Here is a 248,135-nt window from a genome sequence, read left to right on the forward strand (position 1 = left end):
CCCACTGGCTCATTTATCAGACCCTGCTGAGCAGCCATCAGATAGGAACAACAAGTTCTGATCGGTACAGACTTGTGCTGGATTTGATTTGCTGACCTATGGTCAGCTGGTTTTAAACAGCATAGCTCCATTGACTTTCTAAGAACTCCCCCGATTTATACGAGCTGAGGATCCAGAGGGAAAAAGCTCCATCTCCCACCTTGGAGCTATCCAGTCCCTCTATGAGATGAAAATAATATAAGCTAATTATTACGTGCTATATTTTTAGACCAAAGCTGTTTTTGACCAACAAACATCCTAAAATAGCTATTTTTCTTCATTCCTCTACCTTGAGCACCAATTTATTTGAGTCAAATATGCACAGCCATCCCATTGTGGCACAAGGCTTTGCGTACCATGTTTCAGACCAGAATATTTGGCAATGTGCTTATGTTCCTATGTGTTATACTCAGCCTTAAATAAACTCAGTTTAAGTTACAGTGTATAAACACCTTCACAGGGAGAAAGTACTGGGTGCTAAAGGGCTCTTCTCCAGCACAGCAAAACAAGAACCAATGGCTGGAAGTTAAAGCCAGACAAATTCAAATTAGAAATAAGGCACACATTTTTAACCCAGAGGAACAAACAATGAAGGGAAATGATAGATTCTTCATGTCCTGAAGCCTTCAAATGCCTTTCTGAAGGATATGCTTTAGCCAAACACGGGTTATTGGACTCAGTCCAGGTGTAACTGAATGAAATTCTATGGTCTGTGCTATACAGGTCAAACTAATTGATTCAATGGTCCCTCCTAGCCATACAAATCGAAGACTGTCATAGCTGAGCGTGGATGCAAACCATGTTCAGAAACCCAAATTTCAACCCATACTTTCATAAAAATGTCACTATCTGGGACACACACAGTAGGAATAAGTAAAGCCCTACGCTGGCCCCATTTATACCCGAGCTCTTTCAAGAGGCTACAACCAAGCTTTTCAAAAGGGCCGAGTGATTTTGGGCACCTATCTTGAGACACCTTAAAGATGCCCAAGTCTCAGAAAGTAGAGGGCACCCATCTCCTGAAAACCAGGCCCCTGGAAGTGTCTCACGTCAGCCATCCAAAAACAGGGGCAGCCAAAATCACCAGTCGCTGTTGAAAATCTAGACCTGTGTGTTTTCCTCCATCTAGACAGAGGACCCCCCCGGACACACACACTAGCAGTATTTTCAACTGAGGCTTTAGATGAGCCAGTTAGTGAACATCAGGCATTGGGTGCTCCCAAACCAGCCTCCAATGACCTTTTAGACATTCTTGCTAAGACCAGACACTTCAGATTCTCAATATGTGCTTTTAAAATCCTTGAAACGCTCAAGTGGGTCGGAGGAATGTTTGGAGCCAGACCTAGTGTGTCACGTTGTTTGTCTCAAAGGACACAGCTCATGCTGAAATACAAATGAACTCAGTGCATGAACTCAAGATCAAATTTACTGGACGCAAAAATGAAAGAAAGCTGGATGAAAAGAGAATGGCACTTGTTGGAACTGTCGCTGGTCTTGCAGCCATTTGCTACAGACGCTTCGGTTCTGCCCATCAGCAAATCACTGCTGGGCTCATGGCAGAGGTGGATTAAATATGGGTTGGAAACCGGACATCCGCAGTAACCCAAACATTTTGACATGAGGAGATTTTGGGGAGTTAGGAAATAGCCGTGGCCCACAAAACAAGGGCTGTTTAAGAGCAACAGCTGTTGCAAAGACACTAATGCTATGGAAATGGGACATAAATTTGATGGGTAAAGGGGATACATCCAAACTCATAATCCTGGCCCTCCCTGCAGCATGCAATATGGTGGCTCACACAATGACGACATCCTGCCAGCGAGAGAGGCCAGGGTCCAAAGACATGGTCCACAACAGCTGTTGTTTTTTCACATGGGCGGCAAGCATGTGTTGTTCTTCCACATGGGCGTGATGGCATATTGCCTCTCTGCCACCAGAGGGATCCAGGCATCCCCTTGCTCCCTACTTTCATTCAATATTTACATGCCACTGCCAGGAGAAACGATGGGACTTTGTGGGCTCAAATGTCAATGATATGCAGAAGTTCCACAGCTTGGCCAGGCTGCCACAGCTGGCAGTAACCTCAGTGACAGCCAGCTAGCTCAGTGTCTGGCTGAGCTTGGCAGTTGCAGAAGACCCTAGCAAGACAGAGGGTATGCTGGTAAGCAGAGGAATGAGGCATGAGGCAGCCCCGATTGGTCCAGGACACATGCCCTCAACTCATCAAGACTCTTTGCAACCTAGGAGTCCATTGGGACCCCTCACTGACTCTGGCCTCTCTCAGAGCAGATTTCCTGAGAAACACCTACCATTTCCCACTGGCTAGGAGCCTGCATTCCACCCTTGCTCATGGATGACCTGACAATGTTAATACCTGCCTCTGTTTGACTGATGGCAATGTGACTTCTTTGGGCTTGACAGCCTCAGCCGTGAGGAAACTACCACTGGTGAAGAATACAGCAGCAGGGGTCACGGAGAGCACATCACTGCTGGGCACCACTTTCCTCACCACCACATTACATGGAAGATCTTTGCCCTTCTCAAAGTGTTAAATGGTCTGAGCTCAGGATCTCTCAAAGATTGCTCCCTTTCCGGGCCCGGACTGACCTCACCAGCGCTGATCCTCGGGCACAGTGGAATCAGGTGCGTTCTCTTCGCACAGGAGATGGGGTTTTCTTGAGGGCTATCACAAAGGCCACAGTGTCTTCCAGCCCATCTGCACAGCCTGCTTCTTCAATCTACCTTCCCTACCCCCCCGCCCCCCAGCCACGCACATCTAGGGTCCGTCTACGCAGCAGCTGGAGGTGTAATTCCCAGTCCAGCTAACACTTACAAAGAGCAACGTGGTGTGGCTGGTGACTTGGGCTGGCTGCCTCAGGCCAATCCCATTCAACCCCCTCCTGAGATGCTGCAGCCACACACTGTGATTTTTAGGCACTAGCAGGAGCAGAGCTAACATGTGTCAGTCTCCCCCCGCCCAGGCACGGTGCAGACATACTCTTTCCTACCCACTATGCCCACAAGCATAGCTTCCAGGCGGAGGAAGAATGGAGAGGAAACCATTATTGAATGATACTGGGCTCCCTTCCCAGCCAGAAGCATCTCAGCTACCAAAGTGATGGGGTGGTATCAAAACCTGAGAAGAACAGAGTCGCTTGGTGCATGGGAGTTAGGAGCTATTTAAATGGTTGCAATGGGATTTACTCTCTATTTGCTGTGTAACTTCTTAATTTACGATGGTGGTGAATTCAGCAATAAAGCTCTTAGGGGCTGGGCGCACTTGTTTGTACAGCTCCCAGCACATACGAAAGGGAGACATTAATCAGCATGCTGAAAGAAGGCACTGGGCAAACCTCCACCAGGGCACTTTATTATTTGTAGCACAGTCGAGCCTAGCAGTTCCGGTGAAGATCAGGACCCCCGTTGTGCTAGGTGTACACATAGTATAAGACAGTCGCCTACTCTGAAGAGCCTACAGTCTAAACAGACAAAGAGTGGGTGAAAAGAAGTATAATTGTCCCTGTTTTATAGATGGGAAATGGAGGCAGAAAGGGATGAAGTGACTTACCCAAGGTCCCACGGGATGTCTGTGGCTGAGGTAGGAAAGGAACGCAGATTTCCTGAGTCCCGACCCAGCACCTGAAATACCAGAGTATCTTTGCTTCCACTGCAGACTTTCCTTTGTAGCTCAGTTCCAGGCTGTGTCCTGAAAGACTCCAGTTAGACTGACAGCCAGCTGTGTCAAACTGTGTGCTGGGTTTGGGGGGAGTGTGTGAATTAAGAGGTGCCAGGCAGCCTGCCCTGGACACCGAAAGCCTCCAGTCAGGGAAGGACAGTTTGGGCAACAACCATGCAAGATTCCCCACTTTGCCCTGTCAAAGCGTCTGTAGGAATTGACCACCTTAGGGGAGGGGGCATGAGAAGAAAGTTTAATCCTTGGCCTCTCAGTGCAGAGCCTGCCAGTGAGGTGGCTAATTAGGGCCCAGCGATGGTTTGTGAGATATGGATGTGTACTGTGTTACTAGAGAGCACCCTAACCCACGCCCCTGAAGGATAGAAACTGGGAGCTCTAGTGATCATGTTTGCACTGCAATATGCACCCGGCTCTAACAGAATTCCTAAAGTCCTCTACTTGGGCTCAGAGTCATTCCGGCAGGAAGGGGCAGTCTCTTTGCTGCTGCTCCCAAGTCTGGTTCTGAGTCTGGTTACAGACTTGTTTTCACTGGGAACTGGATTAATACAATCAAACCCATTTCATGGAGGCCATGAACCAGCCACCTGATAGTCAAGACATGGTTTCTATGACACTGAGAAATCTCCATCAGAGACTCCGAAACTCAGGGGGCTGGACTCGGATCTCATTAAACTGGGGTGAATCCAGAGTAACTCTATTAACTTCTGTGGAGTCACACTGCTATACCTGAGATCAGACATCGCTCATCATCCCTTGTATCCTAGGAGAATTTGAATCCCGGTTCCATGAGATGATAAAGGCTAGTGAACTAACCACTTACCCCATACAGCTCTCCATTGTGGATTTCATTTACGAGCCATCACTATGTAAAGGAGAAAAGAACAACATATAATCCTGTATCTGTATTTACTTCTGATTTGGGTTGAGATGCCCTGTATTGTTCATTGCCTAAGAACGATTGTATGAGGTTAAAATCTTCTAAAATTATTTTGATTTGACTTGCAGATAGGAAGACATGGCAGCTGCTCAATGCCAGTAAATAAACAAGGAGGTGTCTGATAAAACCTAAACATGAGCATTTTTTAAGAGTTGAGTGGAATGCTAACAAGACAAACGGTGCAAGAATGTACATTGTACCAGCTTGATAAACCTTTTTATACACTGCCATTGATCCAACAAAGGGCCAAATTCAGTAAAGGAAATAAAACAGAGAGTCTAACTCAGGATGCCACTTGTCAAGGAGAGAGTTCAGGTTAAGGTCAAACACTAAGTTCAGGAACAGGGAGCAAATTCTGCAGAGACAGCAGGTCAGCTGCTGTGCTCACATCAGAGCAACTCCATTGAAGTCAGGGGATCTCCACTGATGTAAAGGAGATCAGCATCTAACCCAGGGGGAGAGGGAAGAGGGCATTAAGTTGTTCCCTAGTGCCTCCTGCTGGTAAACTGAATGGGCTCCAGAGGAAAGATGGTGCCTCTGTAGCTATACTGCAATGAAAGCCCCGTAGCACGGCACAGCTGGCCCAGGTCAGCTGATTCGGGCTCACGGGGCTCAGGCTGCAGGGTTACAAATTGCAGCGTAGGCGTTTGGGCTCAGGTTGATGCCTGGGCTCTGAGACCCTTCCCCTTACGGCGTCAGGACCAGGAGAAGCTCCCTAAAAGTGTGTGGGGCCACCAGCACCCAAACCTGGCCCTGCCCCCCCACCCCCATGCCACCCCTTCCCTCTGAGGCACTGCCTCTTCCCCCCAAAGCCCGCCCCCCCCCCCGCGCTCGCTCCTCTTTGCCTCCTCCTCCCCTCGTCGCTCACCCTTATGGCCAGTAAAAAGCGTCTGGGCCGTGCCCTCGGCCCCCTCCGTTCCAGCGCCCTTGCATGAGATCTCAAAGGCCAGGCTCTGGCTCAAATGCAAACATCCACATTGCTATTTTTAGGTTTGCAGCCTGAGCCAATTAACCCGGACCCTGAGACCCCGTGGTGTGGTTTTGCATTGCAGTGGAGATGTACATTGAAGCCCTGTCTACATTTGGCCGGGAACTGGCTTAGCCACACACTGAGTTTGGAAACCCTGGAACAGAATGTAAACATGGTTTGGCCGCCCTCCCGCCCTAGCTAACGGAAACAAGTTCCGTCAAACGGCGTTTTAGAGCATTTCAGTGACCACAGACGGGCATGGCCTCACTGCACTTCAACAGCCACGGTTGGCCTGTTTCATCTGACTTGGGTGCAGGGGCTAGGGGGCTGTTTAATTTCTGTGTAGCCATTCAGGCTCAGGCTGGAGCCAGGACTCTGTGACCCTCCCATAGAAGGAGCCTCGCAAGCCTAAGTCAGCTGACACGGGTGAGCGGCAGGTGGTTAATTGCAGTGTAGATGTACCCATTTAGTCCTACTGTGAGTGAGAGTTGGCTGGGGAAGAGACGTAGAACATGGGAGATGGGTCATCTCAGGAAAGACTCTCAGGGCAAAGCGAAGACAACCAGCTTCCATGCTGAGCAAATGCATACAAAGCTCTAGAAGGAGCTGGGATTCGGTCTGTTTGGTTTTTAACCAAGTGGACCCCTTATAGCCGCTAAACGGATGGGACCAGTTTGGTGTTGCTGCCACCTCCGGCCCCAGCTGAATTCTGTAAAAGTCCCAATTTTCAATCTATGTATTTTACGAGGAAAGGAAAAAAGATCCCCTGGAAGCACGTTGTGCTGATTAAAAGCACAAGAGTGTGCCCTGTTTAAAAGCGGCCGAGGCTTGGCCACTGTGCACATCTCCCCAGGCTGCAAAAAGGGACAGGGCGGCTCGAAAGGTACTTGAAACAAGCCAAACGTTGACTCCAAAACCGTACCCATATGTCGCGCCCCGGCTGCAAAATACCCTGTGTAATTGGCTACAAGCTTCAGAGAATAAAATCCAATTTACCTGTCAAAAAGAAGCGCTGAATGGCCCTCTACAGAATGTGGTGAGCACTGAAGTGCCGCCGACTCCCAGCCCTGTAGTTTTTCTCCCTCCTCCCCCCGGTTTTGTAAGGGGAAGGAGGGGGAAGAAGTAAAAGTTGGAACAATCCACTAAAAAGGCCGAGTGTTCTTTGCACAGTTAGCCCACTAATTACTATTAAACCCTAGTTCCTTTTTGTGTTCCAAGGGGTGGCTTCAATGCGACGCTGGCTCTTGGGCCTTTCATGAGGTTGGCCTAACCCTTGAATAGCTGATTCCCCTCCCCACTCTCTTTTTCTACACTGCTTGCTCCCCCCCCCCACCGCTTCTTCTCTTTTTTCCCTTTGCTTTTCTGATAGCATTTTCTGTCCATGTTGTGTAAGGCCCTAAATGAATCTTGACTGCCCCCACGGCCGACTGGAGAAGCACAAAAGCAGCTCATTCCACTGGCTACAGCGCCATTGTGTGCCTGAACAATGCACTAATTGGCAGTGACAATTGTGCGGTTGGAGAGGAATAGGAGGGGGGCAGGTGGGCTTTTCCAATCAGCGCGCCCCCTCAATAAAAAGAAGACAACAAGGCAGGGAAAGAGAGCGAGAGAAAGAGAGACACACACAAGCTACGTCACCGGTTCGTTTGCACTGAGCTGGCAGAAAATTAATAATGATACGAGTAAAAATAATGATTTTTAGTGTGTGTATGTATGGGATAAAGGGAATGTCTCAATCTGCCAAGCAGTCTCAAGAACCCAGCGGCTGAAGAGCTTATGTGACTGGGGGGGCAGGCACCACTTAAATACTCATGGGAAAAGAACACAAACAAAACCCAGTGGGGCCTAGTGCCCTGGTGCTCTGCTGTGTTTAAAAAAGCCCTGAATGAACTGGACTTTCAAACTCTTCTTTCTGCTCAGGACCAATGGGAAACAAGAGGTGACCGAGTACGACAGTGCTCTACTGTGTACGGTGGGGAGGATGGGTGGCTGGTCTGTGGTGTGGCAACTCCTGGGCTAGTACAACCAGAGGGGACAAAGTCTGAACACACCTGGGTGTCATCTTCAACTGCGATAAAGCTCAGACGAATGAAATATGACATGCCATGAAGGGTCATAGGCCAAGGGAGCTAGTGTGACTATTGGGTGAGGTCAGAGTCTCACATCACATATCTTGGGGAGTGACTCCGTTCATTCCAACAAAGTTGCTCTGGCACAAGATCAGCATCTGCCCTGGCATTTGCAGCAGAAGTTCTGTCCGGATGGGTGAGAGGCTGGTTCAATATCAAAACCCAACACCTCCAAACTAAGCATCTGGAATAGGAGAGAAGCAACAATAATGGGGTCGGAGAAAGAAAAAAAGACTGATGGGCTTGGAGAGGAAGGACCAACTGGTGGTCCAGGCTCTGCCAGAGACAGCCTGTGTGTCCTTGGGCAAGTGACGTGGGAGTAGAGGCTAAAAACTTCATCACCCAGTGGCCCGCACTGAGAACCATCCTCATCAGCTCCATCTCAGAACAAATCCAGTGCGTCCTCTGTACCTCAATTCCACATGGGTGAAACTGGGATGCCACCGTCTGCCTCATGGGCACGTTGGGATGAGACATTCATTCCGCTGTGTCAAGTGCCCCATAAATACCTACACAGAGGTGATTTTCTTGGAAGCCTAGGAGGTTTTGGAGAAGTATAGTCCAGGACCAGGCCACCAGACTGCAAGCACGGAGACAACCCCCCCAAAGTGGGAAGCTGCAAGACAGCTAGAGGATGGGATGTTTCAGCTAAATGCTTTGCTGTAAACCTATCCTAGTTACCTGGACAAAGAAGCAAAACCTCTGACTACTAACAACAGCCTGTGGGAGACCAGCAACTCTTCAAAGCAAGACGAATAAGGGCTCCAATTCTGTCTTGAAGAAACATTGGCATAGTCATACAAAGAGATGCGAAAGTGTCTAGTCGAGATGGACCCACACTGAGCTTGGATCCAAACTTCCCCCTAAATCTGGGGTTGTGGTTTGGTCCACTATAAAAGTTGGGTTCAGCTGTCAAGTCTGGCTCTGAACCGCAGGTTCTGGGGACGGTCATGTCCACAATGCTGTGCTTTAAATAAAACCAAGGCAGCACCAGGCTGGGTCAGTACTGCCAGCCCAGGGGGCTGTGTGATGAGTCGTCCAGGAGAGTGACTGGAGTGTGGCTCCGACACTCTGCTACCAAACAGCATGTGCTGTTTGCAGTGGTGGTGCCATAAATCTGGCCCGCGACCAGTTGTGCTCTCACTGGCTTTTTCTTTGTAGCACTGTCTCAGCGAGGCTCTGCCTCAAAACCACAAATGCTGGAGACACAGTCAAGAATTCCACTCTGGCCTTAGCTTGCTCTGTGCTGCCTATAGCCAAAGGGTGTTAGATACCCAACCCCTAATGAAATTCCAGGATATTTGGGTGTCTAACACCCTTAGGCTCCTTTGAAAATCTAGGTTTACACTCTACATAGGCCTGGGGTCAGTGAGATGGAAGCACAAGAAAAGGTGGTAATCCCTAGTAGTTAGTACCCACAAAAACTGCATTGTGTGTGAATTTAGGTTGCCCTTCACATAACATATAAGCAAGGAAACAAAACATTGGCCTCTAGCATGGCATACTTTTTCCTCCTCCACCCAGAGACACACACCTCGCCACTGGAGCCACCACTGTCCCACACAGACAGCACTACACAACCGCTCCCCCATCCTATCTGACATTCTCCCCTTCCAGCACCCTCCACCCATGGAGAGGAGCTGATCAAATGAGAACTGCTGATAACAGGGTTAGTTACATGCTGTCAATGTAGCAAACAAGCCATCTGGGCTTCCCTTCCCCTTGTAGGATCCAATCTAGCTCCTACTGAATTCTCTAGAAAGAGTCATGTTGATTTCAGCGGGAGTTGGATAAGGGCCTTATTTAGGGAGCCTCTTCTGTCTGTCCCTTTGCCCTGACCCCTTCACAGAAGTACTTTATGGCCCTGCAGCAGCACTTGACATAAACCTTTAGGTCCGGTTAACGTCACTACTGTGTACATCTATTACACCTTCCTTATTTTACCTGGTGTCATCTCAGGTTAACTCGCTACCAAACACACGTGCCCCAGCTTCATTTTTACTGGGAATCTGCCACACTTGTAAACTGCTACAGTTTGTATTTCTAAACTCCGTGGGCTCGATTTTGGTCTCTCTCATAGTGCTGCCACTTCCACTGACGTCAGTGGGATCTGTCCCTGTTTATGGGCCCAGTCTTGCTGCCACTGAAACCAAAGAGACCATGCCCAGGGTAAGGTGCTATTTCTGGGTGCTGAATCTGGCCCCCGCTCAGCATGTTTAAAGCCAAGGTGTGTCCACAGCTGTGTATGCCCAACAGAGACTGATTTCAACAGCAGGCGCACACGTGTGCCTGAGGGCTGAATGTTATCCTCAGGGCTCAGGGCTTGAAGGGCAAGGTTCTGTGCCCATTGGACTGTGGGACAAAAATTCAGCACAAGGCATTACTCCCCATGAAGCAGCGTGGCAGAACCAGACTTGGGATTTTCAGTGCACTTTGGCTTAGCAGTTGCACATTATGTACCTGCCTATTGCATTAGTCACAGACCAGTGAGGTTAGTTTGTAAACCAATGTGCTAAATACAAGGACACCTTGGTTTCAGTTGTTACATACGTACGCTCGATTTCTGCCCGCTGCTGTCTTACTTGGGTCAAGTGACTACATGTCCTTATGCAGGCATTGTATTTACACTGTGCTTACATTGTTAATATGGTTCTTGCTATTGACTTGCTACGACATTGTACGTAGTGAGTAACTCTGAGTTCTCTAGCGAATGGAAAGTGCAACTCTTGAAACAAGCCCTTACCTTATTTCTCTTTCCAGATGAACCCACTAACCTCATTTTTAGTTTCTGAGCAATTCAACAGCAGAAATTCAAGAGTCGTTTACTATAGGCAATGAAAAAGCTCTTCAGCATACTCAATGCCCAGGTTTTTATTTGTCTGTGCTTCAAATGGCTGGAATCCTAGACACTGTGAAGACCTTGTCTGGTTTGACTTATGACACCTGATTAGCTGATGTGCTTTCCAGCTCTTTTCCTTGATGGTAACACAAGACCCTCCTGACTAGCCTGGTGTCTGAAAAGCTATTTTGGCTGCTGTTTAATTAATCAGGAGCCCTTTTAAAAGACAAACCATAACTGTGTACACAAAACCTCAGGAATTCTTTTCCTTCCCAGAAATGATTTGCATACTGGTTCATGCAGCAGTTCTCAGCCCCACCCATCATTGGTCATTTTGCTACAATAGGATTGCAAGTCTCAGAGCTAGATGGCTTAGAGGGCTGGAACGGTCTACTTCCCCCGAGGGGTGAAAAGCTAGCTCTCTTGCTTCATTTACACCTGTAATTTCACACCAGTGCATTTCTCTCCAGAATTTTATGTTTAAGGCCTTACTAAATTCACGGTTCATTCTGGTCAATTTCATGGCCATAGGATTTTAAAAATAATAAATGTCATGATTCCAGCTATTTAAATCTGAAATTTCGTGGGTCGTAATTGTAGGGGTCCTGACCCAAAAAGGAGTGGAGGTGGGGGTGGTCACAAAGTTATTGTGGGGGGGTTTGCAGTACTGCTACCCTCACTTCAGCCACTCTCCAGCCACCCAGCTCAGAAGGCAGCAGTGCAGAAGTAAGGGTGGTGTGATATGGTATTGCCACCCTTACTTCTGCACTGCTGCTGGCAGGGTGCTGCCTTCAGAGCTGGGCACCTGGCCAACAGCCGCTGCTCTCTGGCCGCCCAGCTCTGAAGGCAGCACAGAAGTAAAGGGCAGCAATTCCGCGACCCCCCTAAAATAATCTTGTTCTAACTCCCTTTTGGGTCAGGACCCCCAATTTGAGAAACACTGGTCTCCCTTGTGAAATCTGTATAGTAGAGGGTAAAAACACACAAGACCAGATTTCACAGGGGGAGATCAGATTTCATGGTCCGTGACGCATTTTTCATGGCTGTGAATTTGGCAGGGCCCTATTTATGTTGTACTGTTTATGCCAAGCGGGCAGGGAAGAAACCCCAGGGAAGCTAATGAGGGAGGTAAAATGTTAGTTCCCTAGAGCTGGGGTCTGGCTCTGGGTGGGGCACAAGCCATACATTACTTTTATTTTAGAAAGGTTCCCGTAGACTCATTGAACCTGGCCCTTGCTGTGGTCACTTACAACTGGTAGAAAGGTTACATTCTAATTCCACTGTGTGGACTGCCTGTTAAAAAATGAGTAACTGAAAGATTATTAAAGTTCATAGATTCCAAGGCCAGAAGGGACCACTGTGACCATCTATCTAGTCCGACTTTCTGCATAACGCAGGCACGACGTTGGGCACGTCCAATTCACATTTTAGGTGGAAGCTTTCAATTCCGATATGAAAAGACTATTAGAGAAGAAGGGCCCAATTCTCCACTGCCCTGAGCCTTGGGAAGTCATTTACACCGATGTGTTCTCGTTTGGTAGCCTGCGATACCCGCTTCGCACTGGTCGCAAATGACTATCACAAGATGCTGAAGCAGACTTGGAGCACAGTGCTGGGATCATTTCTCCTACGCAACCCAATGCCGAATCATTAGGCCCTAGGCACGGAAAGGGTGAATTTTGAATGAGGAAAAGTGTTTCTGGGTAGATTAGTATGCTCAGGTGACGAGAGTGGTTATAAGGTGACTCCTCCACTGTGGTTTGAGAGCAAGGGGCTGGGACTACAAAGAATCTTGAGTTGGTCCAGCTGACTCTGCTGTAGAGCAAATAGGGCATGAAAGGGCAAATATGCCCTGAACAGCTGGTTTCTCCCAGCGGATTGGACTTCAGAGATACAGCGACGGGGTGCTCTGCATGTGATGGTGCTCCCAGAGGGGCCTCTAGAAATGGGGTGCCCCCAGGATGAGGGATATAAATGAACCCACCAGGAGGAAAACAATGCAGAAGGGTGGCTGGGGCAGGGGTTTATTCAGCTTTATCTCCCACGAGGTCCTCTCTGATTTATGACCCATGTCACCCTCACTGACAGCACACTGGGAGGGGAGAGGCACACTGTCCCTAGCTTGCTGATCTCAACTGATCTCACTCGGCACCTGGTTCCCGTGGGGCCCGGAGAGCTCACCGTATCCCAACAGGGCATTTCTACATCCTTCCATGCCTGGGCTGAAGAAGGTAAAGCTCAGCCCCACTGAGCAGTAAACAGAGCGGGTTAATATAAGTAGCAGTTAAGTACATTCTTACTCCATCTGCAAGGAAAACAAGGGCCTTCAAGGTAAGATTTTATTGCAGTAGTTATACTTTACTGCAACGCGGCAGTTCCAAAGTGTTTACTATGCACTACAGTTTGGGAGGGGCAGGAAAAAATCACAGCTATGAGGTTATTGACCCAAACTGAAATCAAGGTCCCTCATTCCTCCTACCCGAAATGGCCCCTGACAGCGGATGGAATATATTTTTGGACAACTTGGTTCATTTAAAAAGAACGAGGACTTGTGGCACCTTAGAGATGAACAAATTTATTTGAGCATAAGCTTTCGTGGGCTACAGCCCACTTCATTTAAACGCTCATAAAATGAAAAGGCGCATGATGGAATAAAGCTGCTTCCCAACCATCAGGCCCTCTGCTTCCCACTGATGCCTAGTGATGAGCCAAAACTTCCTGCTGTGTCTAATCCTATTGACTGAAAAGGCGAGAGGTGGGGAAGATGTAGAAACACAACTCACTCACCTTGTAAGGCAATAAGGAGGTAAGAGGAGGTCTTATCAGGAACACGGTTACATCGTGTGGCTCCTCTGGTTTCAGTCAAACATTAACTCATTGCTCTTTATCACAGCTGGGGATGAAGTCCAAAGGCATCTGAGGAGTAGAGGGTTTACACTCCTGATTGAATTTTTTTTAGGGTTGAGTGAGAGAGGGTGGGGGAGGAATCGCTCTGGTCTAAGATGTGACAACACAAGAGTCACCCATAGATATTTAGAGGCACTTCCCTTCTTGTCCCATTTTCTCATCATCTTTTTCTTCCTGTATTTTAAATAGTGGATTTAGTGCTGGCAAGAAGCTCTGGCTTCCCATTCCTGGGGCATGGATGCACAGACCTGATAGAGCAGAGACAGTGGCACTAAAAACTTCCCCACAAGGTTAACGTGCCTTAACCTTGACCTGGAGGGACCATATCTAGAGGTGACAGGGTAGTTGAATATCCATTAAATTCCCAGCCTCGCTACTGAGCCTAAGGATGCTCAAGCACCTAAGTCCCATGACATCATAATGGGATTTAAGTGCTCTGGGCTTCCACTTTGTTTCAAATTCCCATACCTCTCCAAGGCCGATCTAGTTTATTAACCTTTGCCCTTGTAGATTTTTAAACATTATATTTACAGAAATGAACCCAAGTGCACTTCAGCATAATACAGCAAATTAAAACATTGTCATTGTCCACAAAGCCAGGGATGGGGCATTTTTATATATGTTGTCTTTTAAAATTTGAGAAACGCTTAGTTATCATATTCTTGCTGATGCAGAACAGCGGAGGCAATTCCAGGGGTGCCTCCTGGAACTGAGACAGCTCATTGTACTCTGTGATGCACACCAATGTGATCATCGCCTTTGTTCTCACTTGTGACCTAAATCAAGATTTGAACCCAGGTCTCCAAAGATGAAAGATCAGTGCACTACCAAGTTCTTACAAACCCTTGGACTAAAGTATCCTGCCACCCCTTTCCAAAATCTTGCTTTGTTTCTTCATGAGGCTGCTCTCCCACAGGAGAAGACTACAGAAGTAAGGAACAGGTGAGGACGGGCTCTGATCATGACACCAGCTGACTCAGTGGTGAACACTATTTCCCCTTGCCTATACTGACTGCTCAATCATTGTCAGCTAAGAGTTCTTGGCAACCATATTTGAACATGGTAACATTCTGTCAGGCAGACAAGCCAGAGGTGGCTGCATTTCAGTAGTGGGTAGTATGGTCTTTCTACTTCACAGTGACAGTGAGAGATTTATGGCTTGGTTTTCAAAGTTGCTGAGCAGCCACCACTCTCATTAATTGCAAAAGGGAGTGGTAGGTGCTCATCACCTCAGAAAATCCAGTCCTTAATCATTTGTAAAGTGCTTTGAGATCCTCAGATGGGAGGGACTAAAGCTCAAAGCTCAGTGAAATCCATTGACTTCGATGAGCTTTAGGCCAAGTCTCCACTTAAAATTTAGACTGACATAGCTACGTCATTCTGGAGTGTGAAAAATCCACACCCCTCAGTGATGCAGCTATCGCAACCTAACCTCCAGTGTAGATGTGGCTAGGATTCATGGAAGAATGCTTCTGTCACCCTGGCTACCATCGTGAAGGGAGGTAGTGTTCCTACAGCGATGGAAAAAACACTTCCTTTGGCATAGACTGCATCTACACTAAGGGGTTATGCCAGCATAGAGACGGTGCCATAGCTATGCTGGTATAGTCTCTGTATTATAGACATGGCATTGGATCTGACCCAAGAAGAGAAAAATATTATTATTAGCTAGAATCTAGAGGACTTTCCCCAGTGGGCTAGGGTTTGAAGGTTGATTAGATTTAAGGCCTGAACAATCACTCAATCACCCTATTCATGCCACAGTGTTTCAATAAAAGAAAAAATGGTGCCAAGGAGACTTTTTTATACCATTTATTTAGATTTAGCTTTATACACAAGGGACAGGTGCTCTGAAATTATGTCACAAATAACCCCCACCTAGGTACACTGTCAACATATAATTCAACTCACTGAGCTTAAATGATAACATTACCTTTGTTGATCATAAATTAAGGATACTGACTCAACAGCTGCGGATAATTTAAAAAAATTCCTTGTCAAAAGTAAAAAACACAAAAGGTTAGCAGCTAGACTAACGATGACTAGACAACAATGACTGTCCATGAACAAGGCTGCCTAAACCTAGGCGAGGTTTAGGTTAGCAGCTAGACCATGATGACTGTCCATGAACAAGACCGTACAAACTCAAGAGACATCACCATCGATAAAATCCACGATTCTTAAGTACTGTGAGTAAATTTGGAGATCATGGAGGGAGTGGGTTCAGGCTAATGCAAACTGTAGGAGCCTCCCCACACTGGCTTTTCTTAGATCTTGTCTACCCAAGAAAGTTGCCTTGGTTTAACTTAAATTGTTTTTGAAACTGATTTAGTTGAACTGGTGCAGAGCCCTGTGTAAATGCTCTCAATTCTTTTAATAAGTTTCTTATTTTGTCTTAGTACAAGAAGGTAAGGGATTGACTTAAGCAAATTTGGCATAAACGAGATTTAAACTGGTTTGAGTATCTGCCCAGGCTTTTGCACCAATGTCACTAGAATCGGTCTGAAATCATACCTTTTGTTAAACCAGCGTAAACCTGCATTTAGATAAGACCTGAAGCTAAACTGAATCAAGCCACCACCCTAAGACAGTGGTTTTCAAACTGCAGGTCGCTCAGGGCTGGGGCAGAGGGTTGGGGTGAGGGCTGCGGGGTGCGGACAGGAATGAGGGGTTCACGGTGTGGGAGGGGTTCTGGGTGCAGGAGGGGGTCAGGGCTCTGGGCTGGGGGTGCAGGTTCTGGGGTGGGGCTGGGAATGAGGGGTTTGGGGTGCAGGAAGGGGCTCCAGGTTTGGAGGGGCTCAGGGCTGGGGCAGGGGATTGGGACGCGGGCTTACCTCAGGCGGCTCCTGGTCAGCAGTGTCAGAACAGGGAGGAACTAGCCTGCCTTAGCCAGGCAACACTGCCGACGGGACTTTTCACTGCCTCGTCAGCAGTGCTGACCAGAGCCACCATGACCCAGTGCCTTCCATTCCGAGACCAGTACTGGGTTGCGACCTGCAGTTTGAAAACCACTGTCTTAGGGTGGTGGCTTGATTCAGTTTAGCTTCAGGTTTTATCCTGAAGGTTTGCACCCCAACCCCTCATCCCCAACTCCATTGGGTCGCAGACATCAACAATTTTCTTCAACTGGGTCTCCAGAAAAAAAAGTTTGAAAACCACTGCCCTAATACACATTGATTCCGGCCAGCGATGACTCTGGCTTTCTTGTCCTGGGTTTCTCTTGAGATTCCTGACCGGGCCAGAATGTTTGGTGGCTCTGTGATGTGGGTGACTGCCCTTCCTTAGGGATTGAGAGGAGACCAGCACTTTAAGTCAATATGTGATCTTATGATGTGACAGCCCCTCTGCTCAACTACAGGGACGAGAATGCCATTTTTAAATGGGATTCCTGCTAGTGGTTTAGATGGGCTTAAAAGGACACACCCGGTGGCCAGACTTTTCCCCAGGCTGGCGCAAATATTGGTACGGTTTACTGCTTATTTGCTGGACGTAAGCAGTTTAACTGCTTTTCTAGGATAACATCAATCAATCAGCATAGACGGGCTGTCATGTGTGACATTGTGTCAGCAGGTCTTGGGCTAGCCCATGGTTCCAGAAAGACTGGCTGGCACAATGTTAAACATGACTTGTCCCGGTCTACACTACAAAGAGGTGTTGGTCAACACGACTCCTCAAGCTCATGTTCTAACACCACCTAATTGCCTCGTGAAGAGAAGCCTGCTAAGGAATTCTCCTGATCACAGGTAATAAACAGTGAGTTACCTCCCCGTACAAAACATCCCCATCCAAAGTACAGGTAGTTACGAAACCTCATTGTTACAGTTCTTGGTAAAGTGGATGCCAATGTGAGCCAGGGTTGACAGCTCCAATCCAAAGTGTTTTTTAATTGTGACAGCATGTTTCTGACAGAGATCCTTCACTTTTGGAAATTAAGGCACCAAGTTAAGCAAAAGTGAAAGGTTTACATAGAGCTTGGTGTATGCAGAGCTGGTATATCCTGTCTGTGAGGATCCTGCGGGGGTGGGATGGGGAGTTAACAGGAGATTTAGTTAAGATCTACAAATTAATCAAATAGCAGCTTCCGTCAGGAACCGTGACACAGGAACAAAGACCCTAATATACAGTACTGTAAGGCACTCCAACTGGGGAGGGAGAATCGAAAGGCAAATTATGAAGACGGTACCACCAGACTCCACTGGTTCAATAGCTATACAATAAGCTACGAAGCTGGAAGTCTGGCTGGAGAGCTCAGGAAGACAAAAGAGAGAGACAAAGAGAGAGAGAGAGAGAGAGAGAGAGCGAGCGAAAGCGCACTTTCAGCAGGGCAGCAGAGCACAAGAGCTAAGATTGTAACAATTAGTCCATTAAATCCCTTCTATAGGTACCAACAGTCAGCTGCAATCTTGACATGACCTTCCCAAAGACAGGTTTTGTTCCATAGGGAGAAAGCAAATGAAAGGCTCTCAGGTTCCCCATTTAATTTTAACGAGGATTCCCATTTTTGTAACTTGCAAGGCATCAATACATTAGAATGTACACAGCTACTGATATTAAATATTAAGAGAAAGACTTGCCACCAGCAGCTCTCTCATTCTCCACTCCTGAAGGGGTGATCAGGGCCAGAGTTCTCGCCAAAAGAGCCTTAGCTCGAATAGTTCAGAAGCCAACCCAATTGCGAGCTTCTAGCATCCAAGAAATGAGACTGGACCGGTATGTGCCAGTCTGGACACTGTGTCACATGATGGAGAAATCAGCTCTCATCAGCCGAGACTGACAAAAAGCAGGAAGGGCGTAGACGCGTGTAAGAGAAAAAAAATGTTGCAGATCGGGCCCAAAGATCTCTCCGCAACAACTGGTGAAACCTATCCATTGGGAAATCCCTTGTTTCTCATATGTGACAACAGCACGAAAACCTTAAGGTCACAGGAGCAAAACTGTTAACAGACACCAGTGAAAACCAAACCTGATGCTTGGACAAATGCACTTTGCAGAAGAAATTAGGACGCCCACTGTTTCAAGTGCACCCACTCAAGACCAGCAAGATTTGGGAAATTTCATTCAAGTGGTTGACAACATAAAAAAGCTACAGCTTTCATTTTCTAGCTATGTCTTTACTCCATAAGGCGGGGGGAGAGAATTGCATACATTTTTTTTTCAAACTCTACTAGTTTAAAAATAGTCTCAGGCTAACTAAACTAAGATTCAAAGTGTTCTAAGTAGTCATAAGGATCAGGCTATAATCTAGCTGTTTCATTAAAGCACGCTAGATCTACAGTGACTATTAGTTCTGTACAAGCTTATAACAGTGGTAACTGCATGGATCATCATGAGCATCTTCTATAACCCTCCCCCCTGTAGCAGAGGGAGTGTTTTCCTTGTGTTGAAGACAAGTCAAGGCATTTTACTTCTGATTCACAATGAAAAGTTTCCGCACAAATTTCGCAAGCACAAATATAGGAGTTATACTCCGGGGAGAAATGGATTTTCTTCTCAGGGAACGATCCCATGTCCTTTTCCAGTTGGTGGTCTATGCCAAACAAGGAGCAGGTGGCAGTGCCATCTATTAGAGCATAAGCTTTCGTGAGCTACAGCTCACTTCAGTGAGCTGTAGCTCACGAAAGCTTATGCTCTAATAAATTTGTTAGTCTCTAAGGTGCCACAAGTACTCCTTTTCTTTTTGCGAATACAGACTAACACGGCTGCTACTCTGAGTCCATCTATGTGTAAGATGTCTAAGGAGCCAGGCAGAACGGGCAACGAATTGTTCTCCTGGATCAATGGCCAATAGCTATGTTGCTACAGCAGAGACTACAGAGAAAACCCCCCTCTCTCCAAAAAAAAAAAAAAATCCCTGCAGCTGGATTGGGAGATTTTGTTGGAAGTCATGCATCATCACAGATTGCTTCTTGTGTAGACAGGGGGTTGTTGCAGAAAATCGGCCCCTTTTCAGTGGATGCCAGTGTATACTTAGTAGAGGAACAGTTTTGGTTTTTTACTAATAGAATTTTAAAGTTATGCTTTTGCCTTGTGGTGCTGAAAGTTAATACGGACCCAATTCTACTCCTCCTGTAATCAGGACTGGGTGCTTCATCAATGAGTCTGCTGGAAGGACACAACCTCTGATGTACTTTGCTAGGCATGCTGACATAGAACTGGGTTTAACTCCTTATGGAGAAAGGAACAAGACTTCCCGCGAGAAGAAAGCTTCTTCCACACTGAGAAAAGTTAAGTCTATCGTTTCACCGGTGCAAATGTGGCTCCATTCCAGGAACTGGCTCCCTTTTAACACTGCTGTACGACAGTACTTCACATAAACCTTTGGTATTGGCAGCAGCTCTTACTCAATGTGATGTGCTAGTGTAGTTTGCTGTCGGGGTGATGGCAGCCGCTCCAGATCTGCTCTTTACATCAGACTTGCTATTCCATTTTGCTGTACATCTTAAAGCTAAGAGGCCAAGTTCTGCTCTCAATAATACTCTTGTAAATCCAGAATAACTCCAATGGGACTATGCCAGAATTTGGCCCAAAATATCCAGCAAAGCACTGGTACATTTCGGATGTTGCACATGTCAAATAAGTTAACATATGAAGTCTGAAAAGCTCCTCTGCTCTCATACAGGGTGTGCAAATGCACTCGAATGCCTGGTAGTGAAACATCACTGTAAATTATCATGTGTTCTAATATGTTATGCTCTGGAAACAGCAATTGGCATTTTTTGCATGACCTGCCATTAGGTCTGAAATTAATTCCAAATTGCACCAGCCACATCAGGTTCACTTCCGGGCTGGTGGCATTGTCTCATGACTGGTCTAACTGACACACACAGAAAACACGCTGTGGGGCCGGATTGTTTGTGTAGCCATTTCCTGTTTGTGTGACTGTAATTCCAGAATATCTCCCCAAGTGTTTGCATTTGTGCGTGAGCACGAAACGATGGAGCAGGGAATTCTTCTCGGAGGAGCCAAGCAGGACTCCCACGGAGCAAGCTCTAGGAACCATATTGGAAAACAAAGCATTTCATGTATAGTCCATTGAGCTGGGAGGAGGGGTCGTGCAGTGGGAAGGATGCATGGCTCATTTTCAGAGACCAAGTACATTAAACAAGGGTATCTCTATGCTTCCCTTGGCCAAAGCAATTCACTACGAGGTCGGGCAACCAGACAGCATTATCTTCATTAAAATGAAAACCAACTAAAAGCTGTGGAAGCATAGTTACCCCGATACACCCCACCGAACCTAAGCTTTTCCAAATCAACACGTATATGTATAATAGATGCTTATTCATTTGAAAAAGCTCAGGTTCAGCTATTTCCCCACTCTCCAAAGGTTGGAAAACAGAAACACTGGTGTCTGAATAGAAGAGAGGATACATTTTTAGCTTGCCAACCACTTCCTATAAGTATTATACTCCCTTCTCTTTTATTTAAACCATTCCATCAATTAATGCAAAGTTCTGATGATAAGGGCTCTGGTTGCTCCCTTAAATACAACAGCTACCATACGAGGTTTCTAGGCCAGGCACAGAGACCACTCTAGCTAAAGGGACACTTGGTAGCTACCCAGAGCAGCAGATTTCAGGGCAGCATCCCCTCTGTTATAATTTCAGTGGCGCTGTGACCCCGTGGGCCAGGTTGCAACACCACTTGCTCATATTTGGCCCTGCCACCCCTCCATCATGATGGAGGGGCATCTGAGTCAAACCTGAGTGGCAGGGAGGAGGGAAGCTTACTGGCTAGGTGATTATCTAAGAAGCATAGGTTGGTGGCCTGCCATTTAGTAAACCAGCTAGAGAGGAGCGATAAATAAATACACATGCACACAAAAAGTCTGTGAACTTTTCTCCTGACACTGTACTTGCTTTCTATAAATATACACACGAGTACATATGTATGTAATATACATACTGATGTAGAGATCGGAGAAAAACTTAAGATACTTAATGGATTCAAGTGAAGACGATCTCAAAGACTCACTGGGGTGAAAGACGTTGTCAGTGGTGAAACATACACGTTTTCCCAATCAAATCGATCACACATTCTCTTTGCACAGAAGACATGACTTACTGTGTTCCATGTTTCCCCATATTCCAGGTATATGGGGCAGAATACACTTCCGAGAACTGCCCTTTCCCTTGGTAAGTTCTTACTGAAGTACCAAAGTCCCCCTGGACCTGCATAATGCTGCCAGGGGCCAGTGCAGCACACAAAATGCACAAGAAGGGTACAGGAAAAAGATTAAATGTTTCATGATTAGGGAAATTTTGCGCGCGCGCGCACGCACGCACACACACACACACACACACACACACACACATATATATTAAAGGCAGAAGAGATCTTTTCCTGTAGCTCTAGCAGATTCAGGTAAGGGAAGCATGTTTATCACTCCTATGGATAAAGCACTGCTCATTAATATAAGGTGATCTAAAAAACAAAATGATCTGGTGGTTTAAAATGGCTATGAATGTGAATGGAACAGGGATTTGAACTAACATCCCATTAACAGAGGCCCACGTAGACAGTAGCAGCAGGCAAAAGATATGATGCTCCAATAACAGGGCAAGAATGGAATTGCCACCCCAGCCAAAAATAGCAATCAGTCCTCTGTTGATCATATAGTATTCTGCTGGGATAGCTATAAATATAAACACACACCTAAAGGAATTCTCCTGGTTCTTACGTTTGAAAACATCCTGAATAAAATCTGACATGAAAAGCTCTTTTCTCTTTGGGTGGAGGAAAAAAAAACCCCAAAGCCATTAGAAAAACGATCCATGCACCTGCATCAGATGAAGCAGGTGGGCATGGTACCATTGCTACATTCTCAGTTCCTGAAAAACACTTCACCAGAGCCTCAGCCAAGACTAATAAAAATAATAGACTTAAATAAGCAGATGATTCACTGCTTCTGACCAACAACAAAAATAATAGCGATGTGGTTGGGGCAGGAAATCTTTTCTGCCTTGAGGAAAATCTTCTCCTGAGGTGGAAAACAAGAGGTTGAGAGTTAATGAGCTTGACCAAAAACATTTCAAGCAAGCCACATTTTTCATGAGATCTGGTGGTTCAACTTCACCACAAAATGCAATTTGGCTGTTGACATTCTAAAGCCATCCAGGTTTCATGGCTCTTTTGGCCAGTGCTAAGCGATAATCAGGATGAAGGTCAGGCAAATCTTTGCAATCAGGTTGCTGCCTGAATAGCTAAGAAGCTGCTTGAATTGTTGACTGTAGAAGAGGATCTCTTCCTTTCAGCCAGTGCCTAAGGGAAGTCATGTGTTCTGGTAAGACAGCTCGAACATGGTGCAAGACTCTTCCAGGCTCTCGTCCACATTCAGTCTCCTCCAGAAGGACTTCTGCTTCTTCTGCAGCTCTTTGCGCACACACCTGGGACACGGGACAGACTTCACTTTGCACTCAGAGTGGAAGACAGCACCACAGCTCTCACACCTGCAAACACCAATTAGTTCTGTTAATGAAAGACACATTATGACCAATCGCATGCAACTGATTAGAATAGGAGATGTGGACAGCAAATGCTTGCTGGAAAAGTTCTGGTAGCTTAGGCCTTTCCTCACATATAAGTCTTGCAGATTTTTTTTCTGCTTCACATCCCTAAGACTCAACCCTTCCTATCCACCCACATAGCTCAGACTCTTGTCCAGGCTCTCATCATCTCATGTCTCGAACACAGCAACCTCCTGTTCTCTGGCCTTGACAAATGCAATCTTTTCCCACTCAGAGCTATTCATGGTTATTTTCCTAGCCCATTGCTTTGACCACATCACCTCTCTCTTTAAATTCTTTCACTCACTCCCTCTTCATCATATCAAACATAAGCTACTTGTCTACATTTTCAAGGCCCTTCCTGACCTCTCTCTCATTCAGTAGGGAAAGGTCAGCTCCTGATTCCGATTGGCCCTTTACACCAGCTTCCATTGTCCACTTGTCCAACAAGCACCTTCGTGTTTTCTCCCATGCTGCCCTGCATGCTTGGGAGGAGCTCCCTGTAAACATCTGCTTCTCCTTCAGTTTCCTGCTCACGGCTCTCCTTTGTCGTGATGTCTACACACAACTTGACAATAGTCAGGCTATGGTATGCTGAGAACACAGCCTGTCATGCTGACCAATATGGTCTCATTGTTTCTTTGTGCTCCCCCGTCTGTCTGTATCCACCTGTTGTCTCTTGTCTCATGCTGAGATTACAAGCTCTTTGGGGCAGGGCCTGTCTTTCTGTTCTGTGTTTGTCCAGCAAAAGAGGGTCTTGGTCCATGACTAGAGCTATGATAATATAAATAAATAATAATGAAAGAATTAATAAATAATAATAATAATAGGAAGCAAAAGGCACTACACAGTACACACGGGTCAAGATTCTCAGCTGCTGTAAAAAACAGACGCAGCTCTATTGAAATCAAAGCGCCCATGTATATCTGCTGAGGACCTGCCCTAGGATTTCTGCTCCGTTAATGTTAATTATTACCATGATGAGTGTTCATCTTGTTAAGCATCAATGCCAGGGCTCATTAGGGAATAGGTATATTTATCTGTTATAGAGAGATTGTGTTCTCCCATTGCTCTTTTATAAAACGCAAGTTTTCTGCTTTAGTTTGCATGCTCGAAGTGATTGTCTCCACTTCTACTAATGCATATTTCAGAGCTTGGAACAATGGAATTATGACATTTTCTCACTGGAATTCCACTGCAGTGGCCAGCTGTTCTGCGAAGAATAAAACTGCTGTCCACTTCTACCACAGAAGAAAACTAAGATATTCAACCAAGTACAAAGGGAACACAGAAAGTTATTGGGTGTTATTCTTCGGCCTGCGTTATGCAGCAGCTTAGATTACAGGATTGTGATGGTCCCTTCTGGTCTCACCCTCCTTTACAACAGTGTTTTTCTCTTTTTAAATTTAGAAGACTCCATCGTCCCAGCAAAATGAGTGGTTTGTTATTTAACCATTCAGAGACAATGACATCAACACACTAATTCTGAATTAGGTTCTGCTGTGCAGTATGTTAATGCAAGAGCCGTGTAACATTACAATAATTATGGAGAGCTAAGCAATTTTAAAGTCTCATCTTTTCAGCGTAAATAGCCAGCTGCAGGGACGAACACATCATGCAGCTTTGTAGCCAAATAAGAAAAGGGATAGAGATAAATAATTTTAGATGAAGTGGGTGTATTAAATAATGAAGACAAGAGTACAATACGAGTCCTTAAGGAAATTCACAGTTTTCATGATTTCACCACAAATCTTGTGATATTTGGTGTTTTCTTTAATCCCCAGCTGCTGGAGGCAGGTTATTGTGTGGGAGTCCTCAGGTTTCATGTGAAAAGGAGTAAATTTCTAATCCCCAGGATTGTGGAGAAAAGCTTGAAAATGGGAAGCGAGTGGCACCCTAATGGCTGAGAAACATTAGGAGGCAAATAAGAAAAACCATACATTTATTTAAAAACAAGCCAATTGGATGGTTTTTAGAGCCAGCTCATGATTTCTGAATAATGGGTTGGCACCACTGGGGGAAGTCCAGGCACAAATAGCCATTTCCTCATGTGCCTCTCAGCTCCTGACTGCACTTTACACTGTGGGTATAAAGCTTTGTCCAACTTTCACCTGCCACATGGCTGGGAAGAGGACCAGGGACGACTTATAGGGGCACATCCTCATCTGGTGTAAATTGTCAGTTTCACTTATGTCAATGGAGCTACAACAATTTGCACCAGATGAGGATGTGCCCCACGCTCCCGCTAAGGATGATGTTACCTTGCCCCAAGATCCGCCTCTCTTACTCTCTGAGAGAGAGAGAATTACAACCTGTATCCAACAAAGTGCTTAAGCTTGATGTCCCGTTGACTTCGGTGGGAGTTCTCGCATGCTTCAAGTTAAGCATGTGCTTTTGCTGGATAGGGTCATGTACACATGCATGCACACACACACTTCTATTACACATCTGCACAGATACAAATGAATGAGAGAGAGAGAGAGAGAGAGAGAGAGAGAGAGAGAGAGAGAGAAAACTGCCATGCCCTTTAAAACTTTAAATAATTCCAAACTGACACTAATGGTGATTTTATCAAGCTAATTCTCCCTGGTTAGTCAGTGATTTACTATTCTCTGGAAGTTGCTAGAGACTAATGATTGATGATGAGTGTAATTTTGTGTTCATTCAATGCCACTCCCTTCCCCCTCTTGATAATTCTCCCCAGCACTCAGGAAAGTGACAAAACTTATCAGGCACTGCTGTTGAAATGGATGCCTGCCGGATTACAGAGGAGCCAACCGCACCTGCTCTTGCTATCCAAAGGTCATTAACGGAGGGAAAAAAAAAAAGGATTACAGATTTCAAAATTAAAACAAATTCATTTGTCAAATGCTTTGTAACTCAGCAACATGCTCAGATGAGGATCATTTGTGAAATTAACAAACAGCTCTCAGTTCCCCTAAAACGTTGTCATGTCTGTTAGTTCATGGCTGGGCCACCGCTTTGGAGCGTGCATGTTTGGCTCCTGCTGTTTCCTCAGCACGTAGCCCAGTCTCTAAAACCTCAGCAAACAGCACATCGGTTACAGCACTGTCCCCAACAGCAGTAATGCTGCATGCACACCAGGCTTAACCTGCCCTCCCCCAAGTGCCCACAGAGCAAAGTTGCAGCATGCTCTGACTCTGGTATACCAAGGGGAGGGCATCCCAGCATCAAGGATCCCTCACCCCAGACAAGTTGCCTGCAGCTGCCTTCCATTTAAACTGTGGGAGTTATAGAGCTTGCATCTCTTGTTATAACAGCAGCTTTGCATGGGGAAGGTACAATAGTAGTTAAGAAAGTAACAAACCAGGCTGGGTCAATTTGTTGCTTCCGTTGGAGGATGGGATGGTGGATTCCACACTACTGTCACTGCTACTCCTCTATACAGTCTGGCAATCAACCTACTGTCTGCAGAATCCAAAACACACAAGCCATTCAGCAGTCTTCACTGCATGGTTAAATCCACCCCATGGTACCAGAGCCTTTGAGAGGGTGACAAATCCACTGCCACAAAGTGTCCCTCTTTGGAAGGAAACCTACGATAATGCCCCTTGGATGCTCATCTGGGAGCAGTGCAGCTACTGTTGCTTTCTTAGACAAGTCCTCATGGCAGTTGTGCATGATCTCATAGGAGAGACTCCTGCAGTATTGCACACACTGCATCACAAACCCTGGAACTCCGGGCAGCAGAAAGGCCTTGTGGCAAAAAGCTCAGCAGGATTCCTAAAGGATGAGGTGCTTCTCTGGCTCATGAGACAGTTCAATTATGTTAGGATGAAATGTGTAAGAGAAGAGGTGCTTCAGGCTGTTAGCGGACTGCTGTCTGCCATTTGCTTGGTGCTGTAAAATGGTCTAGTGGGAGGTTACAGCTTCCTGGGCAACATCAAATGCTCATCTCCTGGAGACAGCACTGTGCTAAATAGTCCCTGCTCTGATACTCTCTGGGTTTCTGGGACCTGAAACTGCACCAACCCCTTTTATCCTCTTCCAGGCCCTTTGCCCTTTCATCCGCTTGGCCAGAACCTGCTGCCAGCCTTTTTTAACCCATGTCTGTGGCTCCTGATAGCCTGGGCAGTTCTTGTTTCTAGTTTCCCTTGAGCATCATGACCCTTGCACTGAGAGGTGCCCAGGGGAAAACTGGTGCAGTTCGTGGGCATTTCCTCTGCAAGCTCCCCCCATCTCTATCCTCCCCGGTTCAATTCATGCACCTCTCTAATGATCTTAGATCTTCTTGCTATTCTGTTCCTGCCCCACTGGCACCTTGCAATCCTGACTGCCAGTCCTGGGCTTCCTATAGGGACAGCTCTGTAGATGCATCTCAATCCTGATCCACAGCTCCCTGCTATCACAGCTCTGGGCTGCCCCAGTTCTGCTGGTATCCCTCAATCCTGACCCACAACCCCCCTGCCTTCCCTATGCACACACAGCCCCCTCAGTCCTGGCCAGTTGTATAGTCTCCTATCCCAATGCGGACAGTACTTTACAGCTTCACCAGTATTTGTGTTGAATTCCCTTTGCTTTTTCCTGACAGCCCCTTTGAAATTAAGGTTGGGTCAGGTTTTCACTTAAAATGGGAATTCACTATCTTTGTTTTATGAGAAGAATCTTCCCTCAATTTAGAGCAAATAATCTGTGGGTAAAGAGTGAATTTTCTAGGCATTTTCAACTAAATCTATTACTTAGCACAGGGATGGGCAACTTTAAAGTAACAGAGGGGCAGTCCTCTAAACTCCACTAAAACCCTTTGGCATGCCCTACTTGGGCAGTGGGCCAGAGTGGGAATGCAGGGAACTGCTCTGCATGAGGAGCCAGGTTAGTCAGACACAGCAGGTAGAGGTCTTGGATGTCAGCGATAAGAGGGGACTGGGGACAGTCAGGGTGTCAGAGATGGGAAGGAGGGAGAGAGGTGAGTGCTCCATACAGACAGTGGAGGACAGTTGGGATGTCAGGAATGAGTTAGTATTAATGGGATATTTTAACTTCCCTGATATCTGTTGGAAGACTATTACAGCAAAGTGTAATATATCCTGCAAGTTCTTAGCATGTGTAGAGGACAACTTTCTGATTCAAAATGTTGAGGCAACAACTAAGTGGTCATCCATTTTGGATCTGGTGTTGACCACCAGGGATGAATTAGTTGAGAACCTGAAGGTGGTCAGGAGCTTGAGAGGAAGTGATCATGATCTGATAGAATTCAAGATCCTAAGGAAAGGAGACATGAGAACAGCAAAACAAGGACACGACTTCAGAAAGGCAGCTTTCAGCCAATCCAGAGAAATTAGTAGGCAAGGTCCCATGGAAAGACCAATTAAGAAAAGGAGTTGAAGGGGGCAGGCAGTTCCTATAAGATGTAAAATAGAGGCTTAGCATCAAGCTATTCTGACACAGAGGAAAGAGAAGAAGAGCCACAGGAGGCCAGTGTGGCTGCACAAGGGTTGTTTTAGCAATCTAAAACCCAAAAGGGATACATATAGGAAATGGAAGGAGGGGCATGTCACCAAGGGAAGTATCCATGGGAATACTCAAGATGTAGGGACAAAATCAGGAAAGCCAAGGCAAAAAATGAGTTACAGCTGGCAAGGAATGGTAGAGACAACAAGATGGGGTTCTACAAATGTGTCAGGCAAAAAAGAAAGATAAAGGCTGTTGTGGGCCTGTTGCTCACTGGAGCTGGTAACAAGGTGATACGAAGGCAGAGCTGCTCATTGCCTATTTTGCTTTAGTCTTCTCACAAAAAATAGCATGTGACCTGATGACTAGCAAAGTTACCAGAGATGATAAAGAGGAAGGGATGCGGATCAGGATAAGTAAATAACACAGAGATCTTCTGACTAATTTGAATGAATTCAAATCAGTGGGGCCAGATGCTATTCAGCCGAGGGTACTGAAGGAATTAGCTGAAGAAATCTCAGAGCTACTGCCAATAATATTTGGAAACTCATGGAGGACAGGAGAGGTCCCGGAAGACTGGAGAAGGGTTAGTGGAGTGCCCATCTTTAAAAAGGGGGGAAAGGGAGAGCCGGGGAACTTTCGACCAGTCAGCCTGACCTCGATATCTGGGAAGCTATTAGAGCAATGTATAAAACAAGTGGATGGATCTAGACTGTTCTCAGTGATAGCAGATGACAGAACAAGGAGCAGTGGTCTCAAGTTGCAGTGGGGGAGGTTTAGGTTGGATATTAGGAAAAACTTTTTCATTAGGAGGTTGGTGAAGCACTGGAATGGGTTACCTAGGGAGGTGGTGGAATCTCCTTCCTTAGAGGTTTTTAAGGTCAAGCTTGACAAAGCCCTGCCTGAGATTATTTAGTTGGGGATTGGCCCTGCTTTGAGCAGGGGGTTGGACTAGATGACCTCCTAAGGTCCCTTCCAGCCCTAATATTCTATGAAAACAGAGTGGAAAGAAATTTCCTGTTATTCTGATTTATTATTTGGACTGCGGCAACTCCAGACCAGGGCCCCCACTGTGCTAGGTATGGCACAACCACAGTCTAGAAAGATGGTCCCTGGCCCGAAGAGCTTACTGCACTTATTTAGGAGTGTGAGTTGCAGTCACACAATCCTGGTCCAGGACTATTGGTCTTCTCTTTGATCCCTAAGGACCCCAAAGTCCTTTACAAATTGCTCTGTTTGTTCCCCCAACGATGCCAACCTTGAGAGCCCGTTTCTCAGCTTCTCTCACAAATGCCCCTGTGCTTTCTGCCCCAACAGCAGGCTGAGCACAACACCACTGTACTCAAAAGAACTCTTTTCTGTTTGCCTCCAATACATATGCCAATTTAGCATTGCCACAGAAACTCTTGGGACACCGACTGTGGCTGATGCTGAGTTCGCACTGCAGTGATGTAAAAGAGTTACTCCACCGAAAACGAGTGAGTTCCCTAGGGCAAAACAGCTGAGAGATCAGAATTAGGCCCACTGTATCTGAGAATACAAAAGATGATTTTCAACAGCCCAGAGTACCAAGCCATATATACAAATGAAAGTGACCTACCAATAGTTACCAATATCAACTGACTGACCACACTTCAGCTCACTAGGAAAGATCTTCCAACCATGACAGAAAAGCAGATCCCTGTGGGAATACTTCAGGCACATTGCTTCTTCCTTCATACTGAAATCTAATTTACCAGCATACATCAAAAACACGAATGGCTGCTGGGCTTAAAACTCCCAGCCTAGTGATTCCTCTTGACAATGTTTTCGTGAGACCATCTCCCGGCATACAGACTTTGCAGAATCTATGGACACGGATCTGTCGATAGATACACATTTGTATTTAACAATTAGAACATCTTTCTACCTTCTCCAAGTCCATGAGGCAGGGACCTAAGACCAGGAAATCATTAATAAGGGCTTGTGGGTTATTTCCCATAATTGGTTAATGTAATTTTGGGTTTGCAGGTGCTCCTGATTACACTTGACCCAGAGCACACTACTAAACATGGCAGCCTGTATCCCGAGAGATTCGTAATGCTCTGAAACATCAGCCCTGCTTTACACGCCGTGCATTGACACCACAGCCGATTCTGTACTAATTTCTAAGCTGTATTGTTCACTGTTAAAGGCAATCGATGATTGAGGCGCTGTCTAGCGGAAGGAACCGTTGCAGCCGTATTTATTTTCTCTTTCTAGCTGTGATACTACAAATATCCGTGATTCCCATGCTGTGGGAGCTTTCACATAATGTTAAAATTCAGGAAAATATAGCAGCCAGTGAAATGGCTCAGCAACCTGCATAAGCAGGTGCCACACAACTTGAACACCATCTAGGTAATGACGGGGACAGCAGCTCAACAGTGAACCAAGAGTGAGCCGTGAACTTGAACCGAACTCTGAAAGTCAAACCTAACTTATACATATCTGGAGCTACGGACTATAACATCTCACCAATTAAATTTTCAAATACAGCTCACATCCTGGCTACAACACAGCCTAAAATTTGGATTAATGAAACAAAATTTCCCTCTTCCCTCTCCCCGTACGCCCCTCCACCCCAACCCCCTGTCTCACCAGTATACAGATATGGCTGGAATCTGGATCCGTTGCAGCTGTATTTTGTAAGGGCAACAGGAGCACCTGTGTTTGAAGAGAGGGCATTTCTCATACGCATCTGAAACAACACCCCCTTTTCAAACCACCCTCTCTCTCTCTCTCTCTCTCTCTCTACATATATATGCTCCTCTCCTCAGTGCCTTAGACAAATACAATAGGCCTTGTTGGGATCCACAAAAAGTAAACAACAAGAGAGACATGTTGCCTTGAAGAAGACAGAATAGAAGAACAAAATCAGACTTCTATGCAAGCCATTCTGGGTACATGCCTAAGAGTCAGAGTCTCTCTCCCTGGGGGTCAATTTTTCTGCTCGTGGTCAGTCAATTATTTTATATTCCTGGGGGATTTGGGCTCAACTCTCATCCTAAGGGATCTTCTGCAATGTTGGAGCCTTGAGCACTCCCTTCATACACCCTTGGAGAATCGCATCATGGCTACCCCTCCTTCTCACAGAAGAGTGCATGCGACCATCAGACTATACTGCTCTTTATGCGACCCACTGAGATCGATGCTGGCTGCCGAGGAACAAAAACACTCCCTCTTCCCCAGGAGTAGCATGCACTGCCTGCTTCTGCAGTGGGGCAAGAGAACAGCACCAGAAATCGAATTCAGGTCTCCCTCGGGGTCGTAAATATCAATACATCAGGCCTGCCCTGATTTTTCTCAGTTCTTGCTGGGCAAATATTAAAAGGGTTTCAGGAATAACATGCTGCCCTTTGCATCTTTAGATGAATTGATGTTCCCTGGAATAAAAATTCCAATAACTTAGTCCTGAAAGAACTGCTAAGGTGATCATGTGACCCAACAAAATGCAAGGAAGTCATTACAGGGCTGTTAGCTCAGTCTCACTATGTCCAAGCATTATAGTGCATAGATGCCTGCATCTTGAAATCAGATCCACACAGGTGGACAGAGCCCACCGACCTCAAGGCAGCTCCATGCAGGTGTTAGGTCAACCCGCATAAGTCTGATTGCAAGAATCTGGGCCTGTATCAGGGATTTGCAAAGATGCTGGCCAATGCTATAAATGCTTGGCTATTCCTTACCAATCATGGCACTACACTACTACAAGTGGTACACAAAAATTCTATCCTTTCTTACACAGAAGTCCATGGAGGGGGCTACATATTCTCCCACCATTACGTAACATTACTTGGTGCAGTGAAATGTTCTGATGGTATTTGCTGCAATGGCCAGAGACACAAAATAATTGATTTAAACGTAACATGGCTCCTTTGGTTCCTAATGCAATGTTTGTAACATTGGTGGAGTTTACAGTCATAAGGTAATTTTTAGCATCATTTTTTGTTACTGAATTTTCACTGGTTGTGACGTGCTCTAACGTTTTGCCTTATCTCAACATCATAATATGCACAAATGTTTTTTAACAGGTATCATTTTCACTTGGACACCGTCATGTGATCTTTATGTATTGGCACTGATGCCATCCTGTCAGTCAAGTTAGTACCAGCAGTGGTTGTGTTTTGATCTGTCTTCACCTTGTGACAGATGGGTGCCTGAGTTTTGACTCCATGCTATGGCTGTCAGTAAATGCAATCACCATCATTTCATGGTGGGCATCAGAGGGTACAACACAGACTAGTCAAAATCGTCTCATTTCGCTGATGGTGCCAACAATTTGAATCAGCAGAATCTACACAATGAACATTAAAAATAGCTTGGTAAACCTTGCTGCAGGGTTCTTCATCAAAAAGAGAATGCCGTCCATCAATCTAAGGCTGTTCAATTACTCTCCAATTTCCTTGGTGTTCCTACTCTTTCCAATCCAGGTTTCCAAAAGTCTTTGCTAGACTTTTGTTGACATAAGCCTACACTTTCTCCACACCCACAACTGGGGTCAGATTTTCATGCGTGTTCAACTCCCAGCGTGCCAAGGAAGCCCTTTTGAAAATCTCTTCACTTGCTTGGGTGCCCTGATGGGCTGAGCACTTCTGAAAATTTGGCCTACGGTATCTTTGGGGGAGATTTTCAAAGGCACAAACGGCAATGAAGCACCTAACTCTCAGTGACCCCACCTGAGTACACCCCACCTGACCCTCTGGCTACGTACATGGGTGGTTAGCCCATGCTGCTGTGGACACACTGCTATTTTTAGGCACAAAGCTTGAGCAGATCTAGTACAGGTACATCTACAGAAGCTGGGAGTCACACCTCCCAACTCAAATGTAGACGTGCCCATAGCCTCTCAACTCTCCTTTTCAAATCTGAACATTACTGCTGTTTCTAAATGCATATTTCAAGATTCTCACATATGCCTGTTCTACTGTTTTTGTTTTCCAGTGCTCCTAAAGTGCTCCTATTTCCACAGAGACAAAGTATATTTTGCAGTCCACAAAAGACCATCTGCAACAGTTTGCTGCACTTGGTTGTCTGTTCCTTAACCTTACTCGTTGTCATAGGTGATTCATACTTGAGATACTTTCATGGTTGAAGGCCGTAAGTCCCTGCATCTTTTGTGAGAGTTCTGGATACTATTGACAATAAGCTTATGAGTCTGTAGTTATTCAGGCCTTTCATGTTTCCTTTGTTATGAATGATGTCGTAATGTTCCACATTAATGATACCTTCCTATTCTTCAAATATCTTTTGAAGAACTTGTGAACGTATTATGTTGTTTTCATACTGACTCTCAACCTTTTAAGAGGGCATCTAAAATAGCTTCATCTCCTTCTGGTGCTTTATCTCCTTTCATGCTCTTTTATGGCCTATTCAGTGTCTGTTGAAACTTCAGGGTATTTTATGATTTAGGCATATTTTCTTCTGGGTTGGTGGTTTGCATCGGTGTATAGTACCACAGAGAATTAGCATGTTCTCTACATAATCTTTGTTCCATTACAAAGTATAACAGAGAAGGAGCAAAATCCCCAAATCAAAACCAGAGAATTGTTATGCAATATATTGGTACTATTATTATTTATTATTACATATTGCCCCCCATGTCACATTAAAAGAACAATAAGATTGCAAAGCCAAGCTCTCAAAAGTTAGGAAATACCAGAATTATCCCCCTTGTGCGTACGCATTATGATACAGCCTTTAACAACATGATCACATATTATTTTTTCCATGGGATCCCAGCTCATTCAGCCTAAAGAACATGAAAATGTGATAATAGGAAATTGTTTTCAACTTTCTTTCGCCGATGTCACATGTATTCGTTCAGTAGAGCTCTGATTAAAATAATCCTAGATCCTGCACAGGCATGAGTTTTTATTACTATTTATTCTTTGGATTATAGAAGTGTCTAGATCAGCGTTTTTCAAACTGTGGGTCCTGACCCAAAAAGGGTCTCAAGACAATTGTGTGTGTGTGGGGGGTGTCACGAGATAGTACAGCGTTGCCACCCTTTTGCACTGCTGCTGGTGGCGGCACTGCCTTCAGAGCCAGGCGACTGGAGAGCAGCAGCTGCTGGCTGGGCTCCCAGCTCTGAAGGCAGCGCCACCGCCAGCAGCAGTGCAGAAGAAAGGGTGGCATGGTATGGTATTACTGTACTCCGCCTCCAGCAGTGTCCTTTATTTGGAAACTTGAAATATGGTCACCCTGCTTTATACTTTTTGAAAGGCTTCACTGCCTTTGACTGCAGGAATAATGATTACATGCTTCATTTAGTGCTCCTTTGAGTATGTATAGTAATTTGCTATCACTTTTTTTTGGGGGGGGAGGAAATCATCACAGCCTGAAATATTTTCAAAGGGGGGGGCCCAGCAAAAAAGAGTTTGAGAACCCCTGTGCTAGGTGCTGTGCAAACATATAATTAGAGACAGTCCTTGCCTCAAAGAGCTTATAAATTAAGTACACAAGCCAGACAAAGGGTGGGTGAAAGGAAGTATTATTATCCCCATGCTATGGGAAAATGAAGATAGTCGCTCAAGGTGACATAGGAAGCCTGTGGCAGAGATAGGAAATGAACTCAGACCTCCTGAGTATCATCACTTCAGTGCCTAGTGACAAGACCACCCTTTCTCTGATGTAATTTTATCAGCTGATTTTTATTTTGTCATACAAAGAACAATCTACTCTGTGCCAGATCTTGAAATCCCTTACTCAGATGAGTAATCCCTTGAAATCAATGGGACTCCATGTGTGAGTTAGGGATTGCAGGATTGGGCCCTCTCTTGTCCAGAACTCTGTAGGTGAAATTCACACAGAGACAGGGAGTGAAAGCAAGAGAACATGGACAATTCATTGTATTTTCTAAATGGTGCCCTATGTGTATTTTGCATCTAGCATACTCAGCTATATAGCTGTAGCCCAGCTATGGAAAAACCCACATAGGTGAACACTGCAGCTTAAATGAGCCTTGTCTAGAGAAGACAACCAATTTGTAATCTTGTTCTGGCTGTGTGTGTGGGCAAGCTGTCTGCACCGCTCAGTTGCGGGTAACATATGGGCACCCTGCAAAACTCTCAGAGAGGTTAACAGAACAGAAAGAAAAGGCAACAGACTAGTTTGCATTCACTTTCAAAACAAAAAGCCCCCAAAGGCAATTAATGCCTGATGCACATGTGCAGCAACATTGTTACAGTTGCCTAGGAACCAGTCTGAGACGCATGCTGGAGAGGAAAATGGGCTCTAATACAGTAAATGAATGGAAGAGACTTGGCACTAATATGGGCACAGGTTTTCCCTTGCATGAGGCGCTTGGCAGAATAGTGCCCTCCTCCCTTTGCTTTTGGCAACATGCTAACTCTCTTAACCAGGCAGCTTGACATGGACAGGAGAAAAAATTTTATGCATTGTTTAAAAACTTCATGTCCAAATACAGTACTTCAGGCCTGCTTTAAAAAATATGCATCTGCTATATAGATTATAGCATGTAAGGAATAGACACTATATCTGGACCTATGCACCAGTCTAGGTTATTAAGCCTATGCCCAGATATCATACTCTGAAATTTCCCACACTAAATACAGATTGCAGTGCAACAATTATAATTATGGCCCTTGTTAGTATACACACAATCATCAAATGCGGGATGCTCTTAGTATGTTAATGCTTCCTGCTTATAGATAATATTCTGGGTTGAATGCACTCTGAGGCTAAAGAACAGTACAAACAACTACTTAATCCTCAAACCATCCCATGTGAGGTAGGCAATTGTTATCCCAGTTTGATAGTTGCAGAAACTGAAGAAAAGAGCTAGCAATGTGTGACCAGCAATGTGTATTTACTGAACAGTTTACTCTGACAGCAGTTTACTCAGACAGCAAACCCAAAGCACAGATGCATGCTGGCCAGTTCCGAAACCCATGGAACATGCGAATAAACTAAATTAAACAGAGCCTGATTCTGCTATTCCTACACTGGTATAAACTGTTGTGGTAGCACCTAGGGGATCTAACCCAAATGTGCAAGGTGCTGTGCAAACACAGAACCCAGACAGTCTCTACAAAGAGTTTACAATCTAATTATAAGACGAAAGAAAAACAGTGGATATAACAAACACACGTGCACTCCCTTTGATTTCTATAGGAGCACTGGTATGGCAAGGTTCTATTCAACATTAGAATAGCAGAACTGGGATCCATGTCAGTACGATTTACTCACCTGTACAAGTGGTGCTGGATCAGGCTCAAATTTATGTAGCACACAATATATTGTAGTTTAAAATTAGCATTTGGAGCCAAATATGAAGACAAACACTGGGGCTGATTCTGATCTTGCTTGAACCAGGGACAATCCATAAAACTTCACTAGAATTACTGCTGATTTACACCACAGCAAGTGATTTACGCCACTGGGCCTGATTGCAACACCCTGCTGTTCCCCGCTGGCGATGTTGTACAGCCACTCTGCACAGGTGAAGAGGTGTAGGGTGCAAAGCTGCGGAGAATCATGCCTGCGGCATGTCTGGGCATAATCAGCTAAAAACCAACATTCACCTCAGAGTCTCCTATGACAGCAGATTCCACAGCGGGGAAAGCACTTTGCTTTAACAAGCTGATGTTTCTGAATGACAGTTGGGTTGATCTACTGAATTAATGGTATTTATTAACATATAACAACAGGCTCAAGCAAAGTAGATAACGTAAAGAAATTCTGCAGCTCCGAGGGCTATTTCTTCGGTTGCTCTTGGTTAAGGCAGCAAGCCTATCTTTAACTTCCCCTTAATTATGTCTACATTTAATGCCATTGGGTTTCCAGGGTGTTTTATGTCCCACTCACCTATTTATATTTCCAGATTTGCACTCAACAGGGACCTTTAGGGATAAGTGTCAGTCGCAACTGGATTCTGTAGGTCTAAAACTGAGGATGAGAGTAACGTGACAAATTTGGGGGTCAGACCTAGTGCACAGGAAATCCGAAAAGTGACACTGAAAATTTATTTACAAAAATTTAAAATGTAGAACCAGTCCCTCGGCTAGTGTCAGCAGGCGAAGAGCCACTGTAGTCAAAAATCAGAAGACGAAGAAAAAGCACACAACCTTTATTATGCATCAAATATAATCTCATAATTTTTTAAGGGCAACCTGATGATGCGTGAGCCCTTGGGTCTGGGGGTACTGCCAGCACGGAGATGGGGAAGATTTAAAGAGAGCGGAGCTGCTAGGATGATGGAGTTTCCCCAACTGCAAACTGGGGAGAATGGTAAAAACCTCCTTTGTAAAGTTCTTAAAGATCTAAGGCTGATCTATGGCTATGTCCGAGCTAGGCGTTATTATTATTTGGTCAGAGGGGGGTGTTTTCTGGGAAGCAGGAAGAGATGGATTGGGTGCATGGCCTGAGGCGAGGCTCTGCACTAGGGGAAGGAGTGTGTGGGAAGATCTGCGACGGGAGGTAGAAAGTTAAGTGGTATTTGATCTCGGAAAGAAGAGAGATCAGGGATGCAGATCAAGTCGCAGAAGGGAGTAGGAAAGGAGATGGGCACCATGTTCAGGCAGGAGGGAGGTGCAGCCAGGAGATGGTGCTGAACTTAAATGATGGTGTGGAACAACAGACAGCTGCAGTGGCACAGGAGCTAGCAAACAGAGCTGTAAACAGGGGAGTTTGAGTCGGAGTTCTGTTGGAAGAGATGGTGGGAAGGCTATGACAAATACGGAGGCAGCTGTGGTAGTGACTCCTGTAGTGGAAGACACAATGAGGATGACTGAATGTGGAAGCTGTGGTATGTACATGATCCTGGAGGGGGGACCTGGTAAGAGATTTGTCTGCATGAAATGCCGTCTGATAGAGCTGATGGAGGAAAAGATCTGAGGTTTGGAGATGCAGGTGGAAAGTCTGGTTGAGTTTAGGAAGGGGTTTGAGCAGATGATGGAGCAAAGACATGAGGTATCTGGTATCTGAAGGGAAAAGCTCAGACTTACAGATGGAAGCAGGGCTGGGGAATTTTGAGGGGAGACTGGGTGAGGAAAGTGGTCAGTGGAAGCATGTGACTAAAAGAACCAGGCAGAGGAAAAGACGGGCTAGTGAAGGAGAAACAGAGCTTAGGAACAGGTTTGCAGAGTTGGAAAATGAAGAAGGGGCTCAGCAGGTAGTCGCTGAAAGTGGAAGGGCAAGGAAGAAGAGAAGAGAGGCTAGTCCTATAGGAAAAGGGGAAGAGTCAAAATAGAGCCTCTCCTACGATAGTGCTTGGGGTGTGCTATAGACTACCGGGATCTAATTTGGATATGGATAGAGCCCTTTTTAATGTTTTTAATAAAGTAAATACTAATGGAAACTGCGTGATCCTGGGAGACTTGAACTTCCCAGATATAGACTGGAGGACCAGTGCTAGTAATAATAATAGGACTCAGATTTTCCTAGATGCGATAGCTGATGGATTTCTTCATCAAGTAGTTGCTGAACCGACTAGAGGGGATGCCATTTTAGATTTAATTTTGGTGAGTAGCGAGGACCTCATAGAAGAAATGGTTGAGGGGATAATCTTGGCTCAAGTGATCATGAGCTAATTCAGTTCAAACTGAACGGAAGGATTAACAAAAATGAATCTGCAACTAGAGTTTTTGATTTCAAAAGGGCTGACTTTCAAAAATTAAGGAAATTAGTTAGGGAAGTGGATTGGACTGAAGAATTTATGGATCTAAAGGTAGAGGAGGCCTGGGATTACTTTAAATCAAAGCTGCAGAAGCTATCGGAAGCCTGTAGGGGAAAAAATTCATAGGCAGGAGTTGTAGACCAAGCTGGATGAGCAAGCATCTTAGAAAGGTGATTAAGAAGAAGCAGAAAGCATAGAGGGAGTGGAAGATGGGAGGGATCAACAAGGAAAGCTACCTTATTGAGGTCAGAACATGTAGGGATAAAGTGAGACAGGCTAAAAGTCGAGTAGAGTTGGACCTTGCAAAGGGAATTAAAACCAATAGTAAAAGGTTCTATAGCCATATAAATAAGAAGAAAACTAAGAAAGAAGAAGTGGGGCCGCTAAACACTGAGGATGGAGTGGAGGTTAAAGATAATCTAGGCATGGCCCAATATCTAAACAAATACTTTGACTCAGTCTTTAATAAGGCTAAAGAGGATCTTACGGATAATGGTAGCATGACAAATGGGAATGAGGATATGGAGGTAGATATTACCATATCTGAGGTAGAAGTGAAACTCAAACAGCTTAATGGGACTAAATCGGGGGGCCCAGATAACCTTCATCCAAGAATATTAAAGGAATTGGCACCTGAAATTGCAAGCCCATTAGCAAGAATTTTTAATGAATCTGTAAACTCAGGAATTGTACCGAATGATTGGAGAATTGCTGATATAGTTCCTATTTTTAAGAAAGGAAAAAAAGTGATCCGTGTAACTACAGGCCAGTTAGTTTGACATCTGTAGTATGCAAGGTCCTGGATAAAATTTTGAAGGAGAAATTAGTTAAGGACATTGAAGTCAATGGTAAATGGGACAAAATACAAAATGGTTTTACAAAAGGTAGATCGTGCCAAACCAACCTGATATCCTTCTTTGAGGAAGTAACAGATTGTTTAGATAAAGGAAACACAGTGGATCTAATTTACCTAGATTTCAGTAAGGTGTTTGATACCGTGCCACATGGGGAATTATTAGTTAAATTGGAGAAGATGGGGGATCAATATGAACATCAAAAGGTGGATAAGGAATTGGTTAAAGGGGAGACTGCAACGGGTCCTACTGAAAGGCGAACAGTCAGGCTGGAGGGAGGTTACCAGTGGAGTTCCTCAGGGATCGGTTTTGGGACCAATCTTATTTAATCTTTTTATTACTGACCTTGGCACAAAAAGTGGGAGTGTGCTAATAAAGTCTGCAGATGATACAAAGCTGGGAGGTATTGCCAATTCAGAGAAGGATCGGGATATTATACAGGAGGATCTGGATGACTTTGTAAACTGGAGTAATAGTAATAGGATGAAATTTAATAGTGAGAAGTGTAAGGTTATGCATTTAGGGATTCATAACAAGAATTTTAGTTATAAGCTGGGGACGCATCAATTAGAAGTAACGGAAGAGGAGAAGGACCTTGCAGTATTGGTTGATCATAGGATGACTATGAGCTGCCAATGTGATATGGCTGTGAAAAAAAGCTAATGCAGTTTTGGGATGCATCAGGAGAGGCATTTCCAGTAGGGATAAGGAGGTTTTAGTACCATTATACAAGGCACTGATGAGACCTCACCTGGAATACTGTGTGCAGTTCTGGTCTCCCATGTTTAAAAAGGATGAATTCAAACTGGAGCAGGTACAGAAAAGGGCTACTAGGATGATCCGAGGAATGGAAAACTTGTCTTATGAAAGGAGACTTAAGGAGCTTGGCTTGTTTAGCCTAACTAAAAGAAGGTTAAGGGGAAATATGATTGCTCTCTATAAATATATCAGAGGGATAAATACCGGAGAGGGAGAGGAATTATTTAAGCTCAGCACCAATGTGGACACAAGAACAAATGGGTATAAACTGGCCACCAGGAAGTTTAGACTTGAAATTAGATAAAGGTTTCTAACCATCAGAGGAGTGAAGTTTTGGAATAGCCTTCCAAGGGAAGCAGTGGGGGCAAAAGATCTATCTGGCTTTAAGATTCTACTCAATAAATTTATGGAGGAGATGGTATGATGAGATAATCTGATTTTGGTAATTAATTGATCTTTAAATATTCAGGATAAATAGGCCTAATCCCTGAGATGGGATATTAGATGATGAGATCTGAGTTACCCAGGAAGAATTTTCTGTAGTATCTGGCTGGTGAATCTTGCCCATATGCTCAGGGTTTAGCTGATCGCCATATTTGGGGTTGGGAAGGAATTTTTCCTCCAGGGCAGATTGGAGAGGCCCTGGAGGTTTTCGCCTTCCTCTGTAGCATGGGGTATGGGTCACTTGAGGGAGGATTCTCTGCTCCTTGAAGTCTTTAAACCACGATTTGAGGACTTCAATAGCTCAGATATAGGTGAGGTTTTTCGTAGGAGTCGGTGGGTGAGATTCTGTGGCCTGCGTTGTGCAGGAGGTCGGACTAGATGACCAGAATGGTCCCTTCTGACCTTAGTATCTACGAATCTATGAACAAAATTTTGGTGAAGCCACTGTCCCTGTTACCCTTACTACATCTCTGTACACCTGACTCTGGGCCTGACCCTTCAAACATGGCCATGAGTACCACAGCTCATGAGAGTAGTTCCACTGAGTTAGATGGGTGAAGCACCCAAATGCCTGAGTGTTTGCAGGACTGGGCCCAATGTCTGTTTTATGCAGGACACGTTTAGCCAAAATAATTTTGTTAGTAAAGAAGGTCTAGGTAAAAAACAAAGGTAGAAGTCAGAACTGAGACTCTCAAATCTACCTTTTAAATGAATGCTTCTTCAAAATACAATGCTTGTTAGAAAAGTTACTGTGTTACGTAGGCCCAGGTAACTATTTAACCTTTTTCCAGTTGCATATTCCAATTACATAGTTACTGTTCAACTCTGCAAAGACACCAAAACCAAAGATTGGTCCAGAAGATTTTGAGCAGATATGACAGATGCACATGGGATCAGATTGTCAAAAGGACTCAGCTCCCATTTAGGTACCTAAATAAGGTCACTATTTTAAAAAAAACAGGGCTCAACACTGCAGCCGATGTGCCACTTAGAGCAAGATTTTCAACAGATCAGCAGTTGTTACGCTGACCTGTTTGGAAAATCTGGCCCTAAATTGTGAGCACAGCTCAGTGGAGCTGACACTGTGGAGAGGTCATCCAGGAGAAAACGTAACTGAAGCCAACGAAAATTGGATGGGAAGTGATACAATGATGGGTGCACTTCCGTAGCACCAAAGGATTTTCTGGAAGTGCTCTTTGCGATGCCTTTTAGTATCTGTACTCAGCATAGATCTTTGATATTCCCACAAAGGCTCAAATGCATTCTTCTCCAATGGCAGTGCAGCCATAACACAATACAGCCACAATCTTGCAAAGAATTACAGGTGTATTTAACTTTATGGACTATGACTAGTCCCACTGACTTCTGTAAAACAAGGTGTACAGTTAGGAACATGCATAAGTCTTTGCAGGAATGTGGCTTAAGCTTACTGTGGCATCTATGCTGGTTGATACAGCACTGCTATTTTAAACCTAAGTTTTTATGTTTTTACCTTAAAACTTTATGCCTTACCTGACATTGGGAGAACATTAACTTTGCAAAGTTAGAACAGTTTAACCTTGACATAACAGAACCACTCTCCACAGTTCTAAAATAGAGATACAAAAAAGTATTTCACCAAAATACGAAGTCATCCAACAAGTGAGTGACTTGACCTGCTGAATGCAAGGAGACTATTCACAGGAGTAAAAAGAAAAGGAGTACTTGTGGCACCTTAGAGACTAACAAATTTATTAATATTATTTATAAATTTCTGAGTCTCTAAGGTGCCACAAGTACTCCTTTTCTTTTTGCGAATACAGACTAACACGGCTGCTACTCTGAAACCTATTCACAGGAGTAAAATCATTCATGTATGTAAGTGTTGGCAAGATCAGGACCTTATTCACTGGGTAGCATTAAACTTAACCTTAAACACAAGACATAACATTTTATCTAAGTAGAAAGAAAGAAAACCCTTATAAAGGATAATCTTACTCACAGTGAGTAGTGACTTACTTTGGGTGAAGTCCTAATAAAACTACTTATGGAGTAAGGTGCAACTCAACTTAAGGGTTGCAGAATCGGACACAAATTAACCACTTCATTCAATTTCTGAATCAATGAAATTTTCCCAGTTAATTCATGAGATTTACAGCCCTGATGTTTTAAAAGGTTGTTCTGTATCGTAATACAAATAAGCATAGTTATTATAGACAATTTTACATCCACAAGGATGTTATGTTTTCATTTCTGATTAATTTATTTTATTTTATTTCATTTCAGGATGAAGAGAAATAAACTTTCTACCACAAAGCTGAGTAAGCAATAGCAGATTATATCCATGTGTAGTGACCAGGTACTGACAAAACAGAGGACAACTCTGAAAACCCATTTACAATCAGGGATATTAAAGCCTACTTTGAGACATTTTGGTCAATAAATTAACAACCTAATAGGAAAAAGAAAAGGAGTACTTGTGGCACCTTAGAGACTAACAAATTTATTAGAGCATAAGCTTTCGTGAGCTACAGCTCACTTCATCAGATGCATTTGGTGCATTTTCCACCAAATGCATCCGATGAAGTGAGCTGTAGCTCACGAAAGCTTATGCTCTAATAAATTTGTTAGTCTCTAAGGTGCCACAAGTACTCCTTTTCTTTTTGCGAATACAGACTAACACGGCTGCTACTCTGCAACCTAATAGGAGATGATCAGTTGTTTGGTTGGGTTTTTTTGCACTAAACTTAAGCCTGGAATAAATTTTTAACTCCAAGCAATAAAAGAGAAGGCAGATCCTGAGCTGGCGTAAATTGTAATGGCTTCAGTCAAGTCAATGGTACTATGACTAAATTTATACCAGCTGAGGATCTCGTCCCCAAAGTTTAAAATGACTGATTGGGCTTTCAATACATTTCTAATTATTTAAAGGACTCCCAAAGAAAGCAGAGTCTATGAAGTTTAGAAAGATCCTTGATGAGCACTTACTTAAAAAAAGAAAGGATAGCTATAGAGGAGGGGAACCAGGACAGGGAAATCAAACGTAAATTGAAAGAGGCTTCCAATATGACTGGCCAATTTATATTTTGCTGCTTCTGGACTATGGCCTATTTACACTTTGCACAGGATGGCTGACTCCCAAGAGAAGCCACAGAAAGGAAATACCCTTAAAAAGCTTATAACTTTGTAAGTCCTCCCCTCCAGCACAGCTAAGACAGCAAATTGTTGTTTTGTATTGTTGAACCGGATGTCAGAAGACTGCCAAGCACGGCCCACAGACCTGCTAATTAAGTGAACTGATTGTGTTTGTTTTGGAACCATTTGCCAACAAAGGAATGTGTCATGCTGATTAGTGAGAGGAGGGTATGTAATATATGTGTATTCAAACCCAGATGAGTGCATAATCCAGGTATTCACTCTGTTTGCTCAAGGACTGACAAAAATGAACGGTGAGCAAACAAGCGGAGCAAAGAGAAACACCAGTCCTTTAAGAGGGGTCCCTTGTGCTTCCCCCTTTCTTTCTTAGATACCTCTGTCTAAACAAGGGCCCATCCTTCACAAATTTCAACTCAAAACAAAGGAGAATATTTTGGAATGAGACTTTCCTATGCCTCAGCTGACATGAGACTCTGCATACATTTACGGCCCTCGAAAGCTGAAGTCTAGCTGGGTTTGAAAGGGCCAGATCAGTGGTTCTCAACCAGGGGTACGTGCCCCGGGGTACGCAGGGGTCTTCCAAGGGGTACATCAGCTCATCTAGATATTTGCCTAGTTTTACAACAGGCTACATAAAAAGCACCACTAAAGTCAGTACAAACTACAGTTTCATACAATGACTTGTTTATACTGCTCTGTATACTATACACTGAAATGTAAGCACAATATTTATATTCCAATTGATTTATTTTATAATTCTATGGTAAAAATGAGAACATCAGCAATTTTTTGGTAATAACGTGGGGTGACACTTTTGTATTTTTATGTCTGATTTTGTAAACAAGTAGTTTTTAAGCGAGGTGAAACTTGGGGGTATGCAAGACAAATCAGATCCCTGAAAGGGCTACAGTAGTCTGAAAAGGTTGGGAATCACGGAGCTAGATTAGGGGTTCTCAACCTTTTTCTTTCTGAGGTCCTCCCAACATGCTATAGAAACTCCATGGCCCACCTGTGCCACAACAGCTGTTTTTCTGCATATAAAAGCATAGGTGCCAGGACTAGGGTGCAGCCGCATCCCCTGGCTTGAAGTGGCTTCCGTCATATACAGGGTTCAATTTGGTTCAATGGCTCTCACCTCCACTATACAAATTGTTCCAGCCCCCCACTGTGTAAAACCCAGGGCCGGCATTGGGGGCAGAAAGCAGGGCAATTGTCTGGGTCTCCATGCCACAAGGGGCCCTGCAAAGTTAAGTTGCTCAGGTTTCGGCTCCAGCCATGGATAGCGGGGCTCGGGGCAGTGGGACTTCGGCTTTCTGCTCTGGGCTCCAGTGAGTCTAATGCCGGCTCTGCTTGGGGGATCCCCCTGAAACCTGCTTGTGGCCCCCAGGGGGCTTCGGACCCCAGGTTGAGAACTGATGAGCTAGATGACAGCTGTCACTCTGGTTCCTCCGAAGTGTGTGAGCTATTTAGTAGGAAGCAGAAAGGCAAGGCTGTGGCAAAAACAACTCCACACCCAAATCAGGACACAGAAACTCACTTTGTCTTTCAGCCATTTAACGAAGGGGTCACTGAACAAAGAACAACTTATTTTTGCCATCAACTGCAGATCTGTTTATTACTTGTTTTCTACCCTAAATTTAATAAAAAGAAGCTAAAACAATACTAAGATCCAAATTTTGTTCTGTGTTACACCAGTGCAATCCCATTGATTTCAATGGGTATGCGCTGGGACAGCTGAGAGCAGAATTTGGTCCTCTGGGACACTTGTGACCACATTTTCAGCCAGCCCCAAATACTTCCTTTTCTTCCACATGCCACTGATGATGGCCGTAAAAAGTTGCCATGCGCCTCTTTCTGATGGTGAAGAATCCAGTTCAGTTTGCTAGTAAAACCAATTGCATGCTCAAAAACCTACAAGCAACACCAAAGAAAATTAGGCTTCTGAGTTAAAGCTGCCATTCTCTTCTTATCTTCACATCTATAGCATGGCACCGAAGAGTCTAGATGATCATAGGTACCATGAGTTGCAACACTCGGGGGCAAGAATATGAGAAAAAGAGTGAATCCCAGAAAAGTGCGACTGAAAGTGAAAACTGCAACTGAAACCTAATTACAGCCTTGTAAACCTTGTAACAGAACATCTAAATTACAAATCTAAGGGCTTGTCTCCACTTACCGGTGGACTGATGTTGCAGCGATCGATCCATCGGGGTCGATTTAGAGGGTCTAGTGAAGACCCGCTAAATCAACCGCTGATCACTCTCCCGTCGACTCCGGTACTCCACCGAAACGAGAAGCATAAGGTAAGTCAACGGGAGAGTTTCTGCTGTCAACCCAGCGCAGTGTAGACAGCGCAGCAAGTCGACCTAAGCTACGTCGAGTCCAGCTACGTTATTCACATAGCTGGAATTGCATAACATACATCGATTTAACCCTGTAGTATAGACCTGCCCTAAATTCGCACCAATAGCTGTTTAGGAAGCCTGTTGTTTTATATTCCAGTAAAAAGTACAGCACAAGTCATGTCTTCAGGTTTAGATGAGTAAGAGCATCCAAGTTCTCTGAATCTTGTTCTGGTTCTCTCTTCTCACAGGTATAGTTTATTCTGGGTATTGTAACTATTTCTATCTATCTGTGTAGGTCCTTATATTATGCCTATCACCATGATGAGTGGCTAGATCAGCAATCTTTGTCATGTGTATCAGACAGCGGCACATATGACCTGCTTTCCCCTCTGCTCCCCATGTGCTGGTGGAGCACCAAGTGAAATATACAAGCTCACTTGTCAATGTCAGTTGCCTCTGGTTGCAGGTGGAATAGAGCAGGAACATTAAATTGAAAGGATCTGGTTAGTTTCTCTTTGCTGCTCTGCTCCAAGGCAGAATGGGGTATTGGCAAGGAGAGGGAAAAAACTAGTGAGGAGGGGAAGCGGTGAGGATGGGGATGGATGGGGATAAAAGCAAGGATTAGCAAACGAAGAGGAGGGAGGGGAGCAAAAGAAACGAACAGCTAAAAAAGGAGAGCAACGTTGGAGACCCTTCATTGTTTGTGACATAATTAAACCTGTTACTGAAGAAAGCTTCCTTTGGCGGGCATGACTTCAATAATTATTTTGTATTTGTTGCATTGTGCCACTTGAACAAAAATAACTGCTGACCTCTGATGTACAAATAGATTTGATGTACAAATAGAGAGAGGAGCTGTTTCACTCGGCTTTCATTAGCCCTTTGAGAAATGCTATCTCTTTCAAGAAAGTTTTAAATTCTGCAAGTGTGAGATATGCAGTCTCTGGTTTCAGTTGCCAGGCTGTAGACACTACAAACCCCAGGGCTTTGGTGGCCAATCAAACATTCAATAGGCAAATCGTGTACACACACACACTTCAATTAAGCTTCACTACCTGACTATTTCACTACTTATTTTTCTGTTCTCTTCAGGCTTTGTGGATATCTTTAATTGTTTAGTACCGTCTTCATAGTCTTCTTGCGCCGTTTCATCTATGTCTTTCCCTTTCCAATTTCTCCCTCCAGATACATTTTTCTTGCACACCATTTATAAAACAAAACTGCACACCTTGTTTAATTTATGTCCCATGCTTTGTCTCCACATTTCTTGGAATGTGAATTCAGAGAAGGAATGTGCAAATACTCTTTGAAAGACATGTCAGCCTGAAACCCCTAACAGGCTGGCCTTGGCCACTCCTGACACAGAGATCTTTGTCAACTCAACGCAGAATTTTTAACAAGCTGATCCTGATCATCCCCAGAGTAGGCTCCTCTAACTTTTTTTGCTTTAATTCTACTAATGCAACCTGATAATAAATTAAGATGACGGTGTATTTGCAAAGGACAGATTGTACTGCTGGAGGTGTCATTGCCTTGATGGATAAGAAATTCAAGGTCTTTACCTCTTGTGATTTTTCTAAACCCAAGAAACTTCTTGAAAAAGTAAGAACATTGCTCCAGTGTTATGGTCAAATTCCAGTTTGGGTTATTGCATTGAGCCTTGTTAGATGGTCCATGTGATTTCAATTGGATACACTATCCATCCTCACTTCCTGTTCCCAGACTGTTATTAAACAGCTGTTGTATTCTCACCTAGAGGCAGCTACATTTTAGTGGTGGGTGGGTGAGACGACTTCTGTGTGTGCACGTGGATGTCAATATAAATCTATGTATACACACTTGGACAACAGAGTATCAGTTATATCCTTACCTCACAGTAAGGGAGCGGCTGTAACTCAGAAGAGGTGATAATTATCTAATAATGCATGGGTACATTCTACCATAGGTCCAGTGAAATTGAAGGCAGGAAAGACCTAAAAAGTCATCCTCAGCTTTGGATTTGTAGGACCCTGTGAAAACTCAGTTTGTGCTTAGCCACAGGGAGATTTCAAGTATTCCTGCTGGAAAGCAGCCACTGAACACCTCTATCCTTTTGAGCGTTAGCAGTGGGATCTACTGGTGTTTGAGACCTGTGTGAAATGGGGCTTTAGGTCCTTTTGAACCAGATAAATGACAAAGTGGCCCTTCTCCATCTATCTGCATGCAGGCTCAGGGATGGCCTCTCTGGAACACAAGTCCAGGGCAGACGTCCTTAACTGAGAACTAGTGAGGCCCACTCCCCACAACCACTGAAATGGAATGTCATTTGACCTGGAATTTGAGAGGATAAGACATGCAGGTAAAACATATGAAAGGAAGCATACTGTACCTGCTTGTTGAAATATCCTCAAAGGGGTAAAGGATCTCTCCATTGTTACAAATCTCGCAGATGAAGCCCTTTTGGCTACAAAGGCTGCAGCTGTACACATGAGAGGTGGCAAACTTGATTACCTTCCCCAAGAATGGAGCCAATTTTCCTTCAATGACCTGGAAGAAGAAAACAATGACATTGACAAACCCATAAAGGAGCAGGATTCCTTGAAACAGTGACAGGTTTGTCTCACTTTCATTAAGACAGGGAAGTGTCTACTCACAGCCAGCTGAAATAATCTAGAAATAAGAAGAGAACACTTCAACCTCTCTGGCCACTCAGTAAAAGACTTAAGGGTGGCAATTTTGCAACAGAAAAGCTTCAAAAACATATTCCAATGAGAAACTGCTGAGCTTGAATTAATATGCAAACTAGATACCATTAACTTGGATTTGAACAGAGACTGGGAGTGGCTGGATCATTACACATTTTGAATCTATTTCCCTAAGTTAAGTATCCTCAGACCTTCTTGTCAACTGTCTAAATGGGCCATCTTGATTATCACTACAAAAGTTTTTTTCTCCTGCTGATAATAGCTCATCTTAATTAATTAGCTTCTTACAGTTTGTATGGCAACTTCCACCTTCTCTGTATGTATATATCTATATCTATATCTATATATCTTCTTATTTTATGTTCCATTCTATGCATCCGATGAAGTGGGCTGTAGCCCATGAAAGCTTATGCTCTAATAAATTTGTTAGTCTCTAAGGTGCCACAAGTACTCCTGTTCTTTTTGCAGATACAGACTAACACGGCTGCTACTCTGAAACTTGAAATAATCTGAATATAACTCCCAGTTATAGCTGCATGCAAATCATAAGTATGGTCAAAGTAATATTAATGGTCAAATCTGTGCAGAACTGACAATGGTGAAAAGTGGAAAATTCATGTGATCGTCCCCCGTTAAGCGTATATATGGCAACAACATTACTGAATAGTGGATCATTCTTTGTACTACATATGTTCAAATACCAAGGCATGATGGGATAAGATAGGGGTTTGTCTATACCATGGGGGAATGCGCTCTAGGGGGTATGATTTCTAAAATGCACTAACTGGTCTGGGCAGACTCTGCTGGTGGACACTAATCATTTCCTACTACCCTTCAATGTAGTGCTGTTTGAAACAGTACTACATTAAAGTGCACTAGGGAACTTTTAGTGCACACCAGCGGTGGTCACACAGACCAATTAATGTGCAACGTGCAGTGCCTTTAGAAACTACACTCTCACAGAATGCACTACCCCACCGTGTAGACAAGCCTAAGAAGAGTTTCATTATTTCATATAAACATAAATGCAGAAAGATCTGTGAAACTACCTTAAATTCTTTTCCTTTGCTCTTACTTTTTATTCACTTTTTTTGGCCCAACCGCCAATGATGTTTTAAAATCCGAATTTTTTCTTCATTCACTTTTATTACGAATCACAACTCTGCACCCAAATCTATTTTTCCCATTGATCAAATGGAGGTTTTTAATTCTAAAAGAAGTGATTTTTTGGTACATCGATAACCATTCCAACATTGTATTTATTCTTTTCTACAACTAGATGAATTCTAAAATAAATTATTCAAAGGAAAAGCCCGTTTCCCCTTAAGTGACCAGCTCTCCAATCAAAAAGACCCACATCAATCCACTATCAGACAATAGTGTAAGGCAATCAGAAGTGATTTGCACTCTCTTATTGGTGTGAAAAAACTGTCTTGTAGATTAAGCCCTTAGCCACAACACTCCTCTAAATTTCTGATTCAGTGACAACCTTTCAATAAGGGCGCTTCAGGCAAAATACTTCTTCAGACAAAATTTCATGAACTTTACTCCCTAAACTAGCAGAATTTCTTAATGAGCAAAGCACAGGGCCCTCATATGATACTTTTCCTCCCCTCTCTTCCCATGGTGTGAATGGTAGCTTGCTAGATTACTGGTAGAAATGTGTCGTAGGATTTGACACTGACCTACAGTTAATAGGAACATTATAACTGTTCTTTAAAGGAATATGCTAAAGATGCCCCCAGCTCCCATATAGATGAAGGATCATATTTAAACGTGTGCCTAACTTGCCAGGTTGGGCTCACATGGATTTTCAACACATTTTGCCCAATGGTTTTAAATCACACGGTTTCATACCACTTGAGTTTCACTGGACATTTCAGGTTGATACAAAGCCAATGTGGCCAAGGTGAAGCTCAAAGCAAAGCTGGTGAATACAAATCCCAGTAGCATTCTTCATCTCTGTCTAGCAGTGTTATTTCTTAAGGCCCATTCTATTCCATCACCCTTCCCATCACCATCACTGGGAGAACACGAGCAGGAAAGGAAATTTAATGGATGCCACTGAATGGAAGTGTCCCCTCCTTGCCAAAGCTCTGCACTGTTGAGAACATCTGCGAGAACAGGAAGCGGCGATGTTATTGCTAACATTACAGATAGGACATCTGCTCATGTTCGAGGGGAAAATGACGTTCCTATTGCATCCTGGCATAGGAAGATCCCTTATAGTGGAACATAAACAATTCAGAAAGGTCACTGCATGTAACGGAACATGAAGGCTTGGTTCAAGGCACTGACACTGCTAACCTTATAGGCAGATCCAAACCTGAGGAGCAACAAGTTAATGCTGCAGTGTTAGAACAAAAGTAAGATCTTTTGCTTTCAAACTCAAGAGCAACTGAGGGTCAAAAGTCCAAATCAAGCGGGGGGGGGGGGTGGAGGACGGAAGTTTAGCAGCATCCAAGAAGCGTGAGACACAGCAGCAGTGTTGTTTAAACGTCTTGGCCAGAGTTTCAAAGTTGGCTAGTGATTTTGGGGTGCCTCAGGTATTTTTTAGGTCCCAGCCCGAGTCACCTTAATAGGACCTGATTTTCAGGGTGGGTGCTGAGCACGGCCTGAAAGTCAGGCCTCTTTTATGTGTGGCACTGAGCAGCTGAGGTGCCCCCAATCAGCAGTCAGAAAACCTTGGCCAGAAAACCATAATTGGAACCAACAGACTAAGAGGACTGGCTAAATGGGGGGAGGGAGTTATGTATATTTGAAGGACTCTTGTTTAAATATTAAAACAAAAAGATATCAGGTCTGTGTCTGAATGCAAATAACGTGTGAGGAGAAAGCAGGGCCTGGAGTTTCGTCTTTGTCATTTAAAGAACTCTTCTCCATGATTCATTCACTCCCTGCTCTCTCTCCAAGCCTGTGGAAATGCTTCAATTTCTGCACCTCAAAGAGCGTTAACTCTCCGGGAGTGGCAGCAAGCCCGCAAAGAAAGGCTCTTCCAACACAGACGCATGAAATGTACATACACAGCTTCAGCAAAGGCAATAACGTACAGGCATTTTTCTAACAGGAAGGCGTGGATAATATTGTAGCCCCTGATAACACATGCTGCAAATTACACATCAGTAAAGCAAGGCCTGGCTTTAACATTAACCCTTACTTTATCGCTACACGGGCACTCACCCAACAGCACCCCTTTGAATAGGAAAAGAAATCTGAGGGATCCTTTGCAATACTCCTAGGGATCTAAGGACTGATCCAGCACACAGAACAGAGTGTAGCAAGTGCTTGGTCCTATGGGCAAGATACAGCCGTTGCTTCATACAGCACTGCACTAACTTCTATATGCATTTCAGAGGTTGAGAGACGCCACTTGGATAGTTACTCTGGTCTACACTACAGCGTTAGGTTGACGTAAGGCAGCTTATGTCAGCCTAACTCTGTAAGCGTCTACAGTACAATGTTGCTCCCGCTGATGTAAGTTGCCCACTACACCGACCTAATAACTCAGCTCCGCAAGAAGCGTAGCACTTAGATCGATGTAGTTAGAGTGACGTAGTGTGAAGTACCAGGGTCAGGAATGGGATAGATAATAAATCAGATGATATCATAAAGCTCTGGTATGCCCACACTTTGAATACTGTGTGCAGGTCTGGTCACACATCCCAAAAAAGATACACTAGAATTGGAAAAGGTGCAGAGAGTGACAACAAGAATGATGAGGGGGATGGGACAGCTTCCTTAAGAGGAGAGATTAAAAAGACTGGGACAGATCCGTTTAGGAAAGACCCGACTGAAGGGGGATATGACAGGGGTCCATAAATCATGCCTGGTGTTGAGAAAGTGAATAAGGAAGTGTTATTTACTCCTTCACATAACACAAGAACTAAGGGTCACCCGATGAAATTAATACACAACAGGTTTAGAACAAACAAAAGGAAGTGCTTCTTCACACAATGCACAGTCAGCCGGTGGAACTTGTTGCTATGGGCTGTTGTGAAGGCCAAAAGAATAAATGGGTTCTAAAAAGAATTAGCCAAGTTGGTGGAGGATAGGTCCATCAATGGCTATTAGCCAAGATGGCCAGGAACACAACCCCATGCTCTGGGTGTCCCTAAACCTCCAAGTGACAGAAGCTGGGCCTGGACAATAGGGGATGGATCACTTGATCAACTGCCCTGTTCTGTTCATTCCCTCTGAAGCATCTGGTACTGGTCACACGCAGAGATAGGGTACTGAGGTAGGTGGACCACTGGTCTGACCCAGTATGGCCATTTTGGGGTCAACATTCCATCCAATATCTGGATAACTGGACTCTTTTAGTCTTTCTTAATTCACAGTTGTGGTGGGACAAAAAAGTTCAGATCAAAATGCCAATCCTATAGCCATTTAATCTTTCATCTTATGTTCACTTCATGCAGACAGTCCATCTAGGTTTTACTCTATACCCATATCACTTTTGGTAATCGTTATACAGCTGGCATTGTGACTTAAGACTTCAATTTTATATTCTATTTTTTTGTATTTAGTAAGCACTGACAACAGACTCAGGTCTGCACAAGACACAAAATACAGTTTTCTGCTCCAGAGAGCTTACAATCTACACAAGATAGACTTAGACTAGTCAGGACACCCAGAAAAATGCAAAATTTGGGTTTTACTAATGCATTGCAAATTACTATGATTAATGTATATTCCAATATAACTCAGTGTCCTCTACTGAATTCATGGCCCCAATGCGCTAGGAGCTGTGCAAACATACAGTAAAAATCAGTAACTTCCCTAAAAAGCTTCCTGTCTTAATAGACAAGACGGGCAAAGGGAGGGAGAAAGGAAGTATTTCCATTCTACAGATGGAGAACTGAGGCAAAGTTTCAGTATGTGACTTGACTGACATCACACAGGAAGACTATGGCAGAGCTGGGGATTAAACTCAGATGTACATCACCTAATGGCAAACCAGTTCTGTCCACAAAGACTTGCACTGTCTCCATGAGAAAGCCTAGATGGCCAGAACGGTGAGGACAGTTGATGTATATTTTCCATGAAACATTTTTTGTCAAAGCAGTGTATTGCCTTGATTGATAATTCTGGTGTGTATACATATGTGTATACTGCAGTGAAGATCCAGTTTTCAAAAGCAACATGCACCCCAATCTGTAATATGAATAATAGCTTCTTTTACAGCATTTGAGGATGAGGACAAAATGCAACATCAAACTGACGTTATCGCCGTTTTTAGTGTCTGCAAATTCAGGGTCATTTCACTTCATCACAGACCATTGCTGGTCAGTGGATAGGACATTTCCTTGGAATTTTTTCATTTTAATGTTTGTATCTCATGAGAATGCAATATTGATCTCCATCTGGCCCTGCGATCTGTGGATTTTTAATTATGGGTCCCAGAAAACAGTTTCACCATAATGCCTCTGTAATGGGCATCTTATGGCTGAGGGAAAGGGACCTGTAACCAAGCACTCTCTAGAGAGAGACTGAGGCCGAAGACGTCGATTTTTAGACATTTCAGCACTAGGAAGACTGAGTCCCAGGATGAAAGTCCTGCAAATATATGCTGAAATCAGATCCCGAGCCTTATGAAAACATATAGATGGGAAAAGGAGGAGGTGTGTTAAATGAACCTAGCCAGATAGGGATATAGCAGACTTTGTTTCCTCTCAGTCCCCTACAGAAAGGAGGGGTGATCAAGCCCGAGGGGTTAAAAGCAGAAAGAAAGAGGAGCCACAGAGTCCTTCCCAGGGGAACCGGCCTGTTTTCCCCAAGACAGAAGACCATGGTCACTAGGTTATATGTTTGAGTCATGTTCATCTTCTGCTGCAACAAAGCAGCAACATTTCAGTAGACCCTTTTAGTGTTAAGACATGAGGTAGCTAAAGTTTTCTTTCATTGCATCCGAGCGGAGGGTGCGTCCTCTCAGTGCCCCTCAATGGAAAACCTGGTGATTGCAGGTGGAAAGGACATGGCCCATTTTCTGAGCAGGTAGGGGAGCATCTGAAACACAGTCCAGCCACCAATGAGAAGCGCTTGTGCGTTCCAAGACCAACTAAGGAGACTGTGGCCCACAGTTTCAAACCGGGTGTTCAAAGTTAGCCCCCTGAATCAGAAGCCTGAGGGCTTACAGCTCCTACTGAAGTCAACTGCCTAAATAAGCAGCTAGATGCCTAGATTTCAAACCTGAGGGGCTCTAATGCTCACACAGGCTCTGGCTTGTGTGACTGTGGTGAAAACAGGAGTGCCACATCAGCACTCATCACAGGCTAGGAGCCTGAACACTTTACTGAGGTGCCCAGGATAGGAGCCAGTGTCGATCATTCACTCACTAGGCCTCTATGCAGCCCAGCTTGCATGTCAACCTAACAGGTCTTAGTTTTGTGATGTGACAGTCTATTGAAGCCACACTTGTTATTTACAAGCCCACAAGTTTTGTTCTCATTGGGTGGGGAGCAGCCCAGCGCTGGCATTGTAGGCCAGTTGCCATAGTGCTCGAGAAGGGTTTGACTGTAGTTCTTAACTGGTGCCAGAGCTCACTGAGGAGGTGATACTCTGCCCAAGGGTGCATGGGGAGGGGCACCTCTCACTACATCTGTACAACAGGTAAAACCAGTGCTCCCCCCAGTGCAGCCATCCAAATGCACCGAGGGCAGATCCCTGGCCTTGGTCCTCCCTGGGCATAGAAAAAACTCTTCAGGGGCCATCCAGATGGCCAGCAATGCGAACTGAACCCTCTGCACTCCACACTATGCCTGGCCTCTGGGTAGGTGCACTGGTGAGGAAAGGCTCTTCCTTCTCGGGCACTCTAGGGTAGGAGGTGGCATCAATTTGCTTTGAAGCTTTCTTGCGGAGCAATCAAAAATTACAACTATATTAAAGAAAAAGGAGAGCGAGCAAGATCCTCACGTTGGTTTCTCAAGACCACAGCTTGAGTGCAGCCGTTTATTACTCATGTATTGCACACGGAAACTGCAGTGTCATGTTCAAGTGCCGCAGCCAATGATGGTCAGTGGGATTGGAAAAAGGCTCACACGATCCACCTATTTCAGCTCTCCCCTTCCACTCTCCCTTGGCCAACCGACAACATTTATACCCACTGCAAGGAAAAGCACAATAATTAGGAGAAAAAGGCAGCGTGAGGGAGCACACTTCTTTTCAAACCCATCATTAATCCATCTAACTGATCAACCAAGCTCTTTAAAATAGCAAACATTGCCTTATTGGAAGGCGCTCAGACCCCACGGGGACGGGTGTGGTATAAGAACCTGACCAGAACAGAAAAGAAAAAGGACTCTTCACATCTCATAGAATACTTACCATGGGCTCATTTATTCCATTACAGTAATGTGACCACGGCTGGTAATTTTTGGTTTCTATGTTTGAGGGGAAAAAATGGAGCCTCTTGATTTTAAATGAAACAGAAAATCTTGCTAAGCTATATTATTAAAACTTAAAGCCACATGCCACTCACTGGAGCAAGAGAACTTGGAGACTGGAAATCATCACACTCCTCAGAATAATTATTATTTGTTTTACGGTAGCACCCAACTGAGATCGGTGCCACACTGGGCTAGGCACTGTATGTAATATAAGAGTCTCAACACATAATGAAAAAAGCTTTAAAATCTCCTAGATAATTTTAACCAAAAATAACCATTGCTGGGGTTTAAGTTCTACTTCACCTGTAGTGGGGATCACAGATTGAGGGTGTAGGAAAAGTCTGTCTTGTAAGTCAAACTCTGCAGTGTGTTAAAAAACGTGGTGGAGGTATGTTTTAAAATGATTTCCTTACTGCATTTTACATTGTGAGTGCCAGGATTTATTTATGGTGAGGGGGGTGGTCCCAGTCATGTGCTGGCACGCAGCAGTTCCCTCACTAAAATGGCCCAATTAGTCAATCTGAAAATGATTTTGGAGACAATGAGCCATCCTCTCATGGCTATTCTAAAATTGATGCGATTATAGTACATTACAACACCCTCCTCGAGAACTACAGGAGTAATGGGATGTCACTCGAATGGCAAGCTAGTACCTGTAGATTCACACCCTGATTTGCTGCGCACTAGCGTTCTGTGTAGACAAGCTCTGATCAACAAAATTCATGCTGTTTCTTGTACCAAACAAATGGCATGTTACCCAGCCCAGAAAGGACAAAGGAGTTGTCCTAGGTGACTTTTAAAACACACAAGCCACCCCCAGCAAAGTCAAGAAATTATGAAAACATGTAACTCAAGCACTTCTTTCTTTCTCTCTCTCTCTCTCTCTCTCTCTGTGGCATTGTTCATTTGGTTAGGTAGTAGGCTGGATGTAATTTGTAAGGAGCGACCAAGCTTTGTAAAACCGGGAGGATGCTGAAGATGAAAGGGAGCAAAGGCTATTGTTCAATCTGAAATCCCTGTGGACATCAGATTAATGTGAACATGAATGGTAACATGAACTTTTCAAAGCTTCACTGCTTGTCAGTAAGACTGCAGCCCTTGATGGCGGCCTGACTCTTCTATAGCAGGAATTAGTCCGGTTTTCGCTTCCTTATCTTGTCCTTTTAGACTAATATATATAATAAATATTGTCCTGCCCAGCTTCACTGAATATCTTTCAGCTATAGGCTTTTAGTTTGTTGTAATTCAAATTCTTATTGTAAACAGAGAAATATGCCATAAGAGCCCCTTACTGACACTGATGAGGAGTTACTCACATCCTAGTCCCCTTGAAGTCAATAGGCTACTTGTATGAGTAAGTGCTTACCCATGTGAGTGAAGGTTGCACAAACCCACCCCACTACAAAAGCGTGAACACAATGTTGCAATAATTTTTCTAATATTAAAAATTAACTAGGGGACTGGATGGCTCAGCTGAACAGTAGCAGAACATTTCACCTCTAAATCACTGGTTCAAGCCTAGCCCAAGTGGCCAGTGACTGAAAGTATGAGCGGTAGGTGACTATTTGGTGATCTGTTGGTAGACTCAGTTTTGTTCCCCATGAACAGACATTCCAGTCAGAACAGACAATGTAACTGGTACCCTTGCATTGGCAACCTCAACAGAGAGCCCAAGGGTCCATTGGACAAGATGGAGACTGAATTACCCTCCAACTCATATTGTTTTATTCAACAGAGATGTACTAGGAGTGTGAATCTCTGGAAACTGGAAGTGGACAAAAATAAACGATTGGCCAAACTCCCTGCAAATTGAGACCACCAAGCTCCATAAAGGGGGCTGACAAAGCTTGCAAAGCTTAACAGTTTGTGCCTCAATACCCTTTCATCCACACATCCTCACACTCAAGTCCAGAATCACAGAAATGCCTGCTCCTTGCATCAAGGCCATTTTGGTTCCCTTTCTAAAAACTGTCAGATGTCTGAAAAAACTTTGAGCATTCATACATTTCCCCGGTTTGGGTAGGAGTACATGGGAGGAAGTTTGCTAACAATGCCAGATAAGAAAGAATATTTCAGGAACCGGAGTTGTAACCTCCACTAAAGTCCATGCATGATTTGTACTTGTGGGGTTTATCAGCTGTACAGCAATCCTTGTGTACCTTTGGCTAACTTTGTGAAGCGCACCAGATGTTTGCATAGGACAGAGGACATCAATATCTTTGGTGACCTGCATAAAGATTGTCAAGACTTTTGGTAAACTGTATAAAGTTTGCACGAGACCACCAGAGAATTCATATATACCTATTTTCAAGATGAGCAACTCCAAAAAATAAGCACATGAACGTCTGAAAAAGTCACACTGTATTCGATTGCATCAAGGGCTCTTGAATCAAACTAATTTGAACTTGGTGGGCCATTATTTCTGAATTACCATAGGATAAAAATTAAAATAGAAAACTTAAAAAAAAAGGGGAGGGGATTTTTTAAAAAAGGACATACGACATTTGAAAATGAGGATGCGAGGACAAAAGCAGCACTTCAGTGGAAACCTTCGTACAACCTGAACTAAGGGCAGAGTTCTCTATATGTCTCTGTATGCTAGATGTATGCCATACATGCCTGGTGAGGTGTGACACAATGACAATAACCATGATACATCACGTAATGTCATCTCTCGAAACATACTGGTCCAGATTTTTACAAGGTATTTAGGTGTTACTGTGCTTGGCGTTGCAATGCCTCACTGATTTAGGAGCCTAAATATCATTTTTAAAGGGATTTAGGCACTTGCGGTTAAGGTTCTGAAATCAGTGAGGCATTGCAACAGTGAGCACAGCAACACCTAAATACCTTTAAAAATCTGGGCCATTGTCACTATTCCATGGTGGAAGAACGATCAGAAAATAAACATCGGTAAGAAAACCAGGAATATCCCAAATTTTCTGAACTTGTATTACTAGATGTTTAGCTTCCTGAGCCACTAAAAACACACAAATGAGGCCAAGTTGCACACTCTCATTATTGTGACTGCAAAACTTCTGAGCAGTCCAGGGTTAAGTATTTCAGTTACAGAGGTGAGACCATCGTAAAACTCAGATACTGTATAACTGCCACTGCAAGACAGTAAATTTGCCAAATGCCTCTGTGACCCCACCCTTGTAAATCAGCTTGTTAATCATTATCGTCACAGATGTGATAAAGTTGTTTTATAAGCCAACACTGAGGCAGTAACATTAACTACTTATGTAGAGGCTGGTGTATTTCACTGAAGATAATATTTATTAGAAGGCACTCACTTTAGGAACACTGGTTTGCCTAATAAACCGCGTCTGGAGCATTGGACAATCTGTTCCACTTCTCCCTCCATTGGATTTACATGTAGACACAAGTGAGGCACAGAGGAGATGGGGTAAGTGGTATGTAATCCCTAGAACAGGGGTTCTCAAACTTTAGCAACCCGAGAACCTCCATTTTGATTTAAAATTTTTCGTGGACCCCCAAGTCCCCGCTCAGCCCCAGGCCCCGCCCCCTTTCCACACCTTCCCCCAAAGCCCCACCCCTGCCCCACCTATTCCTGCTCCTGCTCACTCTATCCCCCCTCTATCCCCCCTCTCTCTGTCGCTCGTTCTCCCCCACTCTCACTCACTTTCACCAGGCTGGGGAAGGAGGTTGGGGTTCAGGGAGTTTGGGTGTGTAACTTACTGAGTAAGTTGTGGCTAAGGCACTGGGCTAGGATTCAGGAGAGGCGGGTTCAATTCCCAGCTCTGCCACTGACTCCTTGTGTCACCCTTGTCAAGTCTTGTACTCTTTCTATTCACTAATTCCCAATCATCTGTTTTATACTGTGTCACTTTCCCCACCCTTCACCCATCTTGCATATTTAAATTTTAAGCTAGTTAGGGCATGGTTTGTCTTTTCATACATGCATTGGTCAGTGCCTCGTGCAAGGGGCCATGAAGTTGGTTGGCACTAGGCGCTACTAGAATACGAATAAATAAAACAAAGGAGGTGTTCCTTTTGCATGTGTTTGAGAGCCGTGTTTCTCCTCTGTAACAGGCCGTATTTGAACTAAACACAAGTTAGCAGCTGCCTCCAGCAGACTTGGAGAAATGGAACTTTCCCATTACACAGGAAGAAAATCATAAGATTTAGCTCGATAACACAGCAACTGCCATAGGCATCTACAGAGCTTCAACACTAACTGGGAATAACCATCCATGTCCTACAAGTGCTGTGTGCAGGAGGGGGACCGGAGGCCAGGAATCTTAATAGCGATTGCTCCCCTCCCCCACACAATTCCCCAAGTTTAACCTGTCTTGCGGAATGACTTCTGCTGCAAACTAATAACAAACCCAGAGCTGAGACCACCACCCCCAAGGAAATTTAGCAATACACACTGGCAAGATTAAAGAGAAAACAGAGTCAATTCAATTAAACATTCGTCGCTAACTTGCTTTGAGATGCCTTGCAACAGGCAAGATGCACTTGCTTCCTTATATAAAAACTCTCCCTTGCTGCACCTGGAAACCCTCTCTGAGCATACAGCACTGCATGGCCCTCCAGTGAAATGACACACAGTCTCCTCTTAGGAACAGGCCACGGTGTTAAAATGAAATTCCACCTAAGGAAATCAGTCTATACCTTTTGAGATGGGGAGAGAGAACAGGAAAAAACCCCATAAGGTCCACCGATAATGAAGATCATCTGCGTCTCTGTAACACGCAAGCATATAATTTATTGGAAGAGTGGGGAAAAAGAAAGGCCCTCATGAAGCACGTCCATGCAATGCGGTGAAAAAGCTCAAGCTGACACAAGGAAGAAGGAGCCAAAGTGCCTCAGAGTAAACAGCATGGCTTGAAACTGCTGGTGCCAGATCCACCCTGAGCTCCACAAGGTGACTCCTGTGCCAAAGCTTCTCCCTTCACATTCGTGGCGTTTCATTCCCCCAGCCTCTTTCTTCTTTCCCCCGAGGTTTCAAGTGGGGTTGCCAACTTTCTAATCGCACAAAACCGGACACTCTTGCCCCGCCCCCTGCCCCACCCCTTTTCTGAGGCCACGCCCCGGCTCACTCCATCCCCTATGTGTTGCTCGCTCTCCCCCACCTTCACTCACATGCTCATTTTCACTGGGCTGGAGTAGGGGTTTGGGGTTCAGGAGGGGGTGAGGGCTCCAAGGTGGGACCAGAAATAATTGGTTCAGGGTGCGGGAGCAGGGGGTTGGGTGGGGCTGGGGATGAGCGCTTTGGGGTGCAAGAGGAGGCTTGGGGCTGGGGGTGGAGCTGAGGGGTTCAGAGTGTGGGAGGGGGCTCTGGGCTGAGGCAGCGTGTTGAAGGGGGTACAGGCTCTGGGCTAAGGGTGCAGCTTCTGGGGTGGGGCAGAAATGAGGAGTTCAGGGTGCAGGAGGGGTTCTGGGCTGGGGCAGGGGATTGTAGTATGGGGGGAGTGCAGGCTCTGGGATGGAGTTTGGGTGTGGGAGGGGGCTCAGTGCTGGGGCATGAGAGGGGGTCCGGGGTGCAGGCTTTGGGAGGGCGTTTGGATGAAGGAGAGGGCTCCAGGCTGGCCCAGGGGGTTGGGGTGCGGGAGGGGGTGCAGCATGCAGGCTCCAAGAGGTGCTTACCTCGGGGACTTCCCAGAAGTGGCAACATATACCTTGGCTCCTAGGCGTAGGGGTTGCCAGGCGGCTCTGCATGGTGCGCATTGCCTCCGCCTGCAGGCACTGCCCCCGCAGCTCCCATTGGCTGTAGAGCCGGCACATGGGACGGGGGCAGCACGTGGAACCCCTCTAGCCGCCCCTTCACCTCGGAGCTAGAGAGACATGTTGCTGCTTCTGGGAGCCGTGCAGAGCCAGGCAGGGAGCCTGCCAGCCCTCCGCCAACCGGAGCCACCAGGGTCCCTTTTTGACTGGACGTTCCAAAAAAACCCCGGACACCTGGCAACCCTAGTTTCAAGGCTCCAAGATGGCATCACTACATGTAATTTCCATCACTCCTGAGTGTTCTCCCATTCTTGTAGTGGGGATGAATAATACGTGGCTTTAAGAAGCAGGTATTGAAACTAAGGTCAAAGGCTGTGTTAATCAAACAAAACAAAGTGCACTGGGAATTTACATGTTAGGGAACGGAGAACAATTTCCTTAACTTGAAAATGTGTGCATGTGCGCGAGTGCGCGCGCACACACAAATACAGAGGATGCACCTGATTTTTTTAAAAAAAAAAAAAAGCTAGGATGCAATTAGATGCTCAGCTGTATATATATATATATATATATATATATAATATATATAATTGGCATGACTATGTTTTATGACTGACATTGCAAACAAGAAACATTTCCGCCTAGCACAGTGGTGGAACCATTTGTTTGGATCATCTTATTTTAAGGGGATGCCTTTTGGAACCCAGCTGTTCCCAAGACATGACCTACCCGGGTAGCGAAAGATCAAGGACATTGCACCACAGGGCGTCTCAGAAACCTCTACTGTTGATGCATGTCCAGGTCACCTTCTAAAACCTTTTTGCCTTTATCTCATTGAAGGGGACAAACCTGAAATGATACTTGCATTTTAGTTTTTAGAAAGGGTCCTGAGTCAGTGACTTGGCTGGACAGGCAATGTATTATCTGAGGGATAGGAATGCAGTCAGAGCCCAATCTTTCAAGCTGTGACTCCGAGTTTGCCGTATCGGGCCCTTGGTTCTGTGTGGCAAATAAGGACAAAAACCACAACATAACATAAGGTGCAGCTGTCACTGTGGGGCAGTCAAACTTCCTGGAATGGAGACGCAGGATGAGCCAGTGGTCAGGGCTGGTCTGGGACTTGGGAGACTGCATTGAATTCCCTGCTCTGCCACAGACTTCCTTTGTGACCTTGAGCAAGTCATCTAGCCCTTTTGTGCCTCAGCTACCCATCTGTAAAATGGGGATAATATCAGTGCCCTACCTCACAGGGGTACAGTAAAGATTGTGAGGTGCTCAGATGCTATGGTAATGGAGGTAGATGGAATGAAAGAATTTGTTTTGCAGAACGGTTTCTCTATAAGGAGAGGTTCACTGTAACCAGGTTCACAACTGGAATCCTTTGAAGCAGGGCTTCTCAAACCTTTTCCCAGCATGGACCATGTTTTTAATACAGAGATTCCCATGGGTCACCTCTCCCTGCAATATGCAATTGTGAAACATCCTGGTGGCACCCACAGCAATGCTTACATTGATCAACGGCATAAGGGGAAGTAACGTGCTCTGCTGTCTTTCATATGGTCATGCCGGTGCAAAGGGGGAGCCAGCGCCATGTGTCGAGCCAAACAGCACAGCCTGGAGCCTCTGAAGCAAAGCATTGAAATCAACAATCCAGGACATTGCTTCTACCCCCTCCGAAAAAGGGGTTTTGATGCTGGTTCAAATCCATCCACGGTGGTAGCCACCAAAAGCTGTTCACTACCTGGTGGCTGTTCGATGGCTAGAGTAGAATGAGTGTGGACTCAGTCTGGTTCCCTGTCAACCAACGTTCACATCACAGTAAATACCACTCTCATTAGTATTCATTGTCTCCCCTTTTGTACAGGCTCAATAAGGATAACAAGGACTTTCCCATATCTCTATCTACTGCCTTTCGAAACAATGCAGGGGACAATGTGGGGAAGCTTGTATTGCCGCTAGCCAGGGTGTACCTGAAAATAATTCAGTTTCCAGAGTTATCCATCCAGCACTTTGCACAAGCAAATACAGTCACACTGTTTTTTGTTTTGTTTTAAAGAAAGTCTCATTACAGCAGGCTGGTCCCACTGCATTCTCCCCACACGATGGCCTGGGAGTCTGACTACAGATCTAGTTTTTAATGCGCTGAATATAGTTTCGAAGCCCTGTTGCAAATTCGAAGCCCTTTTGTTCTTTTAAAAAAAAATAGCCAAGACCTTGACATATCTAATTAAACTCATATCCACTCATTTGCCAGGCCATCATCTACCACAATGACTTTAGCCTCCTTCGTGATCCAAAATTCTCTCTAATCGTAAGATGCCTTCTGCCGCCTGACCAAGTGTACCAGTCCTGTTGCCACTCTGAATTACAGCAACTCCCTTGTTCCCAAGTATTGAGGTAAAAGGAGGAAGCCGTCCAATCTTGTCATTACCACTAAATGTAACTCGAGCTGCCAGCAATTTGGGAAATTAATACTCGCCTGAAATATCAGATGCTCCAGAGAGTCTTCTGCTCGGCATTTTGTGCTGGCCCAGCTGAAGGAAGTCTCAGAGATGGCAATCTTTGAGGTATAAAGTTTTCAACCACACTGAAGTGGAGTAACTGTGGCAAGGAAAGGAGCCCTAGACACAGGAAAATGTCTGAGAGGCTTAATCACTAGCGAGAGGCATGGTGACTGTTTTGGAGGGTGATCTGATGGCAGATCATTTAATTTTTATGGTCATGCACTCCTCTATGTGTGTGTTTATGGATGCAGTATAGACACACGCATGCTGTATAAACAGGTACAATACATGATAATGTGGTGCATTTAAAGGGTTTTTGGGGACAGCTGCATCACTCACGAGTGGCAACGCCAGAGGGGATTTTGACAGCACCCTCAGCACCGCTTATTCTGTGGAAGCCACACACTTGTAAAGAAAAACTATTTAGGAAAGTTAGGAGAGTTCTTGCTTTGTTTTTGTGTGTGTTTGTTTTTGAAGCCCTGTTTTTTGTATCCCTCCATTTATAAAGTTACTAATTGTCCTAGTGTGCGAGCCTCAGAGGAAGCCATAAGCAATGCCATAAACACACAGCCATACACTATACCAGAGAAAGCTCAGTTTTGCTGGTGCAACTGCGCCTCTATTAATGGCTTTTGCCAGCACTGCTTTCATCAGGGATTACATCTCCTTTTGCCCCTGACCAATAGAGTTAGGCCAGAAAAAGTCTGTGGTGTACGGATTGCAAATTTTATGGGAAAAACGTGTGTTTTAGAGTTAGTACCTGGGGTGGAAAAGGAGATTGCCATGCCTGGGTTTTAAAGACACTAAGCGCTGCATTATAACCCAACCACATGCCATTTCTCAATAACCGTACTAGGATAGAACAGTCAGACATGCTGAAGGATCATGAACTGTGAGGAAAAAATAATTACAGTTCCCCACTCTCTGTGATCCTGGAAACAGTTCTGCAATTAGCAAGAGAGATGGACAGGATAGAAAATCTGGCCTTTCCAGCAAAAGATTTGAGATTGTTAGAAAAGTGAACTGGCCCTGAAAGCATTTGTATTGCTCCTCAAAAGCGCTTCTAGCTCGGTCAGCACAAGACACTGGAGCATAGCTCAGGTGAGATGCAGGCTTTGGTAAAGCATTTTTTTCACATTTTTAGTTATTAGGCAATATTACATTTATAAAACATTTCAACAAAAGCATAGGAATTGCCGTACCAGATCCGAACAATTGTCCACCTAGTCCAGTATCCTGTCTCGGACAGCGGCTGGTACCAGATGTTTCAGAGGAAGGTGAAAGAAATCCCCATAAAAATATTTAGCCATAGGGGAAACTTCTTCTGAATACTAGTCAGTTAGTGTTTGTTTACTGTATACAGGCTTCTTAATTTACTGGCATATCTTGTTGCTTTCTGGGCCACCCCGGTTTATTGAGCAGATATTTTCACCTGAGCTGTTTGTAATGACACCTTTGTCTTTTTCCTGAATGGTTAAAGTTAATTTAGAACCCAGCAAATGTCAAGTAGTGAGAACTGTATCAACCGTCACAAGAACTACATCTGCTTAAAAATCATCACTCATAACATTTTAGGTCAATATTTGCCACTTACTACCGGAACGTCCCCTTATCTAAGTCTTTAATTGGTTGGAATAGCCCTGGATAAAGTAGCTAACAGAGATTTAGTGATGTTTTAATAGAGGCCTCATTCCTGACTCACACCAGATTACTTCTCGGGGGCTTATGAAGAGTGATGGCTGGAGAGCGGACACACACCATAGACAATTGGGCAGATAGGTGAGCTGTCACACTTTGTTTTCTGCTTGTTAAATCTGATGCTCTTAATAGTTATCTTGCCTGTGAATGCCTGTGTGAACAATGAAGAAGAGATCAGGCTTGGGAGAGAGATTATGAATACATGCTGCCCAAGCTCCTGTAGCTGGGCTAAGACTAGCTGTAAGATTGGGTTGTCTAAACTGGGGCACTGTTTGCTATGAGACCTTGATTAAAAAAAAAATCCTTCCTGTGAATAAAGAAACATCACTGTCTTCTCTTTGGGTAAAGGGTAGGCCTGCCAGGTTGCTACATCTGCACTAGCTGTGTCTGTGAATGAGCAAGTGGCTAGCATAGCACTATCCCATTAGGAGTTTTGGCAGCTTTCCAAAACTAATGACATATTACTTGGCTGTTTTCCTTCCTAGGCTAAGCCCTCCCCACTAGGCCAGCACCCATCCTTATGGATCACAGCAATAAAAGCCCCCAGACAATTAGCTAATTACAAGTAGCCGAAGCCTAGGCTGTCACCCAAGTGTAATTGTAAAGCACATGTGTCAAAAAGCCAAAAATGTGCTGAGAACTTAAAAGCTGGTCAGTAACACAGAGCAATCCCAGGGATGATGAAACCTGGTGATAGTTTAAACAAAAAGAGCTCTCAGGCAGGCTTGCAGCTGCTTCCATCATTTCATACTGACTCAACAGACATTCTGGGCTTCAGAGTGGTGTTTGAGGTTACTGTTTATGCTGGCTGCGTTGATCTGTGTTTGGGGGGTTGTGCTGGGACATTGGTGTTGATCTTTGCAGGTGGTAAATGAGGCGCATGTGAGGTGGTGAGGAACTGTGTGTGTTCAGGGTTATCATGTGGTGTTGGGTGGGTGGTTGTGTTCATTTGTGTGGGTGGGTGGTTGTGCTGATTTGTGTCGGGCAGGGGATTGTGCTGGGAGATCTGTGTTGGTGGCGGATGGACACATAGAGTGGCAGATGGGCCAAGTAATTCACAATCTCTGTGTAGTCTCCCTCATACAACCAATGAAACTGTTCCATACAAATTAACTGTACAGTAAGGGTGGGGTATGTTGAGTCAACTCTGATATCACAATGCTCCAGGACTCTTGGCAGGGCATAGAGACACGCCTTACTGCAGCTGTACACAGCATGGGGGTACATTGGTTAAGTCAAAATGGCTGAGAACTTAAAAATGGACGGTACAGACCACACATCCCAGTGGTGATTGAACCCGGTGATATTCTGAATAAAAAGAGCTCTCAGCCATGTTGCAGCTGCTCCCTTCGCTTCACACGGAGCCACACAGACAGACAGAGTGGCAATCCTGAAATCTTACTTTCAAGATGCTTGTTTGTTATTTGTACTGTGGTAGCACCTAGAAGCACAAGTCAGACACCATGACCCCCCACTGTACCAGGCGTGAGTCTTAAATTAGATTTCCCTCTCGATTATATTGTGCATCACCATCTTTACCTCAGGTAAAAATGAATTTTCATTCAGTTCTCTTCTTGCACCCTCAAATTCAGCGTGCAAACAACAGCCCCCCCAGATAGCACATTTATAAAAACACAGCTGTCCAGCAGAGAGAGGTTTCTTGTTTTCTGGGCATTTTAAAGAGCCCATTGCAGGGCAAATACATCAGACTATGGCTTGGAGTCACTTGGGGGGAGAGGGCACCATTTCAGGAGATTACCACTCCCTGGTTTTCTAATTCACTCACCATGCCTTATCTTTCTATTAACCTTTAATAAACCTTTGGTTAATTCCCCCAACACACACATTCTACATGATAGCAGGGCAGAGTGTTAAAGCAATCCCAGGACATAAGGAAATGAGCAGGGGAGGAATCAAAAATAGGGGAAATATTCGGGCATTTAAAAAAAACACACACTGGCAGCCAACAACGAGCAACAATGGCAAAGTACGATTATGGGGGCTAGACAGTGTCTTTAAGGGCACTAATGCTCCTCTATTAGCTCCATTCTTTCTCTCTCCTCCCCATCTTGGTTTCACTTTGACAGAAATAGGCAACCTGACTTCAAACGTAGAGACTCTGAAATGAGGAAAAGACTCTCCAGGCCAACAACAAGGATACAGCTAGATTAAAAGCTAAATCCAATTTAACCCACCCCAGCAGAAACAGTAATTGAATTACACTGCCTCTAACCATGATAAATTTGGGGAGCCGGGGGGTAGGAGGATTGCAAATACAAATAAACACAAAGAAATATGTTGGAAGGAACTTCTAAATAAATGGATGCATTGTGACTCCTGCCCATCCCCACTCCCACAGGAACTTTGCTAAGATGCTGATTGCTTCTAAATCTCTACTGCCAATGTTAGGAACTGATTAAGCAGCTTACGAGGCACTGGGGGCGAATAGACTGGCTCACCAGGGAGACTGACACTTCTGATTTAAGCAGTTTGTTATTTCATGGTTTGATTATGAAAGAAGAGACAGCAGCAAATCCTGAAAAGCCACGAAAGCAGTTTTATTCCTCTGATGACTGGCTTTTTTAAAAATGTGGAATTAGTCCCATCCCACAACTGCACCAGCCCACAAACTACTTGTTGCCTCATCTTTGGGTCGCTGTGTATTTGCTGCCACACAAAACTTGGATTCTCCCAACTCCCCTCAATTCCTATTGCCAAGCTAATTCTTGTCATTCCATTTGTCCCATGCTGAAATACGGGTGCTGCATAGCAGACTATCCGTTTAGCTTGTTTAGCATAGACTGAAGCAAAGAAGTGTATTATTGGGACACACCTGGCTGATTATCGATGGCTACAGTAAGCCAAGATGGCCTGATTTTAAGTCACCTGTCTGGTTAATTGCCTCATTATTATTTATTTGTTGCATCTCAGAAGGTAACACATTTTTTGTATCACACCCAGGAGCCCCAGGCACTGACCAGCTCCCCATTGTGCTGGGTGCTATACAAACACAGAACAAAGAGACAATTCCTGCCTCAAATCTATGTAAACATTACTAGTCACACTAAAGGGTTAAACTCCCCCAGGGGTTATTTCTACATTTTAAAGCAATTTCCCCTTTCCTTCTAGGGCAAAGTGAACACAATGGAGTGAAAAGAAAAGGAGTACTTGTGGCACCTTAGAGTCTAACAAATTTATTTGAGCATAAGCTTTCGTGAGCTACAGCTCACTTCATCGGATGCACTGAATGCATCTGATGAAGTGAGCTGTAACTCACGAAAGCTTATGCTCAAATAAATTTGTTAGTTGCTAAGGTGCCACAAGTACTCCTTTTCTTTTTGTGAATACAGACTAACACGGCTGCTACTCTGAAACAATGGAGTGAAATACCAAAATCCAATCTAAACATTATGGTGACCACTCTGAAGTAGAAAAGGCAAGAAATGCAAAGTGAAAATGAGAAATGGGCTCATATGAAAACCCCCAATTCAAAACACCCCTGGTGTTTTAAGTGGTGCTCAAAATCCATCCCGAATCCAGATTTTTAAAGCGGCTCCTGGGTAGAATTTTCAAAAAATGCCGAATCTGTTCTCTATATATAGCATTTGTACTGGTATAACTATATCAGTTAGGGGTGTGATTCTGTGCTGCTGCAGTTATACCAGCACGACGCCTAGTGCGGATCCAGTGACCCTGTATAAAGGTGTGTTACACAGGATAAAAAATTCATAAGGGATAAGCCATAAAGCAGCATCTTCCTGCCTCAGGATGCGAATAATCCAATAGCTGGTGGGGCTAAGGAAAAAGTGTTCTCTTAGAAGGTGTTTGATGGCATGTGCTACCAAGGCCTTAACTACTGTATCTTAGTTATGCCTGCATAGCCCCATAGTGTGGATGCAGTCTACAGTGACGGAAGGGATTTTTCCTTCGCTGTAGGAACTCCACCTCCCCAAGCAATGATAACTAGGTGGATGAAAGCATTCTTCTGTCTATGGCTAGGGTTAGGTTGGCATAACTATGTTGCTCACGAGCAACATAGCTATGTTAACCTACATTTTAAGTGCAGACCAAGCCTAACACATTCAAAACTGTGGAGACAAGATGGAGCTGTACTTTAAGCAGATATGAGTTAGAATCATAGAAGAATCATAGAGACCTCAGGAAGAGACCTCAGGAGATCATCTAGTCCAACCCCCTGCTCAAGGCAGGACCAACCCCAACTAAATCATCCCAGCCAGGGCTTTGTCAAGCTGGACCTCAAAAGCCTCTAAGGATGGGAGATTCCACCAGCTCCCTAGGTAACCCATTCCAGTGCTTCACCACCCACCCAGTGAAATAGTGTTTCCTAATATCCAACTTAGACCTCCTCCACTGCAACTTGAGATCATTGCTCTTTGTTCTGTCATCTGCCACCACTGAGAACAGCCTAGCTCCTGCCTCTTCGGAACCTCCCTTCAGGAAGTTGAAAGCTGCTATCAAATCCTCCCTCACTCTTCTCTTCTGCAGACTAAATAACCCCAGTTCCCACAGCCTCTCCTCGTAAGTCATGTGCCCCAGCCCCCTAATCATTTTCATTGCCCTCCGCTGGACTCTCTCCGATTTGTCCACATCCCTTCTGTAGTGGGGGGACCAAAACTGGATGCAATATTCCAGATGTGGCCTCACCAGTGTCGAATAGAGGGGAATAATCACTTCCCTCGATCTGCTGGCAATGCTCCTACTAATGCCGTTGGCCTTCTTGGCAATGAGGGCACACTGTTGACTCATATTCAGCTTCTCATCTGCTGTAATCCCCAGGTCCTTTTCTGCAGAACCGCTGCTTAGCCAGTCGGTCCCCAGTCTGTAGCGGTGCATGGGATTCTTCCGTCCTAAGTGCAGGACTCTACACTTATCCTTGTTGAACCTCATCAGATTTCTTTTGGCTCAATCCAAGTTGGCACTCAGGATCCCCCTTCAGCTTCAATTAACACAACTCAGCAATGAGTATAGACAGAGATTCTTGAGGGATGACTGGGACAAGCTAACCTTGTTTTGTCTGGAGCTACCCAGGGAGTTTAACACCACACTCATTAATACTTCTGCGACTGCGTTAACACACCTCAATTTCCCAGTGTAGACCAGGCCAATATGGCATTTGCCCCACAGCTACTCTACCTAGGTTTCCACTCCATCTCTCCAATGATGCATACATACTTCCTTTTGGTTACACAGCCACATGCGCCATCGGGACTAACTTAAGCCATGTCTACACTTAAACTGCTACAGTGGCACAGGCAGCTGTGTTTTTTTACCGCTTCAGTGTGGAAACTCACTACAGCCACGGGAGGAGCTTCCTGTCACTGTAGTTAATCCACCTCCCCCAGGGGAGATAATGGATTGATGGAAGAATTCCTCGCGCTGCCTAAGCCGGGGTTAGGTCAGCGTAGCTATGTCTCTCAGGAGTGTGGATTTTTCACACCCTTGAGAGATGTTGCTGTGCTGATGTAAGTTTCCAATATAGACCAGCCCTTATTTGTGTGGTCCAAACCCTGTTGTCTTGACTCAGGAAGAGGGATTTTTCCTAGTATAAGGATTGCAGAGACTTGTTGCTGGTTCCAGGATGCACACACGTGGCATAAACCTTTGTTTTGGCGCTGAAACATCCCTGTTTGCCAAAATTTGTATGCCAAATGACAAACCTCCGAGAGATTGGGATGTGTAGCGAACTCCACCACAATTAATAGCTGGGGAATGCGTGTCATTCTTGTCATTCGCAAAGGATGGGAAATTACTGGGCAAACAGAAGAAAGGTACAATCAGCGCAAGAAACTTACCTGCTGTAGGTCTGCAAGGGAATACAGGTGGATCTGCTGAAGGAGGTATTCTCTGGGGAAGATTCTGAAAAGAAGGAAATAGATATGAGTGGACATAAAGCTTCTGAGAGACAGACTCTTCTCTGGAAAGTTCCCAAACCAGGAAGATCTCCAAATTCTTCAGACATCATTGGGAAATTGTACATTCTCTTCCAAGGACTCTACACAGTATTGATGTTCGATACCGTGTTAGCTAGGGGTTGGAGTTATGTTACCCTCCCACGCATCAGCTGCTTGCACAATATTCTTTTATTTGCCATCCTCACCTTCTCCCAGGGAAAGAATTAATACAGTGGGAGTCTCTGTAGTTTTTCTACAGCTGTCAGGGAAGCATGTGCAATGATAGTTACAGAAGTAGAAACCTCATACTGTGGAAAGAAAAAGCCTTTCAAACAAAGAGTTGACTAATAAAAAAGAAATCATTCAATGTTTCTGAGGCTTTGGTAATAAAGAACTGGTCTGCACTAAAAAGTTGTACTCGTATAACTATGTCAGTTAGGGGTGTGATTTTTTTTAACCAGTAAAAGCCCCAGTGTGGATACAGTTATACTGGTATAAAAGTGATTTATGCTGGTTATAGTAATTATTCTTCCCTTACGGGAGTAGCTAACCCCAGCATAACCAATATAATTACATCCAACCTAGCAGGAGTTGTACTATTGAAATTATACTGGGTAGAGCGGTAAAACTTTCTAATGTAGACAAGGCCTTATTTTCAAATCAGACCAAATACACACTTCAAATGTCCCATGCTAAAAATTAAAACTGAAAATCAAAGTAGTAAATTTGTGAAGCTACATTTTTATGAATCATACCTGAGCTCTGAACTAGAGGTATGGCTCTGACCTACCTTCCTAGGGACTTGGTATGATTTCTGGTCATGGTCACTTACTTGGCCTTCTCCGAGAAGTCAGAGACAAGGAACAGGCAATCTATAAGGTGGGTCTCTCTCTCTGATACAGGGCATAGCACTACGCTGGATTACCAGGCCAGAGCTGGGCAGGTCACCTGTCAGTAAGTAGTCAGGGAGACAGTGTTGCCTAGCGGCTATCTACCTGGACTGGGACTAAGGAAACCTGGGTTCTATTCTTGGCTCTGCCACTGGCCTGCTCAGCGACCTTGGGCAAGTCACTTCACCTTTCAAGTCTCAGTTTCCCCAGCGATAAAATATGATCACCATACTGACCTTTACAATGTGCTTTGAGATCTATGGATGAAAAGTGCTATGTAACAGCAGGTATTATTAAACAGTTCATCCATTCACCTGTGTCATTATGTCTACTTTTTGTTTCCCCATTTTGCAAGTTAGTTATATTACAGCTGGCATGGGGCTTGTCTACACAACAAGCTACTGCATGGCAAGCCAGGATGTGAATCTGCAGCACACCAGCTTGCAGCACAATAACGTCCTGTATGGACATTGCTATGCAGCAGTGGAAGCCCTGGAGTGCGCTGGGTGAAACTGGGATCCAAATTCACACTTCATCAATGGATAGGGATGTGCAAATATGGAGTTTTCATTCAAGCCCATCTCTACTTTACAACAGACTTTCATGGGTTTTATGCAGTGTTTCCCCTCCGGTGTTCAGGGAAGAGTGAAGACTGGTATCATCTGAGTAGGATCAAGGAGTTGCAAACAGTGGCCAGTGCAGTCAGTGGATAAAGATCAAGATCATTTGACAGGGAAATAACCCTTCATACTCCTGCCCCATGGTGGGTGACTGGGGATGGGAAATAAAGACCAAACTCTTGTACTCCTGTGGATCACACCATTATTACGTAGCATTAGAAGAAAGCAACTTTGGCAAGAACGGATCGATTGAGCTGCCTAAATCTTGCGGTCTGGAAGGCAATGGGGCACAGAGAACTGGTGGAGATGACTGCCACACTTTTAAAGCAGGAGGTATTGTGGGAAATCAGAAAGGGTGAAACCCTCCATTCCACATGGGAGGTCCAGGAGCACTAGAGAGCTCCAGTGATTTACTGGGAGCATGAAGGAAAAACAAGCTGCTAGACAAAGTCATTCAAAAATGTTAAGAATCCTGTGAACTACTCAAGAATGTTATTTAGGAAAGGCAAATTTTCCTTACAAGAAACAAGATGTCAGATAAGACCATGGACCCTTCTGTTACAGATCTGTGACATGAAGTCTTGTGAGTCTGAGCAGATAATAAATGGACTAATTAGCGACTGAATTACTTATTGTAAGAAACAGACTCGACTTTGCAAAGATCTGCGGATATTTGCAGGGCTAGTGAAAGCTGTGGACAGGTTTGTTCATCTTACCAGAGATAAACAATTTCAGTTGTGGGCTAAGTAATCCCTATATGTCCCTCAGCTACAGGTTAAGGGTCAGCCACAAAAACGTTTTCCAAAAACTAAATCCAAGGATAACACTGCGCTTTGGACTTGTCAGTAGTAGATTATAAAACTGATCACTAAGAAGTCAGCATTTTGAACCAGCTAACAACATTTCAGTTTAACTAGAATTTATTTTATTAACACGACCATATTCTTCTGATCACGCAGGCAGACAGTCAACACAGTAATAACGTTGGCAGGAACTGTATTGTGTGTTGAAGTCTTTACAGCACTGCTTCTGCTAAGAAAAATAATTAGCTATTGAAAGGTGGTATTTTTCAGGTCATTGAAAGTCAAGTCTGAATCCCCTGTTAGACAGTAGTTGTCAATGACTGATATCAATGAGTAGTCATAAGATCCCTGAAGTACAGGCAACATTTTATGTCCTATAAACACTCTCTCATATGTGACATGTAATAAAAACCAAAGTGAGGACTGACTCCACTTACTAGTATGTCATTATTTAAGGTGACCTCAGCCAATCGAGGCCAAGGTGACAGACATTCCTTTCCTGTTCCCATCTCCCTTTTTTGGGTCATGGATTAGTTTGCAATTTACTCTCCAAAATTAATGTGCTTACTGTTATGTGCCAGTGGCCAGTGCTGGAGAGAAAGCGAAATACCACCCCTTCCTCCCAATTCCATCTTGAGAGAAAGAAGCTGGTATGCCTTCCAGCTCTTAGGTAAGACTAAGACACATACACACACACACACACAACAACATAATGCCATGAGCATGTGAAGAGGTGCTCAAGTGAGAGGAGCATTTATTTCCATTACCATAGAAACTGGGCCACGGAAAAGCAAAGATGGTCTGGTTTCATATTTGTCCGATCTCTCTATTGATGATAGAAATGTATTCTTGTTGAATCGGGATGGAGATGAACAGCTGAGCAGCTAAAGCATGTATCTGCAGCAGCACCGCAGACTGCATTAGAAAATGGTAGAACCTGAGCCTTGGAGGGGTCGAGAACGTCCTGTGTGGCACGTGGGACACCCTCAAATCCCACCGAAGCTGAGAAGGGTTGAGGGCACTCCATCTGGGAGGCTGCAGCCTTGGAAAGGGTTTAAAAGTGGGCGGCACAGTTCGCGCACTGGGCAGTTTTAAACAAATGTGTTGTGACCGTGTTGGAGCTGAACTGGGGGGCGGTTTCAAGCACCCAGTGCAGCACACAACAGCACAAGGGAGATCCAACCGTGGGGCTGCACTACGTCCATTCGGCAAATTGTTTAAATTCTGATTGTGAAACAACTTTCCAAAATGCTTTAGTTTATTAAACGGTCTTGTACGACGTGTCATTCCCTCCTTGCTCAGGTGCTAAGGGGCTCCACAATTAAATCAAGGCAAAAACAACACCATCCTTATTAAAACGCAAGCACTGAAAACAAACTGATGAGGCTTTAATACAAATAGAAGGGTGGGGGAAGAGTGAATGGGGAAGAATAAAATATAGGGTCAACACGGATCATATTCATAAACTAACATTTTTGAACTAAAAGAAGCAATCTTAAGAAGTCCACCATCAACTTGAAAAATCACACTTCTCCCTCAAAACTGAGCACCTTCTATAGAGACAACACATAATGGCGGAGATGGCGATACCTGAAAAAAATTAGTGAAAAGGATCTACATTATCTATTAGCCAGGATGGGCAGGGATGCTGTCCCTAGTCTCTGTTTGCCAGAAGCTGGGAATGAGTGACAGGGGATGGATCACTTGATGATTACCCGTTCTGTTCATTCCCTCTGAGGCACCTGGCATTGGCTACTGTCGGAAGACAGGATACTGGGCTAGATGGACCTTTGGTCTGACCCAGTAGGGTCACCCTTTTTAGAGTACTCAGAAGAGAAGGGCTTCTGGCAGCCAGCAAGCCAGAATCTTTAGCTAGGTTCTTTGAATATTTACCTGATCCTGAACAATAAGTAATGTACATCATAGCATGTTCACATTTTATTGCAACTTTGCATTAATAAAAAGTTAGTGACAGATGTTTGCTTTGTGTATGTAACAGTGTTTTGGATATAGTCTGTTTCATTGCTCCTGTGTAGGGTCACTTACATCTCAGTCCTGCAAAGACTGAAGCATGGGCTTGGATCTTTGCAAGTTCAGAGTTCTTATTTTCTCCCTGGACACAAAGATTCTTTATAAACATCAAAAATGGGAGTGGTTAAAAACTCTTATAAAATGATGGTGAAAGGAATATCAAAATATTCAGGTCACCCCACTTTAAAGGATGCTCTACAGGAATTTAAAAAAAGTAGTCAATTAAAAAAAATTAAAATCAACTGTGTCCTTTTCACTCAGCTTTCAAAAGTGGGGAGACCAGAATAGAGATGGGGAGACAGATGGCAAATTCCACATCAGCACGTCCTGGGGCTCACCACAGCAAAGACCTGATCTCCTGCTGCCTCGGGATCTGACACTGGGATACCTGAAAGGCAAGTAGTATCTGAGTGCAGCAGCACACTAAAAACTTGTCCTATGTTTTTAGATAAATTGGAGACACAGTTCAGTCTCATCTACACTGCAAGATGGAACTGTGTTTTTATCTGCACCAGAGGACTGCTCTGTTGTAACTGGATCGTAAGTCACGGTTAAGTTTGCAGAGTACAACATAAGTTCAATGCTAACAAGTCTTTTACATTTGCCACTTCCCAAGAACAATGAAATCAGAAGTCCTGTTGGTTTAAAAGTCTCCACAGTGTTTTACCATAACCTGCTCGAAACAAAAGCAGTCAGTGCAAGGAAAGCGAACCTTAGGAGACGGTTAGCTCCAACTGAAGGGAATAATTTAGCATTCTATGCAGTCTTCTAAGTTTCCCAGTTGGTGATTTTTTTTTTACAACACTGTGTAATCTGCAGAGCACCAGTCATGCAAGACATTTCATCCCTGCCCTTGGTGTGATCTTATCAGGTAAGTATCTGCACAAACAAAAGCTTATCTTGTAATGTCCTTCTGGAAATAGAATCACTGATAAGTTTTTGCTTTTTGCATTTAGGCAAAGTTGCTGTGTTTGTAGCCAGGGTGCTTTGTTAGCAGTAAGTAATCGCTCTGCATTTAAAGTCTGTTTATCATCAGCTCCAGTAATTTTTCTCCACTAGGTTTAAATACCCTGACAGCTCTGCTAAAGCTACAGAAAATTAATCTGCCCCAACCTGACACTCTAACTGAAGTACAAATGTGATAAGCAGAGCAAACTCTTCTTTTCACACTGCAATCAAAAGAAATCAAGTTAGGTGGCAGATGGGCACAATCAAGCCCTTTTGTACCAAAGAAGCCCACTAAGAAGGCAGAAAAAACAGGTTGGCATCACTACTTCATGTGCCAGCCACAAGTGTCTTGTTTGACCAGGTTTAGAATTTTTTGATCTTAAAGTTGGGGCTTAAACCATTTCCAGATCTCTGTGATGAGGAGGGGGAGAGGAAGCAGGGAGGAGGATTAAGAGGAAAAAGTGCGATTCCTAGGTCCTATTTTTCCTAATAGATGTTTGAAAACCCTTAAAACATGAGAATAAGAGTGGGCAGAGGAAAAAATTTTTTAACGTGACGCAAGGTAGATCTTATTCTATTCTCAATCATACTGTGTCAAATTTTTCAGTAGTCTTATTTAACCTGAACAATTACAGGAGAATTTAAGTTAATTTCCACTCATCCCAAATATGCATGCAGGATAAAGAACTGCATTAGGCTTCCAAGCAGATGCACTGGGTCTTTTTGTTAGATTTTATGTCACAATTCATCTGGAGTGCAATTTGTCAATAAAATTAAGGTACAGATTAAGGAAAGCGTGGTGTTTTTCCCTGTTGCCAACTCTTGTGATTCTACTGTGAGTCTTTAGCTATGTGAAGGAGTACTTGTGGCACCTTAGAGACTCTAAGGTGCCACAAGTACTCCTTTTCTTTTTGCGAATACAGACTAACATGGCTGCTACTCTGAAACCTGTCATTTAGCTATGTGGTGTTCTTCTGAAAGCCCCAGCTCCCGCAGTCGTGTTATTAAGGGAGAAGCTCAACTTAAATGAAAGTTTGTGAGAAAAGCTGGTCAATGTGATCCTTGAAGACTTAGAAAACAAAAAGGTAAATAAAGACCCAAATTTATTATTTGAATCTCATGATTTTTAAGCCAGTCTCATGATTTAGAGGGGACTGACTCATGGTTGTTGATTTCTAGAGACTGTCCATACTGGAGCATGTAAGCAGCTTCACACATACCGCCTACAAGTATTTTGTCTAATTATCTTTTAGACAAACCACCAATCCCTCGATATATTTCATAGGTGAGGATGGTTAGATGTATTTCAAAATATGTCGGTGTACGATGTGGATTGCCCTATCAATCCATTACATCTGAAACTCACTCATTTTAGAAACAGTAAGGCAAACCAAACTGATTTATATGGATTTTGACCAGGCCCATCAAACTTAGCAAATGGAAACTGTCATTGATTTCAGATAATGGCTACCCATTATTACACCCATTGCAAGCTGGAATGTTAGAAATCTATTTGCTCTAGCCCAGACTGAGCTAGTAGTGGAGGAGTTCCGGAAATTACAAGTTTCCTTTGCTATCATACAGGAGACACACTGGCTAGAGACTGTCGGAAACTCGAATTTCCTTTACTCCAGACAGACAAGTGGGCAAATGAAGCATAGGGATGGGATTGCTGTAATAGTGGACAAGAGAACAGTTACCTCAATGAACAGCTGGAAACCAGCATCTGAGCAGATTGTCATAGCAACATTTACTAATGTCTACAATAAACCATGCATAACTGCGATCTGCATTATGTCCCAAGAGAAGCAGCAGCAGCAGAAGAAGAGAGAAATGGACTATATCAGCAGACAGCATTGTAGATGAGATTCCTGATTGTGACAGTATTCTGATCATGGGAGATACAAATGGAAAGGTTGGTAGCAGGCAGGATAAGTAAATGAATAATGCTGGACCACCCGGCTTTGGGACAACAAACAATAATAGGAGAAGGTTACGAACTTGCGGTGCAATACACAATCTGATTATTGGCAGGACTCGGTTCCTCACAAAGACGTGCACAAGGTTACAGGGGACTCACCAGATGATCAAATCAAAAACTAGATTGATCAATTACCATCAGTGAAAGGCATAGAGAGTCACTGTTGGACACTGGCATCTATAGAAGTGCCGAGTGTGGCAGTGATCATGAACTACTAATGGGAAAGATGAAGATTAACTAAAAGATGGGTACAACGGGAGCCAAATTTGATCCTGATAAGTTAATAGCTCTATGGGGGAGGAATACAAGGTGATGCTTGGAGGATGTTTCAAGTCATTATTTTGTGATGATGAATAGGGCTCCGTGTCTGTCCTGGAGGTCCCAGAAGTCATGGATTCCATGACTTTCCACGAATTCCGTGACTTCGGCAGCAGCCAGTGTAGCTGACCCCGGGACATACTCAGGCAATCCCCAGGAACAGCCGCACTAGCCGCTGCTAGAGCGGCCCCACAGCCAGTGCAGCCAGCCACGGCTCAGGCGACCCCGGGGCCAGTCGCACCAACGGCTGCTTGGGTGACCCTGGGCAGCTCACCCCAGGGACTGCCCGAGCAATGGCCAATGCGTCTGGCCCGGGGGACTGCATGAGCAGTGGTACCGGGGGTGGCCAGAGCAGCCGCTGCTGGGCGGCCCCCAGCAGTGATCCCGGGCTGTCTGGAGCTGCGGCAGGGGGATGGCTGGAGCAGCCACTGCTCGGCAGCTAGTGCTGCTGGCCCCGGGCCTCTCCTCGCAACAGCATCCCCTGGCCCCTCCCCAGCAATGCTCCTCCTCTAAGATTTAGTCAGCGGTATTTATGGTACAAGTTATGGACAGGTCACGGGCCGTGAAATTTTTTTTTATTGCCCGTGACCGGTCCATTACTTACACTAAAAATACCCATGACTAAAAGCTGAAGAAGTAAAAAAGTAAAAAAGCGTTACGCGAAAGATGGAAGGTATAAAATGGAATGATTTAAAGACAAATGAAGTTAGAAAGAAAATAAGATGTGAAATCAAGGCACAGAACTGGCTACAGTTGAAAAGACTAAGATGGTGGGGACACTGCTGAAGAGAAACAGCTGACAGGAGGCCAAAGAAAATAATGCAAACACAACAAAGTCTGACATAGAGGCTGACCATGACTAGATGGCGGGACATCATACCCAGGGATATGGCCAGGTTGGGCTTAATGGAGGAACAAGCCATGGACAGGAACAAATGGCGACACTGTCTTCCTCGTGACTGCAAAGATGCTTTGGGAGGAAAAGAAGACATGCACTTCATACTTGTTTTGAAATTAGTAGCCAGGTTCCCCATCAACACACAGGTAAGACTGGACAAATGAAAATTATATTCTTGGTGTTTACCGGAAATCCTGCTTGAGGACATAACGTTTTTTACTTAAGAGCAGAAGTTCCCAAACTCTTCTCTCCAAGGTAAGTAAGATCATGAGAACACTATGAAACTTAAAAACTACTATAAATCAAAAGAAGGAACAAAGCATCATTCTGTTCTAAAAATCAATTAAGAGAAATAGTTCTGGACAGACAGTTTCTACTTGGAATTAAATAGCTCCACCTTTTATCTGCTTAGATCTTCCATCCAGCTTAAAATGAAATGACAAACAATGAGGTATCCTCTGTTCTTTCAGGTGCAATTTGGAGTACTTGGAGTTTGCCGCAAGCAGACTCTGAAGTGATCAAATTAGGGTGAATGTGGGCAGAGCTAGTATTTCAAGTAGTGCTCCCAGCTAATGAAAACACAATTTGGAATCTAAGTGGGGTATTTCTAAAGCAATCTATCTTAAACAGAAGAAACAAGGCTAAATCATTTTAGATGCCTAATATTACTAATCCATTTGACAGAGGGTGACAGATTGCATTAGACATCATGTCTGGACTCAGAGATGCTATATGAATGAAAGGATTCAGATATCCTCTGAAATATTTGTGCAAGTTTCTTAGCAACAACTTGAAATGCTTAATGCAAATATTTTGAAAATAATCTAGTTCTGAGGCAAAAAGAGATATTTATTTTAAGGCCTCATCATACGAAATGACAGAATTCTTCTTTTAACTTCAGTGGGTTTGAGTTCTTGTTCTGCGAAGAGCTGACAGTATTAGCTAGGGGTACATATTTGTGGCACTGGAAATGTGCTCTTAACCTGATTGCAACAGCGAGCTTTAATTCCATTTCTCTGTAATGTGCTCTACGTAAAGCAACCAGTGCCAGGTTAAACTAATATAAAACTCTGTCCTGAAATTAACAGAAAACTACAGTCCTGTAGAGGGAACAAGTGATTAGATATAGAATTCTGCTTAGTCTTCCACCTCCATGCAGAAGGAGCATGTCTTTACAGATGGAAATCACTGAGGTAAATGCAAAGGGATAGGTGGACCTGTTGCAGAGCCAGAGACTGTGAAAACAAAAACAAACTCTGTGATAATTCCTTCACCAAGAAGCCTTCCTTTAAGCCAGAATAGTAGGAAAAGAGACCATAGTGGTTAAAATTACAAGCCCTTCTTATATCTATGAGAGACAAGGAGACTCCTCCACACTTAAAGGAGGAATACACAAAAAAAGAAGGATGCTTGCTTCAATTTACATGTTCACATACACTGCATCACCTGTTTAATGGACAAGAGCTCCTCTCCTCTCCCCTAGAAACCAGATATGCTGTTTCCACTTTGCATGTTTGCGTTCTCTGGTAATACTGCAAGCAGAAGACTGTTGGGAGAGCTATACAACTGCAGCTTGCATCAGTTCTACACAAGCACTAGATTTAAGTCCTGGTTTGTTTCTCCCCCAGGAACTGACAATGCGCATGCATCTAATACAACCCCAAATAGATAAACCTGTTCAGTTAAAAACAGGGAAGGCAAATTTAATTTTGTTATATGGAGGGGACAGCCACAGCTAAGTGGTCATAGCAATATCCCTTATGAAATAGAGACAATGGGTCAGATCCTCAGCTGGTATGACTTAATTTACACCAGTTGAGGATCTGGCCTAATGGGTCTAGCCAAACTTGTTTTCCTTTATTGTTTTATCTTCCCTTCTGCCTTTAAAGTCTGCTTCGAACTACCACCCAAACAGCCACCATTGTTGCCGGAGTCCATCAAGTGAACTAGAATTCTTAAGGACAATAGGGGCTGCCAGTTCCCTGCACCTTGAACCACCAGCTTCCTTTAGCTATTCTTTGGTTTTTTAGTCACTCGCCTTAGAGTTCACAGTGCGGCTCAGCCCTGAGTTTTCTGCGGAACGCCAAGTTTTACAAAGTTCCCAAAGTACCTATGTATACCAGGCATTATAAATAACGTTTCCACACTTCAGTCAACTAGGTCCTGAGCTAAACTGGTTTATAGCCATCTGGAATTCTTCAGAAACAGTGACTTGTAAGCACTGTAAACATTGTAGTCTTCATGGAGGACACAGAGAACTCTGAAATTAATTGCCATCTTGGGTTTGAGATCTGGGTTCAAGAGGAAGGGATAGACTTAAAAAATGATGATGATAATGATAGAACACCCCAGAGCAATCTGCTCTTTCCCTAATAAGGAAGGCTATCAGTGTCCCACAAGCAGCAAGGTGCCAATACGATTAATCAGTCTGTTTTTAGTTCTCTCTAGACAGCAGTATTAACAGTTTGTTTCAGTCTGTTTATATGGTTCTGACAGGTCTTCAAGATGCTGTGCTCACTTGCCAGTGATTAATAGCCAGCCATGTACTAAGGTGAAGATCAAGCTGAAAAGAATGCCTTTGGAACAGGATAGATAACTGGATTCTGGATTCTCTCCCCCAGCCCTTTAAATTCTGACTAGGAAAGAGCACTAAATTTAGTAGCACCGGCTCACAGAGTTGTTTAAACTCCCCTTTCCTTGTACCTTGCCCATGTGATGAGCTGAGGGGTAATTTAAATCACATGTTTTCTTTGTGAATAGATCTCATTTTCTCTGTCCAGCTGTCATGCTGAGCCATGGGGTCTGCATACTGGGATGCGATATATTCAGAATAAAGGTCCTGGAACACGATTCCTGAAAGGTGGTGCTGCTTCAGCCTTGTTTTCCTCTCCAGATCAGTCCAGCCCCTTCGGAAAGACCACCAGGGACCAACCTGGTGCCAAAATCACTCTGCTGGAGACTTCCATAAGTGGGAGTCAAACACCCAACTCCCATAGACTTTCAATGGGAGTTGGGCACATACCTGCCCTTTGTGCCTTTGAAATGGTTGCTCTATGGCTTTTGGAGCATCCCACAAGTTCCTACCAAACTGGACACTCTTCCCTATAACAAGGAGCAAGAGACAAGGACTGTGCATAAAGATCTAGCCACAAGCCCAGGCTCTGACCACGGTGCTCCTCTCTCAGCTGTGTATTTTATATAGGTCACAGGGAGAAAGGAATGGGAATGTCAGGCAGCGCTAGAAGACCAAGCTTAACTCAGGCTTACGTCATCGCGAGCGTACGGAAAACAGGGCACCCAAGAACTGTCATAAAACACCCATCAAAATTCTCTGTTTTAATCATTCTGAAGTCTGTAAGTAAGGAAAGGGAGCATGTCTCCGACCCATCCTTTCCCCTCCCTCTCATTTATTAGCACTGTATGCTAGTCAGGGCTTTTCCTTCTGCTGTAGGGAATGTGCCTTCAGCTGCAGCTTGACAGTGTATCACCAGGAAACCACCATACAACAGATGGCAGATATATCCTACCTACTGTCCTCCTTCGTCTTCTACCCACAGAGCTGCACCTTACCTTACATTTTACTCATTTTGATTACTTACTGGTAAATGAGTTTTATGGTATTTTTTTTTGTCATCCTTTTCTTCTAAAGCCTCGCACTTTTTCTACATTTCCTGATAAATTCTATATTGCCTGTCTTTCCTACCCCATCTCCTGAGCTGCCTCTATTTCTTCAGTCTTCCCCTTTTGGCCTCTTGGTAGTTCCCCTCAATTCTTATTTTCTCAAATTCTCTCTTTGTCCTAGTCCCTTGAATGCCTCTTCAGTCCCTTTGGACCCTTTCCTCTCATCTCCTTCCATCAGCTCCAGCTCAAAGTACCTCCTCCAGCCTCCTTGCTTTCCCCTTCGTCCCATTTCCTCTGGCCCCATTGCTTTTCTTTGTTCACTTCTTCTTTGATCTGTTTTCTTCCACTCTCTTCACCAACACTCTCTTCAGTCTTTCCTACCTCCTCCTCGCTGTTCTAATCAGAGCATTCAGCATTAATCAAAAGCCGTAATTTCTTTTCAGCCACTTTTCTCCAGCCTCTGTAAGGCTGCTCTCCTTTTAGTTTTATTGTAATTGAAGGAGAGAAAATAGAAGCGATATTACAACTGTACCCGAGGACAGCCAAAGTGATAATACTGTGCACAGGAGCCAGAGAAAATAGGTTTAATTTTAAAAGTCCTGCAGATGGGCTCCCTGAAAGTTGAAGAAGCAAGTCTGTGTGTTGCCGCTCAATTCCACAACACATACACATAAATATTTGCACACAATATGTTTAATCTAGGAACTCACCTGTTGCTCTCTAGAATTTTGCTCCCCTTTGCTTAGCTGTACTTAATGTAATTATTCGAGGCAGTGACATATAGGTTATCTAATGAATAGCAATCATCACCTGCTTCCATTCTGGGATAAAGAAGCCAGTGCAAACCCCCACGGCAAATTACACCAGCCCTCTGCATCCTCAAAAACATATATCCACAATACAGGGAGTGAGACAGGCCCTCCATTTACTTTCCCTCCCTTTGGCAGTTGAACATTTCAAAACGGCAATGTTTCTAATGAAGGTGACAGATTTGTTTTACTAGCAGACCTGAAAAATACAGATACATAAGAGATGCATGTTCCAACAAGCCAGTTGTATTTGTCTGGATTCATTCACCTCACGGGACGGGGGGGGGGGGGGAAAGATAGATCCAAAACAGACCCCCAGCCCCTTTCTTCAGGAAGTCCAGGGTAAAAACAAAGCTGGCCTTTCTACAGTTGATCTGCTGCTGGATTTGAAGAGGCTGTTTGTCTTTCAGAGCTGTTTGGAGAAGATCAGCAGTAGCTAGAGTGGACTAAGATGCTGCATGTTTTAAAATGAATTGTGCCTTTGAGAAATAAACTTGTGGATTGCAATCTGCCCATTTTATTTTGAGGAAAAATCAACAGGAAAGAAGGAACCGACATTACCCAAATCACACACTTTCCATTATCACAGTGATGGCCTGAGATAATTGTGTATTTTCAGCTTTAGACGCACCACTGAGGAGAAGCAGCATGCTCCTATGGGAGGAATGACTTTAGGTACCCAAGCTCTGCAGTCAGCCCGCATGAATCACTGGAACAGGCTTTCCTATGGCAGCAGACAATCTCGTTATACAAAAAAGCCTCTGTGACAACTACAGTGCAGCTGGCTTTCACAATGGGTAATGGCTTATGAATTGGATCATGGGAACCAAGAGAAGGCAGCGAGGGCTGAACATGTGCAGACAAGGAAGAGGCAGGACAACAGGAATCTTGTGCTGCATGTTGTCCGTGGTGCTTACCTCCTGCGCAGGTCTTCTGCCACTGCTGCTCTGCAGCTGAACAAATAGGCTCGGAGAGATCTCAGCTGCTGTCTCAGACGGACTACAGTCGCCAGTGGCTCTACATGTCTGTACAACATGGGATTTTCCTGCTGGATGTCAATTAGCGGCTCCTCGTACACGTACTCCAGGAACTCTTTGGCTTGTTTTGATACCTGAAAAACAAAGCACACAGCTTAGATGTGCTTTCCTTCTGCCCTTCTTTAAATGGTTTTATTCCTCTCTCTTATGTGCATTTTTAATCGATATTTGAATCTGAAACCCTCTATTGGAATTTCCATTGCCAACTCTTGGAGAAGGCTGAGTTGAGAGTGATCCCACTGTCAACTTCTATCGATAGCCAATCCCTACTTTATAGAGCACATTACGATAAGGACTACTATCCTATCTTTTCAAATATTCAGAGCCATACAGATCCTTACCATTTCCCCTGTTGGTGACGATCATGTACAGTATCTGTTTGATATTAGATAGTCCTCTATTGAGGACATTATCCTGCCATTGCACTGGGATGAAGTTAGTGATTTATTCTGATAGATCTTTTATGTGTCTAACTATGATGATCATCACTCCCTCAAATGGCCTTTTCCTGTCTAGGAATGTTTACATGTGTTTGTGTGCATATACACAGTGATTCTGAAAAGTCAGATGCAATTGACAAAGAAAATTAATGAAATATTGAAGGCCCATTCCAGCTCCTTTTGAAGTCAACTGGAGTCATCTCAAACTTTAATGGGGCTTGAGTGGGTCCCTAAAAAGAGAGTCAAAAGTAGGGGTATGTCGACACTACGAAATTAGGTCGAATTTATAGAAGTCGGTTTTGTAGAAAGCGTTTTTATACAGTCAAGTTTCAGAGTAGCAGCCGTGTTAGTCTGTATTCGCAAAAAGAAAAGGAGTACTTGTGGCACCTTAGAGACTAAAATTTGTTAGTCTCTAAGGTGCCACAAGTACTCCTTTTCTTTTTGCGTATACAGTCAAGTGTGTGTGTCCCCACACAAATGCTCTAAGTGCATGTAGTCGGCAGATTGTGTCCACAGTCCCGAGACAACCGTTGACTTCCGGAGCTTTGCACTGTGGGTAGCTATCCCACAGTTCCCGCAGTCTCCACCGCCCATTTGAATTCTGGGTAAAAATCCCAGTGCCTGATGGGGCTAAAACATTGTCACGGGTGGTTCTGGGTACATATCGTCAGGCCCCCATTCCCTCCCTCCCTCCATAAAAGCAAGGGCAGACAATTGTTTTGCGCCTTTTTTCTTGAGTTACCCGTGCAGACGCCATACCACGGCAAGCATGGAGCCCGCTCAGCTAACGGTCACCGTATGTCTCCTGGGTGCTGGAGGACGTGGTACTGCATTGCTACACAGCAGCAGTTTATTGCCTTTTGGCAGCAGACAGTGCAGTATGACTGGTAGCCGTCGTCGACATAGTCCTGGGTGCTCTTTTAAACGGGCACCTGGGCAAACATGGGAGTGACTCAGCCAGGTCATTTCCCTTATTTCGTCTCATGGCGATTGAGTCCTACCAGCAGTGCACTGTCTTTTAATCTGCAGCTAGCAGAAGATGATGGCCAGTAGTCATACTGCACCGTCTTCTGCCGAGCACCCAGGAGCGGTCGTATTGCACAGTCTGCTGCCAGCATGATGTATAAAGACAGATGAAGTGGTCAAAACAAGAAATAGACCAGATTTGTTTTGTATTCATTTTCTCCTCCCTCCCTCCCTCTGTGAAATCAATGGCTTGCTAAACCCAGTTTTGAGTTCTATCCTTGAGGTTTTGAGTTCTATCCTTGAGGCGGCCATTCAGTTTCTCGCAAAGCCACCCCCTTTGTTGATTTTAATTCCCTGTAAGCCAACCCTGTAAGCCATATCGTCAGTCGCCCCTCTCTCCATCAGGGCAACAGCAGACAATCGTTCCGCGCCTTTTTTCTGTGCAGACGCCGTATCATGGCAAGCATGGAGCCCGCTCAGTTCACTTCGGCAATTAGGAGCACATTAAACACCACACGCATTATCCAGCAGTATATGCATCACCAGAACCTGGCAAAGCGAAACCGGGCGAGTAGGCGACGTCAGCGTGGTTATGAGAGCGATGAGTACATGGAAACAGACTTCTCTCAAAGCACATGTCCTGGCAATGTGGGCATCATGGTGCTAATGGGGCAGGCTCATGCGGTGGAACGCTGATTCTGGGCCCGGGAAACAAGCACAGACTGGTGGGACCGCATAGTGTTGCAGGTCTGGGACGATTCCCAGTGGCTGCAAAACTTTCACATGTGTAAGGGCACTTTCATGGAACTTTGTGACTTGCTTTCCCCTGCCCTGAGGTGCAAGAATACCAAGATGAGAGCAGCCCTCACAGTGGCAATAGCCCTGTGGAAGCTTGCAACGCCAGACAGCTACCGGTCAGTTGGGAATCAATTTGCAGTGGGCAAATCTACTGTGGGGACTGCTGTGATGCAAGTAGCCAACGCAATCAAAGATCTGCTGATATCAAGGGTAGTGACCCTGGAAATGTGCAGGTCATAGTGGATGGCTTTGCTGCAATGGGATTCCCTAACTGTGATGGGGACATAGACGGAACCCATATCCCTATCTTGGCACCGGAGCACCAAGCCGGTGAGTACATAAACCGCAAGGGGTACTTTTCAATAGTGCTGCAAGCACTGGTGGATCACAAGGGACGTTTCACCAACATCAACGTGGGATGGCCGGGAAAGGTACATGATGCTCGCATCTTCAGGAACTCTGGTCTGTTTCAAAAGCTGCAGGAAGGGACTTTCTTCCCAGACCAGAAAATAACCGTTAGGGATGTTGAAATGCCTAAGTTATCCTTGGGGATATACCCCAAGGATACTCCTTAATGCCATGACTTATGAAGCTATACATAGGCAGCCTGGAGAGTAGTCAGGAGCTGTTCAACTATAGGCTGAGCAAGTGCAGAATGGTGGTAGAATGTGCATTTGGACATTTAAAAGTGCACTGGCGCAGTTTACTGACTCGGTTAGATCTCAGCGAAACCAATATTCCCACTGTTATTACTGCTTGCTGTGAACTCCACAATATCTGTGAGAGTAAGGGGGAGACATTTATGGCGGGGTGGGAGGTTGAGGCAACTCGCCTGGCTGCTGGTTACGCACAGCCAGACACCAGGGTGATTAGAAGAGCACAGGAGGGTGCGGTGCGCATCAGAGAAGCTTTGAAAACCAGTTTCATGACTGGCCAGGCTACAGTGTGAAAGTTCTGTTTGTTTCTCCTTGATGAAATCCCCTGCCCCTTGGTTCACTCTACTTCCCTGTAAGCTAACCACCCTCCCCACCTCCCTTCAATCATCCCTTGCAGAGGCAATAAAGTCATTGTTGCTTCACATTCGTGCATTCTTTATTAATTCATCACACAAATAGGGGGATAATTCCCAAGGTAGCCCAGGAAGGGTGGTGGAGGAGGGAAGGACAAGGCCACACAGCACTTTAAAAGTTTAAAACTTATTGAATGCCAGCCTTCTGTTACTTGGCCAATCCTCTGGGGTGGAGTGGCTGAGTGGCCGGAGGCCCCCCCACCGCGTTCTTGAGCGTCTGGGTGAGGAGGCTATGGAACTTGGGGAGGAGGGCGGTTGGTTACACAGGGGCTGTAGCGGAGGTCTGTGCTCCTGCTGCTTTTCCTGCAGCTCAACCATACGCTGGAGCATATTAGTTTGATCCTCCAGCAGTCTCAGCATTGAATCCTGCCTCCTCTCGTCATGCTGCCGCCACCTTTCAGCTTCAGCCCTCTCTTCAGCCCGCCACTTACTCTCTTCAGCCTGCCACCTCTCCTCCCAGCCATTCTGTGCTTTTCTGCACTCTGACATTGTCTACCTCCATGCATTCATCTGTGCTCTGTCAGTGTGGGAGGACAGCATGAGCTCAGAGAACATTTCATCGCGAGTGCATTTTTTTTGCCTTCTAATCTTCGCTAGCCTCTGGGAAGGAGAAGATCCTGTGATCCTTGAAACACATGCAGCTGGTGGAGAAAAAAAAAGGGACAGGGGTATTTGAAAAGACACATTTTATAGAATAATGGGTACACTCTTTCACGGTAAACCTTGCTGTTAACATTACATACATAGCACATGTGCTTTCATTACAAGGTTGCATTTTGCCTCCCCCCACCATGTGGCTAACAGCGGGGAACATTTCTATTCAGCCATAGGCAAACAGCCCAGCTGGAATGGGCACCTCTGAACGTCCCCTTAAGAAAAGCACCCAATTTCAACCAGGTGACCATGAATGATATCACTCTCCTGAGGATAATACAGAGAGATAAAGAACGGTTGTTGTTTGAACGCCAGCAAACATACACTGCAACGCTTTGTTCTACAATGATTTCCGAGTACGTGCTACTGGCCTGGAATGGTAAAGTGTCCTACCATTGTGGATGGAATAAGGCTGCCCTCCTCAGAAATCTTTGGGAGTATATCCAGGAGAGCCACGAATGCCAGGGCAAATTAATCATTAAACATGCTGGCTTTTAAACCTTGTATAGTATTTTAAAAGGTACACTCACCAGAGGTCCCTTCTCCGCCTGGTGGGTCCGGGAGGCAGCCTTGGGTAGGTTCAAGGGGTACTGGATCCAGGGTGAGAAACAGTTCCTGGCTGTCGGGAAAACTGGTTTCTCCACTTGTTTGCTGTGAGCTATCTACAACCTCATCATCATCGTCTTCCTCGTCCCCAAAACCTGCTTCCGTGTTGCCTCCATCTCCATTGAAGGAGTCAAACAACACGGCTGGGGTAGTGGTGGCTGAACCCCCTAAAATGGCATGCAGCTCATCATAGAAGCGGCATGTTTGGGGCTCTGACCCGGAGTGGCCGTTCGCCTCTCTGGTTTTCTGGTAGGCTTGCCTCAGCTCCTTAAGTTTCACGCTGCACTGCTTCAGGTCCCTGTTATGGCCTCTGTCCTTCATGCCCTGGGAGATTTTCACAAATGTTTTGGCATTTCGAAAACTGGAACGTAGTTCTGATAGCACGGATTCCTCTCCCCATACAGTGATCAGATCCCGTACCTCCCGTTCGGTCCATGCTGGAGCTCTTTTGCGATTCTGGGACTCCATCATGGTCACCTCTGCTGATGAGCTCTGCATGGTCACCTGCAGTTTGCCACACTGGCCAAACTGGCCGAAATTGAAATTCAAAAGTTCGCGGGCCTTTTCCTGTCTACCTGGTCAGTGCATCTGAGTTGAGAGTGCTGTCCAGAGCGGTCACAATGGAGCACTCTGGGATAGCTCCCGGAGGCCAATACCATCTAATTGCGTCCACAGTACCCCAAATTCGACCCAGCAAAACCGATTTCAGCGCTAATCCCCTTGTCGGGGGTGGAGTAAGGAAATCGATTTTAAGAGCCCTTTAAGAAGGAAAAAGGGCTTCGTCATGTGCACGGGTGCAGGGTTACATCGATTTAACGCTGCTAAATTCGACCTCAACGCCTAGTGTAGACCAGGGCTAGCTTAACATGTATACAACAGAACCCATTGTAACATTAGCCTTTCCAATGGCAATTTCTTCCATGTTTAGCTGTAATGTAAAAACCACATAACACTAAAAGAACAAATCAGAACCACGTCCAGCAATTTTTGAAAACAAACATAGATGAGAGATGGGTATTATTGTTGTTCATGAATCATGGTGTTTCATTTTCAAGAACTTTCTCTCTATCCCATTCCATCGTATTGTTCTGACCAAATACTCCTCCCCAGCATACTTCTTTATTTCTACATTTTATCCAGGGTGAAAAAAGAGCCGGGATTATGTTCAATGAACTGCAAACCACTTGAAACTGTGCTGTAGAAAAATGATGTTTCGCAATTCAATTAGTCCTTCTGGTCCTTAAAACCAGTGTTTACACTGAAGCCAGGCACCAATGAATTAGGCTAACAAAGCTACTTTTTATGAGGTGAACAAAAGGGCAAAGGCTACACTATAGTCTTCTCAGACTTAAAAGGTCTCTCCCTTCAGGTACTGTAGAAGATGAGGTAGAAAAAGCAAAATATGTCCCTATAGATGGTACCAGCTAGTGCAGTGATTCTCAGCCAAGGGTACATTTACTCCTTGGGATACACAGAAGTCTTCTAGGGGGTATATCAGCTTATCTAGATATTTGCCTAGTTTTACAACAGGCTACATAAAAAGCACAAGCAAAGTCAGTACAAACCAAAATTTCATACAAAGACTTGTTTATACTGCTCTATATACAACACACTGAAATGTAAGTACAATATTTATATTCCAATTGGTTTCTTTTATAATTATATGGTAAAAATGAGAAAGAAAACAACTTTTTAGTAATAGTGTGCTGTGACACTTTTGCATTTGTATGTCTGATTTTGTAAGCAAGTAGTTTTTAAGTGAGGTTAAACTTGGGGATACACAAGACAAATCAGACTGCTGAAAGGGGTACAGTAGTCTGGAAAGGTTGAGAACCACTGAGCTACTGGAAATAGGAGCAGGTCAGAGAAGAAGATGTTACAGTGAGAGATGATCCCAACTGTAATTCTTCACAATGAATAATCTCCATGTTAACAAAAATATCATACATAATGCCAAGTACTGGCTGCAGGTTAGTGATTATGCAGATAATACAATGTATATTTTTAAACACAGGAGATACTGTAAGGTGAATTAAGGGTCATGGTTCCACAGATTTCTATGGCTCAGAAGTTGTATTAAACATCCCACTCATCTCTCAGCTTTTAGATTTTTTTTTTTTTTTTTAAAAACAGTGCACACCCAAGGAACTGTGCTGTCCAAACTAAGGAACGGAAAATGCCCTGTATCAGTAACAACCCGGGCAGGTCGGGTAAAGAACAAAATTCTTCAGATCCCAAATGTTCCAAATGCACATAAAACTTTAGCTCCAGGAAAGTTTGGTGGCGTCTCTTGGTTTTGTTTGGTTAGCGAGACTAATACAGCTGCATGCTAGAGAGAAGAATACAACTATCTTCGTCGTCACACTGCTTTTGCACACATTAAACCATTTAGCCTTACAACACACAATAGCTACCATACCTAAAATAAGTATTATTCCTCTTGTATGGGGGGGCAGGGGGGAGAAGAGGGGAGAGAAGCCAGATAGCAGCAATTCACTCAGCACCACACAAGCACTCAATATTGCAGCTTGGATTGGAACTCAGGAGTTTCTCACTCCAAATCCTGTGCGAGGATCACTCACATATATACTTTGGTCCCCATCAGCACAGCATTCAAGCGCACGCTGAAGTGCTTTGCTGTATCAAGGCCTAGGAATGTGCAAGTACATAGTCTTAAATTTGAGAGCAGCCAGCAAGTAGAATGTAGAACACGGGGAGGTTTCCAGATTTTCTCCCACCGCAGAACCTGGTGCCAATATCCCCAGGGGCTCAGTATTCTGTTTGGAGAATATTCTTTCACTGTGAATCAGGACTGAAATGATGGGAAACCCCACTTATGCTCCCGCGGCCTCAGGGCCGATATAGCAATGAGCAGGAGGTGATATTTTATTTTTTCCATGGGGCACAGTCATCAGCAGTGCACCCATGGACAGATGCCCGCACACATACATGTTAAAAGATTATTAAAGGTCGCAAAGTCAAGCACTCAAAAGTTAGGAAACACCAGAATCAAGGTTGCCTGTGCAACCTTCATTCAGCTGCCTTATGTGCATACTTTATGGTACACAGTCTTTAATTACAAGATCACGTTGTTTTTTTCCCCAGGACCCTTGCCTCAGTGAGAGCACAGAACGGACAGTTGATTTATAACTCAGCCAAAATTAGGTGGATTTTTATGGGGATGATAAAAGGCACGTCCCTGACACAAACGTCACCCCCTCCCCAAATTTTACATCCCTGCTCCAAAATACAGGAGTGCTAGTGCTGGCCAAAGAAAAAGTCACCAGTTTTTTTTTTGTTTTTTTTTTTAAACATTTTCCAAAAAACTCAGCCTTGCGCTAGGAAACTGGCAAGTCAAATTTCAGCCCAAATGGTTAACGTTTGGCAAAGTTATAAGCAACTGAAAACAGGGGCAAGCTTAATAATAGGTAGCGCTACCAGCCCTGCCTATAATACACAAATACACACATGTATAATTGTATTAGAAACACCAGAAAATTCCATTCAAATACAAGTATTAAGATTGAAGAGAGCTCTTTAGCCTGAAATGTCAAAAGAACAGGAATGAGGGGGAATACAATGATGAGTGCTTTTTTCTGGAGGCTGCCATCTTGTGCTTCAGAATCTAAACGTTAATTTACAAAAAGTCAGACTCATTGTAAACTCTTTGGAGGAGGGGCAGTCTCTTTTTTTGTGTGTTTGTGCAGCTCCTAGAACACTGTTGGGTACTCCTAGAAGCAAACAGCAATACTTATTACCTTTTGCATGTAACCAAATAAAAGTTGCCAGAGAGAAGAGGCTGCGTAAGGATGGGAGGAAGAGCTATCTAAAAGATAATCTCCCTCAAGAACATGAAAAACTCTACTATGAAAAGAACGGAGAACCATAAGCAAAAGTGGGAGCTGGGAGAAACTGTCTGAACTACAATTTTGGTTAAGAAACTCCAGTTGCTGCGTAAGGAAGCAGGGTGGATAAAAAATTTTTTTTTCAAAAAAACATCGATTTTTTTTTATTTAAATTGGATTTTTTTGATAAAATGCTTTTTGAGAAAAAAACCCATCTAAAGATAGTTTTAATTAAGATACATTATAGATCGAAGATATCTCATCATGGAATAGGAATTATAAATTCTAATTCTAGAGTATGAGACAATATATTCATGTAATATTTAAGAAAAGTTTTGTAAATAAATTCTAATAGTTCATGGATTAGGAACCCAATTAGGGACCAATGGGGTTCCAGGGGCTTCTGTATAGATTATTTAGGTTAATTTTTCTATCTACCCAATGGCACTCAGTGCTCAATCTGGAAGATACCATCAGAGATGCTTAGTTTTGGAGTTCTCAAACTGTGGATTTGTGTCTCCAGGGATAACATGCTTGTTAACAGCAAAAATGTTTTAAACAAACAAATAAATATATATAGAGAGAGGTGAGAAATAACAGACCTCAACCCTATTGTCCCTCTGCAAATTTGTGTATGCAGAGTCAGTCCCTTACCTCTCTCTAAAAGTGCAAAGTTTCAAAAAGTTCAATGAATAGAAGATGGGTGGGGACGGAATAGATCCGGACAAGGAGAAGAAGTCTGGAGATAAATGTGAGAAGGGAGGGATAGGCAGCAGAAACAAAAGTGAAACTGTTTGAGCAGCATATTCCAGAAGTCTTGAGGTCTTTCTGAGCGTAGCCTTCATCGATTTGAGGTCTACCATACCATTCTCTCACAAGAAGGGAAAACCTATAATGCCAGCAGGCCATAAAACAGACCCAGTTGGGTCTCATCTATCTCCGAGTTGTGAAGAATATGTATTAAGGTTATAACAACCAACAAGAATGCACTTTTATGTAGAAATCCATAATTAAATCAAGTTTTCCTGACCAGTGATTTAAATCATGATTTAAATCAAATCCACCCTTAAGAAAGCCTGCAGAAGCATGGCGAATGGGCAAGTCCTTTGAAAGGGTTTCTGTTAAATAATCAAGGGGTTCTTTCCCTTAGTAGCCAAATGCTTTTGTACACAAATCTAGTGTAATTCTCAAGATCCAGGACACGGTACCACTCAACTCTACGGATTTCTCCTGACTTCTGTTTTTTTCCAAGTCTCATCCTGTTAGAAGCAGACAGGATCTTTTCTGACTGTGAAGGCCAAGAGTTAATATTATACATTCTGATCAAGTGCAGTGAATCCCAGGGAACAATTGAAAACATATACCTAATTGTATTAGTGTTACCAAACAAGACCCAAGCTATAGATCATACACTGGGGCTTGCTCTCTCCGCTTTGCTAGTGGCAGATATTATAGGTGCCAATGCACCTTGCAAAAAGGGACGAGATGGCTGGGGAGAAATTATTTCATGTTCTTCATCCACTGTTACTCTGTTCACTGGTCAAGTGATGGACACATTTTCTAGATAGCGTGAAATACAGAAGCATTCAATAGGTGGAAGCCACACATGTTCTCTCTGATATCTCACCAGGACTGTGCCAAGCACGGTCCACTTTGGCAAAGTCCCATTCCTATCAGCCCCCATCGGTATATTATGCATCAGGTTGAAAGGGAGCCTACTGCTGGAGTAGCTCCTCCTTAGTGCATTGCTGCATTGTCCTTGATGGACAGGGTTGCCTCTTTGGTGAGGCTTTGGAGCTTGGTTCCATTTTGGGAGTGCTGTTCAAGAGATCTATCTGTGTAGGTACTTGCAGGACATTCAACATCAAGGTAGCTGCAATGGCAGTGGATGAGGATATTCTGCTTTGAAAGTGAGTCCAAGAGAAACAGAAATCATTAATACTAAGAACACCTCAGGAGAGTGGGACGGTGTTTCTGTCTCTGCCAGACCAGGACATATAATCAATACACTAATAAAGAATCATGCAGCTACATTATTGCTATTAAATACTGCAGGCAAAACTAAGAAACTTTTTTTTTTTTGCATCTGAAGTATCTAAATGGATTGTACAGTAGTGACACAGCATCACACTCTACATCTGAAGTATGATGGAAAGAGAAAATGGAGATAAATGAAAGACTAAGGGTCATCTCAGGCCAGTGTGCTCCACAACAGAAGAGGATTTGCTTAGTTCCAATGAAGGATATAATGAAGACAGAAACAAGGCACAAAATTGCAAAATCCAGTATAAAGAGACAAAACTAACAGATAGTCTTAAACCTGATCAGTTACATAATGGGCTAGGAGACAAAGGATGGTCTTGTGGTTAAGGATGGTCTTGTGGCCTCAGGGGACCCAGATTCAATTCCCAGCTCTGCCACAGACTTCCTGTGTGACCTTGGGCAAGTCACATGATCTCTCAGTGCCTCAGTTCCCCGTCTGTACATTGAGGATGATGATACTCCTCTACCTTGCTGGGGTGTTGTGAGAGATTCAGCTACTCCGGGGATATATGTACTTACAGAGAACTTGACACTGCTCCCAGCCAAGTGAATGTTCACAACTGTATTGTGCTTTTGCAAAGTGAAAATTGAGAATTTCTCATTGTTATAATCAGAATTAATTTGATTTTAAATTTAAGCCTAAAAACTCTATTCTGCCTTTGTGCCCTAAGTCTTTGAACATGGGCTGTTTCTTCTCTCCTGTAGCCAGACTGTTTGAATCAGTACAGATTTTAAATTCTAAATTAAAAATCCAGTTTCTCTTCTAGATGGTCTCATTGACACACGTTTACACTAGACTGCCTGCTTTGCCATCCATTTGATCCACATTAGAGGCTCTCATCCCATCCCTGTCCAGCCAAATGAGTGGCCTTTGGGAATGGCATCCAAAGGAAAATAATATAATGTCTAATATTTAATATCTGGTCTCCTGGGGGAAAAAAAAGATCCTTAATCTGTCTATGCAAGAACTTTATTAACTCCTGAAAAATCTGATATTATTTGGCATCAGATTATCATTTTCCTAACAGCAGGCTCTGGTTTCCTTTAATAGTCTCTGTCTTTTGACAAATTTTCTTCTTCAAGAGAGCCTGCTTTTTCCTTTAACAGAGCATTTACCAGTTCTTTTATTTCCTTTTCAAATAACCCATAATAATAATATTATTCGCAGATGTTAAACATCAAACAGCCTCTCCTAACAGTGTCTGTTATATTTGAAGCTTGAGTACAATCTCCCTTCCTCATAAGTCTGTTATTGTTTCAGCACACTCTCCCTGCAAAGCCAAAGCAACATTGTTAATCCTATGAAAACATCCAATGGATTCGCACATTCTGTGTACCATTTCTCTGGTGGCCTTTGGGAAACATGCTAAGATGTATAAAATAGCCACTAGTATACATCTGCCTGTCTATCCTTTCATCCATATTGACATATCTATCCATACACTCATAGCATCTGAGTGTTAAAAAAAAGAAGGTAAAATTCAATCTAAAGAACTGTACTTATCTTCCACCTCATCCTCATACTATGACTGGATGTGCAAACTTCTCTCTTTACATTACTTCTGTTGCTTATGCCCAGGGAAGTGTTGAAGTGTCATCCTTCTGCTTTTATAAGAAGACTTGTGCTTAGAGATGAAGTCCATGATGTTCTGAAGCTAGAGAGATCTGATTTCCCATAGGATGGAATTCCATAGCATTAATGCCTGCTACCAAAAAAAAGCCCTGATCTCCAAGCCCTCCTCTTGGGATCCATCAACTGTAGAGCTCCCGAGAATCACAGCTCTTGGAGCTGGGGCGAAAGAGGCAATGTCTGGGATAGCCAAGGCCTAGTTCATGAGCCCAGGGAGGTTGTGGAATCTCCATCATTGGAAATTTTTAAGAGCAGATTAGACAAACACCTGTCAGGGATGGTCACTTAGTCCTGCCAGGAGGCAGGCAATGGACTAGAAGACCTCTCAAGGTCCCTTCCAGTCCTGTGATTCTATGAGGACTCTGAAGATTAGGACCATGAGAGCCAGTAGAGAAGAACCCCTGCCCCTTGAAGGACTACAGCAGTCGTAAGTGGGGGCAGCCAGGAGGAGAAGTGTGACACCGTGAGGCGCAAACAGGAAAGAGACATTGAGGTGGCTCCTGCAGATTTGAAGACGTGCTGTGGAGGGGTAACAGACTGAGTAGGCGAGACATGTGAGTAGGGGACAGATGAACTCTCAAGAATCAGGGCCAGCAACAGAGCCAGTCTCTGGGCAATCTAACAAGTAGTTGGCTAAATGATTGGCTACAAGGCCTGATGAGTGACATAGGTGCCGACTCTGTGGGCACTCCAGGGCAGGTGCACCCATGGGAAAAAAAAGAGTGGGTGCTCAGCACCTACCAGCAGCCCCACCACTCAGCTCCTCCCCGCCCTCCCAGTGCCTCCTGCCCCCAGCGATCAGCTGTTCAGTGATATTCAGGAGGCGCTGGGGGGAGGGGGAGTGCAGGGGCAGGAAGAGGTGGGGCAGGGCAGGGGTAGGAAGAGATAGGGTAGCGATGGGGGCTTGGGTGAAGGGGTGGAGTGGGGGGGTTGAGCGCCGTCCGGGAACTCAGGAAGTCACCACCTCTAGATAGGAAGAGTCAGCAGACCTGCTCTTAAGCCTAGCAGCAGTTCGGCGGCTGCTTAAAAAACATTTGCCCAAAGCTGTTACAGCTCCTGCACCTGCCTGTTCCTAGCCTGGCTCCTCTTTGTTCCAGTCCTGCTCCTGCCTTGTTCCTGACTGGGACCCAGCCCTGCTCCTGCCTTGCCTCAACCCAGATAACCCAGCTCTGACCTTCAGCTCCGACTATCGACTCTGATTCCCACTCCAACCACTGGGCACAACCACTCCCGCCCCGGTCAGGAATGTGATTGATTTGATAATATTAGTCAACTGTAAAATTAGATTTTAACTTTCAGCGTCATTTGTGTTTCTGTTACGTAGCATTCAATGTATTTCTTTTCAAACCAACACACGTGAAGATTACCTTGTATTTTGAAGTGTCCCAATTATGAACCAGTCGCGCGGGGATTAGAAAGTTGTCATCCACATGGCAGTTGCTGCAGTAATACCATCCGCTGTAACTGCACACCTTGGCTTTTCCATTGGACAAGCCTATAGAGCGCTGACAACCTGGGAAAAGGAAAGAAGAAAATAATATCGATTTTATATCCTTTGCTAATGATGTTTCATAGGGTGCGATGAGGGAGTTAATTAACCACTTCCCAGATGAGAGAGGTTTTAGAAGATGAACTGTTTCATATCCCTTGCAAACAACAGAATATTTGTGGATAATTCAGCATTCTGGTCCAAATTTCAAAAATGTCTACTAATTTTGGGTGCCCAACTTGAGAGACTTGCACCGGATTTTCACAGGTGCTGAGCAGCAACTACAACTCCAACCAAAGTCAACGGGAACCGTGGGTACTCAGCAGTCCATTCCTACCTGTCTCAAAGCTGGGCACTCAACAACTGAGGTCCCCTCAGAATTTTGACCAGACAGACACACAAAAACAACATATCTGGAAAATCACTGTCTTTTTTTTTTTTTTTTTTTTTTTTTTTTTAACAGCCCAAATCCTGGGTTCAGGATTTTGTGTGTCTATCATAAGAACTGCTGATATCGTAAACATCTGAAACTGGTTAGGAAGTGCTGGTTTAGGTGGCTGTCATATTGTGAGATGTTTCAGGGATTAAAGGTAAATCTCAAACTCCAGTTTTGGTAGCCAAATAAGGAAAGAGAGGAGCAAGGGTTGCCAGCTCCGCCCAAGGCCCTACTCTGCTTGGACAATATCAACATCAGTCTCATTTGGTTTTGGTCCTGACAAATGAGCAAACACATTTTCCTTCATCAGGAATCGCTCTTGTTGTCCCCCCAAATCAGATGTTTGACTTTTGTTGTTTACTTTGAAAGAGAGTCAACATTGTAATTTTCTGCAATATTTTTCATTTGAAAAAAGGACAGTTCTGCAAGACAGTCATGATCTATAGAGAGCTGCTTGAGCAAACCATTAATACCACGTTTTTCATACAGATGCATACCACCAACTTGCATAACATCATTTATTTGCATACTAGACCCTCCCTCCCATTGCAAAATTCTTTATCTGTTGCTGACTGGATGAGAGCAAGCTAGCCATCTTCTATCAATGAGCATTGAACTGGCATACAATGGTCACACAAGGGGAACTGAATTGGCACGTACAAGTAAAACACACAGTACAACGGCAAACAATAACTACCATATTAGCAACAGGGAGGACTAGTTTTATTAATTAGATGCCATGGGTTGTTGTAAACATATATACACTGGGAAGGATACATGGGTATATTTCTTCTTTTCCCTTTGTTGTGTTCATTATTAATAATTACTTGTATTATGGTAGCACTTATTTGTATTACGGAGCGCCCAACCAGGATCAGGATCATTGTGTACCTACACAGTGAGAGACAATCCCTGCCCTGAAGAGACTGCAATCTACGGCCAGGTCTACACTAGAGACTCTTTTGTTAGTATAACAACATTGGTTTGGGCTGTGATTTTTTTACCACATCTATGCCAGCAAAAGCCCAAGTATAGATGCAGTGCTTTTGCCATTATAACTTATTTCATTCTGGAAACAAGCATAAATTACACTGGTGATTTACATCTACACTAGGAGGATTTGCCAATATAGCTAGACTGGTGAAGGCAAACTTTTTCTAGTGTAGTCTAGGCCAGAGGTTCTCAAACTGTGGTCCACAAGTTCCATTCAGGTGGTCTGTGGGACCGATCCCTCTAAGGTGTGCACCTGGATGGCCGCACACAAGAGAATGAAGGGCCGCTCACTTAATTAGTGGAGCCGCACAGGCATGGCTCCACTAATTAGGTGCCTGGACCCTGGAGAAGATGCACATGTAAGGTGAGGTGGTGGCCTCGGGGGAAATGGGGGTAGGCGGGAGGGGGCAGGGGGGTGAGAAGAGGGGGTGGGGGGAATTTGGGATGTGTAGGGCTGTAGTGGCCAGAGAAAGAGGCAACTTTTCCCAACTCCAGGGCTGTGGCTGCCAGGGAGAGACCCCCCCTCCTTTCCAGCCCCAGCTTGGGGGCTGTTGCCCTGAAGGAGAGAAGGAAAGACTGCCCTCCTTCCTAGCCTCAGCTCTGTGGCTGCTGCAGCAGGGGAGAGAGGGCACATCCATCGCATTAGAAAGGTAAGACTACTGATATTAACATATGAGTTGTGTGCTTTTATTTGTAGAACAAAAATAGTTAATTATTATCCAAAGCGCTTTACAATAGTTAGCTAACAGTACAAACAGCATTTGGAAAGATTAATAAGTGGTCCGCCGAGACCCTCAGCAATTTTTCAAGTGGTCCGTGAAAAAAAAAATTTGAGAACCACTGGTCTAGGCCTAAATACAACTACTTCTCCTCCCTCACCTCAGTATCTGATGCTACTTTGGCCTTGTCTACACTAAAAAAAGCTTTGCTAGCACAGCTATACTGGTATAGCTGTACAAGCAAACCCTCCTATTATAGATGCAACTTATACCAATGTAATTGTCCTGCTGGCGTAGCGTGCAGCAGTTCCTCAACAGACAAACCCATATCGAGAAAAGTGCTTTCATGCCAGTATAATTGCAGCTAAACTAAATGTATATCTATAGTAGAAATGCTACAGTGGTACAGCTGCAGCACTGCAACTATGACGCTGTAGCATAGACACTTACTCCAGCGACGGAAGGAGTTCTTCTGTTGCTGAAGTAAACCCACTTCTCTGAGAGGCAATAGCTAGGTCGATGGAATTCTTCTATTGACTTTGCACAGTCTACACTGCGGGGTTAGCTCTATCGTCACGGCATCTCTAAGGGATGTGAACTTTTCACACCCCTAAGCAATGTAGCTGGGACAAACTAACTTTCTAGCGTAGACTAGCCCTAACATTTGTAAGGTGCTCAGATCAACGGTAGTGATAATATGTGATAAGTTCCCAGTTAGAGAGAAAATAGTCCTCTCACAGTATGTTTGAATAAATCAAACTAAGTGCCACACGGCTTTTTAAAAAATTCTTCTGATATTGGATTCTACTTTTTTTTTTTTTTTAAAAAAAGCCGTATTTCAAGAACTTTTCCCTCCACACACGGACAATCGTTGAAAGCCCTGATGCCTAATAGAAAACTAAAAAATGTTCTAAAAGTAAATTTTATTTATAAATCATATTTCTACATTCCTTTCTTCTTGCATTTTCATTACTAAAAACATGGGCATCGGAACAGGATCTTTGTAGCCAAGGGATTCGTGTGCTTCTGCCACACACTGCCATCACCAAGTCCCTGTGACATCATGATGAGTTGCTGTGGAGACATCTGTGAGATCACAGAGGATGTTAAGGAACCTACGTTGAAAACAGCAACTCATGCGAGTAGGCTATTGAACTCAATGAGGAGATTTGTGTATAAAGGTTTGCAAGACCCCCAAATCAGCAATTAGCAGCAGGAGCAGATTAATTCCTAAGCAAGAAATATCTCCTTATCATGCAAGCATCCTTACTTGTGAGACACAAGGGGAGAAAAACAAAAACCGGATAACATGATACATGCCGTATCAGCAGAACTTCGCTAACAAACACTTTCCAAAGTGTCCTGTGAGAAGTCGGCAATTCTTGAACATGAACTAAAATAACCAGCTTATTCACTCTACTTTTAGGGTAGAACAAGCCTTATAAAAAGGCTATTATGAAGAACAGGTCCTAAGCATAACCTACCTGTGACAGATGAATATAAAAGAAAAGTACTTTTTTCAGCTGAAAATTTAAAAATGCAATTTTAAAAAGACAATTAAAAAAAAAGACATAGCACTTATTGCTGGTCCAAAACTAAAAACATGACACACTATGATATGGCATGCTATGATCAGGATAGCACATAAAATGAGAAGTCATGAATTATTAACAACAACTCTCATAGAACATTTTCCATCCAGACATCTCAAAGAGAGTTACAAAAGTAGGTATAATGTCCATGATACAGATGTGTAAGCTGAGGCACAAGGCCCACTTTTTCCAAAAAAATGTCTACTGATTTTGGGTGCCCAACTTGAAATACCTGGGGACTGATTTTCAAAAGGTGCTGAGTTCCCAGGCCTGTATTTAAAATCCCTGGGAACTGCAAGTGCCAGACACCTCTGAAAAATCAGAATTTAGCTGTCTTCCAAAAATGGCGGCACCCAGAATAACCAGAACCTTTTAATAGTCTGGCCTTATAGTAAGTAACTTACGCAACATCACACAACTAGTCAGCGGCAATGCTGGAAACGGAATCTCATTTGGTGTCTCCCAGTCCCTGTGCCCTCGATACTGGACGATTCTGCCTCCTGTGTGCCCACAACACTGCCTTCCTTTCCAATATCAGAGCGATGGATTTGAAAAATGAAACAACGAAGAACATTTACCATGACCGGATGACACATAATTTTAAACTAAGACCAAATTTGGGGCACAAACACTTTGACCACATCCCTTACAACCAGCCCCCCCCCGGAAGCAAATTTACCTAGTCTAAGAGACAAGTAAATCTGATGTGACTATGCAATTTTGTAGCCCTAGAAATAGTCCAATATGTTCATATTCCAATCTACGCACAACAAACATTTTTCTGGGGTAGGATCACTGGCTTATTTATTTAATAAACTGCTTCCATATTCACCAGTTTACGGAAAGTTTCCACATGGCCACATCTCACTGTGTTTTTATGTATAAAGTTAGGTAGCACACCTATGTGGTGAACTCTGCATAGATCAACCATACCACTAAAAAAAGATGTGTTAATACATAAAGGTGCAGTGTTAGAACAGCTGAAGAGATTTTTTTTTTTTTTAAAAAGTACACTCTGTTTGTCTGACATGCCGTTCTATCAGCACTGAAAGATGCCGGTAGAATGGACTCACTGTTGCTATGGTACCGATGTTTTTAAAAGCATAACAGAGGTAAGTCTTGCCTCTCTGAAAAGAAAAACACAGAATGACACCCCTCCTCTCAAAGGGCAAGATGGAGAAGTCTGATTAAAGTGAACACGCACCTTTCCCAAGCAGAATGGCAACAGTTCATAAAGTACGATAATGTTTGATTAGCAATACACCTCGGTACAGTAAACACTGCAGTGCCCCCGCCTTACAAAAGAACAGCAGCGAAGGATCTAAATCCTTTTTTGCCATTATCTGCCTCAGAATTTCGAATCACAGTGTGAGCACACAAGACTCAGAGTTTGTGCACTAACTAGTTATAGTTTTTGCATTTATTCCATGTAGCCTTCTCTTATAAACTGGATGAAATACAGTAACATGCGCAATTTTATTCTCTTGAGTTTGTACTGGCTGATTTATTCATGCATGGTGAAGCCACGAGTGAATTATACAGTCCACTCCCAACTAAGCGCCACTAAAAGCTTTATAAACATTACAGATGATCCGGTATTTGGCAGAAACACTATTCTGGAAAAAAGAAAAGGAGTACTAGTGGCACCTTAGAGACTAACAAATTTATTTGAGCATAAGCTTTCGTGAGCTACAGCTCACTTCATCAGATGTATTCATTGATGAAGTGAGCTGTAGCTCACGAAAGCTTATGCTCAAATAAATTTGTTAGTCTCTAAGGTGCCATTAGTACTCCTTTTCTTTTTGCGAATACAGACTAACACGGCTGCTACTCTGAAAACTATTCTGGAAAGTTTCCCAAGTCTTACTGCAACTGTGTTTTGTATCTCTCCACATAGGATGTTAGTTTGCATTAGTACCTTGAGTCCAACTCACTGGGTGGAAGGAGGAAATAAATTAAACTATATCTCTGAGAGTTCCAAAAATGATTGAAAATAATTTCACTACAAAGCAGGATGTTACCATTTTAAGGCCTATTCTCTTGCAACGTGCTGGAGCTAGATGTGAATGTCAGGCTGAACAGAAGTTCCTTATGACAATCCTTTTGCAATCCACTGAAGCACTCTGGGGTGTTCATTCCACTTAACTAAAGATTTTTCACCACATCACAGTTCATTAGGAGTGAAATTCACCCCAATGAGTGGGTGAACCCCAATCCTGCAAATCTTTACTTACAGGAGCAGTTGTCATTCATGGTTTGAAATCAGTGGGACTGCTTAGGTGAATAAGGCTTACTCACCCAAGGAAATGTTTGCAAGGTCAGGCCTTCAAACCGCACCGTGAAGGTTTTGAATGTGACTTAAATTATGCAGCAGACACTGCTGGTGATGTCAAACCATGGGAGAGAAGACTCTATGCCAAATTCCAGAGATCAGCTCAAATAATTTCAACCGTGGGTACGTGGAGTTTAGGTAACCTCGGAATTCTTGGTCCTCCAGTTCCTAGAGACATGTTGGGTGGGCAGACTTAAAGCAAGTGTCTTGTGGGTAAGAGATCACTCCCTACCTCTCTGCTGAAGCACATGGTGGCTGTGGCCGTTCTCTCTGCTTCGATAACAGGCTGCATATAGTAATGTACAATGCGAGGATTCTCGGTATGTGGACGAAAGATAACAGTCTCAGGTACGCTCCCTGTATGTGCTGAAATCTACATTCCTCACCTGGCAACCTATTTACTTATTTATTTCTATGTAAACAATAGCTAAAAAATGCCCTTCCAAGGCTGTAGGCACCTAAGACACCATTAACAATACAATGAATCTCAGCAGCATTAAAGTGATCCATTCAGCAGGAGCTCAGCCAGCCACTCACATGCAAAAACAGCTAGCTACCCCCCACCCCAATCTAGGTTTTACTTTTTGTCTCTCCGTACAGTTCATTCTGCCTTTCACGGGGCAGCATAAGTCGCAGGGTTTCTCATCTTAATGCATAGCTATTCACATCTGCCATTCTTATTGGACTACAGAGGGAATATGGGAATAAATCCTAATTTATTGAGTTAGAGAACAGATTCTAACTGTGACAGACGTCACATTCGTCTAGGTACGACACCCTCAGCCCTCTCCACACACTCTCTCAAACAGACGTCTTGAGCAGCATGCCCGGAAGGTCACCAAATTCAGGCTACTTCGGATCAAAGATAGGAGCAAGTTCCAGCATCCTGGAGCCCTCACAGGGAGTGCCTGGCCAACCACCTCCTATATTTTATAATGAAGGGGATCCTCCCAAAGGAAAGCCATTTCTGCTAAAGCAGCTGTCCGTTCTTGTACTGTTTGTTTCACCCATTCCAGCCGCGCTTGTCCTGTTAGTTCGCATTTGTTTTCCAGGTCCTTGGAAACACATTTCTGACTTGGTTACAGTGTATTTCACATGACACTGCAGGTATTAGTGTCAACTACAACCTGCACATTCAGAACAGCCAAGTAAAATTTGCACATGTTGCTTTCTTTCTGGATCTGGCCACGGCCACTGTACCTCCGTTTTCCTCCACCTTATAGGCCCTGCTCTATGAAAATCTCTCTCCTTTCCCCTCCTTGAACCATGTTATCTGCTGTGTTTCATGATGGTGGTTATTTCTACAACTCTTTCAAATCAAGTTATGAAAGCAGTGGATTCCTTTGATGTTACATGGTTCAAAGCGATGTAGAGCGACAAATATATTTCTGTGGCACACACCAATTATGCTATTTGTTTTTTTTTAAAAGGAGGAGGGGAGAAGGGGCAGCACAGGGTTTAATGCCTTTGAAATTCAGACTCTGCATCTAAGGGTTAGAACACAAAACCTGCCATCACGTTCGTTGGAAAAAAAAGGCACTGCCTTTTCCTAATTGTGAACCTTCCGAGGCTGAGTGAGAGAATTAGGGACAATTGACCTCTTTAAGGAGACAGTGTTAAGTGAACAAGGGTCTTCCCAGTGAGAGGAAGGGTCAGCAAACAGATTGCCCTCTCGCACCTCTGCCCCCCTCCCCAAAAAAGAGACTTTGCATCATACATTCGATTTCCTAGCAAGCTCATTTTTACACTTGATGCGCATGTATGAACCCCTAAAGGAGAAGCCAAAGGAGGGGGAAACGTATTATTGTACCTGAAACATCCCTGATTAATGGGTATTGGAAAGTAGATATGGCTGGGAAACATGTAGCAGTGGGTATGGTATTTGCAATAGGGGGAAAACAAGCACCACCCAAAAGCTTTCACCTCAAACATGTCAAAGAACATGGGGCTAGTCCTGAATAGGAAGGCAGGGGAGGAGAAAGAGGGGCTGCAGAAATAGCAACAGAGTGCTGTGTACAGCAGTGAACCGCTCTGGGCTTAGTAATGTCTCTGCTGGCAGATTCGCAGCACCAGCGTCAAGAGGCTTGTTTTCTAGTTCTAACTCTGCAGGAGGAAAGAGCCCAAACAAACTGGATGACGCTAGGATTCATAATGCACGCCTTTCCTAGAGCCAGGGTGCTTGTATGCTAGGAAAGGGGGGCTCATGGTTAAGGGGCTGGGCTAGGATACAAGTGACCTAGGTTCAGTTCCTGCCTCTGCCACAGACTTCTTGTGAGACCTGGGGCTTAGGTGGAGATTTTCCAATCTGCCGAAGGAATCCGGATGTCCAGGAATGGGAAATGGGAACCTAAATCCTTTAAGTGGCTTTGAAACTCTCAACCTTAAACTCTCTGCGTCTCAGTTCCTCATTTGCAGCGGGGACTGTACGACTTCCCTACCTCACAGGGGTGTGGTAAGGTGCTCGGATACTATGATAATGACAGGCCTAGAGTTATCTAGATGGACAAGTGTACTATTTTTTTAACCTGCTAGCACGCAGGGGCTGAAAGAGCTCTGTAGCGAAGCAGAAAGGGGCAGTCTAGCTTTTGATAGAACCAGTTTTCCTTCTTTTCATCAAGTGCCCTGCTTAGTGTCTGAAGAACGAGACTCTGCGATCTTGTCACATCCATGACATGGAGTCAGAAGTTGATTCATTTAGAAACAGCGTAAAGGAGAGAAAAGGAAAATGGCACAGAGTCTGATATGGCCACCTCAAGTTATCACCTTCCAGTCTTCATGAGCAGTGGGTTTCCTTAACTTTCTATGTTCTTAGCAATGTGAGTGATGGACTATCCCGATTTCTCAGCCTGACAGAATAAAGTCATATCTCATAAAATTACTTGTTTGGAAAATGTAACCCCTGAGGCTCAGAAGCTCTCTCTACATCGTTCAGTTTTCTGTTGCGGTTCCTTAACTGTTTTCCTGACAATGCCTTTCCTACCACAATGTGTGTGGGAATAGGAAGTTTACAGATGCTACTTTTGCAGTGCTGTTGTAGCTGTGTTGGTCCCAGGATATAGAGACATAAGGTGGGTTAGGTAATATCTTTTATTAGACCACCTCTGTCGGTGAAAGAGACAAGCTTTTGAACTTACATGCAGCTCTTCTTCAGGTCTGGCTGAAGTGCTCTGTATAGGCTTAGAAGCTTGTCTCTTTCGCCAGCAGAAGGTGGTCCAATAAAAGATATTGCCTCACACACCATGTCTCTCAGACACTGCTTTTGGCATTTGCCTGGTCAGACACAACAACATCCACAATAGATGCATCTCATATGCTCCAGCAGCACTCTAGTCACACACAAACTGGGTCCATAAGATAAATGGACACAAAACTACATTAAGTGAGCTATGATCGTTATGTTACGGTGTTTGTAATGGCTCCAAAGGGCTTAGAAATGCAATGCAATCTCAGGTTTCAGAATAGCAGCCGTGTTAGTCTGTATCTGCAAAAACAAAAGGAGGACTTGTGGCACCATAGAGACTAACAAATTTATTTGAGCATAAGCCTTCGTGAGCTACATCCGATGAAGTGAGCTGTAGCTCACGAAAGCTTATGCTCAAATAAATTTGTTAGTCTCTAAGGTGCCACAAGTCCTCCTTTCTCAATGCAATCTCAGTCACACTCCTGAGGTTGCAAAGGCGTAACAGAGGGCAAACTGTGGCCCTGCAATGGGAACTTAGATAATAATTCTGTTTGTGATGCTCACCTCAGAACAGAATCCAGCTCATCCTCCCAGTACTGTGGATAACAGGAGTAAAAACTTATTTTTGTCAGAAGAATAAAGAGATGATTCTGCACACATGTAGCAGATGACAAAGAGAGCAGATTGAATCGGATGTCTGTTTTACAATCACTGTTCATCTTAGACTTGGATCAGACAGCTCAGCTGAACAAACACACCCTGCCTCTAGAAACCAAAGGAAAATGGCTTCTGCCGTCACCTCTCGTTACATGTGGCACGCTTAGCCAATCAACACCGCAGGAGAGATATTATGTGATACGTCCTGTGTGATCTTCCCAAATAGCAGCATTCAAACTGCTAGTGCACTGATGACCAGTAGCCTCATCGTGTTTCTAAATATTCACATTCACCTCAGAGGGGCTCCACCAGGGGGCCAGGATAAATCCAAAAAGATCTAATCGTACACCAAGGCAAAATTACTCCTGTATCCATCTGAGAATGTGACAAATTGAGCTTTCGCCTGCAAGCCAATTCAGAATCCCATCTGGTAGTCCTTTTCTTGGAAAAACCCACAGAAGTCAATGTTTTGTCCAGAATAGGTGTAGCTAACACCTTCCAAATTCTAGTCTAGACAGGGCCAGTGGAGTTTTTACATGAGTACAAGAAATGCAGGACCAAGCCCTAAAGGTCCCAACCCCACTTCCACTGAACTCAATGAAAGTTTTTCTATTGATTTCCATGGACTCTGAAAGGGCAGCTATACACCCATGAGAAACAGTGGTTTATAATGCACCATTACAAATGCAGTCTTTTAATGCAACACACACTCTCAGAGGGAGTGTTATAGAGACTCAGAAGAAGGGGAGGAGGAAAAATCCCTGGAATCATGGAAAGACAGAGAAATTAGATCAACTGAGGTTACGCTAAATAAAACATAAATTAGACATCACAATGGCAGATGCCTTAGATAGATAAGATTGAGGGGCTGCTGGGTGGAATTAATGAAATTGCAATAACCCAGGGCTGAAGGTCTTTAAAAGGACCTTCTGATATAATAGTATCACACAAACAGCTTATTGAAATTTGGCCTGTAAGATTTTTAATTCAGTAGATAGGTGCTACTGAATTTCTAGGACATAACAACAACTTACGAAGCATCTGCTGAATTCAAAGGATGGGCACCTCTAGCTGTCCACTAGCCATTGTTTTGATGAAAGTCAGATCAAGTCAGTACTGTAGCTGGATAGTTTTGTGAACAATAATAATATTTGCTGGTTTGCAGGGAAATTAAGGGTAAACATATTTCATTCTGCAAGACAAAAATCAGCATTTTCCAAAACGGGGGTGAGCTCCAAACTAGCTCTAGCTAGCAGAAAGAACTGCAGGACCTCTTTTCTGCTCTGCCAGATCCCCCTGACCAGTGGAAATGTGATCACAGCATAGCCATGAGTAAAATGCCTGCTTGAAAGCCACCAGCCTTCCACCTGTTGCTCCTGTGTGGCCTCTACTGCAGGCAGGAGCACAGCTGCTCACAGGAGCAGCTCATGCATACAGAGCTGCAGGCTTGCTGGCCCAACCCTTGCCTCTCTGCTCTCATGACATTCACCTTAGCAGAAAGAGCACATGCAGCCAAGTCTATGGAGCCCCAGCAGCAGCGTGTATCTTTCTGGCAAGTGTGGGAACAATGAATCGGAGTCACCTGGCACAGCAGGAAAGAGAACGGTGGAAGAAAAAAAAAAAAGCAAGGATGGAAAATAGAAAGCTACAACAATAAAGAGACTGAGCACATTTCGCATCAGGATGGAAGACACATATTCATTAGGACTGGCAGTTCGAGCTGCATGTGTTTCCTTTTATTAATCTAATTAATTTTGTAAAAAAGAAAAAGATGAAGCGGGGAAAAAGACCCCCGCCCACAAAGAAGAAAGAGACTAGTAACTATGCCAGAGCACAGTGCAAGGAGACCAGGGGAAAAGGCCGCTCATCTCACCAGAGTCTATTTCAAAACTGGGGGCACGACAAAAAAAGGGCTAGGAGCCCCATGTGTAATCTGATCCCCTTAGGTCTATGGGAGAAGCTCCTTCCTTTCCCCTTGACCCCACAGGGTTGAACAAACAGCTGGGTGCTTTACTGCAGGGACTGGGGTAGCTACACTTTCCTCTGGAGAATAAGCTACTAGCCACTGCCAGATGCAGGACACCGGACTTGATGGACACATGCTTTGATCCAGGCTGGCAAATCCTATATTCCTAATCTGATTCAGGGATTTTACCTGTATCCAAATGAAGTAACTAAATAGTGGATCTATCTGTGATACAACCCATTAATGGAAAAGGACCTTGTGATTGTGTAAACTTTTCCCATATCTGCACATTAAAAGCCAAACCATGAAGCTTGACATTTACTAGCCTGGACTCCACCTGGCAAAGCACTTAAGCAGGTGTTTAATTTTATGCACATGCAGCTGTCCCCCCTGAGTTAAATTATGCATGTGCTTAAGTGTTTGTAGGATCAGTGCCTCAGGCCTCTGAACCCATGTGATCATCTAGCACGAAACCCTACACGTGTACGGAGTTCCACATATTCACCACAAGTGTGGGCATTTGTGCTAGGGAATCACAGTGCAGGATCCGGCTCCTCGCTTATAAGAATAGAGTCATGGGGCTCATTAATTAGAGACCGAGGAGAGGCTGACTTTTTGGGGCAAAAGGAATATGCAGCTTATCCCACCTTCTCTCCAGAAAATATTTATCTTCTGAGCCAAAAATGAGTACACACAACAAAGCAAATAAAATATATGCAGTCTTAAAAATCTCCACTCCCTCCTGATCCTTTTAATCAAACAGCCTAAATATTAGCTCCCTATCTTGAAAAAACAGTGTGAGAAATGGAATGGCCTGCCCCACTGTAAGAGGGAGAAACCAGTGTGGGGCAATGCACAGACCAAGCTAAGGCATCAGTGTGGGGCAATGCACAGACCAAGCTAAGGCATCAGTTCCCACCAAAGGAAAACTGTATTTTTAAACTACTCTTCTCACCCCAGCACATCAACAATCTGTCCCCCCTTTCCCCTCCACCCCGTGGCTATGTCTGACACTGCTGCCCTGGCTTATATCGATGGTTGGAAAGTGCTAGTCAGCTCCCAAGATAAACCTGTCAAAAGCTAGGCACAGAGATTTTCATTCTTCTCTACCTGCTTGTGAGTGTCAGCTGTTTGTCTGGGAGCTGTCCCTGAAAAGCTTTTAAAAGGAACGGGGAGAGGGGGGAACGTGGAGTGCAATTCAAACAAAAAGAAACTCCAAACAAAGAAAGAAGTGCAGGGGGAGAGGGGGAACCCCATCAAACCTCCCAACAAACTTCTTTATCAGAGGTTCATTGTCAATCAATTAGCCAAGGCAGCAGGGGTCTGTAGGGTGGGCGGTAGCATGGTAGACAATGGACTGCCCTGTTGTATTACTGTTTAATCACTTTTACTAAATAAATAAAGCAGCCCCGAGGTGCTGTCATGTCAAGGGAATTTATAACAAAAAAACTTCATTTTTCACTTCATTACTTTTTTTTCTGCAGGACAAGAGAGGGTTATTACTGTAGCCTTAAGTTCCATCTTTGTGTTGCTCGCCTTTGATTCCCACTCGGACCCTGCCACTTTCCGGCACTAATTTGGCAGGCTGAACAAAGAAGGGATTTGTACCTCCTGTAAGGTCTCAATTAGGAAAGGCTTCTGCTGTATTATGTGCCATTCAGACACGACACAATGACGGTAATTACAGGAATTTGCACTAAATGGCTGAAGAATTCACAGCAAAACTCCCACCCCCCCCACCTTCCAAGCTTACCCCTCCCAGCAGCCGGGGTAGGAGGCAGGGTAGAGAGGGAAAGCTCTTAATGCCTACAAGATGTAATTACAGACAGCAGTCCTGTTAGATTAAACAGCAGCCTACGAAGTAAAACAGCAGAAACCGCCTGTATAGCAATGGAGATCTTCAAGACTCCTTATTCCCCAAAGTCTCCTTGGCACAAACTTTTTCTCTCTGAAGCAAACAGGATGGAATTTTCCCAGTTATGATTAATTATTATTATTTATTTGTATTTTGGTGGCAGCTAGAGGCCCCAAATCGACTCTCCAGGACAGGCACAGCCCACAATGAAAAAAGACAGCACTGTGGACATAAACAATTCTCTAAAACTGGATGTTGTGTATGGATATATTGACATTCAAGTTAAAATTATGCCCAGTCACCTGATTCTCAGTCTCAGAGATGCTGAGTGCCCATAAATCCTACCGTGGGAGCTATGCTTGCTCATCACCTCTGAAAAATCAGGGGAGCACAGAAAATGTCTAACAAGTAAGCATCAGGGCTCTTCTTCCGATACAGTTGTACCGGTGCAGCTATAGTGTTTTAGTGAAGACACTACCTACGCCAACAGGAGACATTGTCCCATCGGTGTAGTTAATCCACCTCCCTGAGAGGCAGTAGCAATGTTGTCCGGAGAAGCTCTCCTCTCACCATAGCACTGTCTACACCAGGGGTCTCAAACACGCGGCTCTATTTGCTGTGGCCCACCAAGCTCTCCACGCCCCCGCCCCCCACAAGAGTTATTTCCTGCAGCCACCAAGCTCCCTCACCCGCCACTCTCCCTTCCCCCCAGCATGCTGTGTCCCTGCTCCACTGTCTACCTCCAGGTGCTTCCTGCCGCCAAACAGCTCTTTGGCGGCACTTAGCACTTTCCAGGAGGGAGGGGGGAGGAGCAGGGAGCCATGCGCTCAGGGGAGGAGGTGAGGTAGGGGCGAGGCTTTGGGAAAGGGGTTGGAATAGGGGCAGGGAAGGGGCGGAGTTGTGGTGGGGACTTTGGGGAAGGGGTTGGAATGGAGGTGGGGAAGGGTGAGAAGAGGCAGGGTATGGGCGTGGCCTCATGGAAGGGGTGGAGTGGGGGCGGAGGGTGGGCTTTTGTATCTTTATATGAAAAGGTGTCAGTGATGCGGCCCTTGAGCCAATGTACTAGTCCTCATGCGGCCCTCGTGGTGATTTCAGTTTGAGATCCCTGGTCTACACGGAGGGGAGGTTAGGTTGGTATAACAATGTCATTCAGGGTGAGTTTTTCCACACCCCTGAGCAATGTAGTTACACCAAGACAGGACTGTAGTGCAGACCTGGCCTCGGAGCATCATGAAAGTTGCACGTGGCTTTTTAAAAATCAGAACGCAACTTAAAAACAGCACTCATGCCCCAGCAAGGTCAGAGTGCTTTATTTCTGTGGGGAAAGTCTGAGTGACTTGAGATGCAATGTAGCATGTTTCAGAGAGGAAATCCATCCTTTCCCACAGAAAAGGCTGCTCCCAGAGGATAAAATCCAGAATACCCAAAATACTTCTCAGATTAAAGACGACGGGTTATTTGTTGCTCTCCCATGGCCTGATTCCACTCCTGCTGAGGTCGCTGGCAACATGCTCATTAGCTTTCTTGGAAGCAGGGCAGCAGTGAACTGGTAGCACTGAAGGAGAGAGCGTTTCTTTACTGAATTTTTTTTAAGTGAAGAGAATTAAGAAGAAAGGAAGAAAATGAAGAAGGAAACCCTGAAAATATCTTAAAATGAGACCACTGACTTTGCCTTCACTGGAGTTTAATAAACCCTGACTGCTAGGTAACAGATTAGAGAGACAAGGTAGGTTAGGTCATATCTTTTACTGGACCAGCTTCTGCTGCTGAGAGAAACAAGTTTTCGAGCTTACACAGAGCTCTTCTCCAGCTCCATGTTAGCGCGAAAGTTTGCCTCTCCCACCAACAGCAGTTGGTCCAATAAAAGGTATTACCTCACCCACCTTCTCTCTCTATTACCCTGGGATCGACACAGCTACAAAAGCACTGCATACGGCTAACAGATTAGACAGATCTCTCTCAGGTCCTTGTATGGCTCCCATCACTGTAGGCCCAGCACCTCCAAGTTATTTAGGTTCCTAACTTCCACTGATTTCAACAGAAGATGGAAGCCTAAATACCTCTGAGGATCTGGGCCCGAGTGCCTCACTATCCATAATGTATTCATCCTCTCAACACACATGAGGTAGGGAAAGGCTATTGTCACCATTTTACAGATGGGGAACTGAGGCACAGGGAGACTTAGGGCCAGATTTTTAAGGTATTTAGGTCTCTAAAGATGTAGGTAGAAGGAATTTCAAAAGCACCAATTAAATTGTACCCTGGCCTTGAACTAGTCAGTTCTGAAATGAATGAAGGTTGCGATTAATCAAACAAAACAAACATGGATGCTTGAGGCTGTGACATTAAATCCACTTCCAGGGAAGGAAAAAAGCAGATAAGCACACATCTAGATCTCAGGCCTAGAACACACACAGACAGGTGACAGTATCTGAAGGAAGGATGCGATAATCCAAGCAAACAGGGAGTCTCCTCCTGAAGCCCAAGAGCTGAACTTGAACTTCTACAGAAAGGAAAGACTCAGAGAAGATACAGCAATGAAAAAATTAAACAGTCTGCAAGTTCAACATTTGTGGGCTGCATAGAACTCAGATCCTCTTGGTCCTAAAACACAGGTCCCTATCACTTGAGTTATAGGAGGAGCTCTAGTAGCTGCTAATAGAAAGGGCCCTTGACAAAGTCCCCTTGAGCAGTTCCAATTGTACGCATACATACTGGTCTGGTTACTCAGGCACTTTTGTAGTGCCCAGAACCTTAGGCTCTCAAAATTGCTTTACAAATATCAATTAATTGATCCCCATAATCCATCTGTGTCTGGTAGGATTTCTTATCCCCATTTTACAGATGGGGGAACATGCACAGAGAGACTAACAGACCTAAATTTTCTAAAGTGACTAGATGTGACTAGTGATTTTGGGTGCCTCCATTGTTAGGTGCCCAACTTGAGACATTTTAAAGGGGCCTGTTGATTGGGGGGGCATTCTCAGCACTTTCTGTAAATCAGACTCCTTTATGGTATATTAGAAGTAGACACCCAAAACCTAATGCACCCCAAATCAGAGTCACTTTTGAAAATTTAGGTCTCTGCTAGTCACCTCATGATGCGGTATGAGTCAGTGGCAGAGTCAGAACGAGAATGCAGAATTTCTGACTTCCAGTCTTGTGCTCTAACCACTAGGCAAGACTTCTTCCCTAAAACCTCCAATGAAATGCAACAGCAACCTCACAGTAACACAGCACAACTTGGAAGAGGAAGTGAATAATATTTGTGTATTCAGCTGAGGCTAACGGGTAAATCTTAGGTAGGCAGAATATGGTTACTCAAAGTGGAATTGGTCCCAGACAATGGCTTGACACCGTACTCTTACAAAAATGCTGTAGGATTCTTAATAACCATAAGTGGTAAAAGACCTGAACTTTACACCTAGAAGTTTACACCTTTCACCTCACACGTTGGGTGACTCAGAGGGAAAAGCATTATCTATCATCACCGCTTCCTGCAGCCCCTCAGCGTGCTTTTGAGATCCCCCATCCAACACCTACCCAAACCTGCTTAGGATCAGAGATTGCATGACATCACATTACAGAGTGTTGTGCCTTCATGCCTTATTGCCATTAAAATAATGCCTTTCTTGTCATTAAAGGGGCACCTTAACTCCAGAATTTAGCTTCAGCATTATTTCTATTACATTAGCGCCATCAGAAACCTACCCCATTTTATTGGGCTAGGCACTGTACACGCGCACAGTAAAAAAAACCAAAGAGAACAATCTATCCACATGCTGAAGATTAATTTAAAAAGGGGTTTACAAAACCTAATATGATAGGAGATGTTCTTACAGTTTCTGTGTCACTGTAAACTGTTGTGACTCAGAGAGAAGAGTGCCACCTACAGCACCACTCCTTACAACGCCTTCTGTTTCACTCAGACATGCCCCACTCGGCTGCTAACCAGGCCAAATCCAGCCAGATCTGATGCCTTCACAGCCTGTGGCGTTACAGGGATGGAAAATGAGTGCCCATTTCTTGGACAAATGTGCATGAATCCTTACAAGGACTTACAAGCAGTTGCTATTTTATCCAACATAGAGTATCAGATTTCAGAGTAGCAGCCTGTGAGCGCAAAGCCACTGCAATGAAGTCGCTTACCTGCACACTTGAAGCTCTGGGCCGTGAGTCCTCTTTCTAAAGACAACGTGGTCAGAATGCTCAGAAAGCTGGTGGTCACAGACTGGCGCTTGCTCTGCCTAAAGTCCTTCCCCAGAGGCTGATCTCTGGCTTTGTTTCTGAGAGTAACCTGCAGGTTTGGACCTAAACTTCTGGCTGCGTTGGCTGCAGATTTCAGGGCCTCCATCCACTCCTGTGCTCTCTGACGTGTCTCTGCACGCAGCCGGAGGACATCTTGAGGGAAAATGACCTGAAAGCAAGAGTCACAGTCATCCAGAATATCTGTCTGGACAGTCAGACACACGTCAATGTTATAGCTCAGGAGAGGGTCTTCATCGAGACTCCCGGGCTGAAATGCCATGAGACAAGATCTGCTTAATACAAAAGTAAACGCTTTCCAGTTATTCTGGATCGTCAACCTATAAAGAGTCCCTGACCTGAGAATGTTTTGGTACTCCCTTGTATTTTGGCTCACAGCTGTACACTGGAAAAGCTCAGCAGGCTTCTTTTGTAAGCCATGAATCTGGGGAAGGTCCCTGTTGTTGTCCAGCTTTTGAGAGTCCTCTAGGTCTTCCTGCTGCCTCATGAACGATGGCGCAGAGGAATGCCCCACCTCCCAAAGTTTCTTCCCCCAGTCCAAAGTCTCCCACGGCGACTCTGCCTTCAGCTGCAGCTGGGAGTTATCCGACAGAACGGCATCCACCATCTTTGTTTCAGTGCTGCCTGTGACAGTGACGCTTTGGAAATATGAAAGCAGATACATGGTAGGAAAATTCTGGTTGCCACTACTGTGAAGGTAATAAAGGTACAGTTTGTATGGAGTGAGCTCTGCATAACAGGGCTGCCAGCAGCTGTCATGGTCCTTTCTAATTTCTAGGTATCCCTTCTTCAGAATATTTGGGAATGTCAGCTTGTGTTCTGGAAGAAACCAAACAAGACAATTACTTAATTATTTCCCAACAATTCACTCTATAGTCATTCACTCTATAGTCATTCACAGCAATTGCCCAATATTCCTGGGCACACCAAATGAAGTATTATGATATTTCTAAGGGGAACTGGTATGACTGGGACAGTCTTGGCCCAAATAAATATTTTCAACAGGGACATATGATGCAGGAGAAGCAGAGCTTGACACATCCAAGCAGCCAACTGCAGATTAGGATTGAGATGAAATGATAAACATAGTAATACCCAGCTTTCCTGCAGCTCTTTTCAGTTGTGGATCTCAAAGCGCTTTACTAAGGGGCCTCAGTATCATTCCGCCTCATTTTACAGATGAGAACTGGAGGCACAGAAAAGGTGAGGTGACTTGCCCACTCACCCAGCAGGTCAGTGGCAGAGCTGGGAATAAAGCCCATGTCTCCTGAGCCTCGGTCAAGTGCCCTATCCACTAGGCCACATTGCCTCCCATGGTATAGCAAAAATGGAAACCCTAAAATGCTAAATCATATTAAAAAAAGTGGCCAGGCTCAGCTGTATAATATTTTCTAGAGGTTCTTTCTAAAGAGGCTCTATCTATGAACATAACATACATCCTACCATCTAGAACAGGGATCGACAACCTTTGGCACATGGCCCCTCAGGGAAATCCGCTGGCGGGCTGGGACGGTTTGTTTACCTGCAGTGTCTGCAGGTTCAGCCGATCGCAGCTCCCACTGGCTGTGGTTCGCCGCTCCAGACCAATGGGGGCTGTAGGAAGTGGTGGCCAGCACATCCCTTGGCCCACACCGCTTTCTGCAGCCCGCATTGGCCTGGAGAGGCGAACCGCAGCCAGCGGAAGCTGCAATTGGCTGAACCTGCGGATGTTGCAGATAAACAAACCGGCCTGGCCTGCCAGTGGATTTCCCTGACGGGCTGCGTGCCAAAGGTTGCAGATCCTTGATCTAGAACCTCCCACGCAGTTTAAGTATTGAGAAACACACTACTCTCTCTGCTTCTTTCCCAGTGAACTGTGGGAGAACTTGTCTATCCTTTGGGGTGCAGCAGGGGGAATTGTGGGAAGACACTGAAGAGTTATGAGCACTCAAGTGGCTTAGCCTGTATCCTCACTGCACAGTGGGTGGGGTGGGTTACCTGCCCGAGTGTAAGCAGAATCCAGACTCTATCCTATAGCCCCACCTGGGCTGCTAACTTGGGTTGAAAGCACCAGACAGCATGGGTCAGAGGGTTGTGTGTGTGGATACGAGGAACGTTAAGGGAACACCCGAGTAAGAGCGCAAATTAATGCTGCAGGGAAGACATACCCAAGGGTTTGGACTAAGAAAAGTGGTCAAATTAAGGTCAGACTTAGGTTCTGTCTACATTAGAAATGCTGAGCTGCTGTAGTGGAGATGCTTACGACAGCAACAGAAGAATCCCTTCTGTTGCCATAGTAAATCCACCTTTGAGAGGCAGTAGCTAGGTTGACAGAAGAATTCCTAGCGGTGTCTACACTGGGGATTAGGTTGGCCTAAACTATATCACACGGGGCACTATATTTTTCATTTCGCTAAGATATGTAGTTAGGTTGACCAAACTTCGTAACATAGACCAGGATTTCGCGAATACTTGACCTTTTCCCTAGTATAGTCACAGAAACCTGGGCTAAACTGAACCAGCAACAACAACAAAATCAAGCTCAGGGGGCTACCCTACCTTTACACCAGGAAAAAGGTCACGTTTAGGATGGGCTTAGCTATCACGTCCTAAATCGACCACTCTCCTGACAAACACTAAGGACAAAACTGTGTTTAACATCATGTTAATTAACATGTTTTTAACATGATAAGTTTTCCCAGTGTAGACAGACTTTCTGTGCAGCTGTTTTCAACTATTTCACTGATTTAAGCATTATCCTGTCTGATATGGATGTAAACACACAAATTTAAGTACTCCCTGCAAATGGACAACCTACTACAGAGTATTTCAGCTAAAAGGGAAAACCATAGATCTAAATCATAAAATTGCAGAGAAAAATTAAACTCAGACCCCAAATGCAAAGGGAGGGGGAGGAGGGGAGAAACCAATTCTGTTTGCCTTACATCTCTGGCCCTGACATTCATTAGTATTTCTGTGCTAACTCAAAAGCCATTAATTTCTTTGAAACCCACACTAATCCCTTTGTAGTGCAGATAATGGGTACACATTCTACAGTCATCTTCCTTCTCGGTTAATCCAATAAAAGAGGTGGTCCTGCTGCAGACCCAACAGCAATCTCACTCACTCTCTCTGCTTCCAAAGTACAGACGACAGTTTAAGCTTCTTCCATAATAAGACAAACTCATAACCACTCCCTACCTCCAGGCCTCGTTCAGCTACCCAGAAATGTGCTTGTCTTTTGGTGAGTGACAGAAAGGCTCTCTCTCTTTCGCTAGGCATTCCCTCTCTACTTCCTTCAAGCTTCTATGAATTGGCTTCACCCGCTTCCACTTTAACTGGGACAAAAACATCAGCCAGTTTGATTAAAATTCAAATTCATACTGTTCGGGTCAGGGCAATGGATGCTGGATAGATGGGCTGTATTAGAAGGTGTCCCTCCCTTCATCCTCCTCTGCTCCTTCATCTTCTTGATGCACAATAAGCCAGATAATACCCATCCACTGAGTGCTGCCATCTTTCTCTCCACCACATAAATAGAAACAGCATTTCTCTTCTCCCTCCTCCCCCCCCCCCCAAAACCAGGGAAATTAAATTGAGGCACAGTAAAAAGGGAGATAATCACAGTAAATAACCCACATCTGGGTTCATGCTTTTTTGAACTGTAATTTCTTGAAAAATAAGGGGAAAACAAACAGACAGCAGCTGGGAGCAGCCAAGAATTCTCTCTTCAGATTACCTTCTCTCTCTGGGTAGTTTCTTTGTATTACATCTCATTAAAATTTCTTGCACTGGGTGTCCACCTGATATGGTGGCTCACCACCTCAAATCATCTCTGATTTCCACGAGCATTGGAAGAGGGGAGATCAGAAATGGTTTAAGCAAAGCTGGGATATTTTTTCTCATTGCCAAGCAGCTTGTATTTGTGTTTCTGTTTATAGGCAGGCAGCATGCCCCTTCACATGCCAAGTGAATGCTACTATTAAAAGACAAACAAATGTGTTTTCTCATATCCGCGTTATTTGAGTATATTTTAGATTAGGCAGTGCTGTCCAAAGACAGAGAAGATAGCTCCTGCATTCTGTTCCCAGATTGGCCCCTGATTCTCTGCATGACCTTAGACAACTCATTTAACCTCTTTGTGCTTCAGTCTACTTATCTGTAAAAGGTGTACAATGCCTACTTTATTGGTGTGCCATGAAGTTTAATTCATTAATGTTTGCAAGGAAAATCCTTGGCCAAAAGGCTATGCTTTAAGGCCCCGATCCTACACTACTGAACTCAGTGGAAGCTTTGACAATGATTTCTATGGCTGCAAGATCAGGTGTTCACAGCTTTCACTATTTTTCAGTCTTTAGCTTCAAGGAAGGCAAAACCAACTTTGAGAATGGTGAATTAGGCTACCTCTAATTATAAGTTTGTCCATTCTTGGGGGAGTTGGTTTAATCACATTTTCAGTCATGGTAAACGTGCATAACGTATTCAAAACAACTGCACCTTGTTCCTAGGGGCAATGGAAATATGCAATCATACCCAACTCCTCCAATGAAAGAGGCGAAGATTTTGAGAAACAGATCGAACTTGAAGAAAGCGGAGGGGTCTATTTCAGGAGTGGGTGAGGTTCTGTGGCCTGCACTGTGCAGGAGATCAGACTAAATGATCACCATGGTCCCTTCTGACTTTAAAGTCTATGAGTCTACGAGCATACACGCCTGTTTTTTAAAGTACAGCTTTATTCATGCTATCTGTTGTTACACACCCGTTAATATCGAAGGACCAGGTTCCTTAAACCACTTCTACAAATCAGGTGTGTGCTCATTTCCAATAAATTGTCCACATGGCAGCTATTCTAGAATATGATTCAATATAAAGATGCAGAGTGAAATGAACTGTCTAGTCAATCAGAGAGATTTAAAAATAATTATTTTCTCCCTGTTTTTCTAAATGCAGCGACAGGGAATTTTTCTGAATCAGGGGTCGGACTTTGCTCTCAGTTACACTGGTATAAACCAGGGGTAAATCCCCTGAAGTCAATAGGCCTTATACTCCATTGACCTACACCTTATCTAGTCACTTATGCCAGTGGACAGCTTCCAGGTCAGAACAATAGCATTTTGCACTGCTGGCAGTCACTATGTAATAGCAACTCAGGCCCAATTAATTCTCAAGTGACAGAGAGATGTATGGGAGACCAGCATCAGGACCCGCATTCACAGGTATGGAAAAGGCAGAAGGTGCACACACACTACAAAAATGGTTACCTATTAGTGGCTATTAGATACATGAAATGTACATCCCACGTTCCTAAAGGAAATGGGAATATCAAATGAAAAAGCATTAGCCAGCTTTTGTATAAATTCCCTGACTCAGCTTCAAAGGGAAGGAAGAAAGGGATGAACGCGACTAACAAAGCTATTTAAAACAGGTTTGGTTCACATCAGGATTGTTAGCTTGGTATCAGCCATAGGGGAAAATTTTTGTCTTAGAAACCAAGCTGGAAATGCTATGTAAAATCATAACTTTATTATAAGCAGCTACCACGGCCCCAAGAGTTCAAAACTCCATCTCAGTAACTCAGTGAAGTTCCATAAATCCGGAGCACAAAGTCCCATAGGGATAAACTATTTTCCCCACCACACTTGCAGCCAATAATTCAGTCTGAAGAGGCCCAGTTAAGCCGCACATCCAAGCTTGTCAGTGCTATTCCATAACCCTTCTGCCCTGGCGGCTTGTCTTCTGTGTCTGTGACCATCTCACTCTCTCCTACTGGATTCTCCATCCCCATTCACTTTCCAGAGCCTCCCACATACACAAGACAGCAGAGCAGGTCATGCTACCCATCTCTATAATCCAGCTACCTCGCCTACCCACTCCCCAAGGCTGGCAATGTATCCCCACCCTCAGTATCACTGCTGAACTTGCCTTGCCTCACGTCTCTTACCCCAACGGTGTCCAATCTGAGGGAGAGGTCAAGATCTGGTGAGAAGCATCACCCATGCGAGTAGACGAAGGGAGGGATTTAGAGAAATGGTGTGGTCTAGTGGATAGGGCACGGGACTGGCAGCCGATTTCCTGGCTATGACACTGACCTTGTGTGATCTTGGGCAAGTCACGCCACCATGCTGTGCCTCAGTTTCCCCTTATGCCTTTTGTCTGTGTTGTCTATTTAGAGTGTAACCTCATCAGGGCATATCTCTTACTACGTGTGTGTGCAGTGCCTAGCGACAATGGGGCCTTGAACTCACTTGGGACCGCTAGGTGCTATTTAAAAATTAAATAATTTATTCCAGCTCCGTCTTCCAATATTCGGACTCCCTCCACCATCCTCCCCATTGCTTTTACAGCATCCACGTCTTAACCGTGGGAAAAAGTTAGCCCCAGGTGACAGCCACTCTGAAATTAACTTGATTTATCAGGGATCATTTCTAACTCATACAAGGCTTTCCACGCCTTCCTCTTTCAGAAGCAAACATGATGTCTCTGTACATTTCCCAGCTCGCAGGATCAGAACCTTAAATAGAACCCAGATCTTCCACCTGGCAATGCAAAGCAATATTGGTCTGCCACCAGGATGACAGCAACTGGATTATTTTGAGAGCTTTACCGCCGTAGAAACCCAGAAATACAAAAAGTCACCACATACAAGAGTTTTTAAATCATATAACCATTTTACACTGAAGACTGATACCTGAAGTGTTGCATCAAAGAAGCAGGCAAACAGACCCGATTTGGTAGGCTATTTCTGTCACTAAACTCTAGTCCCATTGACATCAAAGTCAATTTACACCAGTGAGGGTCTGGCCCAATTACCCTCCTTTGGTTGCATATGCTATTTGTAAGCACATACCCCAAGTCATTAGTTTATTCAGTTGACCTTCACTGCATTCATTCTTTGTACTGATTTCTCTTCCTTCTCCAGTTTTGTAACACCAGCAATTATCAATAATCTCTACACCACATTCCCTCCATGCAAGTCATTGGCACATCGGGTAAAGTGCGGACAAGAAGCAACCTTAGTCACCCAGCTCCTTCACCAGGAGGCGTCTCATACAGACGCACTTGCTGTTGTCAATCTCCAAGCCAACTCTTTATTCCCACAAAGAAGCTCATGGCTACAAATTTAATTGTGATTATTTTGGCATCTCGGTCAGACAAGGCTGTAATGTCTCATCCCTCCCATCTACATTAAGGTGTAGCAGATCAAAGTTTGTATCCTGCAGTGCTAGCTGCATGATGCAAAATACTGTACCTAATGTCCCCTCGCGCCTGGTGCAGCCACTACATAGATAGCTTCAGTGTCACAAGCTCTGAGGCAAGCGCTTCAGGGATAGATTTTCAAAGACACAAAAGACAATTAGGAACCTAAAATCTGCCTGGTAGGTGCTCCAAGCACTAGGCCCTGCTGTGGGCTCTACTCTCGGATTGGTCACAATAAGCACTTCACCAATCACCTTCAACATCTTGCTCCTCTCAGGGTCCCCACACACTTGCACCTCACCACCTGCCTTTCAACTCCCACAGAATCTTCCCCGCCTGGCAGAGTTCCTATAGGATGCTCCAATAGTTAGAGCACTAGCCTCGGCCTTTGAGACCCAGATCTGATTCCCTGCTCTGACACAGGCTTCCTCTATGACCCCTGGGCAATTCACTTAACTTCCCCATGCCTTAATTTCCCCTCTGCCCTACCTCACAGGGGTGTTGTGAGGATAAATACATTAAAGGTTTGAAGCGCTTTGAGATCTGCTGCTGATGATTATAATAGGTATCATTATTACACCCTCTCTGAGAAGGAGGAAAAGAGCAGCAGCAGATTCATGGTACAGCTCTGTGGTGATTATTACTGCTCAGTCCATTCAGGATGATAACAACCAAGCTAGAAGGAAAACAGTGATGGTATTTTCGGTGAAAAATTTCAAAAGAAATGAAGAATGGTCCCTTTTTTTTCCCCAAAAAAATGTTCCAGGTTTTTTATGAAAAACCAAAAGCTGATTTTTTAGGGCTTTCAGTTAAAAAAAAAATCATTTTTTGCAGAAAATGTTTGTTTAGGAAAAAAGCCCACTTTTGCTCAAGGAAAATGTTCAAAGCAGCTCTAATCAACCCCTTTCAGGGGAGCTGTAATGAGACACAGAGACTTTCCCTCCTAAGAGCCTGATCTGGCAAACACTTATGCACGTAACTTGGGGAGTCACATGGATCTTAATGGCACTACTCACAGGCATAAAGTTATTCATGTGTCTCTTTCTGCAGGACTGGGGCTTAGTCACCGATTCAAACATGGCCAAAAGTTGTTTGCCAGCTGAGGACCCTTGTGAATGCATTGCTGATCTCATTCCATTTCCTAGCAAACAAAACGTCCACACCACAGAAAACCTACCACCACATCTGACCTCCAGTGGTGATCCTGGAGAAAGCGACGGATAAATAGGTCTTTACACTCCTAAATGACCCCCTCAAGCCAAAATGAAGTTCCAAAACAGCATTGCTGGGGCAGCATGAGGACATCCGCACTGCTATTGGCTTATGCTGTACCTGCGACTATAAATGACAACTCCAAGCCCCGGAGCGGTTATGCTGCCATCTTTCACAAACCATACATTCCCTTAAAGAAAAACCTGCTCAGTTTCTCCTCACCAGCTATTGTATAAATAAACACTCTGCTCAGAAGAGTCTCCCTGCTGCTAGGCACTGAGAATTATAAAAGTTTCTGTAAGAGTGTCTGGAAAAGGAAGAGCCAGGGCTTCTCTGGCCAATATGAGGCAAAGGGCCATTCGTGTTCAGGAACAGAAGAACGGGAGGGAGAGCAACGCTCAAGTGTTTACAGACAACTCAAAAGTAAGTCGACTGCAAATGATCCCAACAAAGGAGACCTGCAAGCCCAAACTTTGTTGTTCATTAACATAGGTTTATGTATGGCTCAAAAAAAAGAAAAACAAACCCAACCCAGTTCAGAGTATACTACATAGCCACAAAGGAGAGCTCAGCTTTCTATCATTCTATTCTTGCAACAGTATATAGATTTCATAAGCCCAGAAGACAAGATTCCCTGTTTAGAGGGACGGGGCCAGAAGTCCTTACTCAGGCAGAACTCCCAGGAAGTTAGAGAAGACAATGTTTCCCTGCCTAAACTGACTGCAATGCAAGCTTCAAACCAGCAGAAATGGCGAAAAAAATATACATTCTGTAAGTTTCCAGCTTTACTGGGCCACTATTTATTAGTTGCACAGATGAGGATTTTTAAAAAATACATGGGGTGAAATCCTGGCCCCACTGAAATCAATGAGAGGTTTGCCATTGATTTTTCCAGAGTCAGGATTTCACCCTGGCAGTCAGGAGAACCATGGTCATTTCCCTGGCTCTGCTACTGAACTGTTGGGTAACCTTGGGTGAGTCACTTCATCTCTGCGTGCTTGTGTCTCTCTTACTTTTTTTCTCTCTTGTCGATTGAGACCTCAGTCCTGCCAACATTTACACCTGTGCTTAATTTTACTCCCATGAGTAGTCCCAGAACCAATGGAACTAATTAAGCACAGGTGTAAATGTGTGTAGCATAGGAGCATTAGACTGCACCCTCTTTGGTGCAGAGATTGTTTCTCATTATGTGTTAGTACACCACCTAACACAACGAAGTCTCACCACTTTTAATTGGGGCCTTTAAGCCCTAGAGTAATACAAACGAGAAGAATAATGGATGAGAAGCATTAGAGCACGTGCACTGCTCAGGAGGTGACTATGTTTGAAGAAAAAAAAATCCATGTGAACACAAAGATACCTGATCATATATTGTACTTAATAGTCTAAGTGATCCTTCTTTGGGTGCTACGGATACTTTCCCTTTGGTTGGACAGGCTGCTTCCCTAGAAAAACAAATAACTGTCCTGAACTTAAACTTCCCTCTTCACTAGTTCCACTAACCACTCAACACTGCACTCTTAACAGAAACTGGGAAGAAGAAGAAAAAAAAAAGCAGTATTTGTTTCTAATGCGTTAGCAGTTTTGCTGGCAGGCACAAGGGGATACCACTTCCATATGGTGCATTTTTCAAATCCTTTCCTTCCATGATGCTTGGAAAGGATCCAGTTCCACTTGTCTATGTCGTAAAAAAAACAAGCAGCAGGAACAGATAAGCATATAGTACTAAATACTCTATGTAGGTAATAAGAAAAGGAGTACTTGTGGCACCTTAGAGACTAACAAATTTATTAGAGCATAAGCTTTCGTGAGCTACAGCTCACTTCATCAGATGCAAATGCATCTGATGAAGTGAGCTGTAGCTCACGAAAGCTTATGCTCTAATAAATTTGTTCGTCTCTATGGTGCCACAAGTACTCCTTTTCTTTTTGCGAATACAGACTAACACGGCTGCTACTCTGAAACCTGTCATTAGGTAGGTAATGACTCATGAAACAAACTGGCCAGTCTTAGAAGGACTAAGAAAGCCTGCAAGCTAACAGGAGATTCCTTTCCAGGAAGCAGGTCCAGTGAGGACTGAAAAGAAACAGCTGAGTTTTAAGGGTTCTAGAAAGGGCTGTCTCACTATGGGTGAGATAACAGACTTTTCCTCCTCTCTCACTATTCATACGACTCCCCCCATTACTAAAACAGCTGCTATGTATGCTTAACATCAACCATGGGGTCATTTTTAATACTTATTTAGGGACTTCCATGAGAAATATTTATCTGGCATGGTTACACATGGTTGTGACCCACTTCTTGTCTTTTTTCACAGTAGCTGCCAGTTTTTTATAAGGTGCTCAGGACCAAAGAAAGGCCTCTATTAACTCAGAAGGAAGAAATATAAAGGCTACTGACCTCTTAACAGCCATAAATTGGTTGAGCGGAAAGGGGGAAAATATTCAGACAAGTTTAGCCTGTTTTCAGAGCATAAAAGAAGTTTTTTTTCCTATGGAAAAACACTACAGATCTGGAGACATCTTTTGGGGAAAGACTCTTAAACGTACCCTTTCAATCTTCCCAACATGCACCTAACTTCTACACAAACAGCAGTCTACTAAGGTTGGGGCTGGTGTACAGTAAATAACCATCCCAGAGATTTTGGGGAGACATAGTTTTGCCATTCTTGTTAATATATTTCTCTTTCCCCTGCCCTGCTCAGTTTCCCTGTTGTGGAACTTATCTGTAAATATAATCTTCTGCACAAAGTAATTTTTAAGAGACAAAGGCATTTGACTATTTCAGTGTGTTTAGATTTCTCAGGCGACTTGTTTCAGGCACCTGTGGAGAATTCTGGGAATGGATGGGCTATAAAAGCTAGCCCCAGAGCACTGGCTGCCAATTTTGAGTGAGAAATGAGTAGGCCTGCTATAGTAGGGAGTAGGCTGTTAGCTGTTATCACTTACATGGAGTCTGTTAATTTCTAATGAAATTAAAGTTATACTCAGTCAATGGGAGTCAAATTTACTGAGATAAGGTAGTGTGGAGACAGCCCTCCCTACCCTGGTAATGGAAGATCTCTGCTTAGGGTGACCATACGTCTCCTTTTGGCCGGGACAGTCCCTTTTTTAAGCCCTGTCCCGGCTGTCCAACTTTCTTTTCAAAAGGAGGCATTTGTTTCATTTGCTCTTGCTGACTTGATCAGTTGGCAAGAGCAAATGGGACAAATACCCACTTTTGTGAAAAAAAAAGTGGGGTGTGGTATGGAGGAATGTGGGGGGGGGTGATTGGAGATGCCAGTCCCCTGCGGGGGGATGGAGCACAGATGGGGGGCAGCAGGGTTCCAGGGATAAGCAATAACCTCCTGAGGGGGCTCCCCGCAGGGTTCCAGTGATCGGCAACAGCCTCACAGGGTGGGGCGAGGGCGCAGCTCCTCAAGCAAGTGGCTGGGGGTGTCCAGTTTTCTCTCTGGGAAATATGGTCAACCTATCTCTGCTGTTGTACCTTTTGCACTCTTTGCCCTGTTGACAGGAGCCTTGCTCAGCTTTAGGCAGAGAGACATAGGCTGCGGGGGGGGGGGGGGTCCTTATTCTGCCTGGGTGGGAAGCAGGTGAACTGGGTGGGAGGCAGGGCAGGGAACTCCAGGTTTCAAGAGCGGCAAAGGGGGTGGTAAGCACACACAGCAGGGGAGGGTAAGGAGCGAAAATGCAGAGCTGAAATGCAGAATTGTCTGCCTCTCTTGGCAGTCATGGGAAGAGGGAGGTCCCTCAGTTACACAGATGTGGGCAAATAAAGGACAAAGAGAAAGCAGCCCCTGCTACAAACCCATCTTTAGCATCAGCCTTGGCTGGTAGACATCTGCTAGACCTTCTGATTGCTATATGGAGCTCTCTGGATTCCCTCCCTTGGGCTACCTTTGAACTGCACTGTCACAGTTCAGTGGCTGCCGTCTAATAATGCTTTACAGCTTCAAAGCACTGTACAAACCTTAACCAAGAAAGCTGAGCTCTCTTCCCCATGTGCTGTACTTACCACAGTGACCTCTGAGGCAAAGCAGATATTGTGCTTTTGTGACCACGCTCTATTTCTTTGACTTCATGTCTGCTAAGGCCTGCTCTAAACACAGTTTTTGCACTGGTGTATTTTGGTGAGGGTGTGATTTCTACCAAGATAGTTATACTGGCACAACCACTAGCATGGGTGCAGTGATATTAGAATAAAGGTGCCTTATATACTGGTATAGCTTAATCCATTTCCCTTAGGGGAATAAGCTAGACTGTTATAAGCTCATTTAAGTCGGTATAACTGTGTCTGTGCTAGGAAGGGATGTACCACATAAGTACAGTGGTATAATTAAAGCAGTACAACTTTTGTTGTAGACAAGCCCTTGGTGACCACATGTGCCAGTTGACCAGGCACCTGGTGGCTTTTTTCAGTCAGAGCCAATCGTGCTGCAGTCAGAGTTTGTTCTGTTTTCAGTGGATTGTGGGAAATTCTCTGCAAGCCTGTCTGATCTGCTGTGGACATGCTTCTGCATGCAGCAGCACTCCCCCAGGATGTCTAGATGGCTGGTCTCTCTATTGTCTGTTAGCCCTGGGCAGAAGGGACACCTGCTCCTGGAGGGGAACAGCTGGAACAGGAGCCAGTTAGAAAAAAGGAAGGAACAGCAAGTCTTGCTTATACAAGTAGAGAGGGTCCTTGGATCTAACTCAAGCCTGTTGTAGGAAGTGAAGGAGAGAGATTAGAGTGAGAGCAGCTTTTACAGTAAACAAATCCCTGCACTCTGATGTAATGCTGCTCTATGGTCCCTGTTCCAAATTGTGTTAGATTTTCTTACAGTGTAAAAAAGAACCCCAAAAGCAACTAGCTTTTTGGATCACGCTTCTGCCTGCCTAAATTCCACCTGCAGTTTCAATACTCTTCTTGGCGTCCTTTCCTAAACAGTCGTGGAGCACTGATGTGTAACATGGCATGCTTCGCCCCAGGGTTGGTCGCACCTCCCTGTGGCTGGAGTGATTCCTCTTACGGCTTTATATCCTTAAACCCCGATCTGGCATTGAGCTCTGGGTGAGGACGGGGATGTACCACACAAAGCAGTCGGGATGGGGCGGTGGTTTGCAGTGGATTGGGATCCTTTGGCGCTTCCAGAGGACATTGGCAGTGTAAATATACGACGGTACAAATCTGAAACTATAAAAGGTAGCAAACAAAAAGCTCAACCCCTCCCCTCAAGTAATGTCTTTATAGTATAAAATAAAACTAGGAGAGTCATGCAGCTTGTACAGGCTGAGGTCATGGCACATCCTTGCATCCCATCGTTCCCCCCACAAGCTCTCTGGGCACCACCCATGCCCTTCTATTTCAGGGACTCCCTGCAACTCATCCCATCTCCTCTTGGCAGGGGTTCTGGCTGCCCCCATTCCTCCCAGGCCCCATAGTAGGATCCCCCAATATACCTCCAGCAGGGGCTCTGAACCCTCATTACCCTCTTCCTCCCATTTCCCCCCTTTCCCTCTATGCCAGTTGGTCTGCCTGTCCCCCATTCCCCCCTACCAACCATGCTAGTAGCTCTATGTGACCCCTTTCCTTCTTCCCCCATAATAGGGCCCCCATCTCCTCCCCACTGCCAAGGCTGTATTTGCTCTATGCCCCATTCCCTGCATTCTCACCCCCTTTCCTCCACTCATTATTCCTCTTTCTGTCTGGGAGATAAGTCATTCAGCTGTCAACGTGTTAATTAAATCTGTTGGGAGGATGGACAGAGATGGGATAGAAGTACTGCTATGCCAGAAGGCATTGATGGGTGCCATGGACCAACTGTGGGGGTGCTAAAGAACGGGCACAGGCATCATATGTCTCCAACTTTCTGCCTTTTGGTTTGATTTTTCCCAAAATCAACAGGGCACTGGCCACCGATGCGTCAAATGTTCCCAGAAATGTTGGAATTGAACAGATGCCGGTGTTTAAAAGTTATCACGCTACAGAAAGAGAAATGCCACCACACTGAGTGTAAGGTTCTCACAAGCTTGGCCAACAATACCAAACACCCATGCTGTAATTCACACACACACACACAAAGAGGTGAAATCCACAATTTATAATCCCATCAAGATACATGTATTACTCTATAGGGGCCACAAAGCCTGGCCTTTCCATGGGCGCACAGGACCCTTCCCCATCCTGGGTTAGCCCATGTAACGACCAGACAGTTACCCTCCCTGCACTCAAGGGAGCACAGAGACAGCGCTGTCCGTACTCTCCCATGGGTGCACTGCTCATTATGGACTAGGAGGAGGTGGGGCAGAACAGGAGCCAGGCAATGGGAAGAAGGATGTACCCTGAAGGGATGGAGCAGTGGGCATGTTCCCCTTGTGAGCTGAGAAGCTGCAGGAGGCAGAACCCCGGGGGTCCCCTTGCAGGGGTACAATGTACAGAGCAGATTTTCTAAAAAAGCTCAGCTCCCATTCAGACACTACGTTTTGATGACTAAGAAGGAACCAACCTCTTTGGCAAATCTGGACTTAAAGGCATGCTTTAACCCAAGGGCGGGCAAACTTCTTGGCCTGAGGGCCACATCGGGGTTCCAAAACCATATGGAGGGCCGGGTAGGGAAGGCTGTGCCTCCCCAAACAGCCTGGCCCCCGCCCCCTCCCACTTCCCGCCTCCTGACTGCCCCCCTCAGAACCTCCAACCCATCCAACCCCCCTGCTCCCTGTCCCCTGACTGCCCGGACCCCCATCCACAGCCCCTCCTCCTGAAAGGCCCCCCGGGACTCCCACGCCCTATCCAACCCCTCTGCTCCCTGTCCCCTGACTGCCCCCAGGACCCTTTGTCCCATATCCAGCCCCTTACCGTGCCGCTCAGAGCAGCAGGACTGGCAGCCGCGCCGCCCGGCCGGAGCCAGCCACACCACCGCACTGCCTGGCAGGAGCTCGCAGCCCACCGCCCAGAACGCTGGCGGCACAGTGCGCTGAGGCTGCGAGGGCCGGAGGACAGCAGGGCAGGGGCCGGGGGCTAGCTTCTCCAGCCAGGAGCTCAAGGACTGGGCAGGACAGTCCTGCGGGCCGTAGTTTGCCCACCTCTACTTTCACCCTAAGCCATGTTTCTCAACCTTTTTGATTGACCAGGGACCAGCTTGCTCCCTTCCTAAACTGTGTCAGGGAAATCTCAGGGACTGGTACCAGTCCACGGACCAGTCACTTACAAACACTACCCTAAGCAACCACACAGTCTGGCTATTATAATTATCGTCCTCCTTTTCCTTTCCCCTTCATTTATTAAGCCATGTCTTTATTTAGATTGTATGATCTTTGTGGCACGGGCTGTGTCTGCTATTAGTGCTTAGCGCACTTTTGGCAGTTGCAAAATAAACAATCATCCAGCAGGAGACATTGGTTCAGGGTTTCTGAGGCCTCCAGCCAAGTCTCTTCCAGTGTCCTGCTCGAGAGAGGAAAAGGGAAATGTGTAGTTCGTTGAAACATTGCTTCGTTTGTGTGGTTCACTGAGAAAGTCTGTGTCCATCCGATAACAAGACTTCCTGCGTCCCATACAAAGCTGACGGAGATGCATTAATATTGACAAGGGCACAGATTGTGTGCTGGAATTTTGGTTGTTTCTGAATTGAGTACCCAACCTTTCTTAAAGAGATAGTACAGAGTCATTTAGGCCCAAAAAATAAAATCAGGTTTGTCTTTAAAAAAAAAAAAGCCTATTTTTCATTATTTATTTCTAACATTTTAGTGAAAACTGCCCTTATTTATTTATTTTTAATATTAACCAGTCTTCCAATAAACTAGCAATCCAAACTGCCTAGTACCTGAGAACCTGCAAATGAAACTAACCGGAAAGAACCAGAAGCATATCTTTCTTAGCCAATCTGAATGAAATGAAAAATGTAAATAAGTGTACGTTTAAAAGCGAGAACAAGTAACAGGCAGGGAGGGACTATTTTTAAAAACATGGGCCAGATCCTGAGCTGGTTTTAAAATGATGTAGATCCACTGAAGTCAATGGAGCTATGCCAGTTTACAGCAGCTGGAGATCTGGCAGCTAACAGTTTCCTTTTCAAGACAAGATCAATGTTAAAAAGAAAGCATTAGTAAAAGCAATGAAGCACCAGTACGTACCAGTGTTCCCTTGAACGTCCTCTCCCTTATTTAGTGCGGGTGATTGGCATGAAAGCCTGGAGCAATTGGTGTCCTGACTTGACGGCGGCTGCACAGAGGCACCTGTGAAGACAAGTCCCCAGTCTATGTGGCTTGCATCCGAGCGTGACCGGTTATGCCCTGGCTTGAAAGTGGAGGCTTCCTCGTTCTGCACTAGGATATCGTTCACAGAGCGGGGCCTGTCTCTCCTCCGCTGACAGAGATTAAAAATCTTAAAAGTCGATGCTTCTCTTTGCTCCACCCAGGAGAGATTATCCGGGGATGTCTCCATTTGCCCTGTAAACTGATCTTTGGCAGGGAACGCTTTCGGAGCATTGGCTTCCAAGAGGCCATTTCTGCAGCGTTCCCAAATGAGGCTGCTTTTAGCTAAAGAAGTGATGTTTCTCAGGTCTCCGCTGTCCGTTATCTGATTGAATACTTCATGTCCTACCAGCTCAGGAACCTCCTGCACCCCATATACCTCGGACGGTTGCACACTCTTTTCCAGCTTGGCATCAAAACTATTGAAGAAATCTTCAGTCACCTCCAAGGCTGGGCTGATGTCATCAACTTCTAATGCTTCCATTTCTCGTGTTGCTGGAAGGCCTGAGTTGTCAGTGCCAGTTTAGAAAGATGCTGCACAAATGTCCAGGCATAGAGGATAAAGATGCCTTAGGAAAGCTTGTGGCACCACCCTGACCTCAATATGGCGGGAGAAATACAACAGCCACCAAAGCCTTTGGTGGCAAAAGTTGTTGGTATCGGAGTTTGACTTCAGATGCGCTACTTAACTTCCAGGTGGTAGGATGCCAGGGATGAATTGCTCCTCCACAGCTTTTTGCTGAGTGTTAAGTTATTTATGCAGATCCTGGGAATGCAGTTAAGTTATTCAGTGTAACCAGTTCATGGCAATCTGGAGTTCCTGTAAAGCAGAGCACAGCACCATTTTAATAAACCCTCTTTCATTCAAGTGAAGCTGTTTAATCACTTGATTTTTCCCACCGTCATCATCCCCTCTTTCCTTTTGGCATCAAAGTTACTGTGTACAAAGTTTCCTTACAGGGCTTCTGTTGTCCACTAAGTGGGAGATTACATGTTATCACTTTTTGAATTAGAACCTGTACAGAGGAGGGTGGGGCACCAGATAAGTGGGAGCCAAGGTGATACCATTTATTAGAACAAGATAAGCTTTTCAGAGCTACAGTGAAAGGTGTTCTTTATTAGCCTTCTGCGATACGGTGACCTATGGAATGCTTGGTGCAGGCTTCTATGAGGATATACGGGAACCTAAAAAAAACCCTGGGACACTTTAGGATGTGCGTCGTTCTGGAAACATTAAGGCTGAACTAAGTTGTGCTGTGAATACTTTGCTATCTGATCCTTATTATAAATAGCATAGCGATCACCTGGCTAAAGAACCAGGGCTAAGAGGTTAACACTGACCTAGACTCTGAATTCCTTCCTTACTTTTTGGACTCTCCCAGGGCATTCGAGAGAAAAGTGGGTGAGGGAATAGCTTTTCTCTGTTAACGGAAGTTGGTCCAATAAAAGATATTACTTCACCCACCTTGTCTCGCTAATATCGTAGGACCACTACATCTACATCAACACAACCTATCACAGGGCATGTAAAACAGCGGTGGAAACATAAGAGCGTAGCAACACAATGCTAAACAAAATCCAGCATGTCCAGAGGCGTCATTAACCAGCAGACCATCACCTCTGGGCAACTGGCTCTGATGTCTCTGCGAAGTGCAGAGGCAGAGAAGAGTTTTGAGGCTCAAACCTGCGAAGCGCTGAGATGGGAGTTGAGCGATCACAGCTCCTCAGCACTCATTCCGGTACAGTAAGGGGCTGCTCCATTCCCAGGGAGTAAATCCCAGTCTCCTCACCCCTGCTGCTGTGTCACCCATCTTGAACTGGGGCTCCACTCACTATGCTCCTGTGTGGGGCAGGCACAGCTAAAATTGATCCAAATCAATCAGAAACACACATCTATAGATTCTTGTCACCATCTGTGGAGGGATTTCTATTAGTTTGAGTGCAGGCCTCTAGATACTGTATTTAGACAGACCTCACTAGTGCTGGAGGAAGCCAGTGTTGACACTGAACTCAAGAGATTTTCCAATAAAACTAAACACAAAATAGTTAAAAGTTTATTTATTTATTTTAGAAAAACCCTGCACTATTGTGTCCTTGCCATTTCAGAGGCTGCTCCCCATAGGAAGATAAAAGTCCACTACAGCTGTTAGCTAGAGCAGTTACTCCTTTAGCCAAACTGGTTGAAGCTCGGCTTTTAATGTAGCAGGTCCTGCAGCTGCTCCATCTTAATAAACAGAAGACAATTCAATTTGTTCAGAACAGAGGGGAACGAACAGTCTTATACTGGGGAGGGTTTGTATTTCCCAATAACTCGGTTTCCACCCACGGTTTGCTCTATTGTGGCAAATAACTTATTTTACTGTCCAATAATACACAGCCTTCCATCATCTTTGCTATCTGGGTCTTAGTTGCTACAGTTCAGAAATGGTGCTCTTTGTAAAATGCTTTCCAAGACATGTGCTTTAAAAACAAAAATATGCATAACCACGGGTAACTTCAAACCTTATCCTCTTTTTTCTTGGTGGTGACTATGGTCTTCAAATCATCATGCTTCAGACAGCTTCAAATAATATTGCCTTGGTGCATATTAGCTACCACCCTGTGATGGGCAACATCAGCAAGAAGAGCACTGGCACACTGATTTGCAAGGCTGCTTCTGACTAATTGAGTAGAGATGGGGCCGGAATCAAAATGGTGAAGCTGAACAAAATGGGTGTAAAATAGTGTCAAACCAGAATGGGGGGTGTGTAACAGTCCCTCTGTACAGAAGTCAATGGCTAAAATGTGTGAGGCAGTGGAGAATATAGGCCCTTACACACTTACAATTGGAGGAGGCAAAATTGGAATTACGTATCTAACCACCTTTGGATTCCAAGCAAAGGACTGATCCAAGCCCATGCTATCCCCCTCCCAGTTTTCATTCTGGGTCAGACCCAAAATTGTAAGGAGCCAATTTGCCATTGCTAGTTCAGGTGTAGCTCCAGTCTTATGGGAATAGCTGACACTGGGAGATTTCCAGCATTTGGGGCCCAAATCTCCCCAAACCAGCTTGTGAGCTTTCAGTGCTGTCAAAACTGAACCTGAAACCTTATTCAGGCTTGAACCAGAACACCAAACCCTAGCCTGATCCTAATCCAGATCTGGACATCAACTCTGCGGTCCATCTCTACAGCTTGAGGAAAATTCTGGCTCCACTGAAATCAACGGGAGTTTTGCCATTTGTGACAGATGTGGCAATTTCCTAAAATATCTGTGGGAGATCTCACTGTTAAGTTTATGTATCATTCTGGGTCAGGGATTGTATGTAATTTCATGAGGGAGGGTGATCACAGCCCTCCAGGAACTAAGAACAGTGTGTGGGGTGGGGGTGGCGCTTACGGGGCAAGTTCATTGAGGTTTTAAAACCTCCAGAGAGGTACCACCACCTGCGCAGGCTCCCACATACTGGTTCACACTGGATTCTCCAGAGACCAACAGACAGAGAAGGGACTTTTGAATAAATAGCCTCAGTTTAAAGTGACTAAGGGTCTTCTGTCCAGGGGGGGACCACAATCCTTGTTGAAGGACTATAAGTAATTGGTCTACTGTTGGGTGATCGCCGATAAGCTTATTAGCATGCTTGTAAGTTCTTTTACTGGTTTAGTATGTTTTCTCTGTAAGGTTTTCCCCTTAAGAATAAGTGTGCTAGCTTAGAAAGGGCCATGTAGTGATTTATGACTGTGGCACTTAGGCTGTTTGTAGCCTCTGAGGAGAAAGGGAAGCAGGCCTGCTTAGGCAGTCTGGCTTGCTGGGGAACCCACAATGCAGGCAGGGAGCTGTGCAGCCTGGAAGGAGGCTCCAGGCAGGAAGGAGAGGGGACGCAGGTCTCCGCCAAGAGAGTGGGGAGCTGGGAGCCTAGAGTGTGTGCAGTGACCCTGAACTATGACACCATTGACTTTGCTAGGCTGGGGTTTCACCCCTCGTTTCACCACTAATATGCAGCCGTCTCTGAAGAGGAGGGCATAAGTGACACAGAGCATAGGTGCTTATTGACCCTGCCCCAAATCTCCTCTTGCAAACCAACAAATCAAGAGTGTCTTGGGATAACTGGACAGGCACCATGCTCAGCACCTGGACAGCGCAAAGAGCAAGGAGTAACTTCCATGGGTTGCAAAGGGAGTTGCATTTAGAACTCCTCAGCCAGGATAAGCACGTGAGCAGAAGGCCTCTGCATGGGAGAAAACAAACGGAGGGAGAATAAAAGGCTTCCATAGCCATAACCAACCCACCCTCAAACCCTTCACTGGCATTTCTTTATGAGTGATGGTTCATACCAGGACTGCTTGAAATTCATTTACAAATTTGCAGTTAGTGTTAGCTTGGGCAGAATCAGCACTGAGATATAGTCAAATGCCAAACAGTGCAAGTAACAGGCTGGCCCACACAAAGAGGCCATTTCACTTGCGTTGGCAGAGAACCCAGCCCTGCTCCCACTTGATGGATTTAAACAATCTGAACAGCAATGACTGGAGAAGGGCTTGTGACCTGTCACGGCAACATTTCAGGGGAAGACAAGAGGCAACAAAACACACTCCCTTTGCCCCCAGTCTATATCAATAAAGACAAATCGATCAACATACCCAAGAAATTGTACACTTTCACTTAGCAGGTTTATTACCAAATACTGGAGACCCTGTTTTATGGGGCTGCAAGTTTGTCCTGATTTTGTGGGATGTCACACAACCTCCCACATTCTTGTAAAGCCACGAGATTGTCTCCAAAATGACTTCATATTCCGGAAGCACATGGTGATACTGAGTCACATGGTGACAGGATGATACGATGCTGCACTGTGACGTGACTTTGCACCATCACCACCTTGGGATGCAGTATGCCCTGCACAAACTGTTATAAAAGGTCACTTCAGTGGGGAGTGATTACCCCTTTCTATAGAGTCTGGGGAGTGCTTCCTTAAAAGATGAAAGGTTCTACGTAAGTGCATAGCAAATTATCAGTAGTGCTGAGATACTACACTGATATGTCCTCTATAAGAATACCTTACATAGATTACATCTGTCAATAACGAACTCTAAGAGTTCCACTCGGGCTTTTGCATTTAACTTGGATCAAATGAAACTAGATTCCGGTACCCAGATAAACAAACACAGGAATAGGAGGGGTCCAGAGACAGGTGATTCTGAGTCCATATGAAGAGAAAGGGAAGAGAGCAGCATTCTTTAGTTAAGGGAAGAGATGAATAAAAGAGGGTCTGATCAAGGCATATAAAAAATGACTGCCATACAAAGAGTCAATAAGGCATTCCCATTTACTCTTAATAATACCAGAACAAAGGGAACATTCAATTACATTCAAAAGAAACACATTTAAGACTGACAAATGATGGGAAGTACCTAACCTGTGGAGTGCTATGCTACAAGACCTTGGCAGCTAAGAGGCACTTTAGAAAAATTTACCAAGTGGGTTAGGAGTCTAAGTGCCACTGCAAGTCAGTGAGACTTGAGCTCCTAAGCCATTTAGGCACCTTAGAAATTTTCAAGCTAAAACATTAGTAGGGATTGGGAATTTTGATAACTTGGCTACAGGGAAGTGCTGAGTGCCCCCTCACATCCTCCCACCCTCCCGGAAAGCTAACAGTCTCCTCTTTGAAGAGCTCCTCTGTCTAGCCTTGCAATCATGAGTAGAGCCCTACCAAATTCACAGTCCATTTTGGCCAATTTCACGGTCATAGGATTTTAAAAATCATAAATTTCATGATTTCAGTTATTTAAATCTGAAATTTCACAGTGTCGTAATTGTAGGGGTCCTGACTCGAAAAGGAGTTGTGGGGGGGAGGTCGCAAGGTTATTGTAGGGGGAATTGCAGAGCTGCTATCCTTACTTCTGCTCTGCTGCTGGTGGCGGCGCTGCCTTCAGAGCTGGGCAGCTGGAGAGCAGCAGCTGCTGGCTGGGAACCCTGCTCTGAAGGCAGAGCCGCCGCCAGCAGTAGCGCAGGTAAGGATGGCCTGGTACGGTATTGCCACCCTGACTTCTGTGCTGCTGCCTGCAGAGCTGGACCCTCAGTCAGCAGCCACCACTATCTGGCCGCCCAGCTCTGAAGGCAGCAGCGCAGAAGTAAGGGTGGCCTGGTACGGTATTGCCACTCTTACTTCTGCACTGCTGCTGGTGGGGTGCTGCCTTCAGAGCTGGGTGCCCAGCCAACAGCCGCTGCTTTTCAGCTGCCCAGCTCTGAAGGCAACACAGAAGTGAGAGTAGCAATACCACAACCCCCCTAAAACAACCTTGTGACCCCCCTGCAACTCCCTTTTGGGTCAGGATCCTCAATTTGAGAAACATGAAATCTGTATAGTATAGGGTAAAAAGCACACAAAAAAACAGATTTCATGGGGGAAGATCAGATTTCATGGTCCGTGATATGTTTTTCATGGCTGTGAATTTGATAGGGTCCTAACCATGAGAGACCAGATTATAACCTGTCACCAGGATAGGACAGAATATCACCCATTCTGCGCCACGCTGGGTAATTTTGGAGGGAAATTCTATGTTTACAGGAAAAGGAAGGAAATATTTTTTTCTGGCAGGCTGTTCTTTTCTTTATGGCTGCTGCTGGAAGCTGGAACTTTAGGAATGGAGGTGAAGGGATGGGTAAGTAGGCTGAGGGCATGACTGGGCTGCAGTATTTTCCTACAATTAGAATAATCTGATTTTGTTAAAGGGTATTTTTTTAAATATGCTTTTTAAAACTTGACAGTCCTACTGTAAAATCCTGAGTAGCAGCATTTCACTATCAGGGACACTGATTTCTTTTTCCCCTTAAAGAACACTTAGGCACAAATTTTCAGGATGATGCACAGGGATTTAACTGCCTTGCATTGCAAGCGGACCCCTTAGGCACTAGAGATCTAAATAAGTACAATGTTGTCTCATGAAATCTTGTATTTACATAGCTTCTTTCACCCAGGCAATTTACTAACTGCATATAGGGATCACCCACCCACTGCTGAAAAAAAAGACCCTTTAGAAATAGACTTCTTGCCACATCAGGAACAGTTATTTTTAGAAGGGGAAATACAGACTAACTCCTTCAGCTGAAGCTACAAGGGGGAAGACCAAATGTAGTTCCCGAAACTGGAACTGGGCCAGTCAAAGCCAGATGAGGGCATAGCCACTATAAGTCTGTTCCTTAGGACCCAGCTCCCTGGGTCACGTGATCACATCAGACTCTCAGCTTCCATTTAAAAATAAAAAAGGATGAAGTTTTTAGCTTTAGCTTTTTTCAAAAAAAGCTTGAAAAAGTCACCTGGGTTTAACTGATGCAGCAGCCTCTGCCTGAGTCTGCAGACAGCCTGAAACACATCTGAGACGGGTGACCTGCCGCATGCACCTCAACGGGAGCTTCAGTGCAAGGCTCTCTGCCAACACTACCCTAGCAGAGCATTCTGTGTGGCGGGAGAAGAGAGAAGTGCGTCTCTGCCCACCAAAGCAAATACAACCTGGTTCCTGGGGTAAATTCTGGAGCCCTTCTCCTGCATCAGTCTAAGTGGAGGCTGGGGCCACAGTGTGGGCGTGAGGCTGTCTGCAGGGGCCCTGTGTTGTGGTGTGCCTATGGTCTGGATTGCCTTAATCCAGGCCTGGGCCAGGACACCAGGACACCCTAACTCTTACAAAACATGCCATGGGATCTACAGATATGTCTTCACAGCACACTAAGCCCAGATCTGTGGAACCCAGGCTTGTGGATTTGGAGTTTCCAAATCCGTGCAGGTGCGTCCACATTGCATTTTAAACCTGGCTTTACAATTGCTGGATCTGGGTCCCACAAGCCCGCTAACGTGTCTGTATGGCACTACACCAGCCTTCTGAATCAGGTCTGTGCTTGACCTGCATCTGTGCTGCAAAATGACAGGACTTGGATGCGAGTTGCAGTGGGACTCAGGCTCTGACCCAGCCCGCTCACATGGTCCTAGGACCCGGGTCCTCAGTGCTTAGTGACTTGAGTCAGAATAATTTGTGTGTGGATGGAAAGGGGGCTTGGGCTCAAACCTGAGTCAGAGCCCGGGCTTGGGAGGGTGCAGCATAGACATGCCCTATAGTGACAAGAAGTGACCAGTGCCTTGGATTCACTTCTTATCCAAAAGACAGATTGACAGCTCTTTTGCTACTTTCAGAACCTGCACTCCATGATTCCTGAGATCCAGGGCCTGCCGGCCCTTAATACCTAATGTTCTTTTCCATGAATCGTGCTCTTAGCTATTTCAGTCTGTAACTTTCCTTTGACAAATGACACATCTTGAGCAACCAACGCACAGATTTTTCTCAGGACACCTTGCACTTTTTGCAGCTACCAAGATTTTTAGATGGCCGCATTGGGTCAGGTGATTAAAATATTACCCAGAATCTAAATTAGCTGTATTTTGGTCACTTGAAATCCCTGAGAACCGTACTCATCTGTGCAGCAGCACTGTAGGGTCACTATCAAACTAGTTAGCTAGCAAGACAGACCAAGTCACTTCAGAAGCCACTTTCATGATTTCAGAGAGGGAGTATATTCGACTGGTTAGAGCTGTGGCTCTCAACCTGTCCAGACTACTGTGCCCCTTTCAGGGGTCTGATTTGTCTTGCGAACCCCCAAGTTTCATCTCACTTAAAAACTACTTGCTGACAAAATCAGACATAAAAATACAAAAATGCCACAGCCCACTAGTACTAAAAAATGGCTGACTTTCTTATTTTTACCATATAATTATAAAATAAATAAATTGGAATATAAATATTGTACTTGCATATCAGTATATTGTATATAGAGCCATATAAACAAGTCATTGTCTGTATGAAATTTTAGTGTGTACTGACTTGGCTAGTGCTTTTTATGTAGCCTGTTGTAAAACTAGGCAAATATCTAGATGAGTTGATGTACCCCCTGGAAGACCTCTGCTTACTCCCAGGGGTACCTGTATCCCTACTTGAGAACCACTGGGTTAGAGTACAGGACTAGGCATTAGGATTCCTGTGTTGTAATTATAAATCTATCACTGACTGGTTGTGATTTGACAATGAATCTGTGCCTCAGTTTACCAATACCTACTTACGTCTCAGGGATTTTGAGGATTAATATTTACAAAGAGTTTTAAACTTAAGGGATGGAAGATAGCAGAGAAGACAAAGTATTAGTGCATAGCATATTGTTTTCCCAGTTCTATCCATGCTGCAGACAAAATAAACACACCCAAAAGCAGATATTAATCATTTGTAGTGGAGTAGTACTTACAGCAGCGGTTCTCAACTTTTTCTTACATAACCCCCTTTATATCTTGATGAGCCCAGGATTCCTCTCTCATCTAGGAGAGACCCCGCTCCCATCCAGCAATATGAGAAGGGCTGGGTGGTGGGAACCTCTAGTTTGAGTACCCCTAATCAGCAGGCCTCAATCAGGGATTAGGGCCTCACTACGATAGGTGCTGTACGTACATATAACAAAAGGAGAGCCCTTGCCGCAAAGAGCTTACAATGTAATGCAATGTATTAGGAATTGCATACACTTAGGCTGGTTTGCTCATTGCGAGTCAGAATCTGTAAATAGAACTTCTGCCACTTTTCCCTACTCACTACAGGTTGCTTGAAGGGAAAAAACACACAGCCACAATCCTGAAGTAATTTGAGTACACTAAGGGACAGCTGTCATAAGGCAATTTTAATGAATCAGCCTTGACATGGTCCCTTTCAAAATTATATCAAATAATTGTTGGATTGAGTATTTAAATAAGTTTTTTGGGGGTGGAAGAATCGAGATCACCCCCCCCTTTAATGTCTACATGGGAGGTGAGTCCCCAAACTTCCTTCTGTTGTAACATGGGATTACAGCATGAGAAAACACAAGTATATGGCATTCATCTTTCTTTAGTTCAGGTGGCTTATTAGATTTTGGGCCTTAAAACAGCTGCTAGTCCCCTGGTCTACCAGTACTTTTTTGGCATTGGTCAGCAAATAAATATTACAAGCCCTGGTCAATCTTTGCACAAGGAGAAGAGTCTCTAAACAACCATTTTTAAAGTACTTATAAATATAACAACTTCTCATTATTAGCTAAGCACTGGAACTGGTTACCGTGGGAGGGCGTGGACTCCTTGTCCTTAATTTAAAAACAATTAAACATCTGTCAGTGTGCAGAGATGGACTAGATCAGTGGCTTTCAACCTTTCCAGACTACTGTACCCCTTTCAGGAGTCTGATTTGTCTTGCATACCCCCAAATTTCACCTTAAAAACTACTTGCTGACAAAATCAGACATAAAAATACAAGTGTCACAGCACACTATTACTGAAAAATTGCTTACTTCCTCATTTTTACCTTATAATTATAAAATAAATCAATAGGAATATAACTATTGTCATTACATTTCAGTGTATAGTATACAGAGCAGTATAAACAAGTCACTGTCTGTATGAAATTTTAGTTTATACTGACTTCGCTAGTGCTTTTTATGTAACCTGTTGTTAAACTAGGCAAATATCTAGATGAGCTGATGTACCCCCTGGAAGACCTCTGCGTACCCCCAGGGGGTATGCGATTACCCAGGTTAAGAACCACTGGACTGGATGACCTCTTGAGGTCTCTCCAACCCTACATTTCTATGATTCCATAATATAAATCTGAGACATTCAGCTGTCCAGGAAAAAAGCTGGGCCCAGTATAAGAATTCCCCATAGACCAGGTTACACCAGTGCCCTAAATACGTACTTTACCCTATCATATATATTCTGAGACAATGCACCTAATAATGCTAGGAGAAGCTTACAAGAGCCAGAGAAAAAGCATTCTCAGTCAAGAGCTCTTGAATGCTGGATAAGCTAACAGAGAGATAAGCAAAAAAAAAAAAAAAAAGAAGTACTTGTGGCACCTTAGAGACGAACAAATTTATTTGAGCATAAGCTTTCATGAGCTACAGCTCACTTCATCGCATGATCTTAAATTAATCCAGCTTCATGCTGCAAAACCTAACTGTCTGCTAGATCCTTCCTGCCAAGAAGAGTGACAAGGGACCTCTAACACCCATGCCCACGCATACAAAACAACAACAAAGACAGTCTCCTCGAAGCTGGGAGAGGCAAAGTGCAGAATCAGCCATGATGACCTCTATGGATAACACTAGGTGAATCTAAAGAGTAGTATTGAGTGCTTAGATGCTACAGAGCTCTAGAAGTAACTGAGAGAGCTGAGGGGTGGGATCCCATTAATAATGACATGAACCTGTGCAGCTGGCGGGGTTCAAAACTATATATCCTGGGGTAAGTTGATGCAGCTCCGCTGTCTGATGGAAGTAGGTTGATTCATGCTTGCTAAGGATCTGGCCCAGGTCCTTTAAGCAAGAAGGTTCCCAGAGCATTCTATGGACATGATAAACTGTACTACATATCTAGAGAACTCTTCACCCATCATCACCGAATGTAATATTAGTTAATAATAATTGACGACTACAGTACACCATGATGTTTAGTTTTCCCAGCACTTCGCAAACCTTCATAAAAATGCAGCAACCTCTAGGGTGAAACATGGATGCAAACAGCCCATGGCAACAGTGCGCAACAAGCACAGTGCACAAAATGAGGTGAACATGACTGGCAATGAGGAAACATGGATCCTGTAAACCTCCCTCCCCCCCAAGACAGGTTTGTGTACAGCGCTCCAGAGATCTTTATCACACAGCCTGGCTGACTCCCTTGCCCTCCAGCAATCTGACACATACTTCCCTCCAGGCCGAAGAATGCCCTGAGAAATGAGTGGCTGCATCACTTCCTGTTGGCTTCACGGTGATTAGCTGTTTGAAAGCTCTCCAGCTGGGCAGTGACCGTGGAAAGGAGCAGGGAGTCTGGGCAGAGATGGAATAGAAGGCAAAGCAGCATTGCCGAAGGGCACCCGTATAGCAGGCTTTCCAGCATGTGTGCACACAGCACAGCAGCATGTGCCCCAAGTCAGGAAAAAAAAAAGCTAAGGCCCCAATCCGGCAACGCACTTAAGCTTGTGAGTCACCTCAGTGAAGTCACGAAGCACTTTGCTGGACTGAGGCCTTATGCAGTTTGGCACTGATTCAGCAAGGCAGTGAAGCACATTCCTAACTTCAAACACATGAGCAGTCCTGCTGCCTTTCAGCCGGATGACTCATGTGCGTCTCACTAGGCACATGTGTAAGTACCGTGCCGAATCAGGGCCCTAATGAACACTTACTGTACATCACCATCTGACAAGTCTACACTATGCTGCAAATGGGGCCTATATCTATTCTTTAAGTGAGGATGTTGGCCTGGGCTCCTACAGCGATCAGCCCACATGCCTCCCTGGAGTTCTACCCAGTCCTGTTGGAGGCAGACGGCATTCTGGGGGACACTGGAGGGTGCCCAGTTCTGTTTCTTTGCTTCATGTGTGTTTACTTAATTCACATTTTGTCACACTGACCTGGTTAAAAACCCTGCATCTTCTTCCAGCCAAGCTGTGTTAGCTTCCGAGATCAGCACAAAGAGGAGTGACCCTATAATATTGTAGCCGTCGGATGTTGTTATAGGTGATGTCACTGGGAGGACCCATGAGGCTGCAAGCACAGAGGGGGTGGTCTAAAGACCCAACTAGACTTTTTAAGAGATATATTATTCTGGTTGATGCTTTTTACAACTGGATCTGCTGTGCTTGATCTGTTTGTCTCCAACCAGAAAGTACAGGTGGGGGGCGGGGGCATCCCAGATTGCAGCTACAAATAAATAAAAGATTTTTTAAAATTAAATAATCTGCCTTGAGGTTCTGCTAGAGCTGCACTCTCATTCTAAAGCCCCTCTCTCACATTTCACAGAGCTGTGTTGGGAGCCAGAACCAGTACTAAAAAATCTGATAGTACTTTTTACCCAAATGGAAATCTGAGTTGAAAATGGGTGGAGATTGCTGGAATTTCTACTCAAGTTGTCCCTCTGCTGTTGTTTGTGCCAGGGTCCTGCTGGCAAGTGTCCCCCACCCAAGAGATGCCTGCTTTTCAGCTGAGAAGCGTATGTATGTAGGCCCGGAGCTATTGGCACTCAGCATTTCACATATAGGGCCCAGAGTCATTGGGGATCTTTCTGAATAAAGTGCAATCCAGCATAAATGTAAAGGATTATTATTGTAACTTTATTATCTAGACTCCAGCCAATTCTCCTAATCAAGGACAGTACTCAAGGAGCTAACCCTGGATAATTCAAAGCTAATTACACTAAGACCTTGGAGTTCACCTGAATACACGTGCATGTATGATTATATTAAAAAAAACACCATTTAACAACAAGCATAAAATCATTTAAAAACAAATCTTTTCTGATTTCCCAACTAGTGAGTCCTCGCAGTGTGACACATTTATTATCACCAGAAAAAATGAATAACCCAATAGAGACTGAACTTCAACAAAACAGCACAGCAACCCAACCCTCTGAGATCATTTCAGCCTCGTGAAAATCAGCCAACTCTGGGGGATGGTTACAACATCACATTATTGTTATAACACCATATTATTCTTCCTACACAGTCACAATACAGATTGGTCTCACAGTTTACTAATAAAAAAAATTACAAACTTTATCTCAAGCGATCTTTGCAAAAATTCAGCAGAAACCTGACAAGAGCTGATTGACTTAAATGCAACATAACATATTATTTGTAAGCTGCCAAAACCAGTCAGATCCCAGGAACTCAGATACAGTGGTGATGGTGGCCATATAAGTACCTAGCTAGTGTAGATTAGATCCTTCAGCTACATTATGTAGTTCCCTCTCCTACTACGCTGAGTTTGTGATTTTTTTTAATCTGGAATTTAAAACCTGTAAACTTCTGATTCAAGAAAAATGTCACTAAACCCTAAACCTCCCAAACTATATATTGGGGCTACTGTTGCCTGAAATGACTGACATCATGCTCCTTCAGAGATTTTCCACATGCTTATCTTTGTGCATTGTGAGTAGCCCCATTCACTTCGGTGGGACTACTCAATGTGAGTAAATTTACATGTGTGTGTAAATCTTTGCAAGATTGGATCCCTGAATATTTGTTTTCTGAGACAAATCAGAGACAATGCATTCTCTTTGCAAACCTATTATTTCACTCTATCCTATCTATTGGTGCCACTGACCATAGCATCTAAACTAACACTATAGGTATTATACAAGGTAGGCATATTTATTGGGATTATTTAATCCTACAGTTAATAATTCTATTTATTCTGTTTTGGGAGTTTGTCCCATAAGAAAGCAAAAACTTTATTGCAAAAAATAAAAGAAAACAAAACAAAACACTGCAATGCACTTCCCACCAGCATAGAGTGATGTATTTGTGTTGTACTGCAGATATGTACACAATGGAATTTGATTCTGCCTACCTGGAGCAATCAAAATTCCAGCTGAAGTCATTAGGAGTTTGGGGTGTGTTGCAAGGATTTCAAGGACTGTGCCTTTAGTTATAGAGACTCTCTGTGTGTGCTTGTGTCTGTTTCTCTGGCTAGATATATTGCTACATATGTGTGCGTATATATATATATATATATATATATATATATACACACACACACATCTCTGTGTGCTACATATAAACACACATGTATTATATACACAGAGATAGGTATACATGTGCGTGCATGTCTGGATACAATATGTAAATACAAAGATAGCTGCAAGGTGATGGGCACCCCAGGAAAACCTAAGCTAGACAGCTGTCTCTGTGTGTGTGTTTATAAAACAGTGAGAAACAGCACAGATTGATCAAACCTTTGATACATTTCCTGATATGTAAAAAACACAAATCCAACCACAAACCCGCAGATTAACAACAAAGGGGACATTTATTTACCTGGCCCTCTGGAGCTCCAGAAAATCCACTTTGCCATTTCTTCCTAATAGAGGATCTTTGCTGTACAATTACTCCTCATTCTGCCAGGACAAGCAACATATGTGTCCTGCACTATCCATCCTTCTCTCTGCTCAGTGTTTACAATCTGCCTGCCTCAGTCCCTTCTCAAATCCTTCCCTTCCACCACCGGGGAAACAGGTCCTCTGACAGCAAGGTTCCAGCTCACAGAAGTTCACTGTGATCACTAATAATAATAATCACTATAAAAAGAAAAGCAGTACTTGTGGCACCTTAGAGACTAACAAATTTATTAGAGCATAAGCTTTCGTGAGCTACAGCTCAATATGCTCTAATAAATTTGTTAGTCTCTAAGGTGCCACAAGTTCTGCTTTTCTTTTTGCGAATACAGACTAACACGGCTGCTACTCTGAAACCTGTCAATAATCACTATGTGACACACAGCTCTTCTCCCTGTTTCTTTCAGTCCTGTGCATTGCTTTCATCGTCTGCTCTCTCTCAGATAATGCCATACCTCTGACTGTGCGCTAAAATGGAGAGTAGCAGGTGAAAAATTAACCCTCGAGCGTGCCTGTGTTTTCAGCCCAGTTTTCAGTCTGCGTACCTCGCTTCCCTGTATATTAACTCTATGCATCTGCTGTAATGTGTTTGTGAGAATATGGGTGTGTGACCTCGTGGATCACGCACTGGAGTGGGACTCCGGAGTTCTGGGTTCTATTCCCAACTCTGCTGGTGGCCTAGAACATATCATTTGATCTCTCTGTTTTTCAGTGTCTCCATCTATATAATGGGGATAATGATGCTGACCTCTCCATTTTAAGCTCTATTGATGAAAAGAACTAGGTATTATTATATCGATATACAGCAGCTGTATCCATCTGTGGTTTCCTAGTGTATGCCTATATTTTAAGCTCTTTGGGGCAGGGACTGCCTTTTTGTTCTGTGTTTCTACAGCACCTAGCAGAGTGGGCTCCTTGTCCGTGACTAGGGCTCCTAGGCACTACAGTAATACAAATAAATAATAATAAAGTTTTAAGCATATAAATCAGTTAAAGTGATAAGCAACTGAAAATGGGGTCTTATAATGGGAACAGTCAGACAACCTTAATGATAAGCACCACTACCAGCTCTGCCTATAATAAATAAATGTTTTGCCAAGCCCAAGTGTTCAAAATTCATGAGATTGGCATAAAAATTATGTGAGGGTCTCTTTATTTGCCTTCTGTTTTTGAGCCTTTTGGGGGGAGTTGTTTCATGTTCTCTCTGTGTGTATATAAATCTCCCCACTGTATTTTCCACCGAATGCATCCGATGAAGTGAGCTGTAGCTCACGAAAGCTTATGCTCAAATACATTTGTTAGTCTCTAAGGTGCCACAAGTACTCCTTTTCTTTTTTGTGAATACAGACTAACACAGCTGCTACTCTGAAACCATTTTCAAGCTCTTTTCTATGACAATGAGGGCTAGAAATTTCCTTGTAAAAACTTAAAGCTGAGGTTCTCACACAGTCATTTGACTCCAGGAGAGGGGGCTTTAAGAAAAACATCAACTATCATGAGATTTGTGATAAAAATCCTTAGTGGTGGGAGCCTCTTAGCAACTGAAGGTTGTGTGAAGGTATATAAATATTTCACCCTTAATTTGCAATAAGATCTTCAATTCAACCTGTTCCTCTAGGTGTTAAAAAGTACTTGTTTTATTTTTTGTGTGGTACACTAAGATTGCCAGCGATGGACATAAACTGAACAACCAGCCAGACCACCGTAAGGCCCCTTTTAAAGATCGGTCCAGATGGCACTTGATCTGCCAGGAGCCTACATCCTTTGGGGATTTGCCATGAGGATGATGATATTACTTTTATTTTCTATTAATTATTTATAGAGCACCAGAGCTAGTCAAAGAGAGAGTGTGTGTGTGTGTTGGGGGAGGGGAATCACAAACAAATTTAAAATATCAAAATTTGGATATAAAATGTAATTGAATTCCAAAATATTTTAACCAGCTCTCTATAGCACTATAGACATGCATGGTGCTTTTCTGAAGTTGTGATCTCCATACAGGGAAACAGACTTTTTAAAAAAAATAGATTTACTAGACCTTTATTAATATACAAGGATAGAACCATTCAAGTATAAAATGGAGCTAATTTACACTAAGCAGACCCTTACCTTAATCAGCTGACTCTAGAAGTGCTATATTTTCCAAGCTCTCATACAGAAATAGAATTTGTACTGGCTATCTTAAAATAGATTAAATTGGAAATTTTGTGGCAAAGTATGTAGACAGTGTATTTTCATTAGCTTTTGCGGTGGCATTAGGGTGACCAGGTGTCCAGTTTTCAACCAGAATATGTGGTCGAAAAGGGATCCTGACTGTCTGGTTGGCGGCGCTGCGCAGCAGGGCTGGCAGGCTCCCTACTAGCCTCCGCGCCACTTGGCTCCTGGGAAACAGCCAGCATGTCCCCCCTCTGGCTCCTACATGTAGGCGCAGCCAAGGGGCTCCGCATGCAGCCCCCGCCCCAAGCGCTGCCCTCGCAGTTCCCATTGGCTGGGAACTGCAGCTGATGAGAGCCACAGGGGTGCGCCTACAGATCGAGTAGTGTGCAGACCGCCTGGCCGTGCCTCCACGTAGAAGCCAGGGGGGAACATGCCACTGCTTCCGGGAACCACCTGAGGTAAGCGCCTTCCAGAGCCTGCACCACTCACCCCCTCCCACACCCCAACCCCCTGCCCCAGCCCTGATCCCCCTGCCGCTCTCCAAACCCCTCAGTCCCAGCCCAGAGCACCCTTCTACATCTCAAACCCCTCATCTGCACCCACAGCACCCTCCTGAACCCCAAACCCATCATCCACAGCTCCACCCCAGAGCCCGCACCCCCAGCTGGAGCCCTCACCCTCTCTTGCATCCCAACCCACTGTCTCAGCCTGGAGCCCTCTCATGTACTCTGAACTCCTCATTTCAGGACCCACCCCAGAGCCCGCACCCACAGCCGGAGCCCTCACCCCTCCCACACCCCAGCTCCCTAAGCCAACCCGGTGAAAACGAGTGAGTGAGTGAGGGTGGGGAGAGCGAGCAATTGGGGGGGATGGAGTGAGTGGGGGCTGGAGCCCCAGAGACAGGGCAGGGCATGGGCAGGGCCTTGGAGAAGGGATGGGGCAGAGGGCAGGGCAAGGATGTTCGGTTTTGTGCGAGTAGAAAGTTGGCAACCCTAGGTGACATATTCAAGTCCCAATTTAGCAAGGCATTAAGTACATACTTAATTTAAATCCTAGGGAAGCCAATGGTGCTTTGCTGAATCATGCTGAGATTGCTTGTGTGCTGAACTGTAATCACATGATAAAGTGCTTTGCAAAATTGGGACCATGGAGTGGAAGCAATTATTTATATCCAACAGAGAAGTAACGGGTTATGGTGAGTTATTTTTCACACACACACACACACACCAACATACACTCTCTCTCTCTCTCTCTCTCAAGTAATTTATTTTAATTCTAAAGTAATATTCTACCCACGTTACATTGATGACATCTTCATCATCTGGACCCAGGGGAAGGAAACCCTGGAAGAATTCCACCACGATTTCAACAGCTTCCACCCCACCATCAACCTCAGCCTGGACCAATCTACATGGGAGATCCACTTCCTAGACACCACGGTGCAAATAAGTGCCGGTCACGTTAATACCACCCTATACCAAAAACCCACCAACTGCTATGCCTACCTTCATGCCTCCAGCTTCCACCCTGGACACACCACACGATCCATTGTCTACAGCCAAGTGCTGAGGTACAATCGCATTTGCTCCAACCCCTCAGACAGAGACCAACACCCACAAGATCTTCACCAAGCATTCTCAAAACTACGATATCCACATGAGGAAATAAGGAAACAGATCAACAGAGCCAGACGTGTACTCAGAAGCCTCCTGCTGCAAGACAAGCCCAAGAAAGAAACCAACAGAACTCCACTGGCCATCACATACAGTCCTCAGCTAAAACCTCTCCACCACATCATCAGTGATCTACAACCCATCCTGGACAACAATCCCTCACTCACAGGCCTTGGGAGGCAGGCCAGTCCTCACCCACAGACAACCCGCCAACCTGAAACATATTCTTACCAGCAACTACACACCGCACCATAGTAACTCTAACTCAGGAACCAATCCATGCAACAAACCTCAATGCCAACTCTGCCCACATATCTACACCAGTGACACCATCACAGGACCTAATCAGATCAGCCACACCATCACTGGTTCATTCACCTGCACGTCTACCAATGTAATAAATGCCATCATGTGCCAGCAATGCTCCCCTGCTATGTACATCGGCCAAACTGGACAGTCCCTACATAAAAGGATAAATGGACACAAATCAGATATTAGGAATGACAATATACAAACACCTGTAGGAGAACACTTCAACCTCGCTGGACACACAATAGCAGATTTAAAGGTAGCCATCCTGCAGCAAAAAAACTTCAGGACCAGACTTCAAAGAGAAACTGCTGAGCTTCAGTTCATTTGCAAATTTGACACCATCAGCACAGGATTAAACAAAGACTGTGACTGGCTCGCCAACTACAAAAGCAGTTTCTCCTCCCTTGATGTTCACACCTCAACTGCTAGAAGAGGGCCTCACCCTCCCTGATTGAACTAACCTCGTTATCCCTAGTCTGATTCTTGCTTGCATATTTATACCTGCCTCTGGAAATTTCCACTACATGCATCCGACGACGTGGGTATTCACCCACGAAAGCTCATGCTCCAATACGTCTGTTAGTCTATAAGATGCCACAGGACTCTTTGCCTAATTTATTTTTAGCATACTTCTACAGATATGGTTGGCATAGTGCACAAAAGTAATTTTCACAAGGAGTATCTGATTTCAATGAGAATGCTCATGCACAAGTGTCTTTGGCACAAATAAATAGTAGTTTATGAGTGAATGAATGAAAATGAATCAATCCCTGCCTACATGAAAACTGAATGGATCTTACTACTCAATGATGAGGAACATATCACCCGAGCATATGAATCCATCCAAGTAGAGATGCCTGAACAGCACCTAGAATATAGGCCAAATATCAGTTCAAGGGTCTTGCCCTGTCTTTAACCATGCTAATATAGTATCCTTATTTATCGCTGCATTTATTACTGTTCATTCTTCTCACAGATGCTAGTGAAGGTTTAATTTAGTTCTTCAGCATGAAGGAGAGGTCTCTACGCAACTGAGACTTGATGATGCTTCTAGTTAAGAAGTGCAAATTGTCCCAGCGATTCTAGGAGTCTGCTTGGATGTAAAGTGAGCTGACAGCAGTGGGCCAGCAGGCCATGCCTCAATGCCAGAAATGGAGGACAGAGGGCTATGTGAAAAATAAAAATAAATATGTCGCTCTTATCGGTCCTGTTTCAGCTATTGACTTTAATGGGGCAGCTCACATGTTTAAAGTTATACTCCTGCTAACATACCTTGTTGATTCATGGCTATCTAGCACTTCTCATCCATAGATCTTAGAGTGCTTTCAAACTACAGCGGGGAAAGCAGGCCTCCTCTTGTGACCCCAGGAAGACCTTAGTTTAGACATAGGGAATGGAAGTCGTTCGATTTAGTAATGTTAGGGTATGTCTCCATAGCAGCTGGGAGTGTGCTTCCCAGCCCAGGTGGACAGACACGCTAGTTCTGATTAAGCGAGCGCACTAAAAATAGCAGCGTAGCTGGTGACATAATGGGCAGCTGCTCAGACTAGCCCCCTGAGTGCATACACTGGGGGTCCAGGCAGGTTTGTACTCCAGCAGCTACCCCGAACTGCCCCCTGCTGCTGTTAGCATATGAACTCTAGCAAAACAGGTGCCCGTCGGTCTACCCAAGCTGGGAAGCATGCTCCCAGATGCAGTATAGACGTAGCAAATAGACAATTCAGAAGTAGGGAAGGGAAAATAGCAAGAGAGATTTGAGGCCATGTTGGGTAAGGCCCAGTAGTAGCTCAGAGCTGTCATTGGCCTTCCCTTTAAAAACAAGTGAACTCATGTAGAGCTTTGTATCCATGAATCTGGAAGGACTATTTCCCAAATGTCATGAACCTCAAAAATTATTAACTGTATTAACATCCCTTGGGGTTCCCCACAGGGCTGGTGAGTGATGATGATCCCACGCTTCTTAGGCTCTGCCAAACGACTACTCCTGCAGCTATAGATACCTATCCCTGCACTCAGGTTCCAGGTACAAAGCCCCTGAGATGGTTGATGCTCTTTGCTGAACAGGCAGGGTGTAATTTGCATGCAAGAGAACCCTTTGCTAAGGGAATAATTTGGACCATGTCTTTTACTTTTAGGTCTTTTGAGATGAACAGCGAAAACCCACCATTTTCTGCAGCAGGATGCAATGCCTTCCTATTTCTATCTGTGATTTTATATCTGTGATCCATAAGGAATCCATCTGCCACAGCTGAAAAACAATTTGCTATTTCTGAATCAGACCAGCTTGCTTGCTTTCACACTTAATTAATTGTCATATATGGTACTGATATTCTGCATGCTTTTGGATAGATTGAATAGCCCACTTTAACAGACTACCTTAAAAATTATGGGATGGCAGCCGCTCTAACAAGTCTCTCTCTGAAGGAACATTAACAATAGAGAGTTGGTTGTTGATCTGCATTTGGATTCATTCAAGCATCTAAATTCCAGACTTAACAAATTTGATGTTTACATTCAGTCCATTCATCCTGTCATGAAAACTCAGATTTTCTTAAACAGGTTGTATTTATTAAGGAAACAGCTACAGCTATAGACACAATGAAACAGGCTTCCACTCAGCTTGAGTTCCAGCTTTGTCCCCCTTGTTTACTAGGATCCACACCCTGTCTGAAACTGTGTACAGGACAGACATCTAGTGGCTGACTAATATATCGCAAATAAAAGTATCATTCCATATTTATATCATCCATATACAGAAGTGACTTAAGCATTTTGCCTCTTATTTTAATGCCTCAAACACCCTCTCTGCTTTTTTAAGATATTGCTGAGGCTCTGTAGCAAAAGAGATAGAGGGCAACACTGTTTGGTAACTCAGTGATCTAAAAAATAGGGATCTTCAGCTCATTTGTTTGTACGATAATCTCCAGAATTGAGTTCTCACCTACAGAAGCTGATCGTCTCCCACTAGTACTCCAGAAGCCTTTCCCTTTATTTCAGAGTTTGGTTCCTTTTGTCAGAATCTGACCCTCTCTCTCTCCTGAACTGGGGAACCCCCACAGAAACCTAAGGCCAAATCCTCACCTGGAGTAAATTGGCAGAGCTATGCCAGCTGACTACTGCCACTGAAGATCTGTGCCAACCTACACTAGCTGAGGATGCTGTCCACCATCTTTTCCTCTTCCCTCTGGAAAATGAGCCTTTATTTCACACATAGTAATTACTAACTCCTCACACGGAAGCTGTTACTTCATGGAAAGGCGATTAACTGGTACATTAAGCACAAGATGAAACCTTCCCGATAATTGCTGGTAAGTTCACATTTGTGAAAATAAATATCATCAGATGATTAAATTAAACACCGAAAACAGCCCCACTGTACATGACTTTCACTCATTACACAGAAAGAAAGATCAAAGAGAACACATGGGGTAGAGTTATCTCAACTCATCCAAGTTTACGATGCGGCCGTCTATTTAACACATTAATTAGCCTCATAGTCAATGGGAATGGCAAAGAGATAAATACATCAGAACAGGGCTGGCATTTGCATCTGTCTTGTGGTTTGTAAATTACCAGACACTACGAGAGTGATGGGCACTTTAAAAATCAATTGCTTCTTGATTCTAAATTACATACTTATGGGGTTGGGTGGAGGGAGAAGGAAGAGAAAAATGGGCCTGATTCTGAACTCAGGTGCACCTTAGTAATACTGTTCCCTTGAATGGAGGTACTCCTGATTTCCACCAAGATGTCAGCAAGGTGAGACTCAGACCCAGGAAGAGGGAGCAAAAGCTGGAGGAACCCACCAGCACCCCTAGCGTTCAGTGCCCCAGCACTTTTCTTATTCTCTTGCATTCAGTTTCCCCCTTTGAGAAGCAGACTTTTCCATCCCTGTGGAACTTCAACAGGCAGCACCTTTCTCCAGTCACTTGGCTTAGACCCTGCGTAAATAGGGGAGATTGTTTCTGAAGTGGAGTTTCATCCGAGCCTTTCCCTGCTTTGCTTTCTCCCGTTGGGGGAGAGGACGAGATGAGAGCAAGCCATTGGCATACTTAGCCCTAGTTCCCACTGTCAGCCCGCCAACACCCGCGCAAACACACGCACACACATAGCTGTGCACACACACACATCCAGAAAGCCCTGCTATTCTCCTGCTAATGGGATTGGCACTGCTTAAAGCAGTCTGCTGGGGCATTGTCTGCAACTACGGCAAGGGAAACATTATTCAAAGGCCTTTCAGGCCCTCAAAGCAGCAGCAGAGCAGAGTATTTATCGGAGGCCCTCCATTAACAAGGGCATCTTTGCTCTTTGTCTGTGTTGGTTTAATAAGGCCTGCTAATGGGGTTGTGGGGGAAGGGCCTGCTAATGGTTCTAAACAAAACTCATTTGCTCCCCTCCTCCCTTGTGATGAGAGGTGGCTTTATGGAGACAGCCAGCAAAGCCGTAAGTTACCATATTGCAAAGGGACCTTCAGCAAAACTTGGTGTGAACCCAGCTGCTATGAGCCCCCCACTCTTCAGCACTGTGGGTGCATCATTTTGATTCTCCGGGCTCTTCCACTCTTTCCCATATGTCCATTGCCCCCTCTCCCCCCCGCCACCAGTCATCTTGTGAACCTTTCATGGCTGGAAACAACAGCGCTCGGTGGCAATAATGAGGAGTGACAGTGCAAACTAATTCCTTGCAGCAATATCTGGTACTTCTGCCCGTTACTCAGCCTGGAATCTGGTGGTGAGTCACCGGAGCTTGTTTCAATTGGGCACTAGAGAGGTCGAAGAGCAACTGCCGGTTCTGGGAAATGAAACCCTCTCCCGTAGCACAGGTTCAGGTCAAGCAACAGCCAGTTTGACTCACCGTCCAGTGATGGGTTGGAGGGGATTTTTGGGAGCCCTCTGTTAAAATTCTGTGAAGGGAAGGTTAGGCTGATTTCCCTGCCCTGGATGGAGTCACTCCTTCTCAGAACACTGCTCAGCTGTCCCTGTTGAGACGACAGCCATGAGGTGCCAACTTTGGAAGAGCTAATGTTTGGTCTTTGCAATCAGCCAGATTGATCCAAGTGTAAGGCCCTTAAAAAATGTCATGCAGAAGAAAAGCTCCCGTAGGACACCTCTACAAAAGATAAATATACACACAGTGCATATAAATAATACAGTATTATATACATATATAAAATAAGCTATTAAGTAATAACAGAACACAAACAAACCAAAATAGCCCTTTTCATGCACAGATCACAAAGCACTTTACAGACAAGGTACACACACACACTTTACTCATGGGGAAACTGAGACAACAGTAACCTGCCCAAGGTCACATGACATGACTGGGGCTAGACCCCAGGTCTCCAGACTACCAAGCCAGGTCCCCTCGCCATTATACAAGGCTGATTTTACAGTTGCCAGCAACCTCAGTTTCAAATGAGATTACTTGCACACTTTGCTGTACAATACACAGTGTAGGTTTCAGGAACAGAGTATCACAAACAGATTCCCAGCAAATGCCCTTCATAGAAGTTTTTTTGCCAAGTGATGTCAATGGCGCCGCTCTCTTTGGTTCTGGTTATGAAGAAGTGTTTCGATAGGAAACTAAACGAACAGATTCTCAGCTCTCTCCACCTAAGTTCCCGCTAAGCGGCCCCTCCCCCGGCCCCAACCCAGCCCAGCCCCAGACCTGCTGCGGCTGGGGGAGAGGCCTACCCTGTGGCCCCAACCCCGGAACTGCCACGGCAGGGAGAGGTGCCTCTCCCACCCCAGCCCAGGTGCTGCTGCAGGGAGAGAGAGCTTGCGGGGGAGTCCCCTTTCCCTGCCGTAGCCCCGGAGCACTCTCCTGCGCCCCAAACCCCCCATCCACAGCCTCACCCCAGAGCCCTCACCCCCAGCCCGAACCCTCACTGCCCGCACCCCAACCCTCTGCTCCAACTCTGAGCCCCTCATCCCCGGCCCCACCCCAGAGCCTGCAACCCCAGCTGGAGCCTGCACCCCTCTGTACCCCAACTCTCTGCCCCAGCCCCTGCCCATACTCCAAACCCCTCAACCTCACATGAATGTCACACATCATTTCCATATTGGTGGACATAACAAAATTCATTCTGCACATGCATGGGAAAAATTTGAGGGAACACTGCTCTTCACATGCAGGCGTACCCTGGCCCAGGGGGATTATCACAGGCTAAAAAGGAAAAATGTGGCAGCCCACATACCCTAGGCAGATCCTCCATACAGGTGCTTGCCATCACATCCTGAGAGCTCTGCATTGTTTCTCCAGGACTGTTTCTCTCAAACTTTCCAAAATCCCACACAAGAACTTTACAGATCTTCTAACTTTAGGAATGTCTATCTAGGTGCTCACATGACCCCTTCTACCATAGTATCTGAGCATCTCATAGCAGCCCTGTAAAGCAAGGGAGCATTGTTTTCCCCATATTACATGCAACTGAGTCACAGAGAGGTTAAGTGACTTGTCCAAGGTCACACAGGAAGTCTGTGGCAGTTGAAGGCCCTTCTGTGTCCTGCGTCCCAGCACAGTGCTTTGAATTAAATACTATTGTTCCTCCCCATTTTGAAATCTCTGGAGAGGTGTCCTGCTGGGACAGAAGAGCAGACCTCCAGTATTTCATCCTTCAGGGATGTGTGAATCATAATTTTCAAATATCATCTTGATGCTGTTTAAAAAAAAAATCAAAGCCAAAACAGAGGAAGGCACCACCTCAGCGCTAAGGAGTTTGAGCTCTGAAGTTCAAAAGCTAGTAGAAGTTCGAGTGCATGAGGCAATGGGCTATCAGGAGAGGAACTGACCTCTGGTGCAGCATTGGTATTTCACATACACCTCCTCTCTTTCTTTGGTGGATGAATGCTGATAGGTCTTGTGCTCTGAGGAGGGATTTGAATGGAGACAGGTAATAATTTTGAGCCCAAGCAGATCGAGGGCATTGAAAGAGCAGGGGTCAAATGGAAGAAGACGTGAAGATGAGAGGGAGAAGCATATGAAGTGAGTTTTAATGGGCATAGGTAGTGTGAAGACAGCATGTGGGCCAGCAGTCAGAAAGGTAGGGAGGGATGGAACTGTGTGGAGCACTAAGAGGCTGGGACCTGATGCAGAAGAGGAAGGGTTCAGAGTAGCAGCCGTGTTAGTCTGTATTCGCAAAAAGAAAAGGAGGACTTGTGGCACCTTAGAGACTAACAAATTTATTTGAGCATAAGCTTTCGTGAGCTACAGCTCACTTCATCGGATGCAACAGACTCCAATGAGAGACTGCTGAACTGGAATTAATTTGCAATGGAGAGTCTCAAAGAGGAGGAGATTCTTTGAACAGTGCCATTTCTCATGGACTCGAAGACGTGACGCAGGGAGGCCAGAGAAGGGGAGGTTGCAGTGGTAGAGGAGAGGGCTGACCAAAACATGGACAAAAGGGGTATGTAGTTGGAAAGAACAGATTTCAGACCTGATGGAAAAACCTGTAGGTTTGGCAACAGCCTGCGAGTGGATGAATAAAGTGAGAAAGGAGTGCAACCTGACACTGCGGTTGCAATGCTGGGGAAGATAGCAGACATCTCAACAATGATGGAGAAGGGAGAGGAAGAGGATGGTATGGAAGGGAACATGGGAACTTCAGCTTTGGGCTCATACAGTTGGATAGGATGGTAGGGTATCTAGGATGAGATGGAAATGAACAAATAGGGCAAGGTACAGGGACAAGGACTTAGCTTTGAGAACCGTCTGTATAAAGTCATGTTGCTGGGCATTCTCCAATCCAATGAATCCTCTACTGGTTAAGTCTTCCACAGAAAAAGGGAAAATATTTCAGCTAGGCACTGTGATTTCTCAATCCACTTCTCTTTGGATTCACTAGTTTACTCCACAATTTTAATTTAAAGACTTTCCCTCCACAGATCTTACTTTCTTCTATATATTGATTTTGCTGCATATCTTGGTGCTTCCAGATGATGGTTTTACATAGATTCTTTACAAGCTGGTCTTCTCAATACCACTTCCTGCATCACATCACATTGAAGTTGGAATTTTGGAAAACCCAGGTAAGGGTCTAATCTGAAGTGAGTGGAAAGACTCTCATTGACTCCAATGGGTTTTGGATGAGGCCCTAAAAGGATAGTTGTCAAGTTCCTTAAATGTTACACAGAGCTGAGCAGTTTTTCAGTTGTTTCTGTGTACTGTACCTCAGCAAAGAGGAACAGAACTAAGGAATGTCTTTAAGAAAAATCAGTAACATATTTGTTTGCAAACCATTGTGAGTGTAGGACATAATGATGTATTGGACAGGAAAAAGCCATCAAAGCTTTGCACGCATGCCCCGGTTTAGTTCAACCCCACTTCCCTGCTTTGTCTCTGCATCCTTTGAGCTCTTCTCTTTCTACAAAACATGAAGTGGCCTTGCCAGTTTATTTATATCCTCTGCACCAATGGCATGACTTGGCAAGGTGTTCCTCATGTTCTCTGCTGGTTATGCTCCCTTCTATTTTCCTTTTGCTGAAAGTGGTGTTGGTGAGAAGTGTCAGATTAGTAACTGGGTAGACTAAAGACCTGTGGTCATCAACAGAACAGGTGGCAGCAGCTATTTCTCAAGCTTCATCACACTTCTCTACCAAGGTGGCCCTGATTTGAAGAAACCACCTCCAAGAGTTAAGAAGGGAGGATGACCTTGCGGCTAAGGCACCAGATTAGGTCTCTGAAGACCTGACTCCAATTCCAAACTCTGCCACAGACTTCCCCTGTGATCCTGGACAAGTTGCTTAATGTCCCTGTACCATCATTCCCCATCTGTAAAATGGGAACAATAATATTGTTGTAGGGCTATATGCGCAAATGTTTGTGATCATTCATTGTGGTGGTGCGTCCCAAGTAGATAGGTAGTAGTTCAATGGTCAGTACTTGGCATCTCTGCTCAAACTTCCAACAAAAAAGGCAATGAATGCTAATTATTGTAGTGTAGGGATGCAAATACCAGAAACTGGACTGAGACCACTGAGGAGCCATTACCTGGTAATGACTTTCAATCCCTACTGACCTGCATAGGGTTTGATCAGGTACCCTTAAACTGAAAGGCTATATACACGCCATTATCAGTTCCTTAGCTTGAGCTCCTAACTTTTAAACATGAGTTTCTGAATCTCTTACCTGGATGACCAGCTAATATGACTCAATTTTAACAAACCTCTTCCTAAATTAGAATATTTCGTAATCTTCTGCAAGGAAGCAGCCCTCTTCTTTCCGTCTTTGGAGTAGAGATTTAGAGGGTTAGACCCAATATGGCCCTTTTGCATCACTCTGGCAAGGCTAACTGTAAGGTTGGTCAAACTGGCTTGGGTGTAGCTGGGGAAAGGGAGCACATCTGGAGTGTTGTTGCACTCCACAGATCCCCAGTTGCTGTCACAGCTGCTCGGGGACACTTGCACCTGGATGTAACTTAGAGTAATCCCAAGGCTGCTCTAAATTTTTGTAGAAACTGAAGCAGCACCAGGGTATAAATATAAATATGGCATCCAGCTACCTTTCTCCACCTCACAAGCCCTGTGCTGAGGATCTAGTCCCTAATTTGTGGGATTAACTAGAAAGATTGTGGAATCTCTGTCACTGGAGGTTTTTAAGAGCAGGCTAGACAAGTGCCTGTCGGGGTGGTCTAGACAATACTTAATCCTTCCTCAGTGCAGGGGACTGGACTAGATGACGTATCAAGGTCCCTTCCAGTCCTACATTTCTATGATTCAAGGCATTGCTCCCTGTGACCAAATGCACCCCTGTATTCACACACTACACACTACTGTAATAATCTTTGTACAAAATATGCCTTGTGAGGTATCATCTGAAAACTAACAACTCACTGGTCAATAATATCACGGTGAAATGTACGTAGCGATGCTATATATAAAGTTATGAATTCCTCCCGTATGGTGCTGGTGGCACATTTTCAAACCCAAGCAGCCCAGTTAGGCAGAAGCAGTTAAGCAGGTCTATCTTAAACAAAGGAATGCGAGTTTATCTCCATTTACATATAAGTGGTAAACAAGATCCTTGAGACAGCAAGAGGGAGACAAGGCAAATCTGCATTTCAGCATACATAGGGGAGAAGAAAGAACATGGGGCCACCTTCACCCTCCGACCCCCATCGCTTTCCTCAATGTTTAAATAAACATTGCTTTGAGAGGTAATCTTGCAAAGGGAGACTGGACTATAAAAGGGAGGGGCAAAAACATGCCAGGTCATCTCTCCCTGTCCATCTGCCTTTCTCCTAAGAAGACAAAGGAACCAGTCATTTGACTTTGGGGAGAGATCCTGACCTAAAATTTGGTCATTATTGTTGCTGGGAACGTGGGGTAAGGATTTTACCTTGAACCAAGTCTAGCTGGTTAAGTTTTAGTACTAGAAAGTGTTTATCTTTATTTCTCTTGTAACCATTTCTGACTTTAAGGCCTTACATGTGCGCTCACCTAAAATCTCTCTCTTTGTAGTTAAATAAAGTTATTTTTATTCTTTAATCCAGTGTTGTGTTTGAATTGAATTGCCTGGTAATGCCGGTTAAAGTGGCAAACTGCTGGATATTGTCCCTTTTCAGGGGAAACAGACCTCAAATATCTGAACTGTCCAGGATCGGGCTGGACAGCGCAGAACACAAGTTTTGGGGGGAAATTCAGGACTAGGAGTGTGTTGGGGTCATGCTGCAAGCAGTAACTAAAGCTGCTGGAAGCCAGAGTGTGGCTGGCAGGCTGCAGCTACACACAGACACTTATGCTGGCCGGCTGTTTGTGAGTGGCCCAGGTAGGAGCTACAGCAGTAGAGGATTGCGAGGCACTCTAGGTTGCAGGGTGAGCTATTTTAGTTTGTGTGTTATGCTTCTGTTGGCAGAACATGCACCAAAGGGAATGGTGCTGCAGGTGCTCACAGAACAGCCCGTTACATGAAAAGATTGCAGAGGTGTTTGTGGAGACGCCTTGTGGTGGGGAGGTAACAATGAACATGAAATGCCTTTGGTGCTGGACTATCTGTTCCAGCTGTATGAGAGCAAGCCTGCCAGACTCCTTCCCCTCATAGCACTGCGCCCTTTAAGAATAATGCCCAAGTAATCTGGCTTCCCCTGGCTTTGAAAGATGAGACTTGGGGAGAAAAATGCAGCACCCCCTGATCTGTGGGCTGTGGGTTGCTCAACCCTAGTAGCTGCTGTTCCAGCCCTGGGCTAGAATAGTAACCAGCGCAGTCCTTCCACACCTTAGACTTAGGGTTCCTGGTCCTTAGCGGTGTGCAGTCATGTCTCCCAAGCCCTTTCCATGGCGCTGGTATGCAGCCCTGCTATTCGGGGTGCAGGGGTTGCAGAATTCCCCTGGCATGGCCATTCCACCATCAGCTTCCCTAACAGTGTCTATCCCCAGGTGTAAGTGGTGCAGAAGGCTGTGTGCCAGCCCACTGCATTTCACCCACTGGGGTGGATGTGGGTCGTGGGGGGAGGTTTTGTCAGCCTGAATAATTATTATGACTCTTGTTTAATATCAATCCTATTTATACCATGCTCTTGATGATGGGCCTCATCCAGTGCCCATTCAAGTCAGTGGAAAGACTCCCATTTACTTAACAGGTGTTGAATCAGGCCCAAGGGCAGCTGAGTGCCCACTAGATGGGTGTGGCTTTCTCCTTGCTGATTTAGGGGTGAAGAGAAGAATCATAACACTGATATTCTGTTTGCCTCTCCAGTGATCCACCAGGAATAAACCAAATGTCTCATTCCCACCTTCTGTGCTGTACTTATTTATCTTGCGCTAAACGTTGTCCATTTAAAATGAACGGAGTAACAAAAAGAGCAGCTCAGTTATAACAAAGTGTGATAGCTATTAAAAGGGGCCATTTACACACTTCAGCAGCATCACCGAAGCCGAACTGACCCATCTCTACATGCACTACTGCAGTCTAATGGCTAGAACTACTCAATTGAGTGTCATCGGCTTGCTACTGCTAATGGAGTGTCCTTTACCTCCAGCACTAAGGGGATGGGAGTTGTACGCTCACTGTTGCTGTGAAGTTTCACATAGCTCTGATGATTTCATTACAATGTTGTTAAGTTCAACAAGACTCAGTCACAGGGAGGGAATGCCGGTTATAAACTCACCTGTGAGAGCTCTGGAAGACGAAGTGGGCAGCAAATATCAAGATTAATTATGTTTTGTCCTAACTGAACCATTTAAACAGTGAGCCCATTCGAATGTGGCTATTTTTTCTCCTGTACATACCGATATAAATATGGTTACAGCGTTCTTTTTCTAAACTGCCATCCACTACTGCTCCAGATTCCTAGTGAAAAACCAGCAAACTCCCAGATTAATAGTAAAAATGAAGTGATCTATAATCATGTTGATGGAGGGGGTGATTTTCAAAAGCACGTTCAAGATTTAGGAGCATGAGTCCTCTTGACTTTCAGAGGGATTTATGCTTCTAGGTACTTTAGAAAATTTCCCCTGCAATCATTCCATAGAAATTTTAACAGCAACTACAATGATAAAATGATAACATTAATGCCTGGGCTACAAAGTTTTCAAACAGTGGTCGTTCTTTGTGCATGCCAGATTCCAGGCTAATGAGATTTCAATGACTCTGCCAGGTTGAGATGCCCTACTGACCTCCCAAGTGTGATTTCAAAATGTATGGGAGAGACTGTAAAAATCTCACTGAAATACACTACAAAATCCTTCACTGTGAGAGCTGGATACTTTTCCTTCAGATTAATCCATGATGAGTGAAACATTGTAGGACTTGTGATTTCTATAGAAACAGCTGTACTGCAGCCACATTAATGAATTAAACTGTCAAGCCAAGCAAGATACTTTTAGGACTAAAAAGAAAAGGAGTACTTGTGGCACCTTAGAGACTAACAAATTTATTAGAGCATAAGCTTTCCTGAGCTACAGCTCACTTCATCGGACTTTTAGGACTAACTCATTTCTCTCCCCTCCTTAATACAGATCTCCTACATTCATTATTTAGGGACCCTGCTAGCTTTAATTGCGTCTCCTCTCCCAAGTCCCCTCAGTACCATTCCAAGCATTGGGTAGGGAGGTCCTCTCAGGAGTGACACAATCTTTTTGCTTCTCCAGATCTTTTTTCCTTCAATTTCCAGTGGATTGTTAAGCAGAAAGTAAGATGTTTGACTCAGGTGATGTCTGAGTGTTAGCATACTTAGATTTAGCCAACCTTTCCAGTTTGCTAGAGAGATTGTTCAATAGAAAGCAGTGATTTCAGTGGGTGTTGATTTGGATCAGGGATAAGATACTATATTGAGCTGGACTATAATTTATTTACATGGTTGGGTGGATAGGGTGTTGACGGGGACATGAAAGATGTAGGTTCTATTCCTAGCTCTGCCAGGTGACCTTGGTAAAGTCACTTTGCTTCTCTGTGCCTTCATTTTCCCGTTCACCCTTTGTCTGTCTTGTTTGACTAAGCTCCTCAGAGCAGGGGTCTCTCTCACTACTCATACATACAGTACCTAGAATGTCAGGCTAGTATAATACAATTGCTAGTGTAATAGAAGTAATGCTACCATTAATGGAAATGGTCCCATGGACTTCAGTGGATATTGGATCCAGCTGTACCTCATGATAATATATTGAGACAATATAATTCATGGATATTTTCTATGCAACTCTCCTTATTACTGTTCATAGAAGCGGTAGCAGTTCAGTATCACTGCAAAGATGCTAGACATGTAGGATGAAACAGTTCCTGCCTGAGCTTATGATAAACAGAGGGTGTGAGACAGGGCTCCATCCCTGGAGCTAAGCGAGTGGGGGGAGATCAGTACTCACCTTGTCAGCAGCATATTGGTTTTGTTTATTTGTTTTTAAGCTCTAAACCATCCCCAGATGTCCTGTAACCAAAGCTTTTCTAGTTCCTGGCTTGGCCATTATCTACATGCCTGTAGTGATCTTAATTATTTCCCCCACAACCCACTAAACTACCCTCACACCCATAATAGTCCTCCCTCAACACAGCAAATCCAGGCATCTTGCCAAGAATCTTCTTCACTTCTCTGCAAAGGTCACCCTTACCCTTGCCCAGTTGCCTATTATTGTAAGCCCATTTGCAAAAGGACTCTGTCACTAGGCAGATACACTCTGTCCCCCTCTTGGGCAAGGCAAGGGCATTGCAGCCCCATGGCTAAGTCCACCTGACCACTCTTAACCTTGGGGAAGACTGGCCTTGTGGCCAGAGCTAATGTAAGTGCCCTCTCCCTCAGGGTAGGGTGGCCCAATGGCCAGAGTCAATATGGCTGCCCTCTCCCAGGGTGGGTGGCAGCCAGGGTAGGGGAACCCGGGCCCTCCCTACTCCATGGGGTCTCAGCCCAGGGCCCTGTCAGTGGCAAGTGTACTTGCCAACGGCTCATATGAGGATCCGACTGAAAAACACCAACTTATTGCTTGGTTCTACAACCAGATCAGTGTATAGTCCCCCTGGGCTACTTCCTAGCCTTTCTCCCAATGCTGTGGTCCAGGCATCTCTGGGTTCCTCAGCCTGGTCTACTCTCAGCAGCTCCGCCCTCTCTTGGGCATCTTTAGGTAGCCAGGTACATGTCTGTGTCTCGGCAAGTCTGGCTTCCATGATCTGGGGCTTCAGCAGCTCATGGCTGGAGCTGGCAACATGCACGCTCCCTCTTCAGCAGTCTGTCCTGACTGAGCTGAGCTGCTCCCTTTTATACTGGTGGTCCAGTTGGAGCATGCACAGCAGGGGTTAGGGGGGCGTGGTTTCCCTGGCCCCCAGTGCAGGGTTAACCCCTTCTCATCCAGTGCGGGGTGAGTACACCCTCATCACAGGCCGCACTCCCTCCAGGGCACCCTCCTGCAGCCGACCACACCCACAACAATAGAGGTGAGGCCTGCCTCAGTTTCCCCTTCATGTTGCCTTCTTTTCCACCACCGATCAGACCAGCAGCCATTTCACTTGCCTGGGAAAGGAATGAAGTCTCTCTCAGAGTCCACATCCAGCCCTACTTCTGGGCATAATGATTAGTACAATGTCAACCTTCAGCCAGTCCCTCAAAGTCAAACCGTTCTCAAGAGCCCAGAGCACAAGAGGTTAACACACTGCAGTTCTCCAGCCTCATGCCAGCATTGCCCTTTCTGGGTCTCCCACTGGACAACAACCACTTTGCTCCTCTGGGCTCAGCTTTCCCGGCCTGAGAAGGTTCTTCCCCGTTACCTAGGGGCTGCTGCACAAGCTTTCCACTCAGCAGGGATCCCCACTCTGGCCATTTCTCTCCACAGCTTCCATCTGCAGCACTCTCTCAGCAGCTCTCTCTTGGTCTCTTCATCAGCAACTCTCAACTACGGCTCTGTCAGATCTCACACAGCCCTCGCTGGCTCCTTCCTGCTCCCCTTTGATGCTCCAGTCTTTATAGAGGGCCAGTGCCCTCTGTCAGGCCCCACTGGGAGGTGACTGACTAGTCACAAGTGAACTGGACCCATTTCTTCTTAAAGGGCCAGTCGTCCCATGACACCTATTATTATTATTACATTTGTGTTAAACCACGACATTCCTGAGCCGGTCAAAGTGTCCCACAATCCCCGGGGCATCCACCCACGACTGCTCCTGCACATAGCAACCCTCTGCCATCCTGCCTATAGTCTTTCTACCTCTCCCTCCCACAACCAGGGCCTTTTCCCTGTGCAAGTCCATCCCCTCTCCAAGACTTTTGCCTAGGGTGACCAGATGGCCCAATCTTATAGGGACAGTCCCGATTTTGGGGTCTTTTTCTTATTTAGGTTCCTATTACCCCCCACCCCCGTCCCAATTTTTCACGCTTGCTGTCTGGTCACCCTACTTTTGCCCCAGTGTGTGCTTGCGCCATAAGAATGTTTGCTTGCTATATAATATTCAGCGGCTAGAGGGTGCTGTGTGCTGAGTAGAGTCCCAGGCAGGAAGTGGTACCTGGTAAACAGGTGTCAGGCTGCCGCTAGAGCCGCTGCTGGAATGTCTGTTTATTTGCTGGTTGTTTCCTCTCACTAAATCCTGGTGGCTCCATATACTATGACAGGGTGCGTCTCCTGCTGTGCGGGGCCGAGGGAGAGCGCAAGCGGTGAGGGTGCTGGCCTGAGTCTCAGGAGACCTGATTTCAATTCCTGCTCCACTACAGACTTCCTGCCTGACCACAGAGCAAGTCACTTGGTCTCTCCGTGCCTCAGTTCCCCATCTGTATCACTTCCCTACCACCTGGAGGTGCTGTGAGTATTCATACGTTAGAGACTGTGAGGTGCTCAGATTCTACAGGAATGGGAGCTGTATAACTACCATAGATAGGCCAGATGTCCATCGTTCAGATTGTGTGCCGCAGTCTGAGACCCAGCTGACACATGACGTTTCATAAGTGGCACTTCTCACCTCCCCCTACCTGCTGCTGCAGGAAAAGCCCCTTCTGGATTCAGTCCGCGGATAACCACGCCTTTTACTACACAGTCAGAAATTATTCTTCCCGTCCTTCAGAAACCTCTGCAACATGGAACAATTTCCTAAATCAAGGGCAGGCCTCCCTGCTATTTCCCATGCTGCTGAATCTCTGGATCCAACGGCGGGCTGGAACCCTACAGTAGGATAGAACAACCTGGGAAGGAACGAGGTGAAAAGCTGAGTGCTGGGAGCTCAGATACAACATGCAACCTGGAAATTACACCGGAGTCTTTGTTTTACCCTGTCTTCTAGCAGCAGGCTTTCAAGGGTACCTTTATTTTGCTGATTGCAAATTTAATGAGATCTCTCTTTTTATTTGTGCCTTGTCTCTTTTCTTCCTTCCTTTGATGGTGTGACCATTTGCTCTCATCTGTCTCCATGGCAATACGCCTCCTTCTTCCCCCACCTCCCAACATCTTTCCAAGCCTCAGGTACTTGTGATGCTGTAGGGCTCAAGCCTGAACACTAAAACCTTCTCAAATAATGTGGACAAACAAATTGGTCCCTATAAATAGGCCTGGTCTTCAAAGTACCATGACTTCCTGTGAAATTGGTCTCTGTTTCCCTGCTCGGCAAGCTAAGTACTGTTTATATAGTTATTATGTGCAGGTACAGTGTATATAGTCATGTGTACAGCCTACGCTCTGCATACACACAGAGGTATGCCTCCATTCAGGGCCTGACCCAAAGCCCTCAGAAGCAGATGGGAGTCTTGCCAACTATTCCAATGGACTTTGGAGCTGGCCCAATGTCTGTGTAATGAGTCATGGTCCTTTTTTAAACACTGAGGAACCCCTTTCATGGGCCAGATTCTCAGCTGGTGTAAATCAGCATAGCTTCATGACTTCTATGGAGCTGTGCTGATTTACTCTAGCTCATGGATCTGGCCCATGGTTTCTTGAGCTTCTCAATTTACCTGGCCTTTCCAAAGCCTCAGATTGTTCTTTGTTCACACATCAAAATATTTGCTCCAGTCTTTATCTTACCCTGGTACTAAAGAATTAAGGCCCACATGGAACCCCTCTCTCTACCCTTGACATTCAGATCACAGCAAAGGTCTGATGGTTTAAGCCCAGAGTAGCAAAGTAATTGTTTTGCCGTCATCCCGTGGTAGCTAAGTGCTTTGGCAGAGGTGGTACTGTATGTCCTAAGTAGGTGCTCAGTTGTCTGCAAACGTGGGGAGGCTGGAGAGGCAGCCCTTTAATGTTATCTGAAGATAGTTTGATGTGAGGGGGGGTGTTACTTTTCTTTTTCTGGCAATAGGATAAGTCCTCATTATTGCAATGGCACTTTGCAGGGAAGGGGGTTCGTCATGAGGGCATTTTTGGGCTCCAGAAGCATTAGCTTCAGTGCAGTCTAGGTGCAATGGGTGCATCACAGTCAGAGTTTGCAGCGGAATTGCAAGGTCCCTGGACACCTAAAGACTTGCAATGTGCATTGGTGCCTGGGAACAGGCCCTCAGATTAGTGCACAGATCCATGGTTCCTCAGCATGGGCTCTGGTGCTCTGGTGTCTCAGTGTGGCCCTTGGCCCATCACGGAGTCAGACTGGCACCGTGATGCATTGGCACAGTCCTCATTGACCCAGAGAAGTCCTTGGTGGGCCCTGGATTCATCAGTGTCTTGATGCAGCCATACAGTGCTTCAAGGCTTGGGCATGTTGGTGCAATACATTGGTTCTTGACACATCAGAGCATAGGAGGCATTCAGTGGGACTGTCTCCTGCATGAGTAAAGGTCTGAGGTTGGGCTTCTAGTTCGGGGTGGGCAAACTATGGCCCAGGAGCTGCATCCGGCCCTCCAGATGGCTCTCGAGCTCCTGCGGGGGAATGAGGTCCGAGTCTTGCCCCTCCGGCGCTCCAGCCAGAGAGCAGGGTTGCCTAACTCTATGTGGCTCCCGGAAGCAGCAGCATGTTCCCCCTCTGGCTCCTATGCATAGGGGCAGCCAGGAGGCTCCGCATGGTGCCCCGCCCCAAGCGTTGCCCCTGCAGCTCCCATGGCTGGGAACCACAGCCAAAGGGAGCTGCAGGGTGGCGCCTGCAGACAGGACAGCTTCCCACATAGGAATCAGAGCGGGGTCACGCTGCTGCTTCCGGGAGCTGCTTGAGGTAAGCCCCTCCCAGAGCCTGCACCCCTGAGCCCTTCTCATGCCCCAATCTCCTGTCCCAGCCCTGATCCCCCTCCTGCCCTCCGAACCCCATGGTCCCAGCCTGGAGCACCCTCCTGCACCCTGAACTCCTCATCTCTGGCTGAACCCCAGAGCCCTCACCCCAACCTCTAATTTTGTGAGCATTCATGGCCCGCCATACAATTTCCATATTCAGATGTGATCCTCAGGCCAAAAAGTTTGCCCACCCCTGTTCTAGATGATAATCTCTAAGTGGAAGGAACCTGTTAGGCACCATGCACATCTATGGCATTGTATAAACAATAAAGAACAGGATGCAATAGTCACTCTTGATGCAGATATTTTGTTTTGCACATTTTGCCATAGTACTCTGCAAAAGTCTTGTGCTTGAGTAGCCATATGTCCCAAAGAATACATTTGTAACGTTTCCCCCATTTAGCGATAATTCTCTCTCTGGATCTGACCATGCCCACCAACAATCTTTGTGGTGAGCTTCAACAAAACTGAAGGGCCAGATGTACATATAGACCTATCTGGGAAAGGAAGGGTCGGTCAGTACCTAGGGCGTTAACCTGGGACTCAGTTCCTCACTGTCCCAGACTTCCTGTGTGACCAGGGGCAAGTCCATTAGAACAGCTGGCTGAAGCTGAACTCAAGCAAGACAGAGGTGATGCTACCACGGGATGAGGGCAAAACAATTACTTTGCTACTCTGGCTTAAACCATCAGACCTTTGCTGTGATCTGAATGTCAAGGGTAGAGAGAGGGTTCCATGTTGAAGGAATAGGAAAGTATTTTGCATAGTTTGCAGCCACAGTGCTTTCTCCTTGGGCATCAGGTTCACATCCACTATTAGTCAATGCAGTCTGTGATCCAGCAGTAGTCCTGGATTCCTCACGGGCACTGAGCTCTCACATAATAGCCACAAGTAGTGCTTTATCATCTCTGTTTGGCTGGAAGACTCCATCCCATGTGGGTGAACGATAATCTGTCCTCAGTTATTCACGCGTTCATTACCTCTCGGCTGCACTACAGCGATGCGATGTACCTGGGCATGAAACCTTCCGTGCTTCGGAAGCTCCAGCCCGTACAGAATGCTGCAAACTTCTCCTCAGAAACACAGGCTACGGTGGGCACGTCAAACCTGTCTTCTGCTCTGTACGCTGCCTTTTTCCCGTAGAATTTTGAATGTAGTCCAAGGTCTCAGTGCTTATCTTCAAGGCACTGGCTGGCCTGAGCCCAGGATATCTAAAAGACTGTCTAAAGCTCTGGGACAAAGACCGTGATTGAGAATGTCACTCCTCTGGCACAACAGATCTCTCTACAATAAGGGTAAAGCTCATGTATACAGGATAGAGTGTTCTGAGGGCCCCGTCCAAGACTGTGGCATAAACACCCCCAGGAACCAAGGACCGTCATAAACCTCTCCACTTTCTGCTCCAAGTGCAAGGTGCGTGTCTTTGACCTTGCCTCAACCAGCACAAATACATAGCAACAGGTAGATTTAGTAAAATAAACAAAACCAAAAAACGTATCACAACTAGTCACTCCAGGGCACCTGCTTCTCCCCCAGGGGAGAGGTGAGAGAACAAACAACATGTGCCAGATGTTAGTCGCGTTGCGTAATGGACTGCCGGAAGGCACTCAGATACAACAGTATGAAACCCTATATAGAATGGAAGCTGTTTAGCCTCTCTGTGCCTCAGTTCCCCATCTGTGTAATGGGGATAATAGCACTGCCTTACCTCGCCAGAGCTGTTGTGAGGCTAAATACATTACAGACTGTGTGGCAGCCAGCCTAGAAACTATGGTAATGGGGGTCATATAAGTATCTAAAAGAGACATATCTCAGCCTTCTTAGATGGCCCTCAGCACCATATAATCTGAGTGTCTCTGGGTGTCAGACACCTAAGTTCCTCCACTGGTTAAATTCAGCCTTCGCATTTTGCCAGAGTGATGTGAGGCACATTGTAATCACCAGCGGCACTTTACCTCCAGTCTGGTTTTCTGCTTTGCTGTGAATGCACAACCTACAAGCACCCTCTAGTGTGAACAATGTCTTAATGCAGCTACAGGTAGCACAGCAAACGTTACAAGGAAATGTATTTGTAAATATTGTCTTAGATAAACACTGTGAATTCCCTTTGGACTTCAAGTCCCTGTGCCAGGGCAGCCTGCATTCAGTTAGCCTCGCCTTGCTACTTCTGGGCAGAGTGGGGGACTTAAAAGGAAAAAAGCCCTGCAGCAGGAGGCTGATGGGGGTGCGGGTGGGTTGATTGCTGCTTCCTGAGGACCTTGGTTAGCCTGGAGCTACTGGGGCAGGAGAGAAGCAAAAAGACTCTAGTGAGAGGGATGTAGAGGAGCCCTGCAATCAAGGGGAAGAAGGAATGTGGTTTGCCCTGATACAGGGGAAGAAGAAGTAGTTACAGGCCTGAGTGTAAGGCCTCAGTGGTACCCTGGACTAAAGGTGACTTAGCTGGAGGTCTTGGTTGCTGAGGCAGCCCACAGGACGCACTGGTGGTGTGGAGTTGTGGAAGCCCAAGAGGAAATTGAAACAAAGCTGCTGCAATGACCCACTGTGTTTTAAGGTGGCGCTCTGAGACAGCGAGTTTTATTACAGTCCCTTGTCAGTGGCATTCTGCAACCGTTCATACAATTATTCACTAGAATGTTTCCAAGGAGCGTCATAAACACTTTGGCAGTGAATTTTTATGAGAACAGACATTTGCTAAAGTTCTTGCACAGTTATCTGTAAAGCGCTTTGTGGGTTTGGTGATCATCCAATCAGAGAAACGAAACCATGTGACTTAGGTGACCAATCACGCAGTAATAACAAATTACCCATCGCCAATATTCAAAGCAATAGTTGGGGTGACCGTTCATGAACAGTCCGTAGGCTGAATATTTTGGAATATTGAACAAATTCATAAAATTCTAAACATATCTGTGAATAATTTGTGAACAGAAAGGAGGTGGCTGAACTCATTGTGAGGAAGGATGTGGGGTGAAAGTGCTGGACTGGGACTCAGGAAACCTGGATTGACTTCCTACCCCTACCACAGACTTAATGTGTGATCTTGCTTGGACAAGTCACTTTAACTCCCTGTGCCTTAGTTTCCGGGGTGTAACAGGGTGGTCTGCCCCTATAAGGTCCAGAAGACTGGGGGCTAGTCAGCCCTGTTCCATTAGCTCCACCCTGCTATACCTGTGCAGGGTGTGAGACTTAGAAGGAGGCAGCGGAAGCAGGGAGCCTTATTGGGATCCAGGAAGTGGGCGGGCTGCTAAAGGATCCCCCCAAGCCTAAAAGGGGGGTCCACAGGACCTGGAAAACCAAATAATTATGGGGGACAACTAATGAACAACAGGGACAGGGTGCGGTCAAAGGATCAAACGAAGGGAACCGGACAGGGACTGGAAGCAGGGAGGGCAGGCAGGCAGAGTCTCCTGTGGCTGGTCCTGAGGAGAGAGGGCTGCCAGAGAGGAGGAGAACCCTACACATGAGGGCTGGCTTGGTGGGGCGAGCAAGCAGGCTGCTCTGATGTGGGCAGGAATCTGGGCTCAGGCTAGGAATTGCCGGAGGCCTGTGGCCTGCCAGAGGCTTTACTAGGGAGGAATTATCATCCAGATGGGTTGGGTTGATTGGAGCCCAGGAGCCAGTGGTTAGACAGTGAGATGGGCCATTGCTGCCGGGAGCTTGCCTGTAAGGAAGGGGGCTGAAGGCTGAGCCCACCAGGGCCAAAGACCCTTTTGCTATGGTGGACTTGAACTGAGGGACTCTGTTTCTCTGGAAGGGGTTGAACTCTCTCAAGGCTGGAGGGCCACGTCACCTCTAAGGCTGGCGTAGGCTGAAGAGAATGGTGTGGAAGCTGAGCCAGAGCATCTTCAATGCCCCTTATGCTGTGAGAGGGTGTTCTGGGATGGGGAGTCTTATAGCATTTCCCCTCTGTAAGCTGGGGCTAATTATTAAAGCCCTGTTCTCCCACCTGTGTGGGTCTTGTCCGTTTACACTGAAAGCTTTTTGAGGCAGGTGCTGTCCCTGATTATATGTGCATGAGCGGCACATACTACAATGAGGCCCCAGCAGTAATACTAGTGAGTTTAGATCACTGTATACTCTCTCAACGCCGAGTTACAGAGAACATTCCATCAAGAAAATAATACTGTCCTAAGAAGCATGGACAAAGGAACAGTGACACTAACAAATCTCAATTGCTTCAAGGAATTTAGTGCCCATGTAAACTGCAGGACTGACAGCCCTGGGCGCTGAGTGTGTCCACAGAATGGGTATGTTGGGGTCCGAGCAGAGTGGGTGTCCATAGTGCCCCACCCAGGATGCGTCTTCATTCCAGAGTTAACCTACATGACCTTCTTTCGAGTTACTTCCCTCACGTTAGCTCCTCATGTGAGAATGTGGCCTGGCTACAGAATAACGGTTTAGTTGGGTTAGTGTGCACGTCCACACTCCAGAGAGGCTCTGGCAGCAGCTGAAAAGGTGATCTCGCTCGAGGTCTGCCCAGCACCGCGGGTCATGCCAGCCACTCACATCACAGCACAAATGGAGGGGGTTTGGTGTGTTGGGGTGGGGGAATGACTGAGTTACAATATCGGGAAACTGTCCCCAAACTGTCTCAACTCATTCCAGAGGGGCCACCTCTGCAGGAGAGAAGAGAATTCAGCCCCCAAGGTGATTCAAACCTTGCCCTCTCGAGGAGACTGCCAACTGGGGTGATGTACACCGCTGTCTACGGGTCCATGGACTCAGACCATCCACTCATGTGTTTCTAGTTATGTCTAGAGTGCTCAGCATCTGAATATATCTTCACCCAGACCACAGAGGAAAAAGTGGTGCCCACTTTCGACTTGGGATAGCCTCTGTGTCCCACTCCCAGTTGCCTGAGCCAGCCAGCCTCCCTTTTGGAGTAGTGAGTTAATGTAATGCTTAGTGTTAGCTCCCCCCAACATTGTTTTTTTCTCTTTATTTGTTTAAAAATATAAACAGAAAAAAAAATCATTTCACTGGTGTTCATGAACTGACATCCACATAGCCCTCAGGGGGCCAGCCATGCTTAGATCCCAGCGGTGGGCACGGTGCATGCAAGACATCTGTTTACCATAATCAGCTCTGATCTCCCACTCTGTCCTGTGCTATTGTCTACATCTGACCATACCATGTGAAAGAACACAGTCACCCGCAAAACACAGGTGCATTTGCAGCCACCCAGCCAGGTAGCCTCCTTTTCCTGTGGAGCAACGCAAGTGGTCAAGGGGGTGGAGAGGGAGTCTTTGGTGAGGATAAGGCTTGACGATAGAACAGTAAGAGCAATCGCTGGTCATGCCGGCTTCTACTGAGAAGGACGTGTAAGGCTATTGCTCAGTAAGTGAAAAGTGGGCGTGGTGCTACTGAGCAATCGGAGAAAGGGAACAGAAGGGAAGGAGCCAAGATGTGGATAAGGAGAAGTAAAGTGGCCCTTACATTGCAGAATGCTATGCAGAGATGGGCCCAGGCTCTGAATTCGGAGTTGGATTATAAGCTCCTTCCCTCTCCAAAGTGTGAGGATGTTCTGATCAGAGGCATTGGTTCAGTCCCTTGTAGAAATTGGGACCAGCTCCAGCAATTGGAACCGGGTTCTGCTACTCACGCCCCCTGAAAGGTTGGGCGTAGTCAGATCCAGAGTTTTGTTTCGAGCTCTTCTCTGAGGCAAGCAGAGTATTTAAGTCTTTTTGCCTGGAATTGTTGAAAAGGCCGAAAGGAGCAAAATGTTCATATCCCATGAACTTCCAGTGGTAGCTGGGCACCTGTCTCCCTTCAGCCCCTTTGAAAGCCCCAGCCTTCATCTCTCTGTGTCCAAGTTTCCCTGTTGCACCTTTGTAAGGAGCTTTGAGAGCTAGGGATGAAAATCATTACTTTTACTCATTCATATTTCTATTTCATCCTCTCATCACTGCTGTTTGTAGCTGCTAGTCTCAGCAATCGCACAGCCTTGCTTGTATAATACATTTCTAGTGACCCTTTTGGGAAAGGAACATAGGGTTCCTTCATCTGGCTGTTGGGTGTGAACAATTCTCTCTCCACAAGAGCAGCTTACTCGCCTCATGGTCTCCCTGGCTGACTTGTATTGGCAGAAAGAAGATGTCTCTGTTATGGTGGGATCTCCTGTGGATCTTACCTGAGCACAGTGATTCTTGTTGGGAAAATGTCTAGTTCTGGCACCTCCTCCTGGCTCACAGGCCATGGAAGAGAAGAAATGGCAAGACTCTCATGGCTGCATTAGAAAGCTCTCTGGGGTCACGACATGAAACACACAGAACATGCAATTCTGGCTGAAATTTTTCCCCTTCTATAGGTGCACAGGGCCTTATTCAACCAAACTGCTGTAACTGCATTGTGCCAGGGGGCTGTGCACCCTCTGCAGGCGGGGGGGGCGGGGGGGGTTTGGGACAGACTGAGGCAGGGTTGGCTGGAGAGAGAACAAGGGAGTGGCTCCTGGATCTGTACCCAGACACACTGACCAGAACCCAGAGAAGTGGCATGCAGGAGATGCAGATGTTACTACAACCTTGCAGCTGAGGCTCAGTCGCTGAGAGAGAAGGTTCCTTCTCCTTGGCCTACCAGAGAGAAATCCACTGATTCAAGCTCTCTTCAGGGGTCAAAGATTTTGTCCTAAATTAGGCATCCTGTGCTCAGGCAAGGACTACTCTGTACTGCAATATCTACTGTCCCTAGCTTTATTTGAGAGTCCCTTACAACACCAACTTCCTGTGTTCATTCTGCTAGGACCATGATTCTGAGAACTCTGGCCCCGATCCAGCAAAACACTCATGCATATGCTTAACTTAAAGCATGTGGGTAGCCCTATTGAAATCAATGGGACTTAAGCATGTGGTTAAGTGCTTTGCTGGATTGGGGCCACAGCGCTTAGCACATTGCTGGATCTAGTCTGTAGTCCTCTGTGTGACAAGTTATCTTCCATTCTAGGTCATCTGTAGGGTCTGTCACAGGCATGTTTTCAATGTAATAAATGCACAGGGTTTAAATATACAGATATTCCTTATGAGTGTTCACTCTTCATAACCCTTGTACCATTTGACATTGAGTTTAATAGCCATTTTAAAAGAAAACAAACCTTGCTAGACACCCACCTAGACTAGAACTGCTGCTGAAGTGCCAGTGTACTGGGTTTGTTTTTCCATTGAAGCAGAATGGCAAGAACTCAGACAATGTCTGAAGTGAAAGTGGGATGAGAAAGAGCCGAGTCAGCTGTTCAGGGCTCCCCGCTTGGTGAGTTGCCTGTACTCCCCGGGTTCCAGCACGTGCTACTGCCATCTGCACTGTGGCTCTGCCAGTGCCTCTCGAGTACATTACAGGAGCTGACGTTGTGGTACTGGAAGCAATCGTGGACTTCGCTGCTGTCTTCTACACACTCCATCATTTGTCCTCTTAGAGCTTCTCTCTCACAAATCTTTATCTTGGAGCCCTTCTGCTGCAGTGGCAAAAAAGAGAAGAGAGAATATAAAAAAGGTGTCTGGACCTTTTCTGATACTTGGAAGCTATGCAGACCTGATCCAAAAGCCCATTGATATAAATAAAAAGACTCCCATTGATTTCAATGAGCTTTGGATCGGATCTGGAGTCTTGGTAAGGAAACATCTGTCAAAAGAAGAATTTAAGTCAAAAGCAGTCTTGCTCAATGGGTATGGAACTGGAATGGGAGGCAGGAAACCTGGCTTTTCTCAGTTCTGTGACTGACCTCCTGAGTGATTTTGGAGAAGTTACGCTCCGTGCCTCGGTTTCTGCACCTGGAAAATGGAAATGGTGAAACCCTCCTTGGTAAAGCATATTGAGGTATACGGATGTGAAGCACCATGTAAGAATTAAGTGCTCTTATTACTATTATTAAGGTGATAAAAGAGGAAAGTAACTGAAGCACGAGAGATGTCTACATAGGACAGATGGGGGAAAGAGCCATCAAACACATTTTTTTCCCCCAGCTGAATCTGAGTTTGTGAAACTTCCATGAAATGAATAGGAAAAATGGAGATTAATTTTTGCATGCAACATTTTCCACTATCTGAATGTCTGTGAAATTGAAAAGCTCCTTTTGCTTAAAAAAAAATAAATGGCACAGGTGAACTTTCAACCAGAAATGAAAGCACGTGGTGAGGGTGCTGGATCCCAGGTCACAGAACAAATGAGTGTCAAAACTGGGATTAGAATGCATGAGTCCTGACTGTGAGCTATGGTTAATCCACACGATCCTAGGGAAATACTGAGACGTTATTGAGCCTCACTTTCTCCATCTGTAAAATGGAAATGCAACTCAAGTGTGTTGCAAGGGATAACCTAGGCATACAAGAATGATTCAAGGTCTGAAAAACACACCTTGTAATGGAAGATTTAAGGTACTCTGCCCTTTTATCTCATCAAAGGTTAAAATTGTCTTGATCAAGGTAGATATGTAACTATACACAGACAGGTGATGTCTGATATTCAAGGGCTCTTTAATCTAACAGACAAAGGCTGTAACTGAAATCACCCTGAAGGTAGTGGCAGGGCTGGGAATGAAACCCAGGGGTACTGAGCCCCAATCTAGTGCTTTATCCATGAGACCACACTGTGTTAAAGTCACATAGGTGCTTAAGTGCTTTGCTCCCTTGGGATGAATTTAGGAATGTGCTTAAATGGTTTACTGAATCAGGGCCCTAGTTTGGAGTAAAGTATGTCCCATAAAATAGTCCATTATAGAATAGCGGGAGTCACAGCCTTAAGGATTTCTGGCCTCCATTCCATCTCTCTCGCAAAGATATATAATCTTTGCTCTAAGGAGAGGAACCCGATTAAATTTTTAGAGCCTTAATTCCTACAGGGGACTGGACTAGATGACCTTTTGAGGTCCCTTCCAGTCCTATCATTCTATAAGAAACCTTTCTTCAAAAATGTGTAACCTCTTTTTTGTGTGCTCTTATTTGCCGTGTGTCTGAGAAGTAAACTCAGGCACTTGTACAGGAAATGAACCTCTGTTTTATTGACACAGCTCTAGCAGTTGGCTTCCGAGAGTATAAGTGTTTGATTTACCTCTCAATGAATTTTGTATAGGAAAGCGGTGATACTCTGGACTTCTCCTTCACTAGATAAATTCTGCTGATATAGATTGATCTTTAACAATCTTTTGCATTGCCGATGTTCTATTGATGACATTATTGTTCAAATACAATAAAAATATAGTTTAAAGATACAAAAAAACCCAGCTCTTATTCACTCTGAAAGACCTCATGAAGTATAATACCACAGCTACAAAGGAAGTGGGACTTGCTTATAATTGATGACAGAAGTGATTATTTTTATTCAGACTATTTGAAAGTCTTTGGGCCAGCCAGTGTATCCCAGCCCTTTGATTTGTTTATTTTTTCATTAACGTCTAATTAACCACAATGGGAAAAAAGCTCTCTTTGTTAGGAATTCAGCTCCTACATCTCTTCAGTTAAGGGTGAGAAAGCTCCTAACCCACATTTCTAAGTCACCCAAGAAATGGTGAAAAATGAAACAAGACTCAACAGTCCCGATATTTCTGAGGGGAGGGAAGGGGGAAGGCAAGGGAAAAAAAACTTTAAAAAACCTTCAGGGCTCCTTTATGGACCACAAAGTAGCAAAAAAGGGCACAAACCCATTCCCCCTTGATTTGCATGTAACCTTTAAAGGGAGACACCTTTATACAAGCCTGAATAAGATGTGCCACCCACAAGGTCAGTGTGTGTTGTTCCTGCTTCAAGTGGCTGATCCACATCAGAGAGGAAGGGCTTATTTATGTGAACGCCTACTGTGCGGCAAGACGGGCTGCAAATCCATAGTGCTTTAGCATGCTGGGCACTAACTGACTGTGTGGACCCTGCTACCGCACACTAAAAGTTCCCATTGGTACAGTGGTGGTTCAAACCACTGTACCGCAGTGCATGTTAGGGATCTGTCAGCATGCAGCAGGAGGCGCTATATCACCAGTTAGCTTGGGAAAGGCTGGAGTGCTGTACATTCATACCCCAGATTGCTGCACGCTACGTGTTTGCCCCAAAAGCTACTCTCGCTGTTACCTAATGGAGTTGCTCCTTTAGTTCAAGCGGTAGAGGGTCATTCTCTTAGTGGTGAAGGTTCTGAGTTCAGTCCCTGCTGTCACTAGAGAGGGGACAATATTGATCTATTTAAACAAGCTGTCCCAGCCCTAAAACTTTGTAGTGAACTAATGGGCAGTGACAGACCCAGCATTCCTACAAGGTCCCTTCTGTTCAGTCTGTATGTGGTATGGGTGTAGAAGTAGTAGATCCCCACAGTCAGCTGGGATAGTTAAAGCAGCACAACTTGTTTGTGTAGAGACCCTAATACAACCCCCTGCTAGGAAGTTATCCAACTACTCGGTGGAAATTCATCTCCATCCTGTCACCCCTAGTTATATCCCCCTTCTACCACCAAAACTAAGTCCTCTCCCCCCTGATATTTCTAATATTTGTACAGTGTTCTCATGTGCCCCTTACCCTTAGCAGTTGCTTCTCTTGGCATAAGTAGCTCTTTGCAGTTTTCCTCATATATTAATCCATCCTGCTTCCGGATCATTTTTATTGCACACCTCTGGACTCCCTCCAGTTTCTTGCTCTGCTCCTGATCCTGCCTCATTGACTTCAATGGAGCTTGGTCACTGAATTCAATGGAGGCAGGATGGAACCCCATCTGACTGGGAATCCAGGGACAACAGCCCTGTGGGCTTAGGCACATTGCACTTGTGTTGTTACTTTCAGTTCTGTTCTGATGAGGTTGAGTCTTAAAACAGAATCTGAGGTCCTGGGAAGTCCCCCCTGTTTGGCATCTTTTATTATAAGGAACTAGTCCTGCAAACACTCCCGAGCATAGCACTTGCTGCTGTGCATGGTCCCACTGCAGCAAATGCAGATGGTAAGAAGGGCTTGATTGTTCCCTAGGTTGCAGTAGGGGTAAGGGGGGTAAGGGCTGGTATGATCCTCTTAGACTGGAGCTCAGGGGAAAGGACTGCCTTGGCTCTGCCCTCTACCGCATACCGAGCAGCAGAACTGGACAGGCCTGAAGGGAATAAGTTCCATCCCCAAAAGGGGGGTACTAAGTGAACCCCAACTCTAGCTAGGAGGAAGCAGGAAAGATACCTCTCCTTGAGTGGTGCAGCTATGTAGTGTCCCTTACATGGGCTGAACCCAAAGGCTCCATCTTGCCCCACGTCCTCAGTTCTTAGTGAGCCCATCCTTGTATTTTAAGTCACCTTTTCAATACTCTTATAAGGGGGTGCTCTAGGGTCTAGCCTGGTGTAAGTAAGAGCAGGCCCAGGGCTGTAATTTATACCCCATGGATCATGGAAACAGAGAATAATAGGAGCACAGTATACTTCAGTACACCCCCTTGTTCCTTCAGGAATGCTCCCTGATCCCCTCTCTTCATCTTCAATCCCGTGCACTGGGGACTAGGAAGGGAGCAGAGGTAGAACCCCACAGCCATTCAGAACGAATGTTCATGAGGGTGGGTTCCAGTCAACCAATGCACATGTAGTCACCTGGAACCCAGTGGCACCCACACTTCTTTCTTTCCTCTAGCTACACAAAACTATTATGCACTGCTGAAGACTCACAGGTGGCCAACAGCCCTGTTCAATTTATTGCTCAGGTACGTTGTAATTGTTTTATACCAGGAGCATCCTCACAACTGGCTTCCTTCAGGAAAGCCAGGCCCACATACAGATTTTATTGCACTCTGTAATGTATTAGTCTGAGATCGTGCCTAATTCTCTGATAGAATTACTACAGTTTGAAATAAATGACAGCTGACTTACTGATGCAATAACACAGCGGGACTTGATGGAATCACTGAGGCCCATCCATTGCTGGAAGTCAGAATATTCACCCTTATTGAGAAAATACTGCTGTCCCATGTAATTGGGTTGTTCATAGATCATGAAACAGCTACTTTCTACCCGGATGGAGTTACAGTGGCTCAGCTGAAACTGCAGATCAGGACAGTCACTGGTGCTTTCATAGGAGTGGCTCTGGAAGTTCTTGTCCTCATAGAAGATGATCTAGAGAGAGGGGATAGACCATCAGAGCTGTGTTACAGAGAATTCTGCGTGGGTTGGACCATTGTGGTGTTAGCTGGTGTAGTGCCTTGCTTTGGTTCAGCTCATGTTGATATTGCTCACTGTAAAGAAGGGTCATTGATTGGGTAGATAACTATAATATTGGACATGGCTTCAAGTATGGTCCCTCCATGTCAGTGGAGGCAGGTAGAGAACAGCTGACCAGTGCTTAATTTGTGCCAAGGCTTGCCAGGGGTGAGCCCCGGCACCTCAAGGCTTGGCAGTTCATAGTCCCGGCAACTCTGGGCTTGCTGCATCAGTTATGAATGTAAAAAAATTGCTTGAGCTCCAGCACCTAATTGTTGAGCACTGGCACCTCTTTCATTACAATTAGGCACTGTAGGTGACCCACTTGAGAAAGGAACAGACCACATTACTGTGTATTAATAACAATCCTTGGCTGGTTGACTGACAGGATAGTATCAGTGTTGGGTAACTCCAGTGGGAGTTTTCTGTGTGTGTGTGTCTTTCCCTTTCTCTCCAGATGGGGCATAGCAAGAAAGTAGCAGCTGATATAGGTGGGACAGAAGAGTTCCTCCTTAAAGTCAGGACCAGATCCTCAGGTGGTCTCAATTGGTATAGTTCTGTTGACTTCAGCAGAGCTACCCTGATTGACACCAGCTGTGGATCTGAAAGATGAAGAATATAGTAATAAGATGTGTGTGTGGGGCGGAAAACAATCATCAGCTACCAAAAGGGGCTTTAAAAAGTGTATGTGTGTGTGGTGGGAGGGGAATGGAAATATAATAAAAAATTACCTTTGCCGTCCTGACAAATCACCTGACTGACTTTCTCTTCTGCAGTTACTGCACGGATAGCTTAATGCAGCTTAAGTATCCAAACTGGAAGCCCTTCGTCTGCATATTGTATTGTCATTTGGCTTTGGTCACTGCCTTTCACTGGGAGCTCAGGTTCATTCATACGCACTTCCACAATCTGCTTCTTTCTGTTCGCCACAGACAGGTTTTCTAGTTCTTTGTGCCTTTTGAATAGTCATTGTGTATCTGGAACTCAGTAATCCTGCTATAGATGGAATGGGTTGGTCAGCAAGTGGAGTTAAGAGAGAGAAGCAGAGAGGGTTGTGAAAGGGTAAGAATTTAAGACAGAGCAATAATAGGCAAGGGTGAAAAAACCCTCAGTGATGGTTACAAGGTACAGTAGAACCCATTCCAAGATATATTTTAGATACACCATAATTCACACAGTAAACACATTAGGGCAGTAAGTTTCTGGCTAAGCAAAGCTTATGTTGTATGTAAAGACAGTTCATATCTGGGCCTCGCAGATTCCGAAGCTTAGGAGTGTTTGGATCAAGGGTTTTGATAATACAGACTTTCAAAATTCTGATTGAGGTTCGCTGCAGATTTCAAAAGGCCCCCAAAGCCTGAGGTATTTAAATCTGGGTTTTGGTTTAGATCCATGTCTAATGACTTGATTATTAGCAAAATATTCACTATGACATTAAAAAGGCCTGAAATGTGATTAGTATAATTAGGAGCGAACGTCTGTCTTTTCTCCTGCTGATAATAGCCCACCTTAATCGATTGGTCTTGTTAAGAGTTGGTATGGCAACCCCCATTTTTTCATGTTCTCTGTAGATATATATATATATCTTCCTACTGTATTTTCCACTGCATGCATCTGATGAAGTGGGCTTTAGCCCACGAAAGCTTATGCTCAAATAAATTTGTTAGTCTCTAAGGCGCCACAAGTACTCCTCTTTATGTCTTTTTTAACTTTTGCATCATGCTAATACCTCTACTATACCTGTTGATAAAAGTGAAGCAGCTGTTATAAATGATCACGGTTATGGTGAAGAATGCATGAGCTAGTTAAGACAAAAAAATTTCTAGGGAGCCCACATTTCTCTCTCTTTCCACATAGAGAGAGAGATTGAAAACTATTCCCAAGAGTATCAGACCATTCTCAAGCTCCCAGAGCAGGATGCAGATATTTATTTCCAGATTCATTTGTTTGGCCAGAGAAATAAATTTAATAAATTCTCATTGGAGGGTATGAAAAATTAGGGGGAATTTTTTATTTTCTAGAATTGCCAGCTTCCCTGATTTAAAACCTGACTGTCAGCAGAGTAAAACCAGTGCTCTGTGTGTGTGTGTGTGTGTGTATTGTTCCTTATACATGATTTTGTGAGATTAGGAAAATGTATCATTCCATTCTTCTATCAGGGAAAACCCACAGATCCATGAAAATGTGTCTTCCCCTGCTGGCAGCTCCTGTGAGGCAGAACCAGATAGTCAGTCAAAGTAGAGAGGGTATGACCACACCTCTGGAGATTCAACTAGTTTGTGATACTTCCAAAGCTACTTCATTAACCTTCAATAGATCAGACATAAGTTAGGGGTTTGTTACAGGAGTTGGTGGGTGAGATTCTGTGGCCTGCGTTGTGCAGGAGGTCAGACTAGATGATCATAATGGTCCCTTCTGACCTTAAAATCTATGATTCTATGATTAACCTAATTCCTTGAACCATTAACCAACAGGTTAGTGACCATAGCCAAAAATACACATAAACATGTTCCTACGAGCAGACAGAGATATACTGTGTACCAAAGAGAGAAAGGAGTAAAGATGCAGTATTGTAATCCTTCCATCAGAATAGTAACATTTGTGCCAGATGGGATGGATCTGCAGGCTTTCCTGGTAGAAAAAAGGAAATTTCCAGGTAAATTGAGATAAATTCCTATTTTTCTTTGCAAGGAAAGCTCACAGATCCAGGACAATGAGATATCCCATAGCACTGTGTAACCAGGGGAGGAAACAAAGGATGAATAGCGATCTGCAATGTGAAGGAGATAGATTTTCTATTTTAAATGGGTGAGGACAGCTTGAGGAATCATCCTTCCAAAGGCAGGGCCTGATCAGACCTGCACATTTAATTTGTGAAGGCGTGGACAGATGATCAAGTGGCCATCCAACATCTCTCTTTGTGTGCTACTCTTCGGACAAGAGGCTGCCCTGGTGCTGAATGAATAGACAAGAAAGTTTAAGGTGGAGAAAGGCTTCTGGATTTGTGAATTTCTGAAATGCATCATGGACATCTACTCATTGAAACTTTTTGTGTCTTTGTTTTTGTTTTTTCCCCCTCTCATCTGATGATGGACAGGTGGTTACAGAGCAAATAGAGTTAAAGATTTTCTGGATTGCTTTAGTGATTCAATGTAGATTTTTAGAGCTCACCAGACATCCAGAGCATGCCAGGGCTTTTCAGAAGGTGTCTTGCATGTGAACAAAAGGAGAGAAGAATAAATTCTTGTTACCTGCAGAACATAGTGTTTATCTGGGGGAGATAGGCGGCGTTAGCTCTTAGCACAACTTTGCTACCAGGAGAGATGCAATACTGCTGTTCTGGTGATAAGGGGAAGTTCCCCGTGTTGTGCAGGGTTGACATGCAAGGCAGCCAAGAGACCATCTGACGTCCAGATGCAATTGAATCCTGTGCTCATTTGCTCCTAGATTTTAGGTCAGAAGGAACCGTCATGATCCTCTAGTCTGAGGACCATCATGATCCTCTAGTCTGAGGACCATTGTGATCATCCAGTCTGACTTCTTGCACATCGGAGGCCACAGAACCTCACCCACCCGCTCCTATAATAGACCCCTAACCTCTGTCTCTATGGAAATGGTTGCCCTTTGGCATTTGAGAGTCTGGGGCTTTAGACTCATATTAAGACTTTGCTGGGAGAATTCCAAAATATACATGTAACAGGCAGTGGCCAAGTGGCCTAGTGGTAAGAGCGCATGGCTCTTAGCCCCCTGCTTGGTTGAGGAGCCTCAGTCTTTAAGGCCAGGCGGGCAGGCTAGTGCTCCTTCACCTCAGGTAGGAAGGCGACTAGCTGTTGCCTTTTCACCAGTCAGCCCCGAACTGAGCCAGGCTCTCTTCTTTTCTCCCTGCCCCCGGCCTGGCATTGACTGCAGGTATAGTGTGGTGGGGCTAACTGGGCCCAAAGGCTCTCTTTAACCCCTGCTGATTCTGGCATCCTGTGGCCCTTTGAGTAGCTACCTTCTAGCCACTGAGAGAGGAAATGTGGAGACTCCTTTTGGTACCAGCACTAGAGGAGGACAGGGAGGATGGGGCCCATGGCTTCAGGGAAATGAGAAACTTCTGGAGAGGACACATGTGGAATCTAACCCAGTGCAGCGTATCAATGTAGGAGACCAACATTCTGATCAGAAACATCAGAGCCTTGATAGATATGATGGGAGAACTGTCCTTGCATTGCAGCCACTGGCCTCTGAATCCTGTTCTCCAGTAGGAACGTCTTTCTGGAGGTTCTGAGTTATAACTGCCATAGATTTGCACAAAGTACATGTTAAAACAAGTGAGATTTTCCAACTGTGATACATATGCTTTAGTGCCTGTAGCCTGCAATATGTTGCATGTGTGCACTTAGATGCACCACTCCCGTGCTTGATACAATTACAGTGAAATTGTGCAGCTATGTGCATTACTGCCCAATTACCTCAGATGCCTTTTATAACCTGTATAATCTTAAGGGCCTTTTAAACAATGATAAAACTATTGTACCATTAAATGCTTGAAATGCTGTGTTTGCTCAGGGCAATGATCACACACTGATTTTAGGTGTCTTTAGCCATTACATAAATTGGGCTCTTTCTTGTGCTAATGCAATAAACAAGCATCTAGTGATGTGGGAGCAGTTTTACCATCTTTTTCTGCCACTTGCATGCCGTGTTTTGCTCACCCACATGTAGTCATGGCTGGGGAGGAGGCAGAGAGCCCTACTGGCACAGGTGGGTGAAGGGAAGAGCTATTCCCGGTTGCCAGGGGATTGGGAGGAGTGCAGTTAGTATAAACATCCCTATATGGGATGTTTTTAATGAGTCATCAACTGAGGAGAGGAAGGAGGGAGTGAAAATGGTGACTGAACAGGGCTATAAGGATGCTGCATGGAGACATACTTCCATCTGCTCCTGTAGCTACCTCTGACCGCCCATAAACAGTCATGGTGGTGCACATTCAGGACCTGGAATAAAGGTCCCTAAGCCCCTGCATATGAACCTGCATAAACGGGATGGACGGGTTAAATATACCACCCAAACATACCAGCGAGGTCTCCTCATCAGCATTTCCTGTCACTGCTTGGCTTCCCAGCTGGATCTCTGGCATATTGAGAAGGTCCGAGATGCCTCAAGACCTCTCCTCTGGTCTAGTTCTGGGGGTGTTTGGAGCTCTGGCAGTGAGGGGGGCCTGGCCAGTGACCCAGATTTGCTGGGGGGGGGAGGGGTAGAAATGAGGGGAAGGGGCCAGGCCAGTTCCCTGGGATGTAGTGATTTACTTATTATCCATGGAATCAAAAACAGTTTGCTGGAAATGTGAACCATTTTATATTGAGTAACCCTTCTCATAACTGGATTATTATATAAAGGAGGGTTAAAGCTAGGACTGTCTTTTTGTTCTGTGTAGCACAATGGGGTGCTGGTCTCTAACTGGGATTCCTAGGAGCTACAGTCATACGAATAAATAATAATATTTGGAGGTGGGTCTGAATCAAAATATTAAATCTGAATAAACCCAAACTCCAATTTTCACTTTGCAGCTCAGAACCGCCTCTGCCCAAATCACCCTGGTTTAACTCAATGGAGATACACTAGGGATTAAGTTGTTCCTTTGTTTCTAATTACACTGTCGGTATTTTGTCTGTAGGTTTTGTTTTTGTTTAAATTGTGGTCTTGGTTGTAAGCTACTGATCAAGTCAAACAATGATGAACATTGCCATTGCAATCAGTCCCTATTAGGGGTCGCTGGTGCAAGGCATTCAGTAGCCCTTAGTGAATGGGTGGGTTACAGCACTCAGCTGGGGCTCTAGGGTACGGCAGACTGCAGGAGTCTAATGCCCAGATTCCTTGGCCTGCCCATGAGAGAGTGTGGAGCCAGAAGGGTTTCCTAGGTTTCAAACTCGGGGGCTGAGGGGTGGAAGGAGGCTAAACAATCAGCAGTGGGGAGATCGAGTTTGGGGGGGTCCCTGGAAAGAAGCTGTCTGCATGTGGCTGTGAGTCTGGCAGGGCAGGCCTTAGGGCAAATGGCAAACTTTCTTTGGCAGCCTTCAAGTCTTGCTCCCAGAGCAGCAGACGGCCGCTTAGCAGGCAGAGCAGCAGCAGGTGAAGTGGTGGCGGGGGCGTTGCAAGTGTCATGCAGCCAAGATGACAGAGAGGGGACCCATGTGAGCGCCTGCCTCCTGCCCCACAGCCCCCTTTATCCCCTCTCCCCGCCTCCCGGATGGGCATGGCCCTTCTGCAGCCTCTTGATCAGAGTGCCCACTCTCCTTCCCCCCCACACGGCACCTTGGGCGATCACCCACGTCACCCACCCATAAGGCTGGCCCTGGAGTCTGGTGAGCCCTGAGAGAAGCAGCGGGCTGGAAAATGGATGCTTCTTGTGGCAGGACATGGGTGCTGTTCAGGGACCCCAGACTGTTCAGGGAAATGGGACCTGTGTACATTTTGTAAATAGACAAGTTACATATAGAAACTATCCTGGCCCCATGTCACTGATTTCTCATCCAAATGGAAACTACCCTGCAAGGCCTCATATTTCCACTATGTCTTGGCCAAAGGGGCAATGATAGCCAAGCTTTACCAGTAATTAACAAAATAGCTCACAATTTCACTTCATAATCTGAAAGTCCCCAACTTCTGAAGCCTTATCCCAATGTGTAGCTCTTTTGAGAAGGGGGAATAGAACAGCTTGAAGGTCATTCCCACAAAACGTCTGCTGCTCCAACATGGCACTAAGAAGCATAGCTTTCAGAGTGTCAGACTAAAGCTAATGTGGCTATGCCTATCCATTCTGCAATTGCATCTTAATTTGCGGGGTAGATGTACCTGAAGATAAATACACCGAAAAATCCTCTGGCTCTTCCAGCAGGCCTGGGGTGTAGCTTCCTCCCAGAGTTGTGGTTAGTTCATATTTTTAAAACACTTGACACTACAGAAAAGCAAAGCATGACCTCTGATCTTACAATCAGATCCATGCAGGCCTGTGCAGAACCCCATTGACCTCAGTGAGACTGCAGATGGGCACAGAGATTTTCCATTGCTATTTGATTGCAGGGTTAGGGTCTTTATCATATATTTTTATTTTACTGAGAAATGAACAACAGAGCGATGTGTAAGCTCCAACAAGGTTTATTATATGATACCAATCACATTACAAATGCTGGTTGCCAAGAAGAGAGGTGTAACTGATAAACATGGTATAAATCAATCAGAAATGCTTTGTCGTAGTCTAGTTTGTGTGTCTCAGGACTATAAATCCCAGCATACAATGGGCAGGACTAGAAAGCTGCTTGCAAAAGAACTATCGGCTCAACTCAGCCACCCTTGCTTACCCTGAGCAGTGCCATTGATTTCATGGGGCCTCTCCTGAAGTAAGGTACAGGTCATAATGAGTGCAGGTTCAGAATATGGTCCATTGACTCTGTGTTACAGGACTGAAAAGTCATGCTGGGAAGAGTCGTTCAGAACATCCTGAAGATGAACGTTCGCGTCTCTTCCAACAAGAACTGAAAACCATTTTGCGAAGCGCAGAATCATGCAGTCATTTATGTGAATCTCACTCGGCAGATCAAATTCCATTTCAGCAATTTGGCTGTAGCTGTGTTTTGCCTATTTGTTTTCTGAGCTTGACTCTGGAGTTAATCCGGGTCACTGATTTCCGTGGAACTACTAGTGTTAGGCCGGTGAGCCAGATTGGACCCTGCCACTTAAGTGCCTGATCCAAAGACTCCCATGGACTTTAATGAGCTTTGGATCGGGCCTTAAACACTGAAGGGCAATTGGGAACCTAACTTCCATTAGGCAACTTTGAACATCCCAACCCAAAAGAGCAACAAATTGTTTAAATAGTATTACCTCAATGAAGAGACGAGTTTACAGCATGGAAGTGTGTGCTGCTTAGGGAACGTATGCTGTTGGCCTAAAGGAACCAACGATGGCGGTCACGGCTCCCCAGTCAGTGACTCCCCAGTACTCTCTGGGTCTCAGGAGGTACCATCATGCTTGGTAGTTTGGCTGCCCACAGAAAATCTGGTTTCCTTCAAAAATGTGACAGGACTGGATGTCCCTGGGATGAAATTCGTCATAGAGAGAAGGATAGTCACAGAAGGATTCCGTCATCCTGCCTCCCACATCATTTGTCTCATAGACTCGTATCCTTCTGGGAAGACAAACATAAACACAGGTGTATAGCACACAAGCAGCAGCTCTATATGATCATAGGTTGCTTGCTGCTTTATTGACATTAATGATACATAAATGAATGACAACTTGTGTTCAATTAGCAGAAAAAGGGCCTGATTCACCACCTCTCTGACAGTTTTACACAACTCCAATGATTTCAGTAGAGTTCCAGTGGTGTAAGGATAGTGTAAGCAGTGGGGAATCAAGCCTAGGGTGTGTAAATTATACCTAGCTTTAGCAAGTGAAGGATGAAAGCAAGTGGTAAATGACAGCTGGACTGCCATAAGGGTCATATGCACCAGCATTGCCAGCATTACTGTTCTCCAGTGGATAGGGCACTAGAATGGTGCTCAGGAGAGCTGGATTCTGTTCTTGACTCTGCTACTAACCTGCCAGGTGGCCATGGGCAGATTGCCTCATCACTCTGTACCTCGGTTTCCCTTCCCACCCTTTGTCTCTTAAGTTTGTAAGCTCTACTTCAGCCCTGTCTCTCACTATGTGTTTGTATGGTGTCTAGCTGCATGGTGAGACCCTCACTGGTTAGGGCCTTATATATCAAAATGTATTATGTTGAGGGCATCTGTTTTTCAGAGTTTATTAATTTCATTTTTGGGGGTTTATTTTTAGCAATTTTTGAGTTTTATCTGGCTGTCCAAAAAGGTCTTTCTCTTTGTATCCACTGTAATGAGGAATGTATATTATATATATCGTTCATTACAGTAATGAATAATCCCTTTGTAATGTTCCCTAGTGAGCTTTAACGTAGAAATTTTTCAAACAGCACTACATTAAAGTACACTGGGGAACCTTTAGTGCACACCAGCAGGGTCTACATGGTCCAATTAATGTGCAACATGCTGGTGCACTATAGAAATGATACCCCCATAGTCCGCATTACTGCTCCATGTAGGCAAGTCCTTAGATACAAGTTGTCATAAATATAAAGGGAAGGGTAAACACCTTTAAAATCCCTCCTGGCCAGCAGAAAAACCCTTTCACCTGTAAAGGGTTAAGAAGCTAGGATAACCTCGCTGGCACCTGACCAAAATGACCAATGAGGAGACAAGATACTTTCAAAAGCTGGAGGGAGGGAGAAACAAAGTCTCTGTTTGAGTGTGAGGGTGAGGGTGAGGGTGAGGGTGAGGGTGAGGGTGAGGGTGAGGCAGAGGCAGAGGCAGAGGCAGAGGCAGAGGCATTTGCCGGGGACAGAACAGGAATGGAGTTTTAGAACTTAGTAAGTAATCTAGCTAGATATGTGTTAGATTCTGTTTGTTTAAATGGCTGAGAAAATAAGCTGTGCTGAATGGAATGAATATTCCTGTTTTTGTGTCTTTTTGTAACTTAAGGTTTTGCCTAGAGGGATTCTCTATGTTTTGAATCTAATTACCCTGTAAGGTATTTACCCTCCTGATTTTACTGAGGTGATTCTTTTACTTTTTCTTCTATTAAAATTCTTCTTTTAAGAACCTGATTGCTTTTTTCATTGTTCTTAAGATTCAAGGGTTTGAGTCTGTGTTCACCTATGTAAATTGGTGAGGATTTTTATCAAGCCTTCCCCCAGGAAAGGGGATGTAGGGTTTGTGGAGGATTTTGGGGGGAAAGACGTTTCCAAGCGGGCTCTTTCCCAGTTATATATCTGTTAGACGCTTTGTGGTGGCAGCAATAAAGTCCAAGGGAAAAAGGAAAATAGTTTGTACCTTGGGGAAGTTTTAACCTGAGCTGGTAAAAATAAGCTTAGGAGGTTTTCATGCAGGTCCCCACATCTGTACCCTAGAGTTCAGAGTGGGGAAGGAACCTTGACATGGTGGCAGAGCGGTGGGATTAACTTGAAATCATTTTGAGATCAATTTGAGATTTTTTGAACCAGAAGCACAGATTTTAAAAGGAAATATTTTTTTCCCTTCGGGCTGCTGGAAAGCAGGTTTTAAGCTGAAAGCAGTTAGAGTTTTTTTTTTTCTCTGCTTTGGGGCCAGAGCAGAGACAAAAGGAGATTGTCTTTTGTGAGCTGGAGTTTTCTCTACCTAAAGGCAGGGTAGTTAACCTGCAGGGAAATTCATAAGTCTTCACAGACCTGAAGAAGTTTTTTTTTTTTCCTAAGAGCAATTAGAGGGGTTTTCTGCCTATTTGCCTGGAGACAAAGATGTTAGGTGGGTTTTTTTTTTTGTTTTTTTTTTTTTTAGGATTTCTCTGTAGGCTGACAATCACTATCAGAGAACATAGTTATCCGAACAGCACAGCAAAATTTTACAAGCCAAGTTTTGGGGGGTTTTTTTGGTTTTCTTTCTAACTCTCGGGTGTAAAGTTAGTTAAAAACAGAGAGGTTAGGATGACAGACTCCACGGTTCAACAAAAGCTGGAATTAGCCAGTTTGGAGGTTGAGGAAAAACAAAAGGAATATGAAAGACAGATAGAACTTATGTGGATGGAGATGGATGCACATGCAGCAAGGGAAAAAGAAATGGAGCCTGCCCACAGGAGGGAAATGGAGGCAAAGGACAAAGAACTGGAGGCAAAGGACAAAGAGAGGAAGCATGCACTGGAGATGGAGAAGGCAAAGGCTCAGCAGAATATACCAACAAACCCTAACAATCCTTCTCCAGGTACTACTTCCCATCCCAGAAAGTTCCCCACCTACAAGGCAGGCGATGATACTGAGGCCTTCTTAGAAAACTTCGAAAGGGCCTGCCTTGGGTACAGCATCTCTACAGACAATACATGGTAGAGCTGAGGCTGCAGCTCAGTGGACCCTTAGCTGAGGTGGTGGCTGAAATGCCTAAGGAACACATGAACAAGTATGAACTGTTTAAAACCAAGGCAAGAGTCAGAATGGGGCTAACCCCCAAGCATTCGTGTCGGCAGTTCAGAGCCCTAAGGTGGAAACCAGACATCATTTACCCGACATGCTTACCACATTGTGAAACATTGGGATGCCTGGATATCAGGAGCAAGTGTTAAATCTCCAGCAGATATGCCCTTCCTAATACAAATGGAACAGTTCTTAGAGGGTCTTCCTGAGGAAATAGAAAGATACATCCTAGATGGGAAGCCCAAAACTGTAATCGAGGCGGGGGAGATTGGAGTCAAATGGGTGGAGGTGGCAGAGAGGAAAAAAACTGGTCGCAGTTGGAATGGATACCAGAAGGGACAACCTCAGAGCACCCCCTCCTACCAGGGGCCACCCAAGGCCCCATCTACCCCCCAAGGAACCTTCCCGCCACCTTATCATCCCACCACACCGTTCTCCAGCAACCTACCTCACCCCAGTGACTCGTCAGCTGGACGATGTTTTAAATGTAATGAGCCGGGGCATGTAAAGGCCAACTGCCCCTAGAACCCCAACAGATTACAGTTCATTGCACTGGAATCACACCAGAGGTCCTCAGGTCCAGATACCTCCCAGATACCCTCGGAGCGTAGGGAAACTGTGAGTGTGAGCAGGAAGAAGGTCACCGCGTGGAGGGACACCAGAGCCCAAGTGTCGGCTATCCATGCTTCCTTAGTGGATCCCAATTTAATCAACCCAGAGATCCAACTGACGATTCAACCCTTCAAGTCAAACTCTTTCAATTTGCCTACAGCCAAGTTGTCTGTCCAGTACAAAGACTGGTCAGGAACGTGGACTTTTGCAGTCTATGATGATTATCCCATCCCCATGCTGTTGGGGGAAGACTTGGCCAATCATGTGAAGCGAGCCAAGAGGGTGGGAATATCACCCGCAGCCAGGCTAAACAAGCCGTCATGCCTAGCTCTGTTCCGGAAACTTCTACCAGGACCTGGTCAGAGGTGATGGACCAGGACCCCAGGCCAATGTCTGCAACAGCAGTAGTGGATCCAGTCTCAGAGACCCAGACAGAGCCAGTCCCAGGACGGAAACTGGCGGAACAGCCCACACCAGACCCATTGCCAGCACTGAATCCAGTACTTGCAACCCCAACCCCAGAGGACCCCACCGAACCTGAACTGGCAGCAGCCGATAACCCTACACAAGAGGCTCAGCCGGAGCCTGAACCCCAACATAGTGCACCAGCGGAGAGCGGTTCACAGTCAATGGAAACAGCCCCATCCCCTACATCGCTTCCAGAGGGACCAAGCAAGGTCCACAATCCAATGAGGAACTGATGTCTCCAGCATCAAGGGAACAGTTCCAGACTGAACAGGAAGCAGATGGAAGCCTCCAGAGAGCTTGGACGGCGGCACGGAGCAACCCACCACCTCTCAGCTCTTCTAATCGATCCAGGTTTGTTGTAGAAAGAGGACTCTTATAAAGGAAACTCTTTCTGGTGGACACTAGGAAAACTGGCATCCTCAGAGACAGTTGGTAGTTCCAACTAAGTACCGGGTCAAGCTCTTGAGCTTAGCCCATGATCATCCTGGCCATGCTGGGGTGAATAGGACCAAAGACTGTTTGGAGAGGTCATTCCACTGGGAGGGAATGGGCAAGGATGTTTCTACCTATGTCCCGTCTTGTGAGATATGCCAAAAAGTGGGAAAACCCCAAGACCAGGTCAAAGCCCCTCTCCAGCTACTCCCCATCATTGAAGTTCCATTTCAGCGAGTAGCTGTGGATATTCTGGGACCTTTTCCGAAAAAGACATCTGGAGGGAAGCAGTACATACTGACTTTCATGGATTTTGCCACCCGATAGCTGGAAGCAGTAGCTCTAAGCAACACCAGGGCTAAAAGTGTGTGCCAGGCACTAGCAGACATTTTTGCCAGGGTAGGTTGGCCCTCCGACGTCCTCACAGATGCAGGAACTAATTTCCTGGCAGGAACTATGGAAAGCCTTTGGGAAGCTCATGGGGTAAATCACTTGGTTGCCACTCCTTACTACCATCAAACAAATGGCATGGTGGAGAAGTTTAATGGAACTTTGGGGGCCATGATATGTAAATTCATAAATGAGTATGCCAATGATTGGGACCTAGTGTTGCAGCAGTTGCTCTTTGCTTATAGAGCTGTACCATATCCCAGTTTAGGGTTTTCACCATTTGAACTTGTATATGGCCGCGAGGTTAAGGGGCCATTACAGTTGGTGAAGCAGCAATGGGAGGGATTTACATCTTCTCCAGGAACTAACATTCTGGACTTTGTAACCAACCTACAAAACACCCTCTGAACTTCTCTAGCCCTTGCTAAAGAAAACCTACAGGATGCTCAAAAAGAGCAAAAAGCCTGGTATGATAAACATGCCAGAGAGCATTCCTTCAAAGTAGAGGACCAGGTCATGGTCTTAAAGGCACTCCAGGCCCATAAAATGGAAGCATCGTGGGAAGGGCCATTCACAGTCCAGGAGCGCCTGGGAGCTGTTAATTATCTCATAGCATTCCCCACCTCCAACCGAAAGCCTAAGGTATACCATATTAATTCTCTAAAGCCCTTTTATTCCAGAGAATTAAGGGTTTGTCAGTTTACAGCCCAGGGAGGAGATGACACTGAGTGGCCTGAAGGGGTCTACTATGAAGGGAAAAGTGCAGGTGGCGTGGAAGAGGTGAACCTCTCCATGACCCTTGGGCATATGCAGCGACAGCAGATCCAGGAGCTGTGCACTAGCTATGCGACGACATTCTCAGCCACCCCAGGACTGACTGAACAGGCATACCACTCCATTGACACAGGTAATGCTCACCCAATTAAAGTCCAACCTTACCGGGTGTCTCCTCAAGCTAAAACTGCTATAGAATGGGAGATCCAGGAGATGTTACAGATGGGTGTAATCCACCCCTCTGGCAGTGCATGGGCATCTCCAGTGGTTCAAGTTCCCAAACCAGATGGGGAGATACGTTTTTGCATGGACTACCGTAAGCTAAATGCTGTAACTCGCACAGACAACTATACAATGCCACTCACAGATGAACTATTAGAGAAACTGGGATGGGCCCAGTTCATCTCTACCTTGGACTTAACCAAGGGGTACTGGCAGGTACCGCTAGATCAATCCGCCAAGGAAAGGTCAGCCTTCACCACACATGTCGGGCTGTATGAATTTAATGTACTCCCTTTCGGGCTGCGGAATGCACCCACGACCTGCCAAAGACTTGTAGATGGTCTCCTAGCGGGATTAGGAGAATATGCAGTCGTCTATATTGATGATGTGGCCATATTTTCGGATTCCTGGACAGAACATCTGGAACGTCTACAAAAAGTCATTGAGCGCATAAGGGAGGCAGGACTAACCGTTAAGGCTAAGAAGTGTCAAATAGGCCTAAACAGAGTGACTTACCTTGGACACCAGGTGGGTCAAGGAACTATCAACCTCCTACAGGCCAAAGTGGATGCTATCCAAAAGTGGCCTGTCCCAAGGTCAAAGAAACAGGTTCAATCCTCCTTAGGTTTGGCCGGTTATTACAGGCGATTTGTACTGCAATACAGCCAAATCGCCGCCCCACTGACAGACCTAACCAAAAAGAAACAGCCAAATGCCGTGCAGTGGACTGAAGAGTGCCAGAAGGCCTTTAACCAGCTTAAAGTGACACTCATGTCTGACCCTGTACTAAGGGCCCCAGACTTTGACAATCCGATCCTAGTAACCACCGATGCGTCCGAGCGTGGCGTTGGAGCAGTTTTAATGCAGAAAGGACTGGATCAAGAATTCCACCCTTTAGTGTTTCTCAGCAAGAAGCTATCTCAGAGGGAAAGCAACTGGTCAGTCAATGAAAAAGAATGTTATGCCATTGTCTACGCTCTAAAAAAGCTACGCCCGTATGTTTGGGGACAGCGTTTCCACCTGCAAACCGACCATGCTGGGCTACAGTGGCTTCATACCGCCATGGGAAATAACAAAAAACTTATTTGGTGGAGTTTAGCTCTCCAAGATTTTGATTTCGACATCCAACACATCTCAGGAGCTTCTAACAAAGTGGCTGATGCACTCTCTCATGAAAATTTCCCAGAATCAACTGGTTAAAATTGTCCTTGAGATGTGGAAAATATTGTTAGTCTTTATATACTTGGTAGTATATTTAGAGGCGCATGTGTCTTATTAACTCTGTTTTTTCCTTGAGCTCCAGGAAGAAATCCCAGCCAGCGTTTCACCCTATCTATGATTGGTAAACACCTTTAAAGGTAAACACCTTTAAAATCCCTCCTGGCCAGCGGAAAAACCCTTTCACCTGTAAAGGGTTAAGAAGCTAGGATAACCTCGCTGGCACCTGACCAAAATGACCAATGAGGAGACAAGATACTTTCAAAAGCTGGAGGGAGGGAGAAACAAAGTCTCTGTTTGTGAGTGTGAGTGTGATGCATTTGCTGGCGACAGAACAGGAATGGAGTCTTAGAACTTAGTAAGTAATCTAGCTAGATATGTGTTAGATTCTGTTTGTTTAAATGGCTGAGAAAATAAGCTGTGCTGAATGGAATGGATATTCCTGTTTTTGTGTCTTTTTGTAACTTAAGGTTTTGCCTAGAGGGATTCTCTATGTTTTGAATCTAATTACCCTGTAAGGTATTTACCCTCCTGATTTTACAGAGGTGATTCTTTTACTTTTTCTTCTATTAAAATTCTTCTTTTAAGAACCTGATTGCTTTTTTCACTGTTCTTAAGATCCAAGGGTTTGGGTCTATGTTCAGCTATGTAAATTGATGACGATTTTTATCAAGTCTTCCCCAGGAAAGGGGGTGTAGGGTTTGGGGAGGATTTTGGGGGGGAAAGACTTTCCAAGCAGACTCTTTCCCAGTTATATATCTGTTAGACGCTTGGTGGTGGTAGCAATAAAGTCCAAGGGAAAAAGGAAAATAGTTTGTACCTTGGAAGTTTTAACCTAAGCTGATAAAAATAAGCTTAAGAGGTTTTCTTGCAGATCCCCACATCTGTACCCTAGAGTTCAGAGTGGGGACGGAAGCTTGACCCACAAGTAAACCTTTCTGGTGGTTTTTCCAGTGTTTACTGGATAAATATCTGATTCATTTTTTTATTGGGAGTGTTTTATCAGTGTTTATTGGTTAAAACCAAAAATCAGAATCCCTAATTATATTCTTGCCTCACTGCTCGGATATCTATAAACAGATTGGCGTTAATTTATCAACTAGTAATTCTGCTTTTCATAAGAAATAGTGAATACCTATTATCTCAAAAATACCAGAATTGCTATCTCACCTAACAACCTCCTCCTTATATATCTGAAAGAAAAATATATATTCATTATCTCTCTAGGAGAAAACGGAACACATTGAACTAAGAACATAGCCTGATATTTTAAATATTTCACCTTAATTTTTCCCTCTTCCCTACTGCTCTTAGTTTCTTTCTACCTCTGTTAATTGTTTTTATTTTAACTCTGTAACTCTCTAAAGCATTTTGGGATACAATTTGTACAAAAGATGATGTACAAAATCAAAGCCTGATCATACTCCCATTGAAATCAATGGTAAAAACTCTGACTGTCTTCAATGATTGAAGTATCAGACCCCGAGTTTGTATTTTAGGCCTGGATTCTGCAAACAGTAAGGCCTAAGCTACACACACAGACCTCCCAACCATCCCACGTTTTGCAGGAGTGTTCTGCTTTGATCCCTCCACAACCTCCACTCCTGTCCCAGTTGAAGTGAACATTTCCTGCATTTTGGGACAGATGTGGGGAAGGGGGTAGTTGGCCCGACACCCCTCTGTCTCCATCTACAGAGAGGTATATGGGCCAAACCTGAGTGGCAGTGCATCCTGCTTTAGTCTCTCGAAATGTTGGAAAGTATGCAGGCAGGTTCCTGTACCAGGATAACTATGGCAGGTTAGCGGGGTGATTCTTTTACCAATATAGTTTTCATGGTGCAACCACGAGTGTAGACAGCTATACTGGTATAAAGGTGCTTTATATCAGTTTAGCCTATTCCCCTTTTTGTGACTTTAAGCACCTTTATACCAGTATACCTACCTCCACAGGAGTGGGGTTGTACTGCTTTAATTATATCCTTGTACAACTTTCATGCATAGACAACGCCTTACTCACATGAGTAACCTTCACCTTGGCATTTGCAGGACTGGGGCTTCAGGTTCCAACTGAGCACGCTGGCTCCCGTCCAGCAAAGCATTTAAACATGTTCAGGATTTAAACACCTTTACAAATCTATTTGGGCTTCTGTTTCCCATTCCCTCCCCCACTTTGGCTGTCCCTTTATCCAGATTGTAAATTCTTTGTGACAAGGACTGTCTCTTACAGCACCTAGCACAATAGATCCCTCAACTTGTTTGATGGTTCTAGTGCTACTCTAGTACAACAAAAATAATCATCGCCCATAGAAAGGACAGTGAACTTACTGGTGTGATTATGCAACAGGACTTGACGGAGTCATTGAACCCCATCCATTGCTGGTAATTTGTATATTCCCCCTTTTTCAGGAAGTACTGATGTCCTATGTAATGGGGGCGCTCGTAGATCATCCAACAGCCACTTTCCACCTGGATTGAGTTGCAGCGGTTAAGGTGAGCATGCATATCTGGCTGATCGGTGGTGACCGCATAGGAGCGGCCCTGGAAGTCTCTGTCCTCGTAGAATATAATCTGGGTTGAAATAACAAAGCAAATCTAATAACGTTTTAAAGCATTTGTTTAAAAAACTGGCCTTGAGCTTCTGGCTCCCATAGGTCTGATCTGCAAAACCTATTGAAATCAATGGAAAGGCTTCCATTGTCCTCAGTGGGCTTTGGATCAGGCCTAGAAAACATCCAGGATTAATATTGAAGCACTGATATACATTTTCCTATCAGGGTCACAGCTAGTGAAATGTGATTGGTTCAGTGGATGATGAGCTAAGCAGATGTCTTCAGATCTTACCCTAAGGATTCTAATGAACTGACGTTCTCCAGCGCTTCGAGTTGGCAAGGTGGAGATTGTGTGCTGTACCTCTAGGAGTCCAAGAAGAGAAGGAGCATGAGCCACTTTTGCACTGCTGGGGTTTTTGGCTGGTTGGCATTCTGAAACAGTGTAATTTAGGCAGGTCAGGAACCGTTTTAAGCTAGTGAACAGGAGAGGCTAACGGGAGATTGGCGAGGGAGTTCTCCAGGTGAAGGAGGAGCGATGATGTGACTCTTGGGGTAAGTTTGTTGTCTGTAGTGTCTGTGTTTGTGATGTGCTTGCTGCTTGACTGAAATATACCGTGTGATCTGCTTGTTTGGGGGACCGTCTGCTGAACCTAGTGACAAGGCTGAGAACTTCTTAACGAGGCTTTGATCCCTAAGCCCTTTAGCACCCACCAACCCTTAACCAGGGGATGGGCTATTCAGGAAGACCAGGGCTTTAAAAAGCCCACTCCTAAACGACCAGAGGAGGTAGGGACCAGGAGCGGCTAGCAGGGGAGTTTTGTGAGGGGGAGTGTGTGTGTGTGTGGGGGGGGGGGAGGGGCTAGATACACTTAACATTCTTTGAACTTAAAGCCAAAAACACCTCCCGATAAAAACAAAACATCAACAAAGGAAGGAGCTGCAGGAGTAAAAAGAGAATTCAGGCAGAAGTCCCTCAACAGAGTGGAGGGCTATCCAGTTTATTGCACCCAATGCAGCATGTAGGATTATCTGCCCTATGGGCAGGTGGAGTACGTGTGCATTTGGTGCAAGGAGCTCCTGGCCCACAGAGACCATGTATGGGCTTTGGAGACCAGGGTGGCTGAACTGGAGGAGCTAAAAGAGACAGGAGAGGTACATAGGTGAGACTTTCTGGGACACAGTAGAATGGTCCCACCCTTGGTCTGACAGCCTCTGTGCTGTTGAGGAGGATGAAAGTCTCAGGGAAGGAAAACATCCAACTGGAGCAGAGGGAAATGATCCCATAGTTGGGACCCTCCTTCCAGATGATGCTGTGGTATTCTCTCGCTAATACTTCAGTCACTTGAATAGCGTTATGCTAGTAGCAGCAACTTCCAAGTAGGAGTTAAATGTAGTGTTTTTTTTTTATGACATCAGTTGATACTTAAAAATAAATAAATAAATAAGGAGAATATTCAGACATATTCCCATATTGCAATGTGCAAATTGCAGCACCTTCTGATAACATGACTCCAAAGAATGGTGTGCCTGTTTGTGAAATACAACGCTCTTTAAAAAGTCAGAAAATAAAACACCAACCAAATAGAAAAAATAAACCTAAAATAAAGATTTTGTACATATCAAATATCTTTGTATTTGGCTGTTAGTAAGCACATAAGATTTTAATATTTCCATTTTTAATCCAGTTATTGCACACTTGTGTGTATGTTTTCATTTCTTTCTGTTAATCTATTACTAGGCTGACATACTCTGTATATGTACACACACACATAAAATAATGGTATACTGTATTTCAACACAGTATTCACTAATTTTTTTCTTACCTTTGCCATGTTAGCCAGAGCTTAGCTGCAAGACCTCAATACTCTGGGAGGTTCAACAGTCCTTTATATAGAGAACACAGTGCTGGTTCCACATGAATTGGACAAAAGGGAATTTTTTTGTCCAGTAAAGAGAATTCCTCATTCTTTTTCCCCTCATCATCAACATTATACTTTGTAAAGAATTGTTATGGCCTTTTGTTTACTGGGTACCAAGGGTATTGTTACTGTAAATAACAAAGGGACCAGGTTAATGTGTATGTTAGTCAATATTGCCATTATTTCACTGACGTGAACATGTTCAAGAGAAAATGCTGGTAAACTGCTGCTGCAGGATTGTTTCATAATCTTTATTCTCAATCTCTCATTGTTCCCTAAGACAAAGACATTTTAAAATTTCCAGGTAATCATCAAGTGATCCATCCTCTGTTGCCCAATCCCAGCTTCTGGCAAACAGAGCCTGGGGACACCATCCTTAAGCTGGGTTGTTTGGGATTGGCTACATGGTTTGATTCTGGTTGCTTGATTGGTATCATACACGATTATTATTACTCCTTTTACACCTTTGTATAGTGGTAGCACTTAAAAGTGTGCAGGGCAATAAACAGAAGCCACTTTGACTGTTTCTCAGTGGGACAGGCCAGAGTTAAGGTGTTCCATGAGCTAGTTAAAAAAATCACTGTGGCTCCCATCCTGCACTGGGATCCATTGGCAAGGACACCAGTTCCTATTCCATGTCCCACTGAAGTTAATGGGATTCAGCATAGCACAGGGAGCTGTGTCACTAAACCAATACCAAATCTGTGTTCTGTGCTTTTCCATTCAGATTAGTGATTATACATGCTTGTATTAATATAGCTGGACTGATACCAAGTTCTTGATAACCCATAAGCTACCAGTTGTATTTGATTACTTGCTCCTTTAAAGGGAAACATAGGCAGCTCAGGGCCAAAGCTGCCCTATTATTCCAGGCTGTCTCACTGACCCTGTGGCACATATGGCAATTTCCTTTACTATCCTGGACACACCAGATTGAGTTAAGATTAAGTATTTTATGTATTATCGTGGGGTTGAATGTAATGCTTCGAGTGGGGAGATGTGGCTAATGTAAACCCTGGGAAGTGTTATGTACTTCAAAAGCCTATTTAAAACAATGTGTTGGACAACCCAAGCTAAGTGAAAAGAAAAGGAGTACTTGTGGCACTTTAGACTAACAAATTTATTTGAGCATAAGCTTTCGTGAGCTAAAGCTCACTTCTTTTTATGGATACAGACTGACACGGTTGCTACTTTGCAAGCTAAGTGAGGTTCCTAGGAAATACCTGCGGAGAGGTGAATGCAAATTACCTTCTCTGATTATGCAAAGATGCAGCATTTTGAAGCTTTGCCCGAAGGAGGGGACCATTGTCTGGCTGAGTACAAATTCAGGATCTCTGCAGATCAAAGACCGAAGCTGTATAAAGGAGTGACTCACAGATGCATGGGGGGTTTTTGTTCTGAGCTATCAGCTGATCTGAACTTGTGGGTGGGGTTTGAAGGATGGATTGCCTGCCAGAGCCCTTGTTGGAACTGGGGTGATCACTTATTGGCATAAATGTAGGTTCTTTTCTCGGTAAGGCTTTCAGCTTAAGAATAGATGTGCTTGCTCAGAAAGGGCTGTGTGGTAGCGTATACCTTTGGGCAATTATGGCCTGCTGAAGTGGTCTGACTTGCTGGGGAACTCAAAGTGTAGGCAAAGAATTGTGCAGCCTGGAAAAACATTGGTCAGGAGGGAGAGAGACATGTGTGTCTACCCAAGAGAGGGAATGGCTGAGGAGCTGGGAACCTAGAGTGGCTGCCCTTGCTGCACCACAAGGAAGAAATGCAGGTGCAGTTGCACTAAGCTGCAACAGACCCTCTTTTCTCTCCCTATTCCTCTCTCTTTCCCTCCACTCAGACCATCAACCTCCAGTCGGGCCTACATATATTGTCATCACTTATGGTACAAGAGCATTCTCATCCACAGCTGCTGCTGCATGGGATGCTCCTCTTGCATCTTTCCACCTCACTGACTTGCTCTCTCATTTCAAATCCAACCTAAAACAGACATGTTCTCATTTGCCAATGCCTTGTCATTGCTTTCTCCTTGTGCTACTCTTCTTTTGAACTCTACATTTGCATTATGTACTGTAACTCTGTAATACAGTCTCAGATACAGGGGCCAGATCCTCAGCTGGTGTATGCTGGTATAGCTACAGTGATTTCCCTAGTGTACTGCAGCTGAGCACTGAGCCACCAGTCTGCATGTGAAGGATGCTCAACAAAATAAATGTTTTATATCTTTCTTGGTGGAACTATAGTCCAGACTCCATCCAGTGGTGTTGCAGCACCAAGAGTCTGACCCTGCCGGTCCTCCCCCAGCTAAGTAACTGCAATTTGTCAATGTACTTATCTGGGCAAAGGTTTTCAGGCTTGTGCCTTTATTGCCTAACATCTGGAGTTTTTGAAGCAGAGCTGAACATTTTAAAAATGGTATGTGCTCCATTGTCTTCTCTGGGATCACATTTCCTTTGTGAAATCTCCCTGTTCCTAGAGTTTCATTGCTTATACAATGGGGCAGGAATGTGCTTCTGCTGGAACTGAGTGCTCAATGGGGAAACAAATGTGCATGCCTGGAACGGGCTGGCTTGCCCCTTGAAGGGCTAGAGGCCTGGGGCCAGCCAGCCCAAGTTATTCAGGAGGCACACCTGAGCAGGGATGAGCTGATTCCCCTGCAGGAAGCTACCAAGAGAGTATTCCCAGGGAGAGCAGAGGCTGCTGGGTATGAGGAGGGTCTAGCAGAGAAACCGGGAACCTGAGGAGTGAGGTATGGACAGGAAAGGCCTGGGAGTGATCTGTTGTAAGTGGATGAATGCAAGACCTTCATTTTTAATGTGTGTTAATTTCATAACCCCAAGCCCAAGCAGGAGTGTGAATGAACACATGGGGTTGTGAGTTACTGAAGAGACCCCTTGGAGGGGGAAATGCAGGCTGCTTGCAGGGTTGCCATGAGGCTTTGTGGGACATGGCCCCCGGATGACAGTGCAGATTCATTTAAATTCATAAGCCAGTTTGTGTTCTTGGTGTGTTTCCTTTCTGCACATATTTGAGGTCAACTTTGGCTAGCAAAATTATTTATGGAAAAGTACATTGTATGGTCAAATAATGCTGAACTGTTGGTGTATGAGGGCCTGCAGCCTTCTGAGTGCCCCTCATGGCCAGAGGTCGCTCGGTAGCACCTGGCCTCAATTTCCTCTTCGTCAGAGCCCCTTATGAACTCCGCACAGTCTCTCTGCCAATCACAGCTCTTCTTGAGGTCTGGGGTGTTGGGATAATTGAAATAAGAAATACAAAATGGAGTCTGGGACATGTGACTTTGGAACTCCATCCTTGTTTACCTCAGGGGCACTGACTCTAAGCTAGCCCTAACTGGTCAGGACTGGATTGTCCCGCCCAAATCCCTGAAGGTTCTATCACCTCAGACTTGCTTGGCATTGCTATTTGGAACAGTCCAATTTTTCCCGCCTTAACATCTATAAAAGACTGACCCCTCCTGTGTGGATGTGGGGCTGCCCCTCTGAGTGGCAGCCTGTGCGCGGTGCGGTACAGGTCTCATCGTGGTTCCGACATATCAATGAGAGTGACACCTATCCTGAAGACACCGGAGAAGACCTTCAACACTTACCTTGTCCTGCTGTTCCATCTCCAGAGGGCTTCTCTTCCGTGGAGATCACCATCCATCCGTTGGACTCCTCAGAGTTCCTCTTGGATGGCTCTCCACTAGCCCGATAGTTGAGGTCCTGAGCACCACCACCGCACACAAGTCAGCACCTAGATTAAGTAGGAAGAAATCAATCTCTGTTATAGGGTACTGAGGAGGAATTTATCTGGGGCTGGGCTTTATCTGAGTCCTCCACTGGAGGAATTTATCTGGGTCTGGGCTTTATGCCCCATTGGAAGTCACTGTCACTGTTGTTATTGGTTGTAATACTGGTTTGTGTTTGTGGTTTTCCCCCTTTCCCTATTAATCGTACTCTTATCGCTAATACACATCTCTTTGCTTTCACCTTACTTACCTGTCTCCTCTTCATTATACACCACACCATACCTGGGGTGATTAGATACCAGAGTGGGTCATATCTAGGGTGACCACATGCTAAATACAAAATATCGGGACCGCCGCAGGGGGAGCGCCTTTTCAATTATTACACTCACCCGGCACGTTCGGCAGCAGGAAATAAATCTTGCTGGCGAAGAAAGAAGAACCCGCTGCCGAAATGCCGCCAAAGCCCGTCAGCGACTGAAGTACCTGCTACCGAAGTGCCGCCGAAGACCCAGGCGTGCCGGGTGAGTGTAACAATTGAAAAAGCGCTCCCCCTGCCTGTCACCGCCACCTAAGGGGGGGGAAAAGAAGACACGCCCAAAACAAAATCTCGGGACCATACTTCGGTTGGGATGCGGGAGAAACTGCTCAATATCGGGACAGTCCTGATTTTATCAGGACATCTGGTCACCCTAGTCATATCTGCACTTCTGAGAAAAAGGGCTATCCATTTTCTTTCCCTCTACCACACCTGATTTATTCTAAGAGTTACCTTTCCCCCCCCTTTAAGGCAACAGGAGGCGTGGGGTTTTCTTAATTAATACACAGTTCCCAAAACAAACGCAAAAAAAAAAAAATCTTCCTCCTGCCCTTCTTCCCTTAGGCACTGTCCTATCCTGCTCTCAGGGCAAAACTTTCAACTGGATCTTCCCAGCCCCCATTCTCTTCCTCAGGAAACAACTGCAGGAGCCCCTCTCTCCCTGCGGCTTTCACTCGGCAGTTCTTTTTCTATCTCAGCCGTTGCTGAATTTACCCTCTAACTCTTTATAGCCTAGGTGCAGCCCTGCCCCTTAACTGGCTCAACTAGGAGTGCCTGCTCCGGCACAGAGGTGCTGGTCTTATTTTAATCACATTCCAGATGAATGTTATGTAGGACCCACAGAATGTGTCCTCAGGGAAGCAAGAAAGGGGTTAACCTCTTCTGTGACATATAGCAGGGATCTGCAAGGGAGCAGGGTGAAGTCAGCTATGCAGGTGAGTGGGGATGTTAACCTTAGGAGCAAGAGACAGGATCTAAATGAATTTAGTGAGACCCTAACATGCTCTAGGTGGGTCTCTCCCACTAGTCAGGAAGTATCCATGCCCTATGGAATTCTGTTCATTCCAATGGCATTCCTGGCGCTGAGGTTAGTGTGGCAGTTGAGTGTTTCAGATCCTGGTAGGGATGATGTGCAAAGGGACAAAACATGTGTAAATGATGCTGGAGGCCATTAGGGACGTATTATAAATTGAATAGTACAACAGAAACGTCATGGTCGGTTAAGTCTCTGGGGACCTGGTGCTCCACTACATTACCCTGCTTTCATACCAGCATTAAGTCCACTGATGTCACGATACTCCAGTGATGAGCAGAGAATCACATTGAACACAAATCGCATAAGTAATAAATTTGGCCTTTGGTTTACTATGATTTTGAAGGCTGTGTTTTCAACAGGCAGAGCCTGAGGTAGCTACACTATGAAATGCACCGAACTTGTACATCTGCAATGGTACACACATGTGCCATGATTGTTATATGTAAATTAAATAACTATACGTACAAACAAATACTTGGATGCCCAAGTACCTGCTGGTGCATGCCACACCACACTCTGTGCAACACTATTGATGCGATAAGGTCCACAATATTTGGAGTGAGATACTCAGTCTCTACCTGCCAAATGATTGCTCTACAATATCATACTGCTATAGAATATGTGTACTGGGATTGGTGGGCTACTTCTGCTGACAGACAAAGGAGGAGCCGCCTTATTTTTATTCTGAGGATTTCAGGAATACCAAACACTTTGGGTCAGACTTTTGGTGAGCTCAGTTAACTGTTACATGAAAATTAACATTAAAAAATGCTACAGTATGAAGTTAGGGGCCAGATTGTCAGGCCAGATTGTCAGGGTCAAAACTGAGCAAATGTCCACGCATTTGTACATACCCACTTTGCACTCACAATCATGGTGTGTATGTGTGCACAATTCTAGAACTATTTGTACACACAAATATACCTAAGCAATAAGAATATCCGTGCCACAATGTCATACCACTCAGTCTAGTGCTGGGTAATAAAACACATTTATATTTTTATACACACACACACACACACACACACACTTTCTTTCCTATTGTGGCTGCCTCATTCTTATTCCCCAAATCAAGACTTTTTCAGTCGCTCATTTAAACAAACCATAAACCTCACACGTACAGGTCTCAGAAGGAGATGCATGCCTCTAAGGAGAGTAGAATACTGAAGATTAAATGTGCTGTATAAATCTGAAGGAATTTTGCCCAAAACTTGTTTTCAAAGGGTGAGCCAGACTGTCTATTTCCAATACTGACATCTCTGCACACTTTGTAGTTTCATGACATCTCTTCAAGGATCTCAATGCATTTACAAACATGAATGAATACAGCCCATCAACACTCTTCATGGAGCTGAGAATTACTGTTGATGGAGAAACTAAACGTAGAGTACCCTGCTTGCCCTTGGTCACAAGGGAAGTCTATGACGGATCTGGGGAGAGAACCAGAACTCCTAACGCCCTCTCCTGTTGGCTAATCACATACAAACCTTCCGCTCTGGGGCCCAGAAGTGCACTCAGGACAGCAAACAACTCCCACAGTTTTACTGGCAAGGAATATTTTTTTTGGTAGGCCAAAACAAAAAAAAAACAAACAAAAACCACTTTGGTCTCTTCATGCTCCTTAATCATCACTGTACAGATCAGGGAAGTTGACTTTGTGTTTGAACCACCTCATTCTTTGCTGTACTGAGATGCATGGTGTTTATTCTTTGAACTTCTCTACCTAGCTTGTGTATGTTTTATATGTTCATTGTTACCAGTGAAAGGGTGAGAAGTGAATCAGTCATCAATGGCATCGTAAGGGACCGTGGAAGACTTTGTTACAGCCTAGCCAGGGAACTTCCGCTTTCTCGAGCCGAGAGGTTACTGTGGGACATAGATAGTTTTTGAAGGACACAGCTGCTTTGTTATTGTAGGAGATAGTTCTTGAAGGACATAGCTGCTTTGCATGGCCCTTCGCCAGGTAGTAGAAAGCCCCCCTTTAAGAAGCGCCTAATTCTATATTCATGAGCTGTTTTTGTGTAATGCTTATTAACACTGATTGTCTGCCCCTCTGTTGGACTCCATCCCAGGCAAAGCTCCAGTGTGCTGGGTTCCCCGCCTCCGTGACTGCTGTCCGGGAGGAATTTTTAAATATTAAAAATTCCTCCCGGGAAAATACGGACATATGGTAACCCTAGTGGTACAAAAAATACATACTGGGGCACATCCCTTAAATCAGAACTTTTATAGGAAACCGGTTGTTAAGATTTTGGCAGCTCATCACTGGTTAGGTCCTATAGCAGTGTAGAATTTACATGTTTTTCTCAGGTTTTATTTGAATATCTGCTATGTGTTTTTTTTTTAAACAAAAAGCTACCAGCTAAGGCCCTAATTCAGCAAAGCACTTAAGCACATGTTTAATTAATCATTTCAGCAAGTGATTAATCTCATCGATATTCAGTAAAGTTATGCACATGTGTAGTATATAAAGAATTGTGTGGTATCCCTTTTCAATACTTTGTGAGCCCTTTAGTGGTCCTCACTATCCTGCTTGGGAAGCCATAAGAAGAACCCTTCCAGAGTAGCAGTGTATACATGGAGCTAACTCTACATGTTGATGTGTAGCTATAAACATGATTATCTGGACCCCACTGTACTCATGTGGTCCCTTCATATTACGTACATTGTATAGGGAGTACAAGTCGCAACAACATGATTAAGTGCTCTGCTGAATCAAGCCTTAAATGAATGATAGTGGGCATTAAAATGTAGCATAAGTTTTACAGTGTTGTTGTAATTTACTGTTTCTTGTAAATTATACACGGCATGCTGTGGGACTGAGGTGACTGCTATATGCAGACATAATTACATTAATTATAACTCATTTGAAATAGAATGTTTTCAGTCAGAGCAGGGATAGCATGCGGTTACTAATCCAGAATGGCACACTTCTTTCTTTGCATAATGACTGCCTGGCTATTGAGGATTTGGGTCAGTTCCTCAACTGGTGTAGGTTAGCATGGCTGTATTGAAACCAATGGAATTATGCTCACCATTCAGACCGCAGCAGCTCCCAGTCCTCCTGAGCCAGGCTGTCCCCTCTGCCCTGCTCTGTGGAGATGGGGTACAGGGGTGGTGGAGGGGGACATCCTGACATCAGCACCCTCCTCCTTCCCCCATCTTCCGCTCTGCACAGCCAGTAGGAGGGTCCCAGGAGCAGCTGCAGGATGGAGCAATGTGGGGGGAGGGGCACCTGAACACATGCTACTGGCTATGCATGCTCTGCTATCAGCTGGGCGACTCTTAAATCTCTTCTGCATGGCCGCCCAAGCGTGCAGCTTACAGGAAACACAGATTGTGGCATAATGACGGCTCATGGGTCCAGTAGACTGTTAGATTGAATTTGTGGACTTAAGTCATGTCTATATGGGCTTGGTTTTGTGCTGCTGTAATGTTTGACCTTAGAGGTTTGTGCTGGCACAATTAAATGGATGTAGTTACACTGGTGCAAATTTTCCTTGTCTAGATAAGCCCTTAATGTCAAGTTTTGTATTGGCTTGAAGTTGGTAACCAGTTAAGGACAATTTCTTATATAGAGCTTTTCACGAATAGATCTCAAAGTGCTTCACTGTCTTTAATGTATTTATCCTCATAATACACTTGTGAGGGAGGTGTTTGAATTTTCTCCCAGACCTCTTTCCATTGGCTTCCTAAGTTCAACTCCAGACTTTGTCAGTCAAGTATCTTTATTTGGCATACAGAAACATTACGCTTTGTTGATTAGACTCAAAAGCAGAGGGTGGTGGATATAGGGTTTGTCTCATACATATCAAAAGTTACACAGAAACTCTCTCCCTTTATATACACTTACACATTTTATTTTGTAAGTAGGGTCTGAATGAATGCTTCCCTGATAGCTATCTGGGAGGGGGAGAGACTTGGGTGTGTTTATGTTAATACAGTTTGCTCCTTCTCTGATTACATAGTCAGCAAAAAGCGATCAACTTTGGCTGGTGTTGGGTACAAATCACCTTACTACTGAATGCAGGGGTAGTGAAATATGATTACCAATGTTGTAATTATTGTAGGAATACAGGAAAGCTGGACTGTGCTTAACCTGTCCCAAATGACTGTGCTTAACCTATCGCCCTCAGTTGAAAGAACCTCATTAAGTCAGGGACTCGAATGTCAGACCCCTCTGAAAGTAAGATGGGTGGGGACAGATATCACCAGGTAGAAGACTGCACACCCTCAAGGGTTCTCTATAGAGTGGTTTAACCTTTTCCTCTCCACTGCTCAAAAAATAGAGCTGAATAGGCTTAATCAGGAGCCTCTTCGTTAGGTTAAACACCCAATCAGAACTGAAATCACTTAAGATGGTGCAGTGTTTCTGCCCCGCCTCCAAAGAGCTAAAAATTACTGAGAATGATGTGCAGAGGTCACAGCAGAGAGGCAGGTGACAGAAGAAGGCAACTGACAGTCAGCTGGTGAACAAGTGGCTGGTGCGGTGGAGAGGTGCAATGAGCGGCCAGCAGAGTGGCTGGTGGAGAGGTGCAGTGGGAGCAGTGAGCAGGTGGCTGGCAGAAGCAGCGATGCAGGCTTCCGGCGTGAGGAGTCAGCAGGGTGGCTGGCAGAGAGGGGTGGCGAGCAAGTGCCCAAACAGCGGAGCAAGTGAGGAACCTCTTTACCCCACCGAGGGGAGGAGGTGAACTCTGCAGATGCACCTCTGAACTCTGGGTCTGCACTGACCAAGGACAGCAACTGTGAGTGGGGAGCAGAGAAGGGTCGGGCATGTGAAAGGGTCTTTTGGGTTGCGGGACTTAAGAACCTGAGGGGAAAAGGACACTGCCCAACCTACTTGGGAGTGGGTCTTTTACTCATGGTTTGTTTGTGAACCCTGTTTGTGGTGTTTTCCCAAATTAACGCTGAGTTACTTCCTTCCTTTAATTAAAAGTTTCTTTTCTACACTCAGACTCTGTGCTTGCGAATGGGGAAGTATTGCCTCTCAGAGGCGCCCAGTGGGGTGTGTAAATTTCCCAGGTTACTGGATGGGGGCTCAGGCCGGTTCAGTGTTGTATCAGTGGAAAGGAACCCGTAGGTATTGAACCCAGCCCCGGTTGCTGCTGGCTTCACCTGGCAGAAGGGTTACAATTGCATTTACTGTGTCATGTAACATATATATTGGAATTGGCTTGGTTACCTTGTAGGAACCAAACTCCATACAGCATGCTCTGTTCATGTACTGTCCAGGTTCAACCTTCTCTTCACCTCATCTTTAGGTTCCTGACTTATTTTATCCATTCCTATTTTAGTCTCCTAGCTCACTGACCCATTTACTTAGCACAAAACATTCCATTTTTAGCCTGCTGATCTATTTATCTCCTGAATCCTGTCTTCCAAGAAATGAGCCTCCCCCCATGTTCACCTCCTCTGGAACAAGCCCACCAGGGTGTTTCTACTACCTGTGTAAGGCTGTCCCCAATTTCCTGTTGCTCGGCTCTCAGTTGGACAAGGGGAACCAATTGCTCTATTTTCCTTTGTACTAAATCGGTGGTGTTAATGGGCAAGGGAGGTATGGGTGCATTTGATCATAAGTGACTCCCATTCGGTGTTGTCTGTCACAGTCTCTGTCATATTTCTTTAATCAGCACACTTGGCTATAGGGCCTGGGTCCCAATATGAATCAAAGAGGTGAGGTTCAAACAAAATCCATCCAGGCTCCCCTGGCATGGTGGTGTTCCCTCCAAAAAGTTGTGGGATCTCAGAGCACATGCTGTGTCCCCAAGCCATACCACCCTCTTTACTCTCTGCAACGAATAGTCGGGCCTAGCTGCCCTCTGTTGCAATGAGGTTCAGTCCTGCTGAACGCTCCCGGAACCATCTGTGCTTCACTCATTTTACAGCAGGCTGTTTATTCCCTCCCCTCCTTGTGCTGCCATCTTCACTCTGGAATAATGCTGGGTATAGGTCCCATTCTCTATTGTACCACTACTGCTAATAAATACCAATTATTTAGCATTCCTTGTCCATCTAGGAATAGCAACCAGAATTGGCATGGTTGAATGACTAATTTCATGTGGTGCCCAAGGCTGAGGGCCTTCTAGCCCACAATATTATTAATTATTACTTTTTCTCCACAATATTATTAATGCCCTTTTTCCACAACTGTCCAGATAAATGTGCTGTTAGATAACCTTGACCATTCCCCCTGCTTTATTTTCTTGGATTAAATGCATAACAAGTTTAGTTTTATATATGTTGCATGCAAATGCCTGAGAGAGGTTGTTTAATGAATTAATTATATTATTAAGAGAGCTATTTATGTATGTTAGACTTTGTGTCCTATCGCTGATGCTTAATGCCTCCTGCTGCAGGTTTAAAGTACTAATTTTTCCTCCTTTTTAATGGCTTCACTAAATTTATGAGTTAGCAAGTTCATTTTAAGGCTTAATGCCTTACTGTCTGCAGGATTTTATAGGGGGACCCAACTCCCCTGCTACCCAGTATAGTTGCCACTGTTTTTCTTTTGGATTTATGGTTTTTGTGTTCTTGAAATATGCCTCTCACTGGATCCTATCATAATCAAATGTGTGCCCTGATATTATTACTAAACTATTTTTATATGGGACTGGACAGGTAGCAGGCAATCTGTATTTTATAAAATTTAATATGCGTGGGTGGTGTATTGATTCTGTATTTCTTACCACTATTTTACGAGCGGGGTATATAAAAATACTATTGTCTGGAGTGGTCATGGGATATAGAGGAGGAGCATAACTTTCAAAGGAATCTATGTTAAAGGTACTCACTTCAGGCTAGGCTGAAGGGTGTTGCCTGTCATTTGTTTGTCACTAAAACAGCTGGGTTTTATATACTAATGTGCCTGCTAAATATTTTAGGCCTAGTGAAGTTCAGTTGTTTGCCTTAGAAAACCCCCTAGACTTATTTATATGCCACAACATCCTACCATTCTGGGTTTTGTGTTTTTTTTTTTTTAAATATTTTTGAGGACATATTATGAACTCATAAATTTTAAACAATACAACCCCGTCCCTTGTTGTCCATATCTATCATTTGAACACACCCCTTATAGTTCTTCAGCTTTAACAGCCACTGCCTTAATGGCCAAACAGGACAATTTGTTTAGACTGTTAGGCTGATTCCCCAACCATTCAGAACATGCTAGATGCCAGCTGCACAATAAAAACTACCTGTGTAAGTAAGTGGTGGAGTGCAGAATATTTTCCCATTCATTTTTACAAAACTTACTTACACAGGTAGTTTTTATTGTGCAGCTGGCATCTGGCATATTCTGAATGGTTGGGGAGTGAGGAATTACCGATTGTTTCTGAACCTCTGGACCGTCTCCACACCATTCACATCAGGACATGCCATATCGTAACCCTCCACCACTTCATGGTTACAAATTAACAAGACAAAAAGAGGAAACCATTTTGTGCTTTTTAATTTTTATTGAGGTTTATGAGTGTTGAGCTGACTTTTGTGAACCCCGCTCTGCTTTTACTTCCCAGGATTATGAAGAATACAGAGGGGTCAGGTCAATCCTACCCTAAGCATGGACTGGACCACTTTGCCTTTGGGAAAGGCTTGCAGGGAGCCTGATCCTGGATGATGACTTTAGATCACACGTGATGCTCAGTCAGGTCTCCTTTGGCATTGAACCATGCCTTGTTTTTTTATATGTCCTCTTCCTTTCTTACCACCACACTCCTCTATATCTGCATCTGCAAGTCCTGTACCAGGCTTCTGACAGGACCACTATAGCCAGATGGGCTGGAACTGGGCTAATTATATCCTTCCGCATTCTCATTAGTCTTCCCATCAGGCCTCGTTGGGGGGGGGGGAAGGCTATGGATTTGCATCCCTGGCTCTGATATGCATTAGTACCAGCAGTAACACTTCATCCCAATTGCTGTCTTTGCAGCATCTTTTTTAATTTTTAAGCTTGGATTTGATGATGGTCCTATTTATTTGCACAACCTGTCCTGCTGTTGCTGGCTGACAGGGAATGGGAACCTTTTGATCTACGTCCAATTGGGTGCATAATTCTTTGACAACAGACCCCACAAATCCACTCCCATTGTCTGAGTCGATAACCTTAGTGCCCCTGCAGAACACATTGCCCACCAATTATTATTTCCCTCTCGTTATGGCAATCACATATTTAGTGTGGAAGACTTCCTGCTCCTAATGTGAGAAAGCATTGACAACAACTAGCACATATTGTTACCCCTTGGTGTTAAGGGCAGCTCCAAAGTATAGTAGCTTTGAACTTGTTTCCATGGACCTCTCTGTGTTTCTCTCAGAAAAACTATTTTTACGTTCTTTGTTAGCTGGATTGTCTAGTACAGATTAGACCAGCACCAGGGTATTCCTTCAAGTCTCTTTGCCATTGGGGCCATGTCTTTGGTCTCTGTCTCTTTGGAGTGACCACACAGTGGACTTGTACAACCATAAGAACAGATCTTTCTGCATATTTTGTGGTGCCACCCATACTGAACCTTTCTTTAATTTAAACATGGGAGTTCTTGCTGTATTGCTAAGTTTTGACCTTGTACATTCATGTTTTGGCTGCAGGTTTGCTCCCAAAGTGGTCTTAACTTCACATCCCGTTTTTGAATGCTTTGTAGCTGCCTTAGCCCTGCAACACTGCCAACTGGAGTTGCCTGAGGTAAATGCATCCCGGCTGGAGCCCATACCTCCAGCCTCAGCTCTGAGCCTCCTCCCACACCCCAACTCCCTCCCAGAGCCCGCACCCCTCCTGCTTCCCAGCCCCCTACCCCAGCCTGGTGAAAGTGAGTGAGGGTGGGAGAGAGTGGGGAATGGAGTGAGTGGGGGTGGGGCCTCAGAAAAGGGGCAGGGCACGGGCAGGGCTAGGGTGTTTGGCTTTGTGCTATTAGAAAGTTGGCAACCCTAAGTGTTTGGCCCTTTTTTTGTTTTTTACTTTAATTGTTGTTAAAGCTCTTTTATGTGTATATATAATATAACATAGTGGCTAATGCCATCTGTATACTGAATTCTTGTTGCCGTTGCTCTTTTCATAAGAACATACATAAGAATGGCCCTTCTGGGTCAGACCAAAGGTTCATCTAGCCCAGTATCCTGTCTGCCGGACAGTGCCATGTGCCTCTGTATTTAATCTTGTCCAACACCTTGATAACTGTACTAACAGGTTAGTCTTTCTACAACGGTGACCCTTCACTACTGCCCATAAAAAGAGTCAAGGATCAGAACTTCTCTTATTGTATATAACAGTCTCTTTGGCTCCAAACTGCCTCTGTGCTGGTAAGGCTGGGGAGCTGTCTCCATGGCTCCTTCTCCATTAGCCCGGCGAACCCTCTGAATGGCTCCCCACCAAAAGAGATACGAACAACACTATGGGGCCCTTCCCTCCCCAAGGAATGGGAGCAAGGACCCTCTGCCCTCAGGGAGAACAGGGGTCCTTTGTCCCTCCCACCCTGAGATGAAGGGAAAGGAGTAGGGTAACTTCCAGGACTCACCCTTGAGCCAGGGTGTATCTGCAGGATGCGTGGACTGAGCCAGGGGTGCTCTTCTCTTCCTGCTTCCCACAGTCCTCTGCTGGGCTGGTTTTGGTGGCTCCTACAGTTAACCCCACACTGAGGTGCATGGGGTGTTCAACCTTATCAGAGCTATTGTTTCAAGCTGCCTGCAGACTTGAGCAGACATCTCTGAATTTGTTCCACCTGGGTCATGTTTTCAAGCTTTGCTTTACACCCCCCCGGGCCAGAAACCACAACTTCAGTTACACACTGGATGTTCCAGTTGATTCCAGGAGCTGGGACCCTCAACCCAGACGTGTAGTGCCTATGGCTAGTTAATCCTGCCCTGCCCTGGATTGGTGCTCAGGTAACTCTGGCCTGAGGCTCGGCCCCTGGCTGGGGGGAGAGCTGTGACTAGTGCTGTCTCTCAGCTGGGAGGGGGATGTGGCTCATTCCTGTTATCAGCTGGGTGCCCAGATCTGCTTGCTCCGTGCCTGGTGGCTGCGGGGGGCTCTGGCGATTGCTCCCTGGTGGTGTTTCCAGGGCCCTCTGGCCAGGGAGTGAAGTCTGGAGCTCAGTCCAGGACCCCTCTAGCCCTAGCTCAAAATCTATGGCCATGGCTGGGCTGGTGGATTATGATCTAGACTACAGCTGTATGGTTACAGTCCTCCTGTCCGCTGCTCTATAGTCCAAGTCCTGGATGTTTCACTCTATGATTCAGCTCCTACTACGTGTCCTGCACTGCATATTGTGTAAGGTCTGCAAAACCATGGAGCTGATTGGGACAGAGCCTTGTGCTCCCGTACTCCCTTGTGTGGCTGCCCAGGCCTGAGCCCTGTGTTTGGCGTTGGGTCCTTTGTGCTGGAAGTAGCTATACAGTGCTGTGAGAGGGCAGGGAAAGATGAGGGACAACTTTGGTTCAGAAGATGATACCGTAGCCCAAGATAAGCCTTGACGTTCCCCTTAGTACACTTACAACAGCACGTTGAGTGCACAGTGGCTGTTAAAGCATTTTATTCATTGAGACCCTTCCAGGCGAAAGGAGTCTTGATTCAGTAAAGATCAGTGGCACGTCTCAAAGAGCCGACTTTGCCACTCATAGAGCCCCAATCGCTGAATCTCCTGTATTCCCCTGGCCTCAGCAGGTATTGGCGGCCTCTATAATTCGGCAATTCGTAAAGGATCCAGTGCCCGTCCAGCACAGAACAAGAGAGCATCTCGTGGGCACGTAGCTGGTCCATGACATGCGGCGAGTCCTCGGTTAACTCTACCATGTTGCCTCTGTGATCCTCCTTCTCATAGATCTTTATCCTGTAGGTGCCCCTGTGCTATGACAGAAAATGAGACAGGGTAATAGAGTGACCGCAGCAGGCTGGCTGCCTATAATCCCAGGCTCTGAGTCAGCCCTGTGCACTGCTCCAGTGATGCAAAGGGCATCCCTGCAATGCCCCCCCAGCCATCCTGGAGAGACTACCTCTAAAAGAAAGAGAACAGTTGTCATTTTCGGTCTTGGGTATCTCTGCTGAACACGATCAAGCAAGTGCCTTATGATGGTGGTTTGGGCACTTTTGTCATTTTTAAAAATAAAAGAAGCAAAATGGAACTCACAGGTGGGATCATTCGGCAGGACTTAATGGAGGTGCTGAAACCCTCAGACTGCATGTCAGGATAATCCCCCCGTTTCAGAAAGAACTGCTGTCCCTGGAAGTTGGGACGTTCATAGAGCATGAAGCAGCCACTTTCCACACGAACAGAGTTAGAGCGGCTGAGCTGACTTTGCAAATCTGGACGGTCGCTGCTGCACTCAACGGAGCGGCCCTGGAAGTTTCTGTCCTCGAAAAGGATGATCTAGTGCAAGAAAAAATCGTCAGAGTTTTCAGTAACATCGTATACAGTGTGACGGCGTCCTGGCATTCCAATTTTTCTCTGTTCAGCACACTAAGCATGAAGTGTCTGGGCCTTCCTTTTTTCTGACTGTAATGATAAAAATAATACACTCCTTTGATTTCAGTGAGATTGATCCTCATTTACATCATTGTAAGAGCAAAATTGGGCTCTGAGTGTTTAATATACAGGGATTAATTCCTCTAAGTCTGCATTCTTTATTCTCTTCTGCTACTGGTATAGATCAGGAGTAACTCCTATGACATAACAGAATAAGGCTATGTCTACACTGTGCACCTTACAGCACTGCGGTTGTGCTGCTACAGCTGCACCATTGTCAGGTACGCAGTGTCTCTTTGTCTCCAGAAGAGAGCTCTCCTGATGAAAAATTAAAACCAGGAGCAGTAGGTTCGTCAGTGGGAGAGCGTCTGCTGCCAACGAATTGTCTATACCGGCACTTCTTGTCATTAAAACTTTTGTCGCTCAGAGGTGTGGGGGGGGGGGGGAAACAAACCTTGAAAGACAAAAGTTTTGATGACGAAAGTGCAGAGCAGACATCGCCTAACTCTGATGTAAATGAGAGAATCAGGTCCCTAGCTTCAGACTGACATAACGAACAATCCAGTCCAGACAGGTTTCTCTTACCTTTTCCATTGTAGCTAGACTCAGGCTGCAAGCCATAGTATTCCAGCTGGGCAACGGCCTTTTTATACCTCACAACCAGTGCTAAGTGTGCACATGTTAACAAAAGTCTTTTCTCTGTTCATAGAGCCAACTCATGACTCTGGGGCTCATTCACTTTTTGTACTAGTGTCCATAGCTTTTGTGTAGCAGGGAACAGATTTTATTCCTATTGTTACCAGGGAGCATTTCTGACAGCTCAGGCATTTTTGTATTGAAGACAACATAGGTCAGGAAAAGAGAGAAACTTCTGGCCGAGTGACAGAGGGGACTGGATGTTGATGCCATCACAATCCTTTTCTATAGAATCTCGGCAGTTGCATTGTTATTAGTGAATGCAGAAGTGGTACAATAAAGACAGAAGAGGGTTCAAACGCCAAAATAGAAAGTAGGGAAGATAAAAACAGAAATGTGTATTCCCCCCCCCACCACCAAAAAAAAGTAAAAAGGGCTTAGGTAGACGTCATGTGTGTTTTAGCGATTCAGTAGCTTTGGGGTCAGCTTTGGAGTCTGGAACGGCCTCCTGAGAGACTAGCATGAGATGAGCAACTGTTCAGCAGGTGTGCAGTGTCCACCTGCAGCCACACAGGGCTGTTCTGAGTCCCCAGGAGTAGTCACTTGCCACACACCTCATCACCCCACATCTCAAATGGTTGTTTCCTCCATACATAGTGTGGGAGGCCGAGGCCAGGCAGTCTTCCATCAGGCTGAATGAGATGGAGTTTCTCGGGCCTTGTCTACACTACAGAGTTTTGTTGACAAAAGTTAGGCCCTTTACTTAAAGGGCTTTCATTGAATCACTGTTGCATGTCCTCCTTATGGTCATTGTGTTGGCAGAGCCCATCCACACTAGCAGCTCTTGCATCGATACAGAGCAGTGCACTGTGGGTAGCTATCCCACTGTGCAACTGGCCATGGGGTTTTGGGAAGGGTTTACAATGCCCCATGGGGCAGGTATAGTGTCACATGATGCAGGTTTCCCAGTCACATTGTTTCATGGGCTGCCTACTAGATTGCCCGCTGCTTTTCAGCTGAAGTGTATGTGGCATAGTAAGGGGACAGTGTGTGACAGGGAGCGTGTGTGAGAGAGACAGAAACAGAGTGTGTGTTGGGGGAGAGTGTGAGAGATTGTATGTGTGTGGCGGGGGAGGAGTGTGTTGGCATGCTGTTGCTCTAAGTTCAGACAGCACAAATCAATCCTGGCTGTGCACAGCACAGCAATTTTTCTCCCCTCCAACCCCTGCAGAAACAGCTTGCTTTTCCTGCCTGTCAATTCCACATTAATGGTTCTGTGATTCCCTCCGAGTTCTACCACAGCCTCATGTGCCTTCTACCAGAGCCTCAGCAGCTCTGTGAGCTCTCCACACTGAGGAATGTCAAACCTTGCACATGCCTGCAGGGCAGCCAAGTTCAAAACAGTGAGCAGAGTGGTCACGGTGGGCATTGTGGAATTCTGGGGGAGGCCAGTTATGGCAACATAATGAACAGCAATGTCTACACTGACACTTTGTCGCTTTAACTTTGCTGTAAAAAGCTCCATGTCTATTGTCCACATGTTTTTATTGTTTTGGAAAAACAACAGAGATTTGCCGACAAAAGTAGCTTTATGCTGTTGACACACCTCCGCTGTTTTGTCGGCAAAAGCTGGCTTTTGCCAAGAAAACTATAGTGTAGACAAGGCCTTAGAGAGGGAGCAGCTTGTTCCCATTCTGCTCACCACAGTGTGACAGCGTCCACCGTGGAGCTGGTCGGTAGCATAGTCCAGATTAGTGTTCTGCTGATGCGCCAGTGGTGAGGCACGTCCCGTCAATGGCTCCAGAAGCAGAGGAGCCAGGGTACCATGCCCCCCACTTTTTAACATTGGTGCAGTTTCAGAGGGAAGGGGAGGTGTTGCCCACCAAACTACAAGCTTCGGGGAGGTGCAGAGCGGCACAGGTGGGAGCTGTGCTATGTGGCGGGGGGAGCATGTGGTAACATGTTGTTCTTGGGAAATTGGAATATAAAATATTCGTCTCGCTACAGAAATTATTTTCCAGCTATTGTGGAGTAACATTTCTTTTACAATGGAGGCTCATGGGTGCAGCATAGTCTTGGATTGAACCTATGTACTTATGTCCTGTCTATATGCACTGCTGCAGTGTGTTTGATTTAGAGGTTTGTGCTGGTACAATTAGATTGATGTGTTGGACTGGTGCAAATTTTCATCATCTAGATAAGCCCATAATGTCAAGTTCTGAATTGATTTGATTGAAATGCCAATTTCTTTTATAGAGCTTTTCCTCAATAGATCTCAAAGTTCTTCACCATCTTTAAGGTATTTATTCTCAAAAGACCTTTGTGAGGTAGGTGTTGTGATTTTCTCTGAGACCTCTTTTCAGTCTTCTTCCCAACAACTCAATTCAACTCCAGACTTTGTCATTCAGTTATCTTTATTTGGCATACAGCAACACTTCACTGAGTTGACGAAACTCAAATGTGAGGTGGTGGATGTTGTGTGACAGTTTGTACCCCCATTTGTACTCCTTTTATTGGACCATGATAAATTTCATACAAAGCATGCCTTATGAGGTATCATTAAAAACTCATAATTTGCTGATCATCATTGTCCTAGTAAAACGTGTATGGCAGCATTGTATGTAAAGTTTTAAGATTCTACTGTGTTATGTTAGTAAGAGCAGCCACTAACCACTTCTTCTGACAGTTTGTACCCCCATTTGTACTCCTTTTATTGGACCATGATAAATTTCATACAAAGCATGCCTTATGAGGTATCATTAAAAACTCATAATTTGCTGATCATCATTGTCCTAGTAAAACGTGTATGGCAGCATTGTATGTAAAGTTTTAAGATTCTACTGTGTTATGTTAGTAAGAGCAGCCACTAACCACTTCTTCTGAAACAAAAGCCAAACTGACACCTCAGCCAGGTGTCAACAAGATCAAATGGACAATCACTTAAGTGGCCATTCTTGGCAGGAAAGAGGGTGTGAGTGAAAATCTATATTTTGACAAAGGAAGAGTTTGATGTTCCCATCCAAACAGACTTTGTCTCCTGGACTTCAGCTGGCGATGGAGAGGGAACTATAAAGGGGGGAACAGACACCCCAAAATACTCCTCAAAATTTCTCTCTGATCACAGCATCAACAACACTTGAAGGATAAGGAAAGTGACACTGGATTGGGGCAGGGGTCCAGTCTGAAAAGAAATCCAGCCAGTAAGACTGCTATAATATGTAATGAGAGAGACCTTTGCTTTGAATTCATTTAGCTTATTACGTTTTTCTTTTTATTTCTTTGTAACCAGTTCTGACTTTTATGCCTCATTATTTTATGCCTCATTAAAATCTATCTTTCTGTAGTAAATAAACTTGTTCTATTGTTTTTTCTAAACTAGTGTGTTTGCACTGAAGTGTTTGGGAAACTCCATTTGAGATAAGAGGATTTATACGTATACTTTTCTACTAATAAAATGATGGACTTTATATGAGCTTGTATTGTCCAGGAGGATGCTGTGTACAAAACACAAATTTCTGGGGAAAAGTCTGGGACCAGGAGTTTGCTGGTTTTGCTCTGCAGTGTAATTAAGGATTGGCTGGCTGTAGCACTCATGTTGTATAGCTGGGGCTAATTGAGATGCTGGAGCCTGTATAAGTAGACTAGGAGTGGTTGCTTTTCCAGCGAAGCAGTGTAAAAGGCACCCCAGGTTGGAGAACTGAGGGGACACATCTGTTCAACAGTCCAGATTGTACCCTGGGTAATGTCACAGTAGGGCACATGACATATCTATCCAAAGATGCACAGAAACTCTCTCCCTTTATATACATTTACACATTTTATTTCATTTACTTTATGTTGCATGACATACGCTGGGAGTGGCTCACTTACTTTGTAGGAGCCAATCCCCGAACAGCATGCTCTGTCCATGATTGACCTACTCTTTACCTCATGTTTTCATTCCCGACTTATTGTGTCCATTATTATTTTGTTCATAGTAAATGGTTCCCCGGGTGTCCCTCTCTTAGCTAGCTGAGACACATTGTTTCTTAGCTTACAGACCCATTTACTTTTCTTAGCACAAAATATTCCATTTTTAGCCTGCTGATATATTTACCTCCTGAATCCTGTCTTCCAAAAGACTTCAGAGGAGCCAGGTCAATCCTGTGTTAAACACGGACTGTACCATTTTGGTTTTGGGAAAGGCTGGCAGGGAGCATGATCCCAGATGATCACTTTAGATCCCTCTGGATGCTCAGTTTGGCATTGAACCATGTCTCTGTTTTTTTACATCCGTTTACTTTCTTACCACCACACTCCTCTAGATCTGTAAAATCTGCATCTGCAAGTCCTGTACCAGGCTTCTGACAGGGCACTGTAGCTAGATGGGCTAGAACTGGGTTAATTATGTCCCTCCATACTCTCACTGGTCTTCCCATCAAGACATCATTGGGGGAAAAGCTTGTGGATTTGCATTCTGTACCTCCGATGCACATTAGTAGCGGTGGTAACGTTTCAGTAAGGCTTTTGAAATAGTTCCACACAGGAAATTATTAGTTAAATTGGAGAAGATGGGGATTAATATGAAAATTGAAAGGTGGATAAGGAGCTGATTAAAGGGGAGACTACAACTGGACATATTGAAAGGCGAACTGTCAGGCTGGACTGAGGTTACTAGTGGAGTTTTTCAGGGAAGATGGTTTGGCTGACATGCAGGTTTTTTTAAAGATTAGATGCCAGGTGTTAGAGGGGCTACTTGGGAAGGAGCACAGGATTGTGGGAAATGCTCACCAGATAGCTGGTCTGGGGGAGCCTCATAACCTGGAGGGGATGACTATATAGTGCCTTAGCCAAAGGGCTGAGTCATGAAGGCAGACAGAGCACCCGAGTCATGAAGAGAGAGAGTGAGATGGGTCACAGTGTGAGTACCCAATGGAAGGTGGCATTTGCTCCCAGAAGTGGGATCAAGGGGCATCTAGCCTCAAGGACAAGAGGGGTCATTTGACCCTCCCATCCTGAGATGAAGGGATAGAGGTAGGGTAGCTCCCAGGAGGTGCCCTTGAGCCTGGGTGTATCTGTTTGGATGGGTGGACTGGGCCAGGGGTGCTCTTCTCTTCCTGCCTCCCACAGTCCTCTGCTGGGCTGCTGTTGGTGGCTCCTACAGTTTGGGTGCATGCTGGGGTGCATGGGGCTGTTCAGCCCTCTCTAAGTTATTGTTCCAGGCTCTCTGCAGACTTGGGCAGATGTCTCTGAATTGGTTGTACCTGGGTCATATTTTCAAGCTTTGATTTACACCCCCTGGGACAGCAACCTCAGCTTTTGTTACACACAGGAAGAGCCAGTGTAATCTGATGATTCCAGGAGCTGGAGCCCTCGACCTAGACATGTAGTGCCTATGGCTAGTTAATCCTGCCCTGCCCTGGATCGGTGCTTAGGTAACTCTGGCCTGAGGCTCGGCTGGGGAGAGAGCTGTGATTGGCGCTGTCTCTCAACTGGGAGGAGGATGTGGCTCATTCCTGCCATCAGCTGGGTGCCCAGCTCTGCCTGCTCGATGCCTGGTTGATGAGGGGGCTCTGGCTGCTGCTCCCTGGTGATGCTCCCAGGGCCCCTTTAGCCGTAGCTCCAAATCTGTGGCCATGGGTGGCCTGGAGGATTATGACCTAGACTACAGCTGTATGGTTACAGTCTTCCCGTCCATCTCTCTGTGGGCCAAGTCCTGGATGTTTCACTCTATGGTTCAGCTCTTACTACATGCCCTGCACTGCATTCTGGGTAATGCCCGCACAGCCATGGAAGTGATTGGGAGGAGCATTATACCCCTGTACATCCTTGTGTGGCTGCCTAGGTCTGAGTCCTGTGTTTGGCGTTGGGTCCTTTGTCCTGGAAGTAGTTATGCAATGCTGGGGAAGGGCAGGGAAAAATGAGGGACAACTTTTGGATCACAAGATGAAACCATAGCCCAAGAATACAGGACAAGCCTCGACATTCCCCTTAGTACACAACAGCACGCTGAGAGCACAATGGCTGTTAAATAATTTTATTCACTGAGACCCTTCCAGGCAAAAGGAATCTTGATTCAGTAAAAATCAGTGGCACGTCTCAAAGAGCCGACTTTGCCACTCATAGAGCCCCACTCACTGAATCTCCTGTACTGCCCTGGCCTCAGCAGGTATTGGCGGCCTCTGTAATTCGGCAATTCGTAAAGGATCCAGTGCCCGTCCAGCACAGAACAAGAGAGCATCTCGTGGACGCGTAGCTGGTCCATGACATGCGGCGAGTCCTCAGTTAACTCTACCATGTTGCCTCTGTGATCCTCCTTCTCATAGATCTTTATCCTGTAGGTGCCCCTGTGCTGTGACAGAAAATGAGACAGGGTAATAGAGTGACCGCAGCAGGCTGGCTGCCTGTGATCCTGGGCCTTGAGTCAGCCCGGTGCCCTGCTCCAGTGATGCAAAGGGCACTTTAGCTGCCTCTGGTCCCCAGAGGACGGGAATCCTTGAATGCTGCAAAGGCAGTGCATCTGCCCCTTTGACTGAGACCTACGCCAGCCGTGGCTCCCACCCATAGGCTAAACTAAGCTGTAGGCTACACTAAATTATGCTGGGGAGCATTTCAGGCTTCAGCAGCCCCAAAATCAAGGAAACAGAAAAATGACTTTGTTCTAATGAGTCATAGAAAATATTGGGCCCAATTCTCCCCTCACACTGGGGTAACTCTGTGGGCTTCAGGGAGTTACTCCTTATTTTACACCAATGTGAGGAGAGTGGGCCCAGTGTATCTCCAAATCCCCAGAAGTTACAGAAACATTTTCCCTTCTTAACTCAAAGTATGTCGTCCTTTACTGTCTATATTCTTAATCACAGGACAGCTTCACCCAGGACTGGAACAGGCTCTTGTAGTGCAAGGTATCCTATCCTATCCCTGCAATGTCCTTGCAGCCATCCTGGAGGGATGACCACTAAGAGAAAGAAAGCTGTTCTCGTTTTCAGTCCTCGGTAGCTCGACTGAAAATGATCAAGCAAGTTCCTTATGACGGTGGCTTGAGCAACGTTGCCATTTTTTAAAAGCAAAATGGAACTCACAGGTGGGATCATCCGGCAGGACTTAATGGAGGTGCTGAAACCCTCAGACTGCATGTCAGGATAATCCCCCCGTTTCAGAAAGAACTGCTGTCCCTGGAAGTTGGGACGTTCATAGAGCATGAAGCAGCCACTTTCCACGCGGACGGAGTTACAGCGGCTGAGCTGACTTTGCAAATCTGGACGGTCGCTGCTGCACTCAACAGAGCGGCCCTGGAAGTTTCTGTCCTCGAAAAGGATGATCTTTTGCGAAACACAAACAGCAGAGTTTTAGTAACATCGTATACAGTGTGACAGTGTCCTGGCATTCCAATTTTCTCCGTCCAGCACATTAAGCCTGAAATGTCTGGGCCTTACATTTTACTCACAGTGATGATAAATTGATATACTCCTTTGACTTCAGTGGAATTGATCCTCATTTACACAAGTGTAAGTGAAAGCAGAATTGGACTCTCTGAGAATAATGTACAGGGACTAATAGAAGCAGTAGGTCCCCTAGCTCTGCATTTTTGATTCTCCTCTCCTACTGGGATAGGCCATGAGTAACTCCTTTGACATCAAGAGACTAACTCTGATGTAAATGAGAGGAGAATCAGGTCCCTGGCTTCAGCCTGGCATACCAAACAATCCAGTCCAGACAGGTTTCTCTTACCTTTTCCATTGTAGCTGGTTTCAGGCTGCAAACCATAGTACTCCAGCCGGGCAACTGCCTTTTTATACCTCACAACTAGTGCTAAGTGTGCACAAGTTAACAAAAGTCTTTTCTCTGTTCATAGAGCCAACTCATGACTCTGGGGGCTCATTCACTCGTTGTACTAGTGTCCATAATTTTTGTGTAATGGGGAACAGGTTTGATTCCTGTTGTTACCAGTGACCAGTTCTGGACCCTGGATCTGTCAGCTCAGTCATTTGTACATTGAAGACAACATAGGTCAGGAAAAGGGAGAAACTTCTGGCTGAGTGACAGAGGGGACTGGATGTTGATGCCATCACAATCCTTTTCTATAGAGTCTCTGCAGTTGCATTGTTGTTAGTGAATGCACAAGTGGTACAATAAAGACGGAAAAGGGTTCAAACAACAAAATAGAAAGTCAGGAGATAAAAACAGAAATGTGTACATCAAAAATAATGTTAAAATGTCTTAGGTAGACATTACACGTATTTTAGCCATTCAATAGCTTTGCGGTCAGCAGTATGGAGTCTGGAACGTCCTCCTGAGAGACCAGCATGAGATGATCAGCTGTTCAGTAGGTGTGCTGTGTCCACCCCCACCCACAGCCTCACAGGGCTGTTCTGAGTCCCCAGGTGTGGTCATTTCCAGCACACCTCTTCATCCTCCATCTCATATGGTTGAGCTTGCACCATATTTAGCCTAGCAGCCCGAGGCCAGGCAGTCTTCCATCAGGCTGAATGAGGAGAAGAAGTTTCTCGGTCCTTATCTACACTACATAGTTTTGTCGACAACACTTAGGCCCTTTAATTAAAGTGCTTTCATGAAACTACTGTTGCATGTCCTCATTATGGTCCTTGTGTCAGCAAAGCCTATCCACACTAGCAGCTCTTGCATCAATACAGAGCAGTGCACTGTGGGTTGCTATCCCACTGTACAACTGACTGTAAGATTTTGGGAAGGATTTACAATGCCTCATGGGGTAGGTACAGTGTCACATGATGCAGGTTTGTCAATTCCGTCATTCCATGGGCAGCCTACTAGATTGCCAGACGTTTTTCAGCTGAAGTGTATGTGAGGTAGCAGGGGAACAGTGTGTGACAGGAAGTGTGTGTGTGCGTGTGTGTGTGTGTGTGTGTGTGTGTGTGAGAGAGAGAGAAACAGAATGTGTGTTGGGGAAAAAGAAAAGGAGTACTTGTGGCACCTTAGAGACTAACAAATTTATTTGAGCATAAGCTTTCGTGAGCTACAGCTCACTGCATCCGATGAAGTGAGCTGTAGATCACGACAGCTTATGCTCAAATAAATTTGTTAGTCTCTAAGGTGCCACAAGTATTCCTTTTCTTTTTGCGAATACAAACTAACACGGTTGCTACTCTGAAACCTGTGTTGGGGAAGTGTGTGAGCGATTGTGTGTGTGTGGTTGGGGGAGTGTGTTGGCATGCTGTTGCTTTAAGTTCAAACAGCAGCCTGAGCAACCAATCCTGTGGATGAGGGACATCCCTCCCCTCCACATCAGCCTCTAGATCTGCACAGCAATTTTCCTCCCCTCCCGCCCCAACAGAAGCAGCTTGCTCTGTCTGCCTGCCAATTCCACATTAACGGTTCTGTGATTCCCTCCAAGTTCTCCCACAGCCTCCTCAGCTGCCAGGAGCAGCATCCTCAGCAGCTCTGTGAGCTCTCCACACTGAGGTATGTCAAAGCTTGCACATGCCTGCAGGCAGCTGAGTTCAAAACTGTGAGCAGAGTGGTCACGGTGGGCATTGTGGGATACTGGGGGAGGCCAGTTATGGCAACATAATGAACAGCCGTGTCTACATTGACACTTTGTCGCTTTAACTTTGCTGTAAAAAGCTCCATGTCCTTTGTCCACGTGGTTTTATTGTTTCGGCAAAAGAACAGAGATTTGCTGACAAAACTGTATAGTGTGGACAATGCCTTAGAGAGGGAGCAGCTCGTTCCCATTCTGCTCTCTACAATGTGACAGCGTCCACCATGGAGCTGGTCAATAACGTAGTCCAGATTGGTGTTCTGCTGATGCATCAGTGACAAGGCATGTCCCGTCAATGGTGCCAGAAGCGGGGGAGCCAGAGGACCATACCCCCCACTTTGAACATTGGTATAGTTTCGGATGGCAGGAGTCAATGTTGCCCACCAAACCACAAGCCTCGGGGAGGTGCAGAGTGGCACATGTGGGAAATTAGAATATAAAATATTAGTCTAGCTACAGATATAATTTTCCAGATATTGTCGAGTAACATTTCTTTTATAATAGTGGCTCCTGGGTGCAGCAAGCAACGGGGAAAAATTGTAGGAAAGGGTAGAAGATCAAGCTGAATGAGCAAGGATCTCAAACAGGTGATTAAGAGGGAGGAGAAATCCTACAAGGAATGGAAGATGGGATGGATCAGCAAGGAAAGCTACTTTTGGAGATCAGAAAGTGTAGGGATAAAGTGGGACCTGCCAAAAGCCAAGCAGAGTTGGACGGCGCAAAGAAAATTAAAATCAATAGTTAAAAGGTTCTATAACCATATTAAAAAAAACAAGGAAAGAAGAAGTGGGACTGCTAAACACTGAGGATGGGGTGGAGATTAAAGATAATCTAGGCATGGCCCAACACCTAAAGAAATACTTTGCCTCAATGTTTAATAAGGCTAATGAGGAGCTTAGGGGTAGTGGCAGGGTGCCTATTGGGAACAAAGATATGGAAGTAGAATTTACCACATCCAAGGTAGAAGTCGGACTCAAACAGCTTAATGGGACTAAACTGAGGGCCCCATCCAAGAATATTAAAGGAACTGGTACATGAAATTTAAAATCCAATAGCTAAGATTTTTAATGAATCTTTAAGCTCAAGTGTTGTACCCTATGACGGGAGAAATGCTAATATAGTTGCTAATATAGGCGGGGGAGGGGGGGAAGCCAAGAGGGAAGAAAGAACAGGATAAAAGGGAGAGACATTTGCCATGCTCTCTCTCTCCTACCACCACCGAGCAACTGAAGCACTGATCAAAGGGGAGAGAAGGGCTGAAGGGCAACCAGCCAGCCTGTGGTGAGAAGCATCTAAGTTTGTAATGGCACCAAAAGTGTTAAGATCAGCTTAGAATGCGTTTTGCTTTTATTTCATTTGACCAGATCTGACTTGTTGTGCTTTGACTTTAATCTCTTAAAGTCTATCTTGTGTAATTAATAAATTTGTTTTTGTTCTACCTGAAGCAGTGTGTTTGGTTTGAAGCATGTCAGAGACTTCCCTTGGAATAACAAGCATGGTACATATCAATTTTTTTGTTAAATTGATGAACTTATTCAAGCTTGCAGCATCCGGTGGGCATGACTGGACACTGCAAAACAGAGGTTTCTAGGGTTGTGTCTGGGACCGGAGATAGTGGCTAGTGTCATTCAGTTGCACAATCCAAGCAGCGGCTGGTCAAATGTGCTCACTCATGTAGCTGGGAGCAGCTTACATGCTAGAGGCTGTGCGTGAACAGTGGGGGTTCTCACAGCGGAGCAGGGTAGGGCTGGCTCCCAGAGTCGAGGATTGGACTGACCTAGCAGATCACTGGTCCAGATAATACCAGGGGAACTTCACAGGGGGAAAATACAAAATGGTTTTACAAAAGATAGATCATGCCAGACCAACCTGATTTCCTTCTTTGAGAAGATAACTGACTTTTTTAGACAAAGGAAATTCAGTAGATCTAATCTATCTGCTCTAATTTACCTGGATTTCAGTAAGGCATTTGATACAATTCCACATAGGAAATTATTAGTTAAATTGGAGAAGATGGGGATTAATATGAGAATTGAAAGATGGATAAGGAACTGGTTAAAGGAGAGACTACAATGGGACATACTGAAAGGTGAACTGTCAGCCTGGAGTGAGGTTACTACTGGAGTTCTTCAGGGATCAGTCTTGGGACCAATCTTATTTAACATTTTTATTACTGACCTTGGTACAGAAAGTGGGAATGTGCTAATGAAATTTGTGGATGACACAAAATTGGGAGACATTGCTAAAACGGAGGAGGGTTGGAATATCATACATGACCATGAAAACTGGAGTACTAGAAAAGGGATGAAATTTAATAGTGCAAAGTGCAAGGACATGCACTTAAGGACTAACAACAAGAATTTTTGCTATAAGCCTGGGACTTTTGAGTTGGAAGTGACAGAGGAGGAGAAAGACCTGGGTGTATTAGTTGATCACAGGATGACTATGAGCTGCCAATGTGATGCGGCCGTGAGAAAGGCCAATGCAGTCGTAGGATTCATCAGGCGAGGTATTTCCAGTAGAGATAGGGAAGTGCTCGTATCATTATACAAGGAACTAGTGAGACCTCATCCTGAACACTGTGTGCAGTTCTGGTCTCTCATATTTAAGAAAGATGAATTCAAACCGGAATAGGTGCAGAGAAGACTACTAGGATGATCCAAGGAATGGAAAACCTACCCTAAGAGGGGAGACTCAGTGTAACCAAATGAAGGCTGGGGGAGCTATGATTTCTCTTCACACATACATCAGAGGAATAAATACCAGGGAGGGAGAGGAGTTTTTTAAATTAAATGCCAATGTTGACACAAGAACAAATAGATATAGATTAGCCACTGAAAAGTTTAAATTTGAAATTAGATGAAGGTTTCTAACCATCAGAGGAGTTGAAGTTTTGGAACAGACTTCTAAGGGGAGCAGTGGGAGGGAAAAAAAACTAACTGGCTTCAAGACTGAGCTTGATAAGTTTATGGAAGGGATGGTATGATGAGACTGCTTACACAATGGCATGTAGCTGATGTGCAGCTGCTAGCAGAAAATATCTCCAATGGCCAATGATGAGACACTTTATGGAGAGGGCTCTGAGTTACTACATAGAATTCTTTCCCTATTTGGGGTCGGGAAGAAATTTTCTCCTGGTTCAGATTGGCAGAGACTCGGGGGTTCTTTGCCTTCCTCTGCAGCATGGGGCATGGGTCACTTACAAGTTTAAACTAGTGTAAATGGTGGATTCTTTGTAATGTGAAGTCTTTAAATCATGATTTGAGGACTTCAGTGACTCAGCCAGAGGTTGTGTGTCTAGTACAGGAGTGGGTGGGTAAGGTTCTGTGGCCTGCAATGTGCAGGAGATCAGACTAGATGATCATGATGGTTCCTTCTAACCTTAAAGTCTGAGTCTCTGTCCACTTTATCAAACTGCTTGGCATTTAGCATTTGCCACATCGGTCTGAGTGTGATTTCTCTTTTATTGGTAGCCTGATATTTGTTCAGAGCACACTAGGCTACCATTAATTCAAGTCCAGAACAAAGATCAGCTTAGAGTGAGATTTTTTTTTTATCAGCACACTGATAACTTCTGTTAATTTTCCATACTGAGCTGACTGACTTTGTGCTGGAAGTAGATATTGTGACAGGGCAAGGCCAGATGGCTATAGAAAAGTAGTGGGAGATAGATATATTAGCTCCAGACTAAACAAATCCCTGGTACCAGGATAAGTGAAATGGCAGCTGCTTCAGATCAATTAAGACACCAGGGGCCAATTAAGAACTTTCCAGAAGGCAGGGAGAAGGCTAGGTTGATTGGGACACCTAAAGCCAATCAGGGGCTGGCTGAAACTAGTTAAAAGCCTCCCAGTTAGTTAGGTTGCTGTGCATGTCAGGAGCTGTGGGAGGAAGTTGTGCTGTTGGAGAGGCTGAGTAGTACACACCATATCAGGCACAAGGAAGGAGGCCCTGAGGGAAGGGTGAAGTGGAGCTTGAGGAAATGAGGGCTGGTATGGGGGAAGTAGCTCAGGGAATTGTACATGTCATGTTTCTAAAAGGTCAGCTACCATAGCTGATACTATTAGGGTCCCTGGGCTGGAGCCCAGAGTAGAGGGTGGGCCTGGGCTCCCCCCAACACCTTTGCCCCCGATTAATCACTGAGACTGGGAGACAACAGATACTGTACAAGGAAGGATAACTTCTTCTCACCTCCCTCGCTGGCTTATGATGAAAATGGCTCAGTAGACTGTGACCCTTGTCTCTAGAAAGAGAAGGGTTATGTGCAGGGTCACGGTGAGCCTCTGAGGCTAGTGAAATCCTCCAGGAAATGCAGGATCCACGTAGGCAAGGACAGAGCTTTGTCACAAGTGGTGTCAGGAGTGGGACTTCGTACACAGCGTGGCGGAAGAAAAAGGTTGATAAAAAAAAAGTGCAGTGGGGTTTTGGATTTTTTTTGTTTGTTTTAGTTTGTTTGTTTGGTTTGTACCACAATGGAGGAGGTGGTAAGAGCTCTGGTACAAGCCACGGCAGCCAACAGAGAAACTTCCACCCCAGAAAGTGAGCCAGAAGCTGCCCCCAGCCATGACGGCGGTGAGCCATTGGAAGAAGCAGAAGTAGGTCCCTGGGAGCTTGGGCAGATTAGTCCCGGGAGAGAGACTTTTGGGCAGGACCAGGCAGAGGACCCCACATATGATAACGCCAAAAAAAGAGGTGGCCGAGATCAATGGGATAGCTATGGATGGGAAGGTCCGAGATCCCGGACCTTACTTTATAGTGAAGAAAGATCTCCTGTACCACGTGGTGCAAATGCAGGAGCAAGAGATACAACAACTTTTGGTGCCATGAAAACATCAAAAAGCCGTATTGAGTCTCGACCACAGTCACCTGTTTGGAGGACACCTAGGGGTAGAGAAAACCCAGGCACGGATCCTGCGGAGGTTCTTCTGGCCAGGAGTACATGAAGATGTCCGTCAATACTGCACCTCTTGTCCGGAGTGTCAGTTACACAGCCCTCGCCTGCACTTGTGGGCTCCTTTGATACCTCTTCCAATAATAGAGGTTCCTTTCGAACGGATAGCCATGGATCTGGTAGGGCCCCTAGAGGAGGCAGCTTGGGGCACCAACATGTGCTTGTTGTACTGGACTATGCAACCCGGTACCTGGAAGCTCTTCCCTTGCGCAACACAGCTTCAAAGACAATAGCTAAAGAGCTAGTACAGATCTTTGCCCAGATTGAGCTACCCAAGGAGATATTGACTGATCAAGGGACACCTTTCATGTCCAAGATGATGAAAGATCTCTGTTCATTGCTCCATGTACAAGCCCTACGGACCTCTGTATACCACTCGCAAACAGATGGCCTTGTGGAAAGGTTCAATAGGACCCTCAAGGCCATGATCAGTAAAGTGGTGAGCCAGGATAGGAAAGACTGGGATACCCTATTGCCTTACCTCATGTTCGCCATCCGGGAGGTTCCACAAGCCTCCATGGGTTTCTCTCCATTCGAACTACTATATGGGCGCCACACTCGGGGCATATTGGATATAGCCAGAGAAGCCTGGGAAGAGGATCCAAATCCCGGAACATAGTAGAGCATGTACTGCAGATGAGAGATCGGATAGCCCGAGTTACGACCATTGTACGGGAACACTTGGAGAGAGCACAGGAGACCCAACGAACCCATTATAACCACCAATCGAAGCTTCGATGGTTCCAACCAGGGGATTGGATGATGGTATTGGTGCCCATAGCAGAAAGTAAACTGTTGGCCCAGTGGCAGGGACCCTACAAAATAATTGAAGCCGTGGGAGAGGTGAACTATAAGGTGCAGCAGCCAGGCTGCTGGAAATCGGAACAAATTTACCACATAAATCTTCTAAAACCTTGACATGATTGAGACGCGTGCTTAGTCATGCAGGAGACCCTTCCCCAGGAGGATAACTTACATGAGCAAGTGAGGATATCATCCAACTTGACGCCGATACAAAAGATCGAGGCAGCTGACATGATTAATCACAACCGAGTATGTGTTCTCTACAAAACCAGGGCGGACGACTGAGACCTATCACCATATCCGCACAATCCCTGGAGCCAAGGTAACATTGAGACCCTACCGAATCCCAGCAGCCAAAAGAGAAGAAATCAAGGCCGAAGTAAAGAAAATGTTAGAATTAGGGGTTATTGAAGAATATTACAATCAGTGGTCCAGTCCCATTGTTCTAGTGCCTAAACCTGGTGGTACCATGAGATTCTGTAATGACTTTCGCCGACTGAATGAAATATCCCAGTTTGATGCATACCCCATACCACGCATCGACAAACTGGTTGACCGACTGGGTAGTGCCCGATTCTTGACTACACAGGATCTGACAGAAGGGTACTGGCAGATTCCTCTGACCAAAGAAGCTAAAGAAAAGACAGCATTCTCCACCCTGGATGGGCTATTCCAGTACACCGTCCTCCCTTTTGGGCTACATGGGGCCCCAGCCACATTCCAGCGCCTCATGGATAAGCTGCTGCTCCCCCATACTAGTTATACAGCTGCATACCTAGATGAAGTCATCATCCATACGCCAGACTGGGGAACCCACTTGGAGAAAGTTGAGGCAGTACTGCGCACCTTAAGGTGGGCTGGCCTCACTGCTAATCCCGCTAAATGCGCCATAGGGTTAGCAGAGGCTAGGTACCGGGGATATATTATGGGAAGGGGCATAGTGAAGCCCCAAATGAATAAGCTAGAGGCAATTCAAAACTGGCCCTGGCTGACCCGAAAGAAGCAAGTCCGTGCATTCCTAGGCGTGGTAGGCTACTACCAACGTTTTATTCCCCACTTCACCACTAGGGCAAGTCCCCTAATGGACCTGGTAAAGGCCCAAGGTCCAGACATGGTAAAGTGGATCAACGCAGCAGAGGGGGCATTTACAGACCTTCGGACGGCCCTCTGTAATGACCCTGTACTCATAGCCCCAGACTTTAACAGGGAATTTATTTTACAAACAGAGGCTTCCGAGGTGGGGTTGGGGGCAATTCTGTTGCAAATGCTGGAAGAAGAGGAACACGTGATCCCCTTCCTAAGCAGAAAGCTTCTCCCAGGAGAAATATGCAGTAGTCAAGAGAGAATGCCTTGCTGTCAAATGCGCTATGGAGACACTGCGTTATTACCTCTTAGGCCAGCGATTTGCTCTTGTGACGGACCATGCACCCCTCCAGTGGATGCAGCGGAATAAGGAAAAGAATGCAAGGGTCATCAGGTTGTTCTTATCCCTCCAACCATTCCAGTTCCACATATGGCACAGGGCTGGATGCCACCATGGCAACACTGATGGTCTGTCACAAGCATACTGCCTGGCGTCCCAAGTTGCCCAGCTCTATGGTGTTGAGTGGGGGGAGGATATGTGACGGGACAAGGCCAGATGGCTATAGAAAAGTAGTGGGAGATAGATATATTAGCTCCAGGCTAAACAAATCCCTAGTACCAGGATAAATGAAATGGCAGCTGCTCCAGGTCAATTAAGACACCAGGGGCCAATTAAGAACTTTCCAGAAGGCAGGGAGAAGGCTAGGTTGATTGGGACACCTAAAGCCAATCAGGGGCTGGCTGAAACTAGTTAAAAGCCTCCCAGTTAGTTAGGTTGCTGTGCATGTCAGGAGCTGTGGGAGGAAGTTGTGCTGTTGGAGAGGCTGAGTAGTACACACCATATCAGGCACAAGGAAGGAGGCCCTGAGGGAAGGGTGAAGTGGAGCTTGAGGAAATGAGGGCTGCTATGGGGGAAGTAGCTCAGGGAATTGTACATGTCATGTTTCTAAAAGGTCAGCTACCATAGCTGATACTATTAGGGTCCCTGGGCTGGAGCCCAGAGTAGAGGGTGGGCCTGGGCTCCCCCCAACACCTTTGCCCCCTGATTAATCACTGAGACTGGGAGACAACAGATACTGTGCAAGGAATGATAACTTCTCCTCACCTCCCTCGCTGGCTTATGATGAAAATGGCTCAGTAAACTGTGACCCTTGTCTCTAGAAAGAGAAGGGTTACGTGCAGGGTCAGGATGAGCCTCTGAGGCTAGCGAAATCCTCCAGGAAATGCGGGACCCACAAAGGCAAGGACAGAGTTTTGTCACGCTATGCAATGCTGGGAGAGGGTAGGGAAAGATGAGGGACAACATTTGGTTCAGAAGACGATACCGTAACCCAAGAATACAGGACAAACGTCGATGTTCCCCTTAGTACACTTACAATAGCACACTGAGAGCACAATGGCTGTTAAAGCATTTTATTCATTGAGACCCTTCCAGGCAAAAGGCATCTTGATTCAGTAAAAATCAGTGGCACGTCTCAAAGAGCCGACTTTGCCACTCATAGAGCCCCAATCGCTGAATCTCCTGTACTGCCCTGGCCTCAGCAGGTATTGGCGGCCTCTGTAATTCGGCAATTCGTAAAGGATCCAGTGTCCGTCCAGCACAGAACAAGAGAGCATCTCGGGGGAGCGTAGCTGGTCCATGACTTGCGGCGAGTCCTCGGTTAACTCTACCATCTTGCCTCTGTGATCCTCCTTCTCATAGATCTTTATCCTATAGGTGCCCCTGTGCTGTGACAGAAAACGAGACAGGGTAATAGAGTGACCGCAGCAGGCTGGCTGCCTGTGATCCTGGGCCCTGAGTCAGCCCGGTGCCCTGCTCAAGTGATGCAAAGGGAGCTTAAAGCTGCCTCTGGTCCCCAGAGGAGGGGAATCCTTGAATGCTGTAAAGGCAGCACATCCACCCATTTGACTCATATCTACGCCAGCGGTAACTCCCACCCTTGGTGCAGGGAGCATGTCTGGGGTCGGGAGGAGGGAGCCCATCAAGGTGCAAGAGGGGGCGGGGTGTACAATGCTGGCCAATCCTTAGTGAGCACAGTGGTCTCCTGGGCTATGCCAAGTTCTGCTGGGGGCTGTTTCAGGTTTCTGCAGCCCCAGAATCAAGGAAACCAAGAAGTGACTTTGTTCTAAAGAGAAAAGGAGTAGTTATGGCACCTTAGAGACTAACAAATTTATTTGAGCATAAGCTTTCATAAGCTACAGCTCACTTTATCTAAAGGGTCACAGAAAATATCGGAGCCCAATTCTCCCCTCACACTGGTGTAATTCAGTGGGCATCAGTGATTATTCCTTATTTTACAGCACTGTGAGGGGAGTGGGCCCAGTTTATCTCCAAATCCCCAGAAGTTATGGAAAACTTTTCCCTTCTTAACTCAAAGTATGTTGTCATTTACTGTCCATAGACTTAACCAAATGAGAGCTGCATCCAGGCCCTGAAAAGGCAGTAGCAGTGGAAGCTTTCCTGTCCTATCCCTTGAATGTCCCACCCAGCCATCCTGGATGGATGACCACTAGGAGGAAGAAAGCTGTTCTCATTTTCAGTCCTTGGTAGCTCAGCTGAAAATGATCAAATAAGAACCTTATGACGGTGGTTTGGGCAATGTTACCATTTTTGGAAGAAAAAAAAAAAGAGGCAAAATTGAACTCACAGGTGGGATCATCCGGCAAGACTTAATGGAGGAGCTGAAACCCTCAGACTGCATGTCAGGATAATCTCCTCGTTTCAGAAAGAACTGCTGTCCCTGGAAGTTGGGACGTTCATAGAGCATGAAGCAGCCACTTTCCACACGGACAGAGTTACAGCGGCTGAGCTGACTTTGCAAATCTGGACGGTCGCTGCTGCACTCAACAGAGCGGCCCTGGAAGTTTCTGTCCTCGAAAAGAATAATCTAGTGCGAGAAACAAAAGGCAGAGTTTTCAGTAACATCCTATTCCGATTTCTCTCCGTCCAGCACAGTAAGCATGAAATGTCTGGATCTTACATTTTACTTATAGTGATGATAAATTGATATACTCCTTTGACTTCAGTGGAATTGATCCTCATTTACACAAGTGTAAGTGAAAGCAGAATTGGGCTCTGAGAGTTTAATATACAGGGACTAATAGAGGCAGTAGGTCCCCTAGCTCTGCATTTTTGATTCTCCTCTCCTACTGGGATAGGCCAGGAGTAACTCCTTTGACATCAAGAGACTAACTCTGATGTAAATGAGAGGGCAATCAGGTCCCTGGCTAACTCTGTTGTAAATAAGAGGAAAATCAGCTCCCTGGCTTCAGACAGACATACCAAACAATCCAGTCCAGACAGGTTTCTCTTACCTTTTCCATCGTAGCTGGATTCAGGCTGCAAGCCATAGTACTCCAGCAGGACAAATGCCTTTTTATACCTCACAACCAGTGCTAAGTGTGCACACATTAACAAAAGTCTTTTCTCTGCTCATAGAGCCAACTCATGACTGTGGGGTCTCATTCACTCTTTGTACTGGTGTCCATAGTTTTTGTGTAGTGGGGAACAGGTTTGATTCCTATTGTTACCAGTGTGCAGTTCTTGGCCCTGGATCTATCAGCTCAGCCATTTTTACACTGAAGATAACATAGTTCAGGAAAAGGGAGAAACTTCTGGCCAAGTGACAGAGGGGACTGGATGTGATGGGATCAACAATCCTTTTCTTTAGAGTCTCTGCAGTTGCATTGTTATTAGTGAATGCACAAATAGTACAATACATATGGAAGAGGGTTCAAACAACAACACAGAAAGTAGGGAGATAAAAACAAAAATGTGTACGTCAAAAGAATGTCAAAAGGGCTTAGGTAGACATCTTGCATGTTTAGGCATTCAGTAGCTTTGGGGTCAGTACGAAGTCTGGAATGGCCTCCTGAGAGACCAGCATGAGATGAGCAGTAGGTGCGCAGCCTCCATCCCCACCCGCAGCCACATGGGCTTGTTCTGGATCCCCAGGTGTGGTCAGTATCCACACACCTCACTTTCCCACATCTGAAATGGTTGAGCTTGTACCACAGATAATGTGGCAGCCTGAAGGCAGGAGGTCTTCCATCAGGGTGAGTGATGAGAGAGAAATTGTATAGACAGGAAGCAGCTCATTCCCATCCTGCTCACCACAGTGTCACAGCGTGCACCATGGAGCAGCTGAGTAACATAGTGCAGATTGGCGTTCTGATGATGAGTCAGTGGCGAGGCACTATCTATGCATCTTTGAAAAGTGGCCCTGGTGATTATCTCCTGGATTGTGTGAAGGAGGTTCTTCGCTGCAATATTATGCCTGATGTTAGAAGGAAGGATATTAGAAAGGACTGGTAGACAATCAGTGTTTGTTGGTCCTGTAGTCCCTGTTATTCTCATCATTTGATTCAATAGCACATCAACTAGCATGGTGTGGTAAGGGTTTAACCACACAGGAGCACAGTGTTGCCCAAGTGAGTAGCAGAAAGTTAGTGCTGAACTGTGCAGTGCTTGCACATTAGCTCATCAACTTGAGCCCACAAACTTCTTTAAGAGGCCATTTCTGCTGTTAATTTTCTGTGCTCTCTTGGTGGTTTGGGTGTTATGTGTAAGCATGCAAGCTAGAGTGACTCCTAGATATGCTGGCTTTGGGTCATGAGCCAGTCATTCTCCATTCAAGAACATGTTGAGTTCTTGTGAAGCATTAGCTTGAGTGAGATGAAACCATGACAACACTGTCTTTGACATACTGAGATTAAGTTCCACTTCTTCCAGTCCTAAGGGTTGTCTGCCGTATCTTGGATCAGGTTGTCCCCAATCTTTTTGAAGTTTTTCTCTTGACATTAGACAGATGTCATCTGCACACTTGAATGGCCTTGAGGTAGTTGGAGACAGATCGTTTGAAAACATATTGGATACAAGTAGGGGCAAGAACAGATCTCTGAGGGATCCTGTTCTTCTGGATCCTCTAAGCATTCAGTTTATTTCCTAACATGGTTTGGAATTGTCTGTTTCAAAGTATCATTTCTATAGCCATAACAACCCATCAAGGTAATGTCTTGACCAACAAGGCAGTGTGCCAGATGACAGCATATGCTGCTTTTCAGTCAAGAAGTACAACCCTGAACATCACAGGGCACTGTGATCAAGGTGTCCAAGATGCCCTCTAGCTCTGCTGCTGCTTCTCCAAATCTAAAAGTAAAGGAAAAAACAGAGGAGAGCTGCCTCCCCACTTATCCAAACAAATGGTATCTGAGCCTCATGGGATAGGGCTGATAGCTGTAACAACAAAGGTTGTGACTCACACTGCTGAAATTAAATCTACAGTTTCCATCCGACAGAGCACCATGACCAAGACTGAGTGCGCTGCAAGCTCTAGCCAGACAGACTGGTGAAACAGAACAGACTTTCTGAAGTGGAAGACGATTTTAAAGAGAACAAATAACAGGTTATCAAGAGCTGTAATGATATCAAGACAAAACTAATTGGTCTAGAAAGCCATTCTAGACCATGTAACATGAGGACTGTGGGTGTCTCTGAGGGAATAGAGAAAGGCAAACCTTCTGAATTTGTCCGTAGATTGCTAAATTGTAGGATTTTCCAATAGCTTTTTATTTTGATATAGAATGGGCATACCGGACCCTTGCCCCCCAGCCAGCTCTTGGAAGTCGGCTTAGAGCATTTGATTGTAAAGCTCCTGAAGTTTACCACTAAGAAGCTAATACTGCAGAAATCCAGAGAGAGACATGGAGTGGTTATGAGAAGAACCAGCAATTAAAATACTGCTCTTTCAAGATTATGCCGTGATGTAGTTGGATTGAGGGCAGCTTTTTACTAAGTGTAACAACTGGCTAGGAAGTTTATTAAATACCTGGCTAAGCTCTATATTAAGAGGTGGAAGTCCACCTCCTCCCAGTGTGAGAAAGCATTGACATTCATTTCCCCTTAGGAGGAAGAAAAATACCTCCAAATTCTGCAACCTCCCCTTTGCAAGACAAGACATCTATGGAATAATCAGAGTGTATGGAATTTATGTATTGCTCTCTGAAATCTGATATGGTTGCTGTAAACAAGTTGGGTGCTAGCTGATATTGATATATTAGGTTTTTTTCTCTTTTTTTCCCCCTCATTGGGGCTGAAGGGTTATAAAATGATTAACAGTTTACTTCCTATAGTCTTAAATCATGTAGAAGGAGCATCAATGTAAAATCGATCAATCATCATTGCTTTATTAGATGGTGCTTCCTGATGGACTAAAGTGTATGTGGGTTCTATTGGTTGGTAATAGATGACTACTATAATTGTAATGTTCAGAGCCCCAGGGGCTATGAGGATCTCCAAGTTTTGCCTGCCCCCGCTCGTTAAAAAACAGTCCAAAACTACACACTTGATAAAAATATTTCTTTTTGATGGTATGGTACTAACATGTATTCTCTCTCCATTATCTTTTTCTTTCACTTTATTTAATCCCTCTTACTGTCTCCATGCTGGGAATTTCCTTCCCATGCCTGTAGAATATGTACTGGGAAGCTACTCCCTACCCCCGGATTATATAACTTTGGCTGCATAGATATTCAAAAGCTGTTTACTGCGCAGGAAAATTTTCAATGTCTCATTCATTCACTAAGCGACTTTATATTTTAACAAGGATGGCTCTGAGAACTAAATGTGTGTCCTGAAATATAAAGGGCTTCAGTAACCCTATTCAAAGAAAAAATATATTTAATGCTTAAAGAGAATGCTACCATTGCTATACTCCTGGAGACACATCTGACAAACTTGAAGTTTGTAAACTGAGATGGGGTAGGCCTCTCAGTTTCTAGTTGCTTTAAATTCTAAAGTGAGGGGTATTGCTTTAGTAATACCTCCCAGGACTATGAAGTTATATGGAAGGGTTAAGTGGAGCCAACCCTAACATGGACCAGACCACTTTGCCTTTGGGAAAGGCTTGCAGGGAGCCGGATCCTGGATGATGACTTTAGATCCCACTTGGTGCTCAGTCAGGTCTTATTTGGCATCAAACCATGCCTTGGTGTTTTACACTTTCCTGTCCTTTCTTACCACCACACTCCTCTGTAGCTGCAGAATCTGCATCTGCAAGTCCTGTATCCAGGCTTCTGACGGGGCTTCTCTAGCCAGATAGACTGAATGGAGTTAATTATATCCTTCCACACTCTCACTGGTCTTCCCATCAGGCTACATTGAGGAAAAAGTCTGTGAATTTGCATCCCTATCTCTGAAACGCATTAATACCAGAAAAAAGAAAAGGAGGACTTGTGGCACCTCAGAGACTAACAAGTTTATTTGAGCACAAGTTTCATGGGCTACAGCTCATTGCTGCCTATTGCAGCACCTCTTTTTTTTCTTTTCTTTTTGATTGTCTTATTCATTCACTCAACCTGTCCTGCGGCTGGCTGACTGATAGGGAAAGAGAACCTTTTGTTCTACATCCCGCTGGGTGCACACTTCTTTGACAACTGACCCCACAAATCTGCTCCCATTGTCTGAATCAAAAACCTTAGGCCCCTCCCCCCTCTGCAGAACACATTGCCCACCAATTGTTTCGCTCTCATTAGGGCAGTCACAAATTTAGTGTGGAAGTCCACCTCCTCCCAACGTGAGAAAGCATTGACGAGAACTAGCACATACTTGTTCCCCCTTGGTGTTAAGGGCAGCTCCCCAGTACTGTTGATTTGATCTCCTTTCCATGAACCTCTGGGACTTATGTCAGAAGAGCTTTTTTACTTTCTTTGAGAGCTAGATTGTGTCTGGCACATATAAGGAGCATCAACAGATCCCTTTCCCATTGTTGACTATCCGTCTACGGCCTCTGCCTGTTTGGGATAGGCCCATGCACCCATAAGAGCAGATCTTTTTGCATATTTTATGGTCCCACCCATACTAAATCATTTTTTGATTTTACACAGAGGAGTTCTTGCTTTATTACTAAATTTTGACGTTCATTCGTGTTTTGGCTGAAGGCTTGTTCCCAAAAGGATCCTAACTTCACATCCTGTTTTTGAATTCTTTGCAGCCTCTCCACTTTTTTCGATTTGTTGCTGGCCTCAAGTGAAATCTGTTACAGGGATAGTTTTCAAAATGGTATCCCATGGCCAGGGCGGTTCTTTGTCTGCTGCATTATTGACTGCTAGGTCAACTGTCACATAGTACTGAATTTGATTTCCCCGTTACTGGTAACCCGATATTTGTTCTGAGCCCATTATTCCAGTATTAACACAGTTCCTCTGAATACATAATTCAAGTCCAGAACAATGGGAAGCTTAGACTGAGATTTTTTTTTTTCGGTACACTGATAACTTCTCCTAATTTTGCATACACAGCTGACTTACTTTTCTAGTTGTACTGTAAAGTGTTTGACCATTTTGCTTTTTAATTTGATCGCTGCTAACCTTTTTTGGTTTGTGTATATGGTGGCTACTGTCACCTGTATATCTAATACTTTTTAAAAAATTTTTGCCGGCATGCATTTTTTTAAAGATTGTATGCCATGTGCTAGAGGGGCTCTTTTTACATTTAGGCAGCATTTCTGTGTGCCTGGGTTCCCCTATCAGCCAGTGGCAAGTGGCACAGGCTTGTGGGAGACACCAACTGGTCAGCTGGTTTGGAGAGAGTTAGATACCATGGAAGTGGGGACTATACGGTGACCTAGCCAAAGGGCCAAGCAGGAAGAGGGAGCACGCTGAGTCATAAAGACAGAAAGAAGAGTCGCAGCGTGAGTAACTGATGGAAGAGGTTGCCAGACTGGGCAAGAGCTCCTCCCCAGATGTAGCCACAAAGAGGTACCCCCAGCGCTGAGTGAACCCCACGACAGGCTGTTTAACACAAACTCCAATATAGCACAGCACTTAAGCACATATGTAACTTTGTCAATGGGACTATTCATGAACTTCAGTTAAGCACACGCTTAAGTGTTTTGCTGGATCAGGGCCTCACGCTGTCCCCAGAGGCCATGCCGAATGCTTCCAGAATGCCAACAGGTGTTGGGCAGTCTGTACAGAGATTGCTATTGAAATAGGGCAGGTCTAGACAAAAAATGCTGCATCAGCTCAGCTGTGCCGCTCTCGTGTTGTAATGCAGACACTCCAACACCAACAGGAAAGTGTTCTCCCGTCGGTGTAGTTAATCCACCCCCCTGAGAGGCAGTAGCTATGTCAATGGGGGAAGCTCTCCCGCTGACATAGCGCGGTCTGCACGGGGGGTTAGGTGGGTATAACTGTGTCGCTCAGAGGTGAGGATTTTTCACACCCCTGAGCGATGTAGTTATACTGATGCAAGTCTGTCGTGTAGACCAGTCCTTAGTCAACCATATGACTGTACAAGGTACTGGAAACAGGCTATTGGTAATGATACTGTGAAGCTCTTATTACAAGCATCTTGTTACATTGCTGGGCTTCTTGCACAGAAAAAAGCTTGAATTGTTGATCTAAGTGCAAAACTCAACTTGGCCTGACCCATAGAGTCCCCTTGAAAGGACCGTACTGTAGCCTGAAGGGTCAGGCTAAAACTGAATGTCTTGTTGCCTTTGCTCTTGTTTTCTGTATTTAATCTTGTCTCTAGTACACCAACAGCTGTACATACAGATAACCTTGTAGTTTTATAAACTAGATTTTCAGTCTTTCTAAAACTGTGAACTTGCACCACTGTCCATGCAGAGAGTCAGGGATCAGGACTCATCTTACTTTAAGCAACAGTCTTTTCAGATTCAAACCTCCTGCTGGTATGGCTGGGGAGTGCTGCATGGCTCCCCCTCCATTACCCTGGCAAATGCTCTGTATGACTCCCCACCAAAAGCATGGGCCCCTGCCCTCCCCAAGGAGCAAGGGCTCACCACCTGCAGGGAGAACAGGGGTTCTTAGTCCTTCCCACCCTGAGATGAAGGGATAGGATTAGGGTAGCTTCCAGGCCTTGCCCTTGAGCCTGGGTGTATCTGCTTGGATGGGTGGACTGGGCCAGCAGCATTCTTCTCTTCCTGCCTCCCACAGTCCTCTGCTGGGCTGGTGCTGGTGGCTCCTGCAGTTAACCCCACATAGAGGTGCATGGGGCTGTTCAGTCCTCTCAGAGCTATTGTTTCAGGCTGCCTGCAGACTTGGGCAGATGTCTCTGAATTAGTTCCACCTGGGTCATATTTTCAAGCTTTGATTTAAACCCCCTGGGACTGAAACCTCAGCTTTTGTTACAAACAGGAGGCTCCAGTGTAATCTGATGATTCCAGGAGCTGGGACCCTCAACCCAGGCCTGTGGTGCCTATGGCTAGTTAATCCTTCCCTGCCCTGGATCGGTGCTCAGGTAACTCTGGCGCCAAGTTTCGGCCCCTGGCTGGGGAAATTGCTGTGACTGGAGCTGCCTCTCGGTTGGGAGTGGGATGTGGCTGATTCCTGCCATCACCTGAGTGCCCAGCTCTGCCTGCTCCGTGCCTGGTGGCTGAAGGGGCTCTGGCTGCTGCTCCCTGGTGATGCTCCCAGGGACCTCTGGCCAGGGAGCGAAGACTGGCGCTCAGCCCAGGGCCCCTCTAGTCCTCGCTCCAAATCTCTGGCCAAGGGTGGGCTGGAGGATTATGATCTAAAGTACAGCTCTGCAGCTGTCGTCCTCTCTATGGGCCGAGTCCTGGATGTTTCAGTTTCTTCCTCAGACTCCTGAACTGCATTCTGGG

The 248,135-nt window shown here is 45.0% G+C and overlaps 5 protein-coding genes and 1 pseudogene across 7 annotated transcripts; all 6 read right to left on the bottom strand.

Annotated features, from left to right (window-relative positions):
* Positions 1-11,943: 11,943 nt before the first annotated feature.
* On the bottom strand, positions 11,944-149,701 carry PLEKHM3 (pleckstrin homology domain containing M3). Of its 3 annotated transcripts, XM_043505654.1 has the most exons (9): positions 149,463-149,627; positions 147,060-147,192; positions 134,494-135,433; positions 117,881-118,816; positions 99,879-100,024; positions 86,341-86,534; positions 72,406-72,469; positions 48,996-49,153; positions 19,398-22,964 (listed from the first exon to the last, which is right to left on the bottom strand). In XM_043505654.1, exons 3-9 carry the CDS (start codon positions 135,095-135,097, stop codon positions 22,787-22,789), a joined length of 2,280 nt encoding a protein of 759 aa, XP_043361589.1. In that variant the 5' UTR covers positions 135,098-135,433; positions 147,060-147,192; positions 149,463-149,627; the 3' UTR covers positions 19,398-22,786. The 3 variants fall into 3 exon arrangements, with proteins under 3 accessions (XP_043361591.1, XP_043361589.1, XP_038278504.1); XM_043505656.1 differs by lacking the exons at positions 19,398-22,964; positions 147,060-147,192 and adding an exon at positions 11,944-13,524 and having other exon boundaries at positions 149,463-149,628; XM_038422576.2 differs by lacking the exon at positions 147,060-147,192 and having other exon boundaries at positions 149,463-149,701.
* Positions 149,702-179,497: 29,796 nt separating this feature from the next.
* On the bottom strand, positions 179,498-189,529 carry LOC119863161 (annotated as a pseudogene).
* A 2,084-nt stretch (positions 189,530-191,613) lies between these two features.
* LOC119863162 (gamma-crystallin 2-like) lies at positions 191,614-202,073 on the bottom strand. Its single transcript, XM_043505657.1, has 3 exons — positions 201,848-202,073; positions 193,024-193,040; positions 191,614-192,577 (listed from the first exon to the last, which is right to left on the bottom strand). The coding sequence occupies exons 1-3, from the start codon at positions 202,022-202,024 to the stop codon at positions 192,415-192,417; spliced, it is 357 nt and encodes a 118-aa protein (XP_043361592.1). The 5' UTR covers positions 202,025-202,073; the 3' UTR covers positions 191,614-192,414.
* Positions 202,074-219,273: 17,200 nt separating this feature from the next.
* LOC119863197 (gamma-crystallin B-like) lies at positions 219,274-220,723 on the bottom strand. Its single transcript, XM_038421069.2, has 2 exons — positions 220,199-220,723; positions 219,274-219,918 (listed from the first exon to the last, which is right to left on the bottom strand). The coding sequence occupies exons 1-2, from the start codon at positions 220,316-220,318 to the stop codon at positions 219,643-219,645; spliced, it is 396 nt and encodes a 131-aa protein (XP_038276997.2). The 5' UTR covers positions 220,319-220,723; the 3' UTR covers positions 219,274-219,642.
* Positions 220,724-227,225: 6,502 nt separating this feature from the next.
* LOC119863195 (gamma-crystallin B-like) lies at positions 227,226-228,916 on the bottom strand. Its single transcript, XM_038421067.1, has 3 exons — positions 228,881-228,916; positions 228,232-228,471; positions 227,226-227,501 (listed from the first exon to the last, which is right to left on the bottom strand). The coding sequence occupies exons 1-3, from the start codon at positions 228,914-228,916 to the stop codon at positions 227,226-227,228; spliced, it is 552 nt and encodes a 183-aa protein (XP_038276995.1).
* A 10,043-nt stretch (positions 228,917-238,959) lies between these two features.
* Positions 238,960-240,858, bottom strand: LOC119863194 (gamma-crystallin B-like). Its single transcript, XM_038421066.1, has 3 exons — positions 240,823-240,858; positions 240,156-240,395; positions 238,960-239,235 (listed from the first exon to the last, which is right to left on the bottom strand). Exons 1-3 carry the CDS (start codon positions 240,856-240,858, stop codon positions 238,960-238,962), a joined length of 552 nt encoding a protein of 183 aa, XP_038276994.1.
* Between the last annotated feature and the right edge of the window lie 7,277 nt (positions 240,859-248,135).

This window comes from Dermochelys coriacea, chromosome 11, assembly GCF_009764565.3.
Source record: "Dermochelys coriacea isolate rDerCor1 chromosome 11, rDerCor1.pri.v4, whole genome shotgun sequence".
NCBI classification, from domain to species: Eukaryota; Metazoa; Chordata; order Testudines; family Dermochelyidae; genus Dermochelys; species Dermochelys coriacea.

Bases quoted from the DNA above. Each gene is read 5' to 3' on its own strand.
- PLEKHM3 (XM_038422576.2), bottom strand. From the start codon at position 135,097: ATGGAAGCATTAGAAGTTGATGACATCAGCCCAGCCTTGGAGGTGACT. The intron at 100,025-117,880 runs GTAAGCGACTTC...TCCTTTTCCCAG, and splicing joins CCAGAGCTTCAAGTGTGCAG to GTTGTCAGCGCTCTATAGGC. The intron at 49,154-72,405 runs GTAAGTTTCTTG...TTCTTCTTCCAG, and splicing joins CCCTTGCAGACCTACAGCAG to GTCATTGAAGGAAAATTGGC.
- LOC119863162 (XM_043505657.1), bottom strand. From the start codon at position 202,024: ATGCATGCTCACCTTAACCGCTGCAACTCAATCCAGGTGGAAAGTGGC.
- LOC119863197 (XM_038421069.2), bottom strand. From the start codon at position 220,318: ATGCTCTATGAACGTCCCAACTTCCAGGGACAGCAGTTCTTTCTGAAA. The intron at 219,919-220,198 runs GTGAGTTCCATT...TTTCTGTCATAG, and splicing joins CCTGCCGAATGATCCCACCT to CACAGGGGCACCTACAGGAT.
- LOC119863195 (XM_038421067.1), bottom strand. From the start codon at position 228,916: ATGGTTTGCAGCCTGAAACCAGCTACAATGGAAAAG. The intron at 228,472-228,880 runs GTAAGAGAAACC...GTTTCGCAAAAG, and splicing joins AACCAGCTACAATGGAAAAG to ATCATCCTTTTCGAGGACAG. The intron at 227,502-228,231 runs GTGAGTTCCATT...TTTCTGTCACAG, and splicing joins CCTGCCGGATGATCCCACCT to CACAGGGGCACCTACAGGAT.
- LOC119863194 (XM_038421066.1), bottom strand. From the start codon at position 240,858: ATGGCTTGCAGCCTGAATCCAGCTACGATGGAAAAG. The intron at 240,396-240,822 runs GTAAGAGAAACC...TTCTCGCACTAG, and splicing joins ATCCAGCTACGATGGAAAAG to ATTATTCTTTTCGAGGACAG. The intron at 239,236-240,155 runs GTGAGTTCAATT...TTTCTGTCACAG, and splicing joins CTTGCCGGATGATCCCACCT to CACAGGGGCACCTATAGGAT.